General features: G+C 38.7%; 2 protein-coding genes across 2 annotated transcripts; both read right to left on the bottom strand.

Moving 5' to 3' along the window:
* Positions 1–2082: 2082 nt before the first annotated feature.
* Positions 2083–225973, bottom strand: C9orf72 (C9orf72-SMCR8 complex subunit). Its single transcript, XM_050759634.1, has 12 exons — positions 225964–225973; positions 29622–29674; positions 22908–23395; positions 21763–21822; positions 18633–18728; positions 17493–17557; positions 16122–16194; positions 14363–14479; positions 12375–12610; positions 6510–6567; positions 4094–4203; positions 2083–3961 (listed from the first exon to the last, which is right to left on the bottom strand). The coding sequence occupies exons 3-12, from the start codon at positions 23349–23351 to the stop codon at positions 3775–3777; spliced, it is 1446 nt and encodes a 481-aa protein (XP_050615591.1). The 5' UTR covers positions 23352–23395; positions 29622–29674; positions 225964–225973; the 3' UTR covers positions 2083–3774.
* LOC126937286 (melanoma inhibitory activity protein 2-like) lies at positions 67203–69892 on the bottom strand. The gene is given in 4 exon segments (XM_050760698.1): positions 67203–68152; positions 68472–69080; positions 69083–69418; positions 69421–69892. Coding segments are annotated over 4 exon segments (2367 nt in total).
* Positions 225974–243793: the final 17820 nt, after the last annotated feature.

The raw sequence follows: 243793 nt of genomic DNA, 5'->3' as shown, positions 1-243793 counted from the left end.
TTGTTGGTTATAGTCACATTGCACAATAGATCTCTTGAGCTTATTCCTCCTATCTAACTAAGTTGTACAACAGATCTCTTGAACTTATTCCTCCTATCTAACTTTGACCAACATCTTCCCAGCCCACTGCCTCTCCCCAGCACCTGGTAACCATGTTTTTACTCTCCGCTTCTATGAGTTCCAGGTTTTTCGATTCTGCATGTAAGTGAGATCATGTGGCATTAACAAGCTCTAACTTTTGGCCGGGCGCGGTGACTCAAGCCTGTAATCCCAGCACTTTGGGAGGCTGAGACAGGTGGATCACGAGGTCAGGAGATCGAGACCATCCTGGCTAACATGGTGAAACCCCGTCTCTACTAAAAAATACAAAAAAAAAACTAGCCGGGCGAGGTGGCGGGCGCCTGTAGTCCCAGCTACTCGGGGGCTGGGGCAGGAGAATGGTGTGAACCCGGGAGGCGGAGCTTGCAGTGAGCTGAGATCCGGCCACTGCACTCCAGCCTGGGCGACAGAGCGAGACTCCGTCTCAAAAAAAAAAAAAAAAAAAAAATCTCTAACTTTTAATTGGGGTGTTTTGAACATTTATATTTAAGTATCTTTAAAAGATAATTGACTGTTTAAGTAAAAAAATGACAATAAAGTGTGGAGTTTATAATGTATGTAGAAGTAAAAATGTAAGACCATAACAGCAAAAAGGCAACAACAGTAAGTTTCTTAAGCTATATGTCAAGTAGTATATAAACTGGTAAATTACAAAGAGGTATAACCCTAAAACAACCACTAAAATAAATCAGAGTTCTAGTTAATAAGACAACAGAGAAGACACAGTAAAATTAAAAAAAAATCCAAAAGAAAGGAGAAAAAAGAACAAAGAGAAAATAGCAAGATGACAATTTTAACCTACCATGCCAATAATCATATTAAATGTTCTAAATGCCCCAATTACAAGCTAGAGATTGTCAGATTGGATGAAAAAGCATTTATGAAGCACTGGTCAGGTACTGAACTAACGATCTTATAAGGTCTCATTAAACCCACTGGTGAAGTATGTATTATCATTCCGTTTCAAATATTTAAAAAATGAACCTTGCATAGGTTAAGTAACTTCTCCAAGCAGCACAGCAGGGATTCACACTTGGGCTCTGAATAGTGCAAACAGACCTGTAAAACCTGCTTCCCTACTCTCCTTTCAATTCAACTAAACTGAGTACCAGTTACATGGAGTTAGTAAGTTAGGAGCTGTGCCCATGGCAATGACTGTAACTGTCTGGGATGAAATCTACCTTTACCAGCTGTGTGACCTTGGGCTGTATATTACACATCTTTAAGCTTTAGTTTCCTCCTTTGTAAAATGGAAATAATAATACTAGTCCCATAGTGTTACTGTGTGTTAACTGGAGGTGGTGGACTATTTTTGCTACTTTAAGCTATACCCTACAGATCATAGAAGAAATATCAATTTGTGCAATTCTACATCAAAATCAAAATAGTGTTATATAAGAGTGACCTGTTTAACCTGTAGCATTACAGAAATATACTACAGAAGTAACTATCTCATATTTGTAGTATTATATGAAGTTTTGGTTTCTTCTTTGAGAATCATAGTGATATGATCAATTAGTCTTCTTTTAAAGAAACCTCTCATCTCAACTATTCTATTTTCAAAAAAAGTATTTTTCTTGGAGTGAAAATGTCAAACCTATTCCTAGCTTTGCAGATGAAAGTGTTTAGACTCCTTGGACTCTTACTTTGGATACATGTATTAGATACCTGGGATGAATAACTTCAGTTTAGGTTATATTAATATTATAATAATAGGAATTTTGAAAACAATTTATCTAAATAGTATTTTACATTTGAAATATTAATATATAATTTGAAAAATCAAAATGAAATCCAGAGAGTTAAGCAGAAAGCTTTTTTTAACATAGATTACATTATAAAGGATCTTTAAATATTTTTTCTTTGAAAAGACAAAATTAATTTTAAAAAAAGTTTATATCCAGCATGACTGTCAGCTGAACAAAAGCTAATCGGTCTTCAAATATCATAGTATTTTCTTCTGAACAAACAACTGAAAGAGGCAAAATTTCAAATATATTTTATTCAAAATTCTCCATCTAGGAGAAAAGATATATAACAATGTTTACACATGCTTTAATAACTTATTTCACTGTACAACTTACATTCTATATAACAGGACAATAAACCAGCCAAAGAAAATAACCAGTTAGCACTTAAATAAGAATCTATCATGTAAAAAACATAGTATGGGACACTACGAGATAGTATTTATGTATTTTTTAAATGACTGAACTACAGTACAACAGTCATCTAGTTCAGGGGTTGTCTAAAAAATCAAGCTGCCACATCTTTCTGATTAATGATGGGAAAGCTATTATGACCTTTCACATTAGAACATATCATTTTGTTGTGTAAATTTGGTGGCTGGGGGACAGAAGGGCTCTATTACCTTTATTCCTTTCTTATAAATATATTTTCCCTTTTATGTTACTTCCAGTTTTAAATAAAATATTTGTGTTTGTGTACACTACAATGTCAATATTGTGTTAGAATTATATTAATCAGTTATTTTACAGCCAGCAAAATGGTCCAAACGCATTAAGGAAACAAAAGAAACAGACCACTTAGCTCTGCCAAAGTAGCACCTAGAAAAATAGCACTTCAGTAAAATTTCTCCTGCTATTCCTTATAGCCTATTGCAGGCAAATGGCAACAACTTCAAAAACATGGGCAGAAATGTAAGAAGGAAGTACTCAAGGAACTATTTTCTGTTCCTGAAAAAAAAGATCTTATTAGTTAATATATTCTCTAATGCATTTTATAATCTCAGAGTTACAATGATTGCCAAAGCAGGTACATGGTAAGACTCTGCAAGAAGAAAACAAGATGAAAACGACTGACCAGTGAAATCTGAACTTCTTCCAAGTAATTCGATTTTCCAAGGAAAAAAAAGGCACAGGAGGTGCACATTTCAATTTGGCTCAAAAATAATGAAAATTAATTTAAAAAGTTGGCAACAACTACTAAAACATAAAATACAATTTCCTTTTACAGAGCTCAACTATATAGAACATCAACAATAGCAACAACAATAAAACAAACAAAACATCCTAACTGTGGTTCACCATGAGCAGGGACTATAGAGAACTATCAGACATTTCTACAGACTGAATCCCGAGGGCTAAATCCACAAAGCAGGATCTAATAATCAATTCCAATTAAACATCTGCTTGATCAATTCTCTTTCTAAAGCTTATCCTATGTTGAAGCTCACTTTCTTTCTGTGGAACTGAAATCATTTAAAGGTTCTAATTTTCAGTTGATTGCAGAAGTATTACAGTAATTCCACACACCAAAGAATGCCAAAAGATAGAAAGTCAACTAATATCTGTAAAAGCGAACTCGGATTTCACCTTAATACGTGTAAACCATGAATCATATATTTCAAAAAAACAGCAGTTGTGGTCAAGTTTATATCCTATTATTATATATTTAAAAGACAGCAATAATACCTATTATATTGTAAACATAGGTCTGTATCCCAAAAGCATAAATCTAGGAAAAGAGACATCCAATGTAATGATGCACCTGACATCCCCTCACAGACTCTTGTGAGAACTGTAGTGTAACTTACTTAACTGCAATTGCCGAGCAGAGCTCTGGAGTATGATCCAGGGGAATGTTTCCCCACACCACCGAGCTACTTTAGCAGCGATCACGATTGTGATGGAATAGGCTTATTAAGTTACACATTTAAAAAGTCATTAGAACATCTCGTTCTTGTACACTAGTGTAGAAAGGTCTTCCAAAGATAAAAGAGTGTAGGCCTGGTTTAATTTTCTCAGCCAGAGCCATTATTATGTTAAGATCGCCCTCTGCTGTTAAATCAAGGTCTATCTTCAGGTTCCGAAGAGATTTAAAGGGCTTTTTTCCCTTCTGCCTGAAAGTAATGGGGAAAAAAAAAAAAAAAAAAAAAAAAAAAAGCAAAAATTATGATACAGAAAATGTACAAAGGAAATAAAACAAAAAACAACGTACAAAGGTTTTCCCTCCATGTAGGAGTTGTACTCACGTATCATCTTCTATATATTTTATTAGTGTCAAGGCTTTTCTGTGAAGGACAAGTAGAAACTGTGCAAGGAAAGTACTCCTGAGAGATAAGCCAGGTTTCAGCTGAAAGACCTGCAGGGAGAGGAACCATTTCAATACATAATTTGCTCACATTCTACTTGTACAGCAATGTTTCTAGGACAGTGTTAACAGTGCTTGGCAGACAATACACACTAAACATCTCCTTAACCATTTCCACTGATGCCCCCTAGTAGGAGTGTGGTATAGAAACACTGGGTGTAGGAACAATCTGACTTCTTTTTTTTTTTTTTTTGATATGGAGTCTAGCTCTGTCACCAAGCTGAAGTGCAGTGGTGTGATCTTGACTCACTGCAACCTCCACCTCCCGGGTTCAAGCGATTCTCCTGCCTCAGCCTCCCAAGTAGCTGGGATTACAGGCACGTGCTGTCACGCCCAGCTAATTTTTGTATACTTAGTAGAGATGGGGTTTCACCATGTTGGCAGGATGGTCTCGATCTCCTGACCTCGTGATCCACCCACCTCAGCCTCCCAAAGTGCTAGGATTACAGGCATAAGCCACCATGTCCGGCCAATCTGATAGTTTTTTGAAGTTTTCTGATTTATCTTTAAAAATGCACTCAATGGCCGGGCGCGGTGGCTCAAGCCTGTAATCCCAGCACTTTGGGAGGCCGAGACGGGCGGATCACGAGGTCAGGAGATCGAGACCATCCTGGCTAACACGGTGAAACCCCATCTCTACTAAAAAATACAAAAAACTAGCCGGGCGAAGTGGCGGGCACCTGTGGTCCCAGCTACTCGGGAGGCTGAGGCAGGAGAATGGCGTAAACCGGGAGGTGGAGCTTGCAGTGAGCTGAGATCCGGCCACTGCACTCCAGCCTAGGCGACAGAGCCAGACTCAGTCTCAAAAAAAAAAAAAATAAAATAAAATAAAATAAAATAAAATAAAATGCACTCAAATTTTGCATTCTACTTCAGAATACATCCATGTTTGTTTCACTATTAAAACTCATATGTAAGCTATTTCATATTTCTTAACTTCTTCTGCCCAAATCTTCAAATAACATTGAAGCTTCTAGAAGATGAGCCCATGGTTTTGAGACATTCATATATCTGTACTTTTGCAAGGGGTGGAGTGGGTGGGTAAGAGTAGAATGTGTGCATGTGATGAGGTGGACAGTGGGAGGGATTTTCAGTTTGAGAAATTCCATGCCTACGAATTTTCCTTGAACTTTGCAATATGTCACAGACCACATAGATCTCAATCCAAAATTTCTAGTAAACATAAGGATCTCATTATTTCAAAGCTTTATCTATGACACAGTTTCCTGGCCTGATCCCCAGAATGTTATTATAACAAAACTGTAATATATTAAGAAATAAGTTCCATATAATCTACAATTTCCTGCAACTGTGTAATTAAGTAGATATTTTTTAAAAGAATGAAACAATAAAGATGTTATCATTTAAATGAGTACATGATGTTTCAAAAATATTTTTGACTCAATTCAGGCAAATAAACAACCTCCCTTTCTCAAAAAAAAAAAAAAAAAACTTACTTGAGTTATAGGTTAATGCTTGAATTAAAATGTTTGTTGTTTGAAGTAATCAATGCTGCAGCCTTAATTGTTAATATAGAGGCTCTTCCCCATTAATAAGTCAAAAGGAAAAATCATTTAGACACTTTAGAAAGACTGAACACTACAAAAAGCACCTAATAAAACAGATTAGGACTTAATTCTTAATTCTATCATGTTTTATATATATAAAAAAATAAAAATATATATTATACTCTATTTGTCATATATAGAGTATATGTTATATATTTAACATATATGTATATATGTTTATGTTAAATATGTAACATATATTTATATATTTTTTAACATATAAACATATATATACTACAGTGCCATAATATATATACACACACACACACACATATATACTTGTACTACATATATAGTACAAGCATTGTAGGATATATATATGTATATATTATATCTGTAAAAGCTAACTCAGATTTCACTTTGATACATGTAAACCATGAACTCTATGTTTCAAAAAACAGTAGTTGTGGTCAAGTTTATATCTTATTATTTTATCTGTAAAAGGCAGCAACAATATTTATTATATTGTAAACATAGGTCTGAATTCCCGAAACATAAATCTAGGACAAGAGGCATCCAATGTAATGATGCACCTGACATCCCCTCACAGACTCTTCTGAGAACTGTAGCGTAACTAACTTAACTGCAATTGCTCAGCAGAACTCTGGGGCATGATCCAGGGAAATATATAAATATATATATATAGAGAGAGAACAGGCATTGTAAGATATATTAAAAAAGAAAACATGTCATATCATTCACTCTGACAATCTCAAGTTCAACATTTACCTGATCCAGGAAGGCTTTCACTAGAGTGTCTCTGTGTAAGACATCTTGAAAAATATTCCTGAAGAAAAGAAGAAAATGAAGAAAAAAGTTCAAATGTTGAAATGGCTATATAATGCTACTTTCCACCATCCCTCACTTGAGCCAACATTTTAAGTTCTTATAAATTGGTATTACATAAAAACATATTTGTAAGAATATAGATGTATATATTTGGAGATACAAAGCATACATTCATTTATTTACTCAAGGATATATTTACATTTTACTGGTGTTTGTCAGGCTAATAAGTAATTTTTTTCTCTAAGGAATATAAGCAGTCCCCAATAAAGGTATGTATGTACCTATCAATCTATTTTAGTACTCTCATCTTTTAAAAAAAGTAGAGACCCTTAGGCAATTAATAAATAAAACTACCAATTCTTGCCATATCAAAAACAAAACAAAAAAACAAGCCAGCAACAAAAATAAGCACACAACCACCACCATCAAAAACCAAAACAAACCAAAAAATATGAAGAAAAATCTGAGATTAGAGAACACACTCAGATGATTATCCATTGGGTTTGCCTGAACAAGTCCACCACCTATAAGTAACATGAACCAACTATCCAAGAAAGTACTACCTACCTTGGCAATGACCAGAGTGAGATGTAGCAATATAATGGCCACTTAAAATAATGTGTGCCTAACACAGCACCTAGGATATAGTAGGTGCTAAAGCAAACACACAAACAAGACTATTCCCTTCCCAGCCCCCACCTCCCTTTCATCTTTTCTCTTCCATTTTCCCTAGGTTCTACTCAGGCCAGAGTGGTAAGAGAACATTTAATAAGGGAAGGAGGTTTTAACTGAAAGTGGTAGGGATCATCCTATACCTGACCGGAGTGGCAAAAAAAGAGAATGGGGGTGTGTAGAAGCAAACAGGAAGGTAGGTCAAGTTTTCTAATCTTAAGAAATGAGTGTACCACACTACAGAAGAAAGAAACAGTAAAGGGGAAACATATCAGCATTTTATCATTATTGACTGGGCACTGATAGTGCCCCTTCTTGGGCTCTGGAAAGAGAATAAGGCTTATATTTAAGTCGAGTGGTCTTATTATACCTGTTCCACTGAATGAATATCTTAGTTATAAGTGAATTAGATAAAGCAAGGTGTTAAAAACAACATTTCCATTTGTTTGTGTCATCTCTGATTTCTTTCAGCAGCGTTTTGTAATTCTCGTAGAGATGTTTCACCTCCCTGGTTAGCTGGATTCCAAGGTATTTTATTCTTTTTGCGGCTATTGTGAACGGGACTGTGTTCCTGATTTCACTCTCACCCCGGAAGCTGTTGGAGTACAGACAATGCTAAAACTTTGCTGAAATTTTTAACAGATGTAGGAGCTTCTGGGCAGAAACTATGGGATTTTCTAGGTATAGAATTATACTGCCTGCAAACAGAAATAGTTTGACTTCTTCTCTTCCTATCTGAATGCCTTTTCTTTCTTTCTCTTTCCTGACTGCTCTGGCGAGGACTTCCAGAACTATGCTGAAAAGGAGGGATGAGAGTGTGTATCCTTGTCTTGTTACGGTTCTCAAGGAGAATACTTCCAGCTTTTGCCCATTTGGTAAGATATTGGCTGTGGGTCTGTCATAGATGGTTCTTATTTTTTTGAGGCATATTCCTTCAATGCCTAGTTGGTTTAGGATTATTTTTGTTTTTCTTTTTGAGACAGGGTCTCACTTTATTGCCCAGGTTGGAGTGCAGTGGCACGATCTCAGCTCGCTGCAACCTCTGCCTCCTGGGCTCAAGCAATCCTCCCACCTCAACCTCCTGAGTAGCTGGGACTATAGGTGCATGCCGCCATACTAAATTTTTTTTTTTTTTTTTTTTTCCTGTAGAGATGGGGTTTCACCATGCTGCCTAGGCTGGTCTTGAACTCCTGGGCTTAAGATATACATCCGCCTTGGCCTCCCAAAGTGCTGGGATTACAGGTGTGAGTCACTGCACCTGACCTACTGAAGGTTTTTAACATGAAGGATGTTAAATTGTATTGAAAGCCTTTTCTGCACCTATTGAGATAATCTTGTGGTTTTTGTTTTTAGCTCTGTTTATGTGATGAATCACACTTATTGATTTGTGTATGTTGAACCAACCTTGCATCTCAGGGATAAAGCCTACTTAAAGTAGATTAGCTTTTTGATGTACTGCTGGATTTGGTTGCTAGTATTTTGTTGAGGATTTTTGCATCTATATTCATCAAGGATATTGGCCTGAAGTTTTCTTTTTTCTGTTGTATCTCTGCCAGGTTTTGGTATCAGAAGGAAGCCGGTCTCATTAGGGAAGAGTTCCTCCTCCTCAATTTTTTGGAACAGACTGAGTAGGAATAATACTGGTTTTTCTTTATACATCAGGTATAAAGAGATGACACAAACACATGGAAAAACATTCCATGTTCATAGATAGGAAGAATCAATATTGTTAAAATGGCCATTTGCCCAAAGCAATCTACAGATTCAACGCTATTCCTCTAAACTATCAATGACATTCTTCACAAAACTAGAAAAAACTATCTTAAAATTAATATGGAACCAAAAAGGAGCCCAAATAGCCAAAGCAATCCTAAGCAAAAAGAACAAAGCTGGAGGCATCACATTAGCCGACCTTATACTAAAAGGCTATAGGAACCTTAACAGCAGGGTACTGGTATAAAAACAGACAGACCAGTGGAGAATAGAGAGCCAAGAAATAAAGCCACATAGCACCTACAACCATCAGATCTTCAACAAAATTGACAAAAACAAGCAATGGGGAAAGGACTCCGTATTCAATAAATGGTGCTGGGATAATTGTTAGCCATAGGAATTAGAGTGAAACTGGACCCCTTCCTTAATCAACTCAAGATGGATTAAAGACATAAACGTAAAATCTAAAATTGTAAAAACCCTGGAAGACAAACTAGGAAATACCATTCTGGACATAGGCCCTGGCACAGATTTTATGATGAAGACGCCAAAAGCAACTGCAACAAAAACAAACACAAATGAGACCTAATGAGCTCCTGCCCGGCAAAAGAAACTATCAACAGAGTAAAAAGACAACCTACACAAGGGGAGAAAAATATCTGCAAACCACGCATCTGACAAAGGGATATCCAGAATCTGGAAGGAACTTTAATTAACAAGCAAAAACAAACAACCCCATTACAAACTGGGCAAAGGACATTAACATTTTTCAAAAGAATATATACACACAGCTAAAAAGCATACGAAAAAATGCTCAATATCACTAATCATTAGAGAATTGCAAATCAATTCTCTAGGAATGCCTATTATTGAAAAGTAAAAAAATAACATGTTGGCAAGGTTGTGGAGAAAAGGGAACACTTATACACTGCTGGTGGGACTGTAAATTAGTTTAGCTATTGTGAAAAGCAGTTTGAAGATTTCACAAATAACTTACAATAGAACTACCATTCACCCTAGCAACCCCATTATTCTGTATATACTTAAAGGAATACAAATTGTTCCACCATAAAGACACATGCATGTGTATATGTTCATCACAGCGCTATTCATGATAGCAAAGACAGAGAATCAACCTAAATGTCTATCAATGGTAGACTGGATAAAGAAAACATGATACATATACACCATGGAATACTATGCAGCCATAAAAAACAGATGGAGCTAGAGGCCATTATCCTGAGTGAACTAATCCAGGAACAGAAAACCAAATACCGCATGTTCTCACTTCTAAGTAGGAGCTAAACATTGAGTACACATGGACACAAAGAAGGAAACAGCAACACCAAGGCCTACTCGAGGGTGAAAGAAGGGTGGGAGAAGGGTAAGGATCAAAAAACTACCTATTGGGTACTACCCTTATTACCTGGGTACACCAAACCCTCACGACACGCAATTTACCTGTATAACAAACCTGCACATGTACACATGAACCTAAAATAAAAGTTAAAAAAAAATTTCCAGTGACCAATTTTTCATGTTTTGGCAGTGACTGGAATTATTTTAAAAAGTTAAAATGAAAAATGACAAACATAATTAACATGTAAAAACACACACTGAAAAGTAAAATGAGTCTGTGACAACAGACTTAACAACACACAATCTAGTGGCTAAAAATACTATTTTTTGAACGATTTTATGTTTAGAAAATTTAGAAAATTTAGAGCTGGATGCAAAATTTAAAAATTCAGGATATTACTTTGTCATGATCAGCAAAATGAGAATAGCTGTTTAATTATAGTTTGTCAATCAGCAAAACAAACATAGCTGGCTAAAAATGATTAAGAAATGTTAAAATACACATACCTCCTCTAAAACACAAAACAAAATACTAAATGGTTGCAAACTCATTCTGCAGTTCACTAAATTTCCTCAAAAAAGCTCCCAAGCAACCAATCAAAAAAGGGAAAAAATACTAAGCACTTTAGGAAAAAGGAAAATGTTTCAAGGCACAGATTAATTAGAAAACTTCTACATGTCTATCAAAATTTACCAATATGTAAAAACTTACTGACATGGAATTTCAGTTTGACCAATTCATTTTCTAAAACAATTCCCCCACTACTTTCTCAAGAACCAATAAAAACTCTGGAGAACTCGGAAAAAATGGGTCCTATAGTAAGTCATCTTTCTGCACCTTGAGATATATAAGGCTGGGGGTCCCTTGAACAAGATGTTACTATTCAACGCTTTTGGTTAACATTTAGTGTGTAATTACTGGTGCTCCACATGTCTGTTGCCTAAACTCAAACTTATTCTGTAGAGACACAGGTCAGGGTTGTTTGCCCCAATTTTTCTATCACCTTACACACTTATACCTGGGTTATTACAGTTAACACTTACTGTTGTTACCTTCTATATGCCAAACATTATTCCAAGCACTTTTTTTTTTAACAAGACAGAGTCTCATTGTCCCGCAGGCTGGAGTACACTGGCACATCATAACTCCATGTAACCTCAAACTCCTGGGCTCAAGAGATCCTCCTGCCTCAGCTTTCTGAATAGCTAGGATTATAGGCACACAGAAACACATTCAACTAATTCTTTTTTATTTTTTGTAGAGATGGGGTTTCACTATGTTGCCCAGGCTGGTCTGGAACTCCTGGCCTCAAGTGATCTGCTTGCCTTGGAATCCCAAAGCTCTGTTCTTATAGGCATGAGCTACTGTGCCTTTTTTCAACTAATAAAAGAGAACCACAAAAGTATACTATAATTCTTTTCCTGATTTCAGAACATCATTTAAGTGTTTACTTAGGGTTTTAGGATTATAGATTTATCATCTTCCTTTTTTTTCTTTTCAAGTTGGGTCCATGCTCAATTAATTATCATTACTTTTCCTTTTGAATTTCCTGATCAGACTGTTTTTCTTAAATACGAAGTGAGTAACAATATAAAATGCAAAGTAAAAGAATGCTCTATTAATATATTTTACCAGTTTTGTTGTATTTTATATTCATATGTCAAGAAAAAAAAGACTTAGAATTACTTCTCTGGTTTTGTTAGTAAGTCCATTCAGTAACTTATACAATAGACTATATGCAATGTAGGGGCTGGAGCTGTGTGGTTAGCCACTATTAAGCCCAGTACCTAGAACAGTGCTTAGGAGCTCAATATATATTTATTAAACAAATAGTTAAATATTCACTTTAAGGGTTAATCTTACCTATTTTAGGGTAAACACAATCGTATGGAAAAAGAAGAACATTTAAGAAAAAAATGCTTGATTAAATGTTTCTTCAAGCATAATTCTGCTAGTAATATTTCTTTCTTTTTGAATGCAACTTCTGTTTTGTTTTTATTCATAAAAGACACAGTTTCATATTGCTTGACTACAGTACCAGCAGGCAGAGCATTACGTACAAATCAGGAGTAAAGCTTTCGTCAGTGTAGATGATCGTATCCTGAGCCATGTCTTCTTCTGAAGTGGCTCTCCAGAAGGCTGTCAGCTCGGATCTCATGTATCTACGCTGATTATAAATATGTTCATGACAGGGTGGCATCTGCTTCACAGTATTGACATCCACATCTATGTGTGTGGTGGGATATGGAGCATACATGACTTGCCGGAAAGGCAGCACAAAGCTTCCAGTTGAATCCTGTCAAAATAAAAGGAAAATGTACTGTCTTACATGCCAAACGATATAATTGTTTTTCAATTTTTAAAAAATGGTCTTTGATTTAGCAAATCCATCTCTAAAAATTTATCCTAAGAAATTATTCATGAGTGTGTTCAAGTTTTAGTGACAGAAGTGTTCAGTATAGCATTGGTTTTAATAGCAAAACATCAGAATAACCTGAGCATCCAAAGAAAGTGGTTAAGTAAATAAAAATGAATTCATTATTTAGCATCTAAAGATGAAGTTGTTGAAGTTTGTGTTGATATTCAAAAAGGCTTAGAATCTGCTGTGAAAAAAGCAGATTAGAATATGCAGAGATGATCCAGTGAGGGTGGGAGTCTTAAAGAAAATACATGCAAAAGGGAAAAAAAGACTAGAAAGAGATATGCCAAATATTAACAGTGGGTATTCACTGGATTTGAAATTACAAGTGTCTTTTAATTTCTTAATTATTCTATGCATCTCAATGAACACGTATTTTTATAAATAACAAATTTACTTCTTTCCTAATCAGTTGGGGGAGCCAGTTACCAGGTCATAATAACCTACTGCATATGAGGTACTGTGCCATATGCTGTGAACAGAACAGAAGAAAGAGGCTATTTCCATTTTCCATTTTTTCACTATTATAATGCTGTGATAATCATCTTTGTATAATGTCAAAGGTATTTTCCAGAAAACTATATAATTTGTATTTGCATGGAGAACTATTAAATATTTTTTCATTAGATCATAGTTTTGAAATTTCCTCTACACATCTGGTATAGGTCCCTTTCAGAGCTAAAATTATATAATTAAATGAGAGGGTGCTGAGGAAACAAAAGTATTAAGCACTTTATAATGCCTTAACAGGAGAAGTTCTAATTTACAGATTTGTATAACTCAAATAGAACCTGTGTTTCCTTTAACTAGTTTCTATATTTAAATACTATCATTCTGAGTTCATAGCAGCACATTATTGAAATTGCACAAAAGCCTAATATAACTTTTATTTGCAACAATTTTTAAATTTTTTAAATTTCATTTTGCTGTGGCTACATCCTCAAGAAAGTAGTCACTATGAGACAATCACATAACCATTAGGAAAGCTATTTCTTCACGTCTTGGGACTATAATTAAAACAACAATAATAGATCCAACAAGGTGAACAACTTTCTTCCCTTTAATTATTGTAAATAATTGCTAATTTACATTTCTCTGTTTTGCTCCTTGAACAGTAGACTCAAATGAAAGAAAACTCTAAGTTTTTTCTAATATATATTATATATAGAAATACATATATTATATATAGGAATATATATTTAGGAATATATATATATTTTAGTACACATACATAGGAACTGCTTAAATCCTATATGCTTCTTAAAGATGTTTTAAAATTTTTTTCAATAAAATTCAAATCTATTTAGTTAAAAAGAAATGATCTTATTTTAGATGTGCAACCTGATTTAAGCATATGTTTTAAAAAAAAAAAACACCACCACCTGATGCTAGACATGTAGGTACAGGGACCCACCTGGAAAACAAAGGGTATTCTATGGTGTTACACTGATGATACTAACTATAAATCCATAAGACATATAGTCTATGCGCAGAACTGTGCAAAGGAAGTCAGTCACTGGGCATGTCAATATGAGATACATTAAATGCTAATATTTAATATTTGTCTACAAAGAGTCTCAAAAATGATTTTAGAAAATTGGTTTCCCTTGTGATAAGTAGAAACTATACCTTTAGCAGGCCTTGTACAAAGAGCCCTGACTCATATTTAAATGATGATTCTGCTTCACATAACCTGGAGCATTTTCTCTCTGCTGCAGTCAGAAAAAGGCATAATGTTCTGACTATCTACAAAAGAAAAGATTTTAGCATTAAAATACAAAGTTTTAAAAAGACCACTGATCTGCTTATGAAAGATATCTGACATTTTAATTGTTATTATCAATAAAACATATCCTAAGCAATAAGTATTCTTTAGTCACCTGGAACCTATGGGATATAACAGTTGTTGCTTAAAATAGGGATTCTGTGGTCAAATAAATTTAGAAAATGCTTGGTAAATTTACTGTATGGCATCTCAAAACCTTTAACATTTGGGTACATACTGTGACTCTTTAGGTGAATTATATAATATGCAGACTTTCTCAGACTTATTTGACCATGGAACCTTTATAACTTCTGTTTAGTGGGTCTACATGTGAAATTCATTGTAAGAAACATCAAAGAATGTCCAGATCCTCCAATAAGAAGATAATTAATTATTAAATTTGATTTAAAATAAGGAGGTCATTGGGTGGGGTTTAGAAATCTAATAATATTCGACCTACAGCTCTATTAGTAAAAATAAAAAGGCATGTCACTATCTTGAAATTCAAACCATATTCAGAGTTATTATGTTAAAGCAGTGGTTTTCAATCTAGAGCAGTGGCAACTTCTTTCTCAAATTAAAACAAAATAAAAGGTAAGCTACTCTGCCTCAAGAGGATGGAGGATAGGAAAAATGTTAAAAACAAAAACAAAAGCAAAACCAAAAACCCAACTATGGAGCCTTTCTCCCTTCATAAAGCAGCTCAGCAGTCACTCTGTGGAACCTACGGCTTTGGAGGTCACAGACGGGAAGCCACTTGTTCGAGGTAACAGAAGTAGTAAGATCACTAGTCCGTAGATGCAATATAATGACAGAGGAATACTAAGCTCTCATAAATGGTTATATGAGAAATATAATTTTGATAAATTAAGGCTCATGTAAATATACAAAGTAGCTAGTTACAGAAAAAATAAATTATGAATATCTTTGTAAAGTAAATAATCATTTCCAACATATTTCCTATGTAAAACTTCTTTTAAAAAACTAGGTTTGCTAGAATTGAAAGATACATGTACTTATCTCTGAACTGTTTTTAACTAATGGTCAGTGAAGAAAAGTGCAAAATCCTTTAGTTTATTAGCTAATGCTTGGAAATTTAACTGTTCATTAATCCTTTATTAACTCAAGTAGCACTGAAGGAAAGGGTCAGAAACATTACTGAATAAAGTATAATCATCAATGACCACTTAATCCCAATAGCTCCCAAGAAGGGATAGATTTAGAAGGAAAGCCAAGACAATGAAATCAAGATGAATAAACAAATAACATTTCTTCAGAACTAGTACCGAAAGTACATGACTACCTTCAGATTTGTTAAAGATTACATTGGGAAATAGAAGAATAGTATTTTTTTAAATACCTGATTTTAATATATTCTCAAAACCATTTATACACATCTGACACTGGTATTTACAAGTTATCAAAATAAACTGATAAATGACTCCTATTCACTTTATTTCAAACTCACTGTTGCCACAAGTTGTCTCAGCAATTCGATGAGATTACATTGCCTCCTTATACTATTAGATCATTTTAACTGCAACCTACCATTTAAATGACAATCCATGATATATCATCAGTCTTAAAGAGTCAAATCATTTGCTAGATTATAAAATAAACTACCTTATTTACTTTCTCTGCACTGCTACCTACTACAACGGAACAGCCACAGGTTTGCAAGTGTGAGCTGATGGCACTGTAAGTTAAAGAAAACAGATTAAAAACATTGCCTATAAAACAATTTAACAAACTAAAAACAAAAAAAAGTAGGTGAGCTCTTCAAAAAACTCAGAAGAGCTTTGCATGATAAACACCGAAGATATAAGCATAATGTTATCTTTTATTTGTATAGAACCCTACATTTGCTAGAGACCTTTCACAGAAATTTTCTTATTGAGCCTTAAAACAGCCCAATTAGTTTGTAAAATATCATTTAATTAATGTATTTATTTATTGAAATACCATCATTTTATAGCTGAAGAAATTGACATGTAGAGAGATTAAGTGATTTACTTAAAGTCAAATGGGATTTAAAATGATGTTTGAAAGGCTGACACTGAACAGATACAGGACTAAAGTGCTTCTGATTCAAGCCATTAAGGCTCTTAGGTTAAACACATTCATGCCTCTGATACTCCATCATGAGCCTAAAGGAAAAGACTGTGGACATAAAAGTGAATACTTTATCCTTTTACTTCTCTTTTTTAAAAAATAAAATTTCATGATAATCTGCAACTGTGAAGAAACATTAAAATAGAATATAAGATAATACATGTAAAGCACTTAGTATAGGAACTAACATGTAGGCACTGAACAAATATTGGCTATTTCTGTTAACCTTTTCCTTAGAAGAAATGTAAATAGAAAATGTTAGCTATTAGCTATTATTAAGTGTTCTTATGTTCCAGGCACTGTTCTAAGTCCTTTATATTATTTATCTTACTCAATGCTTATAACAACCCTATACATTAGGTACTATTATTATTATTGCCATTTTACAGATGAGGAAATAGGTGTATAGAGAATTCAGGGACCTTGCCCACAGGTACACAGCATTAACCCAGGGAGTCTGGTTTAAGGGCACAAACTCTTAAGTACTAAACTCCACTGCTGGATGGAAAAAGATCAGTATAAATATGAATATTTTTTTTCTAGGCCTAAATAACTTAAGTTCATCTACAGTACAACTTAATTTGAAAGGGTTCTTTTAGCTTTAATGAGAAGTAAAACAAGAAACCAGAATCAAGCAAGGAGCCATGATTTCTTGTCTGGGAACTATGGAAACTCAGTTTCTTTAAATAGCAAATGGAATAACATCAAATATATTATAGAAATATAACGAATGAAAAATAACACAAATTTAAGCAACAATTCAAATATGCAATGTTGTCCCTAGAACAATCTAAGTAGACAGTCTGTTATTTTCTTCCTTCCAAATCTTGTCATAGGTGAACATATGCTTCATCCAGGTTTTATGAAAAGAAAAATTCTTACTTGAGAAGAAAGCCTTCATGACAACTGTCACCAATATCATCATCATTGAGTACTGTATCAGCTATCTAAAATGCATCAAAAAAATAAAAAAATTAGTCTGGCTATAACATAGTGTTGAAAAAACACTTTTAATATACAAGTTTTCTGAAGTCTGGATTCAATATAACACACTGCCTTCATTTCTGAGAATCAAGACTCCCCATAAAACAATCTGTGCACTACCATCAGCTTTCAGAAGAACAAATGTGAAAGCTGGTCAATCAGGTTGTGTAAACAATTTTTACAAGAACAACTTCCTCTTCTGAGCTGTCAGACAGGAGACTAACCTAAATGACAATAAAACAACAAGAATAGGCCGGGCGCGGTGGCTCAAGCCTGTAATCCCAGCACTTTGGGAGGCCGAGACGGGCGGATCAGGAGGTCAGGAGATCGAGACCATCCTGGCTAATACCATGAAACCCCATCTCTACTAAAAATACAAAAAACTAGCCGGGCGAGGTGGCGGGCGCCTGTAGTCCCAGCTACTCCGGAGGCTGAGGCAGGAGAATGGCCTAAACCCAGGAGGCGGAGCTTGCAGTGAGCTGAGATCCGGCCACTGCACTCCAGCCCGGGCTACAGAGCAAGACTCCGTCTCAAAAAAAAAAAAAAAAAAAAAAAAAAAAAAAAAAAAAAAAAACAACAACAAGAATAGTGTCCTAAAGATATCTCTTAACACTCATAGTGTGTGATTCAAAACATCCTCAACAAATGATTAAGGAAACTAAATTTGTGACTATAAGTCAACTTCCATTAATGGTTACTGCTTTGGCACACAGTTTTGTTTCAAAAGGTACTGCATTAAATATTAATTGCTCCTATAAGAGCTGGGATCCTCCCACTTTTAGGAATTATAAAAGTAGTGAAATAAACAAAATAAATTTAGTTTTGTCATCACTGATCAAAAATGCCTCTGTTATGCCATAAAATCCAGGATTTTGTGTGTGCTTATCTGTTCAAGTGGCTAATACTGCATGTGGATAGTACGTACGACGAAGTGCTTAGTATTAAAATTAGAATATTAATAATATACATAATAATAATATAACCCCAAAAAACTGATAAAGGGTATAATTGCTCTCATTTAAAAATATAAAAACTTACATCTATTTCTTCAGGAACACTGTGTGATTTCATAGATGAAAGCAGTTCCATTACAGGAATCACTTCTCCAGTAAGCATTGGAATAATACTCTGACCCTGCACAATAAAGTAACATGAAGTGAAGAAAATCACATAATGAATATGAGAGAAGCTGGGCAATAAAAAATAAAAATAACAGCAAACAATAACATTCTTTGATGAAAATACTTTGTAATTTGTTCTAACACAGTATCAAACAAGTCTACTACTTGTCTAAAGGATTTATACGCAATCCAAAGCTCACTTTTATTCTTTTTTTTTTTTTTGAGACAGAGTTTTGCTCTTGTTGCCCAGGCTGGAGTGCAATGGTGTGATTTCAGCTTACTGCAACCTCTGCCTCTCGGGTTCGAGTGACTCTCCTGTCTCAGTCTTCCAAGTAGCTGGGACTATAGGGGCTGCCACCATGCCCAGCTAATTTTTGTATCTGTAGTAGAGACAGGGTTTTGCCATGTTGGCCAGGCTGGTGTCGAATTCCTGACCTCAGGTGATCCGCCTGCCTCGGCCTTCCAAAGTGCTGGGATTACAGGCATGAGCCACCATGCCTGGGCCTAAAGCTCACTTTTATTCTTTAGAGAGTATGGAATCACTGGTTTCTCATTTATTGTTATATGCAATAATTAAGTCATCATACCTCTTTTAGAAAAGATCTCCTTTAAAATTTATTCGAGATAAAAACATTTGTTAATTAAAAGTCATCAATATGTTTCATATTTAAAAACGAGGAAAATCAAGCACAAAAAGACTTTGAAATCCTTACCAAATAGGTAAGGAAAACCTGAATCAATACCCAGCCCCCCGATTCATAAGAGTATAATCTACCCAAATGCAAATCAAAATCAGCACATATAGTTTAAGAATCTTTTAAAACAGAAAAGTTCCCTTTAGACCTATTTCAAGATAATACTACTACTTATTACACCTTGAAATTGTAATTTTGAAATTGGTAGTTTATAGAATCAAACTGAAAATTCAGTATAACACATCACAAATGTAAAGTGTCTCAAATATGGGTGGTCCCTCATTTATTCACTACCACCACCAGTCTCATCAGTTTTGTGATCAACTTGGGTAAGTCAACTTTTTAAGATATAAATGAAATTGTCAAATGTCTATGAATTTTTAGCTAAACATATTTTTAAAATCATACATTAAGATGAATTCAATAGTAGTTGTTTTTCCTCACTTATTTTATGAAATGATTTTATTCAATGTCTTCATATGAAATGATTTTATTCAAAGTCTTCATATGCATCTTTAAGTTAGAATGTCTGTCAGACCCAGGGCCATTTCTGGAGTAACTTTAACCAGTTTTTCAGAGCCTCGTATTACTAAGTTGCTTGAGAATTTAAATGTGATGCTACCTCTGGAAGTTCTATCCTAAACCATATGCATATTTGCAAAATGCTGAAAGTTTTATTTTAAAAAAATCATGCTTTAGTAACCTCCACAACTAACTATTCACTGTTTTCAGTTTTTAAAGTAATAATTATCATGCCTGTTTACAATTATGATTAACACATTCAATCTAACAAGAATAATGACTAGATCCGTGCTAAATTTCCTTCCCTGTGAAGCAATTTTATCAGATGACAGCTACAACTGAAGTTGTTTCAGACTCATGCATCATCCCCAAACAGTATTGTTCAAAATAAAGTCGTTGTGAGATTTGCAAGAACTCAATCAAAAGGCAACTCCTCCTTTTCACGAAGAAGAATCTTGGGGGAAAAAAAAAATTCCTACAGGGCTAAATACAGAAGAGGCTCTAAAAGAAAAAGAAAATCTCTCAAGTTTCTATTCCTCCTTGTACTTCTCAAACTTGAACTTCTCAGCAGTAGGATAACATTTTTAAGAAGAGTACTTAAAAGAGAGACCAAAATTCATTAATAGTAGTCAACTTAAGTAAACGTTTCTGGTTTCAAAAAATAAAATCCCAGTAAAAGCAGAATTTTACTTGGTTTTAAGTTTCCTCATCTTGAGATAAGTCTACTTAATTAGTTTACTAATAACCAGTGGGTTAGAGGGTGGTGAAAGTTACCCCTTTCCTGGGGACCCTGCTTATTGACCAGCAAATAAAGACTGGCATTCTTTGGGTAAAGGGAAATCTTTTCTTGTTGAGTCAGACCTTTACACAGAATAACTGTCTCTGGACTGGAAAGCTATCTACAAAAGTACAAACACAACAATTTGGTAAAGGAGATCACGGCATAGGGTTCTGCATTATGGCCATATATTTCCACACTTTTTCTTTTTTTAATTACTTTTTAAAGTATCATCTGTCTCACTCACGTTAAAAAGAACCAGAGGAAAGCAAAACAGCCATGTTTAAAATATCGGAGTTTTACAAGGAGCAATGAGGGTCACCCTCAAGAGGAAATGGAAGTAAAAGTGAAGAACCCTTTCTTCACTGGAGATTCCCCTTCAAAAGAACTTCTCTGCTTTACACTGAAATAGTCTGTACTTAATTTCTGCAGGGGAAGCCACGCCTGTGTAACCATGCTTCTCAAACTCTAGTGTCTGTTCCTCAGGGGCACTCAAAGCCAAAGTATAAACATGGCACATTTTCCTAGAGGAGAGGGTAAGAAATATCACTGACAAATTTTAATATTAAAATAGTTATATCATGGAATAAAATGTAAATTGCATGAGTCTTAAAGATACAACACAAGACTTAAAAGAAATATTGTTTGGACATGGGCCTATACCCCAGATACCTTAGGGGTACATATGCTCTCCTTCTGTTACAGCTACTTCTAGGAAAAAGCTCGAGAAGTAGTACCTTAAAGAACATATCACAGACAATTTTTAAATTTTTTACTATGAACAAGTTATCCAAAATTTATTCTGTTCAAACAGAAAAAAAAAGGGAGCAAATATTAATTTGTAGATGCAATTACTATTTTCCTTTGTTTACTGATTTAACTCTTCAGGTCTAAGATATGGAAATCTTCCTCTAGTTTATTCTGTACACCTCCATAAAAGCTCCATTAAGGCTTACTCTGTATGTCCCCAAGGCCTTCACAAATGTAGCCATCAACTTTACACAGATACATGCCGTGAGAATAATATTTGACAGTATGCAATCTGCATATACCTGATCTTCCATTCTCTCTGTGCCTTCTAAGATAATCTTCTGGACATTTTCTTGTCTTTCCTGAGCAAGAAAGAATTTATTTAAAAAAACAACCCACAACATTTTGATACTTAGTTATTTTTCAATAGACATGTTCTTGTGTAGTAATTTAGTTCACAAGAAAAATACTTTCTACTTTAGGGAAAAAATGGGGGCAGGGGCAGGAAATTAACCCAACGAATGCATGTTCTTATAAACAACACAAAATAAAATCAAAACACCCTTTATTCTGCAGGGAAAAAAAAGATAACTTCACAGAAAATAGTCAATGTAACATCTGCATAGTTTCAAAAAGGAAAAGAATGACTTGCACTTTTCAAATTAAACATTATGATGTTTAAAAGATTCTCCTGATTTTAAGAGTTTCATAATGTGAGAAAAAAGGAAGTAAGCCTGCAAACATAGTAAAAAATTATTCTTTTAAAAGATATTATTTTTCCTTACTATTGGGCAAAAGCCTTTTAAAATTGGTAATGCTTAATGGACTTCCAGGTTAGTATCAAACTGGAACACAGGAAGGAGAACTTAATGTGTTCTTTAGATATACCAAAACTATACTGAAATGTAAATATCATTATATATTGAACTATAGGACTTCGGGGAAAACAATAATTTCTGTAAAATTAAAAGGAATTCTCTTGGGAACCATGCGGTTCAACCTCCTCATTTTATGAACCTGGGAACTTGGCAAAGAGGTTAAAGAGACCAAAGGCTACATAACCAACAGCTTATGAAACTATTTTTTTGAACTGTTATACTTACACATAGTAGTAAGCGAAAGACAGGATTGTGCAATGAAAGGGAAACAAAAGTTATTAGAGTCAAAGGCTCCCAAGAAGAATCCAGGATCTAAAAGTTTCTGCATTTGTTTAAGCTTTAGCTTTTCATCTGTAATGTGGAGCTACCATTTCCTACCTTCCACAGTTAATATGAAGATGACAGGCATCAGACCAGATGTATTTGTATCTAACAGGATAAATGCAAAATAAATAATATCTATTGTTTGATGTTCACTGCATATAATTTAAAAATAAGATTTGTATGTATCAGAAAATAAGCTTTCAAAAGATAGGTTAACATGATTAATAAGCTGAAAAATCACTTACCTTATGCATCCATATTCTTCCTTTCCGGATTATATGTGTTAATCTATCAACACACACTCTATGAAGTGGGAGGTAGAAACTAAGTTCTGTCTGTGGAAGTATAATTGATAGTCCATATGTGCTGCGATCCCCATTCCAGTTTCCATCAAAGATTAATGAAACAATAATCACTCCCTTTTCAGACAAGACAAAAAACTTTACATCTATAGCACCACTCTCTGCATTTCGAAGGATTTCTCCATTTAGAGTGTGGTTGGCAAGAAAAGTTATTTCTCCATCACTGAGAAGTACCTGTTCTGTCTTTGGAGCCCAAATGTGCCTTACTCTAGGACCAAGAATATTGTCCCAGTAAGCAAAAGTAGCTGCTAATAAAGGTGATTCACCACTTAAAGCAATCTCTGTCTTGGCAACAGCTGGAGATGGCGGTGGGCAAAGAGTCGACATCACTGCATTCCAACTGTCACATTATCCAAATGCTCCTGAGATATCTAAACAATGACATATAAAACCAATGATTAGGTTCAGCAATTTAAAGATATCCATCAAAACCCCAAATGATTCAGACATACTTGGTTTGTCCTCTTAAGTCAAAGATGCGGAAGCCTGTTATCTCCTATCAGGATAAAGACATTCAACTAGCACAGTAGGTGCACATTAAATGTTTGTTGATATGATCATTTTATGAGACATAGTAACTTGTTACTTATATTCAGGGCATACATTAAGAAATTCAAAGAAATAGTGAACTGAAAAAATGGCTTCTTTACACTGATATTAAATGTTACATACTAAAGCTCATAGAATAGACCCGCAGTATTCCCAAATCTCCAGTCCATGTGCAAGTCTAGTATGACTGGAGATTTGGCCCCTAACCCACAGCAACTAAAAAGGAGAAAACCAGGAAGGGAAAGGCTCAGCTAGAGACTGACACTTGTGGGTTGAATTGTGTCCCTGCAAAAGATATGCTCAATTCCTAACCCTTGGTATATGTGAATGTGACCTTATTTAGAAATAGGTGTAATCGTGTTAAAATGGGGTCATACTGGATTAGAGTGGGGCCTAATCCAATAACTTCTGTGTTTATAAGGAGAGAGATTTGGAGACACAGAGACAAGGGGTAGACATCCATGTGAAGACAAAAGGCAGATACTGGACTGCGGAAACTACGAAGCAAGAAAGGAACGCTCAGGATTGCTGGTAACCACCAGAAGCCAGGAAGAGGCAAGGAAACAGTCTTCTCTCTTTTGAGGATCGTGCCCCATCAACACTTCCATTTCGGACTTCTAGCTTCTAGAATTGTGAGAGAATAAATTGCTGTTGTTTAAAGCCACTCAGTTTGTGGTGCTTTGTTACAGTAATCTTAGAAAAGTAATACAACACCTAACAACAGAAATACTTTAAAGCTGCTAAAAGGTTAAAAAAAAAAAAAAAAAAAAAGACATCGAAATACCACAAGTCTGGAGCCATAACAAAAAATGGGCAAACAGTCCTGTATCCTCAGTGAACTCTCTGGGTATGAGAATACTAAAGCCCAATCCTGATGTTTAAAATGACATTGAAATATCAAGACAAAGATAAATATATTTAATATGCTAGTCAAGAAACCAATACAGCATTTTACCATTGCAAAGAGAGTTCTACACTAAATGGCTAGAATTTAAAAGCTTTAGTTATTTAGAACACATAGAAAACAGAAGGGCTAAATAGGGCCTGTTCAAGCCTTTGAATTTAATAAGAAAACAGACATGATGAGAAGAGCATAAAAGCTCACATCCAAGACAGAACCAAGGGCTCTTGTCCCCTTGCTCCACTTGTACATCTTAATCCACATAAACATATCACTCTAAAAAGGTACATCCTATGTGATATTAATGTAAAACAAATCATTCTTGCAAATACAGTTACGTACCATGTAACATTTCAGTCAATGGTGGACTGCATATATGATGGTGGTCCCATTAGATTACAATGGACCTGAAAATATGCTATCGCCTTAGTGACACTGTAACCATCATAAGGTCTTAGTACAATTTTTCAAGTCATTTAAAGTATAGCACATACAATTATTACAGTATACAACACTTGATAATAAACTACTATGTTGGTGGTTTATGTATTCACTAGACTATATCTTTTATTGTTATTTTAGAGTGTACTCCTTCTACTTATTTTTTTTTTTAAGTTAAATGTAAAACAGCCTCAGGCAGGTCCTTCAGGAGGTATTCAACAGAAAGCACTGTTATCATAGCAGGTGACAGCTACATGTGTGTTATTCCCCCTAAAAACGTTCCAGTGGGACAAGATGTGGAGGTGGAAGGCAGTGAGGTGGAAGGGAGTGAAACTGATGATCCTAATCCTGTCTATGCCTAGGTGAAAGTGTCTGTGTTTTAGTTTTTAACAAAAACGACTAACAAGTAAAAAAAAAAAGTTAAAAATAGGAAAAAGCTTCTAGAATAAGGATATAAAGAAAAAATATTTTTGTATAGCTATGCGTGTTTGTGTTTCAAGCTAAGTATTTTAAAAGTTAAAAAATTAAAAAGTTTACAAAGTTAAAAAGTTATAGTAGGTTCACATTAATTTTTTATTGAAGAAAAACTGTAAAGATAAATTTGGTGTAGCTTAAGCATACTGTGTTTATAAAATCTACAGTGTGTACAGTAATGTTCTAGGCCTTCACATTCATTCACCACTTACTTACTGACTCACCCAGAGCAACTTCTAGTCCTGCAAGCTCCATTCACGGTAAGTGGCCTATATAGGTATATCATTATTTTTTATACCATACTTTAACTGTACCTTTTCTATGTTTGGATATATTTAGATAAATAAATACCACTGTGTTACAACTGTCTATAGTATTCAGTACAGTAACAGCTGTACAGATTTGTAGCCTAGGAGCAATAGACTATACCATATGGCCTACGTACGTAAAGGCTGTACTATATAGGTTTATGTAAGTATACTCTATGATGTTTGCATAATGACAAAATCGCCTAATGATGCATTCCTAAGCAATGTGTGACTGTACTATAATTGAAGACTTATATCTAAGACTGACAGTAAAAAGAATTACATTTTCATCTAAGCAGATCTAAAACTGTGAAATCTATCATAATAGCAATACAAAGCAGCTAATAGGCAAATTATGATATGCCTATCTTTGCCATATGATTGCTTTGGGAGCTAACATTTGATCTGTAAATGTATGACAAAGTAAACAATTTTACTTAAATAATTTTATCCACATCTTGCCAAGAGTGTTCAGTCTGATGGAAAGCACTGACTTCTATTTATAGAGCATTAGATGAGTGCTTTTATCACATTATGAGTAGGCATACAGAGCCTGGCAAAACAGTTAACTCTAAGTACGTACAGAAATGGTTGAACACAAAGACAGTTTTAACACGTGTATTTTTAATTTCAAAAATTCATTTAGGAAATATTTACTTTTAAATATGTTATATCAATTTAATAGTCTTAGGAGACAGCACTGGATATAAGCAGTACAGCTTGTTTAAAATATCCACTGTTTTTAATGCAATTTAAGCAATCAGTTTACAATGATCAAATACAGGAATGTAATCTGAATTGAAATGGTAATGACACTACTGCTGTCATAACGAACAACAGCAAACTGGAGGCCAACATAATGAATTAAGTTAACACGCAACCATACAATTATACTGTAAACATATTTTTCTTTCATTCTTTTAGGTTAAAAAGGTAGGTAATCATAAAGGCAATATCACAACTCTAATATTTCATCATCAAACTGAAAATAAAAGTATTTCCTAAAACAGAACTGAGCCCTGAAGCAAAATCTTGTTGAATTACAGGGAAAATTTTTACCACGTTGTGAAAATTGAACTATTATAGACTGCTAGTTACACTCTCACTCCTAACAGAATAAGAAAAAAAATGGGGCGGGCATGGTGGGTCACGCCTATCATCCCAGCTCTTTGGGAGGCCGAGGCAGGTGGATCATCTGAGGTCAGGAGTTTAAGACCAGCCTAGCCAACATGGTGAAACCCCGCCTCTACTAAAAATACAAAAAATTAGCTAGGTGTGGTGGCGGGCACCTGTAATCCCAGCTACTCAGGAGGCTGAGGCAGGAGAATCACTTGAACCCAGGTGGCGGAGGTTGCAATGGGCTGAGATGGCACAACAGAGGGAGACTCTGTCTCGAAAAAAAAAAGAATAAGAAAGAAAATGAAGAACAAAGATCATACTGAATTGCTTAGTTTTAAATCCTACCAAAAGAAATAGTCTGAGAAATGAAATGTTACAGAGAAGTATAATTAGGAGAGCTGTACAATTATTTTATTAACACTTGAAGTCATTGTCTTTGGTGAGAAAAATCCATACACGCAAATGCAGCTGAAAAAAATCAGCTCAAAACCAATAATTGTTTTATGTACCTATCCTATGTACATGCAGTGCTGGCTACTCCAGAGAGTTACCAAACATTAGCCACAGAGTCTTTTGAGGGAAGCCAAGATTCAAACTGAGTGAGACGGTGGCTTGCTCAGGGTTGCACAGGGTTCATGAGAGGTTTCCCAATACACTTTCTGAAAGTAATCCCATATATGCAGACATGATTACCTTAATTAGCATCGGCTAAAACTGTTAGTAGAGTGCTAAGTTTGAGGTTTTGCTTTTTCTTTAAATGTTTGTTAAAAATCAACTATGTCTTCCCTGATTGGTATTTAGAAAGGTGGTTGGTCCACTGCTATTGTAAGCAAAATTTCTACGATCATAAAGCCCTCACTTCTTGTTTTTTAGAGACAGGGTCTCGTTTTGCCATCCAGGCTGGAGTGCACTGGCAGGATCATAGCTCCCTGTAACTTCAAACTCCTGGGCTCAAAAGACCCTCCTGCCTCAGCCTCCCAAGTAGCTAGGACTACAGGTGCACACCACCGCGCCCGGCTAAGTTTTTAATTTTTTGTAGAGACAGGGTCTAGGCTGCCCAGGTTGGGCTTGAACTCCTGACTTCCAGTGATCCTCTTGCCCCTGCCTCCTAAGGCTCTGGCATTATAGGTGTAAGCCACCTTCTCCAACTTGGCTCTCAATACTTGTAACCATGCAGTTTATTTTCTCCCAGTCCAAAGCCAAGCAGAATCCTAAATCGGTCCACTTTCCACAACAGGAGCTGCCCAGGACCACTTTAAGGACAGTGAACTGCTTACAGCACCAGAAAGTTCACAACACTTTCTCAATCTTAAACATCAGGAAAGACTGGGAGGTGAAGTTCATATCACTATCTGGCCATTTCTCACAGATCCAAGTTTCTCAGACAATAGGTAGGCTAATCGAGTCCTCCTGGGAACTACCTAATTAACGTAGAATAGAGCCCAAGGGCAGACGTGAACAACAGAAGTCCTCCTTGGTTTACTTTGTTTCTCTGAAAGCAACTTTTGGAGTACCAACACAGCCAAACAAAATATTTTATCAACTTCATAAGTTGCTTGTAATGTTTTCCTGGAGCAGATAAATGCTGCCTTAGTGAACAATCTGGAATGTGGTAACTACTCTCGTTTTTGTTTCAGATGTACTGTCAGCATGAGGCAGTTTCCAACTGATTGAGGGTTTTCCTCAAGTGAAAGGGCTTGGCAAAGGTGGTGATAACAGAGCCCGTGTCAAATGACACCATATTTCAAGTATTCTGACTCCAGGTTATTAATATCCTCTATATGACAGTCTTGCTTCTGTGATATTCACAGATTATGTTAAAAGTTTCCCAAAGTCTGAGAAAAATCATATCTAACAGGATTTTTGATCCTTTGTACAAAGTAGAAGTAATGCCAGACAGATTGTGTACCCTTGTTGTTAACTGGTGACGCACGGCAACAGTTTGAATAGGAATTTGCCAACTGCCACAACCAGGCAACCACTCTACCAGAGCCTAACAATCTCGATTGCATCTGAAAGGGCCACCCCTCCTGGGAAAGTGCAGGACCTCCCTCCTGTTTCTCAATACAAAGCCTGTGGTGTTCCTCGTGGCCAGACTGATCCAGTGTGGACACAGACATGTAATCTGTGCACTTCTGTCTGCAACTGATTACCATCAGTCAAGTGATGCCCAAGTCACAATGGTCACTTCCTTTAAGCAAGTCTGTGTCATCTCGGAGCTGTGAAGCAACCACATCATGTCCCACAGAATAGGGAGTACACCGACTGGCATTGCTGCCCTCATATGCAAGTCATCAGCACTCCTTAGAAGCTTGGGCTAAAATTCTGCAGACGTCTCCACACCCCCATAGCACCCCGCATGATCTCCTCGCCATCAGGGACCGTCTCGGGTTCCCAGAGAACCCAGACTTGGTCCGCAGGAGCCGCTCGCCGCCCGCCCTCCGGCCTTCCCCCGGGCGAGGCCTCTCAGTGCCCGAGGCTCCTTTCTCTCGAGTCTGCAGCGGCAGCGCTCCCAGCAGGTCCCCGGGAAGGAGACAGCTGGGGCAGCGCACTGCGGGCGGGAAAGCGAGGAAGAGGCCAGATTCCCATCCCTCGTCCCTGCGCCGCCGCGAAGCCCGGGGCCCAGATGCAGGCAATTCCACCAGTCGCTAGAGGCGAAAGCCGGACACCCGACTTCGGTCAGAGAAACGAGAGGGAAAGTAAAAATGTGCCGAGCTCTGAGGAGAGCCCCGGCTGCTACCCGCGTCTCTTCCCGGCAACCGGACGCCAAACAGACACCCGCCAGGACGTCGCCTCTTCACTCACCCACTCGCCACCGCCTGCGCCTCCGCTGCCGCCGCCGCCGCCGCCGCGGGCGCAGGGACCGCAACCGCAGCCCCGCCCCCGGCCCGACCCCGCCCCGACCACGCCCAGGGCCCGGCGCCTAGCGCGCGTCTCTTAAGCTCCAGAGCCCGCTACAGGCTGCAGTTGTTTCCCTCTTTGTTTTCTTCTGGTTAATCTTTATCAGGTCTTTTCTTGTTCACCCTCAGCGAGTACTGTGAGAGCAAGTAGAGGGGAGAGGGTAGGAAAAACAAAAACACACACCTCCTAAACCCACACCTGCTCTAGCCAGGCCCCGCCCCCAGAGAGAAGGAACCGGGCAGCAGGGACGGCTGACGCACCAAGCGTCATCTTTTACGTGGGCGGAACTTGTCGCTGTTTGACGCGCCTCTCTTTCCTAGCGGGACACCGTAGGTTACGTCTGTCTGTTTTCTATATGCGATGACGTTGACGCACGAGGCCCGTGAAAGGGGGAGGGGCAACTTGTCCCATTCTTTTATCTTGAGACGCGCTCTGGAGGAGCGTTGGCGCAATAGCGTGTGCAAACCTTAATCGCAGAGGCTGCTGGATCCGGAGAAAGTGCAGACGATTTCGTGGTTTTGAATGGTTTTGTTTGTGCTTGGCAGGCAGTGGGCGCTCAACAAATATTTGGTGGATGAAGTTTTGTTTTTACCGTGAGACACTGTTAAGTACATTCAAAACTCCGCCGCAAACCCTGGTAGGGGACAGCTCCACACTGTGGGCGGGAATCCCCAGGTCCCTTGTAAAGTCACTGCAATTTTGCCTTTACATGTAAGAATTCTCTCAAGCATGATTTTCACACTGGGGAATGTCATTTTTGCTAGTTGTGATATGTAGATGAGTTTTTTTTTTTTTTTTTTTAACTTTTGAAAAATGTACCATTCTGTTTGATGTGTAAAAAACACAAAGATTTTTGAAACCTTGCGTCGTTGGTCTGCAGGTGTATAGATTTCACTTACTACAGATGAGTAGCGTTTAACCTTTCTCATCACTAAAAATCATACAGAACATTTTAATCATTCACCGATGAAGAAAGGGAGGAATAAATACATAAAATGGCTCTCAACGTCTACATCTTCTGCAGAAACAGACCCTTTTCCTACTGTTCTATGCTTTGTGAAAGTTGATCATACAATTTGGGTCGTTCTTGTTATACCCAACTAAAAAAGTGGGGGTAGGGGGTAGAAAAGCATGCAGGACAAATGACATTGCTCCCGCAGTGTAATTCTTTCAAGTCTAGCTGCTGAAACTGCCCGTTGTGACCTGAGACCAGTTTTATCTGATAGTTGCTGAAATGACCTGCTGCAGCTCTAATTTTATCTACCACCATCACTCACCAATTGAAACTTACCAGCTCCTCAGACCCTTAATAGTGCCAATGAATTTTCTCTAAAAGTACTATGTAACATTTCTCTTTTTTAACGAAACCTCCCACCTTTTCTTTGTCGTTGGATATACCGAAGACCATCTGATCTACACGTATGCCCTAATTGCAATTCTTTCTTCCCCAAAAAATTGCTTAGAGATTCATCTCTGTATTTTTATTTTTACAGGCAGCTTATAACAAGTAGTTAGCATTTACCAAGTTTCTGTACTGAGTTGTACTTATAAGTGGAATTTTAAAAAATTGAATTTATAGAAACAGAGTAGACCCTTGGTTGGGGGGTTTGGGGGAAAGAAAGTTGTAGGGTAGGGTACAAAATTACAGTTATGTCTAATACATCTAGAGATTGAATGTACAACATGAGGACTAACGTTAATAATTGTATTAGTCCATTCTTACACTGCTATGAAGAAATAACCTGAAACTGGGTAATTTATAAAGAAAAGTTTTACGGCTCGTGGTTCTGCAGGCTGTACAAGAAACATGGCTGGATCAGCCCCTGGGCAGGCCGCAGGGAACTTACAATCATGATGGGGACCCCAGACTTCATATGGCAGGAGCTGGTGGAAGAGAGAAGTGGGGGAGGTGCTACGTACTTTTAAACAACCAGATCTTGTCAGAACTCACTCACTATATAGTGCCAAGAGGGGATGTTGCTAAATCATTAGAAGCCACCCCATAATCCAATCACCTCCCACCAGGCCCAACGTCCAGCATTGGGGATTACAGTTGAATATGAGATTTGGTGGGGACACAGATCCAAACTGTGTCATTCTACCTCTGGCCCCTCCCAAATCTAATGTCCTTCTCGTATTGCAAAATACTGTCATGCCTTACCAACAGTTCCCCAAAGTCTTAACTCGATCCAGCATTTATTCAAAAGTCCAAAGTTCCAAGTCTCGCCTGAGAGGAAGCTAGTCCCTTCTGCCCATGAACCTGTAAAATCAAAAACAAGTTAATTGCTTCCAAGATACGATGGGGGGTATAGGCATTGGGCAGATACTGCCATTCTGAAAGGGAGAAATCAGCCAAATGAAAGAGGCTATAGGGCCCCATTGCAAGTCTGAAAGCCAGCTGGGCAGTCATTAAATCTTAAATTTCTGAAATAGGCCGGGCGCGGTGGCTCAAGCCTGTAATCCCAGCACTTTGGGAGGCCGAGACGGGCGGATCACAAGGTCAGGAGATCGAGACCATCCTGGCTAACCCGGTGAAACCCCGTCTCTACTAAAAAATACAAAAAACTAGCCGGGCGAGGTGGCGGGCGCCTGTAGTCCCAGCTATTCCGGAGGCTGAGGCAGGAGAATGGCGTGAACCCGGGAGGCGGAGCTTGCAGTGAGCTGAAATCCGGCCACTGCACTCCAGCCTGGGTGACAGAGCGAGACTCCGTCTCAAAAAAAAAAAAAAAAAATTTCTGAAATAATCTCCTTTGACTCACACCCAGGGAACACTGGTGCAAGGAGTGGGCTCCCAAAACCTCGGGCAGAACCACCCATATGGCTTTCCATGGTTCAGCTCCCACAGCTGCTCTCATGGGTTAGCATTGAGTGCTTGCAGCTTTTCCAGGCTGCAGGGTGCAAGTTATTGGTGAATCTACCTTTCTGGGGTCTGGAGGACGGTGGCTCTCTTCTCATAGCTGTGCTAGGCAGTGCCCCAGGGGACGTTCTGTGGGTGCTGCAACCCCACATTTCTTCTCCTCGCTTCCCTAGTAGATGTTCTGCATGAGGGTTCCACCCCTGTGACTGGATTCTGTCTGGACATCTAGACTTTGTCATACATCCTCTAAAATCTAGGTAGAGGTTCTCAAGCCTCAACTCTTGTATTATGTGCACCCGCCGGCTTCACAGCTTATGGAAGCCACCAAGGCTTATGCCTGGTACCCTGTGAAGCAGCAGCCTGAACTATATTCTTACTGGTGGAAGTTATCTGAGTTACCAGCTGCAAATCCATGTGGGTCTGCAGCAACCTCAATTTTGCCTCCTCAGAAGAAAGGATTTGACTAAGAGGCATAAGGCAGAAAAAGAGACTGCGACAAGTTCCAAAGCAGGAGTAAATGTTTATTAAAAAGCTTTAGAACAGGAATGAAAGGAACGTACATTTGGAAGAGGCCCAGGTGGGCACCTTGGAGGTCAAGTGCCCTGTTTGACCTTAAACCTAGGATTTTATATGCTGGCGTACTTCTGACATCTTGTACCCCTTTCCCTTGGTCCTTCCCTAAGGATGAGCTTCCTGCATGCATTGTGCCCTGCTTGCACTTGGAAGGTGAGCATGTGCAGTGTGTTTACTGTAGTTGTGTACATGCTTACCTGAGGCTTTCTTCCCTTTTCCAGTGGAGTGTCCCCAAAGGTCATACTTCACCATTTTACCTCTTAATGTGCAAGTTAAGCCCACTCTTCCCATTCCTGAGATCTTATTGGAAGCTGCCAGTTACCAATTTCAGGTGTTTCCATCTATTGAGAAGTTGCCTCTCCCTGGTGCTGGCTGCAACCTGTTAATATTTTAGAGAGGCGGTATGACAACTGCCTGACCATCACCTGATGGTTGCCTGATATTCCTGGTGGGTGGTGGGGACCCCTCTCTTACCCCACTCATGCCTGATTAGCTACCTACTCTAACAGTACGTGGGCCCCTTTGAGCAGCTGGGATTCAGGGAGAAGTGTCTCAAGGCTGTAAGAGGGAGCAGGGGCCCTAGGCCTGACCCAGGAAATGATTCAGTCCTCCTAGGCTTCTGGGCCTGTAAAGAGAGGTACTACCATGAAAGTCTAAAATGCCTATTAGTCCTATGAGTCTTTCTCCCCGTTGTTTTGATTATAGGCCCTTGCCTTCCTTTTAGTTATGCAAATTTATGCAGCCTGCTTGACTTCCTCTCCTGAGAATGAGCTTTTCTCTACTACCACATGGCCAGGCTGCAAATTTTCCAAACTTTTATGCTCTGCTTCCCTTTTAAATGTCATTTCCAATTTCAGATCATTTCTGTCCTCATGCATATAAGATAGGCCATTAGAAGCAGCCAGGTTACTTCTTGAACACTTTGCTGCTTAGAAATTTCTTCTGCCAGATACCCTAAATCATCATTCTTAAGTTTAAGATTTTGCAGATCCCTAGAACAGAGGAACAATGCAGCTAAACTCTTTGCTAAAGCATAGCCAACCTGACCTTTACTCAGTCCCAATAAATTTCTCATTTCCATCTGAGACCTCCTCAACCTGAACTTCACTGTCTATATCACTATCAGCATTTTGGTCACAACCACTCAACAAGTCCCTAGCGAGTTCCAAACTTTCTCTCATCTTTCTATCTTCTTCTGAGCCCTCCGAAATGTTTCAACTTCTGCGTGTTGGCCAGTTCCAAAGTCACTTCTACGTTTTTAGGTGTCTTTATAGCAATGCCCTTCTTCTCAGTAACAATTTTCTGTATTAGTCCATTCTTGCATTGTTATAAAGAAATACTTGAGACTGGGTAATTTATAAAGAAAAGAGGCTTAATTGACTCATGGATCTGCAGGCTGTATAGGAAGCATGGCAGGATCATCTTCTGGGGATGCCTCAGAGAACTTACAATCATGGCAGAAGGCAAAGAGGGAGCTGGCACTTCACATAGCAGGAGCAGGAGGAAGACAGAGAGGGAAAGCGGGGAGGTGTTACACCCTTTTAAACAATCAGATCTCATGAGAACTTACTCATTATACAGTACCGAGAGGGGATGTTACTGAACCATTAGAAGCCACCCTTATGATCCAATCACCTCCAACCAAGCTCCAACTCCAATGCTGGGGATTGCAATTGAACATGAGATTTGGGTGGGGACATGGATCAAACCATATCAATATTTTATACTGGAAATTTGGTAAGAGAATAGATTTTAGATAATCTTATCACGTGCATAAAAGGTAGCTATAAAATGATGGATATGTTAATTTGTTTGACTGTAGTAATCACTACACATGTGTATATCAAAATATTATGTTGCTCATTTTAAATACATACAATTAAAAAAATTACACTTAATCCTCCTAACATCTCTAGGATGTAGATATTGTCATCCCTAGGATGTAGATGTGTTTTACAGAGGAGATAACTGGACTTCTGAGAGATTGAATTATTTACCCAAGTCTACATACTTTGATAAATTAGGCCAGTTTCATGCAATTCTAGAGCTCACTGAGTCCTGAGGACAACAACCTGGTACCAAGTTGATGACGACTCATCTCAGATAACTCCTATGGTGGTTAATACTAGTATCGCCAGTTTAGAGTATGACTGGGACTTGGATTAAGTGCCTGGGAGGGGAATGCAACTTCAAAAGCAGGTTTTCCTACTTCAAAATTTGGCCAACAGACAAATAATTTTCCTTTTCTCTAATAGGTTTTTCTGGTTTTTTTTTTTTTTTTTTTTTTTTTTTTTTTTTTTTTTTTTTTTTTTGTGATATCAACCCTAAAACAACTATGTTTCCTAAGAGAGAAGTAATCAACACCAAAGCCTAAATTCTACATGATCATGAGAAATAAAATATATGGTGAAAGTGGCTCTGTGTGCATAATGCTTTCTAGCCAGTGAATGTGTATCCTCCTCCCATCTAATCCAACAGGTATTTAGTCATTGTGTAGCAGTACAGTAGCTTGTATGTCTTTCATTAGATTGGAGCAAAAAAATCAGGAGGGAAACAATAATTATAGCATAGTACTGTGGTCCAAAATACTTCATTGCCTGATAGGGTAAAAGAGGAGGACAAATATTCTAGCATATATCTAGTCTTCTGGGAACCAAAGAGAAAATGATATTAAGTATCTAGTAAAGTGATTCATATTAGCAGCATGAAAGATGGCTTGGGAGGGCTTTAACCCTAATCCTTTTCAAACTCTGTTAACTGGTTTATTAACCACCTCAAGTAACTGTAGCATCTAAGTGAAAATAGGTTTTTCTACAGAAATATATGTTCAAGTGAGAACCCTAGTCCTCCATTTTCAACCAGAATGACACCCTTAAAGACCTTATATAGAAAATTTTAAACTATTCACATATAATTAATGCAGTCATACAAAAAAGACTCTACAACTAGGGAAGCAGAAAAGCATACAGTGAAGAGAGTGGGCTCTGGAATCAGAGCTGGTGTGAGTTCATTAGTTATGACATTTTGGACAGTACTATATTTCTCTGTGCCTCAATTTCCTCAGCTACAAAATGACATGCAAATGAATGATCTCTTAGGATCATTGTGAGGGTCATGTGTCATCAAGTAAGCTAAGGATTTAGAACAGTACATTCAAGAAGTGGTTCTAATCTCAATTTTAGTAACTATGCAGGGATAATAAAAGCAATGACAAGTGACTTATTAGCCTTTTAAACTATGTGCCTATGTATGATTCCAATAACTATTATATCAGAATCCAGATAACCTTCCTGCTGTGTCACAAATGCCAGTTGTTGTCAGGAAGCCTTTTCTCCATTCTCGCTATTAGTGTATTTCAAAAATGCAATATGTGCTGCTGATTCAGAACTGGAGCTGAGAGCTTGTTGATTAGCTCCCATTTATCCAGATTACAGCAAATTAGATTTAACTGTGACTGGCATGTGAAAGATCTGAGGTAGGACATGGGAGAGGAATGCTGCTCCATAAACCACAGTGCATTTAATTTCTTTTTCTTTTCTTTTCTTTTTTTTTTTTTTTTGAGATGGAGTTTCTCTGTTGTTGCCCAGACTAGAGTGCAATGGCACGATCTCGGCTCACCGCACCCTCCTCCTCCTAGGTTCAAGCAATTCTCCTGCCTTAGTCTCCTGAGTAGCTGGGACTACAGGCATGCACCACCACGACCGGCTAATTTTGTATTTTTAGTAGAGATGAGATTTCTCCATGTTGGTCAGGCTGGTCTCGAACTCCCAACCTCAGGTGATCTGCCCACCTCGGCCTCCCAAAGTGCTGGGATTACAGGCGTGAGCCACCACACCTGACCTTAATTTCTTTTAAATAATGAGATTTTATGTGGTTGCCTTAATCATTGCGGACTTAGCCGTATGCACTTCATGGTACATTATTGTTTGGTTGGAATGTGAATGAACCAACACCTACCTGAGGTACTTCCAGGTGAAATCTTGATTCTTGAATATATAAAGTTACTCCTGGTTGCCAGTGTGATATAAATGGTTTAGAAAACTCTAGGGGTTCTGTGTCTGGAGCCAACACTCTATAGTTCTAATGACACACAATGTAAGCAGTGCCCTTGCAAGAGAATATCAGGCTGGGTGCGGTGGCTCACACCTGTAATCCCAGCACATTGGGAGGCTGAGGCTGGTGGATCATTTGAGGTCAGGAGTTCAACACCAGCCTGACCAACATGGTGAAACCCCATCTCTACTAAAAATACAAAAAAAAAAATTAGCCAGGTGTGGTGGCGCATGCCTGTAATCCCATCTACTTGGAAGGCTGAAGCAGGAGAATCCCTTGAACCTGGGAAGTGGAGGTTGCAATGAGCCGAGACTGTGCCATTATACTCCAGCCTGGGCAACAGAGTAGGGGGAAAGAAAAAAGAAGAAAAGAGAATATCATTAGGATCCAATATATATTTCCTTTTGGTTTTTCCTGGGACTTAACGATTCTATAAATAAGCTAATAAACTTTTCAACAAGAGGAATCACATCTTTGACCAGACATTAACCTCTGTTCCTTCTTTGTTGATTCTCTGCACTTATAAGCAACGGTTTTGAGTGATCTAAGGCCTGGAATACAGAGTTCTGGGGGAGAGGAAGTTGCTAGTTCATTACAGCCTCATAAAACACAGAAGACAGAGAACAAGAAGTAGGAAAATGAGTATGATCTTCTTAAATTTTAGACAAGACCACTAGCTTATAGAGGAAGAGAGAATTTGAAGTAGTACCTTGGTAGGTTGGTCATAATTTGATGGAATTTAGGTGGAAAGAAGAGTGCACAGTGATGGTTTTGGTGCTGACCTGCCATATACCTGAGTGATGGGGTACTAGTAGCAGATGAGCCTCAGCACTCTCACAGCAATGGCTCCCCTTCTAGACATACTTCCCAGATCCACTTCAGAATGACTCCCTGAGCAGTTTGGCCTAGCTTTACCCCTCTACTTGCAGCTTTCAGCATTATTTTGTATGTATAGTTGTATTTTATTGTACCTACTGGTAGAGTGCTTTGTAAGTAGTTTCTTCAATTATTTCATGTATGATATGGAAAACTGCTTCTCAATTATGTCACATGCTATTTGAGACCCCGACTGTAGGCTGACAGTTTATTTGTTAACTACTTTATTTTTAGCTCATATCAGACGATTAGCAAATGCCATGTAGCTGATTGAAACTTCACTCCAACTACCCAGAATTAGCCAGGTAATTTTTTATTTCTTGAGCCAGGCCAGTTTTATATGTTCATCATGTATTTGAAAATCTTGCTAAATATTCTTATTGGTTGTAAATTTAAAAAACCACAAACAAAACAAAACAAGAAACCAAACACAAAAGAAACAAGCCCTAAACCAAAAAGTTACTAATCATTTCACTCTCATGTTCTTCAACTTTCAGGGACTTCCCATTTTCTATATGTCAAGGTCCTTAGCATGACTCTGTAGTTTTTCCACAATCTGGCTCCACTTGACTTTCCAGCTTCTCTCTTACCACCCTTTCCCTTTGATCTTACAGATGCATGACTGTTTACTGCTCTGTAACCTCTCATATAATTCTCTCTGCCTGAAATGGCCTTACCTCTCCATTTTGTGAGAGCAAACCTTATTAACTGCAGCCATATGCTGCCACCTCCATGAAATTTTCCTGTATTTTCCCAGTTGGAATAATTCCATTGTGCACCTTTAATCTCCACTAGTAATACAAAAACCAAACTATTCATATTACATTTTACATTCTGGGGGCAAATAGTGGTCATGCAATATTAATAGAACTAATAATTAGAAGCTATTAGAGTTGGTTGCAGTGACACATTAGAGTTTAATGTCGTGAGTTTTGGAGTCAAACCAACCTAGTCTTGAATTCTGGCTCAATCACTTTGCATCCTTGGGGGAGTTACTTAACATCTTTGAGCCTCAATTTCCCCCTCTTGAAAACAGAATTGCTTTGAGGATTAAATGAGGTTACCATCATAAAGGGTTTGTCTTGATACCTGCCTCATGGTAATTACTCAGTAAGTTTAGCTACTATTATCACATAGTAGATGCTCAGTTTGTGTTTGTTAATAAATCTATTCCCAACCCCTAGTTTATAGATGAAGAGATTGAAAGAGAAAGAGAAAGAGAATTGCTCAAGGTGACACCTTTAGTTTGGGGCATATCTGTAACTAACAACTTCATATGCCAGTAACCAGGTAAGAGCTTTTTTTTTTTTCTTTCAACATAAGGTGTATATAAGTCTTTCTCATCACTAGACTGAAAGCTTCCTGAGGGCAGGGAACTTGTCTGATTCACTTTTGTCTGCCCTTTGCCTCTAAGCACAGTAATTGCCTATGTTTTAGCTCCGTAATAAATGTTAGATGTAATTTAATTTAAGAAAGTTCCCATTAGAAACAAGAATAAATTAATAAAATGTCTTTAATCAGTTGTAGACTTAATGTTGCAAAATTTCACTAAGCTCTAAATACAGCATACAATCAAGTGATGTTAATAAAGAAAAGCTTAATTTAAACATTACTGCATTTTTAGGTGACAAAACAACAGGCCACTTCATCATCAAGATTTCTAGAAAGAGCAGATATTTCATACACTGCCAAGCAAAAAGGATAAGAGATTCAAACACATATTTCTTTTCTCTTTTCTTTCTTTCTTTCTTTTTTTTTTTTTTTTTTTTAATAACCTTTGTGTTCTTGCAGTGTTGTTTATTCAGTGGTCTTGTTTGTAATACAATACTGAATTTGCAGTTGAATTAAGAAAGAGTGGATGGTTTTTTTTTTTTTTTAATACTTTAAGTTCTAGGGTACATGTGCACAACGTGCAGGTTTGTTACATACGTATACATGTGCCATGTTGGTGTGCTGCACCCATTAACTCATCATTTACATTAGGTATATCTCCTAATGATATCCCTCCCCCACTTCCCTTCCCACAATAGGCACCGGTGTGTGATGTTCCCTTTCCTGTGTCCAAGTGATCTCATTGTTCAGTTCCCACCTATAAGTGAGAACATGTGGTGTTTGGTTTTCTGTTCTTGCAATAGTTTGCCGAGAATGAAGGTTTCCAGCTGCATCCATGTCCCTACAAAGGACACGAACTCATCCTCTTTTTATGGCTGCATAGTATTCCATGGTATATATGTGTCACATTTTTTTAATCCAGTCTGTCACTGATGGACATTTGGGTTGATTCCAAGTCTTTGCTATTGTGAATAGTGCTGCAATAAACATACATGTGCATGTGTCTTGATAGCAGCATGACTTATAATCCTTTGGGTATATACCCAGTGATGAGATGGCTGGGTCAAATGGTATTTCTAGTTCTAGATTCTTGAGAAATCGCCACACTGTTTTCCACAATGGTTGAACTAGTTTACAGTCCCACCAACAGTGTAAAAGTGTTCCTATTTCTCCACATCCTCTCCAGCACCTGTTGTTTCCTGACTTTTTAATGATTGCCATTCTAACTGGTGTGAGATAGTATCTCATTGTGGTTTTGATTTGCATTTTTCTGATGGCGAGTGATGATGAGCATTTTTTCACGTGTCTGTTGGTTGTATGAATGTCTTCTTTTGAGAAGCGTCTGTTCATATCCTTTGCCCACTTTTTGATGGGGTTGTTTTTTTCTTGTAAATTTGTTAGAGTTCTTTGTAGGTTCTGGATATTAGCCCTTTGTCAGATGAGTAGATTGCAAAAATTTTCTCCCATTCTGTAGGTTGCCTGTTCACTCTGATGGTAGTTTCTTTTGCTGTGCAGAAGCTCTTTAGTTTAATTAGATCCCATTCGTCAATTTTGGCTTTTGTTGCCATTGCTTTTGGTGTTTTAGACATGAAGTCCTTGCCCATGCCTATGTGTGAATGGTATTACCTAGGTTTTCTTCTAGGGTTGTTACGGTTTTCGGTCTAACATTTAAGTCTCTAATCCATCTTGAATTAATTTTCGTATAAAGAGTAAGGAAAGGATCCAGTTTTAGCTTTCTACTTATGGCTAGCCAATTTTCCCAGTACCATTTATTAAATAGGGAATCCTTTCCTCATTTCTTGTTTTTGTCAGGTTTGTCAAAGATCAGATGGCTGTAGATGTGTGGTATTATTTCTGAGGGCTCTGTTCTGTTCCATTGGTCTACATCTCTGTTTTGGTGCCAGTACCATGCTGTTTTGGTTACTGTAGCCTTGTAGTATAGTTTAAAGTCAGGTAGCGTGATGCCTCCAGCTTTGTTATTTTGGCTTAGGATTGTCTTGGCAATGTGGGGCCTTTTTTGGTTCCATGTGAACTTTAAAGCAGTTTTTTTCCAATTCTGTGAAGAAAGTCATTGGTAGTTTAATGGGGATGTCATTGAATCTATAAATTACCTTGGGCAGTATGGCCATTTTCACGATATTGATTCTTCCTATCCATGAGCATGGTATGTTCTTCCATTTTTTTATGTCCTCTTTTATTTCACTGAGCAGTGGTTTGTAGTTCTCCTTGAAGAGGTCCTTTACTTCCCTTGTAAGTTGGATTCCTAGGTATTTTATTTCTTTGAAGCTATTGTGAATGGGAGTTCATTCATGATTTGGCTCTCTGTTTGTCTGTTACTGGTGTATAAGAATGCTTGTGATTTTTGCACATTGATTTTGTATCCTGAGACTTTGCTGAAGTTGCTTATCAGCTTAAGGAGATTTTGGGCTGAGACAATGGGGTTTTCTAAATATACAATCATGTCATCTGCAAACAGGGACAATTTGACTTCTTCTTTTCCTAACTTGAATACCCTTGATTTCTTTCTCTTGCCTGATTGCCCTAGCCAGAACTTCCAACACTATGTTGAATAGGAGTGGTGAGAGAGGGCATCCCTGTCTTGTGCCAGTTTTCAAAGGGAATGCTTCCAGTTTCTGCCCATTCAGGCTGTGGGTTTGTCATAAATAGCTCTTATGATTTTGAGATATGTTCCATCAATACCAAATTTATTGAGAGTTTTTAGCATGAAGGGCTGTTGAATTTTGTCAAAGGCCTTTTCTGCATCTGTTGAGATAATCGTGTGGTTTTTGTCTTTGGTTCTGTTTATATGCTGGATTACATTTATTGATTTACGTATGTTGATCCAGCCTTGCATCCCAGGGATGAAGCCCACTTGATCATGGTGGATAAGGTTTTTGATGTGCTGTTGGATTCGGTTTGCTAGTATTTTATTGAGGATTTTTGCATCGATGTTCATCAGGGATATTGGTCTAAAATTCTCTTTTTTTGTTGTGTCTATGCCAGGCTTTGGTATCAGGATGATGTTGGCCTCATAAAATGAGTTAGGGAGGATTTGCTCTTTTTCTATTGATTGGAATAGTTTCAGAAGGAATGGTATCAGCTCCTCCTTATACCTCTGGTAGAATTCAGCTGTGAATCCGTCTGGTCCTGGACTTTTTTTGGTTGGTTGGCTATTAATTATTGCTTCAATTTCAGAGCCTGTTATTGATCTATTCAGGGATTCAACTTCTTCCTGGCTTAGTCTTGGGAGAGTGTAAGTGTCCAGGAAATTATCCATTTCTTCTAGGTTTTCTAGTTTATTTGCATAGAGGTGTTTATAGTATTCTCTGACGGTAGTCAAACACATATTTCTAACCTGCAGTTGCAACCATGGCATTTAACATCAGTTTAAACTTGGAATACAAAAGAATATAAAGTATTGCCTTTACAGAAGTAATGGAATTTGACAAGTTATTATCGTAAAAGATTAATTAGTACCCTGTGAGAATGAAACTGAGTCACAGATAGTAAGTCTGTTTACAAAAACATAAGAAGGGATGGATTTTCATGTTATTGTTTTTCATCTCAAATATGTAGAGAGATAGTCACCTTAAATAGCTTGCCTGGGAAATTACAGAATGTCTATTTTGTCCTATTTAAGATTGTGCAAAGTTTCACATAAATTATAGACACAGAGACATGCATAAATAATTTAGTATAGAACAATAAACTAGATGGATAAATAGGAGGTTATTACTTTCAAATTATAGTATTAACTCTCTCAAAATTTATTTTCTTACTTGGAAACGACTTGTTGTTTGCCTGTCCATACTCCATGTGCAGGATATAAAAGGGGAATGGTGCTCAAACACTGCTGATGACATCTGAGGACTATCACTTGTTTTCACCAAATAGTGCTTTAGAAAAGAATGAAGATGCTGCATGGGAAATGACATTAGGATCTAATTCTCAAACACTTTTTCCATTAATGAACAATACATTATAAATCAGGAGACATGCACGTTTGTTTTCTGAACATAGGGCAAAAAAGAAAAGTAAGTGGCCATTTGATAAATAGCAGATACCTAACACCCTTCCAGTTTTGCTACACAAAGATCCAATATCTACCATAGTTCTTGAGTTTTTACAAACTGCCTGTTTATTCAGGAGTAATTTTTTTTTTAAAGTCAAATTAAAAAAAAAAAAAGAACAAAAAATTGCAGTTCAGATAACTTTAAATGCCTAAATAATGTCATTGTGGAAAAAACACCACAAAAAATGCAGTTCAAATTCATACTTGGTCTAGGGCAGCTTATACTGAGTCCAGCTCAGTTTGCCAAGTGCTTGTTAAAATTAATTATCACACACACAGCAGCTTTCACTCTCTAAGTAGAACTCCCAGAAAATATGCTTGGAGTGGAGAAATACAGGTTGGGGTATGAGGTAATTTTGTACTCTAAGGAGAGATTTTTTTTTTTTAGTTCACATTACTTCATGTTGGAGAAGATTCATTATTATTTATAAAGCAGAATGAGCCCCAAAGCCAATCCCTTTCCCGTCTCACTGTCATTTTCTGCATTATTAACACCACTAAATTTCCAAATGGTAGGCTAATTCTTTCCTTACAGAGCCAAAAACCTTGCTTGGGGTTTTGCTAACTTAGGTGACAGCACTTTGTTCAAAATAATTCTTTTTTTTTTTTTTGAGAAAGAGTCTCAATCTCACTCTGTTGCCCAGGTGGGAGTGCAGTGGTGTGATCTCAATACTGCAGCCTTGGCCTCCTGGGTTGAAGTGATTCCCCTACCTCACTCTCCTGAGTAACTGGGACTACAGGCGTGTACCACCACACCCGGCTAATTTTTGTATTTTTAGTAGAGATGGGGTTTCGCCATGTTGGCCAGGTTGGTCTTGAACTCCTGACCTCAAGTGGTCTGCTCACCTTGGCCTCCCAAAGTGCTGAGATTACAGGCATGAGCCACCGTGTGGACCAAAATAATTCTTATTAAGCATTCAAACACCTTATTTCAATGTGGCCAGAACTCTGGTGGAAAAGAAGTAGGTTTGTCTCTTGTTTATCATTACAAAATTTTCTTTCTTTGGGCACCTTGGTCCTTTAATAATGAGGCCACCAAAATACTTTATAGTGCAGGCTTAGAAGACAATTATTATACTATTTACCATTTTACATGTTTAAGTTGCATTTGGTCAACAAGATGATTAAATAGTATATTTAATATAATAGGATATAATATCCTATTTTGAATTAATCTGAACATTGTTATAAACATAATTATTTTAAATGCAAAATTTATAAAAGTTTCTTTAGAACCAAATAACAATAAAAAATCCTCATTCACTCCCCTCCTCTACCACCATCCCCACAGCTTTATTCCAAACTAACGTAAGGCAGGGTGAATCTTCTGGAGTGACTGCTTTAACCCAATTTGAGATGAATGAATCTTGTTTACAGGGTTCTGAGGCTTGGTAGAAGTCAGTGTGTTGAAGAGATGAGATTTTCCATCACCAGATAAGAACTTCTCACAGAGTTGCATCAACGTAACCGTGGTAGTGAGTTCCTATCTTGGAACACCTTTCAAGGGTGGCCTATCTGTGCCAAGGAGGCCATTCGGTATTCCATGTTCCAATCCTGAGAGCCATAATGTAATGACTCCTTTAAAGGTGTGTTTCCTCTTTTCATGGCTGCTTGGTTCCTGCCATCCAAAGAGCATTTACAAAGTGAAACCCGTTTGTAACTGTAGGACAGGAACTGAAACTTACAATTACTCTTCTGATTCTGGCCAACCCATGCAGAAGAAATGTCTGTGAAAGCAGTCAAATCCACTTTTACAAAGCTACTCATTTTTTGATAATTGGGTGTGTTAAGTTTAGCCTAAACCTTCCTCTTTATGTATTTTAAGTTCTGCTTAAAGGTTTCTTCTTCATATATAGTGAACTGTAACCTAACTGGATGTGTAAATAGAGTATAATCTACTCTTGTACCAATCATCAAGTTTTGGTCAAGCAAAGGCAGCCAACTGTTCAGATTGTGTTCAAATAAGGCAAATGGCAAGCTGTAACCAATCCAGCTGTTTTTGTACCTCACTTGCATTTTCTATATCTCTCTTTCCCTTTTCTGCCCATAAATCCTCTCCAACCATGTGACAGCACTGAGTTGCTTTGAACCTCTTCCGTTTCTGGGGGTTGCCTGATCCTCAAATCATTCTTTGCCCAATTAAACTCTGTTAAATATAATTTGTTTAAAGTTCTTTTAAAAAATTTTTATGGGTACATAATAGGCCTATCTACTTATAAGACACATGAGCTATTTTGATGCAGGCATACAATATGTAATAATCACATCAGGATAAATTAGATATCCATCACTTCACGTCACCTCAAGCATTTATTTCTTCTTTGTGTTACAGACATTCCAGTTATACTCTTCTAGTTATTTTGAAATGCATAATAAGTTTTTGTTGGCTGTAATTACCCTGTTGTGCTATCAGATACTAGATCTTATTACTCCTATCTATATTTTATGCTCATTAATCATTTTTATTCTCTCCCACCACCATTACCCCTCTCAGTCTCTGGTAATCCACAGAATGGGAGAAAATATTTGCAAATTATTCATCTGACAAGGGATTAATAACCAGAGCATATAAAGAACTCAAACAACTCAATAGAAAAAAAATGTGTTAATCTACTTAAAAATGGGCAAAAGATCTGAATAGACATTTTTCAAGAGAAGACATACAAATGGCAAACAGGTATATGAAAAGGTGCTCAATATCGCTGATTATGAGAGAAATGCAAATCAAAACTACAATGAGATGTCATTTCACTCTAGGGATAATGGCATGTGTTCAAAAGATAGGCAATAAGGAATGCTGGCAACACTGCCTAAAGTTTTTCTTACCAGGTGGAAACGATGAGGCATAGCCTTCCTACCTCTTCCTGAATTTTTCCTTCAGTATTTCTTTAGCCACTATTCTGTCTCTTGATAGTTATCTCTTTATCATATGTATTCTGCCTCCCCTAAGATCATGTTTATGCTAGGCCTGAAGGAGAGAGGTGCAAAGTGAAAGATAGGACTTCCACTCCAATGTAAGCCATGAATTCCTTTCATCTTCCACCCCCACCAACCAATGCAGAACAATGCCTGGCACATAGATGCTCATAAATACTAATTGTAGCTGATTTGAAAGTATTACTATGGTACTGAACATAATGCTTTCTACATATCTAGTAATCAAACGTATCAAGTTTAATTTTATAAAGGAATAATATATTTATATGTTAACAAAATCAAAATATAAAATACATATATAAAAATTATATATATAAAATAAATGCATATATTAAAATGAATACACTGAGAAATCTATCCCCAACCCTAGTCTTCATCCACTCAATTACTCTTACCCTTTATAGGAAACCACTTTATTCTAGCCAATTTGTGTATCTTTATTATCTCCTGATATAAGTGGAAGAAAATATAAATATGCAATTATATCACCCTTCTTTTTTAGACAAAAAGTCTTATACTTTATGGCTAATTCTGTACTTTTTTCATTCAACCATCTGTCTTCCTTCCATGTCAGTGCATAGAGAACTTCCTCATTTTTTTTTTTTTTTTTTGAGGTGGAGTCTTGCTCTGTCGCCCAGGCTGGATGGGGTGCAGTGGCGCGATCTCGACTCACTGCAAGCTCTGCCTCCCGGGTTCATGCCATTCTCCTGCCTCAGCCTCCCTAGTAGCTGGGACTATAGGCGCCTGCCATCATGCCCAGCTAATTGTTTTGTATTTTTTTTAGTAGAAATGGGGTTTCACTGTGTTAGCCAGGATGGTCTCGATCTCTTGACCTCATGATCCACCCTTCTTGGCTTCCCAAAGTGCTGGGATTACAGGTGTGAGCCACCGTGCCTGCCCACTTCCTCATTCTTTTTAAGGGCTGCAGAGTATTCATGAACCATAGTCATGAAACCAGTCCCTATGGGATGGATATATGAGTTGCTTTTCAGGTTGTTGCTATTACAAACAATTCTGTAATGAATGACTTCATACATTATTTCGTAAGTGTGCAGGTGTACCCTAAGATAAATCCCCATTCACAGAATTGCTAGGATAAATGCATTTATAGTTTTAAATATATTGTTCCCCTCCCCCCCAAAAATCCCCAAATTTTCTTCCATAAGGGTTGCATCATTTTCATTTTCTCCAGTAATTCACAAGGAATTCACGTTTTCCTACAGATCTGCCAAACAAATATTTAGTTAATCATTTGGATGTTTTTGAATTCTATAGGTGAGAAATTATAACTTAGAGTGCTATTGTTTTTGCATTTCTTTAATTGTGATTGCAGTTGAAATATTTTCAGATGGGAAGAATTCAAGATGGTAGATGAGAAGCAGCTAGTGTGTGCTACTCTCACAGAGAAAAAACAAAGTGTCAAGTAAACATTGACTCTGCAAGTAGATCACCTAAGAAACCGTATCAGGATTGATTAAGGGAGTGAGGGGACACAGAGAACAGGGAAGAGTGAAGCTGGGCAGCTGGTCACCCAAGATGAGCATGGAGCCAGGAGAAGCTCCCCAGCATAGAGAAAGGGTGAGTGAGTGAGAGCCCCTCGGGGATCCTCACTTTCCACAGGGACCTTTGAAATCCTAAGAACTGGAGGACCCCCTCATCCCAATTCCTGATTCCTGTCCCTGGGCCTCTAGACTGATATAGAGAGTTGCTGGAGTGCTTGCAGAGCAAAACTCAAGTCCCCAGGAACTCCCACAGGCCTTGGACCCTGGAGTAGTCTCATGGCAGCTGCCATAGCCCTGATAGAGGCTATGGCAATTACATAGAGGCTAGTACAATTACAGTACTAGCAAGCTGTTACATTGCTTCACTCCCTATCATCAGACAAGGCTCAGCGTCAGCTTCCAGAACAATGGCCTGGCCTCTGCCTGAGCTCTGTGGTTAGATACAGCTCTCTGTTACCCTGGGAAGCAGTTGGACAGTGGGTTGAGAGACTATACCTACCTCCACTGCCTCTAGCCAGGAGGGACTCATGGTACTCAAGCAGTTGGGGAGACCCTACTCTCAGAACACTGGTTCAGGAACAGGGTGTGCCTCCTTGTTCAGGGCCAGCCAGGGAAGGGTATGGACTGTTTTCCAGCCACAGCCTCTGCCTGAGGGCACCCTGCAGCCCAGGACACCTAATAAATGAAATGCACCAGCCACAGCCTCTGCCTGAGGGCACCCTGCAGCCCAGGACACCTAATAAATGAAATGCAGGTGCAATGCCAGTAATAAGAGAGGGCTCCTCCAAGGCCCATCTTTGGTCATCTCTCCCTACCACCACAGAGCACTACAGAGGACTCCACCAAAATACAAAGGAGCTGTGCGCTGAGTAAAAGCCTATCTGCTAGCCACCACTCTTAAGCACCACCTACTGGATTGCACCCCAAATTACACCACCAAAAACATTTTTCCAATATACAGCACATGTGATACCTAAAGCAAAAATCTAGTCACAAATAAAGATGCTGTACAGAGCTTTGGCCCTTTGAAAGCACTCAGAATGAAGCCAACTGACTGTACTCAATGTACACTACTGTTAATGGAACACCGGACCTCATATGGTAAAGAGTCAGCTCAAGAACTCTAGCAATTCAGAAAAGCTGGTGTCCCCTTACCTCCAGACAAACACACAAGTCCTCCAGCGAAGGATTTTAACCAGATTGAAATGACTCAAATGACATACATAGAATTCAGAATCTGGGTGGCAAGGAAGCACATCACGATCCAGGAGAGCATTGAAACCCAATACAAGGAACTCAAGGAATCCAGGAAAATGATCAAAGAGCTTAAAGATGAAGTAGCTATTTTAAGAAAGAATGAAACTGAACTTCAGAAATTCAGGAATTAACTTCAAAAATTTCATAATACAGTCAGAGGCATTAACAGCAGAACAGATGAAGCTGAGGAAAGAATCTCAGAGTTTGAAGACCAGTTTTTGAATCAACTTGGTTGGGCAACAGAAAAGAAAAAAGAATTTAAAACATGAGAAAAATCTTCATGATTTATGAGGTTATGTAAAGAGACCAAATCTATGACTCATTGCCATTCCTGAGAAAGAGAGTAAGCAACTTGGAACATATCTCTGAGGATAGAGTCCATGAAAATTTCCCCTATCTCACCAGAGAGGTGGGCATGCAAATTCAAGAAATACAGAGAACTCCTGTGAGACACTATACAAGACAACCATTGCCAAGTCACATAGTCATCAGATTCACCAAGGTCAATGCAAAAGAAAAAAAATTGTTAAGGCAGCTAGAGAGAAAGGTCAGGTCACCTACAAAAAGAACCCCATCAGGCCAGCAGCAGTTCTGTCAGCAGAAACCTTAGAAGCCAGAAGAGATTGCAATGGGGAGGGGGGCTATATTTTCAGCATTATTAAAGAAAATAAATTTCAAACCAAGAATTCATATCCCACCAAACTGAACTTCGTAAGTGAAGGAGAAATACAATACTTCTCAGACAAGCAAGCACTAAGGAAATTCATTACCACCAGATGATCCTTACAGGAAATCCATAAGTGATTGCTAAACATGGAAATGAAAGATGAAACCTGCTACCAATAAAAATACACTTATTACACAATGAAGTCTACAAAACAACCAGCTAACAACACAACGACGAGAGCAAAATCTCACATGTCAATACTAACACTAAATGTAAACAGTTTACATTCTCCCTTTAAAATGCACAGAGTGGTAAGTTGGATAAAAAGAGAAGACACAACTGTCTGCTGTTTTCAAGAGATGCATCCTACATGAATGACACACACAGGCTCAAAGTGAAAGAATGAAGAAAGATGTACCACACAAATGAAAAACAAAAAAGAGCAGGAGTTGCTACTCTTAAATCAGATTAAAACATACTTTAAACCAGCAACAATCAGGAAGGACAAAGAAGGGCATTATATAATGATAAAAGGTTCAATTGAACAAAAAGACTTAACTATTCTAAATATATATGTACCCAACACTGGAGCACCCAGATTCATAAAACAAATTATTGGCCTACAATAAAACATAGATGGCAACACAATATTAGTGGGGGCTTTATCACTCCACTGACAGCATTAGACAGATCACTGAGGCAGAAAACTGACAAAGGAATTCTGGAATTAAACTTGACATTTGACCAGTTGGACCTAATGGACATGTCTAGAATGCTCAAGCCAACAATGAAAGAATATACATTCTTCTCATATGCACATGGAACATATTCTAAGATTGACGACATGCTCAGTCATAAAGCAAGTCTCAATAAATTAAAAAACTTTAAAATCACACAAAGGCCACTCTCAAATCATAGTGAAATAATAATAGAAATCAATAACAAGAAGATCTCTCAAAACTACACAAAAATATGGAAATTAAGCCACATGCTCCTGAATAACTGTTGGGCGAACAATGAAATTGAGGCAGAAATCAAAAAATTATTTGAAATTAATGAAAATAGAGACACGACTTTCCAGAATTTTTGGAATGTAGCAAAACAGTGTTAAGAGGAAAGTTTATAGTGCTAAAATGCCTTTATAAAGAGGTTAGAAAGATCTCAACTAAACAATCTAACATAACACTAGAAGAACTAGAAAAAAAGAGCACAGTTCAATCTCACAGCTAGCAGAGGAGAAGACATAACTAAAATCAGAGAATGACTGATGAAATTGAGATGCAAAAGTCCATAAAAGGTTAGTGAAACCAAGAGTTGGTTTTTTATAAGAATAAACAAGACTGATAGACTGCAAGCTAGAAAAACAAGGAAAAACAGACAGAAGTTCCAAAGAAGCACAAGAAATGACAAAAATGACATTAAAATCAATCCCACAGAAATACTAAAGATTTTCAGAGATTGTTATGAACACCTCTATGCACACAAAGTAGGAAATCTAGAGGAAATGGATAAATTCCTGGAAACATACAACCTCCCAGGATTGAACCAGGAAGGGAGTGAAAACTTGAACAGACCTATAACAAGTTCCAAAATTGAATCAGTAATAAAAAACCTACCAACCAAACACAGCCCTGGACCAGATGGATTCACAACTGAATTCTACCAGGCATACAAAGAAGAACTAATAGTAATCCTACTGAAACCATTCCATAATATCGAGGAGAGGGGCTCCTCCCTAACTCATTCTACAATGCCAGCCTCATCCTGATACCAAAATCTGGCAGAGATACAATGAAAAAAGAAAACTTCAGAACAATATCTCTGATGAACATAGACATGAAAATCCTCAACAGTATACTAGCAACCTAAATCAAGAAGCACATAAAAAAGTTAATTCACCACAATCAAGTAGGCTTTATTCCCAGGATGCAAGGCTGGTTCAATATAACAAATCAATAAGTGTGATTCACCACATAAACAGAATGAAAAAACAAAAACCATATGATCATCTCAATAGCTGCAGAAAAAACCTTCAATAAAATTCAATATCTATTCATGACTAAAAACCTTCAACAGGCTAGGCATCAAAGGAATATACCTTAGAATAATAAGATCCACCTATGACAAACCACAGCCAACATCATACTAAACAGATAAATGCTGGAAGCATTTCTCTTGAGTACTGGAACAAGAGAAGGATGCCCACTCTCACCACTCCTATTCAACATTGCACTGGAAGTCCTAGTCAGAGCAATTAGGCAAGAGAAAGAAATAAATGGCATCCAAGAAGAAGAAGAAGTCAAACTGTCTCTCTTTGCTGATGATATGATTTCATACATAGAAAACCCTAAAGACTTCTCCAAAAGGCTCCTAGAACTGATAAATAACTTCAGTAAAGTTTCAGGATACAAAATCAATGTACAAAAATCAGTAGCAATTCTATACACCAATAACATTCTAGTTTAGGGCCAAATAAAAAAAAATGCCATTTACAATAGCCACAAAATAGGAATATATCTAACCATGGAAGTGAAATATTCTACAAGGCAAACTACAAAACACTGCTGAAAGGTATCAAGATGACTGAATAAATATAAAAATACTCCATGCTCATGGATTGGAATAATCAATATCATTAAAATGACCATACTGTCCAAAGCAAGTTACAACTCCAGTGCTATCCCTAGCAAAATATCAAGTCATTTTTCACAGAATCAGAAAAATATTCTAAAATTCATATGGAACCAAAAAGGAGCCTGAATACCCAAAGCAATCCTAAGCAAAAAGAACGAAGCCAGAGACATCACATTACCCAACTTCAAACTATACTAAAAGGCTACAGTAACCAAGCAGCATGGTACTGGTACAAAAACAGACACAAAGACAAATAGAACAGAATAGAAAACCCAGAAATGGACCCATACACCTACAACGATCTGATCTTCAACAAAATTGACAAAAATAAGCAATAAGGAAAGGACTCTCTATCCAATAAATGGTGCCAAGATAACAGCTAGCCCTATGCAGAAGAATGAAATTAGACTCCTACTTCTCACCTTTTGCAAAAGTTAACTCAAGATGGATTAAATATTTAAATGTAAAACTTCAAACTATAAAATCCTAGAAGAAAACCTAGGAAATACGCTTCTCCACATTGGCTTTGGCAAATAATTTATGGCTAAGTTCCAGAGAGCAATTGCAACAAAACTAAAAATACGCAAGCGGGACCTAATTAAAGAGTTTCTGTACAGCAAAAGAAATTACCAACAGAGTAAACACACTACAGAATGTGAGAAAATATTTGCAAACTATGCATCTGACAAAGATCTAATTTCCAGAATCTACAAATAACTTAAATCAGCCAGCAAAAAACAAATATTTTAATTGAAAATGGGCTAAGGACATGAACAGACGCTTATCAAAAGAAGACATACAAACGGCCAATAAACATATGAAAAAAATGCTCAACGTTCACTAATCATTAGAGAAGTGGAAATCCAAACCACAGTGACATACCATTTCACAGTCATCAGAAGGCTATTAAAAAGCCAAAACATAACAGATGCTGGTGAGGTTGTGGAGAAAAGAGAACGCTTATACGCTGCTAGTGGGAATGTAAATTAGTTCAGCTACTGTGGAAAGCAGTTTGGAGATTTCTCAGAGAACTTAAAACAAAACTATTATTCAACCCAGCAATCCTACTGGGTAATCCAAACATAAAATTTCTTTTATCAAAAAGATTACATGCACTTGTATGTTCCTTGCAGCCCTATTGACAACAGCAATGGAATCAACCTAGGTGCCCATCAACAGTGGGATTGTATAAAGAAAACATGGTACATATACACCATGAAATACTACATGTCCATAAAAAGAATGAAATCATGTTCTTTGTAGCAACATGGATGCAGTTGGAGGCCATTATCCTAAATAAATTAACACAAGAACAAAAAACTAAATACTGCATATTCTGATTTTAAGTGGAGGCTAAACGTTGAATATACATAGACATAAAGATAGCAACAATAAACACTTGGGACAACCAGATGGGAGAGGGAAGCATGGGCTAAAAATTCACCTATTACGTGCTATATTTACCACCTGGGTGATGGGACCATCTGTGTCCCAAACATCAGCATTATGCAATATACCCGTGTAACAACCCTGCACGTGTACCTCCTGAGTCCAAAACAAAAAGAACAACAAAATGCCTCTTCTACTCTAATGTAAAATCTACGAAGCGAAGAATTTTAAAAACTTAAAATATTTAATATAATACAAGTAATATGTGTTATATATACTTAAATAGTCATATTCAACTTAGTGTGCTTATTCATTATTGCCTGCTTCATCCCTATTGAATGTAATCTTGACAGGAATTTCTATCCTTTTGTCTGTTTAGTTCATCAATGTATCCTCAGTGCCTACATGCGGAGTGAACAATTCAGAGTAATCAAGGACAACTCCAGCATTCCTAGTCTGAAAACTGGGAGGTTGAATTTGCTGTTTATAGGCAACAAGGAGGAGCGAAGAGAGAAAGAGAGAGGAGAGAAGAGCTGCAGCCCTTTGGGCAGCCCAGACTTGGGAGCTCCTGGAGCTAGGGCTGTGATTTGCCCTTTGCAGCCCTGCGGTTCCTGGAGTCTCCAAGTTTCCGGGCACCAACGCATTCCGTGGTTGCGTTGCTGCACCAAGCTGTGGCTTGGTGCAGCTGCAGCCTTGCAGTGAGCCAGCACCTGTGCCAGCACCTGAAGCCGCCCACCCCGCTGTAGCAGCCAGCGAGCCTGACTGTGTGCAGTGGGCAGACCCCATGCTCACTCCTTCACACATCTCTCACCGCTTCACTCTAGCCTCTTTGGAAGCATGGGATCCAGGCCAGCAGTGTGAACTGAGCGCAGCCTGCCAGGAGGAGTGGGCCCAGTGGACCTGAGCAAAACTCAGGCAAAGGTGCCACGGCCACAGAGGTTTCTGGACAGAAAAGCAACACCCCTAAGGATCCCATAACAGTATCAATATTTTTCAGTCAGGAGGAAATTGCCTACTTGTTGTTGAATAGTGTTGCTAAGGGTGTATTTAGGAGTTGTATTAGTTTCTAGGGCTGCTGTAATACATTACTACAAAACGGTGGCTTCAAATAACAGCAATGTATCCTTTCACAGTTTTGCCGGCCAGAGTCCAAAAGCGAGGTGTTAGTAGGGCTGTGCTCCTTTAAAGGCTTTAGGGAAGAGTCCTTCCTTGCCTCTTCCAACTTCTGGTGGCTGCTGGAAGTCCTTGGCTTCCTTGATGGGTGGCCATATCACTCCAATCTCTGCTGCTCCAAATCTCACATCACCTTCTCTTCTGTCTGTTATGAGGATACTTGTCATTAAATTTAGGGCCCACCTAAGTAATCTGGGGTGACCTAATTTCAAGATCTTTGACTTAATTACATGTGCAAAAACCCTTTTTCACAGCTTCCACGCATTTGGACATGGACATTTTTAAGTGGGGGAGCCATTATTTGACCCACTACGCGAGTTCAGAGCTTTCTTGAGAAATACCAGCCCTTACCCACTGACATGAGTCTATTCATGCTGGGAGTGGTAAAAGATACCAGGACCTGAATGCCTTTGTTCCCATCTTTAACAGACACCACCCAAATTCAGTGATGGAGCAAGTGAATTTAGCACATGAGTAAATTTAATCTTCACATATATGTTGCTGGGTGCTAGAATTTAAAACATTGTTTTCAGTGCCCCCATTCTGAAACGTATGTAACTGGGATGTAAGTCTCCTCACCACCCTGGCCAAAGCCCTACCTATTCACTGAACCCCCCTCTGTTTTGTGCTGTGGGTGGGAGGAGGGCGTTACTTGTTGACCTCCCTGTCCTCAATAACCTGGGTAACCGGAGACAGAGGAATCCAGCACCTCCATCCCTAAACCATCATGTTGGAAACTCCTTACTGAAGAAAGTCATTCCCAGTTGTGTCTTCCAAATAGCGCAATTTCATTTGTGTGTTAGGACAGCAACTCTACTAGAAACTATTTCACACCAATAGAAACATCATTACAACACAAGATCAATATTTCTGATTTTCATGCTTAGTGTTATTTTTTGAGAAAGACCAGAAATTGTCATTTATATAGAGATATGTTCTATTCTGATAATCAGAAAGAACAGATAATGACTTTGGAGAACATCAAGATTAAGGTTCCTAGGGTAAACATTTATCCCTTAGTCAATATAATATTAAAGCCACTAGTACATTTTACCTGAAAGAAAAAAGAAGCCATTTTTTTGGTCAACAAGTGATATAGGAAGTCCTATATCTGTTGCATTTATTTTTTAAACTTCTTTTAAAATATAAGAATACAGTATATATATGGAAAAGTATGCAATTCATAGGTGCACAGCCTAGTCAATTATCACAAAGTAAACACATCTGTTTAATCACCATCCAGGTCAAGAAAAATACCATTGCCCACCTCACTGTCTTCAGGAAAGACCCTTAAGCCAGTTCTCTATCACTGCCTTGTCCTTCTCACCAAAAGTAGCCACTATCTTGATTGCTAAAAGGATTAATTTTGTCTGCTTTAGAATTTTATATTACATATATTCTTTAAGCTTTTAAAAATCAAAATATCTGGAAACCACTCCTTTCATGATATTTCATCTCAGAGGTAGAATAATTATTTCTTTGTAGGTGACTCTCTGTTGGAAAGATGAATAGCTTACCCCATAAATCATTAGCATAAAAACTTATTTATAATTTACATGAGAAGTCAGTATGAAGAGTAACATTATGACCTCGTGATCTAACACACTCACACAAATGGAATTATTAAAAATAAAGATAAATGAACAGTGGAATTTTCTATTTGTAATTTACCTGGTTCTTTCTGCTCTTGTCCTTCTCTCTTGATAGTAAGGTGACTTTAGCCTTTGGGACACAGTAACATTCTCTTGAGTATTTTTCTCTCTACCTGCTTGGTCTCTTGTTCACATGCAATTTTTCTCAACAAAAAGTGTTATTGTTTAGTAGTTAAAAAAAGAAATGACTTCAAAGTCAACAATATGTAGAAAGGCTTATATTTGGTAGCATATTTCAAAAATTATGACTGACCTCAATTCTTATTAACACATGTAAGCATTGTATTTACTCAATTCCAAGGAGAAATCAGGCATAAGATGCAATGACAAAGGAAAAGGAAAGGCTACATTGTATATGCAATCAGGTGTAAGGTACAATCCAGTTTCACAAATGTTGAAATGTGAAGGGAACAGTGCATCTTAGGATTTAGGAATAGTGCCATTTGCTGATGATATCAGCAGCAATATGGTCCAGAGATGGCTTGATGTTATTATAATTTCCTCTAAAAATACAAAAAATAAAAATAAAAATATTCAGGAAGTCATTTAGAAATTTACATTGATGTCCATCAGCTGTCCCTGGAAGTAGGAACAAGTTACCCTTTAGAGGTAATGGGGACATTTATGCGTCATGTCATTTCAGGAGTTCTACACAGCCCCACTTTCCCTCAAATGTTTACCCTATTGTCTACCATTCCTTTCTACTGTCTTAAAAATCCCATCAAAACAAAAGAAATAAAAGGTAACTATGTGAGATGATGAATATGTTAATTTGCTTCACTACAGTTACCTTTTTACTATCTATATCCATCTTATAACATCATGTTGCTGTATACCTTAAAAATACACAGTGAAATTTATTTTTTAAAAAATAATCCCATCTTTTTTTTTTTTTTTGATGGAGTCTCACTCTGTCACCCAGGCTGGAGTGCAGTGGAGCAATCTCCGCTTACTGCAAACTCCGCCTCCTGGGTTCAAGCAAAGGACCATCTTTTGAATCAGTCTTTTGAACACTATTTGTACAAGATGTCTGGAAAAGGAAACTGGTTCCTGAATTTCTCCTCTAGCTTTCTCTTACTTCATTTGCATGGCTTAATTGTATATGTTAGCTAATTGTCACTATTAAAAGCACAGATCCTGATCTTAAGGGAATGAAGTGAGGACAGATACCTCTTAATTTCCCAAATGCAATCTCAGTTTACTGAGAATAGAAAACTCCCTCCAAGGCCTGAGAATGCTTGATTAACACAGAGGGAGTTTCCCAAGAGTGTAGAAGAGGAAGCCCAACAGGCTGAGTAAGCTATTTCTTCACCTTGTATGTTTAAGTTAGAGTACTACCTCTTTTGTGTGAACTTTAAGGAGTGGTCAGTAAATGCCATTTGAAATTGTTTCACTTTGGCTTGCTGGAAAATAGATGTATTTAGAGCAAAGTCATTTGGTACATTTGTTTTCTTAATTATTTTGTTTTCTTAATTATTTTCTTTAAATTAAGCTTACTTTTTGAAATGTTATTTATTATAAAGTAAGATTTTTATATAAGTTCTCTAAATAGAATAGCACTATCAGTTCCCAAAAATAGAAGATAAACCCATTTCCCACTTTGGGAAATCGCTTAGAAGAATGAATTTGGAATTTGGAATCAGAAGACCAGAGTAGTCATCTCAGCTCTGCAACTTCTGTGTTTTCTGATTTTGGGAAAATCAGTTGACTTCTCTGAGTCCCAGTCTCTTCATCAAAAAAAAAAAAAAAAAAAAAATAGGTGACGGGATAACAACAATGTCTTCTTTCTTTCTCAAATTACATTAGATAAATCAAGCTGCAAAGGGAAATATGTGGTTCTTTTTATTTTTAAGCTTAAAGTCCAAGCAGTTATGACAAATGGATTTCACCTCGAATGCAAATGCCCATTCATTCCTAGTGGTTCCTGGACCCCTTTATTGCGAAGGGTTGCGATGAACTGCCCCAAACAAGGGAGGAAGAAGGCTGCTACTACATATTTGACACTACTTAACTCCTGCCTCCTCTTTACCAAGCCCTCTTAGCTCACTAGCATCTGCATCTTAGAAGCCACCTCCTATTCAGCATGAACTTCCTTTTTATAAGAGCCCCCAAAAGTCACTTCGAGTAAATCACACTCGTGAAATCTCTTTTCAGCCTAAAACTGTCTCCTAAAATGAAACCTTCCCAGGCCCTTCTAATTCTATCACCACTTTCTCACTCCTCCAAAATAAACTGCTTTTCAGTTCAAGGAATTCTTTAGAGAGAGAAGAAGAAACAAGGATCTGCCTGTGTAATTGGGGCTGTTGTTCTATCACTTTCTTTGCTTTGTTATGTGTCACAAAGGCTTAGCAGGTACCCTCCAGAGGAGGCTGGGGTGGAGGAAAAATGTGTGAGGCCTGTGGTCTAGTTAGTGTTGAAGTCTTCATAGCAGCTTGCTTAATGCTAATTTCCTAGTCTTTGCAAATAGATCCTGCAGTGGAAAGTGCTACCAATAGTGACATAGTAGAAAAGCCATGGGCCATAAAAAACTATTTATGACACTTCCCCATTTTTCCAGCTCACACTCTGGAATGAACCAGTAAACAAGTAATTAACACACACACACAAAAATATCCTTCTGGGGTTTAAGGCTCTGTCTTAGTAGGAGAAGAATACTGTGGAAGGAAACTTGACAGAGAATACTTTGGAGAACTTAAGTGATGTTTTGATGCCAACAGATTCTGAAAGCTGACATCAGCATTTCTAATATTTGTCCATTACTGTTTAATATGATAGGTTAAGTGTTGCTTCAGGGAGCTTGGAATTATTCATTTCCGAAAAGTGAGGAGGATGCTCATTATTTCTCTTATTACTTCTCTTTAGAATTTGCATTGCTTTTACCATCCACAAACTGCTCCTTGGTAATTTTTATTACTAACAAACCCATAACCCGATTGGTTTCTCTTGAAATAGAGGGTATTGTGAAGTCACTCAGGATACAGATATAGTGCTGATGGGATCAATTAAAACGAATTGTAGCCCAGGGAAAGGTGCTTTGTGAAGCATTACAATGTGACGAAGATGAGTTTAGAAATAATCACTTACTTTATGACCACATTTCATGGTCTTGCTCACCCACATATTTGTGACAATCATATTCTGGACCAACATAAAGGGTGAGCTAGAGGAAGACAAACTTGCAAACATTACGATTTGAAAATAATTGATGTTTATTAACAAGCACATCATCATTTCAAAGCACTTTCAAGAAAAAGCATTTTCTTTCCTAGGCAACTAAAGAGGGCTGTTAATTCAGATGGAATCGTCTGAAAGCTTTCCCATATCGCCTACTTACTTTATTTTCTTTTACTCCCCTCCCCAATATAAATCATAGCACCTCTGGGTGATAGCATTTGAAAATGACAAAAAGAACCCAGACGTTGACCTAAAGGCCAAGGTTAATTGGATGTGCGTGAGACGGTGCTGTAACTTCTTATCAAATTGGGTGGCTGAGCTGCATGGTTCTTGTGGCATTATTTCAGGATCTGAATTTAGTGATTGTATAAGAAACTTCTAATACGCTAAAGAGTTTAATAACCCATGTCTAAACTTCCCTTCCATAACTTCAGTTTTCATCCAGAATCTCCATTATTCAGATCTTTTCAATGGCTTCTTTTCTGGCTGCTGAGGAACCCAGAAACTTCTGCCTGGCTTTAAAGGTTTACTTTCCTTGCATTCCTTCTCTCCTTTCTTACCCTTGTTTCTCAGGCTGCTCTCTGTAATATCCCTCAAACTGGATCTTTTCCTCCCTCCGTTCCTTCTCCCCTCACCTTCGTTTTATCAACCAATTCCCTATATTTGACTTTTCTTTTTTTCTCTCTGCTTCTCCAAGTCAGCAAAACCCAGTCAAGTTCCATTTCTTCCAGGGACCTGGATTAGTCCATTCTCTACCAAGCTGTCCTTCCTCTAAAATACCATTTTTAAAGCCATGTTATCCAGTAGAAATAAAATGCAAACCACATAAGTAAGTTTATGTTGTACTGTAGAAACAGGTCAAATGAATTTTGACAATATAGTTTATTTAATCTAATCTATCATTTCCACCTGTAATAAACTTAAAATTATTAATGAGATATTTCCACGTTTTTCTAAGTCCTAGAAATCTGGTTTATATTTTAGACTTAAAGCACATCTCAGTTTGGACAAGCCACATAGCAAGTGCCCAGTATGGCCAGAGCTTACTACATTGAACAGTGTGTGTCCAGAGCCTGTGCCACATTCTCTAGCTCTCAACGTGTACTTCCTTATTTCATAGCCTTCTATCAGACCAAATTGCAAGCAACTCCGTAGAGTTGGTGGCCCCATTTTACATTTCCTTTGTCTTCACATTTTATTCCTGTGTGTGTAGTAAGCTATTAGTAATTGCCTATTGATGAATTGGTAATATTAATTTTATCTGTGACCTCTTAAACACAGCATACTTATTCCTACTACAGTGTCCTCAGGCTTGAAATTTCCCTCCTCTTCCCCATATTTATATTATGATTCAATAACCAAATCACCTCTGTTTTGTTAGATCTGAATCTCTGTGGGTATGTTGGATGAGATTATAAGAAATAGATGTGCATTATTTGCAGTTCTATTGCACTAGAGAGCAGCATTTTCACAGAATACTCATCATTCAGACAATTCAGGCAAAATAGGATTTATAGCTGAAATCAATGGGATAATTGCCTCCATTGTTCTTTTTTACTTTCCTAACAGAGACCTGGCCAACTACTTATAAGAGTCTCCTGGTCACAGAATCCAACCATGAAGCAGAGGCCCTTCAATTTGATTACAATGGCAAAGACACAGTTTTATAAGCTGAAACTAAATCATTGGGATAGGAATAGCTTATAAAATTGCAGGGAGGGAAGGTCGTGAGGAAGAAAAGGAAACCTTAGAGAGTACAAGGACAGATAGGGGACCTGAAGTAGAGGACAAGATGAGGACATTACTAAATTCTGTCGGGGGTGCTAAAATTGGGGGAGCATGAGAAACATACTATAACTGGGAACCTCAGTTTTAAAAATATAGTTTAACCACCCACTTTCCTTTCATCTCTTCATTCCTTTCCTCTCCAGCCATTCCCTTCTGGCAATGCCTGCTTATTTAATTATGTTCTTGCTTGAGAAATTCCAGAGGGCAATGTTGAAACAAACCATGCATAGAACCCTGAGTGCAGAATCCTCCTGCTTAGTGAGGTGTCACTAACAATTAGTCCACCACCATTGGGCTGAATTCAGAATAATACCAACTAGACCTCCAGATGGGTGACTATCTGAGATAGCCATTGGAACAAGACACACAGACCCCGCCCCCTGCACCCCTCCTGCATGCCTCCCATACCAAGTTTTCCTTTAAAAACTCTATGGTAAATTTTAAAATTTAAGATGGTCCTTGTGACTACAGTTCACAGTCTTCTTGGTTTGCTGCTTCTCCGATTAAATTTGCTTTTCCTCCCACCAACCTTCCTCCCTTATGTCTAGCTTTAGAGCAGCAAGCAGCTGAACCTGGGTTCAGTTACAATACAGACCTTACCAATCCACAATTTTATAAACAAAATGCTGAGGTGTACCATTTCAAGCCCTATTATCAATTTACTTTAAGGGAAAGGTCCCCAGAACAGAATGATGGAGTTATAATTCTAGAACTCTGCCAATAAACAATAAAATTCCTTGATTTTTCTCATCATATAAATTGTCAAAGTTACAAATGTTATCTCCATACAGCCTAATGTTTTAAGACATCTCACTGTCTTTATTGAGAATCTGTCAATTGGTTCTTATTAAACAAATAACTCATTTATTTAATTTTAAAGTCTTGTTTCTGTTTCTTATCAGTAACATCAATCTTAGCTCCCCATTTACTTTCTTGTCATGTAATAACAAATATGTCTGCCACTGAATGGAATTGCTTAACTTGGCTTAATTTTACATTTTAACATTCTCCACATTTTAAACTTTTGTTGCCTTCACATGCTAGAGGAATTTTGACAGAAAAATCTTATGATCACATCCAATTTAATAAAAACAAAGGCATAAATGAGGACCCACAGTGGCTTCTGATGAAGGGCTTGAGAATTTACTGTGGCTTAGCTGTGAACATTCTCTTAAATTTCTGCTGCTAATATTTTTTTCATTCAGGACCTACACATGTTGCCCATGCTCTGGCCAATTTTTTAGTCAAAAACACAGGCCTCAACATGTTCATGCTGAATACTGAGGGGTTTGGGAGATCTCAGTCTCAATACATATTTGTCACTTGTTAGCTGATGCCTGGCACTCTAAAACAAAAGCATCCCTCCTTTCCCTCACATACATTGTCAATGGAAATGGAGATGTTTACAGATGGAAGATTTTGCTTCTTAGTAATTTATGGCTGTGTTTGGTAAAGTGTATATAGTTTGCAGACTGAGCCAATCCATAATGCTTACTTTTTTCTATCTTATGTTTGCTTTAATTTTATTTATTGAGATTTAATTTTAAATTTCTTACAGTTAATAATAAAAAATTGGAATTTGTATTTTGAATGTTTGTGATTTTAAAATTTCATTTTCTAGAAATTAATTTTTATTGCATTTTACAAAAGTACTGGCCTTCAATGGGTCTGTTGTCACAGATAGTTTGAGAAACACTAATTTTATTCCTTGCTGTGTGGAGTTGGCAAGGGATACCCCCAACCTTCAACCTTAGAATAGATTTTGATAGGAGAAAGGAAACACAGAGCCCCAGAGGAAATAAAATAGGGGAAACAGTGGTTTCAGGGAAAAACATTGCTGCCCTTGTTAATTTGCTCGAGGCTAGTCCCTGCACCTGTTCACAAACCTACCTTTCTACAAACTTTTATTGAACACATTTTATGTTTAAGGCATTGTTCTTGGTGCCGAAAGGTATAGCCTTTATTTTCTTCTTGTTAAAGCTTTAGTCCGGTGGTTCTCAGATTTGCCTACTGTATATCAGAATAACTTGGGAAGCCTTGTTAAAGACTATAGATTCCAGAGTTCCATCTGAAAACCCACTGAATAAATATCTATGTGAATGGCGTCTTTAAAGTTGTATTTTCTAAAGGTTTTGCGTGATTTTGATGTCTGGCTTGGTTTGGGTAGCACTGCTTTAGCCCTTGGTCACCTTTGTCTTGAAATGAGGTAATGCAGAATTAGCAATGATTGGAATATAAAAATGTAATAAACTCAATAATCATTTATTAAACACTCCACTTTTCCACATGATGGATACAAAGAAGTTGTAGTAGTGAGGGTAATTAATGCTGGATACGATAAGCATAATACTCTCACCTTAATGGCCCCGTGTAATAGATCTTTGTATCTTGTTCACACAGGGTCCTGTGCATATTTTCCTGGTCAAGCTGTTTCCCTGGTGAACTCTTCTCAAAACAGTAAATCAGAAATCCAGGTTCTTTCAGTTTGGAACCCCACCATCCTTATTACATGGCCTCCAGTTTGTCCATGAAAGAGAAAAGAGGATCATATCGAGGGATTTTTAAATACCAGGCCTATATGTGGTGTGTATACCTTCTGCTCACATTGTCTGTCTAAAAGTAGTCACAGCACCTCAATTAGATGAAAGGGGACAAAGAAATGACCTCTTCCCGAGTGTCTGGGAAGGAAAAGAAGTGGTTTGGTGAATACATAGTGTTTTCTCTGCCACAGATATGTAAAATGTAATTTCTGTTAATCTTTTAAGCAGCCTCATTTTCAAAGTAGTGGTGAATAAGACCACTGAAGAGACACACTTTAAGCAAGTATAAGTTTATTACAGTAGATTCTATGAAGATATTTGAAAGGGTGTTTGCTCTGCTCCCTCTTTGCCATTCTAAACATTATATGGTGATGGAGACCACTTGATTTTGTCTTATACATTATATCATCAGTACCTCTAAGAATGGGTGTATATTGGCCATCACCTATGAAGTCCCCAAATACTACTGTTGCCATTTTGCATTCCAGAGATTTTCAAGGCAAGTTATCTTCTGGTCTACCTCATACAATCTTTGATAGACAAAAATTCCTTAATACACAAAAGGACAAGCAGTATTGTTAGAGAAAACAGAGATTCCAACTCGCTAAAATCTGACTAAATCTTGTCTAAAATAAAATTCTCAAATCTTAACTCATGAATTTTGCAGTCTCTTTGGGAGATGAATCATCCACTTTTGAAATATCAAGAGTGTAATGTTACATATGATAAAATACTAGTAGCAAATATAGGGAAATTATATGTAGTAACTGTTAAGACATTAGGATCACAGGATAGTATAGAGAAGACAGAAGTCTGTCTGGCTTGAATAACCTTTAAAGGTTTTATTTACTTTTGTGATACCTGATGACAGTGCAGGGGCAAGCTAGCTTTTTCTTAAGCTTGAACAAAAGTAACCTATGCAAAGCTTCTCCAGATGTTATCATACATTGTCTTCCCAGACTTCTCAAAATTCTATCCTTTCTCCTTACCATTACCTCCCATGTCCTGTAATAAGGTCTTCAGTAAAGTATGGCTGGAAGAGGCTAGGGATTCTTGTCTTTATGTTATACTTCATGATCTACAATACCGCCAGTACATTCATTAGAATTTGAATATCTTCCACTTTTTTAGTTTCCCAGATGCTCTATATTTTAAGAATAACATTGAAACTTAAGGATCCCAAGAACCAAAAAACATGAGGAAGGGAGAGGGGCAGGACAAGAGTGCTTTGTTTTACAGCATGGTGCCCTGGAATTCGGTGTAAATATTAGACTTTTGCAAAGCTTCCTTTACATTAATTTTCCTCAGACTTGGATAATATAAATTCACAGTAATGCAACCCCATTTTTATTCTGAATGGTTCCTGGGAGTTGTCATTTACTTCTGGACCCCAAATTGGGATCCTCACTGAATCCTACTTAAGGGTTCTGGCCGGAGCCCTTAATAGCTTCTAGTCATTAAAAAGTTGAGTAGGGCAGCCCCTCCCAAGGCCATCATCTCTTTTATAAATCTTGACTGCTAACTGACTGATCTCATTGATTCCTCATTTGAGCAGATACCACATAATTGGATGCTTCAATATGTTCTTTCATTAACCCTTTTGTCCGTTAATTTTTTTTTTTTTTTTTGAGACGGAGTCTCACTCTGTCGCCCAGGCTGGAGTGCAGTGGTGCAATCTCGGCTCACTACAAGCTCCACCTCCTGGGTTCACGCCATTCTCCTGCCTCAACCTCCCGAGTAGCTGGGACTACAGGAGCCTGCCACGACACCTGGCTAATATTTTGTATTTTTAGTAGAGACGGGGTTTCACCATATTAGCCAGGATGGTCTCAATCTCCTGACATCGTGATCCACTTACCTCGGCCTCCCAAAGTGCTGGGATTACAGGCGTGAGCCACCACGCCGGGCCTGTCCATTAATATTCTTATCCAGCACCAGATGATCTGGATCTTCCATGGCTCTTCCAGAATGTGCTGTACGTTTTCCATAATTTATCAAGGTTGGTCTCTGGTCACTGCATGTGTGAGGACACTGAAAGGGAGATTGTTCTTCTGGATAGGCCTCATGTGAATTCAGTTCTCTAGGATGGTGGTTGATAACTAAGTTTGAGGAGCTGGAACACACAATCCAGTCTTGTCGAATAAAAGGGAACTTAAAACTCAGTAGGGTTAGGTGATTTAAACAGTCACTCTACATGTTAAAAGTAGAATCCATAAAAGCTAGGCAAAGGTATGACCATTGAAAGGCATCTAAATCCAAACGTAAATACAACAATTTTATTGGTGTAAGAGATTTGCCACTTCAAATTATTTTTTTCTTATTAGGTTTATGTTCTGAGTTTCTGGGCTGGATCCTTAGGAAATAACTCATCAGAAAAAAAGTTGTATGTCCAAAATTGTTCACTGAACCATGATTCAAAAATAGCAACACTTTTTAAACAACCCAATGTTCAATAAGAGAGGAATGGTTAAACAATTGATAATGCACCTCAATGACAGATTAATCATTTTCTTTTTTTTCCTTTTTTTAAAAAAATCAACCAAAATTTATTTAATTAAGGATAAAATTACTTTTGCATTTGTCTACAACCACAGTAAATACAGTTCTTGGCATAAAGACACAGTCTTTATAATTTAAAGCCTCCTTACCTGCAAGATTACATATATAAAACTCCCATTATTGTTCTATAATAGTGGATTAGTTAATAAAATTAAAGTAGCTATACTATCTAGAATAAAATAAAATGGAAATATTTATTCATAAGATGCATATTTAAATAATCTTTATTTAGAAAACACTATCCTGAGAATTATAATTCCATTAAGCTTCAATGTGAGCAAAAGTGTTATCATTTAAGTAACAGCAGTTACTTAAACTGAAAAAGAGATCAGTCAAAATTACTTTTGAAGAGAGCAAAAATATTGGCAGGTTTCTTGCTGTGGTTCTGGATGTTCCGTAGCAGGCTCATTTGAAGGCAGAATCAACCCTGAAGGGAACTCAGTTCTACCTTCAGAATGTGGGGGTTAGGGGCAAAATCCAGGTCTTGGGGGGAGGTAAGGAGGAAAACCCCTCGGTGTAGATATTTCTCATTGCAAATGGAGCATGTGGTGGACCTGGGAAATCCCTTGGTGGAAAATAATCTCGAGAAGCTCCAAACATGATTCCTGGAGGAGGTGGGGGGAGACGAGGTCCTCTTCTCATGAATGGGCCCCTTGTATTCCCTGGAAACAACGGACCTCTGATTGGAGCAAGAGGTGGAGGAAAAAAGCAAGGGCCAGTTGCTTCATTTTCAGCAGGGAGAGATGAATCAGACACATTTAAATTACCAAGGTCATCTTTTGTATAATTTCTACTGGATTCCATTTCTGAAAGCATTGACCCATTCATTTCATCCAAAGAAGTCATATTAAAACTTGTGAGTTCCGCTGGTCCAGACAGTGTGCCAGAATTAGAATAAAATCTGTCTTGCCTTTGAGGAGGAATAGCTGAATCAGGATATGATTGTCCTGGTGGAGGAGACATCATCCCACGGTCCTGTTCCCATGGAGGTGACAGGGACCCAGTGTAAAAAGAAGCCCTATGACGATTGGTTAACCTATCACATCTTGATTCTCTTCTTTCATTGATAATCTGATGGTCCGGAGGATTCCCTGGACCTCTTGAGCCTCTTCCTCCTCCCCCTGGAAGCAAAGATGAGAGTCTGAGTGGACCCTCCAACAAGGTTGGAGAATAGAGAAAAACTCTTGTTTTGAATGAAGGCCGACCCAATGTTGAGGGACCATATGGGGAATGCTCTCTGCCAAATGCTGTAATTGGAACATCAAGGGCATAAGAATCTTTTTCTAAAAGTTCAAATTTAAACTCTGTTTCAGTTAATTTTTGTCTGTTGTGAGCATTTTCTTTCCTTAAATCATTGAGGTTTCTTTCAGCAGTCCAAGCTGCCAACCAATTATTATGTGCTTTTTTTTTTTTTTTTTTTTTTTTTTTTTGAGACCGAGTCTTGCTCTATCGCCCAGGCTAGAGTGCAGTGGTGCGATCTCGGCTCACTGCAAGCTCCGCCTCCCAGGGTCACACCATTCTCCTGCCTCAGCCTCCTGAGTAGCTGGGACTACAGGCGCCCACCACCACGCCTGGCTAATTTTTTGTATTTTTAGTAGAGACGGGGTTTCACCATGTTAGCTAGGATGGTCTCGATCTCCTGACCTCGTGATCCGCCCGCCTCTGCCTCCCAAAGTGCTGGGATTACAGGCGTGAGCCACCGCGCCCGGCCTTATGTGCTTTTTTGATTGTGGGAAATAATCCATCCTTGATAAGAATGAATAGTTCTCTCCAATTCTTCTTCAAGATCCTTGGCTTGCTTTCTATAGATCCAGCTTTTCAGAACAGCTCTTGGCTTACATAGATCCAGCTCTTCAGTGGCATGGCTGATCTTTTCATGCACTTTAGAAAGTTTCTCTTCCTTCTCTAACCGGTAATTTTCCTCTACTGCTAATTTCCTGTGGAGTTTCATTTCATTTTCTTGATATAATTCAATCATTACTTTAGGTTTTTGTTGAAGCTTCTGATTCTCACTTTCAAAATGTGTGTTTTCTGACTGCAAAGATGCTTGTTCAGTCTGAAGATTTTTAATATGCTCTGTAAGCTCTTCCTTTGTTTTATCAACTTCAGATAACTGACTATAAATTTGGTTTCTTTCTCCTTCTAAGGTTTTTAAAGAAGCATTTAACTTAGCAGCATGAATCAGTTTCTTCAAAGCTCCTTTTGGAGGATTAACTAAGTAAGCACCATTTTCCGATTCACTGCTCATTTCTAATTCCAAGTTATCATCTTCTGCTATGTCTTCTCCAAGCATAGCAGCCTGATCTTTCATCTTTAGCAAGCGTTCAGAGTCTTGATGTGATTTTCTTTATCATTTAGAACTTGTTCTGTGTGTACTTTGGAGTCTTCAAATGTTATTTTCTGTTTATTAAGTTCACTCACTTGCTCTTTCCATGCCTCAGCTTCTTGCAAAAGCTGTTTCTGGTTTTCCTAAAGTTGAGAATTTTCATTCAAAGCATCTTTTACTGCTATCTTCAGTCATTCTTCATTCATTTGAAATATGGTGAAGTTCATTTTGGCTTCAGCTACTTGTGATTTGAGGGATTTTGACTCATCTTTTAGAGACCGTATCCTTTTGGAAATATCCACCATCAATTCACCTTGTTCAGAATGTTTAGATTTCTCTTACCTCTTTCTAGATGGAGTATTTCACCCTCAAGTTCGGAATTGGACCTGTTTAGCTTTTCACAGGTTGCCTCCAAACTTTGTGCTTCTGCTGCCTCCTCAAAACTGGCATCCTTTAAAGATGACTCTACTTCATAGCCTTCATACTCTTTTCGAACAAGGCTACATTTTTCAAGTAGTTTACATTTTTCTTCAATTAGTCCAGAAAGCATTACAGCAAGCTTTTTCTCTCTTCCCACATAAAGCCAACTCCTAACCGATCTAAAACTTCTCCACCAAAAAAAAAAAAAAAAAAAAAAAAAAAAAAAGAGAACAGCAAAAAATCCAACAACAGCTGCACATATCAACAACTCCCATGGAAAACCATAAGGATTACAGTCTGGTCCCACACTTTCGGGCAGTGCTGTCACAACCCTGCCTAGCTCCTCCAGGACCAGCCCCAAATACGACTGAGGGGTAGCCCCAGGCTCCTCCATAGCACAAAGGCTTCTCTGGCAGTTGCCAAAGTAAACTTGGCCTGTCAGGGGCCACAATAAGCCGCAGAGAACACGCAGCCTTCAGTCTGGAACCCGAATCCGCAGGCAGCAAACAGAGCGGACCATTGCCAAGCCCCCTGCGGGGGGAGCTGGGACACTGGCAACCAAAGGTCTCACAGGCCCACGTTGCCCACCCTGGCCCCTCTGTTACACTTTACATCCTGAGGCAGCGCCTTTTATTATTATACTTTAAGTTCTGGGGTACATGTGCAGAATGTGCAGGTTTGTTACCTAGGTATACACATTGCATTGTGATTTGCTGCATCCATCAACCCATCACCTACATGAGGTATTTCTTCTAATGCTATCCCTCTCCTATCCCCCCAACCCCCCCACAGGCCCTGGAGTGTGATGTTCCCCTCCTTGTGTCCAAGTGTTCTCATTGTTCAACTCCCACTTATGGATGAGAACATGTGGTGTGTGGTTTTCTGTTCTTGTGATATTTTGCTGAGAATGATGGTTTATTGATTTGTGTATGTTGAACCAGCCTTGCATCCCAGTGATGAAGCCGACTTGATCCTGGTGGATAAGCTTTTTGATGTGCTGCTGGATTCATTTTTGCATCGATGTTCATCAGGGATATTGGCCTGAAATTTTCTTGTTTTTGTTGTGTGTCTGCCAGGTTTTGGTATCAGGATGATGCTGGCCTCATACAATGAGTTAGGGAGGATTCCCTCTTTTTCTATTGAAATAGTTTCAGAAGGAATGGTACCAGCTCCTCTTTGTACCTCTGATAGAATTTGGCTGTGAATCCGTCTGGTTCTGGACTTTTTTTTTTTTTTTTTTTTTTTTTGGTAGGCTATTAATTATTGCCTCAATTTCAGAACTTGTTATTGGTCTCTTCAGGGATTCGACTCCTTCCTGGTTTAGACTTGGGAGGGTGTATGTGTCCAGGAATTTATCCATTTCTTCTAGATTTTCTAGTTTATTTGTGTAGAGTTGTTTATAGTATGCTCTGATGGTAGTTTGTATTTCTGTGGGATCAGTGGTGATACCCCCTTTATCATTTTTTATTGCATCTATTTGATTCTTCTCTCTTTTCTTCTTTATTAGTCTGGCTAGTGGTCTATCTATTTTGTTAATATTTTCAAAAAACAAGCTCCTGGATTCGTCGATTTTTTTGAAGGGTTTTTCACGTCTCTCTCCTCTTAAGTTCTGCTCTGATCTTAGTTATTTATTGTCTTCTGCTAGCTTTTGAATTTGTTTGCTCTTGCTTCTCTAGTTCTTTTAATTGTGATGTTAGGGTGTCAGTTTTAGATCTTTCCTGCTTTCTCTTTTGGGCATCTAGTGCTATAAATTTCCCTCTTAACACTGCTTTAAATGTGTCCCAGAGATTCTGGTACATTGTGTGTTTGTTGTCATTGGTTTGAAAGAACTTCTTTATTTCTGTCTTCATTTCGTTATTTACCCAGTAGTCATTGAGGAGCAGGTTCAGTTTCCATGTAGTTTTGTGGTTTTGAGTGAGTTTCTTAATCCTGAGTTCTAATTTGATTGCACTGTGATCTAAGAGACTGTTTGTTATGATTTTCGTTCTTTTGCATTTGCTGAGGAGTATTTTACTTCCAATTATGTGGTCAGTTTTAGAATAAGTGCAATGTGGTGCTGAGAAGAACGTATATTCTATTGATTTGGGGTCTATTAGGACCACTTGATCCAGAGCTGAGTTCAAGTCCTGAATATCCTTGTTAATTTTCTGTCATGTTGATCTGTCTAATGTTGACAGTGGAGTGTTAAAGTCTCCCACTATTATTGTGTGGGAGTCTAAGTCTCTGTAGGTCTCAAAGAACTTGCTTTATGAATCTGGGTGCTCATGTATTGGGTGCATATATATTTAGGATAGTTAGCTCTTCTTTTTGCATTGATCCCTTTACCATTATGTAATGCCCTTGTCTCTTTTGATCTTTGTTGGTTTAAAGTCTGTTTAATCAGAGACTAGAATTGCAACACCTGCTTTTTTTTTTTTCTTTCCATTTCCTTGGTAAATATTCCTCCATCCCTTTATTTTGAGCCTATGTGTGTCTTTGCATGTGAGATGGGTCTCCTGAATATAGTACACTGATGGGTCTTTACTCTTTACACAATTGGCCAGTCTGTGTCTTTTAATTGGGGTATTTAGCCCATTTACATTAAAGGTTAGTATTGTTATGTGTTAATTTCATCCTGTCATTATGATGCTAGCTGGTTATTTTCCCTGTTAGTTGATACAGTTTTTTCAAAGTGTCAATGGACTTTAAAATTTGGTATGTTTTTGCAGTGGCTAGTACTGGTTGTTCCTTTCCATGTTTAGTGCTTCCTTCAGGAGCTCTTGTAAGGCAGGCCTGCTGTTGACAAAATCTCTCAGCATTTGCTTTTCTGTAAAGGATTTTATTTCTCCTTCACTTATGAAGCTTAGTTTGGCTGAACATGAAATTCTGTTTTTGAATTCCTGAAAACTCTTTTCTTTAAGACTGTTGAATATTGGCCCTCACTCTCTTCTGGCTTGTAGGGTTTCTGCAGAGAGATCCGCTGTTAGTCTGATGGGCTTCCCTTGTGGATAACCCGACCTTTCTATCTGGCTGTCCTTAACATTTTTTCCTTCATTTCAACCTTGGTGAATCTGATGATTATGTGTCTTGGGGTTGGTCTTCTCAAGGAGGATCTTTGTGGTGTTCTCTATATTTCCTGAATTTAAATGTTGGCCTGTTTTGCTAGGTTGGGGAAGTTCTCCTGGATAATATCCTGAAGATTGTTTTCCAACTTGGTTCCATTCTCCCCGTCACTTTCTGGTACACCAGTCAAACATATATCTGGTCTTTTCACATAGTCCCATATTTCTTGGAGGCTTTGTTCATTTCTTTTCATTCTTTTTTCTCTAATCTTATCTTCTCAATTTATTTCATTAAGTTGATCTCCAATCTCTGATATCCTTTCTTCCACGTGATCGATTTGGCTATTGATACTTGTGTATGCTTCACGAAGTTCTCATGCTGTGTTTTTCAGCTCTGTCAGGTCATTTATGTTCTTCTCTAAACTGGTTATTCTAGTTAGCAATTGCTCTAACTTTTGTCAAGGTTCTTAGCTTCCTTCCATGGGTTAGAACATGCTCTGTTAGCTTGGAGGAGTTTATTACCACCCACCTTCTGAACCCTACTTCTGTCAATTCATCAAACTCATTCCCTGTCCAGTTTTGTTCCCTTGCTAGCGAGGAGTTGTGATTCTTTGGAGAAGAAGAGGCGTTCTGGTTTTTGGATTTTTAAGCCTTTTTGCGCTGGTTTCTCCCCATCTTCATGGATTTATCTACCTTTGCTCTTTAATGTTGGTGGCCTTTGGATGGGGTCTCTGAGTAGATGTCCTTTTTGTTGATGTTGATGCTATTCCTTTCTATTTGTTAATTTTCCTTCTATCAGCCAGCCTCCTCTACTGCAGGTCTGCTAGAGTTTGCTGGAGGTCCACTCTAGACCCTGTTTGACTGGGTATCATCAGCAGAGGCGGCAGAACAGCAAAGATTGCTTCCTGTTCCTTCCTCTGGAAGCTTCGTCCCAGAGGGGCACCTGCCAGATGCCAGCTGGAGCTCTCCTTTATGAGGTGTCTCTTAATCAGGAGACACGGGAGTCAGGGACCCACTTGAGAGGGCAGTCTGATCTTTAGCAGAGCTTGAACGCTGTGCTGGGAGATCTGTTGCTCTCTTCAGAGCTATCAGGCAGGAACGTTTAAATCTGCTGAAGCTGTGCCCACAGCCACTCCTTCCCTGAGGTGCTCTGTCCCAGGGTAATGGGGGTTTTATCTATAAGCCCCTGACTGAGGCTGCTGCCTTTTTTTCAGAGATGCCGTGCCCAGAGAGGAGGAATCTAGAGGGGCAGTCTGGCCACAGTGGCCTTGGTGAGCTGTGGTGGGCTCTGCCCAGTTCAATCTTCCAGGCAGCTTTGTTTACCACGTGAGGGTAAAACTGCCTACTCAAGCCTCAGCAATGGTGGACGCCCCTTCCCACACCAAGCTTGGGCATCTCAGGTTGACCTCAGACTGCTGTGCTGGCAGCGAGAGTTTCAAGCCAGTGGATCTTAGCTTGCTGGGCTCTGTGGGTGTGGAGCCTGCTGAGCCAGACCACCTGGCTCCCTGGATTCAGCCCCCTTTCCAGGGGAGTGAATGGTTCTGTCTCACTGGCATTCCAGGCACCACTGGTGTATGAAAATAAAAACGCCTACAGCTAGTTCGGTGTCTGCCCAAATGACCACCCAGTTTTGTGCTTGAAACCCCGGGCGCTGGTGGCATAGGCACCACATGGAATCTCCTGGTCTGTGGGTTGCAAAGACCATGGGAAAAGCACAGTATCTGGGCCAGAGTGCACTGTTTCTCATGGCACCGTCCCTCACGGCTTCACTTGGCTAGGAGAGAGACCCCTTGCACTTCCTGAGTGAGGCAATGCCTCACCCAGCTTCTGCTCACCCTCCAGGGCTGCAACCCCTGTCCAACCAGTCCTAATGAGATGAACCAGGTACCTCTGTTGAAAATGCAGAAATCATCTGCCTTCTGTATCGATCTCTCTGGGAGCTGCAGACTGGAGCTCTTCCTATTCAGCCATCTTGCCAGCAAAATCTTTTTTTTTTTTTCCTTTTTTTTAAGATAGGGTCTCACTCTGTCATCCAGTCTGGAGTGCAGTGGTGCAATCACTGCTCACTGCAGCCTCAACCTCTCCAGCTCAAGTGATCCTCCCACCTGTTGCGGGAAATTAGGGACCCTGAATGGAGGGACCGGCTGAAGCCATGACAGAAGAACATAAATCGTGAAGATTTAATGAACATTTTTTAGTTCCCCAAATTAATACTTTTATAATTTCTTATGCCTGTCTTTACTGCAATCTCTGAACATAAGTTGTGAAGATTTCATGGACACTTATTACTTCCCCAATCAATACCCTTGTGATTTCCTATGCCTGTCTTTAATCTCTTAATCCCATCACCTTCATAAGCTGAAGAGGATGTATGTCACCTCAGGACCCTATGATAATTGCGTTAACTGCACAAATTGTTTGTAGAGCATGTGTGCTTGAACAATATGAAATCTGGGTACCTTGAAAAAAGTAACAGGATAACAGCAATGTTCAGGGAACAAGGGAGATGGCCTTGGACTCTGACTGCCGGTGAGGCAGATGGAACAGAGCCATATTTCTCTTCTTTCAAAGGCAAATAGGAGAAATATCGTTGAATTCTTTTTCTCAGCAAGGAACATCCCTGAGAAAGAGAATGAGCCCTGAGGGTAGGTCTATGAATGACCCCCTTGGAGGCATCCGTCTTTTATGGTTGAAGCCAAAGGGATGAAATAAGCCCCGGTCTCCTGTAGCACTCCGAGGCTTATTAGGATGAGGAAATTTCCGCCTAATAAATTTTGGTCAGACAGGTTGTCTGCTCTCAAACTCTGTCTCCTGATAAGATGTTATCAATGACAATGCATCCCCGAAACTTCATGAGCAATTTTAATTTCGCCCTATCCTGTGGTCCTGTGATCTCGCCCTGCCTCTACTTGCTTTATGATATTTTATTACCTTGTGAAGCATATGAGGTGACCCACAACCTATTTGTACACTCCCTCCCCTTTTGAAAATCACTAATAAAACTTGCTGATTTTATGACTCGGGAGCATCATGGAACCTGCTGACATGTGATGTCTCCCCCAGACACCCAGCTTTAAATTTCTCTCTCTTGTACTCTTTCCCTTTATTTCTCAGACCAGCTGAGATGCTTAGGGAAATAGAAAAGAACCCATGTTAAATATCGGGGGTGGGGTTTCCCCCAATACCCACCTCAGCTTCCTGAGTAGCTGGGCCCCAGGCATGCACTGCCACACCTGGCTAATGCATTTTTATATTTTGTAGAGACAGAGTCTCCCTGCATTGCCCAGGCTGGTCTCGAGCTCCTGGGCTCACATGATCCTCCTGCTTCAGCTTCCCAAAGTGCTGGAATTACAGACATGAGCTACTGTGCCTGTTCAACAATTTTCTAATTATTAAAAATAATATTAGTTAAAAATAAAAGTTGATAACTTTATAGCAACTTGAAATAAAATCTATGAGATAATGTGAAAGTAAAATGCCAAGATACAAATATGTAGATTTTTCTACCAGTAAAACAAAGATTCACTAGGAAAAGGAGGAACCAAGGGAAGCAATCAGAGGACAATGTGGTAAAGCACAAAATCTATCACTTCACTGAAGCTTGAAATATAGAAAAATGAAAGGCAAAAGAGGCAGGAAAAGTTGCACTGCAATTCATTCATCAGCTTTAATGCACTTACATTGTATGTCTCATGAGGAAATAAAAAAAGAGATGGTTTAAAATTGTCCCTCCATAGGCCCTTGTCTATACAAGGTCACAGTTTCGTTGAGGGCTTTTTGTAAACTTGGGAGCATTTCAGTTATTAATATATTCAGATGACATTAATTTCTCAACTAGATTCAATTTATCTTTTAAAATAATAGGGCTTTCTAGAACACACATGCTGCACATACAGTGACCAAATATTTGAATTTTAACAGGTTTTAGGACTGCTCCCTGCCCTTGAATTGAGTTTTGTTTAAAGCAGTCTGAATATATCTTCTCTAATAGCAAAGCAGAGGATAAGCATACACCAAGGACTCATTATTTTGCCACTAAACAAGCTGCAAAAACAATATTTATTAAGCCCCTGGGAATATGTGTTAAGAACAAAAGGAGTTACTCAAAAGATGTCATGGTTTTGCAAGATGCATCCCTTGACTTTGAAAGTGAACTGGCAAGGTTGTAGAACAGAATTAAAAGGCCAAAGGGGGTTGAGAAATTGTATTTTCTATTACCAGTTTTCAAGCAGAACTTCAGGCAACTTGTCCTAGAAAATTGAGACATCGGTTTTTAATGACATTCAAAGAGGCATGTTGTAATGATATTGAGGAATGGCTTTGTGAGTAGACAATAAATATGTCTGCATATCAGTGGTATTGCATTTGAAAAATCATTGCTTGGTTATAGAAAAGCTTTAAGGATTAAAAGTCTCTGTGTTAGATACTTGCTCTGGGGTGGCAGTTTGTTTCTCAGGATTTCCATGGTCTATGTGCAGGGAAGCAAAACACTCACACCACAAATTGTACATACTGATAATGCACATACATGCTTATATTAATTAAAAAACAAACTATAGCCATATTTATGCAGGACACCATAATTAACCATAGTTTTATTATTAAACAATGATCTAAATATCTTCAATCTAGTTGTAACATCTTAGAAAACTTAGTCATTTTTTTTTTTTTTTTTTTTTTTTTTTTTGAGACGGAGTCTTGCTTTGTCACCCAGGCTAGAGTGCAGTGGCCGGATCTCAGCTCACTGCAAGCTCCGCCTCCCAGGTTCACGCCATTCTCCTGGCTCAGCCTCCCGCGTAGCTGGGACTACAGGCGCCCGCCACCTCGCCCGGCTAGTTTTTTGTATGTTTTAGTAGAGACGGCGTTTCACCATGTTAGCCAGGATGGTCTTGATCTCCTGACCTCGTGATCCGCCCATCTCGGCCTCCCAAAGTGCTGGGATTACAGGCTTGAGCCACCGCGCCCGGCCTAGAAAACTTAGTCATTTCATTTATTTCTTTATTTAATGAATATTTATTGAACCTTTATTATATATGCAAAGTAGTATGTTAGGTACTATGAAGCTCTACAGATGCACAAAAAAGGGTCCTGCCCTCAAACAAACTTGGGGCTCAGGAGGAGACACAAATAACACATTTATCAGGGACATATGTGAAAGATGACTGAAAGGAGAGGTATCTTTCACAGCTGAGCTGTTAGGAACCTTGAACTTGGCCTAATAGATAAATTGTACTTCTCGTTAAGCACATTCATTCTCTCAACAAACGTTTATTCAGTGACCATGGGCCAGGCACTGTGCTGGTAGTGAATCAACAGTGGTGAAGACAGGCCAGATCCAGGTCTCTTTAAGCTTACAGTCTGATGGGGAAATAGGTGTGAAACAACCACTAAGCAAAGAGAAAATCAAATTATCACAAGTGCTGAGAAAGAAAATGTACTTGATTCTTTGTGCTTCTGTAACAAAATACCAGAAGCTGGGTAGCTTGAAACAACAGAACCTTATTCTCTCACTGTTCAGGCCAGAAGTCTGAGATCAGAGTATTGGCAGTCTCGGCTCCTTTTGGGGGCTCAGAGGGAGTGAAGTGCCATGCCTTTCTCCTAGCTTCTGGTGGCTGCTGACAATCCTTGGTGTTCCTTGGCTTGTGGCAGCATAAATACATCCTTTTCCTCCATTGTCACGTGGTGTTCTCCCTGTGTGTCTGCCTCTGTGTTCAATTTTTTCTCCTCTTTTAAGGGCATCAGTCACATTGAATTTAGAGCTCACCCTAACTCAGTATGACCTCGTTGTAACTTAATTGTATCTGCAAATATTCTAATACTGAATAAGGTCATGTCCACAGGACCTCAGATTAGAACTTGAATTTATTATCTTTTTGAGGGACATGATTCAATCCACAGCAGAAAAGAATAGGATCACATAGGTAAAAGTAGTATGAGAAGAATGGACATTTAAGCTGATTCCCCCAAAAAAGGATCTGGTTGCTCCATTCTAAAAGAGCTTTTGTTCTATTGCAAATGTTACCAAAGGAAGGAAAGCAGCACAGCAGAAAAGAATAGGATCACATAGGTAAAAGTAGTATGAGAAGAATGGACATTTAAGCTGATTCCCCCAAAAAAGGATCTGGTTGCTCCATTCTAAAAGAGCTTTTGTTCTATTGCAAATGTTACCAAAGGAAGGAAAGCAGAAGTTTCCTATTCCTCCAAAAGGGGTTTTGAATCCCCTTTACACATTTCCTTTACTGGAGACATGAGGATCACAGTTCAGGAGACTCCATTGAATTGTCACCTGGGATTGGTTAATATTTGGAGATGCAACCACAGTACTTGCAACCTACAGTCATGTAGAACTCTTGAGACAGTCCCAGTTCTCTCAGTTTCAGTTATCAAAGACAAATGTGATTATTTGAATCTTTGCCTTCAACCCAGACAAAGTTAGGGCTTGAAAGGACATTGAATATAGGAAATAGGGACTCAGTATCCTAATAATGAAGTTGGTATCACTTTCATAAAACATCTCATGATTCTGAGGGTGAGTTCACTCATCGTTGCCCTTGGACACAGCCTGAATCAACTCCCGCCCTGAAGGCTGGCAAGGATGTGAGTCTTTTGTGAAATAAATTTGAATTGAAAAATGGTATCTTAAGAAAAACCTCATAAGCACTAGCATTCTACCGAAAGATACTTTTCAGGCTGTTCTGCTATGGAAAAGGTCGGGCGTAAACTATTTAAACTTAAAGAAGGTTCACCTCAAGATTCACCTTTGTTAGTACTGTATATCATTTTGCTATCAGAAACTGTTTTTGTTTGCTGTTATGGCCAATTATACAAGTAACTCTGGAAAACATTCAATAATTCTCATTGCTCTAGTATATTATGTCATCCATTATTGACCTCTTCCCATTAACAATAAGACTTGAAGTCTATGTCATTACCTACAATGTCTTATTTAGTCCCAGTATCTATAGCATCTTATTCTTACTATAGAACCACTTCATACTTCTGGACATGGATTTATAGATGCACTGCAATGAAACTGTGATTACAAACAATGATCAAAACCTAACCTAACATGAATGCCTAATCTCTCAGATTACCTGTGTCTTTTCCCTTTTGAGATGCTTCATTAGTGTGTATTTATTATTCCCAATTACAAAGCTCTTAGTATTTATGAATCAGTATGTGGTCCAAGTAATTGGCAGCATGTTTTACTCATAAAAAGGGAAAATACTCTCTTTATAAATTTAAATAATTAACTCTGTATTATCTATATTTATGAGTGATAGTCCATTGTGAATAAGTCAAATTCAGAGATAATACACAGAAATTTAACTCTGAATTAGCGATCCTCAGAGTCTGCTTTAGCCCTGGAAACCTTTCTTTAAGCCCAATGTTGTGTGGTAGTCTGACATAGAAACAGATAAAAGTGGAGCTTCTTTTATTAAAATAAGGGTTGGAGGCTAGAACCTCCAAGGAAGGCTTCTTAGACCTAGTGATCCTCAAAGCATGGAATGCGTGAGTTCCTGTGGGCAATGGGTTTCCTCCTGAAAGGCTGTGAAATGGTGCTTTTCAAAAGGAAATAATGCAAATATCTGTAGATTTTAATATTTCCTATATATCACTAAAAGCTACTTAATAGTGATCTACTCGTGTGTTATTACGGGATACAAAAATTTGGTACCATGTACCGCCTTCATTATCTTTGTCTTTCCTTTTTATTATTTCATGTATTTATTTTTAAAGTACTATGTTCCTTCTCTAATAAAAAGTGGGAACCCATGTTTTAGATGGGTCTTATGCCTTTTAGTTTACCTAAATGAGCCACATGGGGGGGAAAGGTTTGAAAAACTTTTCTGTAAAAATACATTCACTTTCCTGCCTGTCTAGTCTTGGCAAAAAGTAGACAAATGAACAAGTGTTCATTCTGGCACATTTTATTTCATCTGGCCACTGTCTGATGGAGGTGTGGAAAGCCATATTGTGGATAGCTGAAGAGAAAAGTACAAATAGCAGCAAAGGGCCCCATTAATGGAAGTAACAATATGTGAAAGGGCTTCAAGATGCTGAGAATAGATATTGTGTAGCAATTTACTGCTGTTATTATTCTACAGAATGTGCAAATTCAAAAGCAGCAGGATGTCACTGTTCTGTCTCTGCCTGTGTCCCAGCCTCTGCAGTCCTGTCTCTCCCATGTCCTAAGCCTCCGGGACCCCCATGCACAAAATCAGCCTATCCCATCTTAGGAAGCCATCCAGAGCACAACCTCAGGGACAAAGTAACTGCCTCATGCTCTGACGTGTGCATCACATTATTCTTCACATTATTTTTCCTGTTTTGGTACAGATTTGATAAGTGAGACTTCTCTGTGCCTAGTTACACAAGGCTTCCAGAAGCCTGCTACTCAAAGAGAGCTCCAGGGACCAGCAGTGTCAGCATCAACTAGGATCTTGTTAGGCATGTAGAATCTAAGCCCTGCTTCAGACTCGCTGAATCAGAATCTGCATTTTTACAAGAATTCCAGGTGATTAGGATAAGCTTTTGAGAAGCACTGGTATAGAACTCACTTCCTGCTCTTCTCACCCTAGTAGCCTTGAACTACCTGTAGTCTTGAGCTTGTCCCTGGTGTACACGCTGTCCCTGTGGTGGCTGGCTGCCTGCTGCCGGTCCACCTCCTTGTTTGGTCTTGTCAGTTCTGCCTGCTTTCAGATTGGCTATCACTGTGTTGGGCTCAACTCTTTCCTTACTTTATCATCTCATGTTAGATGGCTCAAAGCAAGTGTTTCCCATGGTTTCCCTTCAGCTGTCTGACTTGAAGATCTTTGGAAACTGCATATCCAATTGGGCTCTCTTCCAACACCTGCAGCTGTCCATTCACCCAGTGCCTGCCCATCCAGGCCACTGATCCTGAATATGTGAACCAACCAATGCTCTGACCTGAGAAATGTCTTTACGTTATTCATCTGAAGAATTCCTTTTAACTGATTATTTCAAACTCCTTAATAATTGATCATCACCTAAAAAAGATGAAACAAAGTGATTTAAAAAAAAAATGTGTTCCTCAGAGACCTATTCGGAAAGCAAGTGAAATATATGTGTAGAACTTGGCTTTAAGGGTATTACAATAACTTAGGTATAATTAACATGTATACAATTGAAAAATAAATAAACATAAAAATAAAAAATAAAAATGTCCATAGTATGAAAGATACCATAAACAGAGATAAAAAGACAAGCATTAGTTTGGAAGAAAATAATTGCCATATACATAAAATACAAATGATTACCATCTTGAATATATAAAGAGCTTATATAAATCAATAAGAAAAAGACAACAGCTCAAGAACTGAAAACCAGAGGATGTGAACAGGTAGTTCACAGAAGAAGAAAAGCCAGTGATCCATAAAATAAAAGATTTAATGGTCAATCTCACTAGTAATTGGAAAAATGCACATTAAAACACCATTGTGATAGTATTCTTCATCCATAAGATTGTTAATTAAAAGTATTTATTATAACCAGTGAGGGTAAGGGTGTAGGAAAACAGACATGCTCTTACACTGTTGATGTGAATCTAAACTGTTAGAGTCTTTTAGTGGGTTATTAAATTACAACTGTATTTTTCAAAATAAAAAATATTTATATTCTATGACTCCTTTGTAATTTATCTTCCAAAACCCATACTGAAGAAATATGCGTACATATTGCAAAAAGATACACAAGAATGTTTGTTAATTGCAGCATATTTTTAAATTATAAAAATTAGAAAGTGCCTATCAATAGGAGAATAAGTAATAAAGCTGTAGTCCATCCATATTTTGGACTACTCTGCAACTTTTATGAAGAATGAGTTGTGACTGGGCGCGGTGGCTCATGCCTGTAATCCCAGCACTTTGGGAAGATGAAACGGGTGGATCACGAAGTCAGGAGACGGAGACCATCCTGGCTAACAAGGTGAAACCCCGTCTCTATTAAAATTACAAAAAAATTAGCCAGGCGTGGTGGCGGGTGCCTGTAGTCCCAGCTACTCAGGAGGCAGAGGCAGGAGAATGGCGTGAACCCGAGAGGCGGAGCTTGCAGTGAGCCGAGATCGTGCCACTGCACTCCAGCCTGGGTGACAGAGTGAGATTTCGTCTCAAAAAAAAAAAAAAAAATGAGTTGTATGTATGTACAGTGTATATAGAGGAAGATGTACTAGAGGTTGCAGACAATTTCATCCCTAGGCCTTATTATATCTATATAATATATATTACATATATGTTACATATACATAACATATTTTTAAAATATATATGTGTATTTCCAAGACATATAATTTAGTTGAAAGCAAGTCACAGGACAATATCCACAATGCAATTCCATTTAAGTTAAAAAACCATACCTCTATATATGTATATATCAAGATGTATGTATATATGTATGTATATACATTATACCTACATGCATATAGGTAGAAACATTGAAAAAGAGCCAGAAAAACATTTATCAACTAAAATGGTGTATTCTTCGGAGGAGATGAGGGTTGGATAGGGTAAGAATGAAGGAAGGGTTACTTTCATGATTTGTTCAATAATCTTTGTGTTGTTTACATCTTTACAGTGAGAATATATACACATATATAATAATTGTATGACAAAAACAACAAAAAGGGAAAAAGAGGGAAGCAATAAAGAGCAAAAAAAAGTTACCACTAGACAGTTAATATTATGAAGATGATAAATATATGAAGATATTATATTATTTTGATAACATATACATACATTACGTTATATTATCAAGACGGTAATTACCACGGGAAAGCTGAGAAAGGATATAGACAAGTTCCTCCTTGAACCACAATTTCCTCATTTAACAGTTCCCCAGGGTGGAGAGAATGGGGGAGGGAGTAAAGTATTATTTTTCTAGGATTCTTCCAGCTCAAAATTCCATGTCGGTACAGCTGCTTCCAAAGTGGTTTCTAAAGTTGCCATTTTGCATTTCAATCAGCACTGTATGAGATTCCAGTTGCTTTTCATCCTATCTAATATATGTATATAGTAGTATTTCCTTATGGTTTTAATATGCATTTCTCTAATGACTAACGATGAATATCTTTTTTTATGTGCTTATTCATCATCTGAAATGGATCTGAGATTGTACTATAAAATTTCCAGAAGAAAATATAGAAACTAATCTTTTTGTGTTGAGCTAGGCCAGGATTTCTTAGGACACTATAACCTCCCAATCCCCACCAACCCATAAAAGAAAAAATTATAAATGGACTTCATAAAAATTATAAAATTCCTATTCTTTGAAAGATATTATCAAGAAAATGAAAAGATAAAACACAAACTTGGAAAAAACACTTGCAAAATGCTGTGATAAAGCTTTGTATCCAAAATATATAAAGAGCATTTGCAACTCAGTAAAAAGAAAACCAACAGAAAATGATCAAAAGATCTGAAGAGGCACTTCAGCTTTTCTTAATGATGACTGAAATTAAAGATGAACTATTTTTTTTCTGGGCATTTATTTAGTAAATAGCTGGTGATTGAAGTTCCATCCAGATGTGGTTACTTTTGTTATAATAAATGCCCTTTTATGGTTATTCTCTGGAATGTGTAATAAAAAGTGATTTGCTTGAGAATGGCTCATTTTTCACTAGAAGTAAATAATTAACAAAATGTATAAATGTTGTTAAATGCTTATACTTTAAAGTATAACTAATTGGAAACACCCTATACAGAGTGTGAACTAGCTTTGTCATTCCTTCCTTGACAAGGAATTTTAGCAAACATTCTATGGAAAGGATGATTAGCAAGAGTCTCAGCTTTTCTCTTTGCTTGGCTATTTCCCCTGAGTTTAGTAAAGTAGAGAATTTAAGATATAAACCCACTATTTTTCCCTTTATTTTGGAATAGGGGATGGTGTAGAGTAAACCAAAATGGGATTACCATTCACTGGTAGAGCACTTACATGGAATCAGGGAGAATGTTTCTGGAGAACTCCTGGTGGGTGATATTTCTTAAAAAACACAGAATTGACAAGAGTAGCAGTGATTGTAACTGGTTTCTCTGGCTTCCTTAGCTTGTCGTTGCCTCTTGGGGCCACATGCCTGTGGCCACCCTTCCAAGAGCAGAGTTATCCCTGGGACCCTCTTTTTTGCAGCCCCTCTTTTTCTTTTCCCAACATGTCCTTCATCCTATTGAACTATTTACTCCCTCCTCTAACTTTCGTCTTCTTTGGACTCTAGTTCTGAGGCTGGGGAGGATGAGGGCCTAAGACCTGTGGGTAGAGAAGGGAGGGAAAAGTGGCTGTCTATGGTCTGGCTTCAGGGTAAAGCTGACTTACTCTTCACATTTTCAGATCCCTGGCAAAAGTGCAAATGGAGGACCTCATATATTCTCATTGCTCGAATTGGTAATTAGTTCTCATTTAGTTCAGAATGTGAAGTTGTTGGAATTTTGTCTGACCTTTTCATGTTGCAGATTTGATGAGAATAATTCTCTTGCTTTTTAATTGTTTTGGTCAGTAATTCAATCTTCATTATATTAATATAAAAAATGTAATGCTCTAGTCACAAATTTTAAGTCTGTCATGCTTACTAGGTATTTGTCTGCTCTCATTTTTTCCAATTTTAATAGATTTAAACAGACTGCCTTTTTAAAGATTTTCTATTTCTTTTTCCTATTCACTTTTTTTTTGTTGTTCTTTTGGAGTGTCACATTTGTATATTTTATGGTTATTATAATCTTAACTTGTACTTATTCTCAATGATTATGATAGGCAGATTAATAGCCCCCTTAAGATCTCTCTGTCTAAACCTCAGACTCTTTTATGAGGCAAAAGCGACTTTGCAGATGTGATTGAGGTTAAAGATCTGAGATCTTGTATTTTCTAGTGGGCATAGTCTAATCATGAGAGTCTTTAAAAGTGGAGAATTTTTCCCAGCAGCAGTCAGCGAGATGAGATGACAGAAAGGTAAGAAAGATGTGACATGAGGGCTCAACCTGTTGTTGCTGGGTTTGGAGATGAAGGAAGGACACCACTAGTCGAGGGATGTGGGCAGCCTTTAGAAGCCGAAAAGAGTAAGACATAGAGCTCTCCTGGAGCCTGCAGGAAGAAATGCAGTCCTTCATTTCAGCCTAGTGACACCTATTTTGGAATTTTGACCAAGATAATAAATTTGTGTTTTGTAGGCCACTGAACTATGGTAATTTGTTAGGGCAGCAATAGAAAACTAATACTAAAGTATTAAATTATCAAACAGTTACATTTAAAGCGTGCAAAACTTAGATATATTTTCATTAAAGTTTTAAATTAAAATAAATATAAAAATTTTAAATGAAATTATTTTTATATCTTTTCAAAAAAATTTTCTTCTAATATTATATTTATCTAGTTTTTGATAATGTTATCAGTTTATTCAACATTAAAAGCAAATTTATAAATTACAACATATAAATATGAACATTTCAAATAAAGTTATTTAATTAAAGCTAAACTTTTAATTTTTTGGAAATGTAATTAAATCTTAGTATATATTTTCACGATAATAGAAGTTTTAGCAATTCCTGTCTTTTGTGTTCATCTGATTGCCAATACATAAATCATTACAACTAAACCTATATGTATATATATACACATACAAATTTAAGACTAATATGAAATGCTTGATATTGTAAAATGTCCTTAAACAACCATGTTTAATTTTACAAAACTGGTTTAATTCAGAAGTACCTCTGGAACTATGAATTGGAACATGAAGAGAAGCAAAAAAATAGATGCATGGTACTCCTGGGAAACTATACTTATTATGCAAGAATCTATTGCATTCATGTTATCTGAGAGGAAGGATCTGACAAGTTAATTAATTTGTCTTTTCTCTTACCTAAGTGCTTCTGTCACTCAAACCCTCCCCCCCATCTAAGGCAGTGCCTGTCTCTGATTTCAGTGGTGGTGCAACACACAAACCCTCACAGAATTCAGATGCACTTGCCTTTTGTTTTAGAATCATAGGGCAGGAGGCGTGGGGAGCATTCCTCCGGGGCCTGACTGGTGTGAGTTATGGAAGCAGATGTTCGTGACTGTGGGTCGAGTGGTGCCAGTGCTGAGTACTGCATCCCAAATAACAGAGACAACTGTGTGTCCTTAATACATTTATTTGGGTGAGTCTCTTATATTCCAGACACTCTAAAGAACAGGAAACAGGTAAATGGCACCTCTTGCCTGAGTTTCAGGGCAGTACTGAACCGTGTAACACACCATCAGATCTTCCAAGTTGTGAAGATCAATCGCTAGCTTATGCTGCTGAAAGAATGTTTGTTTTCTTCAGAGTTGAGTTATATTACAAAGGGTCCACTGAATTACCTTAGTACTAGAAGTGCCAGCTCCAAAAAGGGAGCAAGGAAGCATTTAAGAGAACCCATTTCCTCCTAAGTATGACTCATTTTACTGATATATTTGTTTTTACTGTGTTCCTTGGGTAGTGTATTACCTGGACTTATTACACATTATTACTTGCCCTGTTGGCTCTAAACTCTTATGATTAAACTTTCTTCTCCCCGCCCCCACCCCGGCCTTTCATAATTCACTCATTCTTTCTCTGACTTCTCTGTCATGCCTCCATTCTCTCTCCTGCAGTTGCACATTGGACAATTGCTACTGTTCTGCTACTGCTGCAGTTGCATCTCTGTTGCCCAAGCTGTCCCCAACACTTCTCTCTGTGCTCTAGACTGACCTCACTCCTTGTCGTTGGCTCACACCTCACTGGATTTACTTACTTTTTGTGTTGCACTGGTTTTCATTGAGTTGAGAAGCAGGAGAGTCTCAAGAAGATCCTCGAGATCTAAGTTTTCATTGTAAAGTTCTTTCCCAGTGGTAGAACTAAAGTGGGTGTTCAAGGTTTCTACAGCAGAAGCGAAAGCAAAGCATTGTCCATATGCAAGAAGCATCGAGTCCATCTGAGAGTCTTAGTGTAAATGATCAAGCAAGGAGTAATCACTAGCCCTGGTCCTCAAAGAACAGCGAGCACATTAACAATTACTCATTATAAAGTCATACTTTATCATCTAGCATTTATTTAAACCAGGCTTAGTGACATTATAAATATAAAATATGAGGACTTTTGAAATATGGTAGGGATAGATTGTGACTGCAGTTCAGCCATTAGTAAGCATCACTAATTTTAAAGACCCTCTTGGTACCACCTGTCTCTGCACTAAATCTGCACACTCTGGCCACAAGTCCCCTCTGTACTGTGAGAGGAACATTTTATGCCTTGCCAAATGTTCCTAGGAAGACTGTTAACAGTAAGCAACACAAACCCGTTCTCTAAAAGACCTCTAGGCTGTCTCTCTTAGAAGAGTTCCACAGAAGTAAAAGCTTGCCTGCATTAGAATCCCAGAGCTAAGCAGCAGGCTGTCCTTTAGCTCTTTACTACTCATTCTGTGTAAGATTTAGGAAAGGCATGAAAGATAACGTGCCTTCAAATATTTGATCACCACAAAGGTGCGCCCATGACTGCTGAAGTTCCCAAATTGACAGTCCCATGAGATAAACTTAGTGGAAGGTTTTTAAAAAATAGAAAAAGAAACCAGTAAGTAAAAACTTCCTTTAAAAAAAATAAGAAAAGCCAGTTTGCAATTTCTTATTTCTTTTTTATTTTTACTGTTCCTTTTTCTGTCTTGCAACCTTACTGATACAACTACAGCCTAAAATTTGAATGTTGTTTTTGAAAAAATGCCATTAAACACAAGTTAAACTGGGGAAAGTGAATGTGATCTTCTAGGCCCAGGCTTTACCAATCCTTGCCCCCTTGTCTCTTTGTCTCTTTTTCAATACTGAGGCTATTTCATTCACACTTATGGAATCATCTCTGTCTAAGTTTCCGAAAATGATCCTTTTGCAAACAGGATTTTTTTTTTCTTTTTTAGATCTAGCTCAATAATTTTAAATTCTATTTGCATATGAAAAACAACAAAGTGAGCTCTCTCCCAGAACAATTAAGTGAGAATCTTTGGGTGGTGTCAGAAAAATCATTATTTTTAAAAGACTCCCAGTTTCTTCTAACATTCCATCAGGATTAAACATCACTCTTCTATTCCAGACCACTGGCTACCCCTAACTAGGGGTAGTTTTTGTCCTCCAGAGGACATTGGTTAATGTCTAGAGACAATTTTGGTTGTGACAACTGGGAGGGTGCTACTGGCATTTAGTACATAGAGGCCAGGGCTGTTGCTAAACATCACACAATGCATAGGACAGTCGCCCACAACAGAATTGTCTGGCCCAAAATGTCAATAATGCCAAGGTTTAAAAATTCTGATATAGCCTAACATCAAGAATCTGTGTCAGAAAAATAGACTTTGCATGTTTTTGTCATTTGTGGGAGCTAAAAATTAAAATATTTGAACTCATGGAGATAGAGAATAGAATGATGGTTTCTATTATTCCCTCAATCTAACTATACTTTTGTACCCTTCAACCATTCCCACTTCCCCTCTTTCACCACTCCCACCCCCTAGTGGGTGGAGGGGATGGAGTGGGGTTGGTTGATGGGGGAAGTGGGGTTTGTTGATGTGGGAAGTGGGGTTGATTGATGAGTATAAAAATATAGTTAGATGGAGTGACTCATAAGATCTAGTATTTGATAGCACAACAGAGTGACTACAATACCATTATTTATAGATTTTAAAGTAACTAGAAGAGTATAGTAGGATTGTTTATAACACAAAGAAAGGATAAATGCTTGAGGTGATGGATATCCCATTTAACCCTGATATGATTATTATGCATTGTATGTCTGTATCAAAATATCTCATGTACCTTATAAATATATACACCTCATATGTACCCACAAAAATTAAAAATAAAATAATTTTTAAAAGACTCTGTTTATGTAGTTACTTCTAAACTAATGCTATTGAGATTCTAATAGCATATTCCAGCTGTGATATCTGGATTCTTTATAAGCTTCTTTCCTACCACTACTTATCCCAAAACCTTAACATTTATTAGAAGAATGAAATATCTCCAAAACGCTGACTTTCTTCTTGCTGTGTGGATAGCTGAAGAATTATTGCTCTAAGTTGCCCATTACTGAGCTCTGTCTATCTGTTGGGATGCAAACGTTACCACTCCTCAGACTTGCTGTTGCCAACTGTTTTTCTTCTCACAGAATTGTCAGTCCTGGAATATTGATTCTGGTGTTTTGTTTTTCTTTCTGTGGTTTCATTATTAACTAATGACAAAAACCCTTTCAGTGGCTTTATTTATAAATAGGAGGTCACCTAAAATTCATGAAAAAATTGGCCTGCATTTGCAAGAAAAATTCTTCTGCAACACAACTGTCAATAATGAAAATGCACACTAGCAGGAAATTTACAAATGAGTAAGTCAAGCATGCCATTGCCCCAGGAGACCTTCTTTGAGCAGACTGTATTAGAATCAGAATAAGTCAGAATAAAAGAATACTGGGGAAAGGGAAGAATGAATGAATAGCAGCTCCTTGCAGGCTTAGAGATAGATGGGCAAACACAAATACAAGAAGACACATAAACTTTAGTGTAGCATCATTTCCTGGAAGGATCCAGCCCATTGGGCCTGGTGAATACAGCAGAGAGAGCCATCCAAGCTCTCTGAATCCCTACCAAGGGCACTAGAAAGACCAAAGTCCATCCTTTCTTAGTTTTTAGTCCTTGATGTGGAGTAGCATTGCCAGATTTAGCAAAGACAAATATAGGGCACCTAGTTATATTTAAATTTCAGATAAACCATAAATACTTCCTTAAAAGTATATCCCAAATATTGCATAGGACATACTTTTATTTTAAAAAATTGTTTATTTTTAAAAAAACAAAAAAAATTGTTTACTGAAAACTCAAATTTTATAGGGCATCTTATCTTTTATTTGGCAATCCTAATCTGGGATTTCCTTCCAGGCAGAAATGATGAACAGACACAATAGGATAACATGGAACTGCAACTATCTTATTTATTACCTACTACTGACTTAACAGTTGATAGAAGAAGTAACAGGTGAGCAGTACCCAGAGGTTCTCAAATGCTCATCCACAGTCTCTTTCAAATCTCATGCTTAAGGTGATCATTATATGACCTTCATATCCTTTCTATTCATGAAACAATTCTGCACAGCCCAAACCTCTTGAAAATTTCTATCCAGCTAGCCCCATCCCATGACCATGTAAAGCTAACCAGACCTAAAATGGTCTTGCCTCTATTTACTTTATCTGCATGAGTTTTTTCTCCTTCATCACAATGCCATTTCCATAAAGCGGGAACCATTGCAAGGTTAACCAGGAATGGATATGTAAAGAAAAGGTTTGACAAAGATTTTTAATTCTACTTATTAAGATTCCTTTTGTGTCCTTGGCCCCTCTTACTCTAGTAGTCAAAAGAATGTAAAGCATTCTCTAGTCTTATTTCCTTTCCTTGTTTGTTTTCTCTCTGTCTCCATCAGCTATGAATTTTCCTCAAGTTCTGTGTCCCCCTTAATTTATTGACTTAATTTCATGTCTTTTTGTCTTCCCGTTTCAGAGATTTTCTTTTTGTTCAGGGCTCTCTACTCAACAAATACAGTTCATGGGCACACGAAGCCAATGAGACAGCACCGTCATCAGTGTTATGCAGAAGACATTCTCTAGGATAGACAAAGGTTAATTTTAATGGGCTCTTGTAATTAGAAGGTTATGGTTTTACCTATTTTATATGACCTACCATTTCTGCACAGCAGTAATGTATTTTTCTGAGGCAGGAACTTTGGTCACGAGTACTGCCATGCTTGTGGACAAGGATATATAGTTAGTGTGTAAGCCAAGTTGACTACTCAGAAACTGAATGTCAGTACTGTTGTGCTCACTCATTCAACATGCAGCATTCTAGTCCTGGAGATTCAGAGGTGAATGTGCCTTGCCCTCATAGAGGAGGCAGATAATAAAATAAGTAAATAAGCAGAAAATGTTTACTCTCAGTTGGTAATAAGTACCATGAGGAAAAATAAGTTGGAGTGAGGGATACATGTATATTATGATGGAAGGGAGGGTGCATTTTAAACATTTAAACATATTGGTTAAAGAAGAGTTCTCTAAGGAGGTAGCAGTTGACAGGGACCACACTGAAGAGAAGGAGGAAGCCATATTGCTCTCTGGGGGAACAAAAAATGCAAATGCTGGAGCTCAAGAAGCAGCAAGAAGGCTGTAGAGTCTGAAGGGGATGATGAAGGAGGGTGGTAGGTGAGTCAGAGAACAGGGCTAGATGATACAGGGGCTGGTAGTCCATGACAGGGGTGTCGTGGCGGCTGCTGGAGATTTTGAGCAGGAGAATGGCAGGTTCCAAATTAAAATTTTCAAACATCACTCTGGCTACTGTGTAGAGCATTGGCACTTGTAGGGCAAGAGTGAAGCAGGGAGGGCAGCCAGGAATCTATTGAAACAAGAGGGCCAAAGAAGATGTTGGCTTGAACAAAGGAGGTAAGGTTGGAGGTGGTGAGAGATACTTGGATCACTCTGCAATTGAGTGAATAATATCAGGATATAGAAGAATCAAGGATGAGGTCTAGGATTTTTACCTGAGCAACTGGATGAATAAGGTGCCATTTATTGAGATGGAGAAGACAAGGGTGGGAATAGCTTTTGAATGTGCTTTTTGAATATTTTTTTGAAGCAATCTCTCAAATTTACAAAATAGTTGTGAGTCTAATACAAATAACTTTTTTCAGAACCATTTGAAAGTTGCCAACCTGATGCCCCATCACCTTTGTACGCTTTAGTGTTTATTTCCTAGTAACAAGGATAATCTCCCACATAATTGCAAAGCAGCCATCAAAATCAGGAAAATAACACTAATTTATTTCTACCTTCTAATTCTCAGACCATGTTCGAGTTTTTCTAATTATCCCAGTAACATCCAAAAAGATCCCATTCAGAATCACACATTCCATTGGCTTGTAACACTTCTTTTTCTTTTCTTTTTTTTTTTTTTGAGATGGAGTCTTGCTCTGTCACCCAGGCTGGAGTGCAGTGGCGTGATCTCAGCTCACTGCAACTCCCGGGTTCAAGTGATTCTCCTACCTCAGCCTTCCGAGTAGCTGGAATTATAGGCACCCACCACCATGCCCGGCTAATTTTTGTATTTTTTTAGTACAGATGGGGTTTTACCATGTTGGCCAGGCTAGTCTCGAACTCCTGACCTCAGGTGATCCACCCGCCTTGACCTCCCAAAGTGCTGGGATTACAGGTGTGAGTCACCCTGTCTGGCCTGTAACATTTCTTTAGTCTCCTCTACTGTCGAGTAATTTCTCAATCTTTCATGGACTTTCATGACTATGTTAGCTTTCTATGCTGCATAACAAATTACCACAAACTTACCAACTTGAAATCACACACACACACACACACACACACACATACACACACACACACACATTTATTATCTGTTTCCAGGAATCAGGAGTTCAGGCATGTCTTAGCTTGCTTCTCTGCTTCAGAATTTCATCAGGAGGCAATCCACAGGTCAGCCAGTGCTGCGGTTCCACCAGAGGCTTGACGGGAAAGATCTGCTTCTAAGCTCTCTTAGGTTGTTGGCAAAATGTATTTCTCTGATGCTGTAAGACTGAGGCTTCAGTTTCTTGCTGGAGGTCACCATCAGCTACTAGAAGCTGCCTGCAATTCATCGTCATGTGAACCTCTCCAACATGACCACTTAACTTTATGGCAATTGACATCTTCATGGACCGTGAGGTGAGGTCTTTCTAGCATCTCTGCTAGCAAGAGGGAATCTTAAATATGCCATAATGTAATGATGGGACTGATATCCCATCAACTTTCCTATATCTTTGTAGAATGTTCCTCAATTTGTGTTTTTTGTGGAACGTTTTAAAATTTGGGTTTGTCTGGTGTTTCCTCATGATTATAATCAAGAATCTTTTCCCATAGTATCACAGAAATAATGTATTATTATCATCACATCATATGTAGTGGCTCCTGATTTCAATTTGCCTGATTAGTTGTGTTCATTTTGATCATTCGAATTAAGTTTCTGCCAGGACTTCTGTAATACAAAGTTATCATTTTCCTTTTTGTAATTAATAAATGTTTTTGTGAAGACATACTTTAAAACCATGTAAATCTCCCATTCCTCATCACACTTTTTATCTGTTTATTTATTCAGCACGGACTCATGGTTTCTTTTTAAATTCAGGATTATATCTATTACCATAATTATTTTAATTTTCCAATTATCCCTAATTTATCCAGTAGAAGTCTTTTTAGGATGGATTCTGTATACTTTTGACACAGCCCCATAATGCTTTGAGCACTTCCTTACTTCCTGGAGCGATAAGATACACCAGGCTCATGTACTTTCTCGTTGCCCAATCCTGAAATCATTCATTATGCCGAGAGTCCTGACCAGCAGAGAAACGTATTTAGAAGCCAAGTTTTGGAGACCAGTTGTTCTCATTGCAGTCTTACTCTTCTGAAGCCCTTTTGGTGGACAGAAGTAGGGAATATTTGTCTGTCTGTCTGCCTATCTATCATCACATATTTATATATATATTTCCATACCTATCTATATTGAAAACAATGAGTTTGTACCTATATATCAAATTTCAGTCCAATAGCACAAAGTTTATTCTAGTTTTTTTATTTTCCGTGTTTGTAACTGCCTTCTTGAACAGTGAGAAACCTGACTCCCGTCAGCCTTATATAACACTTGATCAATAGTCCTGGATGTGATGAATCTCCCTTTGCCGCTGCAATACCCTCCCTACCCTACGCTGGCTGAGACATCCCTAGTTGGGCTGCTTTTACCCCTCCCCCACAGTACCCTCTCTCCTAACAATGAGTTCCTTCTTCAACTTCCCCATGCTTCAACAATCCGATCCGAGCCATATCACTGCCCTTCCACGCTTGTGTTACGACACCTCAAACCAGGTGTGTGTTTGCTTTTTAATCAAGCCTTTATTCTCTATTACTGTTTGCAACTCTCAAAAAGCGGCACAGTATTTTTTTTCTTTGTGTAAATAGCTGCCCATTTTATTATAACATCCTCTGAATATTAAGATATGCTATATTTGCTGATTAATGGTGTAAATAAAAGCATGAAAGGCAACTATCCCATGACACCATCAAGATGTGCATTCTGTGGCTCAGATTTGTTTATTGATATTATGATGTGAAATGTTCTTGAAAATATGTGGAGAAGAGAAAAAAAGTTGCAAATGATAAGCAGTCTTCTTAATAGTATTTGGCTCCAAGAAGGAAAAGATGCAAGGAATACGCTGAGATGAAGTTTGGATTGAATTCTATGTTTGTAAAATGATAATATGCTTTTTGCTAGAAAACAACAAAGCCCTTTAAGAAAATTAGTAATTGGGGATCTTTAAGTATTTGGAAGTGTGAGAACTGTGACGCTGGATGGTGATGAATACTGCAGAATTCTCTGTGGGTTATGAAGCCAATTTCTTTAAGAGGTACTGCAGCTGAAGGCTGCCAAGGGCAAATTATATTTGAGATTTAAGGTGCATCTTTTGTTGAAAAGTGCACAAAAAAGTAAAAAAATTAAGAAACAGGCAAATGTTGTTGTTAGTCATTTTATGCTTGTGCTTATCTTCTGTAGCCAAGTTTCTAAAGGAGAAATATAAGTAAAGCAAGCTCTTTACTTGATTTGATTATAAAACATGGTGCAAATTTAAGACTTCATGTTGGAAAAGTATTTTCAGTTGTTGTAAGATCGCTTTTCTTTTCTTCTCCAAATTTTCTAACTTGACCAAAATATACTTTTAAATATGAATTCTTTCTCCTTATCAAAAACAATTGCAGAACCAGAAATACTTTAGGCTATTAGTTCCAGGATGCATCTGGTATTATCTGCATGTATACCTCTTGCAACATGGAGACAAGGTTACAGGATCAGCCACAACTGAGGAAATGAAACTAGTTAGACTGCTGGTTCCCAAATTGTGGTCCCCAGACAGTAACATCAGCTTTACCTAGGAACTTAGTAATGCAAATTCTCAATTCTCTAGCCCCACTTCAGAGCTACAGAACCAGGAACTCCAAAAGTTGGGGAGGGGGGACATAATTATGTTTTAATAAGTTCCTCTGATGATCCTGATGATGCACCTTCGGGTTTGAGAACCACTGAGTTAGGCTAAGCTACTAGCTACTGTTGGCAAATGTTGGATTCAATAAATTGCCCTGTACCCTCACTTGCTCTTCTGAACACTAGTGCTTTCTGTAGCTTCATGTCACCATGAGAACTACTAAATTCTGAAAACATAACTTTTTCTAGTGTGTTAAAAAACACTTTTTCACATTTTCTTCTCTTCTCAGACATAGCCTATATATTGCTTAATACAAGAACTGATATATAGTAACTACTCAATAAATACTAGTTCCCCTTCTCTTGTCCCTCAGATATTTGCTTTTTATTTATTAACTGAAAGAGACGGAGATAAAATACTGGTATCCCCAAAACATCTAAAGGTAAATTCAGTAAGTGCTTTATTTATTTATTTATTTATTTATTTTTATTTATTTTTTTGAGATGGAATCTCGCTCTGTCACCCAGACTGGAGTAAAGTGGCACCATCTCGGCTCACTGCAAGCTCTGCCTCCCGGGTTCACGCCATTCTCCTGCTTCAGCCTCCCGAGTAGCTGGGACTACAGGCGCCCGCCACCATGCCCGGCTAATTTTTTGTATTTTTAGTAGAGATGGGGTTTCACCGTGTTAGCCAGGATGGTTTTGATCTCCTGACCTCATGACCCACCTGCCTCGGCCTCTCTAGGTGTTGAGATTACAGGCGTGAGCCACCGTGCCTGGCCGATAATTATTCTTGACACAAACTATACTCTTAGGTTTAACACATCAAACATGACAATATTTTCTAAAAGCTGTGGAAGTTAGCATAATCAAAATGAAGTCAACTGTGCTAAAAAAAAAAAAAAATCCTAACAAATAGAGCTGGGGAAGGCCTCAAAGAGAAAGGTTCTCATGCATAAATGTCTCATAACAAAAACTATCACAAAAGACTCTGCAATAACCACAACCTTGCACAAAGGCCATCACAACCTTACACAAAAAGTACTTCTGCAGGGTCTGCCCTGCAACTGCCTATCCAACCTTGGACTAGCATCACCCTTGTTATTGATCCAGGTAGTCAAGGATAATTATCTGAAAACATTATATAAACCTCCTCATTTTTCCTTTAAAAACCTTTGTCTTCCTTTGCCTTCCTGAATATGTACATAGTTTACTGTGGCATGCATAAAATATCACTTCCTTCTACAGAGCCTCACTGTTTGCCATTTAGGTTGACAGAGCAAAGCAAATTAAACATAGTCTTTATCTTTCTAAACAAATAACCTATCTTTTATTTTATATCAATAGTGAATTAAAAACTAGGATTACAAATAAATCTTATTTTTTCCTGACATTTCTATATTTTCTCCTTAAAAGCAAAAATTAAATATCCAGTGACCTCATTATCATTTAAAAAAATTTCCAGCAGTTTCCATTTTTTCATTAGGAAATATCCACATGAAAGTTATGGATATCTACAGGCGTTCCTCCTGGGCTTCATTTTTTTAAGGGCCTGCATCCTTTGAATGACCCCCATTTAAGTCAAATGTCAATAATACAATTCAGTGGCATTCTACTCGCTGAGAGGGTCTCAGAGATGAATGAGGATATCCATGTTCTGCTTATCTCAAAACATTTGAATTGTACCCCTGTTTTTCTCAGACTTTCCAGCAATGATTTTCAGACTTAGGTCTCTGCAAAAATCATCTCATGATCTTGTTTAAAGATTTAGAATTCGCCTCTCCAGATGATTGATATAGTGGTCTAGGGTGGAAACAGAGGAAAAATACGTATTTTCAACTAGCACTCAAGTATCCTGTGCAGGTTGTCAGAGATCACACACTGAGAAAAAATAGATTGGGTCCCTCCCTTGATTCTGTACCCATTTAAATAAGTGTTGGTATAATAGGGCATGTTGCCAGTTGTGATGGTTAATACTGAGTGTCAACATGATTAGATTGAAGGATACAAAGTATTGATCCTGTGTGTGTCTGTGAGGGTGTTGCCAAAGGAGATTAATATTTGAGTCAGTGGGCTGGGAAATGTAGACCCACCCTTAATTTGGATGGCCACAATCTAATCAGCTTCCAGCATAGCTGGAATATCAGCAGGCAGAAACATGTGAAAAGAGAGACTGGCCTAGCCTCTCAGCCTACATCTTTCTCCCATGTTGGATGCTTCCTGGCCTCAAACATTGGACTTCAAGTTCTTCAGTTTTGGAACTTGGACTGGCTCTCCTTGCTCCTTAGCCTGCAGATGACCTCTTGTGGGACCTTGTGATCATGTGAGCTAATAATAAACTCCCCTTTATATATATATAAAGGTTCTCCCCCACATCTAATACAGATATTGGTACCAGGAGTGGTTCTAGAGAAACAGAGTATTAAGGATGGAGTTCTTTTGTTGGTTTTGGGGTTTCTGGAGTTAGTTGCTTAATATGATTGACCCCAAAATGCTGAAGACACTATTTCTAATAGTATGGAGAACACTGATAGTCCTTGGTGTGAACCGTTTAGAGAGTTATGCAAAATAAATGCATTTGACACTCCTGATTCACCATTCATGAGAGGCAAGGAGTTTAGTGACTCTGTACATAATACCTTTGACTATATGTGGAGAACCAAGGAACATAATGAAGCTGGTTGGTTGCTCCTAAGTTCAGTGGACAAAGTGATGAAAGAAAATGATGAACTCAGGGATTCTGTCTCCTGGCTTCAGAAGCAGATACTGAGCCTCAAATCTACTAAGACTGTCCTGAGTGAGAGCCTTCCCTCCTGTAGAGAAAGAGCTGAAGTTGTGGAAAAGCAGACACAAGCTCTTATCATGTCAGTGGCTGACCTGCAACAAAATGTGAATGCATAGGCTCACCAGGTGTCTACTGTTAAAGTGAGGGCATTGATTAGAAAGAAAATGGGGCCCTGAAACTTGGTTGGGGATGTGTGGGAGGACTCTGATGAAGCTGGGGACACTGAATTTGAACCTTTTTTGCCAGAGGAAACAGCTTGCCCATCCCCAGTAGAGGCAACATCCCCTCACCAACCCATGCTGCCATCAGCCTTTCCACCTTTGTCTGAGTAGATAAACCCTATGCTGCCTGAGGCAACAGTGATGGCATTTCCTGAGGCAGTTGCCAGGCAAGATAATGTTGGTTCTCCTCAGGAGCCACCCCCAACACCCCTGTTTGCTCCTATACCTATATTTAGACTAAAGTCCCAGCAGGCCACTGGAGGTGAGGTTCAGAGTGTGACACATGAGTAGGTGCACTACACTCAAAAAGAATTGCTTGAATTTTCTAATTTATATGAACAGAAATCTGGAGAACAGGCATGGGAATGGATATTAAGGGTGTGGGATAATGGTGGAAGGAACATAGAGTTGGATCAGGCAGAATTTATTGATTTGGGCCCACGAATTAGGGACTCTGCATTTAATGTTGCCACTCAGGGAGTTATAAAAGGTCCTAATAGTTTATTTGCTTGGTTAGCTGAAATATAGATTAAAAGATAGCCCACTGTCAGTGAACGGGAAATGCCTGATTTCCCTTGATTTAATGTAGAGGAAGGGATCAAAGGCTTAGGGAGATTGGGATGATGAAGTGGATTAGTCGCTTTAGACCTACTCATCCCAGTTGGGAGGGTTCAGAAGATATGCCCTTGACCAATGCTGTGTGAAATAGAATTGTGAGGGCAGGTCCTGCATCTTTGAAAAGCCCTGTAATTGCTCTTCTCCGTATGTCAGATCTAATAGTGGGAACTGCAGTCACTCAACTACAAAAATTAAATACAATGGGAATCATTGGATCCCGAGGTGGCAGGAGCCAAGTGGTGTCACTCAACCGTCAAAGGTAAGGTGGGTGTAGCTACTGTAATGGACAGCAGAGGTAAAGCGGCAATCAGAATAGTCTGACTCATGTAGAGCTCGGGTACTGGCTAATTAATCATGGTGTTCCTAGCAGTGAAATTGATAGGAAGCCTACCGTATTCCTACTTAATTTATACAAGCAGAAAAGGTCAAATGAACAAAATATTAATTTGAATTATAAAAACAGAGAATCCCAGCCCCTCAATCAATTTCCAGACTTGAGCCAGCTTACAAACCCAGATCCCCTTGAATGAAGACAAGGCCAGATCCCCTTGAGGAAGGACCCCACTACATTACCAATAATTTATGCAGTGAATCTTTCTCCCATCCTTCTCCAAGGAGACCTCCGGCCTTTTACCAGGGTAACTATGCATTGTGAAAGGGAAATGATCAGAAATTGTGGGGACTACTGGACACTGGCTCTGAGCTGATGTTGATTCCAGGGGACCCAAAACATCACTGTGGTCCTCCAGTTAAAGTAGCGGCTTATGAAGGTCGGGTAATTAATGGAGTTATAGTTCAGGTCTGACTTACAGTGGGTCCAGTGGGTCCCTGGACTTATCTTGTGATTATTTCTCCACTGCCAGAATGCATAATTGGCATAGACATACTTAGCAGCTGGCAGAACCCTCGCATTGGCTCCCTGACTGGTAGGGTGAGGGCTATGATGGTGGGAAAGGCCAGATGGAAGTCATTAGAGCTGCCTGTACGCAGTAAATAGAAAATAATGCCGCATCTCTGGAGGGATTGTGGAGATTAGTGCCACCATTCACAGACTTGAAAGATTCAGGTGTGGTGATTCCCACCATATCCCCATTCAACTCTCCCATTTGGCCTGTGCAGAAGACAGATGGATCTGGGAGAATGACACTGGATTATCATAAGCTTAACCAAGTGGTGACTCCAATTGCAGCTGCTGTACCAGATGTGGTTGCATTGCTTGAGCAAATTAACACATCTCCTGGTACCTGGTATGGAGCCATTGACTTGGAAAATGCCTTTTTCTCCATTGCTGTCCATATGGCCCACCAGAAGCAATTTGCCTTCAGCTGGCAAGGCCAGCAATATACCTTTACTGTCCTACCTCAGGGGTATATTGACCCTCTGGCTTTGTGTCATAATCTTATTTGGAGAGACCTCGATCACTTTTTGCTTCTGCAAGATATCACACTGGTCCATTACATTGATAACATTATGCTGGTTGGATCCAGTGAGCAAGAAGTAGGAAACACACTGGACTTATTGGTGAAACATTTGGTGCCAGAGGATGAGAAATAAATCTGACTAAAATTCAGGGAACTTCTACTTCAGTAAAATTTCTAGGGGTCCAGTGGTGGGGGCCTTTTGAGATATTTCTTCTAAGGTGAAGGATAAGTTGCTGCATTTGGCCACTCCTACAACCAAGAAAGAGGCACAATGCCTAGTGGGCCTATTTGGATTTTGGAGGCAAAACATTCCTCATTTGGGTGTGTCACTCCAGCCCATTTATCGAGTGACCCGAAAGGCTGCCAGTTTTGAGTGGGGTCCAGAACAGGGCAAGGGTCTGCAACAGGTCCAGGCTGCTCTGCTGCTTGGACCATATGACCCAGCAGATCCAATGGTGCTCCAGGTGTCAGTGGCAGATAGGGATGCTGTTTAGAGCCTTTGGTAGGCACCCATAGGTGAATCACAGTGGGGGCCTCTAGGACTTTGGAGCAAGATTCTGCCATCTGCAGATAACTACTCTCCTTTTGAGAGACAGCCCTTGGCCTGTTACTAGACTTTGGTGGAAACTGAATGATTGACTATGGGCCATCAAGACACCATGCAACCTGAACTGCCTATCATGAACTGGGTGCATTCTGACCCATCTAGCCATAAAGTGGATCATGCACTGCAGCATTCCATCATCAAATGGAAGTGGTATATACATGATCAGGCTTGAGCAGGTCCTGACAGCACAAGTAAGTTACATGAGGAAGTGGCTCAAATGCCCATAGTCTCCACTTCTGCCACCCTGCCTTCTCTTCCCCAGCCTGCACTGATGGCCTCATGGGGAGTTTCCTATGATCAGTTGACAGAGGAAGAGAAGACTAGGGCCTGGTTCACAGATGGTTCTGCATGATATGCAGGCATCACCTGAAAGTGGACAGCTGCAGCACCATAGTCCCTTTCTAGGCCATCCCTGAAGGACAGCGGTGAAGAGAAATCTTCCCAGTGGGCAGAACTTTGAGCAGTGCACCTGGTTGTGCACTATACATGAAGGAGCAATTGCAGATGTGCAATTATATACTGATTCATGGGCTGTAGCCAATGGTTTGGCTGGATGGCCAGGGACTTGGAAGAAGCATGATTGGAAAATTGGTGACAAGGAAATTTAAGGAAGAGGTATGTGGATGGACCTCTCTGAGTGGTCAAAAACTGTGAAGATATTTGTGTCCCATGAGAGTGCTCACAAATGCGGACCTCCGCAGAGGAGGATTTTAATAATCAAATGGATAGGATGACCTGTTCTGTGGACACCACTCAGCCTCTTTCCCCAGCCACCCCGTTGTCACCCAATGAGTCCATGAACATAGTGGTCATCATGGCAGGGATGGAGGTTATGCATGAGGTCAGCAACATGGACTTCCATTCACCAAGACTGAGCTGGCTATGACCACTGCTGAGTGCCCAATTTGCCAGCAGCTGAGGCCAACACTGAGCCCTTATTCCTTGGGGTGATCAGCCAGCTACCTGGTGGCAGGTTGATTATATTGGACCTCTTCTATCATGGAAAGGGCAGAGGTTTGTCCTCACTGGAATAGACAGTTACTCCATATATGGGTTTGCCTATTCTGCATGCAATGCTTCTGCCAAGACTATCATCTGTGGACTCATGGAAAGTCTTATCTACTGGCATGGTATTCCACACAGTATTGCCTCTGACTAAGCCACTCACTTAACAGCTAAACAAGTGTGGCAGTGGGCTCATGCTCATGGAGTTCACTGGTCTTACCATGTTCCCCATCACCCTGAAGCAGCTGATGGATAGAATGGTGGAATGGCCTTTTGAAGTCACAATTACAATGCCAACTGGGTGACAACACTTTGCAGGGATGGGGCAAAGTTCTTAAGAAGGCCATGTATGCTCTAAATCAGTGTCCAATATATAGTACTGTTTCTCCCATATCCAGGATTCACAGGTCCAGGAATCAAGGGGTGGAAGTGGAAGTGACACCACTCACCATCACCCCTAGTGACCCATGAGCAAAATTTTTGCTTCTGGTTTTCATGACATTACGTTTTGCCGGCCTAGAGGTCTTGATTCCAGAGGGAGGAATGCTGCCACCAGGAGACACAATAACAATTCCATTAAGCTGGAAGTTAAGATTGCCACCTGGACATTTTGGGCTCCTCCTACCTATAAGTCAACAGGCTAAGAAGGGAGTTACAGTGTTGACTGGGATGACTGACCCAGACTATCAAGATAAAATTAGTCTACTACTCCACAATGGAGGTAAGGAAGAGTATGCATGGAATACAGGAGATCAATTAGGGCGTCTCTTAGTATTACCATGCCCTATGATTAAGGTCAATGGGAAACTACAACAGCTCAGTCCCGCCAGGACTACAAATGGCTCAGACCCTTTAGGAATGAGGGTTTGGACCACTCCACCAGGAAAAAAAAACCACAACCTGCTAAGGTGCTTGCTGAAGGCAAAGGGAATACAGAATGGGTAGTAGAAGAAGGTAGTCATCAATATCAGCCATGACCACATGACCAGCTACAGAAATGAGGACTGTAATTGTCATGATTATTTCCTCCTTCTGTTAAAAACATGTTTGTGCATGTATACGTTTGTACTAAGAAAATATCTTCATTTTATTTCCTTTTTACTTTATCATGTGACATAAGATTTATTGACTTCACATCAGCATTTAAGTATTGTTAACTTTATGTAATAGTATTTGAGTTGGAGACTGGTGCATTTCTGGTTATATGAAGGAAGGATAGTTGTATTGTTAGCCATAATTATGACCTTATTATTGTCTTTATTTGAAGATTATGATCTCATGAGATGTGTATGGGTTCAACTTGACAAGGGGTGGACTTGTGATGCTTAATATTGAGTGTTTTCATTTATTTTAGGAGAAGTCATTGTGCTGGAGAAGCATCGCTCACAGAATTGGACAGTGTTAGGCATTTACTTAGGACAGTTAAAAACTGTGAGGGACTGTAAGGAATGTGGTCAACATTATTTCACTGCAAGAGCTTTTACCACCCTGAACTCTTGTGGATGTGTATCAATGACTGAGATTCCAACCCCCTGTCTCACAGGTGAATCCAGCCTATCAGAAGCCAGCAATATCCTGGCTGCAGGTGGCACATGGGTGTTCTTTATATCAGCTGTCGAAATTCAATTATTATGCTGTGCTCTTGAAGTATTTTATAAGGATCATAGATCAAGTGAGACAGTGATTACCTGGAGGTAACAACTAATAATATACTCAAAACACTAAAAAAGGGGCAGGGCCAAGATGGCTGACTAGAAGCAGTGACAATCAGAGGCTCCCATCAAAAAGAACCATAATAAGCATGTGAATCCTGCACCGGCAACCAAGGTATTCAGGTTCTCTCATCAGAACTGACTAGGCAGCTGGCATGATACATGGTGAGGAAGAAAGAACCATGGGGTACAGCAGCCCACCTGAGAGGCACATAGAGTTCCCAGCCCCCAGCCAAGGGAGGCAGTGAGTGAGCATGCTACCCACCTGGGTAACACATCTTTTTCCACAGAACTGTGCAACTCATGGATCGAAAAATCCCACTTGTGAACCCTAATCACTCGGGCCTAGGGGCCAAATCCTGGAGCTGCACAGATTCTCAACAGCCTCTCAGCTAGAATCTGCTTAAATCTGCTGTAATCCTGTGGGGGAGGGGCGACCAGCACCACAGCTTCAGCTTCCTGCTGTCTAAGCCATTTGAGCTCCTTGAGGGAGGAGTAGCAGCCAGCACTGGGACTCATAACTGACTAACACACTAAGCTCCCTGGGCCGGAGAAGGGCGGCATCCATCTTTATAACTCCAGCCTGTGCTTTTCCCCTGCCGGAGCCAGGAGGCTGGATGGCTTAGTCCCAAGAGGTGACCCCCACAGCCCAACACACTGGCTGTGGCAGATTGTGGCCAGAGCTCCTTTTCAGGCCTGACTCTGACCCATCCTTCCCCACTGGGCGGGACTCCCTGTGGGAACTCCAACAACTCCAGCCAGAGGCTCAGGGCCAGAGCACCGATCTCCCTGGCTCTGACTCCCTAGGGGGAGGGGTGGCCGCAGTCTCTGTGGATCAGCAGACAGCCTTTCCTCCTGGTGGTTCTGAGGAATCTGGGCAGCCCAGACAAGTGTGTTTCCCCTCAGCGAAGCACACTCCCTCTACCAAGGGACAGTTGAAGTGCTTTGTTAAGTGGGTCCTGTTCCCCATGCCACCCAACTGGGTGAGACACAGAGGTTGTCAGACACCCTGTACAGAAGTGATCCTACTGGCATTAGGTTGGTGCCCCTCAAGGTCAGAGATTCCCAGAAAAAGGAGTAGGCACCCATCTTTCCTGGTCTCCAGCCTCCCTGAGTGACATCTCCAGGTGCAGGCATGAACCAGATGAATAGGGCCTGAAGTGAACCCTGGCAAAATGCAGCAGCCCTACAGAAGAGAGACTTCACCACTGGAAATAAAAACAAACAAACAGAAAGCAAAAACAACAGCATCAACAACAAAAAATAGTTTCCAGAAAAACCCCATCCAAGAGTCAGCAGCCTCAAAGATCGGAGCTAGATAAACTCATGAAGATGGGAAAGAATCAACAAAAAAATGTTGAAAACCCAAAAGGCCAGAGTGCCTCTTTTTATCCAAATGATTGCAACACCTCTCCTACAAGAGTGCAGAACTGGACAGAGGATGAGATGGATGAATTGACAGAAGTAGGCTTCAGAAAATGGGTAACAAAAAACTCTGTTGAGCTAAAGGAGCATGTTCTAACAGAATGCAAAGAAGCTAAGAACCTTAATAAAAGGTTAGAGATGCTAACCTGAATAAAAAGTTTAGAGAGGAACATAAATGACCTGAAGGAGCTGAAAAACACAGCACAAGAACTTCATGAAGCATATACAAGTATCAATAGCTGAATCGAACAAGCAAAGGAAAGGATATCAGAGTTTGAAGACCACCTTGCTGAAATAAGGCATGCAGACAAGATTAGAGAAAAAAGAATGAAAAGGAATGAACACAACCTCCAGGAAACATGGGACTATGTAAAAAGATGGAACCTACGAATTATTGGAGTACCTGAAGGAGGTGAGGAGAAAGGAAACAAGCGGAAAACAAACTTCAGGATCTTTATTATCCAGGAGAACTTCTTCAACCTAGCAAGACAGGCCAACATGCAAATTCAGGAAATACAGAGAATACCACTAAGATACTCCAAAAGGAGATCAACCCTAAGACACATAATCATCAGATTCTCCAAAGTCAAAATCAAGAAAAAAATGTTAAGGGCAGCCAGAGAGAAAGGCCAGGTCATGTACAAAGGTAAACCCATCAGACTAACAGCAGACCTGTCAGCAGAAACCATACAAGCCAGAAGAGGTTGGGGGTCAATATTCGACATGCTTAAAAAAAAAGAATTTTCAACCCAGATTTTCATATCCAGCCAAACTCAGATTCATAAACAAAGGAGAAATAAAATCCTTTCCAGACAAGCAAATGCTGAGTGATTTCATCACCACCAGGTCTGCCTTGCAAGAGCTCCTGAAGGAAGCCCTAAATACGGAAAGGAAAAACCAGCCACTGCAAAAACACACCTAAATATAAAGACCAATGACACTGCATCAACTAGTGTGCAAAATAACCAGATAGCATCATGATGACAGGATCAAATTCACACATAACAATACTAGCTTTAAATTTAAATGGGCTAAATGCCCCCAATTAAAAGACATTGACAAATTAGATAGAGTCAAAACCAATCAGTGTGCTGTATTCAGGTGATACATGTCACATGCAAAGACAAACATAGGCTCAAAATAAAGAAATGGAGGAATATTTACCAAGCAAATGGAAAGAAAAAAAAAAGTAGGGGTTTCAATCCTAGCCTCTGACAAAACACACTTTAATCCAACAACGATCAAAAAAGACAGAGAAGGGCATTACACAATGGTAAAGGGAACAATTCAGCAAGAAGAGCCAACTATCCTAAGTATATATATGCACCTAATACGGGAGCACCTGGATTCACAAAACAAATTCTTAGAGATCTACAAAGAGACTTAGACTCCCACACAATAAGAGTGGGAGACTTTAACATCCCACTGTCAATATTAGACAGATCAACAAGACAGAAAATTAACAAAAATATTCAGGACTTGAACTCAGTTCTGGATCAAGTGGACCTAATAGACATCTGCAGAAGTCTCCACCCCAAATCAACAGAATATACATTCTTTTCAGCACCACATGGCACTTATTCTAAAATTGACCACATAATTGGAAGCAAAACACTCCTCAGCAAATGTAAAATAACTGAAATCATAACGAACAATCTCTCAAACCACAGTGCAATCAAATTAGAACTCAGGATTAAGAAACTCACTCAAAACCACACAATTACATGGAAATTGAACAACCTGCTCCTGAATGATTCCTGGGTAAATAATAAAATTAAGGCAGAAATCAAGAAGTCCTTTGAAACCAATGAGAACAAAGAGACAATGTACCAGAATCTCTGGGATAAGCTAAAGTCGTGTTAAGAGGGAAATTTATAGCACTAGATGCCCACATCAGAAAGCTAGGAAGATCTCAAATCAGCACCCTAACATCACAATTAAAAGAGCTAGAGAGGCAAGAGCAAACTGATCCAAAAACTAGCAGAAGACAAGAAATAACTAAGATCAGAGCAGAATTGAAGGAGATAGAGACATGAAAAACCCTCCAAAAAATCAATGAATCTAGGAGCTGGTTTTTTGAAAACATTAACAAAATAGATAGACCGCTAGCTAGACCAATAAAGAAGAAAAGAGAAAAGAATCAAATAGACACAATAAAAAAATGATAAAGGGAATATCACCACTGATTCCACAGAAATACAAACTACCATCAGAGAATACTATAAATACCTCTATGCAAATAAACTAGAAAATCTAGAAGAAATGGATAAATTTCTGGACACATACACCCTCCAAATGCTAAACCAGGAAGAAGTTGTATCCCTGAATAGAACAATAACAAGTTCTGAAATTGAGGCTGTAATTAATAGCCTACAAACAAACAAACCAAAAAAAGCCCAGGACCACAGATTCTACCAGAGGTACAAAGAGGAGCATTTTTTCTGAAACTATTCCAAACAATTGAAAAGGAAGGACTCCTCCCTAACTCATTTAATGAAACCAGCATCTTCCTGATAACAAAACCTGGCAGAGACACAACAGAAAAAGAAAACTTCAGGCCAATATCCCTGATGAATATTGATGTGAAAATCCTCAATAAAACACTGACAAAACGAATCCAGCAGCACATCGAAAAACTTATTCACCATGATCAAGTCGGCTTCATCTCTGGGATGCAAGGCTGGTTCAACATATGCAAATCAATAAACATAATCCATCACATGAACAGAGCCAAAGACAAAACCCACATGATTTTCTCAGTAGATGCAGAAAAGCCCTTTGATAAAATTCAACATCCCTTCATGCTAAAAACTCTCAATAAACTAGATATTGATGGAATATACCTCAAAATAATAAGAGCTATTTATGACAAACCCACAGCCAATATCATATTAAATGGGCAAGAGCTGGAAGTATTCCCTTTGAAAACCAGTACAAGACCAGGATGCCCTCTCTCACCACTCCTGTTCAACACAGTATTGGAAATTCTGGCCAGAGTAATCAGGCAAGAGAAAGAAATAAAGGGTATTCAAATAGGAGGAGAGGATGTCAAATTGTCTCTGTTTGCAGATGACATGATTCTATATTTAGGAAACCCCAAAAACTCCTTAAGCTGATAAACAACTTCAGCAAAGCCTCAGGATACAAAATCAATGTGCAAAAATTACAAGCATTCTTTTACACCAACAATAAACAAGCAGAGTCAAATCATGAGTGAACTCCCATTCACAATTGCTACAAAGAGAATAAAATACCTAGGAAGACAGCTAACAGTGGATTTGAAGGACCTCTTCAAGTAGAACTACAAATCACTGCTTAAGGAAATAAGAGAGGACACGAAGAAATGGAAAAACATTCCATCCTCATGGATAGGAAGAATCAATATCGTGAAAAGGCTATACTGCTCAAAGTACTTTATAGGTTCAATGCTATTCCCATCAAACTACCATTGACATTCTTCACAGATTAGAAAAAACTACTTTAAATTTCATGTGGAATCAAAGAAGACCCTGTATAGCCAAGACAATCCTAAGCAAAAAGAACAAAGCTGGAGACATCATGCTAACTGACTTCAGAGTATGCTACAAGGCTACAGTAACCAAAACAGAATGGTACTGGTACCAAAACAGATATATAGACCAATGGAGCAGAACAGAGACCTCAGAAATAACACCACGTATCTAAAACCATCTGATTTTCAACAAACCTGACAAAAACAAGCAATGTGGAAAATTTAATAAATGGTGCTGGGAAAACCGACTAGCCATATGCAGAAAACTGAAACATCTTATATAAAAATTGACTCAAGATGGGGAAAGGATCTCCTATTTAATAAATGGTGCTGGGAAAATTGACTAGCCATCTGCAGAAAACTGAAACTGGACCCCTTCTTTACACCTTATACAAAAATTGACTCAAGAAGGATTAAAGACTTAAATGTAAAAACCAAAACCATAAGCACCCTCGAAGAAAACCATTTAGGACATAGGCATAGGCAAAGACTTCATGACAAAAATGCCAAAAGCAATTGCAACAAAATCCAAAATTGAGAAATGGGATCATATTAAACTAAAGAGCTTCTGCATAGCAAAAGAAACTAGCATCACAGTGAACAGGCAACCCACAAAATGCGAAAACATTTTTGCAATTTACCTATCTGACAAAGGTCTAATATCAAGAATTTGCAATGAACTTAAACAAATTTATAAGAAAAAAACAAACAACCCCATAAAAAGGTGGGCAAAGGATATGGACAGACAATTCTCAAAAGAAGACATTTATGGGGCCAACAAACATGTGAAAAAAAGTTCAACATCACTGATCATTAGAGAAATGCAAATCAAAACCACAATGAGATGCCATCTCATGCCACTCAGAATGGTGATTATTAACAAGTCAAGAAACAACAGGTACTGGTGAGGCTATGGAGAAATAGGAGTGCTTTTACACTGTTGGTGGGAATGTAAATTAGTTCAACCATTGTGGAAGACAGTATAATGATTCCTCAAGGATCCAGAACCGGAAATACCATTTGACCCAGCAATTCCATTACCGAGTGCATACTCAAAGGAATATAAATCATTCGACTATAAAGACACACGCACACATATATTTATTGCAGCACTATTTACAATAGCAAAGTCATGGAACCAACCCAAATGCCCATCAATGATAGACTGGATAAAGAAAATGTGGTACATATACACCATGGATTACTATGCAGCCATAAAAAGGAATGAGATCATGTCTTTTGCAGTGACATGCATGAAGCTGGAAGCCATCATTCTCAACAAACTAACACAGGAACAGAAGACCAAACACCACATGTTCTCACTCATAAGTGAGAGTCTTACAATCAGAACATGTGGACACAAGGAGGGGAACAACACACACCAGGGCCAGTGGGGGTTGTGGAGTGAGGGGAAGGAACATAGAGGATGGGTCAATAGGTGCAGCAAACAACCATGGCACATGTATACCTGTGTAACAAATCTGCATATTCTGTACATGTGTCCCGGAACTTAAAGTAAAATTTATAAAAAGATTATAAGAAGGGTAGAAAATGTCCATCAGAATAGACAGCAAGTCCCAAAGCTTTTGACCTGGAAGAATGCAGCTTATTTGCTATACATCTTTTTTTGTTGTTGTTTCCTAGAGCTTCTTTCACTGAAGCCACTTTGGGGCATTCTTGTCTTAGTGGATTCATCAGTGTACTAGGTGGCATGAGTGGGTGGGTGGGGTTGGGAATCCAGAGTTAACACCTGTCTCCTTCATGTGATAATCAGACTAATTTATCATAACCACAGGGCAATTACAGTTTCATGGAGGTTTCCTGGAAGTCAGGCAATAGTCTCCTGATGAAACATGGAATTGCTTCCACCATTAGGCACACCAGTGATTTTGTCAGGTAGAGGGGATGGCCTGATATGGCTTACAGGGATAGACGTTCTTTACATTTTGAAAATGACTTGGTGTTTTCAAATAGGGATAACTGGACTTAGCACCTAGAGAAGTTAATCATAAACAAAATGTACTCTAAATTACATGTACACATGAAAAATGCTTATGTTAGAGAAGAAAAATGACTAGTGAGTTATATCTTATTTTCTCTTTAAAGTCAACCAAACTTTTATCCTTCTTGCCTGAGTACTATGTAAGAAGTATCGACTTTTTGTTTTATAAATATGAGGATATGGCCAGGTGCAGTGGCTCATGCCTTTAATCCCAATGCTTTGGGAGGTTGAAACAGGGGGATTGTTTGAGGCCAGGTGTTCAAGACCAGCCTGGGCAACATAGTGAGACCCCCATCTCTTAAAAAAAAGATGAGGATAGTTAGTACATGTTTTCCTAAAACAGTCATGAGCTCCGTAATAATGTTTTGGTCAATGACAGACTGCATATGTGATGTTGGTCTCATAGATTATAATAATGGAGCTGAAAAATTCCTGCTGACATCATAGCTGTCTTAACTTCATAGTGCGATACATTACCCAAATGTTTGTGGTGATGCTGGTGTAAACAAGCCTATTGTGCTGTCAGTCGTATAACAGTATAGTACATAAAATTATGCACAGTACATAATACTTGATAATGATAATAAATGACTATGTTACTGGTTTATGTATTTACTACACTGTACTTTTTATTGTCATCTTAGAGTGTACTCATTCTACTTATAAAAATAAAGTTAACAATAAAACAGCCACAGGCAGGTCCTTCAAAAAGTATTGCAGAAGAAGGCATTGTTATAATAGGAGGTGACAGCTCCATGTGTGTTATTGCACTTAAGACCTTCCAGTGGGACAAGATGTGGAGGTGGAAGACAGCAATATTGATGATCTTGAACCTATGTAGGCCCAGGGTAATGTGTTTGTGTCTTATTTTTTAAGCAAAAATGCCTAACAAGTAAAAAATAAAATAAAAACAGAAGAAAGCTTATAGAATAAGGCTATAAATAAAATATTTTTGTATAACTGTGCAATGTGTTTGTGTTTTAAGCTAAGTGTTATCACAAATGAGTCAAAAAGTTAAAAAAACTAAAAAGCTTACAAATTAAAGTTACAGCAAGCTAAGACTAATTAATTATTGAAGGAAGAAAATAGCTTTTTATAAATTTAATGTAGCCTAAGTGTAGAGTGTTTATAAAGTCTACAGTAGTGTGCAGTAATGTTCTAGGCCTTCACATTCACTCACCACTCACTCACTGACTCACCCAGAGTAACTTACGTCCTGCAAGCCTAATTTGTGGTAAGTGCCCTGAATAGGTGTATCATTTTAAGTCTTTTATACCAGTACTTTTATTGTACCTTTTCTATGTTAAATAAGTTTAGATACACAAATACTTTTCATCATTTTAATTGCCTACAGTATTCAGTACAGTAACATGCTTTACAGGTTTGTAGTCTAGGAGCAATAGACTATGCTATAGCCTAGGTATTAGTAGACTATACCCTCTAGGTTTATGTAAGTTCACTCTATGATGTTCGCACAATGACGAAATCACCTATAACGCATTTTTCAGAATGTATCCCCATCATTAACACATGACGGTACCACTCTGACATATGAATATCATGAATTATTAAATTCCATTAAATTATGACTAAGAAAATTAATGTATCTGCATGAAGAATCTATGTTCCATGAAAATATTTTTAACATTTATGTAAATAACGATGTCACTTAAAGTCAATTATGTCCTTATAGTAATAAGAGTTGGGAAAGGCTCAGCTTTATGATAAGTTTGGTTTTTAAGTCGACTTTAATGTATAATTAACATGCAGTAAAATGTATCTATTTAAAAGGTTCATTTTGATGACATTCTGCAAATGTATATGACTATGTGACTATATGACTATCCCAGTCAAGACCTTTCCATGACCCCAAGAAATTGCCTCATGCCTCTTTGTAGTCATCTCCCCCATTACCCCCATCCCTGGCTTCGGTCAACTGCTGCTCTGCTTTCTGTTACTATAGATTAGTTTTGCTTTTCTCTAGAATTTCATATAAATGGAATCATATAGTATGTACTCTTTTGTGTTTGGTTTCTTTATTTCAACATAACATTATGGATATTCATATATGTTACTGCATATATCAGTACTTCATTCCTTTTTATTGCTGAATGTATTCACTATGTGAATATACTGCAATTTGTTTATGTATTCTGTTACTAATGCACTTTTAGATTGTCTCCAGTATGGTGCTATTATGAATAAAGCTTTTATAAATGTTCTTGTACAAGTAGTTGTATGGACATGCATTTAACTTCTCTTGACTAAATAAAAGTAGAATTGCTGAGTAAAGGTTTTTATTTAAAATTTCTCTTGTTTGCTTTATTTTATTTGTTTCTTAAATTAGGTCTATTTTAGCCTCAAATAAATACCTCCTTATTTGTAATACAAACATTGGATCAAATTTCTTCTGCAGAAAGGAGCCATAGTCTTTCTTTTTATCTTAATTGGTGTTTAACTTCTTACACTCTGGCCGTGGTGATACGGAGGGGGAGCAAGGAAGTGCTTGGAGGAGAAGGACAGGGCCCCGGTGAGGGCTGCACCCCTCGGCCTGTGCCCATGGACCTAGGTGAGGACAGGCACTCCTGCCTTTATGCCCAAATGTTGCATTTTCCAACATCACCCTGGCCCGCCACGCCCCCATCTTGTGCCTATGAAAACCCCGAGACCCTAGCAGGCAGACACACAAAAAACCCCAAGACCCTAGCAGGCAGACACACAAGCAGCTGGACGTTGAGAGGAACACCTTGGTGGAAGAAGACACAAACGGCTGGACGTTGAGAGGATGTCGAGGGGAGCACGCTGGTGGAAGAGCACATGACAGACACCGGCACACCAACAGGTCATCAGGCCATCGGCCAGCGGAATGAGGCAGAGTTCGGCAGCGGCAGTCGGAGGAGAGCCCAGGCCACTGGGCAGCCTGACTCCAGGGGAAAACCATCTCCCTTCTGGCTCTGTCATCTGCTGAGTGCTACTTGCATTCAATAAAACCTTGCACTTATTCTCAAAGCCTACGTGGGACCCGATTCTTCCGGTACACCAAGGCAAGAACCCCAGGATACAGAAAGCCCTCCGTCCTTGCGATAAGGCCTGGGTCTAATTGAGCTAACACAAGCGCCTAGGGACGGCTAAACTAAAAGAGCACCCTGTAACATATGCCCACTGGAGCTTCAGTTGTAAACATTCACTCCTAGACACTGCTGTGGGGTCGGAACCCCACAGCCTGCCTGCCTGTGTGCTCCCCTAAAAGTTTGAGCAGTGGGGTACTGAAGAAGCGAGCCACACCCCCATCACACACCCTGTGAAGGGGACAAGGGAACTTTTCCTGTTTCAGTAGTCCAGATATGCTGCAATGTCTTTTGTAGTGTTGCCTATAGTTCTGGAAACAGGGAGCTTGTCTTAGTTTATATAAGGAAAAAGGGAAGTATTCTCTGTGGTAAAGGTCATAAAGAACAGAGCTGGAGACAGACATAAGTGTCAGGATCATCAGCCTGTGAATTGGTTAGAAAGGCGTGGTTAGGTATATGGAGTAAGATGAATACAGAAGAAGTAGACTGAAATGTCTTTTAAATAAATACCAAAGTGAAACGCTGAGAACAGAACCAATTTCAAAACCATCTGTCTTTAAGTCCTTTTCATCTTTTAGAATACGAACATGTCACTTTTCCTTGGGTTCTTTAGAAGCTCTAAAGGGTGAAAACTGTTAGGGATGTAGTACTTTTTCACAGGAAGAAAGCAGACATAGGGTTTTTCTTTGTTTTTTAAGAGCACATTATATTGGGTGTTAGGTTAAAGAATCTTTTCGGGCGGGCACGGTGGCTCACACCTGTAATCCCAGCACACTGGGAGGTCAAGGCGGGTGGATCACGAGGTCAGGAGATCAAGACCATCCTGGCTAACATGGTGAAACCCCGTCTCTACTAAAAAAAATACAAAAAATTAACTGTGCATGGTGGCGGGCACCTGTAGTCCCAGCTACTCGGGAAGCTGAAGCAGGAGAATGGCATGAACCCAGGAGGCAGAGCTTGCCGTGAGCCGAGATCGCGCCACTGCACTGCAGCCTGGGTGACTGAGCAAGACTCCGTCTCAGGAAAAAAAAAAAAAAAAAAAAAAAAAAGAATCTTTCCATTTCAAGATGTCCAGAAATTGTTCCCCTTCTACAAAACACATTGTTTTTATTCTTTTCTTCTCTTAAATATGGATACAAAGCAGTTAATCTATTGCTTTATTTTGAAGGCATCTTTGAACACGGTGTTTTAATCCGTTTGCTTAAAAGGAATAGCTATTCACATCAGTTGAAGTGAGAAAGAGGTACGTGGAGAATAGGTAAGGTTATGTCATCAAAATGAGGGTAGGAAATAAGGCCAAGCTTTATGAGAAGTGCTTAGGAGATGGAATGCCATTGGGAACTCACAAGTTCTCTGTCTCTGATGTCATCATTCTCTGAATCTCTCTGTGGGTCTTTTTGTCTCCTTCTGTCTTTATTTCTCCTTCACTGTGTTTCCTTTGTCCAATATGTTCTTTCAACTCTGTCATTTCCTGCCAGACATATTCTTTATCTTCTTTGCTGGACAGTTTTATCTGCTGATCCATAACCTTGCTTCTTATCAATGTGGTTTGCCTCAGTTCTACAAGGCCTTTCAGCTTTTCCTGTCACAATCCATGTGGATAGAAGTTCAAATTCTCAAGACAGAGAATCCAATTGGTAATAGATAGTTGAACAGATGGACAGGCGTATGAAGAGTTGTTAATCTTTTGTTAATGTCTGTGGCCAGGATGGGGGCAGGGTCACATACTTCTAATCCAGTCTCTTAGCCCTTCACCTTTGAGTAGGGGTCATGAGTAGGAAAGTTTAAGGAAAAGTTGGGCATGGCAGACAAACTGAATGACATGTCCACTATGAATGGACTTCTACTTACTGGAAGTGTTTAAAAAACCTTTCCTGCTAGGTACCAATTGTCTAATGCTTCTCTGATGTTTAGTAGATGGACAGGCAGACAGGCAGACAGAATGGAGCTACCAAACTAAGCAGCCAGTTAAATTTGAAGCGTCCCAGTCGTTTTGAAAGAAACTTCTTTCCTCAAGTCTAATTAAAATGGGCTAGATTGCAAATGACCTGCTAACCGATTTGATTTTAAACAACTACTTTCTAATGAGTATTGGATGAAACGTAAAGAATGAGCAAACAAGTGAGTCAATCTAAAGGATAGTCTCTCAAGATCTGTAGTAGCATTGAGTATATCTGAATTTGGCTGTCTGCTGAGCTACAATCACCCTATTTGACATTTTAGGATCTAAGCCATGAACCTGAAGCCTGTATTTTGACTAGTTGAGTATGTCATAATACTTGGATTTAATGAAAGCCAGCTATCAGCTTTGAGTTACTTTGTCTTTAACTCATCAGGGTATAAATGGGCTTCAAGGTAATTTTTAATCTAAATGTAAATTAGCTATTTCCATAACAGCCCTAGTATGAATTTGAGTGTGTGCAGAAAAGGATCGGATGCAAGCAATATTTTGAAAATAATGTCAAGAAAGAGGCTGTACGAGTGATACATGACTTTCGATGAATTTGAATATATGTTATATTAAGATGCTTTCAATGAAATTATTGTCATTGAAAATTTTCTGTGGCTGACAATGCATGAAATAATATGTAGAACAGAGAATAAAAATGAGATTTCATTGTAGATGTTAAACTATGTTAAAGGTCACAGTTTTCTATTAGAGAGCTTCCGTTTCGCAGATCTTATATAAAAGCTGATAGTATCTTTACTGAATTCATTTTCTACTTAGATAGTGAAGTTACTTAAATTTAAAGTGATTAAAACTTTTATTTTTTGATATAAAAATATGCTTTATCTAATATTTAAATCTGGATTTATGAGTAAATACACAGTCATATTTATAACTGGAGTGTGACATGCTAAAAAAAAATAATAAAACCTCAATTTTTTCCTAATTTTAATCAGAATGAAAGCTATGTTAATATAGTATCTAAATCTTCTAATCAATTATTTTATTTTTAAGAAAAAGGTAGCACAGGGAAATATTCCAGAGGATATTAATACAAATTATAGGTATTCAGAATCATTCTAAAGTTCAATGAGTATTAGTCTCCAACAACAGTTGCCAATCACAATGAAAATGGAAAGCATAGAAAGATACAGAATGAGTTATTTTTGCTACTGTTTTCCATTTGCTAATACTTTAGCTTAATTTAGGAATGATGGCTATTCAAAAATTTAGTGGTAACTTCTAAATAAAACATAGGGGATACTACCTGAGCTCTTTTAGTGACAACTGTTTTTTTTTTTGTTTTTGTTTTTGTTTTTTTTTTTGAGACAGAGTTTCGTTCTTGTTGCCCAGGCTGGAGAGCAATGGTGCGATCTCAGCTCACTGCAACCTCTGCCTCCCAGGCTCAAGCAATTCTCCTGCCTCAGCCTCCTGAGTAGCTGGGATTACAGTCATGCGCCACCACGCCCAGCTAATTTTGTATTTTTAGTAGAGACAGAGTTTCTCCACGTTGGTCAGACTGGTCTTGAACTCCCAACCTCAGGTGATCCACCCGTCTCGGCCTCCCAAAGTGCTGGGATTACAGGTGTGAGTCACCATGCCCAGCCAGACAACTGGCTTTAACTCAGTATACTGTGAATTTATTTCCAGAGGGAAATAAATACATTTTTAAATTATTTGAATTATTGTCATTAGGATTGATTAAAATACAAATCACTATCATTAAGATCAATGTTAAACACCCTTAGAAATAAAGAATTTTTACACTTATCAATATATTAAACATCTTGGTCCTTTAAATCTTAACTCACAGAATTAAAAAACTTCTGGGTTTTTTTGTATAAGCCCCTGGAGTTTAACGACTGTGCTAGATGGTTCTCACTATGAACTGACTCTCACGCAATTGTAAACTTGCTGGGAAATGATTTTATTGCATAAGAAAATGAATGAGCAGAGACCAGTGAGCTGTGTCTGCTGATAGACTATAATTTGCAGACCATGATGTCAAAGCAGATTTGAGATTTGTGACAATGGTTGGTGATTGCCGTACTCAACAATTCTGTCGCAGCAATGAACCGTGTCATGCACAATCTTATTCCACCACGCTGTATGTATGTGTAAGTTCAGTTTATGTAAATATACATATATATAATATATATATACACACATATGTATATAAATATATATATATATATTTATATATAGACACATAATCACAACAGCCTATATTCAAGACTATGTAATATCTGGTATAAATAAAAAAAGGATAGCTATTATTATTACTAAACCTATCCCCAATATTTTCTGATGACAGTAAAAAAAAAAATCGTAAGACAGATCTGTTTTCTGTTGACTTGTACAGTATTTTAAAGTACTCTGTGTCTGTCAGAGATCAAAAAAGTTTTGTATGAACCCAGTTGATTTTGTTCCTTTCTAAACAGAAAGGGACTTCCGCGGGGGTTATCCTCACACTCACAACGTTTGGAAGGTATCCTGGTGGTTTTAGCTGCCACATTCTTTAATAAAGTATTTGTGGGCCAGGTTCCCTGGGAAACAATGGTGCTGGTGGGAGGCAGGATTTAGGGCCCCATGAACTTTGCCCTCTGGTGGTACGTTGCTGTTATTTGACAAAAGGGACTTTGCAGATGTTATTAAGGTGAAGACTTTAAGATAGGGAGGTTATCCTGGATTATCTGGGGGGTGGGGGGGGCAGTCAAATCACATGAGCCCCGAAAAGTGGAGAACTTTCTGGAGAACTTGTTGGAGTCAGAGAGATGTGGGAAAAGTCAGAAACGTTTAAAGCAGGAAAGGGAATCCACTGCCATTGCTGAAGGGGGCCACATGGAAAGCATAAGAAAGGATGCAGGTCCGGAGTTCCCCACTGTGTAATATATCCATGTATCAAAACTGCACTGGACACCTGAAATTTATTTAAAAAAAAAAGAACGAGGGCAGCTGCAGGAGCCAGAACTGCCTTCTGGCTTACAGTAGCAAGGACAGGGACTTTAGTCCCACAACCGCAAGGAACTGAATTTGCCCAACAACCTGAATGAGCTTGAAGGCAGACTCTCCCCAGCACCTGGAGTAAGGAATACACCCCTACCAAGACCTTGAATTTGGCATTGTGAGACGACCCTAAGCAGAGTATCTAGTCCAGCCACCCAGACTTTTGACCTTTAGAAACTGTTAGATCAAGCTTGTCCAATCTGTAGTGCTGGCCGCATGTGGCTCAGAAGGGCTTTGAATGCAGCTGAACACAAATTTGTAAACTTTGCTAAAGCATTCTGAGACTTTTTTGTATTTTATTTTATTTTATTTTATTTTATTTTATTTATTTTGCTCATCAGCTTTCACTACTGTCAGTGTATTTTATGTGTGACCCAAGACAGTTCTTCCCATGTGGCCCAGCGTAGCCCAAAGTTTGGACACCCTTGTGTTAGATAGCACATTTGCATTGTTTTAAGGCACTAAACTTGTGGAAATTTATTGCAGCAGAATAGGAAATTAATACCATGTCCATTTCTGAGAGATCCCCAGATGTTGTCCTGCTATTTCCACTGGTGAGAATACATCTACCTCCCTGGCTGGGGAAATTACTCATCTGGTCTAAGTAACCCATATCTCTGGAAAATAACTGATTATATTAAAATCTATTTTTAAAATATGCCAACTGTCTCCGTCTCATCTTCATTCTTTCTGTTGACAGCCTCTTTCTCCTTAAGCAATTGATTTTTAGTAGTCTGCAATTTAGATTTAGGAAACTGAAATTTATCATGTAAGACCATAATGTTAGGCTACTTCAAGATTGTCATTAACAAACTCCAACACTGCTTACTCAATAGAGAATTGCCTGTCTTCAGTCCACTTTAGCACAGAGAGCAAATTAACTCATTTTTTTACCCAGAAATTTGCTTCTGGAGTTAGATGGGAAGAATATGAGTTTGCAGCTGAGTTAACTAGGGCTATGAGAGTCCTTTCCATTAATTGCAGGCTATTGCAAGGAGTGTGTTATGTCCATTATTTCTGTTTCCTTTGCCAATTTGTGAAAACACCAAATTTAATAATTGTAACTTTGCATTCTGAAATAAGCAAGACAGCCAATTAAGGACACATGCATATAAATCAAAATTATTTTCCACATTTATGAAAAGAAAATGTGAATTAGAAAAAATATCTAGAGGACATTTGTAAGTTTTCCCCAAAATGGTTAGTGTTAGGAGGTTCACTAGAATTAGGAATTGCTACCTACACATTTCCTCAGCTTTAGAGTCACAGATGCGGGCTTGAATCCCAATTCCATCACTTAGTGGCCTGTGTGATGTCGAGTGAGTTACTAAACTTCTCTAACTTTCCATTTTCTCATCTTTACCATGGTGATAATAACATATATCTTGAATCTTTAAAGAAGCTGGCACAGTTCTCCCAGATGGCCATCAGTGGGGATGCTTTCATCAAGACAATTCAAAGTCCTAATTCATTTTCTTTGATAGTTTTCTGCACATAGCACATTCTATGTAAAGCATTAAGCTAATCAAAATCTCAGACCATTTCTCCCCCTAAGCATAGTTAAGGGTTTTCTCCACCTCTCAAAAAGAATAAGATAATAAAATAAAATGGGCAAGAAAGGGGAGACATGGAGATGGTAGAATGTATATGGAAGCTGTCCTATACACGCCCTTGGAATAGTTAGTGTGCAGATGTCATGGAAATTTGACTTCTATAGCCAAGCTATTTTGAAAGATCTTTAAATATAAATTTTAAAATGTTTTGCTTTTTAGACAGCATGTATGAAATGTTAATATCATATCTTTCAAGTCAGTTCTTAGACTTGTATCTGACGTTATTTCTTGAGCAACTGAGAATAGAAATTGAACTTCTGTGTGCTGTGTTTATGATGGTAGAAGGGCATGTCAAGACAGGTTTGAACATAAAAGGAATTATTATTTCACATTTTCCAAGGATCACAGAGACAGAACTATTTTCTTAAATAGAGTGCTAATATTTTTACTTTGATAGAAACTTAAATTGTAGGAAAATTCAGTTTGTTAAAACCTACCTTCTTTTTCTGTTTAGATATCAGTCTTGCCAGCGGCAATGTGGAAATTTGTTCTTCGTCTCAGTAGAGGACATTATGCTGATCACTTTAGGAAAAACAAAAATGTTTTATTGTCTTCTAAATAATAGTTTGTCAGAGGGAAATGTATTATACTCTCTTTAAAATGCGAATAAACTTAGGTGAGTTTTTCTTAGCTGGCAATTAAGAAATGTTAAACTGTTTGCAACAAACAAAAGATGCTCCTTTATATAAGGTAGAAGAACTTTTCATATTAGAAGTATTGAACTGAGAGTCAAAAGAAACCCAGAAATTACCCTGAATTCCCTATCTCCCTTACCTGAAACACCCAGTGTTCTAAGTTCTGCACCTTCTTTCCAATCTAACCTTATCTCTCCAAGTCACACCCAGAGTCTTACTTCAGGCTTCTATTTCCTCTTGCTTGCATGGACCTTGGAAGCCATCTAACCACTCTCCCTGCTTCCACCACTATCGCTTGGCACCACCACAACTCAACTCTACAATTCTGTTGATTGGCCTATCTGAAACGAATCCAGTTATGTTGCTCCCTGCTTCCTGGCTTCCACTGCTTGGAGAATGAAGTCCAAGCTTCTCACTTTGCCATATCAGGGGCTCACGATCTGGCCTTTGGTCATTTCTATTTTTTCAACCTCACTTTCCATTTCTGCACCCTCACCCCTGCTTGAAACAGCTCAGTATTCCCAGAAGCCACCCGGGCTGTTTTATTGTATCTTTGCTCAATCTGCTTTGATTATCCTCCCCCATCCTCCTTTCCCTTGCCATTCATCTTCTAGATAGAGCTCAATGCTAAATCTTTGACCCTACTGGTCTTATCTGCATAGAACTGACTTCTCCCTTCTCCAGGTCTCCTCTATATTCTGTAGAAATTTTTGGATATAGCATTTGTCATTTTTTTTAAAAGACAGGGTCTCTGTTGTCCAGGTTGGCATGCTGTGGCGTGATCATAGTCCCCTGCAGCCTCTATCTGCCACCTGGGGTCAAGCAATCTTTTTGCCTCCACCTTCTAAGTAGCTGGGACCACAGGCATGTGCCACCATGCCCGACTTATTTTTTAATTTTGTGTAGAGATGGGGTCTCACTATGTTTCCCAGGCTGGTCTTGATGGAGCTCCTAGTCTCAAGTGATCCTCCAGCCTAGGCCTCCAAAAGCACTGGAATTATAGGTGTGAGACACCATGCCCAGCCCTATGTTTATCATTTTTTGTTGCATTTGTTCACACAATCATTCTTCACCTCTAGACTTAATCTACTTGAGATTAAAGTCGTATCTTATCTAGCAAGTAGTAATGTGTTTGGCTTTTTTTTTTTTTTTTTTTTGAGATGGCGTCTCACTCTGTTGCCAGGCTGGAGTACAGTGGTGCAATCTCGGCTCGCTGCAACCTCCACGTCCCAAGTTCAAGCGATTCTCCTACTTCAGCCTCCTGAGTAGCTGGAACTACAGGCACACGTCACCACGCCCAGCTATTTTTTTTTGTTTTTTTAGTAGAGGCGGGGTTTTACCATGTTGGCCAGGCTGGTCTTGATCTCCTGTATTTCAAACATATTTGTAGAAAGAAAGAGGGAATGGAAAGACTTGGGACAGAGATGTAACTTGCCAGGTGTAAGAACTCTAAGAAATCATATAGCTTCTCTGATTTTAAGTTTACTCACCTGTAAGACGACAGTACCTCTTCCCACTGCACTAGAGTAAAACCCTCATCCATAGGCTGCTAGCAACTTCTGCTTTCCTCTGTGCCCTTGTTTCAGGCCCCCATTCCCTTCCTCCTCAATTCTCCAGAAGAACATGCCTTCTGATAGTTTCCAGAATGTATCAAGCTGTTTTCACTCTCCCCTGACACCACCCACTCCTGCACACACAGCCCTCGCACTTGATGATTGCTCTGATGGGAGGTGCTACCCCAAGCTTTGCAAGGCTGCCTGCTTCTCATCAAACACCACCTCCTCAGACAGGCTTCCATTCACGCCTCTCTAAAGTAGGTCTCCTCACATTATGCCTGATTTTTAAAAATTTCATAGTATTCTTGTTTCCTTTTCTTTATAACTCCATATTGTGTACTTATTTATGTGTTTACTTTTTCTGGTTATCTTTCCCCCATAATATCAACTCCAGGAGGACAAAGATTACATTGGTCTTGTTCACTGTTTCACTCTGAGGTCCTGACATGTGTCAGGCTCAGAGTGCAGTATGTGAATGTACAGGAGGTACAGTATGTGAATGAAACTTATAAACCGAAGACACTATAGAAATGTGAAGCATGATTATTATCATAACCAGAACAGGCATAATGGAACCTGGAAAAATAGGTGCCAACTTTCTTTCTCCTGGAAAATGAATATGCAGCTTGATAAGAAGTTATTTATTTTCTGACTGTAGAATCTCAGCCTGGGTGACCAGTCCGGCAAGAAATGGCTCCTCCATGCCAAGGGGAGGTGTCATTTCTTAACATGTTTTCTAGTAAGGCTGACTAAAATAATTGTGATAAAGATGGCAACATTAGTACTTTTGATATAGAAGCTATTTAGGCAGATAGTGAGGGTAAGAGAGTTCTCAGTGGAATTTCCTTTTAATAAAAAGCAGCCCCTAAATCATTTCTTTTCTAACAAAAAGCAGCCTGAAAAATCCAGCTGCAAACATAGATATGCAAGCTAAAAGCTTGCACAGGTATATGCGGGCATGTGTTAATAGAAAAGGGACACCTGGAAGTCAGGTATGTTCAATAGGGAGGCTCCGTTTTCCCTTTTCTTTGCGCCACGTGTGCAATAAAAAAGCATGCAACATGGTGCTAGCCAGGTAGAGAAGCCATCTACATAATGAAAGAGTAGGGTGGGGCGGCCAGATTCTTTGCACACTGTGCCGACAGCATACCTGATCCAAACTATCTCTTGTGCCCTATGTAAATCAGACACCTTCTCCTCAAGTTCATCTATAAAAACTCCTGTACTTCGCCACCAACCAGAAGCCCCTCTCTCTACAGGAGAATTTATCTTTTCTTTGCCTCTTAAACCTCCACGCTTAACCTCGTTTTGTGTGTCTGCATCCTTGATGTCCTTGGTGTGAGGCAATGAACCTAAGGTATTACCCCAGACAAGCAACGCTGCTTCAATTTCACTGACGGATGCAGGTAGTTTGGGCTCTGGGACACAGGAGCCAGCCATAGATCTTGCCTGAAACAATTTGTGGTGTTTTAAGAGGTGATTTCATATTCCTAACATCTTCCTATGTTTCTTAATTGGAATTTATCTAAAGGAAGATCTCTTCTCCCCTCTATTTATTTGCTCAATCATTTATTTATGAAAGTATAGATTCAGGAATATTTATTTACATTATTCTATGGGTTATGACACAATGCTATCATTATTGATTTTGTTGCTCAAATTGCTTCATTTTGGCCATTGTGAGCTCTTTCAGGTGGACTCCTGTGCCCTTTCTGCATGTCCCCATCTTTTGTTGAGCACTTCTTTATTTTCCAGAATTGCAAGATATTCTAGACTTATCTTGTATTTTCCTTGCCCCAGCCTTGGAATCAACCACCAACGTTTGAGCAATAGGTGTGCTTGTTGCTATTAGGGTACTAATTCTCTTTCCTGTTTCCTTACTTGTAATTTCTTTCCCAAGCATAAGAAACTTCGTCCTCATTGTCTACAATATGTTTACTTATTTTGTTCAACCTTAGTATAAACATAAACTGGTTTTAGAATTTCTAACCCATACCTTCATGAGAAGCAACTAATACTATAACTATAGTATTTTCTAAGTTCATGATACCTTTGTATTAAATCGCACTATCTGGATGGTTATTATCATGGTGATGATTTTTGGCTTTTGAGGCAAGGAAAACCTTTGCAAAAGGTATTCCCATACACAAACTGGAAGGTGCTTCATCTTCTTTATTCCATTTTCTAAGAACTACATATGTTTGGAAGGCAGAATCAGAAACACTGTACTCAATGCATAGTTTATTGTACAGGCATAGTTTGGAGATACTGAAGTTATATTCCAGATCACTGCAATAAAGTGAATATTGCAATAAAGTTAGTCTCACACACATTTTTTGATTTCCCAGTACATATGAAAGTTATGTTTATACTGTACTATACTTTATTAAGTATGAAATAGCATTGTGTCAAAAAAAGTTCATCCCTTAATTAAAAATACTTTATTGCTAAAAAATGCAAACGATCATTTGAGCCTTCAATGAGTTGTAATCCTTTTGCTGGTGGAGAGTCTTGCCTTGCTGCTGATGACCGTTGACTGATCAGGGTGATGATTGCTGAAAATTGGGATGGCTGTGACAATTTCTTAAAATAATGAAATTTGCTGTTCTATTGACCCTTCCTTTCATAAAATATTTCTTTGTACCATGTGATGCTATTTGATAGCAATTTATCCACAGTAGACCTTCTTCCAAAGTTGGAGTGAATCCTTTCAAATCCTGCCTGCTTTAGCAACTAAGTTTGTGTAATAGTCCAAATACATTGCTGTCATTTCAACAATTTCATAGTATATTCACAAGGAGTAGATTCTGTCTCAAGAAACCACTTTCTTTGCTCATTCATAAGAAGCAGCTCCTCATCAATTAAAGTTTTTATCATGAAATTACAGCAGCAATTCAGTCACATCTTCAGGCTCCAGTAAATCATGAATGTTCCTAATGGCATCTAGAATGGTGAATCTTTTTCAGAAGGTTTTCAATTTACTTTGCCCAGATCCATCACAGAAATCACTCTCTATGGCAGCTATGGCCTTCTTACAAAATGTACTTCTCAAATAATATGACTTGAAAGTAAAAATTATTCCTGAACTCATGGGCTGCAGTATGGTTATTGTGTTACTAGGCATGAAAACATTAATGTTCCTGTACATCTCCATCAAAGCTCTTGGGTGACCAGGTGCATTGTTAACAAGCAGTAATATTCTGAAAAGAATCTTTCCTTTAATCAACAGATCTAAACAATGGACTTAAAATAGTAAACTGTGCTCTAAACAGATGTGCTGTCATCTAGGCTTTGTTCTTCCACTTATAGAACATAGGCAGGGTAGTTTAGCATAATATGTTTATTTGTTTTTGGAGATGGGGTCTTGCTGTAATGTCCAGGCTGGACTCAAACTCCTGGGCTCAAGCAATCCTCTCACCTCAGACTCCCAACTATAGGTGTGCCACACCACCTCACTCAAGATTTAGCATAATTCTTAAGGGCCCTAGAATTTTCAGAATAATCAATGAACATTGGCTTCAACCTAAAGTTACCAACTGCATTAGGCCCTAACAAGAGAGTCAACCTGTCCCTTAAAGCTTTGAAGCCATCGACTTCTCCTCTTTAGCTATGAAAGTCCTAGATGGTATCTTCTTCCAAAGTAAGGCTATTTCATCTATATTGAAATTTCATCTATCCTGAAATTCTGTTGTTTAGTGCAGCATCCTTCATCAGCTATCTTAGCTAGATCTTCCAGATAACTTCCTGCAGCTTCTACATCAGCACCTGCTCCTTCACCTTCATTTTTTTGTTATAGAGATGTCTTCTTTTCCTAAATTGTATGAGCCAACCTTTGCTAGCTTCAAACTCTTCTTTTGCAGCTTCTTCACCTCTTTCAGATTTCACAGGATTGAAGAGAGTTAGGGCGTTGCTCTGGATTAAGCTTTGGCTTAAGAGAATGTTGTGGCTGGTTTGATCTTCTATCCAGACCACTCAAACTTTCTCCATATCAGAAATAAGGCTGTTTTGCATTTTTTACAAATTATTTGTATGTTCACTGATGTAGCACTTTTAATTTCCTTCAACAACTTTCCCCTTGTATTCACAACTTGGCAAACTGGCACAAGAGGCTTAGCTTTCAGTCTATCTTGGCTTTTGACATGTCTTCCTTACTAAGCTTACTCATTTCTAGCCTTTGGTTTAAAGTGAGAGACATGCAACTCTTACTTTCACTTGAAGACAAAGTCATTGTAGGGTTATTAATTGACCTAGTTTCAATATTGTTGTTTCTCAGGGAATAAGAAGGCCTGAGGAGAGGGAGAGAGTCAGGGAAAGTTTGTTTGGTGGAACAGTCAGAATGAGATGTGAAGCCAGCTGGACTTCCTGGGTTGAGTGGGGACTTGGAGAACTTTTCTGTCTAGCTAAAGGATTGTAAATGCACCAGTCAGTGCTCTGTGTCTAGCTGAAGGATTGTAAATGTGCCAATCAGCACTCTAAAAATGCACCAGTCAGTGCTCTGTGTCTAGCTAAAGGATTGTAAATGGGCCAATCAGCACTCTGTAAAAACACACCAATCAGTGCTCTGTGTGTAGCTAAAGGATTGTAACCACACCAATCAGCACTCTGTAAAAACGTGCCAATCAGCACTCTGAGTCTAGCTAAAGGATTGTAAACACACCAATCAGCACTCTGTAAAATGGACCAATCAGCACGCTTTAAGAGCTGTAACACTCACTGCAAAGGTCTGCGGCTTCACTCCTGAAGTCAGCGAGACCACGAACCCACGGGAAGGAGGCAACTCTGGACACATCTGAATATCTGAAGGAACAAACTCCAAACACACCATCTTTAAGAGCTGTAACACTCACTGCAAAGGTCCGTGGCTTCATTCTTGAAGTCAGTGAGACCAAGAACCCACTGGAAGGAATACATTCTGGACACAAGAACACACACAATATTTATCAATTAAATTTGTCCTTTAACAAGGGTGTGTTTTGTGGTGTCCCAAAACAGTTACAATAATAACATCAAAGATCACTGATCACAGATCACCACAACAAGTTTAATAATAATTAAATAGTTTGAAATATTGCTAGAACTACCAAAATGTGACACAGAGACATGAAGTGAGCACATGGTGTCAAAAAAATGTCCCTGAATAGACTTTCTGGATGCAAGGTTGCCACAAACCTTCAATTTATCAAAAATACAATATTTGCAAAGTACAGTAAATAAAGCACAATAAAACAAGGTATCATTGTATATGTAATTATGCTTTACTATTTTGGAGATAATACAATTGTAATTAAAAACAGAGCTTGTGACACCATTCCTTTAGTTTTTTTTTTTTTTTTTTTTTTTTTTATTTTTTTTTTAGGTCAAGAAAAGTATATCCCTCCTGGAATGCAAAGATATAAACATGTTCTAAGGAGGCATGACAGCTATGCTCAAGATTCAGGCGCTCAAATAATTAGAAAAGGTAAATAGCAGAGTTTTCAAAATGATGCCTGAATGAGGACAATTCCCATTTGTGCGTGGCATGCACACACACATGCACACACATGTGCAAACACACACATGTCCCAGGCCAATGGCTTACCTTTCCAATCAATTTTCTTACCTACTTAACGAAAGAAATGTATTCTTATATTTTCTTCTCTGTTTTAGCCATCTAACTATTGTGAAGAAGGAACTTTGTGAATTGATGTGTGCAGTTACCTAAGATATCTTGAGTACAGATACCCAAAATATTCTGGAATTTTCTTTTGCGATTGTCTTCAATGCTAGCTTACAAGTTATCCAAAATAATGAGTTACTTTACTTTATAGTCGCCTGTTATATTTATAGAAAATCATATTCCGTTTGATCCCTCACTTTATCACCCTTGGCTCTGAATCACTTCTGGGTGTTTCAAATGTGCTTCTAAAGGGTAAAAATTTTCCATCCCTTAAAGGATGAAAATTTGAGGGTGTTAAGAATGCATTCTTGGGATGATGGCAATCCAAAGAGGACTCCCTTTGCCCTGGACTGCTCCTTTCCCGTACACAAGATTTTGAACAATTGTAACATTGTTAAAATAACTAGTTGTTAAAACTCATCTCAGCTGGGTGCCATGGCTTATGCCCTTAATCCCAGCAAGGCAGAGAGTGGGGGATTGCTTGAAGCCAGGAGTTTGAGACATAGGCAACATAGAGGGACCCCATGTAAAAATAAAAAGTTTATCCGTTGTTCAAGGATACACCATTCATTTGGTGGTTTATTTAGGTTACATGGTTTATTCAAACCTTGAACATCAGGGATACCTAGAGTGGTGAATGTACTTGAGAGTCTTGATAATATTTTTGTGAGTTGATCAAGAATTCCGTATTCTTGCTTCAGTTTTATGTTAAGAGAAATGGGAGTCTCCAAAGAATAAAGATGTACACTTGTAGTAACAAGCCAGTGGTGTACCAGACCTGGATCTGGCTTTGCTGATTTCCTCTACTCCCATTCTCTGTCTAAAATCCCTCAGAGACTTCATAGCAAGGCAATGATAGAAAGTTGTGGTGTCATAGAATGCATGCTAGATAGGAATCAGAATATTCCTGGCCAGGAATCTGGGTGTTGATCAAATGTGGCAGTGCCTTTGAAAGCACTTGCACAGTGCCTGGCACCCGACTGGCACGTCAATGCTGATTTTGAATTTGAAATTTAGAAGTTAAAGCTATAAAAGTGAAGGCCTACTGAATTTTATATATGCAGCTTAATAATGGGATAAAAATGCATGCTCTAAGAGGTCAGGCTTTTAATAACTCAATACAGTGAATCTCTTAATTCTCAATAAAAAGAGTGTAAAAAAGATGAAAGAATCTAGCCTATAATTATTCTGCCAGGTCATGAGGCATAAGCAGGTAATTTTAGAATGTTCTATAACTGTACGTTAAACTACAGATTGGATTAAGTCAGGGTAGTAATTTTTCAGGTTTCATATGGCAGGGTTTATTTCTGAATATAGAAATGTTCAATTCATCATGCAAAAATTTTTATATAGGTAGACCTCTTCACTATCCTAGTTTCTTTTATTTCCATCTACCCACACTCATTCACAACATGCATGCAATGTACATATGCATGCATGCATGCATGCACACATGCACACACGCACGCACACACATAGACACCTCAGTACAGGAAAATTAAAGCTAAGTAGTCATAATTGGTCATCTTTTGCCTTATAATTTGGATTTTAGGAAAAATAGCCCTCTCCTATTTTCCTCCTTTTGAGAAAATTATAGAGAAATATATTAGCATTCTCAAATGTATTGGCCTCGTGTATTTTCTTTCTTCCCTTGTATGTAAACCTTGTAGTCTTGCCAACGTTTTCTAATATTTGCATGTCAAACACAGATTACAAGCCCCCTGGGCTGGATTCACACTGGCCTCTTGGCTTTTTACAGAACGTTACACAGCCTTGTCACTAGCTGGATGTTAAAGCAAATAACGCTAGCATCCTTAGTAAGGCCTTTGCCCTGAAAACTGAGGAAATTCGACCACAATACACATGCTGAGAATAAAATCAGGCTCTGCTGTAATTATTAGGTCAGAGGCAGGTAAGCGCAATTATTTCTGTACTGAAAAAAACAGGTGGGTAGTAGCTGGTTCTGCAGTGAGGGGGCAAAATGCGTGAGGTCCAGGGATGTTCAATCTGTGAGCCCATATGTGTCCAACACCCACTTATTCCCTCCTATACATTTTCCCCTCGATGCTATGCCTTCTCTTTGTTTTTAAAAGCAGTCTTAAATTGGTTACCATATTTTCCCCTTCTCATACTTCTTTCTGTGCTTATAGGCAAGGGACAGTAAATTAAGCATATCGAAGGATTTAATGCTCAAAATCACCTTGGATAATTGGCTTACGGGGTTGAGGCATGCTTTTCCCTCAGTCTCCTAGTATTAATGCTATTTCTCCTCAGAGGGTACATCTGTCAATAATTGATGAAGTCTTCTTGGGTAAATGAGCTGTTTCTTGGGACATTATAAATCATATTTGGAATCAAGTTTAGTTTCCAGCTGCTTTTAAAGTCTCGATGCTGTGCTAACTGAACAGAAAACATTAAATGTTTGAGGGAGTAGCGCAAGCTCTCAAATGCTAATGACATGAGCTGGACTTGAGAAAACAAATGGAATTTATACCCTCTGAGGCAACAAGAACATATCTGGCTTGTCAACAAGGCATATGTAAGTTTGGCAAGGGTCTTCCAGAAGGAAATTGCCTGAGTACTTACTGTGTGCTGAGCACTGTGATTCATGATTCACTTGGGGCATCTGAGTTGATCCTCAGAACAAACTCATCTGGCAGGTGTTACTATGATTTCTACAGATGAGGAAACTGAGGCTCAGAAATGTTGATAACCTCCTCAATGCACACAGTGAGCAAGTGGTAGATTTCAAATGGGAATCAGTTGAATTGTAAAGTCTTTAGTATTCTCACTTCACCCTAAGTCAGACATGCTCTATGACATGGTCTTCATTCTATGTTCAATGGTGTCCTGGTGATCTCTGTGTATCTGGTGTTGAGATTGAGGCCAACAGTCTCTTATGTTCAGTGGTGTCCTGATGATCTCATGTATTTGGTATTGAGATCAAGGCCAACAGTCCCTTATCACCAAACCTTTTCCTGGTCTCTCAGCTTTGTTCCAATCAGTACAGATACACTTTTATCTGTTTTATATAGAGAGCTTTGGCATGATTTTTTCATTTTTTATTTTATTTTTATTATTATACTTTAAGTTCCAGGGTACATGTGCACAACGTGCAGGTTTGTTACATATGTATACACGTGCCATGTTGGTGTGCTGCACCCATTAACTCATCATTTACATTAGGTATATCTCCCAATGCAATCCCTCCCCCCCAACGCCCCACAACAGGCCCTGGTGTGTGATGTTCCCTTTCCTGTGTCCAAGTGATCTCATTGTTCAATTCCCACCTATGAGTGAGAACATGCGGTGTTTGGTTTTCTGTTCTTGAGATAGTTTGCTGAGAATGATGGTTTCCAGCTGCATGCATGTTCCTACAAAGGACACGAACTCATCCTTTTTTATGACTGCATAGTATTTTATGGCTGAATAGCCTTTTTTATGGCTGCATAATACTGCATAGTGTTAAGACAGCATCTCACTCTGTTGCCCAGGCTGGAGTGCAGTGGTACAATCTCAGCTCACTGCAACCACTGCCTCCCGAGTTCAAGCAATTCTCCTGCCTCAGCCTCTTGAGTAATTGGGATTATAGTGGTGTGCCACCATGCCCGGATAATTTTTATATTTTTAGTAGAGACAGGGTTTGACCATGTAGGCCAGGGTGGTCTTGAACTCCTGGCCTCAAGGGATCCACCTGCCTCAGCCTTCCAAAGTGCTGGGATTACAGGTGTGAACCACCACACCTGGCCTGGCATGAGATTTTGATAATAAAATTTTGCTGCTAAAAGAAACTTGTAAATCACAGCTGTGTGAGAATAATAATAATAAAAAAGCCTGTCTTATAAAGTAAGGCTATTAGCATATGTAAGAACATGACTGATACGTAAAAAATTGGGAAATATTTTGCTCCTTTCTCTGATTCAAAAGACATACTCAAAGAACATTCTAGAATTACTCTAAGCATTGCTGCAGGGTGAGTGCTGAGCTCAGAGTCAGAGCCCTAGGTTTTCACTTTTGCTCAGACATTATCTTACCGTGTGCTGTTAACTTCCTTTTCCTCACTTTGCACATCAATAGGCTGGAGATGAGAGTACTTGCTCTAACAACCTCAGATCCTTATTGTGATCACCAAAAGAGAGGAAAGATTTAAAAACTAGTTTGAAAAAGAAAGAACATGCCTAACATAGAAGATATCACTACGATTAATACTGCATTTTCTATTTTTTAGGAGGTTGAAAAATCACTAGTAATTTTTCTGAACATTATAGTTCATATTTGAAAGGCAAAATGTTAAGAGTGGAGGGTATTTGGCATGGGACAGATGGGGACATAAAAGGCATAAAACCATTTTTAAAAGCTCATTCAGAATAATTATTTTAGAGATAATGGCTTATTAAGTTCATAATATCAGCCCTTGAGTTCTAGTTATTCATAATATTGGCTGCTGCTCATTTTTGAACTTTCTAATGAAAAGATAGAATATGAATCAATTTGCCTTATTTTTTTCCAATCTCTCCTAATTGTCAGGGCAAATATACACTAGATTTGAAAGAACGAAATTGCTGACATGAGACCAAAATTACTATTTGACTCACGCCGATTGAGATAAGGAGGAATTGTTTCCTGGATGCCTCTCTGCCCATTATTCCTTCTTCCTTCCCCTCCTTTACACCTACTTTTCTTTCCTCCCTTCCAGCAGACATTTGTTAAACACTAATATGGGCACACATGAATTGAATATAGTGTCTGCTTCAAAGGTTCTCAGTCCAGCATCTAAATAAATACGCACTTCACTGTGATGTGAACTATGCCAGAAGCCTATCTTCACCTTACCGACACCATCGCAAACAGCATGGGAGCCCAGAGGAGGGAATGCCCAGTTGTTGCTGGGGAAGTCCAGAAAAGTTTCATGGTGAATATTTAGCAACTAACAGCTTGAGCCATTTCCTCTCTACATTCCAGCTTCTTTGTTTCTAATCAGTTCCATTTCAACCCACTTGAAACCTACTCATGCTCTTGAGTCTCCTGAGTACAAGGATGTTCATCTGATGAAATTCTGAGAACTTTGTCTATCTCTTGCTCTCTTGGTCCCTCTTTCTAGCTACATATTTATTTTATTTTATTTTTTACCACACAAAGACCCCAAATCTGTAGACATCTACCTCCCTGATTCTCTTTCTTTCCTTTATTCCTCTATATTCTTCCTGCTCTATACCTCATCTTCTTTCATCTCTTTCTCATGCACTCTGTCTCCCTGCCCTCCTTTGGAGAAGTTAGGGACAAGAAGGTTGGATTGGTTATGGGAGACCTGAGGAGAATGTTTGGGGAAAGTTGAAAAGAAAACAAAATTGAGAACCAATAGTTTAATATTTTAACTCCCCCCCGCCCCCACCCCCCACCCCGCTGCCGCTTTACTGAATCCTCTCTAGATTTTCCATAATGTTCTCAAATTCGATTTTCAGTTACTTCTGGCACTGAGAGGAGGAGCAAATAGTTTCTAAGTAGTATCTAAGGGGGCAAGCCCTTCTTCCAGGTAAGAATGCAGCTGACAGTGCTAGTCTGGATTGTATAATTAATGTCACTTGGCACAACCAGACCTATTTAAGAATTTTGTTTTTTGGAGGCATTCTGTCTCTCCGTCATTACAGGGCAATAGCTCCAACAAGCACTTTGCCCTGAAGCAGAGGCCAGATCTGCAGCACACTTAAGTGTAAGGGCTGTTCACTATGAATTCAAATAAGAATTAAACTACAGAGAAAGATTGAAATGAAAATTGCAGGTGATTCTGTCAGCCTACTTTCTATCCAGCCAGCTACCTAATCATTTCCCCTTTTCCCTGCTGGGCTATTTTTTTTTTTGTCCTTCTTGAATTCAGGTAGTGGGCTCACACTGTCATAGCAGGTCCAGATCAGCAGGAACATGTCTGAAGGTTTCAGAGTTATCTCCTGGCAGTCTACAGAGGCACACAAAGCATGCAGTCTTTGGAGCCAGGCTACTTTGGCTCAAATTCTAGTTCTATTCCCTATTTTCTGTGTGAGCTTGCATAAGTTACTAAGGTCTCTAAATGTGTAAGACAGGACAAATAAAATTATCTTTATTCCAGGGTTGTGTGAGGATTAAGTAGAGTAACAATTAGCTCTGTCTAATTCATGATGACAATCCCTTGCATTTATTGAACACTAAACTTTTACTATGTATAAGACACCTACAGAAACCAGTAAGAACATTTATTACACTGAATGAGGATAAAACTTCCCCTGATTCTTCTACAGTTATACTACCGGAAGGAGGGCCTGGCATGTAATTGTACAGGTCCTTGGCATTTTGAACAAAGAATTGGACAAAATACACAAAGAAAGTAACAAAGGAACAAAACACAGTAAGGAAGCAGCAAAAGCAGGAATTTATTAAAGCAAGAAAGCACTTCACAGGGTGGAAGTGGGCCCAAGCAAGAGGCTAAAGGGCCTGGTTACAAAGTTTTCTGGGTTTTAAGTACTTTGTTTGAGGTCCCCATTGGTTACCCCTTATCTGGAATGAAGGATTTGGTCTTTGGCTAATTAAAGGCTGCGGTGAATTGGCGCTCTATGCACATGAAGGGATGATCCTTGCTTGGCCTGCGGCCAATCCAAGGCACTCTCGCTTTCCATCTGAGATGTGGTGGAATGGGGAGGGCTGTAGGGAGAGTAGCTTTTGATCGTTTGGCGATGGGGTTTTTCCTCTTGGTTTAGCTTTAGGATGTTTGCGTTAATTGGCCTTAGGTTACCTAACCCTAGACCCAGGTATTTTCCTTTTGATCCAGCTTTGGGAAGTCAGCAGGAATTGGCCTCAGATTCCCTGACCCCAGAACTTGGTGTTTTCTATTTTAGGAAGTCAGCACAAATTGGCCTCAGATTCCCTGCCCTAGGAAATCAAGGTGTTTTTCCTGGATTCAGCACGAATTGGTCTTAAGTGCCCTACCTCCAGAATCTATTCTCCTGCCTCAGTTAGGCAACCCTACTTTGGTGTTTGTACAGGTGAATTGAAATAACGTTTTTTTGTATTTGTTTTTCTTAGAATACACTAGGTAATCACGCTAGCTGACAGTGAGTCAGACCCTGAGAGGACTGTTTTACCTTCAACAGCTCATTTAATTCTCCCCAACATTTTGCAAGGTAGGTGAAAATAATTTCATAACAAAGATGGGACTAGTGAGGATTGAAACATTAGGTAGTTTGTGATTTATACTTAGGCCTGTCTGCTGCAAAACCTTCGCTTACCTACCACACTATGGTTTTGATCAGCCAGTTATCACTAGATAGATCATCTTTTCTGAAATTGCCTGGCACTTCCATAGTAGATTTTGAAATGTTCCTTTTCCAGCCCTTGGGTACTTATTCAAAATTCTGAATAAGAACTTATTTTTCTGCATACTCAGGGATTATATCCTCCTGGCTCTTTTGACCATGGGAAGACCCCTTTGCAGATCTAAACCTATTTAGTCTCTAAGATCTAGGTCAGAACCTATCTTGTTTAAGAAACATCTCCCTAGTTAATATGTATACTCTCCTTAGTGCCACAATGATCTCCCACTCTATGAATTCTTATTTTTGCATTTTGAAGCAATATAACATGATACAGCACTTAGTCATTTTTATATTGAACTAATCACAATAAGAACACTTATTGAACACTTGCTTGATGCTAAACTCTTTACAAAAATTCTTTCACTTAATCTCACAAGAACTCTGCTAGTTTAGTATAACTGTTATGCTCCTAATTTTGTAGAAGAGAAAATGAGATTTGGAGAAATTCAGTGATATGCCTAAAGCTACAAATATGATGAAGTTAGGATTCAAATGGTCTCACCATGGAGCCCAATCTCCTACTCATTACTTTTTTGCCATCCACTTTAGTCGTTTGTGCTCAAATGCAATGCAAGGTGGCCCCTAGAGTTAATCCTGTGCTAATTACCAAGGCGCTCAGTGAGGGAAGGTTCATGGATCAGTGGGTGTTTTTTGAGTCTCTATATGGTGTGTGGGATTGAGGATGGTATAAACAGAGGACAATTCTAATTCCCACCTAATGCTCTGGACACAGGCACACCAAACTACTTCAGTCCACATACAATACTTCTAGGAATACTCACCTGTCGAATGTGTGATGAGGAGCTATTGACTTCTAATAAAGACAGGGAGAAAATCGATGGATGGGTGTCCAATATCTTGAATTGATGATATTAAGGGCTCCACTACTCCATTTCTGGCAGTCAGTTGGATCCATTGATCTCATTTACCTTAACTACTTTTGAGAAAAGAGGTTTTTAGTTTCTTCCATCCCCGCAGACATGCATGAAGAAAATGTAATTTTCTTGAAAATATGAAGTTGTGTATGAAAGAGAAGATCATTAGCTATGAGGATGAGAAGATAAGGGAAATTACGATGTAACGTGGTTCTCTGCATGCAGAGTCAACATAATCAAGCCATAACTTGAGTGTTTACTCTATGTCAGGCATTACTCTAAGAAGCTTTCATATATTTAGCTCATTTACTCCTCACAACATCCCTATGAGGTTGCACTAGTTGTCTTCAGATGATCATAGATGTATCAACAATCATGAGGGACTGAAGAATGTGTCTATGTTCTCACAGGGCCAAGAGTCACCATTTAGTTTTTCTGACACAAGAGGCCAAATTCTAACTCATTTGCTGTTACTGTCTCTAGTGGGCTGGTGAAGATGGCAGATAACTTCTCCTTACAGATTTTGAAGGCAATAGGAGAGGAAGGAACAGAGAAATAAATGACCTACCTAACATGCACTGGGCTCCATACATTGTGAAGGCATTATATATATCTACAACTTTTAAGGTGATAATTATTTTTTTATATTTATTTATTTATTTATTTATTTATTTATTTATTATTTATTTTTGAGACGGAGTCTCGCTCTGCCGCCCAGGCTGGAGTGCAGTGGCCGGATCTCAGCTCACTGCAAGCTCCGCCTCCCGGGTTCACGCCATTCTCCTGCCTCAGCCTCCCGAGTAGTTGGGACTACAGGCGCCCGCCACCGCGCCCGCCTAGTTTTTTGTATTTTTTAGTAGAGACGGGGTTTCACCGTGTTAGCCAGAATGGTCTCGATCTCCTGACCTCGTGATCCGCCCGTCTCGGCCTCCCAAAGTGCTGGGATTACAGGCTTGAGCCACTGCGCCCGGCTGGTGATAATTATTTACTCATTTTACAGATGAGCTTCAGACGTTAAGTGACTTTCTCAATGCCACTTTGTTGGCAAATGGAGGACTCAGCTTTGAATCATCTTTTGCTTTGTATGTTACCCTGAGCAGTTTAAATAGGATATCCTTCCTGCTTCATAAGATGCCTGTAATTCATGGCAACATTTAAATTCTGTGCTTATTTCCATGTGAAGAACAGCTTATATCCTAGCACCCTATTTTTGTAGGCTTAATGAACAAAGTGTATATGCTACAAAAAGATTTAATGAAAATCTGCGTGATGTGGCAGAATAAGAGGTCACTTACTGGATCAAGTTTGAAGGGTGGTGCTTTTCAGAGTTTTAACTTCTTTATTACCTTGCTATATGGAGAAGGGAGAAAGCTAGTTTTTCTTCCAGGGGTTTAGTCTCTTTAATGGAAGACTTGGATGAGATGGTGTCAATGTCCCTTACAATTCTACAATTCTGTGATTGTGTCAGGGCTGAATTGCATAGAGTCCAGGCTTTGGAAAGATCCTGGAAAGTATCAGTGCCATCTCCCAATCCTTCTACAGCTTTGCAGACCTAATCCAGGCCTTTGTATCTCTTGCCTGGATTCTTACCTCTGTCTCTTACTTTGCTTTTAGATGTCCACTTGACTCAATACCCAAAACAAGCAGCACATTTGAAACATTCTTGTATAACACAAGTCTAAGTAACCCATTGAAAAAGTGTTGAACTCTCATGAAGTGCCTTACTTAACTAGTTTAATGACCTCTCATGGGAACATGTAGAAATATCACAAATATAAGATCTGTGTCCAAACGTTTAGTAATGATGCATCCATATCTAAACCACTAAACACAGAGTTGACCAGGTCATTCCCCTGCCTAAAATCCTGTAATGGCTTCATTGAGTTTATAGGATAACATCTAAGCTCTCTCCTTGTTTTTTGTTTTTGTTTTTGTTTTCTGCCTTGTCCTTTGTGCCCAGAATTTCTTGAATACATCATGCTGTTTCTTGCCTTTGTGTCTTTTGTCTTCTGCCTAGCATGACTAGCCTGGTGCCTGGCTTGTTTCTTTTAATCTATTATATCTCAACTCTGCTCTTAGTAGATATCTGCCTTGTTTTCCAGGCAATACCATTGCCTCTGTTTACGCTGTCATTACTTATTTTACCTGTGTCTCCCACCAAACTTGGAGTCTATTAAAGGAGCAAGATCTGTGTCTCACTCATCTTTGTCTCCCCAGTAACTTGCGTGGTCTCTGGTGCACAGTGGATGCTTAATTAATGTTTGTTGAATGAATGAATATGTTGATTCCTCAGTGATGAAGAAACGTTGGCATCTAATTTCTAAGACAAACTTCCTTACATGTAGCTGAAATTTCCTTCCCTATTGGCCCAAATTCTGGCCACTGAAATAATTCAGAATAATTTCTCTTCTTCTGGCACAATAGCATTTGAAGTAGTTGAATTTTGTTAAATCTTCCTTTTGCTAGGTGAAAGATCCCCAATTCTTCCACTTGTCTTCTTGTAAATACGCTATGTATCTCATTACTATCTTGGCTGGCCTCCTTTACTTGTGTTCTAGGTGACACCTGTGTTTCTTAAAACAAGATGCCAACATCAGAACTAAAAGCTCCAGATATTGTTTTAAGTGGCAAGTAGCCCAGGGGAGCAATCCTTTCTTTTGTCTTGTAAGCCAAACCTAAAAGTTATTTAAAAGTTAACATAAGGTAGCAACTTACTATGGTAATATAATATGTATGATGAAATATACATATAATAAAATATATTAATATTTTAAAATATAAAATATAATTATGACAAAAATAATGAAAAGCTCTTGGTGCTTTTTCTTATTAATCTTTTATAATAACATCAGAGGGCAAGTATTATTATCTTAATAGCTTATTATCTCCCCTTTACAGATGAGGAAACTCACAGTGGATAGAGGTTATCTTACTTTTTAAAAACTATAGTAAGAAATTCTGAGTGGCAGAGACATGATGGGGTCCTTGATTGACTGTAGATTTGTTTAGCACAAGTCCCATATTTTAAACCATCACACTATAAATGGATGCCCCACGAGACTTCCACGAGCTTTCTGAAACTAAGTGCAAAATGCTATGTAAAAATATGTGTTTCGAAGGTAAATGTACTCAATTTTTATCATGTTCCCAAAGGAATGTTTGCCCAAAGAGGTTAAGAATCACTGTATTAAAGGTAGACTGACATTGAGCTTGTAGCCAGTTCAAACAATGAGTTCATTTTCCTATACATTGCTCTTAAATTTCTTCCCTTAAGTTGCATAACTGGTTTTCTGAACCTACATTTGGCATAGTAATACACTTAGCTCTATTGAACTTAATCTTACCAGTTTCTTCTCCTTCAAGGCTATTTCTTTTTATCACACCTCTGTTATTTAACATATTTGCTATTTCCTCAAATAATTTGGCCGGCATTCTCTCTTGATCTGTATCTAAATCATTGCTGAATGTGAGGGCTGACCCAGGGGAGGGCAATGGCTATTGAAAATGGTTTGCAGAGCCTGTGTCTCCTCTGCATCTGTTTTTTGCCTCGGGTCGCTTGGGGTTTCTCTGGGAGTAGACAGAGGCAATCCTCCACATATTGACAACTAAATAATCTGCTGTTTTTAACCAGTGGCAGTCTTTCTGAGTCTCTGAGTCCAGATTTCCGAGAGTCTACTCTTTGTGCCCTTTATGTGATGCTCTGTCTCACAGGATGGGATTTGATCTCAGCATTCTTTTTTTTTTTTTTTTTTTGGGACAGGGTCTTGCTCTATCATCCAGGTAGAGTGCAGTTGTGCAATCATATTTCACAGGAGCTTCAAACTCCTGGGCTTAAATAATCCTCCTACCTCAGCCTCCCAAGTAGTTGGGACTACAGGCATGTACCACCATACCACATCCTAGATGTGGTAAAAAAAATTTTTTTTTTCTGTAGAAATGAGATCTTGCTATGTTTTGGCATTCTTTATTAAACATGTTAGAGTTCCATAAGTCCTTTCTTCCATCAAGGTCTTTTAGTTAATTGTTTTCTCCTTGTAACTCTTTTGAAGCACATCTCATCTCCTGACTTACCCTCTGAGCCACCCCCAGTGAGTGCTTTATTTTTATTTTTTGAGACAGGGTCTCGCTCTGTCACCCAGGCATTGGAGTGCAGGGGTGCAATCACAGCTCGCCGGAACCTCCATCTCTCGGGCTCAAATGATTTTTCCACCTAAGCCTCCAGAGTAGCTGGAACTACAGGCATGCACTACCATGTCTGGCTAATTTTTTGTACTTTTTGTAGAGATGGGGTTTCACCATGTTGCCCAGGCTGACCATGAACTCCTGGGCTCAAACAATCCTCCTGCCTCACTTGTAATGCTGGGATTACAAGTGAGAGCCACCACACCCAGTGAGTGCTTTCTGAGAAACCAGGCTCGTGTCTAGTATCAGATTATGAGACCTACCCCAATTTATTTATTCCTAGTCTTCAAGTTATTTCAAAGGCAAATAACTCTGATATTAAGTGTGGCACAGATATAAGTCTTTCTTCCTATTTTCCAACAAATTTGCAGTATGGGCTACATAGTGACATTAAGGACCTCTTCAAGAATACACATTTCCAATTTCTGAGGAAAAACCAATTATCAAACAGCTTTAGAGTTTTCTGCCAACTTTAGACTAATCTCTTATTACCTCCGTGATCAGTAATAGTCTACATATTTGCATTATTTAAAAATCTTTTAGGTCTCCTACCTACATTTCATCATCTCTGACTTTTCTCTTTGGTAACAACAAATGGTATTTGATTCTATATTCATGATTTATAGCTTTTTATTTTAAATAATTGTTTCAAAATGATTATTTCTCATCAAAGGATATATCTAGTGATTTATTCTGATTCCTCCATTGAATCTCTCCCTTTATCTAGTAGCATTTTAACCTATTTTTTCATGAGAATCATGTCATATTTTTGTCATTATTTATAAACGTACTAAGTATTGGCTCATGTTTCCCTTTAACTTTAATAGCCCTCAGTGTCAACCCCAACTTCAAAAAACTGAAGTGCTAAGGTGACTCCATAGCAACCACCAATTTGCTTATCCCTTTCTAAGTTCGATGACACCTGGCACCTTGGCCTTTATGCTGGAGAATTACAGGGAAGATGTTTTAAATGTCACTGTTTCCATTTTTTAAAAGTTTTTATTACACATTGGAAAAAAAAACTAGGCTGGGGTTTGAGTCTCGGTTGGATCACTTACTAGTTTTGTTGCTGTGGGCACCTCACCATACTTCTAAAGTTCTCAATATTCCCACATTTAAAATGGGTTAGCGATGCCTACCATACGGTTACACAGGGACTGTTGTCAGGAATGAGGGAGACGAATATGTAAACACTTTCTCAATCTCACAGTACTCTGTAAAGTAGAAGGTACTGTGTATTTGGGGGAAGTAGAGATAATTCTATACTCTTGTCATTCGCAATCATTTTTAATTTTTCTTTTAATTTCTGTAATTAAAGGTTCTTGAATTCCTATTTTGGCTCATCTCAGTGCCATGTTCCATTTCATCTTCTCAGTCTCCCTCACTGAGCAGTCAGGAGCTTGTCCCTATTTGAAGTTTCAGCTAGCATTTTGCTAGTGCCCAAGCCAGTGTGTACTCCAGCCCTGCCCAAGCCCTCTTGGTGGACAGAATCCTAGATGTGGTAAATAGCATGACTTAGCCTTAATTCTCACCTCTCCTTGCATCCAACTCTTTGCCTTGACTCTGGCTTTAAGCTCTGTAACTTGCTTTGGCCTCTAGGATATTAACGGATGTGATAGAAGCAGAGCCTTGAAAACTGTGACAGGGCTTGCTCTATCACTCTCATGCCTTTGTTAATGATAGTGTGAACATGCCCAGGCTAGACTGCTCATCCCAGGATGAATAGTGACACATGGACCAAAGCAGAGTATTCCTGTCACCCTAGTTGAGATCAATGTAGATTAGCCAACACCCAGCAGACCCCATATATGTAAGCAATCCCTGCCAAGATCAGCAGAGCTACTTTGCTGACACCCAGCGGGTCCCCAACATGTAAGTGTAATAATTTATTGTTGTATGGCTCTGAAATTGTAGGGCTGTTTGTTACACATTTTAATTGTAGCAATAAATACACTAGATGTCATAACCCTCTGAGTTCCTGGCTTTAAAGAACAGTAGTCTCAGAGATTAAGATCCTGAAAAGTACTATAATGGGCAAAACAGAAGTATCATAATTCACAGAGGCCCAGAGAAATAAAAACTAAGATGCTATTAAATATATTTTAAAATCAGATTCTTCAGCTTGAAAAATCTCTCTGGTGGGTAACCCATCTCTTGAATCACCTTCAGTGATTAAGGAGAAATGACTGTGGCATTGTGATTTGCTGAGACAGGTGCTCATATAAGTGCTATGCTATTCAGAAGGCACCACTTTTTAAGGTTTTATACTGAGCTTCTTAGCCTAAAATTGAATATATTTTTTACTTTCATTTTCCTCCCTTTCATTTTCAGCAAATGCCAGAAAAATGGTTGTGTCATTGCTGGCCTCTTCACCAATTACCACAACACTTAAGTACACATTTTCCAGATATGTTTTCTAGTCTGTATATTGGTAAGTTACACATATTTGGTTTCTCTGTCCAGCCCCAATTGACCCACTCATGTGGTATACAAAAGGGAAATACATTATTGATGGTGGAAAAAAATGTAAAGTATTGATACTCACCTACTTCTACTGACTTTTCGTCGCATAACCCTGACCCATTATGTAGTGAGGATGACATTCCACATCGGGAGATTTGGGATGGAGTACATAGCAAAGTGGAGCTTGACAAGAGGACAGAGAAATGAATGTCAAATTGCTGACCTTTAAAATTAAAAGTTTCTATTAATGTTTCCATAATCTTTCTTCTCTGTCCTTCCCTCTATAGATAAAGATGCTCCCAGCTGAAGAGAGGGAAAAGATATGGAAACTAATAAAGAGAAATAGACACTGGTTTTAGGGATGAGCCCCTTTTTGAGTCAATAAGTAATGAGCCAAGTGTTAGGCAAAGAGACTGTTAGGCCCTCAGATAAGTGTAAGTATAGAGGAAACAGTGCTGTAGAAGATATTGACATAGCACACTAACATTCAAGCCTTGCTTCTATTCTGGGTATATGAGACATTGTACTTCTCCTTAAAGATAGTGACTTGCTTTGGCCACTAAATTGTGAATGAAAGTGACTTGAGTCATTTCTGTGTTCAAGCATGTAATCACTGGAGCTAGACTTTCCAACCTACTTCTTCTTCTGACATCAAGACAGAGGTCATGGAGAGTTTTCCGGAATTGTAATGGATTTTTATATGAGTGAGGAATAAAATTGTGTTGATCTTTTGGGTATTGTTTATTACTGTAGCATAACTTCCCCTATCTGTGTTCTGTTTCCCATCTGGGTGGCTGGAAGGGAGAGACACACAAAGATCTCAGGCCACTCAGCATGGGGCAGTAGAGCTGAAATGACTGCACTGGTGTCAAAGATAGAGAGGGCTTGTTCACAGATCCTAATTGTTCTATTGCCCCAAGACGAAGGGCAGCAACTACCACATGTCCCTAATAAAAGTGTACTTTTCAGCAGATGGAGAAATCTGGATTTCCAAAGTGTTCTCAAGGTCATGACAAAGGGATGAAACCATAAGTGGTGGCATGGACCATTCAATTGAGACCCAGATGAGTTCTGGGATTTGGCCACTTTCAGTGGAAGCCCATTTGGGGGTGGCAACACTAAGTATAAGATGTTATGATTGCATATATCAAGAGTTTTCAACCCTGGACAACCACAGAGACACTTTCTCATATATGCTACATAACTGTGTAAGCACTTGAGTTAGAATTAACCGCAGGGAGAAGGGAGAAAGGGGAAAGTTTGCAATCTGATTCAGTGTAATGCTGAAATAAGAAATTACTGAAGTGGTTGGGTTTACTTGGAAGTGACCAGATCAATTGTCTATCAGGAAATATGAAGAGCTTGAGGTAGAAATCAACTTCAGTTATAAAGAAAAAGCTCTAGTTTTGAACATCTGAGGTTGTGGTATGAAAATCAGGCATACTTCCTATTTTTGTATGAGGATTGAACAGAAGACAATTTTAAAAGAGTGGGATCTAATGATTTAATATAAACACACAAAGCCATGCTATTTCACAACTTGGTGTGGTTGATGAGGAATTGTTGTATGACTTCACTTGGTTAGAAGCCTGTTGGGCTTCTTGAGAACATAGACCTGACTATTGCCATTGGGCATGGGATTATACCTACACAGCTGCTCTCATATGGTCAGCCTCTGTGGCTCAAACACTTCACCCCTGGATTATTGTGATGGGTGGGTCTCTAGACAGGTGCTGGCTTCTTCACAGATAGGCCACTTTGCCAAGTGATCAACCTGCCCAATGAATATTAGTGTTCAGTGACCCATAACACTGGGCACTAGTGTTGGGTGTGCCAGATTATTTTTTGTTGGTTGGTACTTCTTTGTTGACTTACCTTGAAAATAAAAGTATTTTAAAATATGCACATGAGATTAAGATATCCATAAAGGTACAGAACAATTCACTCATTTTTATCATGCTACACATTTGATAAGCACTCATTAGAAAAATAAAATTAAGTTGCAAATGCTCTTAGATTAACTAGTTAAAATAATCCTTCCAATGCTGAGAATGTGGCAAAAGAGAAATATAGTATGCCTTGAGTGATGTAAGAATTTCAATAGAAGTTGAAATGTGAGCAAACAATTTCCTCAGTTTATTAATACAGGGCCTTCATGAAATCTATTTAACAGCTTCACGAGGAAGACTTATGCATACTTGGCAGATAATGAAACTGAGATGCGAGAATAACTTCTCCAATGTCATGTAACCAGTAAAATAATAGAGCTGTTCTTTTGTTTCTAAAAATCATCAGATCTAGCTCTCTACTTTAGCACATTTCTGTACAGACTTCGTACCAACTTGTGTGGTGGTTTGGATTCCTTCCTCATTCTTACTGGTGTTCCTGATAGGTCAGATTTCTTTAGATAGACTTCCATGAGATGATCAAAGTTTTCATTCACTTTTTCTTGGGTCAACTGTTGTGATAGTGGCAGCTTTGGATGCTAAATTCAGAAAAACGAAATACCCATTTAGGTTTGTTTTAGTCAGTGGTTCTCAGACTTGGCTGTACATGAGAATCAACTGCAGAGCTTTCAAACCATACTGATACCTGCTATCCACCTTGGTCCAATTACATTAGAATCCCTGGGGGTGGAGCCTTGTTCTTTTACAAAGGATCCTAGGCGATTTTACTGTGTAGCCAGGGCTGAGAACCACTGGCTTAAGCTAACTTTTCAACACACTGAAAATCAGATTCTAACAGGATAAAGCAATTAACACAGGTGCTAAGTCAATGCACTCAGCATCTTATCAAAACAAGTAATCATCAGTAAGAGGTAAAGACAAGAACCCTAATCAGTCATTAAGAAGGACCACCGTGATCTGTAACTCAGGATGTTATTCTGGAACTTGAGAAATGAATGAGCTCTCAGTTGTAGTATTGGCATTGAAATCTTATATTATTTCAGATTTTTAAAATGAGAAGAGGGAAAATAGATGATGAAACTGTTGGGACGGATGCTTTGGGATTTTCCCATGCTTTCATATTTATGAAGCCAAGTGTTTGATCAGGAATGGGATGTCTGTGTCTAATAAAACTGCAATCAGAGAGGAAGCCTTGTGCTCAGTGCCAGGGACACAAGGAAGCCAATTCCTGGCTGAGAAAAATTTACACTATTTGGAAAGACAGGACATATATCAGGAGTGACCTTAAAGTAATGTGACTGAATCTACAATACGTTTAAAACTCAACTCGTCATTTTAAAAAAGTAATATCTTGTGGTAAAAAGGTTGTCAAAATTGATCACAGTAGGACCTCCTAAATGCTAGATAAACGTTACATCCCTCAAATCATATCCTATAATCTTGCCAAAATAAATAAAGCTTAGCTTCCTCATAGACTATCATCTCCTGCCATGTCTCCCTTATCTGTGTCTGCATTGAACACCAAGTCATGTTAACGTTACCTTTTCAATATTATTAAATTCATTCTCTTCTCTTTATCATCAGTGTCTTTAGTTTAGGAAACTGCCTTTTCTCTACTGGATCATAGAAATAGTCTTCTGCCTGCGTCTAGCTCTTTTCGAATTCTAGTTCCTCTCAGGCTAGAAAAGCCACAGAATGGTTCCCCATCGCTGGCTGGAAAGTTTCAAGATCCAAAATGTGGCATACAGCCTTCCTATTGTAAATTAAAAGTAAAATCCTAAGCCCCCACTGACTAAATGAACACCTCTTGGCCAAGGTGACCCAATATACCCTTAAAAACTAAGTTACCAGCCGGGCGTGGTGGCTCAAGCCTGTTATCCCAGCACTTTGGGAGGCCGAGACAGGTGGATCACGAGGTCAGGAGATGGAGACCATCCTGGCTAACACGGTGAAACCTCGTCTCTACTAAAATACAAAAAATTAGCCGGGAGTGGTGGCGGGCGCATGTAGTCTCAGCTACTCGGGAGGCTGAGGCAGGAGAATGTCATAAAGCCAGGAGGCGGAGCTTGCAGTGAGCTGAGATCCGGCCACTGCACTCCAGCCTGGGCGACAGAGTGAGACGCCGTCTCAAAAAAAAAACAAAAACAAAAACTAAAACTAAATTACCAACTGTGATGGGAAAGGAGGTCAGACACGCCTGTTTATACCCCTTACCTTTTGGAGTTTAGACACAACTAATCAGCATTAAAGCGATTATAAGATTAACAAAACAGACTCTGTGTCAATAAAATGCCAAATTATAAACGGGACCTATGGCTATGCCAGGCAAGGGTTAGGTCCCCCTCCCCCTACACTTAAAGAAGAAACTATGTTCTAACTGCCACAAGGTTTTTCTTTTTCTCTAGCAGCTAAACCATCACTGGCCTCCAGATAAACAATATTAAAACAATTTATCGCTTCACCAGACACAGAACTGACTCCCAGCCCCTGTTCCACCAGCTATAACTACAGCTTTGACTGGACAAGAGACCGATTTCGGAAACTTCCTCCTCATAATGAGACCACTGACCAAGGACTGGTTCTGGCCAGATGACAGAGGCTGCACACTCAAATGCCTTTGTGTTCCTGTTTCACCTTTTGAAGTATAGGGCCTAACTGTGTACATTTAAATGTTAAGTCTCCACCCCAAGATGAACATGGGTCATATGTTACATGTATGTTTGCTCAATATGCATGTGCCAGGACCACCTTTATTAATATTCATAGCTCCTCCTTTAACCTGTTGAACATGTATACTTGACCAAACTGTTCTGCTTGAATTCCTGTCATACCCCTTTCTCCCTCCAAGTGCCTGTCTCTTGTCTTTGCTGAAGACATGCTTACTAGCCTGTGGGGTGACCAGCCTGCAGGCTCTAACCCTTTATAAGAAACAAAGTCTCGGCCGGGCGCAGTGGCTCAAGCCTGTAATCCCAGCACTTTGGGAGGCCGAGACAGGTGGATCACGGGGTCAGGAGATCGAGACCATCCTGGCTAACACAGTGAAACCCCGTCTCTACTAAAAAATACAAAAAACTAGCCGGGCGAGGTGGCGGGAGCCTGTAGTCCCAGCTACTCGGGAGGCTGAGGCAGGAGAATGGCATAAACCCAGGAGGCAGAGCTTGCAGTGAGCCGAGATCCGGCCACTGCACTCCAGCCTGGGCGACAGAGCGAGACGACTCCTCAACAACAACAAAAAAGAAATAAGTCTCCTTTTCCAAATTTGAAGGTCTTGTGCTTTTTAAGTTAATACTACTCCAAGTTGATTTTCAGACAGGAAGCATTTGCATCACCTGTTAGATGCAACTTATTAGGTGTGCAGAATCTCAGAGGCTGTACCTGCAATGTATGGAACAGAACCTGCATTTTAATGCGATCCCCGGATTATCTGTGGGTAAAGTTTCAGCAGCCTTTGTGCATCTTAGGTCTCTTATGATCTGGTTTCAGCCTACTTCTTTTTCTCTCTTGTGTGTTCCAGAAATATCAAACACACCCCAAAGGGGCTGCCCTTCTCAACACTGTCCCCTTGGCAAACGCCGGCTTGTTCTTTAAGACCTCTCTCTGGGAAGCAATTTCCTTTGTGTAGTTTTCTTGTCACTTTCTAGACAGTTAATCCTGTGAGGATTTTCGTTGTGTGTGGGAAACTCTAGTGTTGAAATTGCTTGTTTATCTTTTACTTTGGCCTGCCAGACTACAAGTGCCTGAAAAGCAGGAGTAGTGTGATCTTCATCTCAGCTTCGCTGGTTTTTTGTTCAGGGCTAGGCACAGGGCATACAATCAGCATTTCAAATCTTTTGCTCAGAATTTGGTCTCATAATCCCCTCTACCTGCTTCATCTTTTGGGATAGTCATGTCTGAAGAAGAGGGTTCGAAAGCTATTTCAGTCCTCATAAGTTGGAATTTAGCATTACTTTTCCTTATTAAAATCCAGTAGATATTCATATTTTCCCTATTTAATAGCTTTTCTAGCTTTTCTTGTTGTCCACAATGCTTTCATTTTGGCTCAGCCTTTGAAATTGGGCTTCTCAGTTATATCTTAGTTTTACAATTATCCTTGCTACCTCGAAACACTGGAAGGTCTTACCAGGATGCTTTTGATTCAACTACTTAGAACTTTTTTCCCTCCTGGTTTTTCTAAGATATTCTGTTGTGCTAATCTCCTTCTTTCCTTTTAGTTCTTCCATAAGCTAAGTTTTCCCAAGATTAGGGTTGTCAGGTTTAGCAAGTAAAAATAAAAGATGCACTGTTAAATTTGAATTTCAGATAAATGACAAATATTTTTTATTAGAAATACGTTCCAAATATTTCATGGGACACAGTTACATTTAAAAAACGATTTGTCATTTGAAATTCAAATTTAACTGGGCATTTGGGATTATATCTGGCAACTCCCACAAGGGCCTAGTCTTTGAAAAACTGCTTATCATCTCTGAAGTAATGAATTAGAGAAGTTAGCAATTGAAAGAGAAAGGGAAAAAATCCAGGGAGAGCATTCAAAAGTTAGGATTTCATGATATAATCTAGCTAAAATAATGATGTTGACTATATACAAAATACTAATTTCCAAGCTAAAAAAATCTTTAGTGCTATGTAGAAACTTTGGTGATATCTCAAAGGTAATTTGTATTTTCAGCGAAGTTTGTTTCAGTAAAGTTGGGAGGCAGTAGAGAGTAGCAGGTAAGAATGAAAGTGATGGAGTCAGCCGCTTGCATTGCAGACCTGATGCCACCACTAACTCACTGTGTAACATTGGGCCGGTACTTCTTTTTCTGAGTCCCAGTTTTACTCTTCTGTAAATTGGGATAATAATGGTGGTTTTCTGAACAGAGATTTTTATGAGGATTAATGAGCTGAGATTTTTGTGAAGATTAATGAGCTAATGCATGCATTTACCTGATTTTATCACTGAACTTCGTCTTGTAAACATAAGACTTTTAAATATATACAAATGATCTTAATGCAAAATAATACAATAATCCAAAACAGCCATTAGAACTCGGAGATACATCTGTATTATGCAGGTGAGTTTGATCATCATGTTTCAAAAGATATGCCTAACATATTAGCAAGTTACCAAACCAATGAAATTTTCCCAGATGGTATGCCAAATGACCACACTTTTGTAATACTAAAATAATAAAAGGAGTTTCCATTACTTAATGCTTGTGTAAAATGTTAAAATCCTAACTCATTCATTCATTCTTTATCCAGCTATTTGATCATCAAGGATATTATAGGCACTAGGTCTATAATTTTAACCAAGCACGCATAGTACATGCCCTTAAGAGCTCAAAATCTAATGAGAATGGTAGATATTATAATAAACACATATATAAGCTAATTAATATCTAACTGCAAATTGTGATAAGGAAAATAATAGTATGCCTTAATTACAAATAATAATCTAGTCTAGAGATTAGTGGTCAGGGAAGGCTTAGACATAATAGAGAGGCAAGAAGTGTTGTATTTGTTGCTCAGTATTTAAATTCTCAACAGAAACTGGTTTTATTATCTCTCATTTACAGATATAAACTATGAGACAGAAAAATTAGATAAACACACTTTTGTTATGTTACCATACAAAATTTTATGTTATTGTAAAATCCAGTTATGATGTGGGAGAGCATTTTGAAGTTTATGTGTTTGTGTGTTTACTGCTTACCCATCTAGGGCCATTCCTGTCAAATGGGGTTGTGTCATTCTGTAGTAGCCTGGAGTTATCCCTGGAGGTTTAAGTCACCCGATGCCCTTAATTAGTAGTGGCAGGCTCAATTTTCCCTTCCCAATTTTTATTTACTTACATTGCACACAACTCTGAGGTGCATTTTAGTATGAGAACTACTGACTTTAGGGCAAATTTTAGAATACTTGGAGCAATGCATTAATGAATGTGCTTTAGGATCTCTCACAAACATGATTTGGGGCACTGCACTTTTGGGAAAAGTTGAAGAGCAGGGAATTTAAGGTCATCAATGCAGCCAAACACCTTGACAGGGTGACAGGGTGATTACTATGCAGGTCAGATATCCATGTGCTTTTTTTTTTTGAGAGAGTCTTGTTCTGCTGCCCAGCCTGGAGTTCAGTGGGAGTGATCATAACTTGCAGCATAGAACTCCTGAGCTCAAGCTATACTCCCGTTTCATCTTCCTTCAGCACTGAAATTACAGGTATGTGCCACTGTGCCTGGCCAAGATCTGTGTACTTTGACAATCAAGACAACATCAAGGTCCTGGGGAAGAGGGCAGCTGAAACTCTAAGAAATACACCTGATTGTGTACTCATATCCTAGAGGGTTAGAAGTGAGCCTCAGAGCAGACAGATCATGAGGTCAAGAGTTCGAGACCAGCCTGACCAACATGGTGAAACCCCATCTCTACTAAAAACACAAAAATTAGCTGGGCACATTGGCGTGTGCCTGTAATCCTGGCTACTTAGGAGGCTGAGGCCAAAGAATTGTTTGAACCCGGGAGGTGGAGGTTGCAGTGAGCCGAAATCCTACCACTGTACTCCAACCTGGGTGACAGAGCAAGACTCTGTCTCAAAAAAAAAAAAAAAAAAAAAAAAAAAAAAAAAAAAAGTGAGCCTCAAGTACCTATATCAGTGCAAGAATCTTAGAAAACTGCCCTGTGTCTGTTTTAACACAGAAGGTTAAATAGGTGATAAATTCCCAATATTTTACTTTATATTTCAGCATGATCATATTGTATTTATCTTAGATAAATTTCAAAACAGGTATTTTTATTTTTCCACCATGATTATAAACAAAAAGAAAACCCAATCATTTGTATGTCTAATTGAATGTATATCTTGTTGAATCCTGAGGAAACAGAAGGATTAGCTGTAAACAACTAATGTTTGTAAACCATCTGAATGTGGGAGGAGATTTTTCCACCTGGAGAAATCTTAGAAATGATGGGGCCATGGATGACCCCGGAGAACATTGTCCTTATCACCGGCTATATTTAAGGAGATTGAGAAGGAGTCATTGATATTCACTTTGGCCAAAACCCATACACCTATAGGGAAGTCATTACATGGTGGCATTGTGGCAAGTCTTACTGCCATCCTGAGGAACATCATGTCTGGTTGTTGGACATCAGGTCCACTGCACTGGCTTATATATAACTGAGATACCTTTATCTAAACTCTGAAATGACTAACTAAATCCGTAGGGCCTTGGGGCTATGTCTTAGAAACCCTCTAAGCCTTCTTGTTAGTCAAGGGCAGAGGCCAATGTGATTTTGACGAGAGAGAGCCTTGAGAACTGAAAGACCATTTACCGGATTCAGGCTGCCAGGCAGTTTAAGATAAGCTGGTAGAATTTACTGTTATAGTGATTATATGGATCTAGACAAGTGGGATGTTAAAAGTGGCAAATTCCATCCCAGGTCACCTTTAAGTAGACATTATAAATCTTTACGTACAAGTTACTTTTCTTCTCCGTAGGAGGCTGGTGAAGATTGCTAAGGTGACTCCCATTTATAAGGAACTGGTGTAAAAGATCCTGGCAGCTATTGTTCCTGGTAATCAGTTCCTTCTCCACAAGCCTGAAATTACTTTCAAGGTAGTTCATAAGCAGGTTTACAGTTATTTTATGGCTTGCTGTTTAATAGTGCTTTCCCAGTCTACATTTTGCTCAAGATATTTTACCTCACCAACAGGGCTTAATGTATTGGCTCTATTAGGCATGGACACAGAGTTAGAGAAAGGATTAAAGTAGTTGTTTTCTTATTGCACAAAGTAGATAGGTCCGACCAAATCTGCCAGATTTTAAAGCTTGACTCTGTTAGTTTGCATTTGACAGGAATCAATTCTATATTTTTCTGAGGAAAAAAATGTGAATTAATTCTAGTACTCAACCCAGTGCCTGGTACACAGTTAGCAACCAGCGCACATTTGCTTATTGACAATGCATTTTCAAATTTATTGGTTGCCGACCCTGTACCAGGCTCCATGTTCTGCATGTATGTCGTGGCCTATATTTTTATGATAAATGAATGACTCCACTCAAGGTTATTATTATCTATGGGGGAAACATCTATAAACAAAACAATTAATGGTAAAACCAAGTAGAATAAAGTAAACATTTGACAGCTAAAACAAAAATTTAGTTAAAACACTCAGGGGAGAAAGATCCTCTCTTAAAGTAATAATGATAAGACTCATGGAGAGGATTATTTCTGGGTCCCCATAAAGTATGCTACCAACTATAGTGTGCTGCACTTGACTGAAAATGTCATTGTCAGCTCACTGTGACACCAGGACTAAAGGAACCATTTCATATTAGAGTTATCGATGTTTATTTTCCTCACGTCAGGAAAGGTTGAACAGTTTTTGTGTTTCAATCACAAGTCTCCATAGTTTTGAGTCTAAGTTTCAGCTGAGCTGTCCCAGATGCTCACAATGGTGGTCACTTTCTCCATAGAATAATGTGGATTGTTAAAAGAAAGAAAAAGAAGAAGGGATGTGGGTGAGTTCGGAGGAGAGAGCTGATACTGCCAAAGAACACTAAAATAACACTTAACAGTAGAACAGTAGACACATATAGTAGAAAACAAATCAATTCAGAAAGATATTCTCATAAATCCCCTTTATAGTGACAACTGGGGCTCTTTAAATGGAGAAAAATGATGGACTGTTAGGCAGCATTTGAAAAGAAGGTACATATTAAGATTATGTGAATACATGATCAATTACTACTGATCTCATATCAAGTGAAATAAAGCCAGATTCTAAAGATATATGTGAAAAACAATAACAACTATGTTAAAACACACGCAACTTCATGTAGTAACATAGTGGAGCAAAGAACATAAACTGAATAATAACAATTGCTTTAGGATGAAAAGGCAATTGTTTTTTAAAAAACTGTTTTGATAGTGATCATATTTTAACTATGAAAATGTAAACTTTGTTTATTGAGTTGACATTGAGCAGAAAAGTCTTGCAGGGGAACAGATCCCCTTCAAGATTGTACCTGGGAGGTGGGAAAGGATTGTTTATTTAGCATTAAGGATTTTGTCATAGATTGCAGAGGAATGCTTTAGCCCCTAACCGTGCTGCTCTGCTCTGTTCCCACTTGATCTGCACTTGCGATACAGAAGTGTTTTCTGAGGGTGTTCTGAAACAGTTCTAGTCTGCTTAAGGTCACACAGGTCAACACTGGATCCGTGTCTCAGTGGAGGAAAGTTGAGGGGAAGGCAGACAGAACTGACTGCTCATGGGGTCCCCACGTGGTTAAGACCCAGAGAGAGCTTAATCAATGATGTGAACTGGCTGATGTGAGTTGCAGAGACACAAACTCACAACCAGAGTATCAATCAGCATTAGTGATCCTTAGGGACATGGTCTACTTAAAGTCAGCAATCTCAAAAGGCCAGACTAAGTTCTTATGATAGAAATGACATATGTGTAAAACATTTCCTTTTTGCTTTCAGATCTAAATTGGCCCTTTTATGTTACATGGCACAACTCTCTAGAATCGTAATTTATTTCTTGCCAAGACAGATTTCAAGTTACTTCTTTGGGCAAAATTTTGACCTTTACTTTGGATCCCTTAGAGACACATTTCTATATGGAAGTCTTAGTCACACTGGTTCCAACAAGACTGAATTTAGTGCTCGACACTTAATTGGTCCCCAGTAAATGTTTGTTAAATGGGATAAAAAAGATTCCCAATTTCTTTCCTCCTGTCTTCACAGCAGCAGCATACCGTGCTCCTCTATCTGGAATGTGTCTGAAGTGACTTGATGGCTTTATCATGGGTGGGGGCACTGTCATGCTTTAAAAGGCCCCCTTCCTCTCAGGGGAGTGCAGGCTTCACTCTTTGCTCATCCTCCTCTCTCTGTGTTCTGAACTTTTCTTTTCACACTGGATTTCTGTTTACTGCAAGGCCTTTAGATATGATGCCATGGAGTGTCTCTGTGGTTTAGGCACCTAGCCTCCTTCTTTTCTTGGAGCGGACATTGGCACAATTTCATTTCTGAAGCAACTGGCATCTCAGATTATGCCTTAAGTCCCCTAACCCAATTTAAAGCTTTCTTTTTCTCATAGCTTTTATAGATCACTAGCATATATGTTGCCTAGCCATCAAATCTAATAAGAGCAGACAGTCTTGTCTCTCTGATGGTTCCTGTGTAATAATCCCACATCCATGTGTCATCTAATACAGACCCTTTTGTCAGGTTAGGAAAGTGAAATTCATGAGCTTAAAAATAGAGGACATTCTCCGTGGAGTTGCAGCCATGCCAGAGTTCTACGTCCTTAAAAAATGGGCTATGCAAAAACTGCTTCACTGCACAAAAGCTAACACATCCCACGTTATTGACTCCCTCAGAAGCAATGTCTAAGACCACTGCTCCAGCTGGTAGTGACATCGGAGTCTTAACCGCCGTTTAGCACATTTCCTGGGTTGTACGTTGTCCTTTGGCTGAACTCTCCAAACGCTGCACTTGCTGAGGTTGCTTTAGACTCAAGAGTGTCATAGCAGCACTTTTTGTTATTATTGCATTAGCTTCCTTGGGTTCAGATGTCACAGTGCAGTACAGATAAGTGAAAAATTAAGGAAGAACTAGCAAAAGAATAAATAAATAAAGCACATGTTGGAAGTCACAGCATAGCATAATTACCATCAAGATATTAACTTTCTAAAAAGAGGACTATTCAAGAACTAAAAAGATGCTATGTTGGGATGTTGTATCACTTCTTGCCAGTATATAGCCAACTCTGATTTAGGATAAAGTACGAAAGTTCTGTTTCTAATGTATCTTCTAGAAGAACAGACCAGCAGTTAAAACTTCTCATTAATAAGTGCAACTTGCAACATATAATAGATTTAGAATACAGGCTTATTTGAATAGTAGGGATATGGATAGTGATAAAGGTAATTACAATGTTACAAGCTAAGCATTTTACATCCATGTTCTCTTTCAACACATCACTCAGTATATCTACCCTTCAGAGACCTCTATAAGATGGGAATGGTTATTCCCATTTTGTAGATGATGTAACTGAAGCGTAGAGAAGTGACTTTTCTGAGGTCACATGGCTAGAAAGTACAGGAAACAGATGACCCTAATTGCAGATCTTTCATATATCAGTTGTTGTTTCTCAGGGAAGCAGAATAACTATAAGTTACACAGAATAAACATTTATTATAAGGATTTGATATTTCACGATTACGGGAGCTGTTTAAAAAAAATCTAAGGGAGGCTGTTGCCTCTGCATTTCTAGTGGTGGGCTTGAAGTTTCTGTTGGTGAGCTAAGGGAATATATTATAAGGATATAGAGGTATCTTACTGGACATGGGGTCCCAACAAGTTCCTGCAATCAGCAACTGGCAAGTCATCAGGAACCAAGGTGTTGGTTTGTTCTCCCTCTCTCTGTCACCCTCTCTCACTCTCGGTATCTGTTGCATGTTCTCTTTCTGGAGATTGACTTGGTTTTTGTATTTATTTATTTATTTGTTTGTTTTTGCTTCTTTGTGCATATAGCAGAAGATGGGCCCTTGTGTAGCTATCCAACCTGTAGATTTTATATCAAACAACAACAGTGAATGCCTTGGAACTATTAATTCTAATTCCGGATTCCAGGAAAACAGAATCTCATTAACCCAACTTGGATCAACTGTGACTAGGGAGGAGTAAAATGAAGACAAGGAGGGTCATGGGTGGGCAGCCACCTCCAAAAGTATGTTACAACCAGGGTTGTTCTGGCATGGTATAAAGGGTGGCTTTCAGGAGGTGATAATAAAACCTGGACATTTCTGAAAGTTAATTTGACAGGCTTTGCTGCTTGCTCTTGTAGCTGAGAGTTTCCTGTAACAAATTGGGCAAGGGGGCTGAGATTTTGCTTTGGAAACCAATGTATTCATTTACAACTGGATGTGAAAACTGCCCTGGAAGGATTATGTTCTATCTGGCTTCTCATAGTTTTTAGATAATTGTAGACTTGTTACAGAGATATAACCCAACTTCCACTTCCTCAATTCATTAAAAAGGAAACTGAAGATCAGAGAGATTAAAGGATTACTAAACTTCTCTTTTTAATTAAATTATATTTTAAACCATAATCCCTCATCCAAATTGTACAGATCCTTTTTGGAATGGTTTTAGAAAAGAACCTTAGTGATTAGAACTCTACTTGACAGATTGGGTTAATCCTCAGATCTTCAAGTGAATTGAGATTAAGCTAAATTATATATTCTCACTATATCTTAAAATAACTAATTTTCTCCCCAAAAGAACATGCATTTAAGCTGACAGTCTCTTGGTTCTGATTCTGCAGATGTCTCCAGTTTGAACATATGGTGATTGTACTTACCACCTGTGCTGAAATTCTTGCAAACACTGGGGATTTGAGACCAAATGTCAGCCCCAAGTTTGATATTTATTGGCTTCAGTAACTCTTTCTCATAACCTTCTCTCAACCTTAAAATAGTTTGAGATTATTATATTTCTCTGAATGTTAGTAAAAATGTGATTACCTTGTGGAGAACAGTATTTGAGCACTTGTGGTGACTTGTTTCAATTCTAGAATGTTATACTTTTCTTTGTCATTTTGGGTCTTTCTAAGTCACTAACTCCTTTTGTAATATATTATAATAATTTTTTTGTGTTTTGTTATTTTCATTTTTATCATTTCATCATCTTATGTGAGTTTAAAGTCATTTGCAAATATAAAAAGAATAAAAGATTCTCCTTAGGCTCCAACGCATTTAACTTTTAGTGCTGAAATACTTTTATGCTGTTCTTATTTTATTGCACCTATTAATATTTATGTATAGTTAAATTCCCTTATAATATTTTCCAAGAGACCAAGCTTTAATAGTATAGGCAGAACAATGTGAAACGTATCATACAGTGAATATTGAGGCAATTTACAATAGTTTGCCTGCAAGTAAGACACTTCTTAGCATAATATATCAGAACAAAATATGTCTCATATTCCATAGACTTGAAATGGCCACTGAAGCAGGTTTGAAAAAAAATGTTTATAAGCTTTAAAAAGGAGAGTGGAATGGAATTAATAGAATCAGGGGCTGAAATAGTGTACATTGACTTGATGTTTGTAGGCTGATTTTGGTCAGATGTTAAAAATATTTATATCTGATCAAAGTGGTATGTGTAGATACATTCCAATTAGTTGATTTTTGGTTCTTCTTTCATAAATGCGGAACATGAATTATAGACACATTAAGCAGCTTGAGCAAGGTCATTTAGCAGTGACCTGCCAAAAGAACTAATGGAAAGAACAAAGCATTACATCCTACTTTGTAGCTCTGTCTTAAATATTTGTACCACTGTAGGCAAATGACTTGCATTAGGTTGGTCCCTTCTAGAAACTCAGTAAACACTTGATCGACTGAGATACTCAGCCTCAGTTTTCTCATCTTTAAAATTGGAATGATAAAATCTACCCATATAATGGGGACAGGTTAGGACTTACGTGAAGATACTTGAAAAAGTTTAATGAGACAGCAAATAGCCATTATTTAGAAATTTAGAATTCTAGTTCCAGAGCTCACTTCCCATATTGCTTAACAAACAGAACATAAAGCAAGAGAAGCTGTGCCCACTTATGGTTAGTCAATATGTGATTGTAGAAGAATACTGAAAACACTAGAAAAATTATGGAAGAGGAAGAGAGACCATGTAGAAAAAGCCAACCTTGGGAAGAGCAGATGGTGATGTGAGCTAAGACTGACAAAATGCAAGGGTGATGCCCTCTCTACAGTGAAAGTCAGGAGATAACACTGCCCCTTTGCTTTTGATGCTCTGTGGCACTCTGCTTTCTGCCTTCAACTTGAACTAATTTATAAAGCAAGCCATCCATCATTCCAGCGAAGCTGTGGGTTCATTGGTCGGTTAGAGTTCTGTCTTCATATCTCATTGCCAGCATATGGTCTATGGTGAGTAACCCTTCTATTATTTGCACAGCTGTTGAGTAATATTACGTTAAAACATTACATGGACAATTATGTTCAATTATATAAAATGAATCTATTTTACCTAATGCTTATTCTCCAGGGTTTGTGCATCTTTAGTTACAGAAGTTTAGTACAGAGTGGCAGATGGCACAACACAGTGTTTGTCAGCTAATAAATTTAAATGTCATGGCATTCTACATTTTTTAGCATGTATATATCTATATACAGTATTTCAGTCAAATGCCTAAGCTCACTTTTGAGGTAGAGGAACAATTGTGTTAAACTTCATTCATCTATAACCTTCTTTTGTGTGATGATGTGAGTTTTGGGCTGGAGGGCAAGTGGCATTAAGCCAAAACATTTTCTCCTTCCACTTTGGCCTGTTGCTGTTCCCCAAGGACAACACCTGTCAGAAGCACTTCTGTGACATTGTCCTCTGGCCTTTCTCTAATATTGCTTTTCCAGTCTCTGTTCTTGCCAGGTGATAGTGGCACTGCTGTCACATTTTCTCCCTCAGCCCAGTGATTCTAGCAAACTCTTCAGTGGAACACTAGTAGCATTGTATATTTAATTTGCATCTTGTCCCTTTTCAAATCTTCTTCTTATTCCGTTGGTTCAAGCTTTTGTTGGCAAGGCAGGTATTTATATTTGACTTGCAGACTAGGAGTCTGGTACAGTTGTTCCCTCTCTCACAGAGAATGTAGGTTGCCTCTTTTCCAGTCCTTCCCTCTTGCCTTCTTCCTTGAAAGGAAATATCTCTCCGTATAGGCTACCTTGCTGGGAACTTGTTCTTCTTTGCTTTCAATCTCTTTTAAAACTGGCTGGCCAATGGGACTCATACTTTGTTTCTTTGAGACTAAGGGTTCACCTTTTACCTGGATCTGAAGACTTCCATGGGATCATCATGCTATAGAAATAATCCTGCTTCCTTCTTTCAGATTTGGCAAATTCCTTTCCATTCCTGACCACATGGCTGTGATCTTTATGAACTCATGTTGCCTTTGAAGTGCACCAAAGGATCCCAGTAAAACTCAGGTTGTGCACTGTAATCAATAGTAACATGCGAAACCTCAGCTGTTTCCGGAAGTCTATACTGTCCTGAAAGTCCATCTCTGTTCTCTCTCTACCTTTAAGATCTTCCACTGAGAAACTTCATTGTGAAATTGCTTTATATGAAGAAGTTCACCCTATCCCTTTCTCTCTTTTAAGCAACATTACCTGTTCTGTTTGATGGATTATAAACAGAGTTCCATTGACAGGAGGCAGGACAATGGAATGATTAAGAGCCCAGACCTTGGGGGCAGAGTATGGGTTTGAAGTCTAGTTCTGTCACATGTTAGTCTAAATTTGGTCAAATTTTTCCCCTTTGGAGCCTCAGTTTTCTCATTTGTAGAATGGGGATCGTAAATTATACCTTAGAGAAACATTGCAGAAATTAAATAAGCTAAATCATTTACAGCACATACCATGGTGAGTGACACAGGGTAAACAATCAATGAAGAGTAGCTATTATGATGATTGGGATGGAATTAATTTTGAAATCAGAAATTATTCATTTAGTAAATCATTATTAAGCTAATAATAACTAACATTTATTGAGCAAGGATGTGACCCTACTCTTTTTTTTTTTTTTTTGAGACGGAGTCTCGCTCTGTCTCCCAGGCTGGAGTGCAGTGACACGATCTCAGCTCACTGCAAGCTCCGCCTCCCGGATTCACACCGTTCTCTTGCCTCAGCTTCCCGAGTAGCTGGGACTACAGGCACCCACCACCACGCCTGGCTAATTTTTTGTATTTTTAGTAGAGACGGGGTTTCACCGTGTTAGCCAGGATGGTCTCGATCTCCTGACCTCGTGATCCACCCGCCTCGGCCTCCCAAAGTGCTGGGATTACAGGCGTGAGCCACTGTGTCTGGCCGTGACCCCATTCTTATATGTTTATGTTTGTCTCTGGAGTTTATGTTCTAGAATTTCTGCAGTTACCTTGGAGTTCATGGATTTCTTGCACATGCACCCAGCTCTGTGGGAGAGGGACGACCACTGGCCCCCAATTAAAATGTGGCTCCATCACTAACTCTTGCGTGCCTTTAGACAACTCATTTATCTCTCTATGCTTTGGTTTCCTTATTTGCTAATGGTGACCATAACATCTCCCGTTTAGTGAGATAATAAAGGTGAAATTGAAATCGTACTCCAAAGAGATAAAGCAACCAATGTCTAGTAGAAATTCCTGAGCTTGCAGGATGGTAGATTACAAAAAAACAGAAACAACTTGATGAAACCCTGAAACTCCCTCTGCTTATAAGATAACAAAACTGGCTAAAATCAGTTGGAACCAATAAGACCAAATGAAGTCTGTGCAGACCAAGCGTGCCAACTTTACAGCCCAAATTTCTGCTGCATATTTCATATTAACTCTTCCCAAGTCTGTACACGGAACTCATAAGGAGGCATGAAGAAATAATGGCAGATGCTTAGGGACTTTCCAGACCTCCCCTTTCTTTCAACCAATCGCCTACTAATGCCAGAATCCACCCCTTAAACCTTTCTACTAAAATTATTGCCTTAAAGCCAGCACAGGGAGACAGATTTGAGCTGGACACCTGTTTCCTCATTAGTCGGCTTGCAATAAAAAGCTTTTCATTTTTCAAAAACGCAGTGTCATTTCCTTACTTCTGAATATATACTCAGGAGTGGAATTGCTGGATTGTAAAGTAGCTCTATTTTTAGTTTTTTTTGTTGTTGTTGAGGAACCTGCAAACTGTTCTCCATAGTGGCTGTATTAATCTACATTCCCACCAGTGTATGAGAGTTTTCTTTTTTCCACATCCTTGTCAGCATTTGTTTTTGTCTGACTTTTGCATAAAAGCCATTTTAACTGGAGTGAGATGATATTTCATTGTAGTTTTGATTTGCACTTCTCTGATGATCAATGATGTTGAACACCTTTTTGTATGCTTGTTTGTCATTTGTGTGTCTTCTTTTGAGAAATATCTATTCAGATATTTTGCCAGTTTTTTAATCTAATTGTTAGATTTTTTTCTTATAGAGTTGTTTGAATTCCTTATATATTCTGGTCATTAATCTTTTGTCAGATGGGTAGTTTGCAAATAGTTTCTCCCATTGCGGAGGTTGTCTCTTCATTTTATTATTTCCTTTGCCGTGCAGACTCCTTTAAACTTGATGTGATCTCATTTGTCCATTTTTGCTTGGTTATCTGGTCTTGTGGGGTATTACTCAAGAAATATTTGCCTAGTCCAATGTTCTGGAGAGTTTTACCAATGTTTTATTTTAGTAGTTTCACAGATTTAGGTCTTAGATGTAAGTCTTAAATCCATTTTTATTTAATTTTTGTATATGGTGAGAGATAGTGGACTAGTTTCATTCTTTTGCGTATGGCTATCCAGTTTTCCCAGCACCATTAATTGAAGAGAATGTCCTTTACACAATGTATGTTCTTGGCACCTTTAACAAAAATGAGTTCACTGTGGATGTATAGATTTATCTCTGGGTTCTCATTCTGTTCCACTGATTGTGTGTCTGTTTTTATGCTGCTACCATGCTGTTTTGATTACTATAGTTCTGTAGTATGATTTAAAGTCAGGCGATGTGGTTCCTCCAGGTTTATTCTTTTTACTCACAATAGCTTTGGCTATTCTGGATCTTTTGTGGTTCCATATAAATTTTAGGATTTTTTTTCTATTTCTGTGAAGAACATCATTGGTATTTTGATTAAAATTGCATTAAATCTGTAGATTGTTTTGGGTAGTATGGACATTTTAACAATTTTTATTCTAATCCTTGAACATGGAGTATCTTTTTATTGTTTTCTGTCTTCTTCATTTTCTTGCATCAAAGTTTTATCTTTTTTATGGTAGAGATCTTTCTTTCTTTGATTAATTCCTAGGTCTTTTATTTTATTTGTAGCTATTGTAAATGGAATTACTTTTTTGGTTTATTTTTAAGATTGTTTGCTGTTGGCATACAGAAATGCTCTGATTTTTGTATGTTGATTTTGTATGCTTCAACTTTACTGAATTTGCTTATCAGTTCTAATAGCTTTTTGGTGGAGTCCTTGGGATTTTCCAAATATAAGATTGCATCATCTGCAAACAAGGGTAATTTGACTTCTTCCTTTCCAATGTGGATGCCCTTTATATCTTTCTCTTGTCTGATTGCTCTACCTAGGACTTTCAGTACTATATCAAATAACAGTGGTGAAAGTGGACATCCCTGTCATGGTCCCGATCTTAGAGGAAAGGCTTTCAGCTTTTCCCCATCCAGTAGGATGCTAGCTATGGGTCTGTTGTATATGGCTGTTATTATGTTGAGGTACATTTCTTCTGTACTCAGTTTTTGAGGGTTTTTTTTTAAATCATAAAGGGATGTTGAATTTTGTGAAATGCTTTTTCAGCATAAATTGAAATGATCATATGATTTTTGTCCTTCATTCTGTTGATATGATGTAATAAATGTATTTGCTTATATGTTAAACCATCCTTGCATCCCAGGGATAAATCCCACTTGGGCATGATTAATTATCTCTTTAATATGTTGTTGAATTCAATTTGCTAGTATTTTGTTGAGGATTTTAATATCAATATTCACCAGGCCTATTGGCCTATACTTTTCTTTTTTAGATGTATCTTTGGTTTCAGTATCAGGGTAATACTAGCCTCACAGAATGAGTTTGGAAATATTCCCTCTTCCTCTATCTTATGGAAGAGTTTGAGTAGGATTGGTATTAGTTCTTAGATGTTTGATATAATTTAGCATTGAGGCCATTGGCTCTCTGGCTTTTTATTGCTGGAAAATTTTTATCAAAGCTTCAATCTTGTTACTTGTTATTAGTCTGTTCAGGTTTTAGATTTTTTCATGGTTCAATCTTGGTAGGTTATATGTCTAGGAATTTACTCATTTCTTTTTGATTTTCCAATTTACTGGCATATAGTAGCCATTAATTATCATTTGAATTTCCACAGTATCAATTGTAGTATCTCCTTTTTCATCTCTGGTTTTGTTTAGTTGAGTATTCTTTTTTATTAGTCTGGCTAAAGATTTGTCAATTTTGTTTATCTTTTCAAAAAAACAATTTTTCATTTCATCAATCTTTTGTGTCATTTTCTTCATTTTATACCAAGGCTACATCCAACTGTATTGCGTTTATTTTCTTGTATAGGATAGGTAAGGACTAGAAAAATAAAAATATAAACTTTTTGAGAGTGATGGAAATGTAGGTGGTTTTGTTGTTTATCTTTTTAATGTTTTTGGGTATAATGTCTTTGCAACCAGACCCTTGTTTTGGGCGATGCTATGGAGGAAGTGGTGATTGATTGTGTGAATAAAGGCTTTTAGTGTTTCTTATTTTCTGACTGGGGCAACTTAAATGAGATTTTGTTTATTCTGTTCAGTAACTTTTTGCTCTTTTCTTTTGCAGGAGGCTGGAGTAAGTTATTAGGGTGAATTGCAGAGATTTAGATTCAAAAATCTCTTAGAAAGCCAAGAAAATATTTCTGTTTCAATACAGTTACAGCAAAAAGACACCAAATGTGGATCAATGGGCAAGGAAAATTGTTGTTTTCCTTGGAGATGACAATGAGAATAACAGGTGTGCTGACTGTCAGCTTTATCTGGCGATAGTGTCATGACTGATGACATGATGGTATGTGTGACCTTGAATATTCTCAGAATGCACTGAGAGTGAAGGTGTCACTGATTCGACATAAGTGGAAATTCTGGAGATTTTGCAAATTGTAATTATCCCAGTTAGTCAAGGGCCATGGTCAGATATGTCTCTGAACTAAAAGAATGTACCAGCTTAGGGACAAGAGGACTTGATTTTAATGAACCTTTCTAAGAATGGCAGGTTCCCAGTCCAACCAGGAAGTTGTCAAAAGTGGAAACAACTGGCAGGAGAGGAGGTAAGAGAAGCTGCCCTGGCGGCTGCAGGTCAGCACTGCTCACCTTTGCTTAAGCAGGTATGTGAATAGACGTGGTTGACCTATGATTTGGGTGTCATGGGTCTCAGGTCCCTCAGTGTGGGGTGAGGGAAAGCATGGAGGGAAGGAATGGTGGTGTTGCAGTTATTGTATTTTCTAATATGCTTGAGGCAGCACAGAACCTACAGAGAGCCCAGGGCCTAATGTCTTTGAGCTGTTCTTCCAGGGACCCCTGTGTCAGAAATTCTTACCTGTCCACAGTCTGCACTATACAGTGCTAAAAACAGAAATACAGGGATACATTTATTTTAGTGGATTCCTTTCCCTTTATAATGCTTCACTGTGACCATTAAGGAAAAAAGAGGAGGGGAAATTTGAGACTATCTAGTTATAACACCTTCACTTTTTAATGAGAATTTCTCTCTCTCCACACCCTCTTTGTTTTTCATTTCTTCTTGTCTTTTTTTTAAAATCAGAAAATAAAGTCATTCTGATGAAAAAAGAAATAGAAGCTCTTACAGTGTTGCTTTGTGAACAGAGAACGGTTCTTAGAAAAACCAGTCCCTAACTCCTGGCCCAGCGGCTGCTTGCATCTGGCCAGGCCTTGCTGCCAGCCTGACAGTCACCAGTAGGAACTGGCATCTCTAGTTATGTTTTCTGACTTAGATAGGCAGAGGTTTAATGTAGTGGAATATGATTCGGCCAGGGTTTTGGACAGAATGAGACTGTGGAGATCTGTATTATTTGAGGATGAAGGACAATAGAGGCAGAAGAGACAGGAAATGGCCCAGGGAAAAGAAGGAGTGAGAGAGAATTGGGAGTGTGGTGAATGGGGGGTGAGGGTGCCAAGGCATTGGCCTCTACTGGGAGCATAAAAGACTGAAATATTGACAGCTCAGGTACTGGGAAAATGGAACTGGAAGTGATAAACAAATGTTTATCAGAAAGACTGTGGCCCAGGCAGTCTGGCTCATGATCCTGTAGACTCCCTCTCTTGATCTGAGGTCCTGGGAACTGGGGTTCCTTTAGGATGCTTGCTGATGTACACTGGTTTTCAAAGTAGGAGACATTTCGGAAATAGGACCAGGTCTCCTTTAAGGGAAATCAATCTCTCCTCTTTTTCCTTTCTTCTTTTTGATTCTTAACCTCTCCCCATTTGTTCTTCTGATAGAAACAATCGCAGATGGGATGAAGATCAACTGTAGGCAGGGAGCCAGAGTGAATGCAGGGGAGAGGAGTGGACCTTCTGTGGGAAATGTGGAGCCAGGAAACATGGACCATATGTGTCTGGATTTCCATATCCTGAGTGAGGCCATTGAATCCTGAAAAGGATGAGAGCCCTGGAAAACCTGGGGGAGTGAAAGGAAGCCAAAGGGGAGGCTTTTTAAAGCAAAGGGGATGGAGATGGCTATTGGCACAGTGTAGTGGTTGGCTCTGGGAAGCCAGTTTTGATAGTCGGTGAGAGAAAGCAGTGTGCATTCAGGAAATGAGAGCAGTTCATGGTGCTTTGCACGAAAGCCCTTGTATGTCCTGAGAAAGCACTTAGACTTTATCTGAGAGTCAGAGTGGACCACTCTGGCATCAGTTAGCTCAATGAGGCAGGCAATGGATTGAGATGCTTAGGATAGAGGTATAGGAAAGCCAGAGTCAGAGAATGCTGTTAGGAGGATTAGCAGGAAACCATGCAAGAAATACAAAGGCCATAACCTGAAGCAGAAACAGAATGGAGAGGCAGGTGGTGAAGGGGAAAGGAGGCTCAGGGTTTATCCCAAGATGAAGAGAGGGAAACTTGGGTTTTGTGCTCCCTCTGGGATAAACATTTTCTCCAAAATAATTGATTCATAAGAGACTAAAAGGTATTAAATAAATAAATGTTATCTCTCTTTCCAAACTAAAGTTCTAGACAAGCTGGAGAATAGACAAGGAAGAAGAGAAGAATCCAGAAGGAAGGGCTGTCATTTCTAAACAAAACCTGAGGGCAATAAAACCCTCCTTGGGCTATGGCCACTGCCAGGAGAGGTTTGGGTCAGTGGTGTTTCACTAACGCCCCTTCCCTTAATCTCCTGGGTGAGATCTAAGACTGGAGCACTGAGATGAGTTTTTATGAAGCTGGAGGGAAACAAAGGGGAAATAAACATATGGTAGCATGTAATCAGAGAGTCTGGCTTATAAGAGATGACTGCCTGCTAAGGACACAGAATCAGTCACCTCAACTCCACAATGTCCAGATTTGAGAGAGAAAGATCCCGAGGAAAAAAGTAGTCAGTCCTGAAGACAACAATGACCTGTCCTCTAGCAATCAGCTCATCTTAGTTCTTGACATGCAGAATAACAACTTCCTGCTGGGGTGACTAGATGGATAGATGGATGCACGGGATCTACAGGATTTCCTTATTTTTAATTTTTTGGCCCTTTTGCAACTTACCTCAAATTCAAGGAAGCCTCAAATCCCAGGGAATGTGTCACCTCAGGAGGAGGGAGACAATTGGATGTGATATTTTCCAATGTTTCAGTGACTGGCATCAATTCTAGAGAGTAATTTCTAGAATCACTTTGATAGTTTAGTGTTTAGCGAGGCTAAACTAGAGATAAATGGCTAAAGGTAAGTAGAGGGAATTCCACTGGTACTGGTGGGGTAGGCTGTGATGTGATCCAATTTATATATAGGACAGATGGTACAATGGGGATATGGATTTGGAACAGCAAAAGCTGAAACACTGGTCCTGCCTTTCTCTGATTTATATCTGAACCCCTATCTCCCCAGAGCTCAGCTGGGATACACAGAGAAAGTCTCTGACTTGCAGAGAAACAAACTCATTCCTGGCAGGGACTGGGTTCTCTCCAGGATATAGACCTAGTACACCAAGGGAATGATGTTTATTTTCCCTTCTCACCAGCAGGGGCACAGAGGGAACAGCTTTAAATCCAGATGGCCAGGACTGTGCTGGAAAGAAGGGACCAATAGCAAGCCATAAAAAGTAATACAGAGCTTTTTTTTTTTTTTCTTCTTCTTAGTCCAATCTGTCCTTTGGACACTTGTGTAGCACTAACAACAACAATAGCTTTTAATAATTATTCTCTTAATTTGTTCAATGCTTTTTATATGTAATATCTCATAGAATTTTTACAATAATCTATAAGAAAGGCATTACCATCCCAATTTCATGCTTGATGAGTCAAGGTTAGAGAGGTTCAGTAAGTTGTTCAAGGTCACTCAGCTAATAACTGCCAAAGTTGTTCGAATCTCCAGTCAGTCTGACGTGGCGTCCTTGTTATTTGACCCAGTGCATTGCTGTCCCTCTTTTAGCCATTTTTGTCGCTGCCTCTCTTGGTCATTTATGACTGTGAAGGACCTGAATGTCAGAAGGAGAGAAGTACAGAAACAGCTCAGGGACAGCAAAAGACCCTCTGTGCACTCAGATGATCCTGCATCCACTTCTGTGACATCGTCTGCAGATCTGCTCAGATGTTTCTCAGGGGAGCCCGAGACCCCAGAGAATGTCTCCAGCCTTACAACTGGAATGGGAAGGGCATAGAAGTGCAGCTCTTCGTAAGGAATGAGTGAATCAACCATCAGATGTTGCTGCTGACTATAAGGACAATCAAGAAGCCATCATGCACATATTTGACGAAATTTTGTGGGGCATAGGGGTTTCTCTCTAGTCTAGACATCAGAAATACACTGACAGGGCAGATTTTGGTTTACTATAGAAAAGTAATTTCTAAGACCTGGAGTTGTCTATGGAAAAAATGGGCTGCCTCTCTTTCAATGTCTGTCAGGCATATTAGAAAGATGATTCCTGTTGTAAGAGTTTGGGCAAATGGCTTCCAAGATCCCTCCTAATATTAAAATTCTAGTATCTAAAGCTTTTGAAAACTGTATTTCAGGCCCCATCTGGCTAAATTTGTTGATGAATAAGTGAATAGGAATTTATACTTGAAGGCAGATCTGTATTTTAGATACTCTACCAGATTTGTTGATTGAATAAATGAATGACAAGCTAGACCCTGAGGTTCTCCACATGTGTGTACACCACATTCTCCTCATCCTCTCCCATGTTCCATGATCCCACTTCCAAAAGGCAGGGCTGAGACTCCCTTGCTCAGCACCACCCTGCAGGCCCTCAGGGCACAGATATCCTCAGGCATTCACACTGACTGTGAGGAGAAGATCCAAGTGAAAGGGCTAGGGAAGTCTGGCAGCTCTGGTGGGGTGCGGTTTTCATCTCCTTGGGGCAGAAGAGAGAGCAGCCTCTGGGTGACACAGCCTGACTGATGCTTGGGAGGAATAGGTTTGGGCAGAGCCATGTGCATGACAGGGAGAGGTGGAGACTGGGGATGAGGTCAGGATCTTATTGTCCTTGGAGGTAATGTCTGTGGTTCTGGAAAGCTCTTTACAGAAATCTTTCTCTCCCCAGCTTCCCAGGGGCTCAAAATCTTTTCATGGAGAAAAAGCCTTTCATCGTAAGATGAAACTCAAGAGTGTCAAACGCAAATGACTCTTGATCGTCATCTAAGCTAGAGTGAAGTGGAACCTCTCTGAGGTAGCTTATTGAGGTGAGAAATGGGGGGAAAAGGTGGGAAGATTCTGCACTACTGAAAGGAGGCACTGTGGGGGAGGGAAGGGGCTCCCAGAGGACCAGAGCCCCAAGACATCTGAGGACTAATTTTTCTCTTACAGTTTTTCCTCAGCTAGAGGGAGAGGGTGATTGAGAAATGTCCCATTGGTCTAATGATAGAAGGTTGAATTTAAATAATGCTTCAAACCCTTTGACCCAGTCAACCATGCCTGGGATATTTTGGGCAATCCTGAAGCATCTCCTGAGGGATTTTTGAGAGCACAGTACCCAGAGGGTACCTTCAATGGTGTGGCAGATGACTGTCTCTGCTCCTGCCTCTCCTCATCGGAGCAGCTTTTAGGGCTCAGCCAGAGGCACCTTCCTCATGGGCACCTCTGGTGGACACAGAGCACCCACCATGGACCGACAGTGGCTTTGTGCCACCCCTCACAAAGCAAGTTTTAAAAGCTTTGTCTTGCAAGAAATTTTAATTTCCTTGGAAAATAGAAATGTCTGGTAACAAGTGTTTTTCATAACAACTTTCTGCTTTTTACAGAGTGGAGTCACAATTTTGGTTTGCATAGATATGAAAACTCTAGGCATGAAAGAAAACTTGATTATGCATTTAACCAAATGCTTTCACTAGTTGTAATTTTGGTTCCCACATGCATTTATCCCAGTTTAAGCCTATTACGTCTGGCCAAGGAACCTCTAAGGCTCCCTACTGCTTTCAGCTTGAGGCTATTAGTTTCTCTGATTAGTTGAAATTCATGTAGAATTTCACTACTCCACTGATTCTCACCCCTGTGAGTCAGAAGTTTGCACTGTCACCTTCACACTGCACTTCTGCATTCTGGTCGGCTTTTTCCCTTTTCAGGAATATCATCCTTTCCTTTTTTTGCTATCCACATTATTCTCATTCCTCTCCTGCCAGAGGTGTCTCCCTGTCCCAGAAGTCTGCCCCGTTTGTATCATCCCTTCCCATTGCTTCCTTCTCTTCCTAGAGCACTTGCAGTTTTCACCACTCAACTGAGCTTCACTTTTTTCCTGAAAATCCTGGTTTGTGTGTCCTTATCTGAGTGGAACGAGAGTACTTCTTGCCTGGAGCTGGACTTAGTAGGCATATATGTTGTTTTCTTCAAGTGGGGGAAAATCCATTAGTCTAACTCTTATCTACCCTTCCACCTCCTAATCATAAAGATGTGAGTGAATATCTGAGTGGTAAATTTGAGAAGAGCAAATTGGGTGCAGCTAGCCCTGCTCTTTTGTTCCCTCTTCTCTTTGGAAGGCTGCAGAAAATATTAATTCTCCACTCTTGCTCCAAGAGGAAGTCTCCAGTTCTCTTAGGAGAAGTGTGCAAATCTGCCTGATGTGATGTCTGACTTTCAGGCATATATGTTCTTGCTCACTAAGCTACATCTTTCAATCTAACCATAATCTGCCATTCCTTTGTTTTATTTTTCAGTTTATTCAGTGTTTGCGTGAGGAAAAAAGGTGGTGTTTGTTGGGAATGCTAAAACAAGGAAGTGACGGTCTTGGCAGAGGTCAGTTGATGCAGGAGGCATCCATCACCCATAGTGCATGGCAATGGCCCTGTATGCCTGCTGCATCTCATTTTACTTTGAACAGGCTAAATCTCAGCATAAGACCACTCCAAAACAGACTCTTGACTCCCAGAGGGGGTCATCTGGTAGGCAGAGTTTTTGGTTTGCATCCATCTGGATGCTCAGTATTCCAGCCAAAGAAGGTATCTTGGTTTTGGCACTGTAAACGTTTAGATTTCCTCCTGATGAAAAGTGTCCAAGAGATGCAGATGCTTGGAGATGCTGCTGCTGGAACCCAAGATGGGCCTAGATCAGTGGGAGATGCTGGTTTTGTTGTTTACCACAGCTGGAGGCCCCATTGTCTAGCCCACTTGAACCCTATGGTCAACTTTGAGTGAGAAACAGAGACCAGGATCAGGTTTCACATAATTCAGAATATAAATTTTAGATTAAGTGTTCCCTCAGTCAACAGCCTTCCCTGACTATTTGTATTGTCACCAGCACATAGACTTGTAAAGTTATAAGAGAAGATCAAGAACCATCTACCAGAGTTGAGATATTGCCATTAGGCTGATAAGAGATTTACTGGGTTTGGAATTAGAGGCCAATAACAAAGCAACAACAACTCAAGACTTTTCATAAAGTCTTAATTTGTTCTAAAGAGATTTAGGTATTAGGTGGATCAAAGAGCAAAAATAGTTAAAGGACGCATTGTTAAACTTCAATCCCTCCTCTATCTCAGGCAGGGTATTAGATTGAATGATGCAGACCTGCAGATGACTGGGAAAACCTGCTACCCAGGTTCTGGCAGATTCCCAGCTGACAGGTGGGAGTGTAATATAGAGTATCAGACATGGTTCTTTTAAGAGTTTGCATGGACATACCACATTTAGGTTTAGGCACACTTAGGATAGGGGACATGGGATTGTGCTCAAGAAGTGAAATAAAGTGGCTTTCAGAGAAAGTTTTGCATTTACAATCTCACTTTATAGCTCCATATGTCTCCTGCACTCCAGGTTTGCATACCCAGATCTCTTCACAGGTGGCTTAGGATGACCAAGTCATCCCATTTGGCCTGGGATTTTCCCAGTTTTAGCACTGCAAGTCTGGCATCCTGGTAAACCTCTCAGTGCTGGGCAAGCTAGGATAGCTGGTGACTCTATAATGTGACATATTAATGGGTGGTCATGAGATGTTTGTTGAGTGGTTAGGGCATGTGGGTAAGTACTGCCACACCAGTGCAAGTGGCATGTGGAGGAAAAAACACATGCTTCAGCCTGAGGTAGACTTGGGTAAAAATTCTCACCCTGACTTCCTGTGTAACTTTCAATAAGTTATTGATCTTCTCTGAAAGATAATGTGTATACAGTATCTGAGATAGAATGTTAATATCAGCTGCTCAATTAATGGTAGGTGTTATGTGACTTGAGACATAACAGTGATAATAAGAAGATTGTAATCAGTTGCTCCTGATTCATATGGAGGTACACAGAGACAAAAAAAGTCTTGTATGAGACCAAGGACCCTTTTGAGGTCTTGATGTCTAGTGTAGTTTTATGACCTGAGTCTTACGAGGATATGCGGATTCAGAAGTATCTCTGTATTGCTTTTCATGCCACTGTGGAGACACTTAGGAGAAAAGAAAGCAGGATTCTCTCTACTCTTCCAATCTCATCCTTTCTGAGATTTTGTTTTCTAGGGGTTCATGCCACCTGATGGTGAGCTAGCATTTGGTGCTGTGTGGAAGGAAGGTGATTGGCTTATGCTATGGAGGACATAGTTTCACAGGCTTGAAGAATATCAGAGACTGGAGGGGCCTTGGAGTGTATCTAGGTCAATCCTTTCATTTTATGTGTGAGCAAACTGGGTAGGACTCGGAAATAAAGTGACTTGTCCAATATTATTCAATGAATTAGTGGAGAGCTAGGGCCAGAATTGAGGTCTCTTGATAACTAGTGAGAAAATTCTCCATCATATGGGCAGCCTTTCCTCAGCCACATCTTCCTTTACCTTTGCTCTTGTTCGTAGCAACTTATGGACTCAAACTGAAAGTCTGAGTTGAACTTCCTTTATCTTTGCTCTTGTTCACAGCACCTTTCAGTTTGCTTTCTATTTCTGCGTAACAACTTTCCACAAACTTAGTGGCTTAAAACATCACACATTTATTATCTTGGTTTTTGTGGATCAAAAATTTTTGCACAGATTAGCTTGATCTTCTGCTCAGGGTCTCCCAAGGCTGTAATCAAGATGTTGAATGGAATGATCAAATCAGACAAATTAGCATATCTATCACTTCAAATATTTACCATTTCTTTTTGGTGAGAACATTTAAAACCCTCCTTTTCAGGTATTTGAAATATATAATACATTTTTATTAACTATTCAAAACATCACATTGTACCCCATAAATATATACAACTATTTGTTAATTAACAATGAAATAAAATGTAAAAAATGATATAGGATGATGTGTGTTCCTTTCTGAAACTCAGGGCCCTCTTTCAAGTTCGTGTGCTGGTTAGCCGAGTTCCTTGTGATTAGAGGACTAAGGTCTTTCTCCTCCTTGTTGTCAGGTGGAAGCTTTTCTTAGCACGTAGAGGCCATTCACAGTTACTTACCATGTGGCCCTCTCACAACATGGCCACTTCTTCAAAGCCAGTGGGAGAATCTCTCCCTTTAGGAAGAGATCTATCCCTCTTTTTAAAGGCTTTCACCTGATTAAGTCAGGCCTGCCTAAGATGATCTCCATTTTGATTAATTCATTATGGCCAAATGATTTGAGAACTTATTTACATCTGCAAAATCTCTTCACCTTTGCCAAATAATATAACCTAATCATGATAATGATATTCTATCAAATTCACAGATTCTGCCCAAACTCAAGATGAGAATTACACACATAAGTTATATATACCAGTAGGTAGAAATCTTCAAGGCCATTTTAGAATTCTCCCTACCACAGATTTCCTAAGATATCATGGCTTAATACTCAAAGAATTAAGTGTTGCTGTTTTAATCATTTTCAGAATCCTTGAAGGAGAACTAGGATTACAGTTACTGTTCTTTAGGCTTAAAATGAGCTTCAATCAAGAGGAGGAAGGAAAATTGCTTAAGTCAGACTCGACAGCTAAAGGTAAAAAATGCCTAGATTCTTTAAAACTTTAGTTTAAAAGCACTCTGGTGTTCAGCTCAGCTAAAGGAAAGGATGCTTTGTTACAGAATACAATGACAGCTCTGGAAAATAGCAGCCTCTATAGCTTCTGACACCAGGAACACAGATGTAGGAGGGGAAACAATTTTGTAAAAAGCTACCTTATTTGGAAAAAGTCTTGGTTTAAGTAAAAAAAAAAAAGGGGGGGGGTGGGGTAGGGGGCTGAGCTTTGTATGTTTGGAAATGAATAGAAGCAGATGTTCTTCAGCAGACCCACCTAGTGTATGTATGACCAGGGTAAGAGGATTGCATTGCACTGTTTTTTGGTTTCTTTTGTTTTTTGTTTTTTCCTAGATAGGGCTGAAAATATATAATTCGGATGGATTTTTAGCTTAACTGTTTACCTTCCTTTTCTTCCATTTCCTTTACTCCAAATTATCTGGGTTTTTTTTTTTTTTTTTTTTTTTTTTTTTTTTTTTTTTTTTTGCTTTTTACTAGTAGCTGGTACAAAAATAAAATGATAATCTTGTACTTTATTAAAAACAGAAATAAACACACAACCACTACTGCCATCATTTAAGAATCTTTCCAAATATAGTGTCTTTGTTCTGTCTCTCTGTGTGTGTGTGTGTGTGTGTGCGTGTGTGTGTTTGTTTGTATGTGCATTTAATGGTTATAATATCAGCTATTTCTGCAATTTCATTGGCAAGATTTATCCCACAATAGGGTCACCCTGTCAAACTGAGGGATTATAGAATTTTTCTAGACCTAAAATTATAACTATTCAGCCTAGAAAACATAACCTATTGATTTCCTCTGCTCTTATGGGCTCACTACAGTAGCTAGTGTTTATTATGCCAGTTTGAGAGACTAGGAAAAACTAGAATTTCCCTTTAAATATCTGGGGCTCAGAGTTTCTGGAAGACCAAACATTCTTTTTTTTTTTTCCACACAATGTTTTTGAACCTTGAATATGCAAAAGGATCTCCTGAGTTTTTGTTGAAAATGTAGAATGAGTAGATCTCTCTGGTGCACAATAATCTACTTTTTAAATAAGCTTTCTGGAAATACTTACTCAGGAAGTCCACACTTAGAGAAATATGATGAGTAACATAGTTTAAGGGTGCAGGGTAATTTTTTTTTTTTTTTTTTTTAAGGACAAAAAGTTCAAGAAGGGCACTCGTACTTGTAAACTTTTTGTAAATGCTGTATTTCATCATGAGGACCCGGATACACATTATTATTGAATCAGTGGTGGAATCAGCCACCATTGCCCATGCTGTTGTTTTTAGATATGTGCTCCTTTTTGCCCCATAAACTCCACACACAAATGCTGAATTTATATTCTCAGATTCCTTTGTGACACTCAGCTCTAAAGCCTTCTTCTAATAACGTTTGGCCTTCTGCATTTTCATCTTTCCCATGCTTTCACTTACCTTCTTTTTTTGTTGGTCAAAGAGAGCTGACTGGTGTTCTGGAAAGTCCACTTGTTTAAAGAACAAGGGACTTCCTTCTAGCATTCTAAACATTTTCTTTCTTTAGGTTAGGGTCAGAAGCAAGGGCACCGACTGATGTCTTTAGCTTCTGCTAAAGGGATTTTTTTTTCCTTTCTGTAGAAGTGCTAAAGCATGCCCAGGGCCCTACTTTAAAAAATCTCTTTCTTTGTCCTTCTACTATTTTGATCAGATTGTCTGCATCCTGGAATCAAGTGCTCTAGGAATCCATGAACTAAAGTTAGACTGCATGCCCATAAAGTGAAAGGAAACCCCCCAAAACTTATTCATGCCTTCTGCTGACAATCCTTTTTGAAAAGCATTAATTCTTTAAGTAAGGCAAATGGTGTGTTATGAAGTGTATTGACTTTTCAGTCTCTTCTTTGGAGGTCTTACCCACTCTGCTGACTTCAGTTGATTCATGTGGAAGCTTCCCAAACCTATATAGCAGTGGCCATGACGTATCTTCTCAACTTCATCCCACATTTCTCTTTGACTATTGGCCATTTCCACTGGTCCAACATGCCTTAGTTGAGAACTTCAACAATAAGAAAACAAACTTATTATCCGCCTTTACGCAAGCCAGTGGCAAACCAGCCTCCTTCTCTACTTCTGTTCCTCATTCTCAACTCCCAAGCTGGGAAAGGTGAAATCATATTTTATTCCTCATTCTTCCGTAATTCTACAAATGGTCACTCTCAAGGTTCTATTCTCATTTCCAACAACTTTTATATACACCTCTTCTTTTCTATTTCAACTTCCTAACTCAAGCTCTTAGAATTTGAAATATTTTAAAAAGACCCTTAACATCAATTTATATACATTAATAACTTGCTGACACAGATGTGCAAACTCACACACAATAGAGAAAACTGGATATTATTTAGCACTTGGGAAAATAAATTTTCTTGAGATTTTGATAGATCAAAAAAATTCTGGATTTCAAGTTTTACACATAGGAATTACCGATTTTACTGCTCATAACATAGTAAGTATTTCCACATTTTGGAAAGTCTCTCCTGTTGATAACCTAGGCTGAAGGTAGTTTAGCTCTCAGAGGACTCTAGTGAACACCAGTTTTCTGTTTCATACTTTACTGCTCTGTGCAAGCCAACCACAGTCGCTCCTAATCCCCTAGAGGTCCCTACCCTGGATCAGAGCCTTCAGATCTCCATTCAGGAGGAAGAGCAAAGTGAGACTGTTTTTAGAGTCTCCTGGGAAGGCTTGCAGAGGCAGGTATCAACTGGCAATCAACCACTGGCCACTAGGGGACAAGAGCACAGAAAACCCGCAGAAACTGCATCATTTTAAACATGTGAAATCAGATATTAGTTGGGGTCCTATAACTTTTCAGATTTGAATTAAATTGCCTTCAGTCTACCAACACCATTAGACTGTGGAAGTCTGAAGGCCTCCTTTGAATTTCTGTTATATCTCAAGGGGTATCTGTTTTGCTGACCTCATGGCTGTTTTCCTTTATGGCTCTGGCTTCTTTGTACACTACTTCTGTCCTGTTCTACCTGGGAACCCTGCTCCCCCTTCCAATTTTACCACGTAAACTCATACAAGTGACAACAAGTTGACTAGAATTGATGGAAAGTTTTGGTTGGTTTTGATGCATTATATAGCTTTTTGCCCTTATACTGAGTTCCTGTTTTCTTTACCTGGCCCACCTTTGCCCACCATAGCCTGCCTCCTAAATTGCTGTTAGGAGCTACAAACTCCTTCTTTTGTTTTACAGTTTTCTCCTTCCCTCTAAGCCTCAGTGCCAGCCAACCCTCAGTTCTTAGATTGTGTAGGGAGAGGTGGGAGGGCAGAGAGGGGGCCAGGGTTTATTTCCTACCCCAAGCACTTAACAAAGTATTTTTTTCAAGGCTTCTTCTTTCCTTGACATTAATTATAGAGTTAGCTATTAAGATTAAAACATTTTCTGAGTTGCTAAATGCAAATATCACATATACATCCGAATAGATATATACATATATGTACAAAATACATACACATATGTAAAGGATATTCTATATAGAAAATTTTAAAATTATATATTTCTCTCTTACACACACACACACACACCATGTAGGAAATACACCAAAATGTTAACAATGGTCATCTGAGTAATGGGATTATGGCTAATATTTACATTTGTACTCATCCTTTACTGTAATTTTAACATCTAGATATGTATTATTTAATCATATAAAAAGCCATACAATATAATGGTAAGGATGCAGTGAAGTATCCCAAAGCCCACCTAGGGTCACAGAGTTCACTGCCCCAGTAGGCAGCAGAGGGGAGGCCTCATGCTTGCCTTGTGACTGTGGGACATCATTTCTATTCTCTGAGCTGTTGGGGACAGAGAACAGATCATTGAATTTGTAAGGATGGAGGTCACTGGTGACCTTGAAAAAGCTATTGCAATGCAGTGGTGCGGACAAGTCTGATTTTCAAATGGGTTTATTTATATTGTCTTCAAGAAATACTTGACATAATCTTCTAAAGAGATAAGTCACTTCAAAGCCTTGAGAATGCAGAACATCTCTTTACTTTTCTGGATGTGGAAATTATAATGTGATCCACTGAGCGGTATGGGGGGCAGAATGGGCTTCTGGTAGATTTTTAAGTTAATTGTAATTTTTTCTCTAGGGAAGGCATATTGTAAGTTCCTTTGTTGTTCCTGATATTGAATGTATTTCTGCACCCTGCCCCCATCATTGATAAAGAAGTCTTACCTAGGAACTGGCTCAGGGAGTTGTTTTGGCTTTTGGAATATCCTTCACTATTTCTTATGTGTGTCTTCTTGTGACGAGGGGACCTACATTCAGGAGTGCCAACTAGGTGTAACAGTATATTTGTGGTATTGAGAACACAAGGTTTGACTTCAGACAGATGTGGAACTGAATTCCAAGATGATCATTTATTGGATGTCATTTTGGGAAATGTCACTGAGCTTTCCATAACATCACATGCAACTGCTAGTCTGAGGCATTTTTGTCATAATGTTATCTTTATCAGGCAGCTTTCTCACAATTTAAGGGAAAGCAGACTCATCTATATCAGGTAAAAATCACATATGGCTGGGTGCGGTGGCTCATGCCTGTAATCCCAGCACTTTGGGAGGCTAAGGTGGGCAGATCACCTGAGGTCGGGAGTTTGAGACCAGCCTGGCCAACATGGCAAAACCCCATCTCTACTAAAAATACAAAAACTAGCCAGGTGTGGTGGCGGGCACCGGTAATCTCAGCTACTTGGGAGGCTGAGGCAGGAGAACTGCTTGTACCCAGGAGGCAGAGGTTGCAGTGAGCTGAGACTGTGCCACTGCACTCCAGCCTGGGCAGCAGAGTGAGACTCCATCTCAAAAAACAAAACGAAAAGAAATGAAATGAAATGAAACGAAACCAAACCAAACCAAACAAAACGAACAAACAAACAACAAAAAACAACAAAAACTACATATTGGGCCATTGTCTTCCCCCTCTGATAGAGGCAGAAGCTGACACATGACATGGTGTTCACTCTGCAAATGGGAGCCAACATGATGCATATCAACTTGAACAGGAATACCCATGGGGGCCTGCAGAAGATGCCATCAGGAGTCAACAAGAAAGTGTATATTTCCAATTTTGTCTTTCCCATTTCACACTGTCTCAAAACTTAGGCCCTAGAGATAAAGCATCTCGTTAGGCAGAGTACTATAAAGAAAGTATGTTAAAGATGGTCCAGTTGTTGATCCTCATGTAGGGAACAGAATCCCAAAGCGAGCAACTTCATTCTTTGATGCAAAAACAGAGACCCAAAGACAACACTGCTGCAAACATTACTCGGTTACTAAGGGAAAACCAGTAGGTGGTGCTGCTGCTCCGTGTGTTCATTCTGAGGTCCTCAAGTGCGCATGCAGAAGAAACTTGCTTTTCAAATGGCGAAGTGTTTTAATGATGCTGATGCAAAGGTCTGCTAAAAAAAAGTAGCCCCTGATGGTGTCAGTTAAAAGTAAGCTTTTCTTGGAAGGGGCTTAGCTCATTTGACCTCGGAAACTGAAGGCTTTGCTCCACCAAAGAGAACAAAAATCAGAGGGAGATTTGCAAAGAGCAGAGCTTTCAATTCCCCCATAGAGAAAATGAGGTTAGTGGTCTGGAGACAGCAAGAAAACAGCACAACTAAAGATATTAGCCCCATAGAGCCCTGAGGTTAATGTGGATGATAAAAGCCGAACTACATACTAATTTGGTTTGTTAACTTATTACATCCTTGAGAGAAATTCCGCACCCCCCCGCCCCAGACAGGATGAAGAATTCCCTTGAGCAACAGAGGTTTTTGTACGAGGAGATTAAGTAGCATAGAAAATTACAGCCCTGCATTTGTGCCATTTGAGTTAAGGTGGTGTCAGCATTCCTATTTTAAGCCATTATTTTCAAGGATGTGAGTTTGCCTGGTACATACAGATTCAGCCCCAGAATCACACATACAGAACATGTGTTGTCTGAGTGGGCTGACACAGACAATCAAAACCACTGCAGGAGAAATGGGTCATTGGAGTTGACTCACTCTCATTCTTAAACAAAAAAGACAATAGAAGTAAGCTTACAATTCACTGCCAAAATATGTAATGAGTTAAAAAAAATGTTGCAAGAAGATTTGTAGCGTAAAGACTTAGTGCTCATGCATGACAACCAAATTGAAAAAACACACTCTTAATAGCTTTTAATGATTACTTGGGCCAATGGTCTGTGAACTGAGATAGATCTCCATGAAACTGTAAAAGGCCCTAAAGAGTGTCTGGGTAATAAATACATATTATTTTCCAAATTGGTTAGCACATGAAGATGAGCATTACTCTGAAAGGCCAGCAGGCTGGGTTGTACAATAACTTAGCCAAAATGTCTGACTGGATATATAGCCTCCCATTTTCTCTATGTGTGCCCATTGCAGTCATAAGGGAAGGAAGGTAATAAACACTTGGAGAGGTATTTTATGGTTCACACTCTATATTTGCTTACTTACTCCTACAATTATCCCTGTGTAGCAGGAATTACTGTTCCTATTTTAGAGGTGAGAAAACTGAGGCTTCATGAGATGAAGCAACTTTCCTTGGGGAATCAGATTGGTGAATGCCTGGGATTTGAGCTAAGGGTTATCCAGTCTGAAAACCATGACATTTCCATTACAATAGATTACATATTTGTGCCTTAGAAAATATTTCATTTCTTTTCAATTCATATTTGCTTTTGACAAGGCTAATCTCAGTTTTCTTACCTGTAGAATAAGGATAACATTATCAGCCTCACAGGGTTGTGACAATGACTTAGTATAGGGCCTAACACACAGAAAACACTCTACTAATGCTGCCCAACATTACTGAGGGGGCATTCAGCAAAAATTGAAAAACAAGGGCATAGTAAACAATGAGCTTTGATTGTAACTACACCTTGTAGCATTTAAGGGAATTGTGCCACAGAAGTGTTAGTTTCCTCATTTTCTCAGATTCATGATGCAAAGAGTAGAGTACATACATTGATTTTCCAGCCAATATGTAGACAAAGACCAAGAAAGAAAACAGGCATGGAAAATTGCATGTCAATACTTAGAGAAACAAGGTGATTGCAGTAATTGAGCAGAACCAGAAGAAGTCACATGTGTGATTATCAGCTGCCCTTAGGATATTGGTACTGGTCTTGTCTTCACAGTCATCGAATAGACTAGGTGGGACCGTGTAGATAGGATACCTTCGTCTCAAATCAATAGGGTCCGTTTTAAATGGACATACACATACAATGAAGTGGTTTTAGAGAAACAAAAACCATACCAGGGGTTTTTACAGTAAGTGTATATGCAACAGTGGTTCAGCCTTCCACAAGGCCCAATATGGGTATCCTGATGCCAGGGGGCCCCTCAGGCTTTTGTGATTTGGAGGTCACATAGATGTTTTGAGGACAAAGAGTTCCCTACTGGGGGAATTGGATTGGCTGTCTTGAAGGAGGTAGCATTTTGTGAGGCAAATAGCTAGGTAGAAGAGCAGAGAAGGTGGTGGGTGTGGGTTGGGGGTAGGGCCAGGGAGGGCAAAAGAAGAATACTGAAAAGAGGGAGAGGCACATGTGTTGTTAAGTGGAAGTAGAGAATGAAAAATAGCCCAAAAAAGAGTCTGATGAGGTCTTATGTTTTTAGATGAATCATGCCTGAGAATTTTTTACCCAATGGTTTCAAACTCACATGTACCACAACACACACGTGCACATCACGAGCTTTAAAGAGAGAGATCATTGAGAAAGGAACTGCCTTTTGGTGCCTGATACTGTGCTAAATGCTGCTTCACTCATTCGCTAAACTAATCCTATTACATGCATGTTGCATTTTTCCATATTAAGCATGAGGAAACTGACTCTCAGCCTTGGGTTGCATAGCTTATAAGAGGCAGAACAAAGGTTTAAACTTGCCTTAAACTTTTGTTTTTCTAACTAGGTCAATGCTGAGTTTTTGTTGTGGTGCAAGATCTTGGTAGGAGCACCTTTTTCTGAAGTTGGTTGTGAGAATAAAAATGGACAAGATTGCATAAAGCCCCTTGAACAGGGACTTGTACATAATAAATGCTTAGGAAGTGTGATTTTATCTTCACCATCTCATTGAACAGTCAGAATGTATGTAGCCTAATGCCTCTCAGTCAATTACTAAGCTGGGTTTGATTCAAACCCTTGTAGTATACTTTGGAAGAAAAAGTTTTTGTAGGAGAAAAACTTTAATTTTATGAAATAGCCTCTAAGAGACCCGGAGAGGTTGCTGAGAATTGAGTTCTGTTTCATTACAAATAAAAACAATAGAAGCTGCTTGACAAGGCAGGGTAATCATTTCCAGGTGACTGTCAGGAGTTGTATTTACTGGGAAGCAATCTAGAAGCACAGCAATATTGAAACACCATGTGAATTGCGTTGTTCCTTAATGGTTTTGGCCCTCTGGATACAGGCAGATGTGTGGGATGTGGGCTTCTTTAAATTATATTATTTTACCTCCTGGGGGATTTCAATTTATCTTCATGAGCTCATCTACAATACCACACAGGTTGTTGCTGGTAGAACGTGTGTCTTTGGAGGGGTCGGTGGTAAGATTTGGAATAAGGAAGCATCTCCTGTTTAATGCAAAGAAAACAGTGATACTAAGTAGAGAACTGTGCAAATTAACACCGTCCAGGTTAATAAGGCTGTTGTTGACAGAGTTTAGAATTACTTCTGCAATTACAGTGCCCAAGGAAATCTATATGTTGTGGTCTCAATGAGGATACACCAAATAGTGATGAAGATTCTTTGCTTTTCTATAAAAAGGAGGGCTTTATTTTCTCCATTTTAAGATAAAGGAGTGGAGTGATATAACCTGAACCAAGTGGATACTTCATCTAGCCTCACCTGCAGAAGTCTATTTGTAGAATAACCAGGTAACACCATTGTTTTCCCAGTAGATTCAACCAAATGTTGGCACATTCCTTGCCATGGAAGGAAGGCGACTCATTTATTCCAAGGTTCTGTGCCTTGCATTCAATATTTGTTGTTCAATGGTCACTATAGCTGCATTTTACAGAGTAGAAAATCAAGGTAGAGAAAAATCAACATGCTCAGAGTCATGGCCCATGAGTGGAGGGGTTTGTATCAGGATGTACTTGGCTGCTCACCTTCAGGGGAGGTGTGCATAAGCTCTAGATTGTAAAATCAGGCATAGTGGCACTTTTTGTTCTCTGTTGATTAGTGACTTTTGCAGGGTAGTCATGTAACATCTCAGTGCTGCACCAGTGTCCAGCCCCTGCTATAGGCAATTCATATTACAGTCACAGCTAGGGCTGGCCTAGTTTCTTTTTTCCTCACTCCTAACAGTGTATCTTAACAAAGAATTTATTTGAAATGACTTAACTTTTGGAAATAAACATCAAATCAATCACTTCATAAGGAAGCTGCATGCCCCATGCCACTAAAATTACATGAAGTATTTTACTCATGAGATTGAAAAGGTTGGGCCTCTTTGGAGTCATCTTCCCCAGGTGATCTTACCTGAAAGCATCATCCACAGCATCTTCACCTTTTGTGACATGTTCTCAGAGGTGCTTAGATTCCTGGAGACTTTTTGAAGCTAGCTATTCATACCCTTCTTAGTGAAGGAAAGAGAAAAAAATGTAGTTCCTTTTCTCTGGGTGATGCATCTTTACTGTACCTTGTCTGCTCTGTCTTGCTCCTCTGGGCCATGGCAAGAGCTCTTAAGCTGGGGTCCATCATGGGCTTCAAGGGTCAACAAATCCTAAGGAATGGCATGTAAATTTGTATGTATGCACTTCCATATACTATGCACATTGATATGGTTTGGCTCTGTGTTCCCACCCAAATCTTATCTCAAATTTTAATCCCCACATGTCAAGGGAGGGACCTGGTGGGAGGTGATTGGATTATGGGGGCATTTCTCCCATGCTCTTCTTGTGATAGTGAGTTCTCATGAGATCTGATGGTTTAAAAGTGTTTGTCAGTTCCTCCCTTCTCTCTCCTGCTGCCATGTAAGCTGTGCCTTGTTTCCCCTTTGCCTTCCTCCATGATTGTAAGTTTCTTGAGGCCTCTCCAGCCATGCAGAACTGTGAGTCAATTAAACCTCCTTTCTTTACAAATTATCCAGTCTCAGGTAGTATTTTTATAGCAATTCGAGAATGGACTAATACATGTGTGTTTCTGAAAAAAAGGGTCTATGGTTTTAATCAGATTTTCAAAGAGTTCATATATTCCATGGCAAAGTTACTTTGCATGGCTCTATGAATTTCTTTTGGATGAGCACGTAATTTCTTTTATGCTTTGGGTCTTTTCTTTTCCTAATATTTTATCTTTATTGTATATTCCATATCACTTTTTTAGATTTCTGTAACACAGTGGTATAATAAGGATGCCTGTCACTGTTTACTTATAAATTTTGGACTGTAAAAACGTGGGAAACTTTTTGTATAGAGTAACTATATTTTTTATTACTTTCCTAAAGTAGAGATTGCATATTGATACCCATAGGTCAACTCATGAATGATGTTTGTAAAATGATTATTTTTAGTTGGGTACTACAGTCAGAAATTAATAGCTCTCACATTAAGATTGTTGGCTTTTCTTCAACATTTGGAAGACCTACCAATGCTGGATTCATATTCCTACATGAAAACACAGGCCAGAGCTGAGTTTGCTCCCCAGTGAGTCAGCCTCTGTCTGATACCAAGGTCACATTTGAGTGTTATTATTGCATTTATTTGTTTCCCCTTAAAGTAGAGAAATAATTTTCTGTACCTACAGTTATCTTATTCATTTGCATTCCTCTTCCTGTAGAAATTTAAGTATAGAATCATTGTTCTAAACCCTAAGATCAGAATATTAGAAGAAGAAAGAGGAAAAGGGGAAGTTACTGTGGTCAAAGCCCCTGCTGTCCAGGCCAGATCCCCCTTTCCAGGCTGGTTCTCATCCTCCAGGTGCCTTGAGTGTTGGCTGCTAATAGCCCACAGTTCCCCTTCTCATTTCTTCCACTTTGCTAGGACAGTTACTGCCCTTCCTCACCCTGCCACACTCCACAGCCCACAGCCAATGACTGATGAACCCTGGATGCAAAAGTGAGAGGAACTTTGTTGCGCAGTTTTTCTTCCAGTTTCCAGTGGGGTCAGATTAAGCAAAGGCTCCAGCTGATATGGCATGTTTGCTCAGTTGCTCTCCCCTACCCTCCCCTGCTTCCCTGCTCCCTGTATCCTGAGGGCACTCTCCCTAATCAATCACTTGCATGAGAATTCCCACCTTGGGCCCTTTCAGGAAATCCATCCTGGTAAGATGCTGTTTGTTTAGAGGAGACCTTAGGAATGATTGCAATCTTTTAGTTATCAGCTTCCATTTCATGGTGGAACACATGGGAACCAGAATTGGAAACAGAATATTCTAAAATCCTTCGATCATTTCTTTAACAGAATAATTCCTATTTCAGAGATGGCAAGCAAATTTCAACTCTCATCTTAATACTATTTCATTAGTATCTCCTACTTAGAGCACAGTGCTGAGAATGACTCTCAGGTGTGTTTTGTGTCTGGGTCTTAATTTATAAGGGTGACTGAGTGAGAGCATGGAAAGGTTGATGCCATTGAAAAAAAAATTAATGTTACTTACAGTTCCTAGAAATGAAAGGTGCAGCTCACTATGGGAGGAATCCAAGTTTTGGTCAGGAAGCAGAAACAGGGGTGCTTAAACCATGGCCTTTAGTGGGTTTTTTTCAGGAACGGGAGGCAAGGCAGGGTAAACAATTTAGAATTAGTTAGTATGAATAATTCTAGGGCCTTTGGGCTATTGGAGTGGTCTCTCTAGTTGTCTGGTGCTTGAATGATTTAGGTAAGGGAAATATTGGCTTAGTGTATGAGAGTTAGATAAGGAGGTAGTTGGAGGTAGCAATGCAGGATAACTGGGTTTGTATATAAAAGGCATGCTCTTAGGCAAGTAGTCTTAGGCTCTTTAGAATTTAGCCAGGTGTAGGAGTGGAGGTCTCTCCCAGGGGTTTGTAAAGCTCCCAATGTCAGAGCATCAAGAACACAGAAAATAAGGAAATATAGCTAATACAATTGGCCCTGTGATGAATGAATGCCAAATAAACAAATATGAAATCTAAGAAAACACACAACAAGGTGACCTGTAAGTTCAAGGAGAGAGAATGCTATGAGTAGTGAAGAGGTCTACTGGTACTCAGGATGGGACAGAGTGACATGTACATCCTTCCTATCCTGCCCTTTTCATCAAGGCTCGGCTTGGGTGCCACTTTTGGGAACTCTCCCCTGACATGTGAGTCAAGAGTAGATGCTCTTCCTCTGAGCTTCCACAGCAACCTGTAATTATCTATACTGTCATATTTTTCAAATTGCATTTTAACAGTTATTGAGGTGTAACTGACATACATATTTAAATTGGACAATCTGATATGTTCTGACTTGTGAATACACCCGTAAAACCATTAACAATCATGATAATGAACGTATCTATCTCCCCCAAAGTTTCCTTATGCTCTTTGTAATCCCTCTTGACAGTCCTTCCCTGATCCCTATCCAACCTTGGCTTCCTCAAACCACTCATCTGCTTTCTGTCACTATAGACTTGTTAGAATTTTCAAGAGTTTCATATAACCGAAGTTATTTATTTATTTTTTAATTTGGCTTCTTTGATGCAGCATAATTATTTTGATATTTGTCTATATTGTTACATGTATCACTCATTCCTTTTTATTCCTGAGTAGCATCCTATTGTATGGATGTGTATGATTTGTTTATGTATGTATAGAAGTGACTGAGTGACATCATGGAAAGACTAATGTCATTGGGAAAAAAATTTAATGTTACTCGTAGTTCCTAGAAATGAAAGGCATGGCTTGCCACAGGGTCACAGGAGGAATACCCAGTTTTGGACAGGAAGCAGAAGGAGTGAGTGGAGTGGATATTTGTATTGTTAATGGACATTTGTACTGACCATTCTTATTGTTTCCAGTTTTCAGCTATTACAAATAAAGCTGCTGTGAACATTCATGTACAAGTTATGAGAATGAAAAGACAAGTCATAGATGAGAAAATAATTAATTGCAAAGCCTGTATCTGAAAAACAACTTGTATCCAGAATAAATTAAGAGATGCTCATAGCTCAATAAGAGGAAAGCAAACCACCCAGTAAAAAATGGGAAAAAGATTTGAACAGACACTTCACAAAAGAAGATATAAGGATAACAAGCACATGAAAAATTGCTCAATAGGGAACTATCCATGGTCAATAGGGAAAACAAAAATCAAAATGAGATATCACTACGCATTTATTATAAAACAGTTGGAAAGTTTCTTAAGTTAAACACACGCCTGCCATATGATTCAGTTCTACTTCAACATACTTACTCAAACTGAATTTTTATTTCTGATTATTTGGCTGTTTCTTTTATTAGAGTGTTAGTGTAAGAACCTTGCATTTAGAAACATTGTTTTTTAAATTTTATTTTATTTTATCATATCTCTCTATTTCATGTGCATATTTCTACTTTTAAAGCAAAATAGGCTGGGCACAGTGGCTCACACCTGTAATCCCAGCACTTTGGGAGGCCCAGGTGGGCAGATCATCTGAGGTCAGGAGTTCGAAACCAGCCTGGCTAACATGGCAAAACTCTGTCTCTATTAAAAAAATACGAAAATTAACCAGGCATGGTGGTGCGTGACTATAATCCTGGCTACTTGGGAGTCTGAGACAGGAGAATCGCTTGAACACAGGAGGCAGAGTTTGTAGTGAGTCGAGATTTTGCCACTGCACTCCAGCCTGAGTGACAGAGCAAGGCTCCATCTCAGGAAAAAAAAAAAAAAAAAAAAAAAAAAGCAAAGTAAGCAGAAGGCCATTAGCCTGGAGTTGTTTCTGATGAACCTTTATGCAAGTAAACTAAAACTTTATGTATTCTTTGTAATTGACTAATTTTGAATTAAGTTTCAACCAATCACAGAAAGTCAATTAGCTGATTGGTTACATAACTAAGGATCTACCATTGAACCACACCCAAGTAAGACAAACGTCTAGCTGTAGCCAGTCAGGTTGTTTATTTACTTTGCTTCCGTGCTCACCCAATGAAAGCCTGCTGCCCATGCTGCTGGCAAGGAGCTCTCTGAACCTCTTCTAGTTTTGAGTGCTGCCTGATTCATAAATCATTCTTTGTTCAAATAAACTGTATTAAATTTACTTTGTCTAAAGTTTTCCCTTTGATACTAACATCAGGTATCATATCTGGAACTTGATAGTTATGCAGTAAATGTAATCCCATAAATGAAAGGTGAACAATAGAAAATATTCCTGAACTTAAGTGTCACTGGAGGAGGATTATCATTTTCAAAAATGAAGGCAAAAACCTAAAACTGCCACCCTTCAGGCTCTGCCATGATTTTCTTTGCATTTCTAGTAAGAGATTTCCTAGGGTCCTATCAAAATGGCTACTGCCAGCTATCTATGTGTACTCTTCCCAAATTATAATGAACATCCTGTAGGTTCATTGCCTCCTTGGTGGCACTTCTTTTTCTTTATCTAGTTTCATGGTTATTTATGTATATGAGACTGTGAGTTATTTAAGGGTAGAATCCAGTTCTTATTTATTTTTGTGTCCCCCACCCAATGTTTTATTTAGCAATTTGTACATATATTTGCTTAACTAAATATAGTGATTGAATGGATTAAACACAGCTTTATACCTTATATATGATCTTTTACTCTTGGGAAATATGGTAGTCATAAAAGAGGTAGACAAATTTACTATCTTTATTTGTTTTATGAAAGTATTGGTATTACCTCTAGAACTGGACTTTGAAAGATTTCTTCCTGGTCTTCTCCCTCCTCCCATCCTCCCCCATCTAGTAAACCCCAATGTCTGCTGGTTTTTCCTTTGTTCTGATAAGTTCTTACCATTTAGCTCCCACTTACAAGTGAGAACATGCAGTATTTGGTTTTATGTTCTTGCATTAGTTTGCTAAGGTAGATAGATAACTTCCAGCTCCATCCATGTTCCTGCAAAATATGTGATCTCATTCTTTTTTATGGCTGCATAATATTCCATGGTATACATATACCACATTTTCTTTATCCAGTCTGTCATTGATGGACATTTAAATCGACTCCATGTCTTTGCTATTGTGAACAGTGCTGCAATGAACATTCATATGCATGTGTCTTTATGGTAGAATGCTTTATATTCCTCTGGGTATATAACCAGTAATGGGATTGCTGGGTAGAATTGCTGGTAGTTCTGCTATTAGCTCTTTGAGGAATCACCATACTGCTTTCCACAATGGTTGAACTAATTTACACTTACATCATCAGCGTATAAGAAGTTTGCTTTTCTCTATAACCTCACCAGCATCTGTTATTTTTTGACTTTTTAATAATAGCCACTCTCTCTCTGACTGGTGTGAGAAGGTATCTCGTTACAGTTTTGATTTGCATTTCTCTAATAATCAGTAATGTTGAGCTTTTTTCCTTATGCTAGTGTGGCTGCCTGTATGTCTTCTTTTGAGAAGTGTCTGTTTATGTCCTTTGTCCACTTTTTGATGGGGTTAAGTGTTCATTTTTCTCTTGTAAATTTGTTTAAGTTCCTTATAAATGCTGGATATTAGACTTTTGTCACATGCATAGTTTGCAATAACGTTCTCCCCTTCTGTAGGTTATCTGTTTATTCTGTTGATAGTTTCTTTTGGCGTGCAGAAGCTCTAAAGTTTCATTAGATCCCATTTGTCATTTTTTGCATTTGTTATGATTGCTTTTGATATCTTCATCATGAAATCTTTTTTCATTCCTTAGGTCCAGGATGGTATTGCCTAGGTTGTCTTCTAGGGTTTTTATAGTTTTGGGTTTTGTACTTCAGCCTTTAATTCATCTTGAGTTGATTTTTGTATATGATGTAAGGAAGGGGTCCAGCTTTAACTTTTTTGCATACGACTAGGCAGTCATCCCAGCACCATTTATTGAATAGGGAGTCTTTTCCCCGTTGCTTGTTTTTGTCAGCTTGGTCAAAGATCAGATGTTCATAGATGTGCAGCCTTATTTCTGGGCTCTCTATTCTGTTCCATTGGTCTATGTGCCTGTTTTTGTACAAGTACCATGCTGTTTTAGTCACTGTAGCCTCGTAGTATAGATTGAAGTCAGGCAACATGATTCCTCCAGCCTTTTTCTTTTTTCTTAGAATTGCCTTGGCTATTCCGGCTCTTTTTTGGTTCCAAATAAATGTTAAAATAATTTTTTCTAGTTCTATGAGAATGTCATTGGTAGTTTGACAGAAATAGCATTGAATCTGTAAATTGCTTTGGGCAGTATAGCCATTTTAATGATGTTGAGTCTTCCTTTCCATGAGCATGGGATATTTTTCCATTTGTGTCTTCTCTGATTTCTTTGACTAGTGTTTTGTAATTCTCATTGTAGAGATTTTTCAACTCTCTGGTTAGCTATATTCCTAGGTATTTTGTTTTTTTGTGTGTGGCAATTGTGAATGGATTTGCCATTTTGATTTGGCTCTCAGTTTGTTATTGGTATATAGGAATGCTAGTAACTTTTATACATTGATTTCATATCTGCAACTTTACTGTAGTTGCTTATCAGCTGAAGAAGCTTTTGAGCTAAGACTATGGGGCTTTTTAGATATTGAATCATGTCTGCAAACAGGATAGTTTGACTTCCTCTCTTCCTACTTGGAGATTCTTTATTTCTTTCTCTTGCCTGATTGCTCTTGTTAGGACTTCCAATATTATGTTGAATAGAAGTGGTGAGAGAGGGCATCCTTATCTTGCTGGTTTTCATGAGGAATGCTTCCAGCTTTTGTCCACTCAGTATAATGTTGGCTTTGGGTCTGTCATAGATGGCTCTTATTATTTTGAGGTATATTCATTCAATACCTAGTTTATTGAGAGTTTTTAACCTAAAGGGAAGCCTTTTCTGTATCTATTGAGAAAATCCCGTAGTTTTTGTCTTTAGTTCTGTTTATGTGATGAATCACATTTATTGATTTTCGTATGTTGAGCCAAACTTGCATCCTGGGGATGAAGTCTACTTGATCATAGTGGATTAGCTTTGTGATGTATTGCTGGATTTGGTTTGCAAGTCTTTAGTTGAGGATTTTTGCATCAATGTTCCTCAAGGATATTGGTCTAAAGTTTTCTTTTGTGTGTATGTCTCTGCCAGGTTTTGGTATTAATATGATGATGGCCTCATAGAATGAATTGGGGAGAAGTCCCTCCTCCTCATTTTTTTGGGGAGTAGTTTCTGTAGGAATGGTACCAACCTTTCTTTGTATATCTGGTAGAGTTTGGCTGTGAATCCATCAGGTCCTGGCCTTTTTTTGGGGTTGGTAGGCTATTTATTATGCATTCAATTTCAGAGTCATTATTGGTCTGTTCAGGGAATCAATTTTTTTCTGGCTCAGTCTTCAGAGGGTGTATGTGTCCAGAAGTTTATCCATCACTTCTAAGTTTTCTAGTTTGTTTGCATAGAGATGTTCATAGTAATTTCTGATGGTTGTTTTTATTTCTGTGGGGCCAGTAGTAACATTCCTTTTGTCATTTCTATTTGTTTTTATTTGAATCTTCTGTCTTCTTAATTTGTCTAGCTAGTGGACTATCTATTTTATTTTTTCCAAAAAACAATTCCTGGACTTATTGATCTTTTGAATGGTTTTTTTTGGTGTCTCAATTTCCTTAAATTCAGCTCTGATTTTTGTTATTTCTCTTCTTCTGCTAGCTTTAGGGTTGGTTTGTTTTGCTTTTCTAATTCTTCCAGTTGTGAAGTTAGGTTGTTAATTTGAGGTCTAACTTTTTGATGATCCATTTAGTGCTATGAATTTCCCTCTGAACACTGACTTAGCTGTGTCCCAGAGATTCTGGCATGTTATATCTTTGCTCTCATTATTTTCTAAGCACTTCTTGATTTCTGCCTCAATTTCATTGTTTACCCAAAAGTCATTTAGAACCATGTTGTTTAATTTCCATGTAATTGTATGATTTTGAATGATTTTCATTGTATTGACAATGTGATGCAAGAGTGTGTTTGATATGACTTTGGTTCTTTTACATTTGTTGAGGATTGCTTTATGTCCAATTATGTGGTCAATTTTAGAGTATGTGCTATGTGACAATGTCAATGTCTATTCTGTTTTTTGTTTTGGGTGGAGAGTTCTGTAAAGGTCTGTCAGAATATCATTGGACCATTTGATTCAATGCTGAGTTTAGGTCCTCAATATCTGTTAATTTTCTGCCTTGATGATCTGTCTAATATTGCCACTGAAGTGTTGAAGTCTCCTACTATTATTGCATGGGAATCTATTCTCTATGTCTCTTGGTAGGTCTCTAAGAACTGGCTTTATGAATCTGGGTGCTCCTGTGTTGGGTGCATGTATATTTAGGATAGTTAGGTCTTGTTGAATTGAACCCTTTACTGTTATGTAATGCCCTTCCTTATCTTTGATTCTTGTTAGTTTTAAATCTGTTTTTTTCTGAAATTAGGATTGCAACCCTTGCTTTTTTCTGTTTTCCATTTGCTTCGTAGATTTTTCTCCATCCCTTTATTTTGAGTCTATGAGTGTCATTACATGTGAGATGGGCCTCTTGAAGACAGCATACCATTGGGTCTTGCTTTCTTATCCAGCTTGCCACTCTGTGCCTTTGAAGTGGGGGCATTTAGCCCATTTGCCAAGGCATTTAGCTCATTTACCAGTTAGCTGTTAGTAACCAGCTAATACACAATGACAAGATCAAATCTATACATATCAATACTAACCTTGATACATGTGGATTTGATCCTGTCATTGTGCTGTTAGCTGGTTACTATGTTGGCTTGTTCATGGAGTTGCTTTACAGTGACACTACTCTGTGTGTTTAAGTGTGTTTTTGTATTAGCTGGTAGCAGTCTTTCCTTTCTATGTTTAGTGCTCCTTTCAAGATCTCATTGTAAGACAGGTCTGGTGGTAACGAAGTCCCTCAACATTTGCTTATCTGAAAAGGATCTTATTTCTTCACTTAGGAAGCTTAGTTTGGTTGGATATGAAATTCTTGGTTGAAGATTTTTTTTCTTTGAGAATGTTGAATATAGGCCCCCAATCTCTTCTGTCCTACAGGGTTTCAGCTGAGAGGTTCGCTGTTAGCCCGATGGAGATTCCTTTGTGGGTGACCTGCCCTTTCTCTCCAGCTGCCTTTTACATTCCTTCTATCATTTTGATTTTGGAAAATCAGATGATTATATGTCTTGGGGAATGATCTTCTCGTGTAGAATCTTGCAGGAGTTCCCTGTATTTCCTGAATTTGACTATTGGCTTCTCTAGCAAGGATGGGGAAATGTTCATGGATGATATTCTGAAATAGATTTTCCAAGTTGTTTGCTTTCTCCTCATCCCTTTTAGGGATGCCAATGATTCATAGATTTTTCCTTTTTACATAATTGCATACTTCTTGGAGGTTTCATTCATTCCTTTTTATTCTTTTTTCTTTATTTTTATTTCAGAGAGCTAGTTTTCAAGTTCTAAGATTCTTTCCTCAGCTTAGATATTTTCTGTTGTTAATACTTTTGATTGCATTGCAAAATTTTTGAGTTGTGTTATTCAGCTCTGTCAGACCCATTAAGTTATTTTTATATAGACCGTTTTGTCCTTCAGCTCCTGTATCACTTTATTGTGATTCTTATTTTCCTTGGATTGGGTTTTGTCATCCTCCTGAATCTCAATGATCTTTGTTTCTATCCATATTCTGAATTGTATTTCTGTCATTCCAGCCAGTTCAGCCTGGTTAAAAACTCTTGTTGGAGAACTGGTGCAGTAATTTGATGGACATATGACACTCTGGCCATTTGAGTTACTAGAGTTCTTGCATTGGTTCTTTCTCATTACCGCGTGTGGGTGTTCCTTTAACTGCAGCGTAGATTGAGTACAGTCAATAGACTTCTTTTTTGGATGTTTTCACTGGGCCGAGGCTTTGTATAGGGTCTTTATTTGAAGCTAACTTCTTGTCTCTGGTTTCAGAGGGGCGTATATTAGTGAGGTATTTTTGGTGTTGAAGCTTTCGGTATGATCCAGCAGGTGACACTTAGGCTTATTGGTCAGTTGGTTGACTCTTGCTTGGTTGTGTGGCTCCCCTGTGTTTCCTTATAGTTGGAGCTGTGTTCCCTCTCAGTGCTCTGAAAGTGTGGGTTCCTTTTCCACTTTAATGCTGGCTATAGTTCACAACATGGCATTCCTGGACTGTCCACTGCAGCTCTGGAATGATCTCAGGGTTTATGTTTCTTCCCCAGCTTAGAGGCAAAAAAAAAAGGGATCTTAATAGTGGTGGTAGCCAAGGGTCATTTGCTTGACTCCTGGGGGTTCTGCCCCCGAGAAATGCAGGTCAGCAATTGCTCAGTACAATCAGACCAAGGTGGAAGGTTTGTGCTGTGGGCCCAAGCCAGGGGTTCCATGTCTGGTGATGAGCTGATGGAGGGGTGTGGGACCCATGGAAGGTGGACTGGCCCCTTTTTCTTGGGTCAACTGCAGCTTGTTGGAGGTGTGGATAAAGCACTTAGGGTCTTTGCTCCTTTGTTTGTCCGAGGGTGGCAAGAGCAGTTCCACTGCAGAGGCAGTGGCCAAGAGACTTTCAGTTGCCTCTGGAGGCTCTGTCCAGGGAGTTGCTGAGGTGGTACTGGCTTGATAGCTCTGGTGGGGGGTGACTGGAGGCCCAACTCTGGAGGACCTGCTTGGTGAGGAAATACGGGAATGGGCACCCATGTAACAGTCTGGCCACTTTTCTGTAGAACTGCTGTGGTATGCTTGGGGCCCGCTCCAATTCCTAGTCACCTCAGATTTTCCAGAACCTGGAGGTGTCACCAGTGACAGCTGCAAAACAGCAAAGATGGCAGCCTATCCCTCCCTCTGGGACAAAGCTCCTTCCTTCTCAGCTTTGTTCCAGGGAAGCACAGACCTGTTGCTGGCTCTATGGCACATTTAGGGAGTGACTGGAGACCCCACTTGGGAGGTCCCACCCAGTGAGGAGGAATGGGATTGGGACCCACTTAAAAAAGCAGTCTGGCCACGTTTTAGTATAACAGCCATGCTGTGCTGGGGGGTCCACTTCGGCTCCCTGTCACCTCAGACACCCTGAAGCCCAAAGGCTAGAATGGCTAAGTCACCCAATCAGCAAAGATGGCAGACCACCACTCCCTCTGGGAGCACCATCCCAGCGTTTCAGATCTCTGTCAGCTAGAGAGCTTGTGTGGGATGGCTGGAGGCTCCAGTTGGGAGGTCCAGCCAAGTGAGGAGGAACAGGATCGGGCATCCACTTAAAGCAGCAGTCTGACCACGTTTTGGTAGAGCAGCTGTGCTGTTCTGGGGGATCCCTTCCATCCCAGGCGGGCTCAGACTCTCCAAAGCCTGAAGGTTGGAATGTCTAAGGTGCCCAAACAGCAAAGATGTTTGCTGCCCCTCCCCCTGGGAGCTCCTTCTTAGGAGGGTGCAATGCCACTACCGGTAGCTGTTTGTGCGTTTTACCTTGTGAGGTGCCATGGAAATGGGGCCTGCAGGCTGTTGCTGCTCAGAACCCTGGAATCAGGCTCTTTCTTAGAAGCATGTATAGGAATCTAACCTCCCACTTAGCCAGAGCTGTAGCTACTTTTGCTGGAAGGGCCAGGTATCTAAGGCTCCAGAGTCTCCATGCATGCCTGAGTGGCTGCTCTGCCAAGACTACACATAGATCTGTCTGTCAAACTGAAGACTGAAGGCCCTGGGGGAGTAGGTCCACGAGGAGATCTCCTGACCGAAGGGTTGCAAAGATCTGTGGGAGAAGCGTGGTTTCCTGGGGTCACATATTCACCCACCATTCCCTGGACAGGGGAGGATCCCCTGGCTCCATGTTGCTCCCAGGTGGGCCATTGTCCTGCCTTGCTTTTCTCCATTCTCTGTGGGTCCAGTTGTTTCCTTGATTAACCCCAATGCAAGTACCTGGATGTTTCAGTTTAAGGTGCTGTATTTACTTGCCCCTTCTATTCCTCCCTGTGAGAGCCACACACTAGCTGCTTCTAGTTGGCCATCTTGGCCATTCCCTCCTTGAAAGTTTTGAAGCAAAATATACTAGCTATTTTTCTCTGGTATAAACATTATCTATGTACACTATGGAATATGCAAAAATATGGAAAATGCATGGCTAGTAGGAAAGTATATGTACATGTGGTACAACACCTTTTAGGAGGACAATTTGGTAATCTACCAAAATTTGCTTCCCTTTTTTATCTTGTGTCTGTATTTCTACAAAATCATCCTGTGGAAAAGAAAAAAAAAAGCTTTCCAGGTTTTCTCCCTTTCATTTTTAATCATGATTATACAAGAGACATTATTTTCATCAGCTTTTTTTCACTTAACAGAAGATGGTTATAAGATAGTCATTTCCTTTTGTTGTTTTAAAGTCTATTACATTTCATTTTTAATGGCTGTATACATGTCTCATGGGGTGGTTCCACAGTACTCTTATTGCTTATTATTTAGTTTCTTTTCATGGGATGGGAATGTGTTATCAATATTGCCTGGCAGATATCTTTGGAATAAAGCTTTTCTTTTATATCAGACTATTTCCTTATTTATGGTATTGTTAATTGCTCTTTAGAAAAATTTCTAAAAAGGCTGTGTCATTTATTGTACCTGTCAAAAATACATGACTGTTTTAAAGCAAATTTAATTGCTTTAAGAAATCCACTGCATTCTGAGTCAATTGCATGATTTTGTGAAGAGATAGGCTAGAACGGATGCTTATTTTTCAATCCCTGACACCAGCTAAAGATCATCTTCCTGCTATGTGCATTTTATTTTCACTATTTGCTTATTAAATAAAGCAGAAGTTTAAATATAGCAGAAAACTAATGATTCTTTGCTATAGTTGATGTTCTGCAGAAGTTATAAGCACTGATTAAGCATCAAAATAATCTTGCCATTCTGTGCTCTAATTTTTGCATCAAAGCTTTCATTTGGCATTCAAAACATTCTTAATGATATGAAAGTATGACAAGCAATATCCTGATTAATTTATTTCCTCTAGTTTATGCTTTTTCACTGCTTGTAACATTGCTACCAGAATATCCTGAAAAGCAAAATTGAAAGGATTTAATATCCATCTTACAGTTGAGCAAAAGCTCCAAATATCGAATTCAAGATTTGCCTTCATCCCAGTTACATGGCTTTTCAGGCCCATGATAATAGAAGTCCGACTCTAATAGGGATAGGTAAAATGACTATCATCAATATGGTTTAGGCTTCAAGCTCTGAATAGAAAAAAGAAAATTTAAAAATGCAGTTAATTACAATGTATTATATATTTCAAAATTGCTAAATGAGTGGATTTTAAATGTCTTTACCACAAAGAAATGATAAATATGTGAGGTGATATATTAATTAGTCTGATTTGCTCATTTCACAATATCCAAATATCATGTCATATCCCATAAATATAATTATTTGTTCTTTAAAATGAAAATAATGTTAAAAAAGACATAAAAAGAAATATAGGAGAAAGTGAAGATCAAGATTTTATCTTTTCATTTGAATATGCTATTGGTTTTTACTTTGTGAAGGGATTAATATTTTCTTTGTTTTTCTGGGGATATCTATCTATCTGGTATGTATCCATCCAGCTATGTATCTATCTATGTATCTATCTATCAATCATTGATAACAGTGCTAGACATCAACTGATTGTCTCTCACCTCTAAATCTACTGCTGTTTGCCCTGTTTTGTGATTTTGGGGCTGGGCCCTATAACATTTCACATTTGAGAGTTGGTTCAGTGTTAGGTTTTGTCACTAGAGAGCCTAGACAGACACTGCAGACATAGCAACAACAACAACAACAACAAAGAGGCTTTTATTGTGTGCTTTTCTCTTCCTCCTTCAGCTGCACATCTGGCAGTGGTGAGTGACCCTCAATCTCCACTGAGGGACAGAGTGTCTCCAGCATCTCAGTAGGAAGCTTCCTGCAGACCAACCATAATCTATTGGCACCCAAGTGGGAAGCTTTCTATGGGCCAGCTTCAACCCATGACACCCTAGTAAAAGTCACCAACATCCCAATATGTGACCTCCTGTAGACAAGCTCTGGTCCACAGGACCCAGTGAAGTTCTCTGCTATTGTTGTACCCTCTCCAGTGGGGTCAAAATTTCAGCCACTGGTATGAGATGGTGCTTTCCAAACCTTTAGCTCCTTCTTTGGGTATTCTTTTTTACCTTAGGAGTATAACTGCCCCCAGCATTGGCTGTGAGTGCTTTTTAGTCTACTTAGTAGTTAATCACATTTTACCAGTTAATAATTTTTTTCTATAAAGTTTTCCCCATTCAAATTCCTGATGTGGTTTCTTTTTCTTGACTGGATCATGACTGATTCAATAACAACAGCTATTGGGCTCCTGTTAGGTAGAAGACACTGTGTTAGGTACTAGAGACACAGCAGTAAAGAAGACAGACAAGGTTCCCATCCTCAACACTCCTACAGTTTCCATGTAATAAACAAGTAAAGTGTTAGATATGGTAGAGAAACATTTTTGGGATGAGAATCATGGGTAGGAACAGAAATGTTCTGTGTAAAAAAGTGACACTTCCACCAAAGCTAAAGATCAGAAGAAACTGTTCGGATGAAGAAATAGAGAGAGCATCTCATCAAAGAGAATAGTTTGTCCAAGGACTGGAGTTGGGTCAGACTTGAGAGTGGTGGGTGGGAAGACCTGCAGCATGGAAAGCACACTGCTGAGGGCTGGGAAAAGGGGAGAAACAGGAGCAGGAGGTGGACCTCTGAAGGCACTGACAACTGTGCTCAGGATTCTGGATTTTCCCCAGCATTTGTAAGGGCTGTTGCATCATTGAAGGGTTGTTAGCAAAGGAGGAATATGATCATATGCTTATGTTCTCATAGTTTAGAATGGTGGTTGTTAATCCTGGGTGCACATTTGAAACATCTAGGCTATATAAACAAAACCTTGTTGGTATAGCCTGAATATTGGTGTCCTCCTACCCCCAAATTCATATGTTGGAGCCCAATACCCATTGTGATAGTATTAAGAGGTGAGGGCTTTGGGAAGCAATTAGGTTATGAGAGCTTTACCCTTATAAATGGGATTAGTGCTCTTACAAAAAGGATTCCACGGGGATCTTCCTTGTTCCTTCCACCATGTGAGGAGAAGGTAGAAGGTAGAAGGTAGAAGGTACCATCTTGAAAGCAGAGAGCATCTGCTGGTACCTTGATCTTGGACTTTATAGCCTCCAGAACTGCAAGCAATAAATCTCTATCATTTATAAATTACCCCATAGCATAAGTTACCATAGGTATTTTGTTATAGTAGCTAAGCAGACTAGGACCCCAAACCAGTTAAATCAGTCTCTCTGGGAGTGAATACTAGGCATCTATTAAAGTTTTGTCTGTGATTTCAATATACTGGCAAGGTTGAGAACCACTGATCTTGAGAAGTAAAGACATAACAATATGGCATCATGAGGATTAAATGATCAATTTAAAGACAAGTGCATTTGTTAGCTGATGAAAGTTTTCTAGTGTATTACTTAAATTAATCCATAATGCTGCTTCATTATGCCAAAGCCATTTAGAATTTTAAAGGCAGAGATTTGGCATTTTTGCTAATTAGATAGTGGTTAAGGGGAACAAATAATTTTTATCTACATTTCCTCAAATGTTCACTCAAGGCAAGGGTAATGTCATTGGGAAGTTAGACAAATGTCTAAAATTAGGAAAATAAGTGCAGCACAGAGCTTTCTATTGAGTTTTGCTTTAGTTAAAAAACTCAGCTTCAAGTAGTTAAAAAAATTTGCTGAGTAAATGAATGAATGAATGAATGACCTCTTTGTAATTAGATTCCAATTAAACAAAAATAAAGGAGGCATATCTGCTACCCCTTGACTTGATAAAATTAATTAAACATTAATTTCTCATCTGAGATTAACCTCAAGATAAACCATCTTTTAGAGCTGTGTTTGACTAGTTTATGAAAATCTATATTTAGCATAAGGGTGAGGAATACTGGTACCTTTGATTTCACTTTTTTTTTCTGCCACTAAAAACCAAACTCAGTTTGAAAAGAATTTAAGCACTTTCTTTGGCTGTACAGCTGTTTCTGTTGCTTTCTAGCCTGCTGTGCTGACCCCCAAACCACACTGTTTACCTTACTTTAGAGACCGAATCAGATGCATTATCTCTGGAGACCATGCAGGTTAGAGAAAAATCATTAGGTTTTGCATTATAGAAGCATTACAGGAAACAAGGATTAAAATCATAACGCAGCCACAGTAGACTGGCTAATCTCACTCAAATGGGACATGGTTCCTTTGTGCCGATTTTGTAGCGTAACAACGGATGCACAAATGGATTGCTGTCAAGAGAGAATAAATTAATTGATTATCGGGGGTATTTTAGTCAACATGTAATGTGGATGAAACATGAAAATTAATGTTGTTAAAATTCCTGTTCAATATTGAATCCCCTTCTGTGGCACTTATTGTCTATTCTACTTCTTTTGGTTCTCTATTTCTCTAGCAGTTGGTTGCATACTTGTAAATCTTCATGAGAATAAAACCCCTTGAGATTACAGTAACATCATTATGGAATACTTTTCATTTACTTACGTGCCTGGTGAGAAACTAGGCCCAGAGTTGAGATCTTTAGTAAATGTTTTTTGAATTATGTTGGAAAGAGGACTGGATTGATAGGTCTCCATAAAGTAAACATGTGACTAAATTCATGGTATCATAAATTATTGCAATATGCTATAAAACAAAAGGCCACATAATTCCCTGGGGTTTGACTCTATCTTGTTTCATACATCCTCAGCTTCCTCATACATATTCTTTAGCTAAATTACTGTACCGTAGGAAGCTATGCTTGATGGTATCTGCATGTTTTTAAAAAGTAGCAATCAAATAAGACCAAATTGTAATGTATGCCATTTGGGTAGTACCTGAAATAAGGCCCAAGAACAATTCTAATAAGAACAAAAAAAGTAATTGGAGAACGTTATCTTAATGACTGCGAGAATGAGGAAATTTCCCAATTGCTTAATGTAGGCTAAGTCCTTTACAAAGTTTCACTGGAAATTACAGCTATTTACATATCATTGTCTATACTGAATATTATTCTACTGGAATACAATGCTGGGTTCCTCATTAATCATCCTGTCACTTACATCTGATATTAATAGTCATAATAGAAGAAGGAAGTAGAGGAAAAAACTGGGACATGTAGGTTCTAGCTTTGGCTGAGTTACTGTAACTGTGTGGCCTTGGGAAATTCATTGGCTGTATTTGAAGGAGACACATTCATTCTGATTTTTCAGCCAACACAAAGCATTCTCTTCGGTAAAACCCCTTGTGAATTCAGCTTCAATGTAGACACTTTCTTTAAGAAAGAGAGAGCTCATTATTTTTCTGATATAGCTTATTCTTTTGCTGGACAACTCAAAAGATTAGCAAGATTTTAATTACACTGAACTGAAATCTTCTAACAGGTAACATTCATCTATTGGTGCTAGTCCTTTGGAAGACATAGAAAACATACTCTATGAATGTTAGCCATCATTATCATAACTGTCATTATAAACTCATACAATATCCTCATCCCTGAAAAAAAATCATCCTTGAAAAGTTAATATAGCCATAGGGGGAAAAAATGTTTGGAGCTAGAAGTCTTCAGTATGCATCCTACCTTCAGTGATTAATTAATCTGTATTGATTCTGAATCTCAATTTTTAAATTTCCCATGCAAGAATTTCTACCTCATAATGATATTCTCTGTAAAATGCTACCATTGCCTTTTTTTCTTCAAATTTTTATTAATATTTTTGCTGTGACAATCCTCTCATCCATTACAACCTCTTCCCCCAATTTAAAGACCTGTAAGGTAAATTCTGAAATGACAGCCCATCACAGCCTACATCATTCTCTGACCTGCACCTGTGTCCCATTCACCTCTCTATGAACATTTATCACACCATGTTGATGTTTATGTCTGTCACTGTCTCTTTGATTAGAGTGTGAGCTTGTTGAGTGAAGACTTTATATTACTGCTTCTTTGCATCAAACGGAATTAGTTTACCTATATTGGAGGATTTAATGTGAAGATCAAATGTGATAGTGCGTGTGAAAAGTAATTTGGAAAAGATGCTGTGTCATGCAAAGTTAAGGTTGAATTATTGCTGTTATAATTTCCTCACTGAATAAAAAGAACTCTCTAAGCAGCTAAAAAACCGTAATGAGGTGGTGAAGAGCAGAAGCATGTTATTTTCAACCGATGTAAGATGAATTTATAAATTTTGTGGTTCTGAAGATAATTTATAGTTGACATAAGATATCACACAAGATTTTGCTAGTTCTTTTCAGTCTTAAAGAATGTAGGATTGCAAGGATCCAGGGTTTCTCTAGAACCATGGAGTTCTGGAATGTTTCTCTTTCAATTCATTTACAGTCTTAATCGCCTCTAAATCTTTATAGAAGTCATTCTTTTTTGTCAAAGCCAGAGTTTACCTCTTATTTACTGAAATTCACAATACAAGTTCCTTCAGCTCAACATAACACAATTTCTTCTTTTTTCTTAGCTTCAATAAAGGAGAAATATTCTGATCTCTATCCTAAAGAGACAGGTCAGACATTAAATGTATTTTAGGCTTTGTGAACCATAAAGTCTCTGTTGCAACTACTCAACTGGGTGCAAAAGTAGCCAGAGACAATATGTGAACAATTTGGCATGGCTGTGTTCCAATCATGCTTATTCACCAAAGAAGCAACTGGCAAAATTTGACCCACAGGCCATAGTGGGTCCACCCGTGACCTAGTACATTGCTACTTAAAGTGCAGTCTGCAGACCCTGAGTATTAGCATCAACTGGGAGCCTGTTAGTAATGCAGAATCTCAGGCTCCACCCCAGACCTACTGATCAGTATCTGCATTTTAACAAGATTTCCAGGTGACTCACATGCATGTGCAAGATTGAGAACTGTGGTGGCAGATGAATAACACAAGGGAGACATCTGGGAGCCTATTGTGTCATGCTCACTGGGGTGGGCTGCCTTCTGGGAATGTAACTTGTGGGCCTTTTTCAGTCTCTTTTTCCTTTGCCAGTTTCCTTCTCCTGGTACATTCTCACCCACTAACCGCATGCTCTGTTCCTGCTGTCAGCTTGCCTTGCCACCTCCTTAGCCAAGCAGCTGCTCATTCCTCAGGTTCTGTGTCCTCAAGGGAGAGCTTTGGGAACTTGTCAGATGGAAAGGATTTGGCTCGATTAAAGCATTGCTGAATACACGACTGCACCTTATATATTTATACAATGCCCCTGTCTACCCACCTCTTTTCTGTACCTATCTCTCCTTTCTAGGGTCAATATAAATGGAAAAGGAAGCTCAAGGTGCACCTCTGCATCCTGCATGTTGTGATACTAAAGGGTCTACAATAATGTTGAACACTTTTCAATAATATAATAATGACAATGACAATGACAAAAAAAAATTCTAAGAGTACTGGGGGGCAAAGCAATTGAGCTGTTCTTACATTTTCATAAATGGAAGCCGGGGCCTTAATTATGATGTATTTTTCTTCAGGTAAGACTTTTAAGTAATTTGGAAAAGGCAATTATGTAATTTTCCTGCTGTTCTCCCTCCCCCTTCTCTTTTATCCTTCTTTATTAATAGGCATCTATCAGAATGAAGTGGCCCACACACAACTTTGGGTTGATTCAAGAGGGTGCAAATTGATTATTCAGCCTTGTAATCCTATTAAAACAATCCTAGAATAGCCCACTAGGCTGTATGAGGTTTTCTGTGGTAAAAGATGCCCTGTGCTGGCTCCTGCTATCACCAAGTGGCTGCCTGGCCCGTACTTAAACACATCCAGTGGCAGACAACTTATGTACCTGAAGCCTACTGCTTCATATGTATTAGGTCCTCAATAAATATTTATTGAAGGCATGCCCTTTCTTCCAGGGCAGTACTTGATACTTGGTAAGAGACAACTTACTAAAATCTCTCTTTTTATAATTTCAACCCATTCCTCTTTCTCTGATCTTGTGAAACCTTATCTTGGGCCCTATATAAAAAGGTAATTGAGAGAAATTGCTACAATTTTCCATGCCTGGCACTATACATTCATTTTCTTAATTAATCTTCACTATAAGTAGTTGCTATTATTACTATTCCTATTTTAAAGATGAGGAAACAGAGCCTTTGAAAGAGAGCAACTCATCTGAAGCTTCACAATCAGAAAGTGGAGGAATGGAGATGTGAATCCAAGCAGTATAACTGGAGGTAAATGCTCTAAATCATTAAATACTATAGGGTTTATAATAAAAATTTAGGGTGTAGAGGGTTCTCCAATGACTAGCATTTCCAGAAACTTGTAAGTATCAGTGGCACAGTGAGTCACGGACTCTTGAGGCCCATGCACAGGAAGCTATTATGCATGGGTCATCAGGAAAGGCATTGAAAGCTGATGCTGACATTCTATTAGTCCCACTCAAGTGCAGCAATGCAAAACTCCTCAATTTGTCAGGGGTCCCATTACAATCAGAAGCTCATCTCTGGTAAACACATAAATGGTGGTAGGTTCCCTGAAGAGTTAACTGGTAGAGTCCCTGTGATCACCTTTCACTTCCTCCTTTATAGTGAGGTCTCCAGGCTTTTCACCAAAACCTCTAATGCAATCCCACAGCAACTGGCTATGCTCCCTGGTGAAGGCAATGCATTAGTAGTGTGAAAAAATTGCAGCTCACAAGTCATTCCTTGAGCGACTGTGCTGACAGCAACAGGCCCCTTCTACTGCCACAGGGACAGGTCTTCTAGAAGAACATCCAATTCCTGAAAATTAGAATAGCCCAGTTCACCTCAAATGCATGAAAATTGACATTCTGTTTGGATTTCTGTGGTCATAAGCCTGAATATTTGTCTGCAGTCTTGCTGTTTCAGGCAGTTACTGAGGCTAATAGAGCTGGGAGAGAAGACTGAATAGCATCTCAGCTACTCTGCAAAATGAAACCTGAAAGAGAGGTGAAAAACTGCACACAATTTTTTCTCTTCCTCTGGGTGATAATGACAACAAATTATTATTTATGGTGGACATCACAAAGTTGCCTTTCTGGATGGTGGGATAAAAGACATTAAATCATTTTATGAAGTTCAAGTGTCATACAAATGCGAGGTTGATGCTATTGTTATCCACCTTGGATTAGGATGGTTACCGCTGGATTGGCTTGTGACAGATAGTGTCTAAGCAAACAGAAATGTCAAAGAAAACACTGTTGGAGAGACCAGAATGTATATGTAAGCTGATAGCATGTTGTGCCTGTAATGGCATGTACGAGCATAATGTTCAAGTATGATTTAAACCCAATTCAAACCAGGCTACTATAACTTGCAGCATCCTTCTTGGGAGACGTACATGTCACTGAAACGGTGTTTTAGTCAATTGGTCTCCTATCGATAGCATCTAACTTACCTAATTTTCCCATATTTCCAGTGCTGTCCAACTACCCTTCTCTTAATACTTACAATTTCAGATGCATTTATTTTCTCAATCGATATTGACAACTACCATGTCCCAGGCACTGGTCTACACATTGGTATAAAGCCAAATAAGATAGGAGTCTCCCCTCAGCATCTAGCAGGATGAAATGGATAAATACATACAGGTAAAAAGGTGTTACAGGTACTTTGAAGATCCCTGTACAATTTATAGTTGGAGAAAGAAGGAAGAAGAAACTAGTTCTATCAGAGAGGGAGTGAGACAGACACAGATTAGCAAGTCTTCAAGCAAGACCTGCTTTGGCCTGGAGGTGGTTATGGCACTATAAGGAAACTTTGAGTATTTCTGATCTGGTTCATTATATCCAACCCAGAGACAACCTTGTTTTCCTTATTTCCAAACATGTGCTGAGCACCTACTTTGTGCTACAACTATGGATTTTGGAATTTGCAGTCTAACTGGAGGTAGACATATACTTAATTGTATCTACAGAATAGAGGTCCAGTCCAGGAAGAAATTGTGTGGCCTTCACACATGTTTTTGCCTTAGTCTGGAATTCTTTTCCTGAGGCCCCTGGCCACTTCTCCCACTTATGGGACTCACTGCTACCCTGCCTTCATGATGCAGTGGAGTCAGTACTTGTGCAGGTCATAACCTAGTACCTGGAAGGATTGTATTTCCTAGCTGGGTGAGGCCACATAAGTAGTCCTGACCAGTGAGGTGTGAGCACAGCAGGGTGTACCACTTTTGGGTGGAGTATTTGAACATTAGTGCCAAATCCTCAGAGTCCTTTTAATCCCTCCGGGTTAGTAATTGGTGTCATTGGAGTTGATGGCTGTTCCATCAGCCTGGGTCCCTGAGTAACCATCACTAGCAGAAGCTCCTGCCAAACTGCATGGGACATCTAGGTGAATAAAAAATAAGGCATAAGTCCCTGAGATTTTGGGCTCTTAGTTAACAGAAAAATTCAGGGTATCCTGAGGATATGCAGTTTTGAGGGGAAGGCCTCCACAGTGCCCTAAATAATTTAAGCCTCTCATCTATATGTGTGCATTGCTCCCAGTGCACACTCTTAAATTTTTTTTAAAAAAACCACATTTTAAACATGTTCAACAGGTTAAGCTATAAAAGGAGATGAATCATACTTGCCTTGTTTATTAACATATCCATGGGGCCTACCACAATGAGTGAGAGACAGAAAACAAATTCTTGTTGAAAGAATAAATCAATGAATCAATGGAAAAATGAACCAGGAATTATTGCATGAAATCAAGTGTTTTTGAAAGGACTGAACTCTTCATGTAAATACTATACTGCTTAAAGCCTAGGGAATGTGTCAGAGACTTCAAAGCATTCCTCCTGCCCTTCCCTGACTGCTATCCCACAGTTTTAAACAAAATCAATGTCAAATAATCCTAATTTCAATAGGACAAGTTGTAGTTTCCAAAAGAATCAGTTATACCAAAACAGCATGGTACTGGTAACAACAACAACAACAACAAAACAGACACATCGACCAATAGAACAAAATAAAGATCTCAGAAATAACACCACACATCTACAACCATCTGATCTTTGACAAACCCCTGACAAAAATAAGCAATGGGGAAAGTTTTTTTAATTAATAAATGGCGCTGGGAAAACTGGCTAGCCACATGCAGAAAATTGAAACTGGACCCCTTCCTTACACCTTATACAAAAATTAACTCAAGATGGATTAAAGACTTAAATATAAAACCCCAAACTATAAAAACCCTACAAGAAAATCTAGGCAATACAATTCAGGACATAGGCATGGGCAAAGATTTCATGATGAAAACGCCAAAAGCGGCCAGATACCATGGCTCATGTCTGTAATCCTAACACTTTGGGAGGCCAAGGCAGGCACATCGCCTGAGGTTAGGAGTTTGAGACCAGCCTGACCAACATGGAGAAACCCTATTTCTATTAAAAATACAAAAAATTAGCTGGGCATGGTGGCACACACCTGTAATCCTAGCTACTCGGGAGGCTGTGGCAGAAGAATCGCTTGAACCCAGCAGGTGGAGGTTGCAGTGAGCCAAGGTCGCACCATTGTACTCCAGCCTGGGCAATAAGAGCGAAACTCCATCTCAAAAAAAAAAAAAAAAAAAAAAGAAAAAAAAGAAAAGAAAATGTCTAAAGCAATGGCAACAAAAGCAAAAATTGACAAACGGGATCTAATTAAACTAAAGAGCTTCTGCACAGCAAAAGAAACTATCATCAGAGTGAACAGACAACTTCCAGGATGGGGGAAAATTTTTGCAATCTACACATCTGGCAAAGGTCTAATATCCAGAATCTACAAGAAGTTCAACAAATTTACAAGAAAAAAACAAGTGACCCCATTAAAAAGTGGGCAAAGGAGGGCAGGTGCAGTGGCTCACGCCTGTAATCCTAGCACTTTGGGAGGTCGAGGCAGCTGGATCACGAGGTCAGGAGATCGAGACCATCCTGGTTAACACGGTGAAACCCCATCTCTACTAAAAATACAAAAAATTAGCCAGACGTGGCAGCATGCGCCTGTAGTCCCAGCTACTTGGGAGGCTGAGGCAGGAGAATGGCATGAACCCAGGAGGTGGAGCTTGCAGTGAGCCGAGATGGCGCCACTGCACTCCAGCCTGGGGGACAGAGCAAGACTCCATCTAAAAAAAAAAAAAAAAAAAGTGGGCAAAAGATATGAACAGACCCTTCTCAAAAGAAGACATTCATGCGGCCAACAAACATGAAAAAAAGCTCAACATCACTGATCATTAGAGAAATGCAGATCATAACCACAATGAGATACCATCTTATGCCAGTCAGAATGGCAATTAATACAAAGTCAAGAAACAACAGATGCTGGCAAGGCTGTGGAGAAATAAGAATGCTTTTCCATTGTTGGTAGGAATGTAAATTAGTTCAACCATTGTGGAAGACAGTGTGGTGATTCCTCAAAGTCCTAGAAACAGAAATACTATTTGACCCAGCAATCCCATTACTGGGTATATATCCAAAGGTATATAAATCATTCTATTGTAAAGATACATGCATGCATATGTTCATTGCAGCACTATTCACAATAGCAATGACATGGAATCAACCCAAATGCCCATCAATGATAGATTGGATAAAGAAAATGTGGGCCTATACAACATGGACTACTATGCAGCCATGCAAAGGAATGAGATCATGTCCTTCGCAGGAACATGGATGGTGCTGGAAGCCATTATCCTTAGCAAACTAACACAGGAACAGAAAACCAAACACCGCATGTTTTCACTTGTAAGTGGGAGGTGAACAATGAGAACACATGGACACAGGGAGGAGAACAACACACACTGGGCCTGTCCGCGGGGGCGGGGGAAGGGAGAGTATCAGGATAAATAGCTAATGTATGCTGAGCTTAATACCTAGGTGATAGGTTGATAGTTGCAGCAGACCACCAGGGCACATGTTTACCTGTATAACAAACGTGCATATCCTGCACATATGTATCCCATAACTTAAAATAAAAATTTAAAAACCCATTACAAGATCCATTTAGCAGGAACAAAGATTTTGCCTGAATTGACCTGGAATTTGCTCCATCTCCTTCATCACATTGGAGGAAATACTGCTCCTGGATGTTTGCTTGGACCCACAGTTAGACTGCATGCCTCTGATGTGGACAATAGTCCATAGACTATGGACTACCACATGTCTCTTGAAAACATGTCTTTGATGAAGCTGCTCCCCTCCCTACAAAAATGTAGCAATTAACTAAAGCAGATAAGATTATGTCTTGGAAAGGGAATGAGGTTTACTTCCCTGCCTATATAATTTTTGCCTGTGTGTGTCTCGATCCCAGCTTGGATCTCATCCAGCTCACTCCAGGGAAAACATAGCTGGTATACTCCCATAGTGCTTTAATGAAGTGCCTGCCTGTGTTAAGAAAACATCAAAGTTGCTCCAGCTTCAAAACCAGCTAAATTTTGGAAGCTGCAATTTGAGGGCAGTATGGGGAACTCCCTTTAGCTGTCTGGCAAGTGAACTAATGACAAGAGAACAAGGATGACCACAATGTGTGTCCTGTGTATAACTAAGCTCTGAGTCTTCGCACATCTATTTTACACGTGATCCCTTCATTTAGTCTAGAACATGGGAGGTGTAGGAGAGAGACAAGCCAGAAAGACCTTTCACACTGGCTCATGGTCAAATCTGTGTTCCTTGAGGAGGCTAGACGGGCTGGGATATTATGTAAGAAGTGTCATGTGGCCCTTGTCAATCACTTCCACCCTCCTCTCCCCTGTTCTTCTAATGGGCCTCAAGTTGACTTGACAGTCTGTTTTGCCTTCGGTATAAACTTATTTCCAGCTCCCGCACTGAAGCCTGCGGAGCATTTATGCACAGAGCCACTGGCTGTGTGGCTGGAGCAATGGCCTGTGCTCACCGTCACTTCTCTTTGTTATACTTGCTTTCAGTACATTCATCTTGCTGCTAGTTTTTGTTTCCCTGATCATTTGTGATTGCCTGTGTTCTGCCACTGTATGGCTACTCATCCTTATTTTCCAGTGACAAGGACAGGACAGTCTCCTTTGGACAATTAGGGGCAAACAAATATAAATTGCATGATTTATAGACCAAAGTGCCAAAGAGTGAAAAAACAAACACCGTGTAACCTCCATAATGCTAATCTGGAAATACACTCATGAAGTCAGGAAATACAGAAGTTAAGTTGTCCATCTCAATGCTACACCTTGGAAGGAAAATTCTAGGTTGTTTTGGAGAAGATACAATAAAGCTGTGTCAACATGATAGCGAATCCATTTTGGCAAATCTGCAGTATGTGGGGCCAGCTGGTAAAAGGATGATGCCAATGAAGGACATCGGTTCAAATCCTGTGTAGACCTATGTGTTTCTCTGATCAGGGATAGTAGGCTTCCTCCTGAACTTTACTGCTCAGAAAGGAGCTAGTCTTGGGGATGGGGATGGGAAGGAATAAATCAGCATCAGTATTATGATAGTGAACACAGGAATAGTTAAGAATTTCAAGCCATGTTCCTGATCAATATCATTTGGATATATCTCAAACCAGTTTTTTTTTTCTATTCAGTTGATTGGAGAATTCTGTTGAGAGTCAGTTTGTAGTTCCGAGCCTATCCTGTTGAACCACTCAGTCAACAATCCAATTCAAAGAACATTTACTGAGTGTTCTCTGTTTGTAAGCCATCAGAGAGCAAAGGACCAGAATGTCTTATATTTCCATTTATTCTCAACACTTAGAATAATGCTAGGGACACAGGTACTCCATAAATGTGTGATGAACATAACTGAACTACTACACGGAAAAGGAGGGCTAACACATAGTAAACACCCACTGGGTACCAGGCATGCTAGGCACTGAGTAATCAGTGATGAATGGAACTGTCTCTGCCCTGAGGAGCCTATATTGAAGTCTTCCCTTGTGGATCTTACATGCAGATGATCTGGAAAATTAACCATTGAACTCAGACACTCTCGGGGCAGATTCAGAATTGCTCAAGTTCATGATTAATTAATGGCTTTAAAAAAGCTTACAGCACCTTTTTTGACCATCCCTTTTTTTGGGGGTGGCGGGGGAGGCATATTCTTAATCTTCTGAAAGAAAGAAGAGTATAGGCCTTCAGTATGGACCTAGATATGGCCTGGAAACCTGAAACCTGCATCTCATGTTTTCTTTTCCCTTGATTGATAGTTGGTTCATGTTGGTTCACAGTAAAAAAAAACTCATCAGTCAAGCTGGGTACCTCTTAGGAAGTACTGGCTCCCTGCATTGAGGTTGACTGCTGGAAGCATCTCACAAAACACCATAGGTCATGCATGTAGACAATAGCTCTCAGGTCTAATTCCCTATCATCTTATTGAAAACAGAGCTCTTGTAGAAGGCATCTGCGAAACTCTGACTAATACCTTCTTGGAGCTACCACTAGCATCTGTACATCCCCCTCCTATAGAAGCTATTATTGAACAGCAATAATTTATTGCTGTCTCCTTCACTTGGCTGTGAGCTCCTTGAGGATCCAGACTGTTAGCATAGGTGGCCCAGAATCACCTGCAGGGGGAGCTCAGAGCCATAATGCTAGAAGCTGAAGTTTTCCTTGGAAGAAAGCAAACATGGAACTTTGATTTCCACTTTCTCTTTTGGGGTTGCTCCAAGCTTAAAGGAAATTTCTATTTTAATCACATCTTTTGTGCTGCTAATTTGCTGAGATATGCCCAGGAGTTCTCCCTACTCTATCCTTTAAAAAAGTCAAACACGAACCAGAGTAGGTCCTGGGAAAATCATGTATGAAGAGAGGTTCATAGAAGGCCACCAGTTTTAGTGTTGGGGGCACCATTCACATAGAATATAATGTGAATTTTGAACCCTAGAGATGCTTCTGTGAACACTTTCCTCCTCCGTGGTCACTTCTGTGCAAAGGAGCAGCCAATTCTGCAGGCTAAGAGAGGGCATGGGAATTTAGAACCACAGCCTGTTCTATGTTTGCTCCTCCCTGCAGGGTCTTTGAGTGGTGACTGTGCCTCAGGGCTTGGCAGTGGGGACAGTTTGCTGAAAGGATACAATCCAGCCACAATTTACCATCATTTAACTTACAATCATTTCTTAATCTCCTATTCATTTCAGCATCTGCAGCATCCAGCACCCTGAACGTCGTAGGTATTCAACAGATGGTGGTTGAAGGAAGCTGCTGAATGACTGTAGTTTCTCCTATATACCTCCTACACAGTGATGCATAAGGTGAATCATAAAAGAGATCAGAAGGCTTAAGGACTAAGGATATGTGAAGATATTTGACGCTCACTATTTGGCTTGATTTGATGATTTTGCTCTTAGAAATCCCATTTTGAGCACACTAGAAAGAAGAATCCACTAGAAAGAAACTGTCTTTAGAAATCTTCTAGAAAGAAACTGACTTTGAGTCAGTTTCAGATTCTGGTTTTCCTACTTGTCAAATGTAAGACCTTGGACAAGTTCTGAGCCACACTAGCCTCAAGTGAAAAATGGGGATAATATTACCTACTATAGGTACTCAGTAGTTATTATTATGCTTATTATTATCTCCCTTCCTCCCTTCAAAACCTGGATCTTTATCTTCCTTTGTGACCAACACCTAGTTATCCTTTCCTTTTGTGTTTGACTGCTTTTCCACACATTGTTGGCAGGACCATGGCATGTCACTGAATTCCTAGCTCTTGTCCTGACATCCTGGATTTGCACTGTCCAGTACAGTAGCTACTAACTAAATATAGCTGTTTAAATTTAAATTAATTACACAAAACTAAAATTTCAGTTCTTCGATCACATTAGACCCACTTCAAGTGGTTAGTGGCTACCATATTGAATGCAACAGCTATGAAATGTATCCATTTTGCAGAAAGTTCTATAGGCCTATGGTGCTCTAGATATTATTTATTTCTGACATCTGAACTGTCACAGATGAATTCCACTAGGAAATGAGATCTCAATCTGTGTACTGTGTTTTTCAATGGGTTTAAAACTTGGGGAGGGAAGAGAGGTCTTCATATTGGGCTTTCTCAAACTCCAGCACATCTCTCTTATTTCCACATTTACTTCGCATATTTTAGAAATGAACTTTTTAGGTGGGGAAATAATTATCAGAAAGTGAGTGGTTATGACCCCCGAAAGCAGTCTTCTATACAACCATGACAGAGGTTATGTATTTGGAGTGAAATGATTGTTTTCATTAAATTGATCAAAAGATGGCTTTTAAGCCTGTAATTCTCATGGTGGTTGTCATGTTCTGTTGCTATGAATCTATATTCTTTTTAAACTGAATCTTCAGTTTAGAGCTGTTTATATGCCTCTTTAGGTGGAGCCCTGAGGATAATTTGGTTAAACAAGCTCTTGAATACATTTTCCCTAAAGGCCATGCGCTATTAGAAGTTTTGTTGGGCAGTTATGCAAGAAGGAAAGGAAAAGAGGGAAAAACAAGATATTCCATGGGACATAGTTCAAGCCAACAACTGGTAGCCCTCAAGGCTATTTCAGACCATCAAATTATCTCTTACTCCGATTTTGATGCTCCATAATAAAATATGTGATCCAGCCTAAGCATATTTTATGCCTTTACTGCAGTCTAACTCATATTCTCTAGAAACTTAGAGCCAATTCAAAGCAGGTTAACCCCTTAATAATTATTAAGGTCATGCAACCTATGTCACATAAAAGGCAGGATATCAATGATGAGCCACCCTGTTGAGAAATTAATCTTCAATCAACATGTGTATATGTGCACCCTGGAAATCACCATCGATATTTCATGGTTTCTTTTATTGTAGAACTGTGGGTTATGTTACATGTCAAGATGAAATCAATGGGCTAAGAGGAATTTGGTCGTAAGGGCTTTGGAATGGTGTAACGATAAAGTTTTTCTTTCCCCTGCCTTACTGAACTATTATATTTGCAGAGCAAATTCTCCACATAAAATTCTATGTATTCTTCCAACCTAGCTCCTTTTTTTCCAAGTCCTCTTAACTTAATCATTATATATATTTTTTATTAGAACATGAATATATGCTCACTTTAGAATGCTGGAAAATAGAAAATAAGAAAGATGAAAAATTGTTTCTAATCTCACCACTGTAACATTTTAGACTGTTTCCTACCAGCTTATTTAGACTTAAAAAATAAAACTGAGTTGATTCTGTATCTGTAATTCTGCTATTTTTCCTGCTATTGTAGCAGACATTCATCATGTTGTTATACCTATCCTTTACCATAATTTTCAATAATTGCTTAACCATTCTCCTCTTGCTAGGTATTTTATTTGGTTTCAATTTTTCATGTTTATAAAAGATTCCATAATTTATAGAATTGTATTCATGACACTAAATTTCCATATTGCATGTTAAAATTATATGTATGCATATATGTATTTTTTTCTGATTAATTCCCTGAAGTGGAATTACTGGGTCAATGTTTCTTCTTAAATTTTCACTTTTTTTGATTCAGGCCCAAAATGATTTGCTGGAAGCTTGAGAAAAATACACTCCCTGGGCCTGAGATTGCTCTGACAAATAGAAGTGTGTTCTCCTGATTTCAGGGAAGATGATCAAGTCCCTTTTTGCTTTAGAATGTTTTGAGATGCTCTTCTTTCCCTGCCCTCCACTCCCCAACACATACAAAAACGCATACTATTCAATCATGGAAAATGGAAAGTTTCTGCTTATCTTGTCCTGGATGAGAAAGAAATCTCTTGGCAATTTTGAACAATACTGTTGAGAGTAAAGGAATTTTAAGTGATTTTAAGGTGTTTCTTTTTCCTTTTTTCTTTCCTCAGGCACGCTATACACATTTGCTACTGAAATCAGTGACTTCAAATGCCTGCGGTGTTCTAAACATATTGTGGGTCCTCATGGGATGGAAGAAAGTGCATTGGATTTGAAATGGGAATATTTGGCTCAGGCCCTGGTGGTCTGATGCCACACCATGTGAGGTAATTTATTTGAAATTCATCACCTTGTTCAGTCCTTGTGGTGATTCTCTGAGCTAGCAATTATCCCGATTAGATAGCTGGGGAAGCCAAGGTTTAGTAGAGTAAAACAATGATGCATGACTGGCACATGGTAGACTTTAGGAAGCTCAGTTCTCCTGATCTCAGTCATTTGTTTTTCCTGTTGTCCCAGACTGTTCTTATTATTCATGTTTCACTGGACAAGTACTTAACCTCCCTGAGTCTTAAATGTATCTACCTTAGAGGGCGTTTGTGAGGGTCAGATGAAAATAATTTAAATTGAATATGTTATTTAAGGTGGAATATAAGTGTTAGGAATTAAGATAACTAATAAAATGTTTACTTAAATGGCTTATATTGACTTCTGAAAAGTTTGATACTTAATTGCTTAGTTTCTATTTTACAAATTTTCATTTTATCTGTTTTCCTTTTTTGCCTTCCTTTAATAAGCCCCGTGGACATTAGATGCAAAATCTTTTGAGAATTGTATGTTAAGGCATTGGATTCAAGCAACTAAAAACTTTTTAAGTTCCTTTAAGACAAGTTTCTCAACTTTGTCACTACTGACATTTTTGGGTAGAGTAATTTTTTGTTGTAGAAGCCTGACTTGTACATTGTAGGGCACTTATCAGCATTCCTGGCCTCTACCCACTCATTGCCAGTAGCACCCTCCCCCTAATTGTGACAATGAAAAAATATCTTCAGTTATTGCCAACTGTCTTTTGGGGATGGGCCAGGAGATGCAAGGCCACTTCCATTTCAGAACCACTGCTGTAACAGAATGTCTGTCTCACAAGAGGCAAATTTTATTCACTAGCATCTTGGTTTGATGTTTGTTTTTTTTTTTTTTCCTTAATATGTCAAAAGTAGAATGTAGAAGAGTTAGTTTTGCAAAGGAAAATATCTTTAGCATGTGTTGCCTCAGTCTATTCAAATTTTACAACCTTGTTACTAGTTGGACATTATTTTTTTCCTTACTACCCAAGCAAATTTCACTGAAAGCCAGTATCAAGATCTGAACATAAGATTATAAAAAAAGCAAGAAATAAGAAAAATACAAGTTCACACAATTACAATGAGAAAACTATTCTGAGAATAACAGCTTTTGTAAAATTTCCCAGTTTTATTAAAATATTGGTTGCAAGAATGGATTTGTGTTGTGCCATTTTTAGTTCTTGTTACTCTCATTATCATAATAGGGAATGAGCCAAATTGCAATGCTTTGGATAGTCTTGTCACTTGGAATAGTGTGGAGATCTGCTCTGACCTTCTGTTATTCCAGAGCGACAAGGAGGCAAAGCCACTGACCAGAGAAGATGAAGCACTCTGGAGAGATCAAAGGCCATCGGGCCTGAGTGGCTGTACAATTTCGCTCTGGGGGTTCTATTCAGCAGTCTAAATTGCAGTAGGTCTGTCTATCCAAAGCACAATATGACACACCATTATGTAGCATCACTCAGCCTAGCAAAAGGCAGTTCCTATCAAAGGAACAACAGAATAGGAAGAGACCTAATATTTCTTGAAGCCTACTGTGTGCTAACTACTTTATGTGTGGTTTTCATATACTCTTTGCACCAAACCTATGAGGTAAGTATTATTCTATTCAGGTTTTACTAAAGGAAGCAAAGTAACTTGCCTAAGATTAGGTTGAGCTGGAAGATTCGGATCATGGCTTTAAAGACTCTTAGCACGTCCAGCTAATATATTGACATATGACCTAATAATCTCACAAAAAGTCATTACTGTGTTATGAACTCTATTTCAAGATTTAAAACTGAAAACATTATTTTAACAAATGGTTTGTTACTTTTAGGGAGCAGAGAGTGAGCCCCAGTACCACTTCAAGAGTAGTCAGTAGGCAAAAGAAGTGCTCGGGCTGGGGAGCTGGTCACGATAGTGATTGAAAGTTCTGTTCTTCCTCTTATAGGCAATTTGCTCCTCAAACAACTACGAGTCTGTGTGGTGCTGCCTACGTAAGTCAGTGTTACCCTTCATTCTTCCTAAAGCAAGGTTTATTTATTTATAATTATTCAACAAACAATTATGAAGCTTTGTTATGCAAAGGGAACTGAACTAGGTGCTAGGAATAGATATAAAACACAGGTCCTTCCTTCAAGGTGGCTTACAGTCTTGTAGAGGATATAAAAATGTTTATTAATTTTTATAAAACAAGAGAAAATTGAAAGGGACTAAGAAATGTTGAGATGAAATAAATGGTATAGTTTAGAGAAGAGACACACACTCTGACTTGGAGATCACTGCATAGGCTTTGAAAACAATTACAAGAGCAGGTGCTGAGCTGAGCAGAGCAGACTGAGAAAATAAATTTTGTGTAAAGGCAAAGGTCACTGATGAATATCGGTTGATGACTCATCCCGCTTTTCTAACCTCACCCCTCTGAGAAACCTGAGTTTTCTTTAGCCATTGTAGGTTACAAACAAGCAGGAGCAGCTGCCTATCTTAACACATGCTGGCATTTCTTCCTGCAATTCTCTGGCCACACTTCTCTGTGACTGTCTACATCACATCCTCACCTCTTTCATAAATCATTTTAAACTTCTTCACTATCCACATACTTTTTTCCTTTGGACTTGCCCTTTCATCCCATTTCTACTGAAAAGATTGGCCTTAGACAACCCTATGTTCCATAGGATCTTCTCCTTGTCAGTTCATTGGACCAGAGGTTTATGTCTGTCCAAAGGGAAACCATTTGAGCCAAGCAGATTCTGTCTTTCAATAATGGAACTAAGTGACACAGAACATTTCAAATGTCAGGAGAGATGGATCTGCTATGTGAGATTGACAGCAATGTTGTTCCAAGCCAAGGAGTTGAGAAGTAGAGAAAATAAGAAAGCTGAGAGACACAAACACAAGAGTGTGTGCAACTTCTTAGAAAACAACTGAAATTGTTGGCTTTCCGAGTTACTTCTGGGTTACTGGGGCTCAGTTGTTCTTAGGTCTCTGCTTTAAATTTTAAAAGTTTTATAACTTAACATTAAGTTTCTCTTTTTAATTAACCAAGGCTAATTCAAATGGGTTTCTCATCCTTCCCACCCAATGGGCTTGGATCAAGATACCTGGCTATACTGATATTCCAATTCTCTGAACTTCCATTCACTTAGTCTGTGCTATTCATTTTCTAAATCTATCAGGTATCACTGTATTAGCCAGTATAGCCTGGAGTATACTCCATTGTTAGAATTTGCAGAGGCTTAGTATAGCAAAGGTGAGGTTTTTGCTCATGCTAAATGTCCCACACAGGCTGGCAGGAGGCCTATGACCATCAAATTATGCAGAAACGGAGGTTGATGGAGTCTCCTTCCCCACACATACTTCAGTGATCACCAAACCAGGGCAAAGAGAACATGGTGAACAAAATGCTGGCTCTTCCAGATTCTACCTAGAGGTGATTCAGTGACTTACCTACATATTTCCTTGGTTAACACAAATCACAACACCAGGCTAAATTTCAAATGGAGTGGAAGCATAATTCTATCCTCAGAAGAGACCTGACATATTTATTTTACAACTTTTAAGATTTTCATAATCTCCTATAGTGGTACAATGTGAGGCATATGACTTAGCCTCTTTCTGCCTCAGTTTCCCTTTCTTTAACATGAAGATAACAACAGTACTTACCTGTTATGGGGATTAGATCTGATGATATATGCTTTAGCATAGTGCCTAACTCATTGTGAATGCCATGTAAGTATTAGCTGGTGTTACTTGTAAATACATAGAGTTATTTGCTTGGAGCCATCTTTTCATTCACATTCCTACTGTGAATCAAAACTCCCGAAGAAACCACAGCTGGCATGCTTCAGGGATGACATCTTAGTAGAATTTCTTACTAATCTTTCATCTCTTATTCATACAGGGACAGAGATTTCAGCTCCTGGTTGTTTGTGCTGTCCTCTGCCCTTATAGCTTGGCTTACTTCTGAAAAATCAATTGTACTGCAAATGCTTGGCCATCACTTTTTCACTGCAGTACCTACCCTGCCTTCTGCGTAAAATGGCATTCTAAATAACTGTTGATAACTCAAAGGAATACACGTCTATTAGTTACTCACTGTGTCCATAATCCCAGCAAGAAAATAAATATAATGACAAATGTTACATTGAATAATTGCAGAGGTTTGGTTTAGGGATTTTTGTGCTTGTTTTCTGGGTGGACTCCCTTGAATAACTTATCACATTCGTAATACTACAGGGAAGGAGTTTTCTCTTAGCTCAAATTGCTGTGCTCAGTATAGCTTCAGGGGGAAAGCATAGGATTACCAGCTGTAGAAGGCCTGACATTAATTTCAGAGTTTATATTAGAAAACTTTCTACTCAGACTGAGCACTAGTTAGGAAAAAGGAAAAAAAAACTCCTTTAGAAAAGCTGCTTAGAATAAAAAATGGCTTCTATTCTAATAGAGAATAAATGTGGTCTGGCATCAACAAGGGAATGGATAAAATGCAGTGTAATCAGAAAAATGCAGTTTCCAGCCTCATCCTGTGATCAAAGCAAAAGTCTGTTCTTTTGAACAGTTAGTTGCTCAGATATTTGCTTTAGCACACCCACCACTGAGGGGCCTCAGTGATTTTTTTTTTTTTTTTTTTTTTTCCAGGAAGGATGGTAACTAGCACTTTGTTCCCTTGGGGGAGTGTATATTTACATGGTGTCCCCAGCTTTGTCTCTCTAAATGCACAGAGCCTCCTTCTATTCTACCTGGAGCTGTGCCAACTCTAAGAGAACCAAGCCAATGATTGACCTAGTGGGGTTAGTGCCCGCTGTGCCCTGCCCTCAACTAGATTTCCACCAGGTTCAGCTGGTGGCTTTTTAAAAAAGTATTTATCTCTAATTCCTTGGGGATGCCACATTTCCCCTTTATTTTTCTTTCAGTGATCTTTTGTAACCTTTCTCCTCCCACCATTTCTCTTGATCTTGACTGGTCTTGCTTGGATTTCATATTTTGCTTGAGTGTCATCAGTCAGCAGGCTGGTGTTATTTTGTACTCTTTCTTGATGGAGGAAAATAAGGTCAGACTAAACCAGAAGAAGGTGTGGGTGTCTTAGAGTAGCATTTGTTGGTAATGCTTCCCAAGTCCTCTAAAGATGTAGGGGATCTAAGTTGTAAGCTAACTAGTGGGCAGGTCATCCATTGACTAGGTGTGACAGTGAACCAGCTTGGGTGCTACCTGGTTTATGTGCAACATTTTAATTGGCCCAACAACCCTATGAAGTACTTACAATAGTTATCCCTAGTTTACTAATATTGCAATGAAAACTTGGAAATGTTAAGGCACTTGTCCAAGTTCTAAATCATTATACTACACATTACCCTCTCTGATTCTCAGTGTCTTCCTATGTAAAATAAAAGGATTCATCTAAATTAGCTTCTCAAACTTCAGCACTATTAATATTAGGGGCTAGATAAGTCTTTGGTGTTGGGAGCTGCCCTGTGCATTATAGGATAGTTAGCAGCATTCTTGGTTTGTGATACTAACAGCACCTCCCTTCACCCACCTGGGACAAATAAAAATGTCACTAATCTTTGCCAAATGTCCCTTGGGGGACAAAATTACTTCTAGTTTGAGAACCCTTGACCTAAAAAAATTTCCATGATACTTTCTAGATTGAACTGTCTACCGTTCAATGTGTGCCTGCTTGGTTTCCCTCTCTCAGCTCTTCTTTCCTCTTACATTTTTATTCATTTTCTTTAGTTTACCCATCTATAGATTAGGGATAACAAAAGAGCCCACCTTCTAGGAGTGTTAATTAGTTCAACCATTATGGAAGACAGTGTGGCAATTCCTCAAGGATCCAGAACCAGAAATACCATTTGACCCAGCAATCCCATTACTGGGTATATACCCAAAGGATTATAAATCATTCTGCTATAAAGACACATGTACACATGTGTTTACTGCAGCACTGTTTGCAATAGCAAAGACTTGGAACTAACCCAAATGCTCATCAATGATAGACTGGATAAAGAAAATGTGGTACATATACACCATGGAATACTATGCAGCCATTACAAAAGAATGAGTTCATGTCCTTTGCAGGGACATGGATGAAGCTGGGAACCATGATTCTCAGCAAACTAACACAGGTACAGAAAACCAAACACCACATGTTCTCATTCACAGGTGGGAGTTGAACAATAAGAACACATGGGCACAGGGAGGGGAACATTACACACTGGGGCCTGTTGGGGTTGGGGGAAAGGGGAAGGAGAGCATTAGGACAAATACCTAATGCATGCAAGGCTTAAAACCTAGATGATGGGTTGATAGGTACAGCAAACCACCATGGCACATGTATACCTATGTAACAAACCTGCACATTTGTGCACACGTATCCCAAAACTTAAAGAATAAAAGAAAAGTGCCCACCTTCATATACAGTTGTTTTGAGGATGAAATGGGGCAATGGATACCAAATCCCAAGGGCAATTTTTGGTGCTCAAAGATTACTTTAAGCTTAAGTTCTCAGCAAAAGCCACCTGTATTGTTTAAATTCCTGTCCCCATAAGCAGATGAATAACTACAATCCCACCTCATCTGAAACAAGGTCTCTCTCAGCTCACTATGGAAGGAGAAAAGAATGGAGCACAGCTACTCTGAAGACCCTAAAGGAAGCCTTCATCTTTTCTCTCACCTGCAGCCCATTTATAGAGCAGGCCTGAGGTTCTTGTCATGTGGGGAAAATTAGAACAGACTTTAAATGTAGTCAATTAATTGATGCAAATCACCTTCCTTTCAGTCAGATTTAGGTAATAACATATCTCAAATGACAAACCCTGCTATTTGTCATTTTCACTAAGAAAATTCTTTAGCCGCTTTCCATCTGTAAATTCTGAAGAGAGGCTGATAGGTTCGCTCATTTAAATATAGCATAGATGCATTTTTAAAAACCCATTGCTTCCAAAGGGAGTGGGATTGACAGACCTGGACCTTGAAGGCTCATTTGATATACTGATGCTCTGTGGAGCTTGGCAAGGCAGTTTTTCAGCCCACCTGGGAGCATTTTCTGTTTCCTTCCTTGGTTCTATTTTAGACCCTTACTTTTCATACTACCTGCAACCAAGGCCATTGATTATCTTCCCAGAGAAAAAAACTAAGAATTTTTTTTTTCTGTAAAGTTTTAAGATCCTTCTCCCTCTCCTAGCCCATAGCCAGACCTAAACAATGTCCCCATCTTGTCTGAATGAATATTTGCCTTCTACTCATCTTCCGTGCTCTAACCATTGGGCCTTTTAGCCAAAATCTTTTCGGTAAATAAGCTTTGTGAGCAGCTGGGCTGGGTCACAAGTCTCTCCTTTGATGTGATGGTTTCACTTGCATGTTTGCCTTTTGAGGCACCATTTTTGGCCTCCAGGAAACAGCACTATACTGGTTTTCTAGCTACTTTGTACTCTCTCTCCCCATTTGCATCCTGTCCAATTTCTGTTATATCCTTTTCTTTTAGCCTCTTTTCTTTCTCACTTTTCTATGAACTGCAGTCACTGTCTACAAGGTGAGGAGGAAAGAAAAAGCAGTGTTTCCCATCTCTGTGCTCAGACAGAATTCATAGGTTCAGAAACTTCTACCAAAGATCTATTCCACAGATGCTAATTGGATTTTGTCATGGAATTAGGATTGGGTATTGGGAGGTGTATCAAATATGCTAGTTTAAACATTAGCAACTTTTGGCCGGGCGCGGTGGCTCAAGCCTGTAATCCCAGCACTTTGGGAGGCCGAGACGGGCGGATCACGAGGTCAGGAGATCGAGACCATCCTGGGTAACACAGTGAAACCCCGTCTCTACTAAAAATACAAAAACTTAGCCGGGCGAGGTGGCAGGCGCCTGTAGTCCCAGCTACTCGGGAGGCTGAGGCAGGAGAATGGCGTGAACCCGGGAGGCGGAGCTTGCAGTGAGCTGAGATCCGGCCACTGCACTCCAGCCTGGGTGACAGAGCGAGACTCCGTCTCAAAAAAAAAAAAAAAAAAAAAAAAACATTAGCAACTTTTAAAAATTGAAGCATTTCTCAAACTTTTAAACATGCTAATGTGAATTGTGAATATCTAAGAATAAAGACAACACATATGAATTTCTCAAACTCATCATGGCATATCCCTCCTTTTTGCAATGGATCATCTTATAGTGTTTAGTGCCGTGCATTTTGGGAAGCAATGTTTTAGGATATTCCACTTGTCATATTCCAAATTCTCCTTAAAGTTCTATATTCTTGATATTTTCAAATCAAATCTCCTTTCTTTGGGCTCAAACCATGGGCCTTCTGATGGCTAAGAAAAACATCAACTTATGAAAGGACAGAAAGCATAGCCTACACAGTGGGCTTGTTTGAAAATTATTAAAATACACAATGCTATATATTGCTGGTTTGATAAATGAGGTGTTCAAAGTTACTTTTTTGAGTCATCTTCTTACTCACATCCCTATCTGTATATCACAATTCTAGAAAATACCACAATTGGCAATGCTTCAGGATGACATCTTGATAGGATTACTTGTTAATCTTTTTTATCTTTTATTCACATAGGAACACAATTTTTAACTAGTGGTTTATTGTGTTGTTCTGTTGCCTTACAGCTCAGCTTTATCCTAAAATATCAATTTTATAGCCTCCCTATGTAATGAGGGACATCATTCTGTGGGTGTGTTTTTGAACCTCTCTCAATCAAATTGTGAGGGGAAGCACTCCCTCTTGTAGAAGCAACGAAAGGCAAGTTAATTGGAGAAAAGGCACACAAATATATTTAACATGTATCCACAGCAGTCTTCAGAATGAAGACCCAACTCCCAGTAGGGTGAAGAAACTTATATACCATCTTGAGGTTACAGAAAAAATGGGGGCTTGGATTCTGGCAAAACATGTTATGGGAGAAGGAAGAAGAGGAAATCTGTTGAGGGGCAATAAAGGATTACTAGGGAGAATTCAATGGGCTTGAAGAACATACAATGGTCTTAGACAAAGTCTGCTGGGCCTGTAGAGTAGACAATGGTTTGTGACAAAAGTCTGTCCAGGTTTATTGATAGAATTTAATTTTCTTTCCTGTGATATGGGTTCAGTTAATGAAAACTCATGGGAGGTAATTTCTTCTTTGGCAGGTCTGGACTTTAGGAAGATAAGGGAACTTCAGAGAACAACTTCAGCCTATGCTTTAGGAGAGATGGTAGGGAAGGGTGGGGAGAGTCAAGTAGACCTTGAAGCTCCTTTTCTGGTTCAGCATGTACAAAGTGTCATATTTTGGGATACTGGTTTCTGAGCCCCAACAGTCTTCTCCTCAAGGAGAGAATGGGAAAAAAGCCATTATATTTTCCCCCTCAGAAAACACTCCTACCAATTCTCTTCTGTCACCTTTTCAAATTTCTAGTTTTCCCGACCGAGTCTGTTTTGTAAGTGATGGTGTCAGAGGCGTGTGAACAAGAGCAACTGCATCTTTAATAGGGGCAGGGTAAAATAAGGCTGAGATCTACTGGACTGCATTCCCAGGAGGTTAAGGCATTCTTAGTCACAGGATGAGCTAGGAGGTCAGCACAAAATACAGGTTGTAAAGACCTTGCTGATAAAACAGGCTGTGGTAAAGAAGCCTGCTAAAACCCACCAAAACCAAGATGGAGATGAGAGTGACCTCCGGTTGTCCTCACCGCTGCACTCCTACCAGCACCATGACAGTTTACAAATGCCATGGCAATGTCAGGAAGTAACCCTATACGCTCTAAAAAGGGGAGGCTTGAATAGTCCACTCCTTGTTCAGCAGATAATCAAGAAATAATCACAAAAATGGGCAACCCACAGCCCTCGGGGCTGCTCTGTCTATGGAGTAGCCATTCTTTTATTCCTTTACTTTCCTAATAAACTTGCTTTCGCTTTATGGACTTGTCCTGAATTCTTTCTTGCACAAGATCCAAGAACCCTCTCTTGGGGTGTGGATCAGGACCCCTTTCCGGTAACAATGAAATTAATAATCACTAGGACAGTTCTATTATTCTTAATATGGATGAAACTAACATTCTTCTTTAGAGTTATTTCCCATCTGTTGATGTTTTGAAGACAGCAGGGAATGATTCAGTTAACAATGTGTAACACATAAAAATTAATTCTTAAATGCAAATAATCTTAATAGTTTTTTTGTGTGTGTTGGTATTATATAATTTATAAAACAATTTCCATTAGGTTGAAAATCTTTTGTCCTTAAAGTTAATAGATAGGAATACCTCCCTTCATTCATATGCTATTTTCTTGTGCTCTATTCTCAGGAGTGGCATGTGTAGGTTAAAGGGCATTAAAAATTGTCCAGCTCTTGCAATTTTACAGCTAAAGTCCATAGTAAATGGCTTCTAAGTTTCTAGAAGTGAGTTCATTAAACTTTTGAATAAGACCATAGCACACATGCACAGAAGTTAGAATAGTTTGCCCTTAGTGGATTTTCGTATTCACTTTCAGTAAATGGAATTTGCTGATTAGACAATTCTCAGATAACTATTTTTAATTTTATCTACCTAGAGAGCTGTATCCCCTTACCAGTTCTATGAAGTGGCTGGGCTGGTTTCATATACATTCTTTCTCATTCACATTCTCTCTGTTTTCCTATTTAGTTGTTTGCTTAGTCACAAGTCTCCGATACTGTCATTTCCTGCTGGGTTCTCCAGCTGTGAGACCCTCCCTGGATCTCCCCCCCCCTCCTCCAGCTATCTCTATGGCAACATCAAACTACTGATTTTAACACATTTGGCTAGCATTTAGCAGGGGCCAGGGACTCCTGTTAACTTCTAAAATGTGTTTATGATGCAAAAACACATTTTGCTCCTAATTAAGCCTTTCACTAAGGATAAGAATAAAAAGGTGTAGGACGTTTGAGATTTTAAGCAGCCGTCATTCCAGAAAAGGGCAGGAAAAAAAACATCAAATAAGTCATCCAATAGTTCAAAGGAACCTGAACCCCACAGTGCTGTGTCTTATGAGTTGAGGGCTCACATTTTCTTAGCTTCACTCAGGCTGGGCAGTCTACTGGGAAACTGCAGAAATACCTGTTAGGCAAGAACTCCTGAAGTAGGCAACACAAGCAGTTCCTTTCATGAGGGCGCCGGTTTTCATGTGTTCTAGTGTCCTGGAGGTATGTTACCAGTTTTGAAACGTTCGCAACATGCAATAGCAAGAAAGAGACCCATTGTTAGCTCCATTCAAGGAGGAAAATTGAGATGCAGCTGGGAGAAGCAGGAAACATCCAGTCAGCAAGACAGTAAGAAGAATTTATATCAGGTGACAGACTGTGAACATGTTTAAGACAGACACAGTGGTGCTATAAGCACCTTGCTATAAGGCAAGATGTAAATTATTTTTTAAAAGTAAGTGTCAGCCCTGATTTTGTCTCAAGTTGGTGTCCTGTGAACCTTGATACAGTACTCAGAGTACTGTAAAAGTACTCTGAATGAATGAGAAAGTCACCAGACAAATGACTGATACAGAGTAGTAAGCCCTCAAAACATTTTTCCTGACTGTCTTGATTGCTACTTTATAGCATTTCTAACTGGGCATACAAGGAGGATAATAATATGCATAGTAATAGAACAGTTATGCCTTATCCTGGCTGTGATGCCATCTATAGCAGGATTACAGAAAATCCATTATTCCTGGTAAACTAGTTCATCCCCGATCATAACATGTCTATGAGAGCCAAAAGAAGCCCTTGGAGTTCTGTGTTTCCTAGAAAAATCCACCACACTTTACCACCAGCTCTACAGCCTCTCCTTTGGTCCACAAGTGTGTTAGTTCATGTCCTTTTGGAAGCAGATGCCAAGACAGAGTTAGAAGTGTAAGATATTTATTATGGGAAGTACCTATGGAAGGTAATAGGGAAAGGGGGCAGCTATAGGTAAGAAAAACCTCTGACCTAGAAATACTTTTGACATCTGTGAAAAGAGGGGGAGATGGAAAGAGCATTTGGTAGGAAGAGCCTCAGCTTATAGGGCAGCCCTAAGAAAGGCTTGACTGGGCCAATAGGGAGGCCGAGAGCAAAGAGGAGTCTTACTTTGGGCAGGAATGGCCTGTTTTTAGTACTCTCCCATGCTCAGTCTGGCTGGGAGTAGACCAGGAAGAATGTGGCCTTGGGGTGAGCACAGTAGTGGATTTTGCTAAGGTGAGGCAGTGGGAGGCTGTCAGCTAAACACAACGTTCTGTTTTGCAAGGATATCAACACAGAGCACTCCTATGCTACCACACCATGACCATCCATCACTTCACTACCGACTATGGCACACTGTTCCTAAGAAGAACACTACTGTATTGCTAGAACCAACTTTCCACTTTCCCCTTGGAGACCATCAGACCTAATCTTAACCATGCCTTAAATTCCTGTTTACCTCATTCAACATCAAAAGGTCAAGACTCCCTGGTCATCTCTTATTTTCCAAAACATAAAACCTACATGGTATTCCAAATTTGCCAATGGCACTCTACCTTATACCACTCCAAACTCACTGCAGCCCTTCCACTTGCTCTCTTGAACTCTTACATTGTCACAAGCAAAACTGTCCACATCCTCAACTCTTCTCCAAAGGTTCCCTTCATCTAATTCTAACTATAAACCTGGCTCACACTAAGGACCCTACTTCTTTCCCAAGGGATGGTTATTTTTTGTCCTATATGTATATAGTATGTATATAAATAATATAAAGGAGAATAAAGTGTCCTGTTTACCCCTATTCCTACTTCCAATACATTTCCCTGTCTTCCTTTGTCAAAAAGCATCTCCTTTAAATAACCCATTAGAATATACACTCTGTAAATCTTCCTCATTGTAATCATCTTTCAACCTCTTCGTCACTCCTCATTCATTGAAGATGTAGCACTATCTTCCTTTTACCACTAGTTCTGTTTTTTTGTTTTGTTTTTTTATTTTGAGATGGAGTCTCGCTCTGTTGCCCAGGAGGCTGGAGTGCAGTGGTGTGATCTTGGCTCACTGCAAGCTGTGCCTCCTGGGTTCATGCCATTCTCCTGCCTCAGCCTCCCAAGTAGCTGGGACAACAGGCACCTGTCACCATGCCTGGCTAATTTTTTTTGCATTTTTAGTAGAGATGGGGTTTCATTGTGTTAACCAGGATGGTCTCGATGTCTTGACCTCGTGATACCCCCGCCTCAGCCTCCCAAAGTGCTGGGATTATAGGCTTGAGCCACCGTGCCCAGCCTCTGTTATTATTTTTGGCAACTTTATCATTTATGTAACTTGTCTATCAAATACTCTGGCTTCTCCATTGGATGAATTGTTCCTGTTGCTAACAAAGGACAGCATCTTCAGTTGCCACTAGATCATTTTTTCTCTCATCTACTCGGGAAATGATTCTTAAAATTGTTGCATGTCTTCAGTATTCCACATGTGCCCAATTACCACTGGATTATTCCAATCAGCTGTTATATTTCTCACCTTAATTACATAAGCAGTAATATTAAAATAAATATTTCCCATCCTAAGATAAAATCCCTGTCTTGACTCACATTTTTCCTTTCACCCTATTTCTATGCTCCCCTTTAAAGCAAAATATCTCATTTATGTCTTTATGTCCTCACATCTTTTCATCTCCACAGGCCATCCAATTAGAATTTCATCTCCTGTGCTTCCTTACTCACTGACTTTTCAAGGTCACCAAGAATCTCCATGTTGCCAGATTCATTGATGACTTCCTTATCTTGCTGAGCTCCTTAGAAAAATTTTGCCCAGTTTACTATCCTCTTTTCTTTGCAATATTTTCTTCTCTCAGGTTCATAAGCACCGTACTTATTGGCTCTTCCTGCCTACTCACCTTTTCTGGCTCCTTATCCCAGCTTTTTGGTCTTTAAGTGTTACTATGCCTTGGGGTTCAGCTCTTGGCTCTCATATTTCTAAGATCACACTGACATCGTGGCTGTTCTCATCTAGTTCCAAGACTTTTTTTTTTTTTGAGACAGAGGGAGTCTCACTGTGTCATCCAGGCTGGAGTACAGTGGCATGATCTCGGCTCACTGCAAGCTCCGCCTCCCAGGTTCAAGCAATTCTCCTGCCTCAGCCTCCTGAGTGGCTGGGATTACAGACACTCACCACCATGACCAGCTAACTTTTGTATTTTTATTAAAGATAGGGTTTTACCATATTGGCCAGGCTGGTGTCCAACTCCTGATCTCAAGTGATCGGCCCACCTCGGCCTTCCAAAGTGCTGGGATTACAGGCATGAGGCACCATGCCCGGCCTTAGTTCCAAGACTTTAATACCCTCTATATATCTTAAGCTTAGACTCTCCACTGATCACACTCTACATACAACTGCCTAATGACAACTTCACTAAATGCAGCTGAAACTTACCATAGCCTAACAGCATCTTTACTTTTTCTTCACTTTAACTTTTGTGCATACATGTGCCCATGCACACACAACACACAAACATGCATGCGCAAACCCTGCCCCCCCAACCCCACACACATGCTTCCTGCGTTTTTTCCCTGCTTAGGAAATGGCTACATCTCTCCAGTTGCCTAGGTCCTAGACCTAGGAGTCATGCTTAATTTCCTTCTTTTCTTCACAAACCACATTCTCATACTCTGTTGGTAAATCCTGTTGGTTCAACTTTCAAATTATATCTTAAATCTGACCCTTTGTAGCTGTCACCACTGCTAGCATCCAGCACTGCTGAGAGACACCATCATTTGTCTCCTGGACTACTGCAAAGATCCTATGTCCTCACATAGAATCTTCAATGTTCTTCCCCTTCTCACTTTTACCTTCATTACTGCTTATTCTCAACATAACAGACAGTAATTTTGTAGAAATCATATCACTTTATGGCCCAACAGGGATCACTGTAATCTTGCCAAATAAATATTTCAATCTAGTTGAAGGAGAACAATATTACATTTAACAAAATTTTACATTAATCTTTTCATAATTCCTTTCTTCTCATATATTAGCAAAATGCATATTCTGTCCTTGAAGTCCCAGAAGACTTTTTCCACTGCCAAACCCGTTCTTCTTTCACCTTTCAGACTCATGTCAAGAAACACCAACACTGTCATTTGTGTAAAAAAGGAAAAAGGGCTGTATGTATGTACACCCATGTGTGTTTGTATGCTTATGTGTAGCTTTTTCACTATACTCCTACCAGCCTTTGATGAGGGGAACTGGGAAGTCATCAGAGAAGGGTTGAAGGAATCTTACTTTTCACTGTATGCCTTTTTAAAAAACCTTAAAAATATTTTCCTTGTCCCTATAACTCTTATTCATATAAGTAGGTTACTAAATCAATGACAGATAAATAGAAGACATTAAAACTAAAAAGGAAATACCTCCTTCTCTAAGTCTAATAAGATTCTCCCAAGCAATGTTAGTTTTGGGATCATTTGTACCTTATCGTACATAGTGTACATAGTTTTCATTTCTTTGTGGATCTGCCAGTCTGTTTTCTCAATTATTTTTATGAGTAAGTTTTCTTCGATTGGACTTTTAGCTCTTATATCCTCATAGTGTAGCATGGTAACTGACACATAATAGGAGACAATATACATGTAACGAATAATTAAATATATAATTTGGCAAACAAATTTCTTCTATTGTAGAAAGAACATAATCAGTTAGCATGATATTGAATAGGTTCCAAAAAAACAAAAACAGTCCATTGAAGATCAGTCACCAAGGGGAGCAAAGGTTGCCATCTTGTCAATAGTCAATTAAAAGAATTGATAAAGGAAAAGTACTCATGTCTAATCAAAGGTATTGTAGCCAGGTCTACCTAATGAGAAAATCCAGTGTTTGTCATATACACTTAGGCTAGAAAGAAATTACTGTAACTTTTTTGTCCTTTGAAATTAAAATATATGAGTCTACTGACTTATAACAGTTATTTTCTTAAATTCTGTGGCTTCATTGATAATGTCTATCTTGGTTTTGGGTAACAACAAACCAGAAAACAAAAATCATATGTTTGAAACAACCTTTCATTTCAAAATTATTGTTAAACTATAGACTCATTTTCCATTCATCTTTTAAAAACAGTGTCTGCCATGTGTAGTAAATAGTATTTTAATCTTTTCTGTAAAAGTGTGAGTCGTGTGCACACTAAGGGGTAATTCTGTAGGAATAGACTTTTAAATTCAATTCAGCACTTTTATCGAGAATGGAGAAGCTTAAAAATTAAGCCAGCAGGCATCCAAAGCCTGAGAGAACACTACTGGATGCATTCTTAATTAGAGCCAATAAAGTTTGTTTTTAGGGAGAGCTTTCCCACAGAAAGCTCAATGGCAAAACTCAGAAGAAGTAAACAAATTAAATTCTTTATATTAACTGCTTGGCACCCTGCTTCTTACAGAGTTATTTAGTCCAACATGATAGTTGACAAAATTTCACTTTGAAAACTCCAAATAACCCTAAGATAAAGTACTCACTACTTACATATTTTCCCCAAATATAAAACAATCCATACTAATTTCAAGTCTTTCTAAGATACTAGCAGGAAAAAAAAATGTTGGAGCAAGAATGATGAGTTGAATGATGTATGAAGGCTTAAGAATCTTGAATTTTGAGTTCATCAGTAAGGTTTTTTTTTAAAACTCATTAGGCATATTTATGTTATAACTTGGTATATTTAAATGTCATACTGTATGTGTTTGTGTAAGCATTAAAATAAGATCAGGAAGAATTAAAGAATAGATCCAGATTGTCAACAGTGAATGTATCTGGATGGTGGGATTGCAAATAGGACTCAAACTGGCTTCCTTGCTCCTCAACTTGCAGATGGCCTCTTGTGGGACTTCACCTTGTGATCGTGTGAGTCAGTACTTCTTAATAAACTCCCCTTCTTATATACATATATCGTATTAGTTCTGTCCCTCTGGAGTACCCTGACTAATACTCTCATCAAGACTTATTTTCCTCTACAGAGGCTTCCTCAAAGTTCTTTTTGTAGGAAGTATGTTGAAAAATTATTTGACTATCTCTCTGCTCCAAACATAGTACTTTCCAATCCAGTGACACTTAAATATTTATTTGAGGAAAAACTTAAAACTATGTCAAATGGGTAATTAGTTGGGGAGGAGAAAGCTTAGGTCTGATAGTATGGAGGTCTTCAATTAACTAAAATACTGCATATGGGAGAGTCTTATTTTATATTATTGGAAGGGTTTTAGTGAAGGCCAGTTAAAATTTTCCTGGACATTTCAGATTATGATCTAAGGATGTCCTAAACTGCTTTGGGAGACAAACATTTCTACTCACTGGAAGCGACAGCTGGGTAACATGTTGAACAAGCTGAGGAGAGCATTTCAGCCTCAGATGGGTGATTAGAATAGATGACTCATAAGATCTCTTGTAACCTGAGAATTCTTTGGTTGAATGAAGGACAGTACTGTCCCCCAACTAATACTTCACTTGAGTATAAGCACGAGCCATTTTAAAAATGTATAAGTCTTTCCACAGCCTTTTTGAAAAAAAAATTTCTGTTCATCTTCCCAAAGACTCAGGTAAATGAAAAACCAGGGAGAAATATTACTTGGAAAATATACCAGTTTTCTCTGATTTCTTTCAATAATTTAAGAAAACACTTAAGTTTGTCACGGTTTTAGCCAGTCTAGTATAAATTGTTAGTTGGTACTGCTTCTCCCAAAAGTGTATGTGTTTGTGTGTTTGTTAGGGGAGATAGGGATGGTCTTAGGGGTTGGAAAGTTCTTCAAAGGGGAAAAAGTCCATTTATATTGGTATTTATGGTTCTGTAAACGAGAAGTTACATGAGGCTAAGAGCTGTTGCTTTCTTTTCTTGATGACTTTTTCTACCCGTATCTTTAAGCTCATGCATATTAAATGGGCGATAAAGAAAAATAATTAGCTTCTATGTGAATCTTTTCAGCATATTAATCTAATTATGTTCTGAAGAATGTCATGTGAGTTTTGAGTTAATTATTAACCAACAATATATGTCAATTCTTAATATTTAAACTGTTATTGGTTTGCAAATGATTATTATAAGCAAAAGTGTTAGTTATTATTGCCCAAAAGGCAATATTAAAAAGAAAGTAACATTATTATTTGTAAAGTTCTATTCAAGCTCAATTTCTACATTAAATTGTCAGTGAAGAATTTAAATAGACTGCACTTATGTTTATTGCACAGCATAAACCATGTAAGCAGAATAATGCCATGTACTTCAAAATAAGTACCTACTAATGTAATAAGTACCTAAAGAAATACCTATTTTTTATGAACTCATAATGGTACATGTGGTATTTCATTATTTTATTGCTTCAATAATCAATTATTCTTTTACTTGTAAACTGAAAAAGGACATTGATGCAATTTCAGTGAAAACCATTCAAATTCAAACAAAATTATTCACGTAATGAAATCAATGAATAAAGTATCACAAAATTAGAGAGATCTAAAGGAGCCAAGAAAAAGCAGATATAAAGAGTCTCGTGGAATTATTCCAAAAGGTAGAAAATTAAGAAAATCCACACTTTTCAGTTGCAAAGACTAGTGCAATAGGAAGGAAAAACAACTCCCTGCGGCTTTGTGGTTCTGAGTAACAACTGTAATTGCTGACAGTTTTGATAAATATAACAAACAGAACTTGATAGAACTTAGTAATCAAAAATACATATAAACAATGTAAAAATTAATTGATAGAAGTCTTTTACATCTTATTTTTCATTATACATCATTTATTATTTGTTTAAAAATGTTTTAAACTCATCTATTTTTGTCTTTGTAATGAATTAAATATATAGTGGGAAAAATTCAAGAAAGATTTCTGGTGGTAGTTTTGGCGGAGCAGCTTATTGCAGATCATTGCTATCACTGAGGATAATTAAAAGTGGTAATTTAAAAATCTGTTTAAAGACACTAGAGAGCTGTTAAAGTAACTAGGTCTACAAGAGCCAAGATTGTGGAGAGAGGGGAACTGCGGACAGGTGATCTAACCTTTTGCAGCGACATTTGCTTTCTGGGGACATTTGCTTATGGGGGGTACAGGGCAAGAGGCTGAGAACTCATGATTTTCCTAGGTAGAGGGACTGTGCTGAGGGTTGAAGTAACCAGTAGAGTTTCGGCAAATCTTGTGGGGCTGGAGAGGCAAAATTGGAGACTTTGGGGTCCAAGATCCCAAAGAGAAGGGAGGTGTGGAGAACTGAGCCTGATAAAGGCTCATTTCTCTTTTAATATATTTGTTGAATTTTGAAACTACAAGAGGCAGGAGGCCACGAAGCCAAGCAGAAATCCTCTGAAAAACAAAGCAAGTTATGTTAGCAGCTATAAGGCGTTGATGTGGAAAGATTCGAGTTTGGGAACTATCAGGTGAAACAGCCCTGGTAAATGCACTAATCTCAAGTCTGAAACCTGGAAAGCTCACACCTTAAGAGCAGAGGTGAACTAAAGGAAAATGAAGCCTTATCAGAATTGCCAACCAGTTCTGATTCAACTCAGTCTCTAGTAGAGGAAAGGAAAATAATTCATGTAGACTGTCTCTCTCTCTCTCTCTTTTTAAAGATAATACCTAACATTTAATAAAATATTCCTAGGCATGCCAAGATACAGGACTACAGCCTAAAAGCTAAGACTAAAAAACAACAATAAAAATCAACACACAACAACAGAAAGAGATGCACAGGTGATTTAGATATTGGAATTAGAAGAAGGACTTTGTCATATGCCGCCAAGATAGGGGGAAAGATGGGCAAAATAGTTGAAGAGATGGAAGGGCCGGGCGCGGTGGCTCACACCTGTAATCCCAGCACTTTGGGATACCAAGGTGGGCGGATCATGAGGTCAAGGGATCAAGACCATCCTGGCCAACATGGTGAAACCCCGTCTCTACTAAAAAAACAAAAAAAATTAGCTGAGCGTGGTGGCACGCACCTGTAGTCCCAGCTACTTGGGAGGCTGAGGCAGGAGAATCACTTGAACCCAGGAGGCGGAGGTTGCAGTAAGCCAAGGTCATGCCACTGCACTCTAGCACAGAGCGAGACCCTGTCTCAAAAAAAAAAAAAAAAAAAAAAAAAAAAAAAAGAGAGAGAGATGGAAGAACTCATTAAAGAATTGATATATATAAAAAAGAATCAAATAGATATTTTATGTTAAAAACTCTCAGTAAACTAGGTATTGATGGAACATTTCTCAAAATGATAAGAGCTATTTGTGACAAACCTACATCCAATATCATACTGAATGGGCAAAAGCTGGAAGCACTCCCTTTGAAAACTGGGACAAGACAAGGATTTCCTCTCTCACCCCTCTTATTCAACATACTGTCAGAAGTTCTGGCCAGGGCAATCAGTCAAGAGAAAGAAATAAAGCATATTCAAATAGAAAGAGAGGAAGTCAAATTGTCTCTGTTGGCAGATGACGTGATTCTATATTTAGAAAACCCCATCATCTGAGCCCCAAAACTCCTTAAGCTGATAAGTAACTTCAGCAAAGTCTCAGGATATAAAATCAATGTGCAAAAATCACAAGCATTCCTTTACACCAACAATAGACAAATAGCCAAATCATGAATGAACTCCCATTCACAATTGCTACAAACAGAATAAAATACCTAGGAATACAACTTACAAGGGACATGAAACTACTGCTCAAGGAAATAAGAGAGAACACAAACAAATGGAAAAACATTTCATGCTCATGGATAGGAAGAATCAATATTGTGAAAATGGCCATACTGCCCAAAGTAATTTGTAGATTCAATGCTATTCCCATCAAGCTACTTCTGGCTTTCTTCACAGAAGTAGAAAAAACTACTGTGCCATGATGGTTTGCTGCACCTATCAACCCATCATCTAGGTTTTAAGCCCCACATGAATTTAGGTATTGGTCCTAATGCTCTTCCTCCCCTTGACCTCCACCTCCTGACAGGCCCCGGTGTGTGTTGTTCCCCTTCCTGTGTCCATGTGTTCTTATTGCTAAATTCCCACTTACAAGTGAGAACATGCACTGTTTGGTTTTCTGTTCCTGTGTTAGTTTGCTGAGAATGATGGTTTCCAGCTTCATCCACGTCCCTACAAAGGACATTATCTCATTCTTGTTTGTGGCTGCATAGTATTCCATGGTGTATATGTACCACATTTTCTTTATCCAGTCTATCATTGATGGGCATTTGGGTCAGTTCCAAGTCTTTGCAATTGTTAATAGTGCTGCAATAAACATATGTGTGCATGTGTCTTTATAGTAGAATGATTTATAGTCCTTTGGGTATATACCCAGTAATGGGATTGCTGGGTCAAATGGTATTTCTGGTTCTGGATCCTTGAGGAATTGCTATACTGTCTTCCACAATGGTTGAACTAATTTATACTCCCACCAACAGTAAAAGAGTGTTCCTATTTCTCCACAGCTTTGTCAGCATCGATTATTTCCTGACTTTTTAATAATTGCCATTCTGACTGGTATGAGATGGTATCTCATTGTGGTTTTGATTTGCATTTCTCTAATGATCAGTGATGATGAGCTTTTTTTCCTATGTTTGTTGGCTGCATAAATGTTTTCTTTTGAGAAGTGTCTGTTCATATCCTTTGCCCACTTTTTGATAGGGTTCTTTTTTTCTTGTAAATTTGTTTAAGTTCCTTGGATATTAGACTTTTGTCAGATGGGTAGATTGCAAAACTTTTCTCCCATTCTGTAGGTTGCCTGTTCACTCTGATGATACTTTCTTTGCTGTGCAGAAGCTCTTTAGTTTAATATGATCCCATTTGTCAATTTTGGCTTTTGTTGCCATTGCTTTTGGTGTTTTAGCCATGAAGTCTTTGCCCATGTCTATGTTCTGAATGGTATTGCCTAAGTTTCCTTCTAGGGTTTTTATGGTTTTGGGTTTTACATTTAAGTCTTTAATTCATTGAGTTAATTTTTGTATATTGAGTTAATTTTTGTATAAGGTGTAAGGGAGGGGTCCAGTTTTAGTTTTCTGCATATGACTAGTCAGTTTTCCCAGCACCATTTATTAAATAGGGATTTTTTTTCCCATTGCTTGTTTTTGTCAGGTTTGTAGAAGATCAGATGGTTGTAGATAAGTGGTGTTATTTCTGAGGTCTCTTTTCTCTTCTGTTGGTCTCTATATCTGTTTTGGTATCAGTACTATGCTGTTTTGGTTACTGTAGCCTTGTAGCATAGTTTGAAGTCAGGTAGTGTGATGCCTTCAGCTTTCATCTTTTTTCTTAGGATTGTCTTGGCTATATGGGCTCTGTTTTAGTTCCATATTAAATTTAAAGTACTTTTTTCTAATCCTTTGAAGAAAGTCAATGACAACTTGATGGAGATAGCATTGAATCTATAAATTACTCTGGGCAGTATGGCCATAAAATATTTTTTAACTCAAAAACTCAAAAAAAATGGTGATATAATATCATGTATTCATTAATAAAAATGAAGATGATTACATTCATTTTTGTTGAAAATACTTTTCTAGAAAATATATCTTATGAAAACTATTGCTGTTACCTCAAGAGATGTGACCAATCTCTTCATCTTATTGGATATTTTTACTTCATGATGCATGTAATTTGGAGGCAGTTTTTCCTTGGTGGCAATAGCACATTTAGTTTTTCATCCATTGAAGCATATTTATTGATTTCCTCCTATATACCAGACACTATGCTAGATAACAAAAAATAAGGGTAAACAAAACAAACATATTTGATGCCTTTATAGAATTTAGTGTAAAATGGGAATATATACATTTAAACGTAATTATAACAAAGAGGTGTTTTACAAAAGGAGCACTTCAGGGTGCTCCAGTAATGAATAGCAGAATGGAGTATAAGGAAGGTTGATGATGATGTCCCCTAAAGAAGACAGAGTATGAGGGAAAGTTTCTACATGACTAGAGATGGGAGAAGGATTTGTGTATGTTGAAAGAGATGACTGGATTCAACGAAGCCTATTTCACATGATCTTAAAGCCTCATGCAACAAAATTTCAAAAAAAAAACCAGTACATTTTTCTAGAAATTTAAGGTGTTAATATACATGTTATCCTTCCATAGAAAGTTTATTGACTGTGTAAGCTAGTGAATGGTTCACATGTCATATAAATTCCATCCTGATAAACATACTCATTTTTTGAAAAGATTTTAGAACATGTATTGACCAAAAGTCATAAGAATGTTATGGCCTAAATAAAAAAAAATTTCCTCAAAATTTGATTTAAGACAGCCTGTGTTGAAAATACAATTTGCAAATATCTCTTTATTTTAAAAAGCAGCATATCATAGGCTATGAAATGAAAGTGAGAAATGTGCAGGTACAAATGAAGGGAAATGTTCCACATACTACATTCTAGGGCACCGTGTGGGTGGATGTCACACCTGACCAAGCCCTCCGGGCCGCACAGTGTGAGGGTACTATATACTGTCACTGAGACCAAACAGTGCTGTCAGCTCACTCATAGTTCTGGCAACAAGCTCCAGTAGATCTCAATGCAGCCAGAATTCACAGGACTAAGACCTAGTATAATAGCATGACAATACAACTCACGTACCTACACAGTATCAAGCATTTTTTTTTTCTTTTTTTACTTTTTAGAGTCTTCAGATAGTTGCTTTTTATATTTCGTCAAGTAGTTTTTCTTATAATCAGAGAATAATATAGGCCACAGTGGGGTTTTCCTTCAATGCTGGGAGGTAATCTCTACTTCCTTTTGAAAAATATTGGGGGGCAAGCTGAAAAATACCTTTTTGTTGTCTGATTACCAAGAAAATGGAGAAGGGTTCCTGATTTGGAGAGGATGGAGGAGGAAAATAACTGTCATATGGGCTCTGGGAAGCCTTAGGGAAGGGGGAATATAAAAGATTCAGGCACAGCTTTGCCTTTGATTGCTTTTCCTATTTCTTTTTCCCCTGTCCAAAGAAATTTACTGATTTTTGCCTGTGAAACTATTTGAAGAAACTCTGAGCCCTGCATTTTCACAAAGGATATAAATTTGTTCTTCCAAAAAGTCTATTGCCCAAATTTGAAATTGTTCATTCAGTTGGTATATCGCCCCTGCAGGACTACTCTTTCTTTCTTAGGGTGGGAATTGATTTTTCTTCTCTTATTTGTCATGTGAGAGTACTAACTATATTACTACATCAGAATTTTCACACATTATTTAAAAACCTGTTCTCGATGCGAGGAGGTCTTGCATAGGCTTGTCTATACCAGTGTGTAAAAACCTCAGGTTGCCTTTAAAATTGTGAAGGCAAGCTATGTTCCTCATTAAGTATACAGACTATCTGGAAAGTGACAGTTTTCTACAGACATTTTCCAAAATTTGAACTTTTCTGTATTTCAAGTGATTTTACCCTAACGCCTAAGTTTATGCACACAAATTAATGGATCTTTTAAATCTATAATTATAATATTTGCTTATAAAAATACATCTAGGCATTTGAAATTATCAAGGATGTTGAAATTTATTTATATAAGTAAATGCTTTTAAAATAAGCATGTCTAAATATTTATACTCACTTGTTTGCACATTAAAATTAGAATGACAATTTAAAAACTGTTTTTGGAATTGAAACACTAACTGATCTATACTTTTAGATTTATCTTTGCATATAAAAATCTGTGTTCTATTTAGTTCCTTGTCTACCCCCTTCCTCCCCACTTCCTTTAATTTTCAACTTTGAAAAGGTAGACAGTTAAAACTTTTATCTGTTAGTAAAAAAATGGAGATATCCAAAAAGGAAAATTAAAGAATAAAGTATGAAGCCATTTCCATAGTATTATTTTTTTGAAATGGCTTGTATGAACATAGTACAGACTGGAATTCACAAAAAGAAGAGTCAGAACATGCACAGGTCTCCTGGCCTCTCAAAATAGTGTTCCTGATCACAGCAGGACACATCCTGGGGATAGGATTGTATCTAGAAGGGGGTTCCCACCCCTTTGCTGTGTATTTTTATGGCGCAAGTGTTAGAGTAGCCTTGCCACTGAAGACAAATGTTTTGAGATAGACTGCCAAAGAGTCTGGGCTTGAGTGCCAGCTGTCTATAGGAATTACTAGAGTCTTTGGGAGACATTGAAGTCAGGTGCAAACCTTCCTTCTGTGGGGAGGGCAGCCCCTAATCTCAGCTAACTGATTGCCAGTTAACCTAGAGAAAACTGTCAGGGGCTTTAGATAATCCTGCTTATCCTTCAATACCTATTATTAACAAACTGTTATTAAAAAAAATAATTTTAGACTTACAAAATCCAGTCAGGAGTATGCTGTGTTAACATCTCTTTAAAGATTGGCTTACTCCCAGTGCTGGTTCTTGATCAGAATTATTTGAGATCAGGGATTTACTGTTATACTATCCATTGGACTTAGCACAGTGACTTGCACAATGGAGACATTCAGTCCATATCATGAAGTTCATGAGCAAATGAGTGCCACTGCCTGAAGCTTACTCATCATGACCTAGCCTAATGTTTCAGCATGTCAGTACCGTTTTTAGAATGCAGATGGTGTCCTGATGAGTCTTTAGTTTCATAACAATATAAATTCATAGGCAAAAATGGAAAATAGTCCATCCTGTTTTTTTTAAAAGTGAAATCCAGTAAGTAAAACTGTAACTTGAGCCATTCTTCATACATAATACAGATTCTGCTAGATATTGCCACCACCACTACCTCCTCCTCCTTTTTCTTTTTAAGGAAAAAGCTAACTTAGTGAGATTATCAAGAAGTTAGATACTCAACAAATTTCACTTGGCCCCTCCACTTAAATGGATGAGATGTGGTTACAGATTTTTTCAATGATTTAAGTTACAAATGTGAAGAGATGATGGGTGAGCTAAGTTAGGATGATCAAAAACAGTGCTGAGATTTCTCTTTCTGATAATTGGGTATATACATTTGTAAATGGTGTTGCTGTCTCTGCCCAAGACACACACTCTCTCTCTTAATCTCTCAAAATCAACAGCTCTGTCAAAAACATTTGGAAAGAAGCTACTTTGAAAGGAGTAAACAAGGCAGTGAACCCATTAGAAAATGTGTTCACAATATAGCGCTCACTAGCTACATATAACTAATTAAATTAAAATAAAATAAAGATCCAATTTCTCAGTCATACTAACCACATTTCAAATGTTCAATAGTCACATGTGGCTAGTAGCTACTATATTGCACAGCAAGAACATTTTCATTATCTTAGAATGTTCTATTAGACAGGGCTACATGTAAAGTTACTTCTGGGACATTTGATATCATTTGAAGACTAAACAAATGATTCTGAAATCAAGTTTTCTGAGATCAAGCAGATTTGATTCATTTGGTTAAGTTTTAAAATTGTACTTTAATCCTGCTTAGGTTCAATCGGAGTAAATAGCCATAATGGGTGTGAACTACTCTAACGAGTACTTTCAACTTGAATAATACCAACTTATCCATTTGCAAGGCCACTTGCAAATTGACAAATTTCCTATATAGGTCTAATATTCCATAAATAAATTTGTGTCTTTATACTCTAGTCTATTCCAATACTGTTGCATTCTTCTTGGTTCATTGTAGTTACATACTGTGCTTCAGTCTCACTTACAGCTCTACATTGCTGTATCTCTACAATTTTGTTTCTGGTCCATAAAGATTATTTTTCAAGCCCAGCTATCTTTTTTACTTTACCTTTTCATATTTTTATCTATCATTGCCATGTGTTTGGAAAAGGATGGTGGTAGTGGGCAGGAATATACATGAAAGCATTAACTTACTACACCATCTGTTCAGAGAATAGTTAACATAGCACTCCTGCAATAGCTATCTTTAGAGTCCTGCTTGTAAGGTGATTTTTGGCTGGCATCTGGGAACTTGGCTGTCAGAGCAGTGCCCATCAACAGTTAACTGATAAGGTTGGTGGACTGTGCCTAGACTATACTAACAATATGATTATGCTAAATACCTATGTTCCTTCTGGGAGACTGGAATTTTGATATGTATCAGGCAGAGGGTGCCCATGTGACAGCCCCCAATAAAAATCTTGGGCACTGAGTCTCTATGGGCTTGCTTGAGTGGACACATAATATGCATATTGCATTTTCATTGCTGAGCAAAGTGTACTCTGTATGACCCCTCACAGGAGGGAAGAGCCTAAGCAAACCTGCTTATGGATTACTCTGAATGCATATGTCCCCTTCTGATCTGACTGTTTATCCTTAGGACTTTGCTGTAATAAATCTTAGCGATGAGTACAACTATATCTGAGTCCCATGAATCCTTTTAGTGAATCTCTAAACATGGGGACTCGACACATCCTCTTGAAGAGAATTTCCGTTTTTATTTGTAAAGGAATAGTAAAATGACTTTTATTATGGGCAGCTAATAATCCCAATGCTCAAACTGAGACAGACTTAAATTCCACCCAAACCTCGAATGTTATGGGAGGTTATATGAGGAGGTTACAGATAATGAAGTAATATTTAAAATATATGTCAAGGTACCTGGCACATAGTAGGCATTCAAATAACATTACTTGTGTTTTTTCCCTATTCCTTCCACTCCCAGCCCCATTAGAATGCAATGTTTTTTTAAGTTGGTGGGCCTCATGACATATTTATGTTGCCTGTTTTCCTACTTCTGTTTTCTTTGCTAGAAAGAGCACAATATATTTAAAAGTTAGATCATTAACCAGTTTTGTTCTTTTGGCATCTGGTGTTTGAAGCTGTTTCAGTTTTTGTTCCAATTTTTTTTTTTTTCCATAATGCTCTTTCCAATTGAATCTCACTTGCTCTTTCTAAAAGGAGAACTATGAAACATAGAGAGACATCATTTCATGGTTTCAAAGCCAGCAGGGTCAAGCAGGAAAGCTCATAATTGAAGTCTAAAATGTGTGTTTTTTCTTTACAAGCAAAAGGGAAGAGAAGAGGCCATGACCTGAACCACTAGCACTTCTGTTGATAGAGAATGGAAGATATTGAGGCAATTACTAGAGCTTAGATTTCAGGTCTGGGATGTGTGGGAAAGCACATTGGCACTTATGAGGGAAAGAAGTCCTCAAAGAAATCTCCTTTTCCTAACACTGGGCCCAGTGACTTAAGTTTTTAGCTGCCTATTTTATCATAAAATGTATATAATAAACACAGTCCATAGTCAGGTCACTGACCAACTGGTGACTGAAATGTAAGTGAGAAGGCTAAGGGCTTGCAGGGTGATTCTCAGTCCCCGAGAAAGGACATATGACCTCTAAGTGTACAGTTACCATTGGCTGTCTTCTGCTTCCATCCCTTCCCACTTGTATAAACCTGCTTCTCAGTTTTGAACTTGAGCCATATCTTCAGTACGATCCCACTGAATACTGACAACTCCATGTAACAGTCTCCTAGGCATCGCAACTTTGCAGAGAAGAAAACTGAAATGAATTCAGAGATTAAAGTTACCAATTTGTTGTGAATACTTATTATGCATCCCTTGCAATGCTGAGGATGTCTATGTATACAATCTTATTTGATTTCATTCCATGTCTGAGATATCTTGTTATGCCCCTGTAGAGGTACTGGTCCTGGCAGTAAATATTCATGGGGTAAGAAAACGCCTCAGTTAAGAATCTTGG

Source organism: Macaca thibetana, chromosome 15 (assembly GCF_024542745.1).
Source record: "Macaca thibetana thibetana isolate TM-01 chromosome 15, ASM2454274v1, whole genome shotgun sequence".
Taxonomy (NCBI): Eukaryota; Metazoa; Chordata; class Mammalia; order Primates; family Cercopithecidae; genus Macaca; species Macaca thibetana.
Note: the sequence above shows the minus strand (reverse complement) of the source record. Positions and strands in the feature narration are given on the sequence as shown.

Excerpts from the sequence above, each read along its gene's own strand:
- C9orf72 (XM_050759634.1), bottom strand. The coding sequence starts at position 23,351 with ATGTCGACTCTTTGCCCACCGCCATCTCCAGCTGTTGCCAAGACAGAG. Across the intron at positions 14,480-16,121 it reads GTGCAGAGAAAGTAAATAAG|ATAGTCAGAACATTATGCCT; the intron begins GTAGTTTATTTT and ends TTTCTTTTGTAG. Across the intron at positions 4,204-6,509 it reads TGAAAGCCTTCCTGGATCAG|GTCTTTCAGCTGAAACCTGG; the intron begins GTAAATGTTGAA and ends CTCTCCCTGCAG.